Raw genomic sequence first — 287,214 nt, forward strand, 5'->3', positions numbered from 1 at the left:
AACTCAGGTCTCTCTTTAATCCAGACCTATGCGCTTTCTATCAAACTAGTGAAGGAACCCTGTGACCAAAGGCTCTGCACTTGGAAATTTGTCTTGAAATGATCTACCTTTGCAAGGGAAAACCACCTTCCTTTTTTTGTTTAATTTATACCCCACCTTGCTCTGAAAAGATACAGGGTTGCTACAGAGGTAAGAACTTACCCAGTTTTCCTTCTTTTGAGGGGACTGAAATCCTTTTGCATGATACTAGTCCCTTTAGAATACAGCCATTAGGGGCACCTGGGTGGCTCAGTTGGTTAAGTGTCTGACTTCGGCTCAGGTCATGATCTCACGGTTTGGGGGTTTGAGCCCCGTGTCGGGCTCTATGCTGACAGCTAGCTCAGAGCCTGGAGCCAGCTTCAGATTCTGTGTCTCCCTGTCTCTCTGACCCTCTCCTGCTCATGCTCATGCTCTCTCTCTCTTTCTCTCTCTCAGAAGTAAATAAAAAAACATTAAAAAAATAGAATACAGCCATTAAAGCTGTGTTCCTCCATCTGTCACCAAATGAATACTGGTGTGTGTCCAGAATAGGCAAACAGGTAGAGACAGAAAATAGATCAGTGGTTGCTTAGGGTTCGAGGAGAAGTGAGAGCTTAGAGGTGATAGCTAAAGGGCATAAGGTTTCTATATGAGGTGATAAAAATGTTCTAAAATTTGTTGTGGTAATGGCTAAATAACTATGTGAATTAAAAACAAACTGTACACATAAATACTACTGTACACAAGGCAGATAACCCAGATCATAAATATACAAGGAAAAGATTATAACAAAATCTCACCCATCTCTAGGTGCACAGCAGCCACAACTGGACCTAAGGAAGTTTCTGAGATCATTCAAGTATGTGTATATGTGGTGGTGGTTGGGAGAGCTCGTACACCCAGGTCAGGGGCTGGAAGAAGGCTCTTCTCCAGCCTTTAGCTTGTTGGTGGAACTCAGCTAGCTCTGCCAGACCTGAGAGTTTAATTAAAAACTATTAGGGTTTGGATATGTGAGAGTGGTGATTGAACAGTTGAGAGTATGAGCTATCTAATGTTTTATATCATGTATTACCATTTGAAAACCCTTTGAGCAGTATTTTATAAGCATTAAATCTTCTAGTTTTCCAGCTGCATGTTTATACTGGCTGCCCCTCCTTTTCTTTGTTTGTAAGTCAGACTCATTGTGGTTGTGGGTATTTTTAGCCTAACTCTACATCCCAGAAACCATCTGGTCTCTTGGCAATGGAAATTTTAAGCCAGTTGCCTTTTAGACAATGCTGCTTTCTCTTGTTTATGACTTCATTATGTGTTTGGAAGAAAGAGCTTCTCTAGATGTGCTAGGCCTGTTCTATGCCACAGTAGAGTAGAATGTAAGATCAATATGCTGTGGTAGAAAGAACACAAGCCTTAGAATCATAGAGATAGAGGTTTAAACCTTGGTTTCAGCTGTGTGACCTTGGAAGCTCACCTCCCTCAGTTCTTTGACTGTAAAATGAGGATGATGATGCTTATCTCATAGGATTTCTGTGTGGATTAAATGAGATACAGTCTACTTAAAATAGCATAGTGCCTGATAGATATTACATTCCTAATAAGAAATTTATTAAATATATACACTATGTGTTAGGGTTTAGGGGTACAGAAATGGATGTACACGAAGTAATAGGAGTAGTTACTTCACTTATTTTTTAATGAAGATGTTGTTTGAGTTCTTTCAGTCCTAAGAATATTATCAAGTTCACTGGTCTTAACTATTCTCAGCCAGTAATTTTTTTAAGTTTATTTATTTTGAGACAGAGAGAGAGAGAAAGAGAGAGAGAGAAAAGCAGGCTCCATGTTGTCAGCACAGAGCCCAAAGGGGGGCTTGATTCCATGAACCGTGAGATTGTCACCTGAGCCAAAGTCAAGTCGGACACTTAACTGACTGAGCCATCCATGCACCCCTCAGCCAGTATTTTGAAGCCTTATTTTAAGCAAATACTATGTGATATGTTTATAGCTTATAAGATATTTTTACAATTATTTTTGTAGCTCTTCATGTAACAGTAACAATGTAAAAGGGTGAGAATAGAGTTACATAGGAACAAAAAAAGCTTTTTGTGCTATTGAAACTGAGTTGGTATTAATTTTGAAATAGATTGTTATAAATTAAAATGTTTATTGCAATCTACAGAGCAACCACTAAGAAATAACTAAAACATATTTAGTAAAGGAATAAGAAGAGAATCAAAATTATATACTGGGAAATATCTAACACAAAAGAAGGCATTAGTAGAGAATTGAGGAACAAAAAAGGTATAGAGTATATAGAAAACAAATAGAAAAATGGCAGAAATAAATCCTTCCTTATCAGTAATTACATTCAATATAAATGAATTAAAACTCTCCAAATAGAAGACAGAGATTGGTAGAATGGATTTTTAAGAAATAAGATCCAAATATAGGCTGAGACTCATTTTAGATACAAAGACAAAAACAGGTTGAAAGTGAAAGGATAGAAAAAGATATTCCATGCAAACAGTGACTGAAAAAGAACTGGAGTAGCTAAACTGATATCAGACAATATAGACTTAAGGACAAAAATTATTACAAGAGACAAGACAGGCATTGTATAATGATAAAAAGGTTAATCTATTAAGAGGATATAACCATTGTGTGGGGCACCTGGCTGGCTCAGGTCAGTAGAGCATGTGACACTTGATCTTGGGGTCATGAGTTTGAGCTCCATTTTGGGTGTAGAGATTACTTAAAAAAAAAAATTAAGTGTAAACACATATACACCTAATAGTGGATGCATTAAATATATGAAGCAAAAACTGACAGAATTGAAGGGAATAGTAAACCCTTTAATGATAATAGTTGGAGACTTTAGCACCCAGTTTCAATAATGGATATAATATAGATGAAAGGTAAACAAGGATAGAAGACTTACACTATATTGTATACCAAATAGACTTATTATATATAAAGCATTTTACCCCACAACAGCATAGCACACATTCTACTATAGTGCACATGGAACATTCTCCAGCATAGACCATATGTTACACCATGAAACAAGTCTCAATAAATTTTAAAAGATTGGAATAATACAAAGTATCTTTTTTGACCACAATAGAATGAAGCTGTAAGTCAATAACAGAAGAAAAAAAGGAAAATTCACAAATATGTAGACATTAGACAATACATTTTTTAAAAAGCCAATGGGTCAAAAAATAAATCATAAGAGGAGTGCCTGTGTGGCTCAGTCGGTTAAGTGCTTGAGTTTGGTCATGATTTCATGGTTTGTGAGTTCAAGCCCTAGATTGGGCTCTGGGCTGACAGCTTGAAGCCTGGAGCCTGCTTCTGATTTTGTGTCTCCCTCCCTGCCCCTCCCACACTCATGCTCTGTCTCTCTCAAAATAAACATTAAAAAATTTTAAAATAGAAATCACAAGAGAAATTAAAACATACCTTGAGAGGAATGAAAATGAAACCCAACATACTAAAACTTTTGGGATGCAGTAAAAGCAGTGCTTAGAGAGAAATTTATAATTCTAATGGTCTACATTTAAAATGAAGAAAAATCTCAAATAACTAGATCTGCATCTGTGGATCCTCCAACCTGACTCACAGGTATTCCCAGCACTAAACACACTTCATTCACACCTCCACCCTGTGACCCACTTCGCACATTTCTACCCCTGACTAGTGAGCAATTGTAGAAAGCCAGCCAGACTCTGTGGGCAAGCGAGAGACCACAAACTTCAGCTTTAGTGCCACCCTTGGAAAAGCAAAAGGGAGGCTGTCAGTGTATGGCCTGGTGTGTTGCAGATCAAGAGAAGGCATACAAGCTTAAGAATTCTGCCACAAGAGAGAGCAAAAAGCAACTATGTCCATAGAAGATTTGAGAAAGCCTCAGAATCCCTACCAAGGTAGATGGAAAGTATGTCTTTCCCAAAGGCAGTTAATGAAGACTAGAGGAAGCGACTGCTACTTCAAATGTGAAAGCAGCAATGCAAAACTTCAAGGAACATGAAAAATCAAGGAAATATGACACCATCAAAAGATCATAATAATTTTCCAGTAATGGATCCCAAAGACATGAAGATCTGTGATATACCTAATAAAGAGTTCAAAATAGCTGTTTTCAGGAAGCTCAATGAGCTACAACAAAACACAGACAATTCAACTAAATCAAGACAATACAGTAAAAAAAAAAAAAAAAAAAGTTTAATAAAGAGAAATCAAAAGGAAGAACCAAACAGAAATTCTGTAGCCGAAGAATACAGTAAATGAAATGAAAAAATGCAGTGGAAACCATTAACAACAGTATGGATTAAGCAGAAGAAAGGAGAATGGGAAACAGTGAAGAAAGCCAGTATGACCTGAGGGATACCACCAAAAGAAGTAATCTGCAAACAATTGGAGTCTCAGAAGGAGAAGGGTAGGATAGGGAGAAGGGAGCAGAAAGGTTATTTAAAGAAGTAAGAACGTAGAATAATAAAGCTGTCAAAAATCTAAGAGAATCTTAAAAGCACTGAGAGAAAAGAGGCTTGTAACTTATAAGGGAACCCCCATGTGTTATCAGTGGAATTGTCAGCAGAAACCTTACAGACCAGGGGAATGGGGTAATATATTCAAAAGGTTGAAAGAAAAAACCTGCCAACCAAGAATACTCTGTCCAATAAAGTTGCCTTTCAGGAATGAAGGAGAGATAAAGAGTTTCCCAGACAAATAAAAGCTGAAGGAGTTTATCACGACTAGATCAGCCTTACAAAGATGCTGGAAGGAACTCTCCAGACTGAAACAAAATAATGCTAATTAGTAACATGAAAAATATAAAACTATACAACATACTGGTAAAGCTAAATGTATAGTCATATTAGAATCCTCTAATACAGTAACATGGTGGTGCATTAACCACTTAACTCTAGTATAAAGGTTAAGGACAAGAGTATTAAAAATAACTATAAAATAAATTGTTAATGAATACATATCAAGTGTCTTGTGACATCAAAAAAGTAAAGGGGTAAATCTTTTGTATGTGATGGAAGTTAAAGTGTTACTAGTATAAAAAAGAGTGTTGCTAGTTTTATAAACTAGTGTTACTAGTAACACTAGTTTATAAAATAGTATAAAATGGGGAAAAAAGGGAAGGAAAGCAAAGCAATAGTACTATGGCAAATCATTAATTCACAAAGGAATGCTGAAAGAGAGGAAGAAAGGATCAAGGGAAGTAGAAAACAACTGGAAACAATGACTACGATGGCATTAACCACTCCTTACCTATCAGTAATCACTCTAAATGCAAATGGATTAAATTCTCCAATCAAAAGTCATAGAGGGGCACCTGGGTGGCTCAGTCAGTGAAGCAACCAACTCTTCATTTTGGCTCAGGTCATAATCTCATGGTTTTGAGACTGAGCTCCATGTGTCAGGCTCTGCACTGGGCATGGACCCTGCTTAAGATTTTGTCCCTCCCTCTCTCTCTGCCCCTCCCCTACTCATGCTCTCTCTTAAAAAAATGAAAATTAAAAAAAAAAGGTATAGAGAAGCTGGGTGGATACAAGACCCAGTTATATGCTGCATATAAGAGACACACTTCAGTTTTAAGGACATATAGGCTCAAATTGAAGGGATGGAAAAGATGCTCCATGCAAATGAAAACCAAAAGACAGATTAGTTATTCTATGTCACACAATATAGACTTTAAACCAAAATGGGGCAGAGAGAGGCAAGATGGTGAAGTAGGGAGCTCCATACATTTCGCTAGCCCCCATCTCTTAAACAGAGAAGGTCTGAAGCCATAGGACGCTGAACCACAGGAGTCTGGGAGGAAGAGACAGAGTCCACTAAGAAGACAACCTCATAGGGCTACCTCAAGAAACAAGCCAAAGTACACATGGTGGATAGTCCAAAATACCACTATGAGTAGGGAAATAAAATAACCAAAGTCTCAACAAGAGAGACCAAGAGACACCATTCAAAGAATACTTCCTGAATGGACACGCCTTGGGCAGTCAATGAGCCTTCTTTAATATAGCAGTATTTGCAGGTGCAGAGCACATAACAGGCTTTTAAAACTAACGAGACAGAAAGCTAGCCAAAATGACGAAACGGAAGAACTCTCTTCTAAAGAAATTCCAGGAAGAAATGACAGCTAAAAAGCTGCTCAAAACATATAAACAAATAACTGACCAAGAATTTAGAACAGTAGTCATAAAATTAATTGCTGGGCTTGAAAAAGGCATGGAAGACATCAGAGAAGCTATTGCTACAAAGACTATGGAGCTTAAAAACAGTTGTGATGAATTTAAAAATGCTATAAATGAGATGTATAATAAAACGGTGGTGTCCAATGCATGGGTTGAAGAAGCAGAGAGGAGAACAGGTGAATTAGAAGACACAGTTATAGAAAAAGAGGAAGCCAATAAAAAGAGACATAAACTGATCCAGGAGAGTTCAAGAGCTGAGTGATACAAACAGAATAATGTCTGTATCATAGGAATTCCAGAAGAGGAAGAGAGAGGGAAAGACGCCGAAGGAGTACTTGAACAAATTATAGTTGAGAATTTCCCCAATCTGGGGAAGGAAACAGACATTGAAATCCAAGAAGCACAGAGAACTCCCCTCAGATGTAACTTGAATCGATCTGCACTACATATCATAGTGAAACTGGCAAAATATAAGGACAAAGAGAGAATTCTGAAAGCAGCTAGGGATAAAAGGGCCCTAACCTACAAAGGGAAACCTATCAGAGTAGTTACAGACCTATCTATTGAATCTTGGCAGGCCAGAAAGGAATGGCAGGAAATCTTCAATGTGATGAACAGAAAAAATATGCAGCTAAGAATCCTCTATCCAGCAAGCCTGTCATTCAGGATAGAAAGAGAGAGAAAATTCTTTCCAAATAAACAAAAATTGGAAGAATTCATCACCACTAAACCAGGCCTACAAGAAATCCTAAGGGGGACTCTATGAGGGAAATGTTGCAAGGAACACAAAGTACCAGAGACACCACCACAAGCATGAATCCTACAAACAACACAATGACTCTAAACCCATATTTTTCTTTTTTCTTTTAAAATTTTTAATGTTTATTTATTTTTGAGAAAGACACAGAGCACAAGTGGGGTAGGGGCAGAGACAGACAGACAGACAGAGACAGATTCTGAAACAGGCTCCAGGTTCTGAGCTGTTAGTACAGAGCCCAACGCGTAAGCCCATATTTTTCAATAATAACATTGAATGTAAATGGACTAAATGCTCCAATCAAAAGACAAGGTAGCAGAATGGATAAAACAAAACAAAACCAAACCCATCTATTTGCTGTCTATGAGAGACTCATTTTAGACCTGACAACAGCTTCAGATTGAAAGTAAGGGGATGGAGAAATATCTATCATGCTACTGGAAGTCAAAAGAAAGCTGGAGTAGCCATATTTATAATGGATAAACTGGACTTTAAAGGCAGTAACAAGAGATGAATAAGGGCATTATATAATAATTACAGGGTCTGTCCATCAGGAAGAGCTAACAATTTTAAACGTCTATGCACTGAATATGGGAGCACCCAAATACATAAAACAATCACAAACAGAAACAGTCTTATGGACAAGAATGTGCTAATAGCAGGGGACTTTAATACTTCACTTACAGCAATGGATAGATCAACTAAACAGAAAATCACTAAAGAAACAATGGACCTGAACGACACACTGGACCAGATGCATTTAACAGATATATTTAGAACTCTACATCCTGAGGCTATGGAATTCACTTTCTTCTCCAGTACACATGGCACATTCTCCAAGATAGATCACATACTGGGTCATAAAGCAGCCCTCAATAAATATAAAAGAATTGAGATCATACCATGCACACTTGCAGATCACAATGCTGTGAAACTTGAAATCAATCACAGGAAGAAGTCTGGAAAACCTCCAAAAATATGGAGGTTAAAGAACACCCTACTAAAGAATGAATGAGCCAATCAGGCAATTAGAGAAGAAATTTAAAAATATATGGAAACAAATGAAAATGAAAATACAACAATCCAAACTCTATGGGATGCGGCAAAGGCAGTCCTAAGAGGAAAGTACATTGCACCCCAGGCCTATTTCAAGAAACTAGAAAAAGCACAAGTACAAAATCTAACAGCGCACCTAAAGGAACTAGAAGGAGAGCAACAAGAGCACCCCAAACCCAGTAGAAGAGAAATAATAAAAATCAGGGCAGAAATAAAAAATATAGAATCCAAAAAACAGTTGAACAGATCAATGAAACCAAGAGTTGGTGTTTTTGAAAGAATAAACAAAATTGATAAACCTCTAGCCAGGATTCTCAAAAAGAAATGAGAAAGCACCAAAACAGACAAATCACGAATGAAAATGGATTTATTACAACCAATCCCTCAGAAATACAAGCAATTATCAGGGAATACTATGAACAATTATATGCTAAGAAACTGGACAACTTAGAAGAAATGGACACATTCCTAAACACACACACACTACCAAAATTCACATGGGAAGAGATAGAAAATCTGAACAGACCCATAACTAGTGAAGAAATTGAATCAGTTATCAAAAATCTTCCAACAAATACGAGCCATGGGCCAGATGGCTTCCCTGGGGAATTCTACCAGACATTTAAATCAGGGTTACTACCCATTCTTCTCAAGCTATTCCAAAAAATAGAAATGGAAGGAAGACTTCTGGCTTCATTCTATGAAGAGTTAATACCCATTCTTCTCAAGGTATGAAAAAAATAGAAATGGAAGGAAAATTTCTGGACTCATTCTGTGAAGCCAGCATCACTTTCTCAAGCCAGACAGAGACCCAGCAAAAAAAAAAGAGAACGATAAGCCAATATCCTTGATGAATACAGATGCAAAAATCCTCAACAAGATGCTTGCAAATCAAATTCAACAGCACATGAAAAGAATTATCCACCATCACCAAGTGGGATTCATTCCTGGGTTACAGGACTTGTTCAATATTTGCAAATCAATCAATGTGATACATCACATTAACAAAAGAAAAGATAAAAACCATATGATCCTGTCGATAGATGCAGAAAAGGCATTTGACAAAATACAGCATCCCTTCTTAATAAAGACCCTTGAGAAAGTCGGGATAAAAGGAACTTACTTAAATATCATAAAAGCCATCTATGAGAAGCCCTGAGCTAACATCATCCTCAATGGGGAAAAATTGAGAGCTTTTCCTCTGAGATCAGGAACACGACAGGGATGTCCACTCACACCACTGTTGTTTAACATAGTGCCAGAAGTCCTAGCATCAGCAATCAGACAACAAAAGTAAATAAAAGGAATCAGAATTGGCAAAGAAGTAGTCAAACTTTCACTTTTTGCAGATGACATGATACTCTACATAGAAAACTCGACAGACTCCACCAGAAGCCTACTAGAACTGATCCGTGAATTCATCAAAGTCACAGGGTACAAAATCAATGTACAGAAATCAATGTACAGTTGCATTTTTATACACCGATAATGGAGCAACAGAAAGAGAAATCAAGAATCTGGTCCCATTCACAATTGCACAAAAAAACAAAATACCTAGGAATAAACCTAACCAAAGATATAGGAGATCTGTATGGTGAAAACTATAGAAAACTTATGAAAGAAATTGAAGAAGACACAAAGAAATGGAAAAACATTCCATGCTCATGGATCAGTAGAATAAATATTGTTAAAATGTCATTACTACACAAAGCAATCTACACAATCAATGCAATCCTAATCAAAACTGCACCAGCATTCTTCTCAAAGCTAGAACAAACTATCCTAAAATTTGTATGGAACCACAAAAGACCCCGAATAGCCAAAGTAATACTGAAGAAGATGACCAAAACGGGAGGCATCTCCATCCCAGACTCCAGCCTCTACTACAAAGCTGTCATCATCAAGACAGTATGGTATTGGCACAAAAAGAGACACACAGACCAGTGGAATAGAATAGAGAACTCAGAATTGGACCCACAAATGTATGGCCAACTAATCTTTGACAAAACAGGAAAGAGTATCTAATGGAAAAAGACAGCCTCTTTAACAGATGGTGCTGGGAGAACTGGACAGCAACATGCAGAAGAATGAAACACCCATATTAATTGTAACATTATTCACACTAGCTAAGATGTGGAGACAGAGTGTCTATTCGTGAATGAATTTGAAATGTGTGGTGTGTGTGTATACACACAGTGGAATTTTGTTTAGTTATGAGAAACAAGGAAATCTGCCATTTGTAGCAACATGAATGGGCCTTGAGGACATTATGGTAAGTGAAGTAAGTCAGAAAGACACGCACTGTATGATGACACTTATTTTTTTTAATAGTTTATTGTCAAGTTGGTTTCCATATAACACCCCATGCTCATCCCCACAAGTGCCCTCCTCCATGTCCATCACCCCCCTTTCCTCCCCCCACTCCATTCAGTCCTCAGTTCTCATTTATTTGTGGAATCCTTAAAAAATCCAAACTCATAGAAGAAGAGGGTAGAAACATGATTGCCAGGGACTGGAGTAAATGGTGAGATGTTGGTCAAAGGATATAAACCTCCAACTATAAGTTCTGGGCACCTCATGTACAGCATGGTGATTGTAGTTAATAATACTGTATTATATACTTGGAAGTTAAATGATCTCACCACAAAAAAGAAATGGTAATTGTGTGAGGTGATGTATGAGTTAACCCTACTGTGGTAGTCATTTCACAATATATAAATGTATCAGATCAATACATTGTATACTTTACATGTATACTATCAATTACATCTCATAAAATTATATCTCATAAAGCTGGGGGGAAAAGCATCCAGATTGCAAAGGAAAAAGAACTATCTCAATTCACAGATGACATGATATTACTCATAAGAAATCCTAAAAATATTAGAATTATTAAAAAAAACCTAAAGCTAATACATTTAGCAAAGTTGCAGGACACAAAATCACCACATAAATATCAGTTGCATTTCTACACGTTGTCAGTGAACATTGTGAAAATATAATTAGGAAGGCAATTCCATTTACAGTACCATAAAAAAGAATAGGATAGCTCTGAATCAATTTCATCAAGAAATGTAAGACTTATATACTGAAAACTACAAAACGCTGAAATAGTAGAAGACGACTTAAATGAAGGGAAAGACCTTCTATGTTCATGGCTTAGAAGACTTAAAATTGCTAAGGTGGCTATATCCCCCAACTTGGTTTTTAGATTCATTGTAATACCTATTAAAATTACAGTCTCTTTTTTTTTTTCCAGAAATTAACATGCTGATAGTAAAATTCACATATTGGAATTGCAGAGAATCCCAGATAGCCAAAACAGTCTTGAAAAAGATCAAGGGTAGAGGACTCACACTTCCTGGTTTCAAAATTTATGGCAAAGCTACAGTAATCAAAAGAGTAAGGTATTGAAGTAGAAGTAGATATATCAGTCAGTGGAATGGAACTGGGAGTCCAGAAATAAACCCATATATCTATGGTCAGTTGATTTTCAAAAAAGGTACCAAGGCTATTCTATGGGGAAAAAGAATAGTCTCTTCACATATGGCGCTGGGACAACAATTAGATATCAATATACTAAAGAATGAAATTGGACCCCAGTTTGGACCCAGAGTTTAACTGTATAATTACTGCTCTTATAGCACTTTTTGTGATATGGTAGCATGGACTTCAGTGACTGGATGTGCCTATGAGCCAAGATTATCTTCCATCAATCTGTCTTTCATGCCTTGCACTGAGTTGGTGCTTAGTAAAGTCAGCTGACCAAGGGAATGGAAGAGACAGACAGTGACAGTTTCAGGTATACTGAGGATTACCAAAAAGATAAAAATTTAAAAAAAAATTTTTTTTAATGTTTGTTTTTGAGACAGAGAGCATAAGCAGGGGAGGGGCAGAGAGAGAGGGAGAAACAGAATCCGAAGTAGGCTCCAGGCTCTGAGCTGTCAGCACAGAGCCCCTGATGCGGGGCTCAAACTCATGACCTGATCATGACCTGAGGCAGAGTTGGACACTCAGGCGTCTGAGCCACCCAGGCACTCCAGAGGTTTAGCAAAAAAGATTTTAGATAGAAACTACTTTGGGTATCCTTGTTGTGCTTGAGGACGGCAAGTATGGGTTTCCTCCTTGGGCCTTTTCTTTCACCAAAATGGAATTTAGGGGGCATATGAAGAGGTTCCCCCAGCAATAGGTAGCTGTCATTTGTATATCTGATAATTTGGGCATGTAGCCCATGCCTTTAAATTTGACTCTGTTACTGCTGACAATATGGATTCATAGCGTGTTTTTAAACATTATATTGGGGCGCTTGGGTGGCTCAGTGGGTTAAGTGTCTGACTTTCGCTCAGTTCATGATCTCACAGTTTGTGGGTTCAAGCCCTGCATCAGGTTCTGTGCCGACAGCTCAGAGCCTGGGGCCCCTTTCAGATTTTTTGTCTCCCTTTCTCTCTGTCCCTCCCCTGCTCGTGCCGTCTCTCTGTCTCAAAAATAAACAAACATTAAAAAAACTTTAAATTACATTAAGCAAATTCTTAATGGAGTATTTGGACCTTCAAATACAGATCCAGACTCAGTTTGAGTACCTCTATTGATATGGAGCTCAGTATCTCCCAAAGCAGCTATCAGTGAAATGCTCTATTGAAAGTTACAGGGCGCCTGGGTGGCTTAGTCAGTTAAGCGTCCGACTTTCGCTCAGGTCATGATCTCGCGGTTCGTGGGTTCGAGCCCCGCGTCGGGCTCTGTGCTGACTGCCAGCTCGGAGCCTGGAGCCTGTTTCAGTCTGTGACTCCCTCTCTCTCTGACCCTCCCCTGCTCACGCTGTCTCTCTCTCTCTCTCCTAAGAAATAAATAAAACATTAAAAAAAAAAATTTAAAAAAAAAAAAAAAAAGAAAGTTACAAAGCTCTTTCTTATGTTGAGCAGTACATCTTTTTCTCTAAGTGTCTACTATTTCTCCAGTGGAATGATGCCAAACAAGTCATGTATTTGAAATAATAATGCCTTCTCTTTTAACCCTATGTTCATTCCTCCTGACCCAGAGTATATGTTGTTCACCCCAGCATTTTAATGTGTCATCCAGTTTACTTCTGGGTGGCTTACACCACTGACGGTTTGTGTGAGTTCTACACCACTGACGGTTTGTGTGAGTTCTGGGAATGGAATGCAAGTGAATTTCAGTACAGTGCCAGGTAAAATATAAGACAAGCTGATTTCTAAGCAGCTGCCTTTATAGGGTGATGTCTAAGTTTCCTACCTGTTCCAAAATACATTTCACACTAGATGGTACAACTCACATTATTTGTTTAGGTTCAGTGTTGAATTTTCATAGTAAAGTGTAGACATGTGATGCAGGTTGGATACCTCTCTCTCCGGTTAATACTGTAGCATAAATTAGTTCAGCAGACTGGAACCCTATAGCAAGGAGGTGTGGCCATGAGACATAGGATTTGAGGGTTTTGAAAGGGAGGAATAGCACAGAAATGCTGGAATAGATGCCATTGTGGGTCAGGGCACCTGGATGGTTCAGTCCTTTGAGCAGCCGACTCTGGATTTTGGCTCAGGTTGCAATCTCTGTTTGTGGGTTCAAGCCTCATGTTGGACTCTGCACTGACAGTGTGGAGCCTGCTTGGGATTCTCTCTCTCCCTCTCTCTCTGCCTTTGGTCAGCTTGTGCTCTCTCTCTCAAAAATAAATAAAATTTTTTAAAAAAGTCATTGTAGGTAGGTAGGACAAGCCTTCACTAGGGACATAGGGAGAGGAAAGGCACTGTGGGAATGCACCCTATTACCTCCTTTGTAAGTTTTCTGAGTTAATCCTGCCACAGTGAAACTTAAAAAGTAAATCTTTTGCACAAAAGAGTAGCTATGATGATGTATTTCATTCCAAAGCTAAATAGAATCATTCGAGGAAATAATTTCTGCTTGCGATCATCTGGCATGGCTATGTGTCCACCTTGACTGCTAGCAAATTATTTATCCTTCAAATTACATGTGCCACAGGGAAGCTTTCCAACCCTGTCCTCACTCCATCCAGGTCATTAATAACTCCCTCTTTTATGCCATTCTGTGTCCGAGGCATACTTTTTTCGGTGTCACTTCACTGTACTGTATGATTTATTTGCCTGCCCCACTGGACTCTGATTCCTGGAAGACCCTGTGTCTTCAAGACACATGAGACTGTATCTCATTCTTCTTAGTATTCCCAGTGCCCACATGTGCTCCTCAGTGACTGGCATATAGTAAGTATGATAATTGCTTGTTGAATGGAGTTGTAGCACAGGGAAAATAACAGCTGTGCACATTTGGAAAGGCATTATTCTCACTGGACATATATTAGGCAAAACTTGGAGATCCAGAGGGATGCCTGGGTGGCTCAGTCAGTTAAGTGTCCGACTTCGGCTCAGGTCATGATCTCACGGTTCATGGGTTCGAGCCCCACATCGGGCTCTGTGCTGACAGCTCAGAACCTGGAGCCTGTTTCAGATTCTGTGTCTCCCTCTCTCTCTCTGATCCTCCCCTGCTCAAGCTGTGTCTCAGAAATAAATAAAAAATTTAAAAAAAAACAACAAATTTGAGATCAGGAAACAAAGGTTAGTAATAAGATAATAAAAAACTCCCACTTACAGTCCCCCCTTGTCAGTGGGTAGGTGACAGTCACCTGCATATAATCCTTACACAATAAGATTCATGTTATAATACAGGTACTGAAGGTTTTGGATTGGGTTGTAAAGTCATAATGTTGCATGCGTAAGACAAAAAAACTGTGTTCTTGACATCTCTTAAATAGCCAGGATTTAACTTTGGAAGCTCAAATGTAGAGAATTAAGGAAGAGACTACATTTAGTTTTGACTCCCTACATAAAAACTGAGTACACTGATATGTATTCTGTAAGTACTTAAAGTATTTATTTTTTGGCTCACTTAGATTGCTTGGGTTTGGGCCTAATAAGAGGAAAAAAATTTGTTGTAAAGGTGATTTTAACACTTTATCTGAAGTGTGCGAAGCCTCTTGAAGAAGGTTAAGTATCCCTACATCTCACTAAGCACGAGCAGAACAGCCATTGATCTTTCATCATTTAAGCAGGGTTTAGTGTGGAAACAAAGGCTTATACTGAATGTCCTCTATGGATAGCTCTTTCTCTTTTGACAGGATTTGTTCTTAGAATGTTTTTTGTTAATAAATCAATTCATTTCCTATCTGTAGCTTCCCAAAGGAACTGTCTTTCTTGGTGGGTGGCTATGAGAGCACAGAAGAGATTGTCATTCTTTTTCCTTAGTTAGCATATGGGCTACTTTTGACTATTTGTCTTTTATTTATTTATTTAGGAACCTAAATTCCAAGGTGGAACGGAGTCAGAGCTGCAATGACACAGCTCAGGACAGAGCGAAGAGCAGACTCAGAGCAGCCCCAACCAGCAAAACCAAGGTACATCTCAGACACAGGCCTCTGGAGCTCTCTACTCCCATCCTGTAGCTCCCTGCATATGGCCCCGACAGATACTATTGCACATGCTATTTAAGTAGGCTCCGTGTCCAATGTGGGGCTTAAACTCATGACCCTGAGATCAAGAGTCACATGGTCTGGAGCCAGCCAGATGCCCCAGAAACTGTTCCAGACGAGCAGAAGCAGAATGGGTCTTGGGTATACTAATTATGTTGGAGAAGTTTGCAAATAGATGTAAAGGAAGAGTTTAAGTTGAATTAGGAGCCAGAAGGGTAGAATGTGGGCCAGTAGAACTTTTTAAAAAGTTCTAGATGAGGTTTTTTTCTCCTATAGGTTTTCAATTTTATTGTTGCAACTGTGTATGAATTTCTGCAAACGGTGTATATTCTAGGTTAGGGATTTTCCCCATTTTGTAGGCTCACATCACCTTTTATCCCTTTTTTAACCCTTCCCCCACTATCCTTCTACCATCATGAAAGAGTTATGAAGAAAAAAAATATATGTATGTATGTATAATCTTTTTCACCTCTTTTAGGTCACAACCATGACCCCGACCTCCAACCCCATCATTGGTGTCCTCTTGTCCACTCAGAACAACCGCTGTCTGTCAGCCCCTGACTTAACTGTAGAGAAGCGTCTACCATTCAGCTCCCTCTCATCCTTGGCTTCCCTGCATAAGCCAGAGCGCTCCATCAGTCCTGAGAGCAATGACAGCATCTCCGAAGAACTCAACCATTTCAAGCCCATTGTCTGCTCACCATGTACTCCTCCCAAGAGACTCCCTGATGGCCGAGTGCTAAGTCCCCTCATCATCAAATCAACACCCCGCAACCTAAACAGAAGTCTGCAGAAACAGACTTCTTATGAGGCTAGTCCAAGGATCCTCAAAAAGTGGGAACAGATCTTTCAGGAGCGGCAGATCAAAAAGACCCTTTCGAAAGCCACCCTCACCTCCCTGGCTCCAGAAACAGGGGAAGACTCAATAGTCTCTGAAGTTACCCATCCTAGCAAGGAGAAGTCACCTCAGGCTTTAAATACAAGACTGGCCAGTGGGCAAGTACTCTCTGAGTGTGCAGGACCCACCCCCACTGACCTGGATTATTTCCCCTCCGTTAGCCAAACAAAAGCGGAACAGGGCAGCGATAGTAAAAGGAGCGCTGAGATCCCGTCGGAAACCTGCTGTTCTTCAGAACTCAGAGTGGGAGCCAGTGGTACTTTGGAGAGAGAGCACAGTGAAGGGCCAGAGCCAACCCCAGATGCCAAATTAGACAAAACCTGTATAAGCGCAACCATGAAAATCTCGGCAGTTAATTCAGCGCTACCCAAAAATAGTGTTCTGGGTGGGGTCCTCAAAACAAAGAAGCAGCTGAAGACAGCAAATCATTTTGATCTGCCTAATGGTGTGCTGGCAGACAGCCGAGGTGAGGAGCCACTTCCTTCCTTGCGTCGGGGCCGGAAAAGACACTGTAAGACCAAGCACTTGGAACAAAATGGCTCCCTTAAGAAACTGCGACAGAGCGGTGTGGAGGTGGTCCTGGCCCCAGCAGAGCCCGTACTGCGGGAGATGGAGCAGAAGCTGCAGCAGGAGGAAGAGGACCGGCAGCTGGCTCTGCAGCTGCAGCGCATGTTTGACAACGAGAGGCGGACTGTGAGTCGGCGAAAAGGAACCGTGGATCAGTATCTCTTACGGTCCAGCAACGTGGCCGGGGCCAAGTAGTACTTAATGAACAGTGTTACCTATTTTTAAGAGGTCTTTGGGCTTGATCATTTATCCTGAAGAGCTGAGTGTTCTCACTTTGGGTTTCTTTCAATGGCAAAACACTGTCTGATACGGTTCTAGGAGGTCCGGAGCCTTTGTAGTCTATGGCCAAGGGAGCTGTGTCGCTGTCTCCTTGCGACCGAGGCCAGAAGCACTCCTCACCCCGAAGCGACCTGCCCCTCAGGGCTCCTGGGCCAAATCGGGCAGCACCCGCTTGGAATGAGATTCAGGAGCACAGCGGCCCGAGTTAGAAATGGTAGAGGAAAGAGGGGGATACCTTCTTAAACTGACAGACCTCCTGACTTCTTTCAACAGGGTGTTATTTTAAATCAGCCTTGCAGATAAACATTACTTCCATCTTTGTCATAGAGTGGATCCGCATTGTTTTTTGTCAGATTCTAAAGTGATTATCATTCCCCTTCTCCTTATCCATGCCACAAGTAGATGGACCTACTGAAATTGGTTTTTTTCCCTTCTACAAGTTAATGTACCTTCCTTGTTTAAAAAGTAACATTTGATTAATGCTGTATAGTTGACAGACCACTTTCACAGTCACTGTTCAATTAGGTCTTCCCAGGAGTGCTAACTTGCAAGTGGTGTGAGCCCCATTTTAGATGATGGAGCTGCAGAGCACATGTTCAGATTCTCTTGTTTACTAAGTGGCACAGCCCAGACTGACTGTTGGGTCTCCCGACGAGAAATCCCATAGATTTTCCACACTTACAAGTTGCCATGATGGATTGTGACCCAAGGGCATGGCAGGGGAGCTGGCTGGGCATTTAAATACTGATTGTGCAAAATTCATAGGCAGATCATTGAGATTGACGAGAAGTACAAACAAATATTATGCAGTTATCCCCCCACCCTGCCACAGTTTACCCTTTTCTTTTCTGGTCGGGGGACAGGTCCACGCTGTGAGACAAAGTCCAGTTGAGCTTCCTTAAAAGTACAGTTGTGCTTCGTTACTATTCTACATGTCCAAGAGTTATCTGCAATGTTGATCTAAAATCCAAAACAGTTGCCCAGAAGTCAGGTAAGAGCAATGCTGAAACTCCATACTATGGAAACAAGGTATCTAGCTGGATGCAGCTGGTAAATTCAGTCCCATGGACCTTTGGGGTTTATTTTCCTTAGCAGCTGACACCATGTGTCTTTTGCATCCCTGGTGGTGCTTGGTGCTTCTGCCCGTGTGGGCTCATTGAAAGTAGGGATTAAGATATGATTTTAGGGAATCTCAGATGGGCTGGAGTTCCCTGTGCATGTATGAGCTGTTACTATAAAGTCATGTGACTGGCATTTTAAAAGGTTTTATAGCTTCTATATCCCAGTGTGTGTTGTCTTCCTCGAGTGGCCCCAGCAAGATACTGCATAGTTTTTCTAATGATGTTGCCGTTGGCAAAAACATTTCCGGAACTCTCCTCGAAGTCTAGAAACGTCTAGCAATATAGACTCCTAAAATGTTAGAATTGGGAGGGACCTTAACGGTTATCTATTCCAACCTCTTCCTCTTTCCTGAGGCGAGGCAGAAGCTAAGATCCAGAACGGTGACTCACTGATCACTAGGGATTTACTAGATCACCTTCCTTTGATTCCTCCCAGGAGATTTGCCCCTTCTTCTCTGGACAAATCTTTAATCTTCTGTGGTTATAGGAGGGAGAATTTTAAGTCTGAAACTAGTCAGAGGCTATTTGAAGCCTCTGGAAGAGAAGGTAGGTCAAGACGGTTTGGAGTCATAGATGAGGTGCAGCCATAAAGCAGGCATTTTCTTCTAACAGTTCCCAGAGAGATGTTCCAGAGATGTCTTAGCATTCTAGTCGTCATGGAGATATGTGGAGGCTCCTCAGTAACTACTTTGGTGGGCGTGACACTCACTTGAATGTATGTGTTCTGTGTTGTGTGTCTGTGTGTGTGCACACATGCAGATGTACGTTTAAAAAACATGCACCAATCTCATTACTTTGTATTCACACCACTTCAGTTCTAGGCCCTGCCAGCAACATATGCCTCCAAAGGCTGCTGGAGGATTGATACCCAAGACAGAAGAGCTGGTGCTGGTCTGTGGAGGAAGAAGAGGATGACTTACTAAATGCCCTTAGAGAAATGATCAGTTCCTGCCATTTCACACAGTTCCCTTTGGATCCGAGTAAATATTATTAGAAGGCTAGTCTCGTGGGTAGAAGCAAAGACACTTATTTTTCCACTTGTCACCTTTTTCTATATCTCCAGTAATTTGAAACACTTTTCGGTTGGAACTGACTTTTGTTTTTGGAAAAAAGATAAATATTTTTAGAAAAAGATATATATTTTAAATATTTCCCCCAAAGTACTACTTTAATTTTAAGAAATTGCATAGCAGTAGCAACAAATTTTAGTTTCAGGTGCAGAGTGAAAAGCTACTTCCTGTTAAGTGAACTTTCCAAATGCTGGATCCAGCTTACTGACTTTCCTCTTTGCACCTCCTGTTGTGCCTGCAGTGGTACAGACAATTGTTGCTTTCCAGACTTCCATCTGAGCATTAGCCCTTCACATAGAGGCAGAGCAGTTTAGGTTAAGGAGCAACAGGGCTTCACCTTTGATCTGCTCGGCTTTGGAGGAGGAAAAACCACTAAGGTATTATCTGTATTTTAAGATACTTCCCTTACTTAACTAAAACCTGAACACTTTTTCCTTCTGAAAGAATTCTGTGTCCTATTGCTTGTTTGCTTGCACATGGAGTTGTCAGAGTGAATTATTTGGAGACAGATAAGAGAAAGACAAGAAAGGAAAACAATGATAGGAGGGTTTGTGAGCTAGAATGAGAGAAATCCTTATTTCACAAAACAAACATTTCTCGTGGATCATTGGAATCTGATTCACCCTACAAATTTCCCATGCCCGACTAACTCTGTTCCTTGTATATATGTATTCTGTATTTTTTATTAAAGGGGAAGTTCTGAGAGGTTGAAGGATCAAGGTCATTCTAATGGGAAGTCCAAGAACTGCAGTGCCCTGGGAAGGGGCCCTCAGCCCTTTTCCATAGAGCGAGAGAGACACTTTGGGAACATGCTCATGACCCGTTGATTGTATCTGCTGGAAGAAGTCATCTGGGCCTGTTGGGTTGGTGTCAAATCAGGCAATTAAGCATCCAGCCCTTGGCCCCTTTCATAGAATTGCGTCTTTTTAAAGGTTAATTCACCTTGGTTGAAGCTTCCCAGGAAAACCCTTTGTAAGTGGCTTCATTTATTTTTTTTAATTTAACTTTTAGATTTTTGTCTGGAGGAAGAACTGGTGATGAATGCCTTCTATTTTTGTTTCTTTGTTTTTTGTTTTTTCTCATTTTCTCTAAAAGAAAAAAATGCCCTTTAAGGATTAAAGCTGCTTAATTAATTGCTGTCTGATTACAAAGTGACAGACTAAGATGGGAAGCTGCCACTGTGCTTGACTGGTGATGCTGATGACCGAAGGCTGTGCTGTTCATCCTTTTTGTTCCATTCAGACATTCCTGAGCTTCGTTTGAACTTGTACCAACCCTGTGCTGGGTCACGGAAATACAAGGATGGAAAGGACAGTCCCTGCTCTTGAGAAGCTCAGTCTCTAATGGGATGTATCTGAAGGTATATATGGCTGGAGAGTTTGTTCATGGTCGTGTGAAAGGCCACTTCTTCATAGTGATGATCTTGGATGGGGCCATTTTAGATACTGTCCAGACCTAGCAGGCTGCCTTGAACATTTTAGACACCCCCATCAGTATTTCTGAATTTGATTGCAACACTGCTTTCCATTTCTAAGTAATTTTATCAGAGGAGATTGAATTTTCTCCTCCAGTGATACAGAACAATAATTTCTCTTCAGAAGCTGCTTTTTACATAAGCCCCAGGAAATGAGGCAGGGTGTGGATCACTGACATGGTCAAAGGAGGCCGACATCCCACCCTACTGACCTCCTATCCTCTCTCCTAACCAGACCTCTCACCAGAGCTGGCAGCGACTTTGAATTCCTTTCCTTTTTCCTGCCTGGCTTTTCATCAAGATGGAAAGCCAACAGGAGAGGAAGGAAAGAAAAACTGAAGGCTGGTTTATAATCATAAAATGCTATATAGCTAGAAAGGGCATGGAAATTATTCAGATCAAACTCATCCACCTGTTCCTTTTTTTTTTTTTCTGTGAAATAAGGACCTTGAGGTCTAGTGCCCTCTGCCTTATTTTACACTGTAGTTTCCTAGGATCTAAATAGTCCTTTTAAGTTACACACACACACACAATTTGCTAATGAGGAGGACACCCAAATGATACAGGAAGCTTTTTAATAGGTTTTTTTCTTCCAAAAATTTTCAGTTAGAATTAAAGTATGCCTATGTCCCTTGAACACACACCAAAATAGGGAAAACCCCATAATGTGACTAATGTGAATATGGAATCTTGGGACATGATATATTTTGATTGGAATAGTCATCATTTTAACCACCAAGGGTTAAAACCCAGCCGGCCTTTCATTTTTCTTTGAAAAAAATCAAGAACTCCTTAGAGACTTAAATCTTTCTCAGCCAGCCTTTCCCCCATCAACCAAGAGAGTGGTCTTTGGTCTGATTTTTAGAAGTGAACATAGTTGCTTATAAATTCTTGTGACTTAGTGACAAAGCAGGTATTTTTTGGGGAGTCAGAGAGATTCTAGGGAAAGCTGCTGCTGCTGAATAGATTTTGCTCCAAAGATGATACAGAAAATGCATCTTTACACGTGACTGTTACTCACTGTAGCTTTCTGAAGAAGATAGTTCTACAGGAAAAAGAGACATAAGCAGAGGTCACAACCAGTTTAGAGATCGGTTAAACTGGATGAAGATAAAGTGCCAAGACTGAATGTGCACACTGTTCTATGTATTATCAGTATTTTTATTCTTCCTAAGAAAAATATTTACACACTTTGCTTTGTGAGTAAATGCTTTCTTAATGCCTTGTTAATAAGTGTGGCAGGCTCCCTCTCTACCTTTTCTGGTGTCTTAAAGCAACTGGTTGGACAACACTGAGCTAAGGCCAGGTGTATTCATCTTCCTTCCCTTCGTTCAATAAGCGGTAAAAACAGGCAATGCACTCCTCAAAGATCAAGTTATTAGAGCGCAATAGAAGCTTTTGGGCCCTGGCTCTGGAGGGCAGCAGCAGTTTCCCTTGTTGGTCCTGCCCCCGCAGCAGGGGCTGTCAGTCAGTAGGTCTGGCCCTTAGCCTGCAGCAGAACACTTCAATTTCTAAGGAGAGAATGGATAACTATGTGAGGGGGGAAAAAAAGATTATCTTAAATGCCATCTAATGTTTTTGTTGTTGTTTCTCCTGACGTGCTGTTTACTCTCAATTTGTACAAACACTGTTGTCCTTAGGGCCTTTCCCCTTCCCACCTAGAAACAGAAAATGGGATGCATATTGGTTTTCCACCGGCTGTCTACATTGGGATTGGAGAAGGAGCCTGGATCCTTGGGGACCGCCACTTTGGGCTGCCTCCTCTCCAACTCACCATAAAGACCATTTTGACAAAGACTCAGAACAAGGCATGCCCTGTCAGGGATGCTTCTGCCCACAAAGAAAAGGCACAGAAACAAATGGGGTGATGTGTTGTTTATTTAGACAGTGCCAGGGTGCATTCTTTATGTTTGCCTGCTTGAGGAGAGGCCCAAGTTGAGAGTACAGTAAAGCAAACTCATGAAAGTGAATATTCTACTTCTAAAGTTCTGACCTCTAAAGCATATTCTCAGACAAATCTGGGTTAGTAGACTATGTGTGTTTGACTTTTGGTGCTCTAGAAGACGCCCCACACTGGAATGTCTCGCTTTGGCTTTCAGAATGATGGGAGGAATTAGGTGAGATGCGGTTTCCATGGTGTGCTGCATCTGAGTTCAGAATTATTTCCAATTTACAACTGTAACTGTCCTATTCAAGCATTCTTACTCCTAATGAAGGCACAAGAGTCTCACTAAAGAACAGATGCACAGGACAACACTGTCCTTGCATACTGGGGCAGTATCCCCAAACATCTGATTTTAAAATCAGTTTTGGAAACAGGAATTCACAAAAATCCCCCTGGTGCCAGTTTCTCATCAAACACAGAACAAATGTATCCCTGTTCCATCTAAACTTGTAAAGCCAACTTGAAGGACTAATGTAAGACATGCCATACATGGTAAGCCAGCACTTAAGGGACCTTTGAAAACTGGCCCAGACTCTTCCAGAAGAGAGTCTTTAAAATGATTTACAAGAAACAAGGCAGCTGCTTGGAGGTGGAAGAACAGAATCTGATTGTCCCTTGGTCCTGAAAGTAACAGGAAACGTACCACATTCACGGATTCCCTGATAGCCCGATGTGGTGAAGGGGGTAACCTGATTTATAGATGGGAAACTTTGGCCCTAACATAGCCTAGAAGCTGGGTCATCTGATTCCAAGGCCACTGACTAAATGCTTTTCCTGTTGCCCTGGCTCAGTCAACTCAGGGTAGTGCCATCCTCCACCACTGGTCTTGGCTAACCAGAGGGTTCCAGCTGTTTTCTGGGTTGGATCTTCTGGACTGGGCCTGCCAGGGCTAGAGAGATCAGTCTTCCCTCTGCACCCACCATAGGGGTGGGAGGTATCTTACAGTAGCAAGCGTTGTGAGACACAGTCTGTATCTAAATCAGTTCTCTTTCCTGTGGACACATCCAGCTCCAGGTAGTTAGTGGCATCTTGGATAAGTGATGAGGAAAACAGGATGGGCCTACCTAGTTTTTGAGAACCAGTGGTGTGAGAAATTATTTCTTCTGGTTAGAAGTTTGGAGAAGGCTCAGAAGAGTGTGGCAGCCAGCTTCCCATCTGCTTATGGCAAAAGAAGGGTACTCTGGGTAGAAGGAGCCCAGGGGGTTGAACCATCTAGTGGCAGATCAGATGTGCTGGGGAGAGGGTGCTGGCAACAGGGAGGGTGGAGGCTACCCAAAAGGCTTCCTTGATTAGTTACGAATTCCTGTTCATTTGACAATTCTAGTCAGAGGCTTTACTCATTGAGAGAACTAGTTCACATTGCTTCAAAAGAGGACAAAACTCAGGAAACCAAGCAACTGAAGTTTGCTCACTTGGACACAACTGGTAGATGACTGGCTTCCAGAGATGCAGCAGTTCACCTGCTTGGGAGGCTGAGTGAGTAGATGATATAATATGCTGCCTCTCATACCTAGAAGAGGTACTAGGAGAGGCAACTAATTTATTCAGATGGTGTCCTACGTGAAGAAAGTTCAAGAGCATTTGACCTGGATAGGTGAAGCCTCTTCAGGATGTTCTCACATTGGTGAAGAGCTCTGGCCTGGCTAGGCAGAGAGAGAAGATACACGCCTGGCCAAAAATCAGAGCCGAGTGTCCCGGGGGACTTAGGCACACAGCTTAGCCCAGTGGTTAGAACTGTCTGATAGCTTTCCCAACAAAGGAAGGGATAGCCTTTGGAGGGAGTTAATTCCCCATCACTAGGGATGCAGGCAGGAGCTGAATGATCTGTTAGGGGTCCACAAGAGGCTTCCTGTCTTGAGGCTGGGAAACGATGTTCCTAGGAGCCTTTCAGGCCTGAGGGCCTCTGGTTTGTTACTGTTTCTGGCTGAAAGGTGCAATCCATTTCTCCAGAACTGGAACCTAGCAAGGCTTGCACTATAAATGTTTGGATGGAATCTCCTTACTAACACTAGGGGAAGTGGGTTTGGGCCCTGGGAGACCCAAGGTGGCGAGTCAGCAACATACCTTGCATGCGAGTGCCACCGTGGGTGACCCTGTATTACGTGTATCTGTCCAGGTGCCTGTGTCAAGTGTGATGTAACGGCCTCTGTAACTAGATATGTGTACGTGACTATACATGACCGTGTGACTTCTATGAACGTGGACGTGTGCATCTGGTATGACCACAGCTAGGTTTAAGTATGTAACTGGCCACGTGTGTGAGACTGTGTGGCCGAGTATGATAGTAAAGCTATTTCTGTGTCCTAAGAGTCTCACCGTCACAATATAGCAGACACTCCACCCTGCTTCTGTCAGACCTGTGGCTGCAAGACAAGATTAGATCTCAATAATCACCTTACCTGCAACTGAAGTAGGAGTTTGTGCCTTGCTGAGGAGCCTTAATCCTCGTGCCAGGTCCTGGACGCCTGCTCCCCAGGTGTGAATTGTAGGTTCCCTCAGGAGAGTAGCCTTAGCAGCAAAAGTTGCTCAGAAGACTAGGTCACACTCAGTCTCCATTCCCAAATGCACATCTCTGGAGTTCAGCACCAGTGGCCTTCACTAGATTCACCTGTGGAGCAAATGGTGACTCCTGGGCCCCACAGGCTGCTGTGGCCAGAACCAGTTTACTTACTGGAGCCCAGGCTGACTTTGCCCAGCCGCAGGATCTGTTTTAGAGCCACAGTGTTTGCATATGGGACTTCAGCTTGTGTCCTGGATGAGAGGACCTTGGGAAACTCCATGTAAGTCCTGCCCTCAGCCTGTCCCAACTTTGTGGCCATGGCCATCTGATAAGGAAATTCCCAACCCTCTTCCCCCTCCTCTCCATGTGCCCTCAAAATTGAAAAAGCTGCCCCATAAAAGAAAAAAAAAAGTACCTCTTCTGGGGCCTGGAGGCCTGTTTTGCCCGCTACCCCAGCAACCACATACACTTTCTTGGCTATGGATGGGTTAGTTAACTTCTCTGAGCCTGAGAGTCCATGCTGCTTCTCGGTTCCATCAACCCCCTTGTTTTTCAGCCCAGTGCCGGCCGCAGCTCTGTTGGACGTGTGTGACTCAGGCAGGTTTCCTAAAGGATGTGTGTGTCAACCGGGTGCTCCTCCAGCACGGCATCCTGGTGATCTACAAAAAAGCACGCGGACTACCTTGCTCTTTGCACCCACTCTTTATTGCTGCTGGGCCAGGTGCCGGGTCCTTTCCGGCCCAGGGAGGGGAGGTCATGACCAGTTCCCCACTCTCTGTGGCCAGTGAGCAAGGCCAAGCCAAGGTCTGAGGCCTGCACCTGGCGCACCCAGCCCCAAGGCACGGTCCAGGGCACGGAGCCCCTCAGGGAGGGTGGGGGGCACAGGCTGGGCAGTGCGCGTGGCCCTGTGCGCAGCCCTTAGCCTTTTGAGTCACTGCCTGTGGGACCCTGGCAGAACTCATCCATGAACTTGAGGAAGTGGCCAAATCTAGGCTGGCCCTCGCTGAGTGCTGGGCGGCCCGGGGGCGGCGCTGTGGCCCTGAACACCTTCCTCAGTGAGCAGTGCACCAGCTGCCTGTAGCGTGCCTGAAACTCCTTCAGCAGGCGCTTGGCCTCCAGGTACTGCTTCTGGTTCATCAGCCTCTGCTTAGTCCGCTGGTGCAGGACAGCTCCTGCAGAGAGAGAAGCCCGAGGGACACCAAAGTTGCTCTGGATCCCACCTAGCCCAAAGCAGTGGAGACTGCGTCCAGAGCCCCTCCCCCCTGCCGACCCCGTCCCAGAGAATGCGACAGTGTGAAAGGAGGATGCTATGGGGACTGAAAATGGCCTCCCCAGCTTGGGGCATTAGGCAGCCAGTGATGTCCCCTCCGGATTATACCTCAAGCCTTAGTTCTGGTCTGTAACGTGCTATGTGACTCCAGGTCAACTCCCTGCCTCACTCCAGACCCCAGTTTCTCCATCTGCACATGGGGAAGGGCCACGGCAGATGCTAAGAGCCCTTCCTGCTCTGACATGTCCATGCCAGCTGCCTCCTACCAGCAGATGAGTAAACCTCTGGCCACTGAGGATGGGGACCGAGTGAGCACAGCTGTACCTAGTGGAGCCTCTGTAATATTCCGGGGATCCCGCATGCGAATGAGGAGGTCATCCAGCAGCTGGGCTCGAGTCTTCCGTGGGGGTGGAATGGGAATCCTCTGGGCCTAACACAAGGTAAGAGGAACCTGTCACCCCAGTCAGGTGCTCTGCCCCTCCTGACCTCACCCCCCTCATACAGATGTAGCAACAAACGGGAGGGTACTTGGGGGCAGTGGGAAAGCACAGCCCTCAGAAGGTCCTGAAGTGACAGCCACGTCTCCACATGGGGGTTCCCAAGGAGCCACTGGCACACCAGCAAGGTGGTGTTTACGCATTTACCCGTTTCTCCTTGGGAATGTAGTGTTTCTGAAGAGTGTCGAGCCTGGGCTTGGAGGAGCGGCACAGCAGTGGGTGCTTCAGCATGTACTGCAGGGCCTGCGTGTTCTTCTGGATTCCTAAGGCAAAAAAGGCGCGCTGGGTCACGGCCCTGCACCTCCACCTATGCCTCCTCCAACTTCTTCATACTCCAGTCTCACAGCAGCCCTGGGTGGAAGGATTGGAGAGGCCCCAAGAACACACTGCTCCATTTCCCCTGATCTGCTGCAGTATCCAGACCTCCATTATCAATTCACTGAATAACTGTCCTCTGTGTGCCCAGATCCTATTGGAAAAGTAGCGCTGGAATGGAGAGAAGGAATGACCCCAAAGTAACCTCAATAAACACAGCAGGTTATGCCACAGGGACTGGCACCCAAGAGAGCACAGCCAAGTGCTAGTTCCTCTGAGAGCACAAATACTGCTAACACATCATTCTGAAATAAGGGGTTCCGAGGGAGCACTACCCCCTTTGCCTCAAGTCACATAGAGAAGATTTTGGATGTTCAGTGTGGGACTCAGCTGGGCTGGAAAGGAACTCAGGAATCTGGCTAGTCTGGGTGTCTGTTCATCAAACCCTTCCTGGAGACACTTCTCCAACCAGAGCAGCTGGGCCTGGACTGGCTAGAATCTCAGAACAGCTGTGGCTCCTCAAAATCCAATGAAGGCCCAGGCCAGGGGTCTTGATATGTAAGGCTCCAAGCAGGATACCCTCAGGGGCCCTTTGACAGTCACTGAGACAGAGGACAGCATCTGGATCTGGAAATGAGGCATTAGCTTTGCCCTGACTTGCTCCAGGCTGAGAAGAAGGGCCCTTTCCCTGGAGCCATTCTCCTCACATACCCTTTGGCTCAATAAAGGCTGGATCAGGCTTGGCTGTCAGCAGCTCCTCGTAGCCACGGTACTTGCTCGGGAGGGAGGCAGTTGGGAGCTTCCTCCAAGCCCTCTTTACCTCTCTAGGGGTTGTGTGGGGTGGCCTTTGCTTTTCCTCCTTCACGGCTGAATCATCCTTCTGGCGGATGGAGGAAGGCAACCCACTTACCTGTGCCCAAAAGAAAAACATACTCATTCATTCATTCCATTAACACATGCAAGCATCAGCTCTGTGCGGATCCCCATGCTGGGCCCTGTCAAGGGCAGGAACCAAGACTGGGGTGAGAGGAGGCAGATACCGAAGCAGGCAATGATCATGCACCTTGGTAAGTGTAGTAGAAGAAGGGAGCACAAAGGTTCTGGGTGAGCCCACAGGAAGCCCTAACCCCATCTGGGGATTGGCTGGGAAGCTCCCTGGCGGAAGAGATGCCTTAACCTGCGCTAAGTCTTGAATAAGCAGGAGAGCCATCCCCAGGCAGGGGGGATGGGAAGGGCTACAGGTGATAGAGAAGACTGTTGTAGGCAAGGAATAGTGGGGGCCGAACCCCACAGATAAGACCCTGCAGGGTGTATTTGGGGGAGTTCCAAATTGGTATTGTTGGGGTTACTGTGACGAGATGGGCAACTGGAACAGTAAGCAGGCCTCATATCAGGAAGGACTTTTAAAAGCCAACCTGAGGCGGTTTGTTTTTTGTATTTTTAAAAAACATTTATTTATTTTGAGAGAACGAGAGAGGGGGCAGAGAATCCAAAGTGGGTTCCATGCTGACAGCAGAGAGCCGATGCGGGGCTAGAAACCATGAACCAGGAGATCATAGCCTGAGCCGAAGTTGGACGCTTAACTGACTGGGTCCACCAGGTGCCCCTTGCTTTTGTTTGTATTTTCTTTATCCTTACTATGGCAAGCCATCAAGGAGTGTGAAGGGGGTGAGGGAACATTGTCTGATCTCCTGTTTTAAGCCTACCCTAATGGTTTTATCAAAAACATATTAGTGAAACCTGTATTTCACATTGGGATGTAGTTAATACCCTTCATTAAAGCTCGTGGCTAAAAAGAAATAGAAAATCTGAACAGACCTGTAAAAGTAGAGACTGAATTAGTAATTGAAACATTTCTCACAAAAAAAGCCAAGGACCAGATGGCCTCACTAGTGAATTCTACCGAACTTTTTTTTTTTAATTAGAGACAGTGATAGAGCGAGCAAGCACACATGAGCAAGGGAGGGACAGAGGGAGAGAGAATCTCAGCTTGGAGCCTGACATAGGGCTCAATCCCATGACCCTGGGATCATGACCTGAGCCAAAATCAAGAACTGGACGATCAACTGACTCAGCCACGAAAGTGCCCCTGTACCAAACATTTAAAGAATTAACACCAATCCTTCACAAACTCTTCCAAAATTTAGGGGAAAGGAGAATACTCCCAGCTCATTCTCTGAGGTCATATTACACCAAAACCAAAACTAAGGACAAACATCAAAAAGGACAATACAGACCAACATTCCTATGAATATAACACAAAATCCTCAAAAAAATACTAGCAACCCCAAAATAATAATATAAATAAAGATAAAAAATATAATATAAAAAAGGATTATATGCCATGATCAAGTGGTATTTACCCCTGGTTTACAAGGGTTAGACAACTGGAAATCAATTAATGTGATTCACCATTTCAACTCATAAAGGAAAAAGCCCACATGATCATTTCAATAAGACACAGAAAAAGCATTTGGTAAAGTCTAACACCCCTTTGTGATTAAAACAACAACAAAAATCGCACTCCAAAAACCAGTAATAGAAAGAAACTTCCTCAATCTGATAAAGGACATTAATGAAAAACAACTAACATCAGAATTAATGGTGAAAGACAGAAAGCTTTCCCCCTTAAGATCAGGAATAAGACATGTCTGTTCTTGCCAGTTATATCCAATACTGCACTGGAGGTCACAGCCTGGGCAATTCGACAAGGGGGGAAATAAAGCCTTTTCAGTCATGGTGACTCACAATTGATTGTCCTACTTCGGCTCTAGGAAGCTCAGAATTGCATTTTGCAATATACCTCTGTTACGAGAGCAGCTGTGCATAATGAGCAGGTTAGAGTGACAGAACTATCCTGGGACTTGAATTTCCTTTCCTGTCTGTATTTTCCTTTCATCCAACTTTCTCGAGTTCATTTAAAAACATTTATTTATACTCTTCTTTGTTCTAAAAGGTTCTGATATAGTTGATAAAGATACTTTTATACTGTATAAATTTGTATGTCACTGTTAGTCATCTGTAGAATAAGAGATGGATGGACAGAGTCAGACATAAATGTATGGATGTACAGCTTGGAAAGATCTGGCAGATTGGACGGGAAAGACTGGAGGTAGGGAGATGAGGAAAGGCAGTGGTACAATAATAAAGATCAAGGAGGCCCTGCAATGCCTCCACCTCATATTTCCCTTTTCCTACAGGTCACCTTTCTGTCGCTCAGACACTGAACCATTCATGGTTTCTGCACGTCATTTTAATTTCTTCCCTCTGTAGCCTGCTTCATGTTGTTTGCTCTGCCCAGAATGCCCTTCCTGCCCATGTCTGCACCTTGTTACTGCCTACTCAGCCTGCAAAGCTCAGCTCATCAGAACCTCTTTCAGGAGCCCTCTTGGTCTGGGCAGAGGATCCCTCTTTCGACCAGGCTCCCAGCCCCTGGGTTTTCCTCAGTCTTGGCACTGACTGAATACATTGTTGCTACAATCCAACCCCCATCAGACTGAGGACATCTCGAGGACCTGCGTCTCAGCAATCTGTATTCCCAGGATTCAGAGACAGCATCAGAAGTGACAGGACTTAAGCAGACAGGCAGAGGCAGCAGCAAGCCCTTCTGAAAAACTAGTCAGAACCATGCCCTAGCCAGACCCCAGATGCTGTCTGTGCCACAGGACCATGACCAGAGGTACCCACTGGAGGCCTTGGCTCAGCGGGTCTCCCAGAAGAGCCTGCAGGTCTTGCCAGGGGTGCTTTCTTATGATTTCCAGACCTGCCCTGTGCTTACATCCAGCTGCCTGCAGCAACCCAGCTACACAAGGGTGGTACAGGAGCCTCTAGGAGCTAGGAATGAGGCAGGGGGATCCAGGTACCTGGGTCAAGAATATGGACTCTGTGCTCTTGGTGTCCTCATCTGACAGCTGCTCCGGGCTGAGGTGGCCAGGTCTGTTGCTCTGGTGGGACGTGGTCTCTTCACTATGCACAGTAGACTCAGAACAGATGGGAGGCAGTGGCACGAAGGGCCGGTGGGACAGGGAAAGGCCCTCCAGGCCCTCAATGGGCATCTCTGGCTCCAGAGGACTGCTTCTGGTGGCGGACAGCTCTTTAGTTGGCTCCGCCTCAGACTCTGGCATCTCCTTTGAGGGAGACTTGATTGGGGGCACGCATAGGTGATGGGGAAGCAGAGGCTGCTTTGGCACCTTTGGAACTTGGGTTTTTACCTGTCATGGGAGAAAGGCTGGATTGTTTTCCTTCCTAATCAGAGTCCCTCCCTCCTGGACCTCACCAGCCTAAGGCCATTTGGTACAGGGATCAGAGGACTGAGTGAGGCTCCTAGAGGGAGGGAGGGAACAAAATCACACTAACTGAGCATCTACAATGTGACCTATACATGATGGATGTTGCTTTATTTACACCTCAAACTACCCAGTAAATAATTATCTTTATTTTATAAAAGAGGAAACTGGGGCTCAGGAAAGAGAGGTAAAATGCCTTATCCAAGGTCACAGAATTATTTGGTGGCTGAGCCTGGACTACCTAATTTCTATCCTGGGCTCTGGGCCTCATTCTTTATCCCTGATCATATCACTCTGGCTCTCGACAGCCTCATTCTTCTGGTCAAGGTTTAACACAGTGTACTTGACTTTCCTCAGGGACTCCTAGGAAAGCCTGTGGGAGATGGTCCTGCACTTTCTGGTAGGCAGCAATACCAGGCCCCTTTAAGGATGCTGGTCCCCATACCTTAAATGAAGTTTCATAAGGCAAGTGTCTCTCGGGGTTCAGAACTAAGGAAATAACTTCCTTCCTATTGAAATTCTCAGCTTCTTTAATTAGCAAAACCCCATCATCTTGGGGGGAGAGGATTTTATACTTAGCATCTGGCTCACCCTACTGGCTGATGGGAACAAGACAGTCCAATCCATATAGGAGGCAAGAAACCAGAGGAATATGATGGAAACCTTTCAAATTTCTGTTTCTGGCTTTTGATTTGGCTCTGGTCTAGGGCTCCAGAATAGAGCTTGGCTGGACAGAGACAGGCTGCAGAGGGCATGGAAAGGGAAAAACTGTATTTAACTTTGGGGACCAGCAATGCACAATCCAGCTTTTAGAACTACAGGAAGGCTAAAGTTCAGGAGGGGAAGCATTTCACAGACATTTCTGCAATCCTTCAGATGAGAAATGGATATGACTTACTTTATGGCATCCCAGAAGGCAAGTCTAAGACCACTGGCTAGGGAGCAGACTGCTCTCAACATAAGGAAATGCTTCCTCAGGCAGAGGCACAAGATGTGTATTCTAGGTTTGGTGCAACCATCCACAACTCCTATAGGTTGCTACTACTTGCACGGATAAGGGCCTGGGGGTTTATAACACTTTTTAAAAAGATTTTATTTTTAAGTAATCTCTACATGCAACTTGGGGCTCAACTCACAACCCTAAGATCAAGAGTCGTATGTTTTACCTACTGAGCCAGCCAGGCACCCCAAAATATATTTTTGTATCTGTTGCTTCATCCAGTCCTCTCAGCAGCTCAGAGAGGCTTGGAGTTGAGAAGCTGAAGCTCAGAGAGTGAAGCCCTTGCCCAAGTTCAGGTGGCTGTGGAAAGTGATGAAGCCAGGTTCATCCCTGGGTCTTCAGACTGATTTCTCCCACACTTCTCCACAGCAACTTCTCAGGGCCTCAGTTTCTCTGTAAAAGTAGAGGGGTAGGACTCCATGGCGTTCACAGCTTCTCCCTACTCTGACACCTGGGTCCCTGTGACTGTTTTGTCCCTTCTAGACGTGTCTGTATGTAACAGACATGGAAAGGAAAAGACAATGCCACTACTACAGACCTAAGGGAAGGAATCCATGAGTGGGAAAAGGTTCTCCTGCCCCAAGTCAATTTGCATGCATTAAAATAGGCTCCACTTCTTCTGGGCTTGGTGGTCCTGCCCTGGAAACTTACCTTCCACAAGTCCTTCCGAGGCATTAAAATATGATGCTTAGCCTTTACTACCTTCTTTCGAATCAAGTGGATTCCCAGGCGCTCCTGGAGGAAGCTTTTCAGCAGTGGAGGGACCCCTGGAGCCATGATGGGGAAGTGAGATTACTATTAGTGGAAATTTACTGGGGGCTTATTATGTGTCCAGCACTGTTCAAACTGCTGGACATGTATTAACTTACTTCATTTTCAGACCAACCACAGGAGTAGGTACCTATGTTACTCCCATTCAATACGTGAGGAAACCCTAGGCACAGACAGGTTAAGAAATTTGCCCAAATAACAAGTATAGTGCAAAGCAAAGATGAGAACTCTGCTGGTGTCACTCCAGGACCCAGGATTCTAAAGTGCCAACAGGATGCAGCCATTAATACAGCACCCACTGTACCCAGGATGCCCTGGGTGGGGAGGGCCCTGTACCCCTCCCCAACTGGGAAGTAGGAAATGAGGTCACAGCAGACCTGCTCTACAAAGCAGGGTGTCACTTAAAGACCTCATGTAGGATCTAGATAATTCTGTATTCCATTCCCAGCTCTGCCTCTTCTTGCTGTGGGACTTTGATTAGATCATGAACCTCCCAGGTCCTCAGCTTCCTTCACTGTGCACAGGGATGGTGATGACTGCCTCACAGGGCTGCTGTAAGCTGGTACAGAGCAGGTGCTAAGCAGTATCTGTGGTTCTCTCTATCACCAAAGGGCCCAGGGCTGGGCATCAGTGAGGTGGGGCTAAGGGTGCCCACACTGCCCCTGGGCACCGGGACAGGGGTACAATCTTGTGGGCACCATACCTCGTGTATGGGCCACCAGAGGGTTGTTATGAAAGATGAGCTCGCAGAGAGATGGGAAGAGAGCTACTGGCAGGAGGGCATCTTCCTTCGCGATCTGTAAGGAATGCGGGGAAAAGCTCAGGTCAACGCTGCCCTGCCTCTGCCCAGGTGCTACCGGGCCCCACAATAACACTGTAGGGCTGCATGTTTGCTAGGGCTGAGGTGGTTAGTGATGCTGCTGTGCTCACATTCAGTGCCGGGCAGCCTCTGTCTTTGCAATGCAACCTGCTCACATCCAGAGGACCCTGCCCTTCCTGTCTGAAATTCCACATCATGATTTCTTGTTTGAAAGTTCAGAACTATTTTTCCTTCTCCACACTGGAAATGTAGCCCAGACCAAGTAATGAAGACGTTAGTGATAAAACAGTAACAAACACATGTAACACTTGTCTCAGAAGGACTCTGGAAGCCTGGCAGGGCATTGACTCTGACTTCAGTATACAATCTGACACTTCACCTTCCTCAGTGCAACCTCTACACACCTCACTCTGTCGACGGCATTCCTGATGGTGTCTTTCATTAAGGCTTGTCCTGGGCACTGATCTGGGAAGGGATGGGGGTAGGCAGTCAGGGGGACCCATTCATCTAAAGGATAAGCAGAGCCAGTAAGGACGACCTCAAGGCTTCCTGTGGTCCAGAGGCTGCTCTATCCCCATGAGGCCAACCTCTGAAGAGCAAAAAAATGCCCAACCTTTGTTGAGCAGAGTGGCTGGAATATCCTCAAGGAGGGTGTCTATTAGCAATAGAACAGTATCAGAGGGGCCAAGAGTGGGGCAGTAGCCTTTCAGATGCCTGGGCATCTAGGGTCAGACTCAGGACCTAAGGAAAACAGTAAGGCCTATGAGCTGTGAGAGAGAGAGGGTTTGGCTTCCTCTGGAACCCTACTGGATAGCATCAGATGCCCAATGAGCAGTTAACTTATTTGTTCTTTCATTTGTGGTCATCAATTAATAAATATTACCGAACGCCTCCATGTGCCAAGCACTGGGCAGGAAATGAGCAAAATGGCTAGAATTCCTGCTCCTGAGGGAGCACTGCCTGGTGGGAAACATGCACTGAAGAAGTAGTAACACGAAGGAGGATAGTTCTGCAGCTGTGATTAGTACCACAAGGGAGGGTGTGTGAAGTCCTTGGGTGATTGGGTCTAATACGGGAGATAAGGAAGGCTTCCCTGAGATCCAAAGTATGAGGAGGGGGAAATTTGTGAGTGCAGTGGGGGACAGACTGTACAGCACAGAATCCTCTGTGTTAACCAAAACTGTTTCCTCTACTTTCTGGACACACAGCTAGACTGTCTTCTAGCCTCCCAGGCAGCTAGATGTGGTCAAAGGACTCCATTCTAGCTGATGCAACCTGGATGGAACGGATAATTTCTGGGAATAGCCCATTTGAAACCTCCTATGTGATCCTCTACATTTCTCATTCCCCTCCTCTGCTCAGCCATCTATCCACCAGATACAAAGGAGCCAATGAAATCCTCTTAAGGCCCTATGGGATGACAGAGCCACAGCCAGAAGGAACCTGGGTCTCTGAAAGATCATGTGAGAGGCCACCAGCCCATCTGGAATACCTACAATGGATTTTATGAAAGCAAGAAATAGACTTTTACTGTGTGAAATCATTGAGAATTTAAAGTTTGTGGCAGCAACTCATAGTACATGCTCTACCTAATGCAAAGAGGAAATGCTCCACACGGAGCGCAATGTGTGAAAGGCCTCACAGCAAGAAGGAAAGTCTGTTGGAGGGATGTAAAAAAGGCCAGTGTGATTAACAGCAGAGAGAAAATGAGGCTGAACATGCAAATAGGGGTCAGATAAAAGCTAGAAAGATCTTAGTCCCTGGGAACCTAATATGTGGATTTTCAGAAATATGAGGACCTAAATATGACAAGACTTGCTAACAGATGAGATATGCAAGGTGAGGGAGGGATGTAAAGGAGAGAGGAATATCAAGGATGACAGTCAGATTTTGGCTTGAGTAAGCTGCATGCATGATGGAGCTATTCTCCAAGATACGGGACAACGGAAGAAACTCAAATTTGAGGCTCGTTAATTCACTTGGATATGTGTACTACGAAGGTACCTTTCAGACCTCCTAGGAGAGATTCAGGTAGGCAGTGGAGACCCTGGTTTAGAGCACACAGGAGGGGTCTATACTGGAACTATAAATTTGTGAGCCACTATTCATGGGCCAGTGGGTATGTGAAGCCATCCCTAGGGAGAGAATACAGAGTGAGAAAAAGAGAAGGGACAAGGAGCAGGCCTTGAGCAACTCTAACATTTGGTCATCTAGATCAGGACTTGGCAAACCTTTTCTATCAAGGACCAGAGAGTAAACGTTTTAGGCTTTACAGACCATAATATGTCTACTGCAACTACTCAACCATGCTGTTGTAGCACAAAAACAGCCAGAGACAATTCATGAATAAGTGTTGGAGCTCTTTTCCAATAAAACTTTAGTAATAGACTATAAAATTTGAATTTCATACAATTTTAATATGTCAAGAAGTCTTTTGATTTTTTTTCAACCATTTAAAAATATAAGAATCAGTCTTAGGTTGAAGGCTGTACAAAAACCAAGGTCAGCAGATAAAGCCTGTAGACCAAATCTGTCCCTCCTCCTTTCTATTTAATAAAGTTTCATCAGAACACTTCATGTTCCTTGAAAAAAGGATAGAAGACAGCAAAGAATCTATTGCTGCAGAGCTCAAAGACCTAAGAAATAGTCACGATGAATTAAGAAACACTGTAAATAAGATGCAAAATAAACTAGATGCAATGACAGCAAGGATAGAAGAAACAGAGGAGAGAGTAGGTGAAATAGAAGATAAAATTATGGAAAATGATGAAGCTGAAAAAAAAGGAAATTATTGGACCATGAGGGGAGAATCAGAGACCTAAGTGATTCAATGAAATGAAATAATATCCATATCATAGGAGTTCCAGAAGAAGAAGAAGAAAGGGGCAGAAGGTTTATTTGAACAAATTATAGCTAAGAACTTCCCTAATCTGGGGAAGGAAACAGGCATCCAAGTCCAAGAGATACAGAAAACTCCCTTCAAAATCAACAAAAACAGGTCAATACCATGACATATCATAGTGAAACTAATAAAATACAAAGATAAAGAGAGAATTCTTTATCTTTGCTGAAAGCAGCTAGGGACAAATGGGCCTTAACCTACAAGAGTAGACACATAAGGGTAGTAGCAGACCTGCCCACTGAAACTTAGCAGGCCAGAAGGGAGTGGGAGAAAATATTCAGTGCTCTGAATAGGAAAAATATGCAGCCAAGAATCCTTTATCCAGGAAGGCTGTCATTCAGAAAAGAAGGAAACATAAAAGCTTTTCCAGACAAACAAAAACTAAAGGAGTTTGTGACCACTAAACCAGCCTTGCAGGAGATCCTAAGGGGTACTCTGTAAGTGGAAAGCAGCAAAGACTACAAAGGACCAGAGACATTATCACAAGCATGACCTACAGATAACATAATGACACTAAATCCATATCTTTCAATTAATCACTCTGAATGTAAATGGACTAAATGCCCCAATCAAAAGACATAGGGTATCAAAATGGATAAAACAAAACAAAACAAACAAGATCCATCTATATGCTGCCCACAAGAGACTCATTTTAGACCTGAGGACACCTGCAGATTGAAAGTGAGGGGATGGAGAACCATCTATCATGCTACTGGACAGCAAAAGAAAGCCAGAGTAGCCACACTTATGTCAGACAAGCTAGATTTTAAAACAAAGACTGTAACAAGAGATGAATAAGGGCATTATATCATAATTAAGGGGGATATCCATCAAGAAGAGCTAACAATTGTAAATGTTTATGCCCCCATCATGAAAAACCCAAATATATACATCAATTAATCACAAACATAAGTAAATGTATAGGTAGTAATACCATGATTGTAGGGGATTTTAATGCTCCATTTACAGAAATGGACAGATCATGCACTTGGGAAATCAATAAGGAAACAATAACTCTGAATGACACATTGGACCAGATGGACTTAACAGATATAGTCAGAACTTTTCATCCAAAAGCAGGAGAATACACATTCTTCTTGAGTGTGTGTAGATTACATACTGGGTCACAAACATCCCTCAACAAATAAAAAAGGACTGAGATCATACCATGCATATTTTCAGATCATAACACTATGAAACTTGAAATCAACCGTAAGGAAAATTTGGAAAGCCCTCAAATACATGGAGGTTAAAGAGCATCCTACTAAAGAATGAATGGGTCAACCAGGAAATTAAAGAAGACATTTAAAAATATATGGAAGCGAATGAAAATGAAAACATGATGGACCAAACCCTTTGGAATGCAGCAAAGGCAGTTCTAAGAGGAAAATACATTGCAATTCAGGCCTATCTCAAGAAGCAAGAATCCAAATACACAATCCAATCTTACACCTAAAGGAACTAGAATAGAAAAGAGCAGCAAAAATGCTCAAAACCATCAGAAGAGAAATAATAAAGATTAAAGCAGAACTATAAAATATAGAATTTAAAAAAAAAGATCAGTGAATCCAAGAGTTGTTTTTTTGAAAGAATAAGCAAAATTGAAAAACCCGTAGCCAGACTTCTCAAAAAGAAAAGAGAGGATACAGATAAAATCACGAATGAAAGAGGAAAGATCGCAATCAACACCAGAGAAATACAATTATTAGAGAATATTATGAAAAATTATATGCCAACAAATTTGACAATCTGGAAGAAATGGACAAATTCCTAGACACCCACACACTACCAAAACTCAAAAGGGAAGAAACAGAAAATTTGAAGAGGCCTATAACCAGCAAAGAAATGGAATGGGATGGCTTCCCAGGGGAATTTTACCAGACATTTAAAGCAGAGTTAAAACCTACACTTCTCAAGGTGTTCTAAAAAATAAAAACAGAAGGAAAGCTTTCAGAATCATTCTATGTAGCCAGCCTTACCTTGATTCCCAAACCAGACAAAGACCCCACTAAAAAGGAGAATTACAGGCCAACATCCCTGATGAACATGGATGTAAAAATTCATAACAAGATACTAGCAAATCAAATTCAACAGTAAATTAAAAGAGTTATTCACCATGATCAAATGGGATTCATTCCTGGGCTGCAGGGCTGGTTTAATATTTGCAAATCAATGTGATACATCACATTAACAGAAGAAAGGATAAGAACCATATGATCCTGTCAACAGACGCAGAAAAAGGGTTTGACAAAATACAGCATCATTTCGTAACAAAAACCCTCAAGAAAGTTGGGATAAGAGGAACATAACATCATAAAAGACATATATTAAAGGCCCACAGCTAATACCAACCTCAATGGGGAAAAACTGAGAGCCTTCCCTCTGAGATCAGGAATATGACAAGGATGTCCACTCTCCCCACTGTTGTTTAACATAGTGTGGGATGCCCTTAGCAATCAGACAACACAAAGAAATAAAAGGCATCCAAACTGGCAAAGAATAAGTCAAATTTTCACTCTTTGCAGATGACATGATACTCTACATGGAAAACCTGAAAAGACTCCATCAAAAAACTGGTTCAACTGGTGTATGAATTCAGCAAAGATGCAGGATATAAAATCAATGCACAGAAATTGGTTGCATTCCTATATACCAATAATGAAGCAACAGAAAGAGAAATCAAGGAATTGGTCCCATTTACAATTGCTCCAAAATACACGAAATACTTAGGAATAATCCTAACCAGAGGTACAAGATCTGTATGTTGAAAACTACAGAAAGCTTATGAAAGAAATTGAAGAAGAAATAAAGAAATGGAAAAACATTCCATGCTCATGGATTGGAAGAACAAATATTGTTAAAATGTCAATACTACCCAAAGGAATCTACACATTCAGTGCAATCCCAACCAAATAGCACCAGCATTCTTCACAGAGCTAGAACAATCCTAAAATCTGTATGGAACTAGAAAAGACCCTGAATAGCCAGAGTTATGAATGTTGAAAAAGATAACCAAAGCAGCAGGCCTCACAATCCCAGACTTTAGCTTGTATTACAAAGCTAATCTGTAATCATCAAGACAGTGTGGTACTGGCACAAAAACAGACACAAAAATCAATGGAATAGAATTGAGAATCCAGAAATGGACTCACAAATATATTGCCAACTAATCTTTGACAAAGCAGGAAAGAGTATCCAATGGAAAAAGCACAGTCTCTTTAGCAAATGGTGCTGGGAGAACTGGAAAGCAACATGCAGAAAAATAAACCTGGACCACTTTCTTTCACCATACACAAAAATTGATTCAAAATAGATGAAAGACCTAAACGTGAGACAGGGACCCAACAAAATCCTACAGGAGAAAACAGGCAACAACCTCTTTGACTTTGGCTGCAGCAACTTCTTACCTGACATGTCTCCAGAGGCAAGGGAAACAAAAGCAAAAATTAACTATAAAAAGCTTCTGTATGGTAAAGGAAACAGCCAACAAAACTAAAAGGCAACTGATGAAATGGGAGAAGATAGTTGCAAATTACATATTTGATAAAGGGTTAGTACCCAAAATCTACTTACCAAACTCAATACCCAAAAAACAAATAAGCCAGGGAAGAAATGGGCAGAAGACATGACTAGACACTTTTCCAAAGAAGACATCCAAATGGCTAACAGACACATGAAAAGATGCTCAACATCACTCATTATCAGGAAAATACAAATCAAAACCACACTGAGATACCACCTCACGCCGGTCAGAATAGCTAAAATGAACAACTCAGGAAACAACAGATACTGGTGAGGATGTGGAGAAAGGGGAACCATCTTGCACTGTTGGTGGGAATGAAACTGGTGCAGCCACTCTGGAAAAACAGTGTGGAGGTTCCTCAAAAAATTAAATATAGAACTACCTTATGGCCCAGTAACAGCACTACTAGGAATTTATCCAAAGGATACAGGAGTGCTGATTTGTAGGGGTGCATGTATCCCAATATTTACAGCAGCACTATCACCAATAGCCAAATTATTGCGAGAGCCCAAATGTCCAGTGATGATGAATGGATAAAGAAGATGTGTTTTATACACACACACACACATACATATATACATACAATGGAATGTGATGAAAAAGAATGAAATCTTGCCATTTACAACAACATGGATGGCACTGGAGAGTATTATGCTAAGTCAGAGAAAGATATCATATGATATCAATCATATGTGGAATCTGAGAAACTTAACAGATAACCAGAGGGGAAGAGAAGGAAAAAATAAGATACAAACAGAGAGGGAGGTAAACTATAACAGATTCTTAAACTCAGAAAACAAACAAATTTTAGGATAGTTTATTCTAGCTTTGAGAAGAATGCTGGTGCCATTTTGATTGGGATTGCATTGAATGTGTAGACTGCTTTGGGTAGTAATGACATTTTAACAATATTTACTCTTCCGATTCATGAGCATGGAATGTTTTTCCATTTCTTTGTGTCTTCTTCAATTTTTTTCATAAGCTTTCTATAGTTTTCATCATACAGATCTTTTATATCTCGTTAGGTTTATTCCTAGGTATTTTAGGGTTTTTTGTGCAAGTGTGAATGGGACCAGTTTCCTGATTTTCTGTTGCTTCATTATTGGTGTACAAAAATACAACCAATTTCTGTACAATGATTTTGTACCCTGCAACTTTGCTGAATTCATGAATCAGTTCTAGTAAGCTTCTGGTGGAGTCTGTTGAATTTTCTGTGTAGAGCATCATATCGTCTGCGAAAAGTGAAAGTTTGACTACTTCTTTGCCAATTCTGATGCCTTTTATTTCCTTTTGTTGTCTGATTGCTGATGCTAGGACTTCCGGCACTATGTTAAACAACAGTGGTGAGAGTGGACATCCCTGTCGTGTTCCTGATCTCAGGGGGAAAACTCTCAGTTTTTCCCCATTAAGGATGATATTAGCTGAGGGCTTCTCATAAATGGCTTTTATGATGTTTAAGTAAGTTCCTTCTATCCTGACTTTCTCGAGGGTCTTTATTAAGAAGGTTGCTGTATTTTGTCAAATGCTAAGAAAAATATAATTTAAAAACTCAAGTGAGCACGTAGAAAATGTACGTATGTATTGCTCCTCTCCTAACAAGAAAAAAGACAGAATAGCCTGTAACATCATAATTTTCTTGCATCTACCAGAGAGCTAAGGTCTCAGGGCAATCATGAGGCCTGAAACCTAAGGAAAGACAGGCACCTCCAAGGAGAGATGGGACACAGACTGGCTCACATGTGGCAGAACACGGGAGGGAGATATGGCAGGTGCTGTACAAGCAATTAGGAAGAAATTGGCTCAACATTTTAAAGCCCTGCTAAAAGCTAAGTGTGGGCTAGAGTAGGAGAACTCCTGGGAGTTACAGACAGAAAGAGAATTCATGGCTGCTTGTATGCAAAGGATGACCCAGGGAGTGAGACTGGAGAGAGCTGTTCCTGGTGTGTGGGCCTGGAGGAGGAGAGCGGCTGCCATGGTCAGAAAGGCAAGAAGCCTTGCCAACCCTCTGCCTTTTGAACAAAGGCTGTAGTTTCTGAGGAAGGTCAGAAAACCCTGTTGGGTTTCTGTAGCCCAGGGTCCTACATCTGAGGGCAGGGAAAAAATTAAAAACCGCTGCTCTGGGGTTGAAGCAGGAAACTAACCTCGGCCCATTTCCTGAGAGGTCTCCGACTACTTGCGGGGGGTTGGATTGCTGAGAAGGTCCATCCCACAGACACAGGAACCCAGCGCCCACTAAGACTGGGATTGGACCCTCCACTTGGCTCTCTACCACCAGAAGAGCAAGCACTAAGTAACCAGCAAAAGCAGTCTTGTGCTGGGTGAGAGGAACACAAGTGTGGAGATAATCCATGTGAAGTGTAGGAATCCGGGGAAGGGTGTGAGCTGAGGACAGAAGAGCAATACAGAGAAAAATGCTCTGGCCTCCCAGCAAGACCCAACTATCTGCTGTCCCAAAGAAATGGGCTGGAAGTACAACCTCTATAAAGAGGTTGAAAGTAAAAGGATAGAAAGAGACTATGCAAATAGCAAGCATAAGAAAGCTGTGTATCTATGTTAAAGTCAGACGAAACAGATATCAAGACAAGAAATTTTGTTCAAGGAACAGGGAGACAAGTCATAATAATAATAAAAGGATCGACACATCAGGTAGTGATAAAAATTCTAAATATTTATGTATGTGATAGTAAAACTTCAAAATACATTAAGCAAAAACTGACAGAATTAAAGGAAAAAACAAACAGATCCACAATCATGACTAGAGATTTTAACATGCTGTTCTCAATAACTGATAGGAAAGAGAAACAATAGTACAGAAATGATCTCAGTGATACTACCAACCACCTTAACATAATTAATATTTATAGAACACTATCCTCCCCAAAGTGCAGAATACATGTTTTTTTCTAAATACACAGAGAACATTCACCAAGATAGCATATAGGGTAGGATATACAACAAATTTCCATAGATGTCAGAAGAATGAAATCTTGCAGGTTATGTTATCTGACCACAATACAATTAAATTAGAAATAATAAATATGAGACATCTAGAAGACATCCATATATTTGGAATTAAGCATCTCACTCATCTAAACAACCCATGGGTAAAAAATGAAACCAAAACAAAAACTGAAAAAGTTTAACAAAATGAAAATAAAAACACAAATTACAATTTGTAGGATGCAGCTAAAACAAGTGCTTAGAGAAGTTTATGGCTTTACATGCTTATATTAAAAAGGAAAAGGTCTAGATCAATGATCTAAAATTACACCATACAGGAAACAAGAAAGAGGAGCAAACTAAATTCATGTGAATAGGACAGAAATCAAGTTATGAGCAGAAATTAATGAAATGGGAAAAGAAATAAGTAGAGAAATCCAGTGAAACCAGCAGCTAGTTTATTTTTTTAAGTCAATAAAAGGGATAGCTTCTAACTATTTTGAATCAATAAAAGACACAAATGACCAATTTCAAGAATGAAAAAGGGATTCATAATACATCTATGGTCCACTGATTTTTGACAAGTGTGAGAAGACTATTCAATGGGGAAAGAATAGTCTTTTTGATAAATGGTGCTGAGGAAACTACATATTCACTTACAAAAGAATGAGGTTTGACCTCTGTATCTCACACCACATATCAAGATTAACTCAAAATGAATCAAAGACCTGAATGTCAAAGCTGAAATTATAAAACTCTTAGGAAGAAAACACTTGAAGAATTTGGCTGTACCAACTGCTTGCCTTAGAAGGAATGTAAGCAGAGTACCTTCAAAGTTACCTACACTTCAGACTTGAGTAGAGCTTAGTTGGTGGGGTTTACAGAAATCAAACAGAACATGGATACTGAAAAATATGTTAACATAAAACATGTAGGAGATAATGTTAAATGTGTCCCTTGGACTTTACATCTGCTCTTCCTATAAGCTAGAACATTTCTCACTTCACTCTTCTCTCACACTTCACGTCATTAAATTGATTAAGCAGCATTCTCTCAAGAATCTTCCCCGATCCCAAATATTAGGTTAGACTACCCACCATATACTTCATAGCACTGCGAATTTCTTCTTAACACTACGCATGCTTATACTGACACTATTTGTGCTGTATCAGTCTTCCCTATGGGTGATAAGCAACCCAATCTTTCTTTGCACAGATATATCCCTAGTATCTAGCATAGAGCTGGCACATGGTAAGTAGTAAATAAACATCCGCGACTGAATGGATGGACTTCTGCCTTGGCCGACACTCTCCACTTCTCCCACCCTGAGAATTCCTGAGCCAACATATCTGTAATGCAGGGAATTGTAAGGCTGGCCTTCAGACCAGAGCAGATTGCATCCCATCCTCCCATCTGTGCCCCTGAGGAAATAGGCAGAGAAGCAGAGAGTCACCTTGTTGTAGGCCAGGCTAAGGTACCTCAGCTCTGGAAAGGGCGGGACCAGCGTCTGGTTCCTGGCCTTCAGTGACTTCACGGGAAGAATTTCAAATATGGGAGGAAGTGCACATACCTTGGTTTCCTTGGAAGGAAAAAAAGCTCTATGTCAAAGTGTCCCAATGATAGGAAGCTGAATGCTGCCAAGACATTCTAGAGAGGTTTGGCCAAAAGATGCATCTAGGGTCACAGCAGGAGATGTTACCAAGAGCCCAGAGTTCTGGCTCCAAGTTCTCTGAGGTCACATAATGAGCTAATTCTCTGATACCCAAAGTTCCAGTTTCAAGTTCTATGAGGCCAAATGACAATATAGCAGTGGTATAGGCATTAAAGGTTTTTTGCCTCCACCTCACACTCTCTGCCCTATAGTAGCTTATTCTGACATGGCCCTTCTCTACATGGCCTTCTCTACAGTTGGGCTAAAATTTCTGCAAATAGCAAAAGGGCAGGTGCTTGCATTATTTTTTTTTTTAATTTTTAAATGTTCATTTATTTTTGAGAGTGACACACACACACAAAGAGAGTGAACAGGGCAGAGACAGAGAGAGAGGGAGACAGAGAATCCAAAGCAGGCTCCAGGCTCTGGGCTGTCAGCACAGAGCCGGACACAGGGCTTGAACCCACGAACCATGAGATCATGACCTGAGCTAAAGTCGGATACTCAACCAACTGAGCTACCCAGGCACCCCGATATTTTAAAGACTTTTCCTAGAGGGAAGATGGAGAGAATTAACCTGATGGGCTAGCTCACATCCTACCATGGAGGCTCTTCCTTCCAGGATAAATCAATAGCTAAGTCCTGGATGACTTCAAGCAAGCCTCCGGGCCTGGATGTGGCCTGGTGCATCTGGGTCACTTGCAGATATATGGTTTTTCAGTACAACCCAGCCTGCCTCAGGATCGACATGTTTCATTACGTAGAAAATGGAAGTTACTGGATTAACCATGCCTAACTAGGTTCACTCACTGATTCCTTAAGTTAGATGGGACCAAAGGAAACGACAGGGTAGACGCTGGGCTAGTAACTGGGTTTAAGTGAACTAGATTCTGTTCCAAGCTCCATTAATCGCTGTGTAATCTTGAGCAAGTCACTTAAATTTTACTTTTTCATTCAGTGAACATTAGCAGAGCATCTACTTAGGGTCAAGTATTTTGTGCCCTCCTAAGCTCCAACTTGTACAGCAATATGAGTGGGACAGGGGAATCACAGGTTGAGAGCAAAACAAAAACCAGTGATAGGACTTGGGAATTTCTAGGACTCTTCTCTCCAGGTGATCCAAATGGAATCTGCCAGAGTGGAAAGTGGTAGTGGTTTGGTAAGGCAGTCTCTTCCACTGTGCAATTTCCTACCTGGAGCAAGGCTGGTGAGCTGAAGGGGCAAGTTAGACTGCAGCACAGAAAAGAATGAGCCAGACAGTGAGGCTCAGGGGTATCTACCACTTCCAGGAGCTGACAAGTGTCCTGACCTAAGGGCATGACTGGCCCTGTGGAATATGCACAGGTCTTTTATAGAAAGAGGCCACTACAAGTCTCAACCATCTAACACACACTCTACGTTCTCAGATGCCAGACAGTTGGGATCTGAGCACTGAACAACCAACCTACTGATTATCTTTGACTTTTGTGGTAGACTGTTTAATGGCCACAAGCCCCTCTATGCCATATGTATGCCCTTCCCCTTCGGCAGTGTGAGCTTGGTGCTTCTCTCACTCAGAAGTGGAATCTCTATCTCTACACCCGTGAAACTAGACTGGCTGTTATACAATGAAGAATTTGTCTTGTCTTTGTCCCAGGTTCTTAGCACTGAGTTTCCAAAACTTTTGGAACTTCCTGAGTTGTAGGAATGTCTTTGTTATTCATGAGCCCTGGGATCACACAAGTTTATGCTCGTGAGATGACTCAGGATGGGGGCTGAAAGACAACCATGCATGTGTTTAGAAGGTTGGGGTTTTGAGCCAGCCTGACCTCTGTGGAGGGTAGGAGGGGGCTAGAGATTAAGTTCAATCATGTGGCCAATGTTTCAATCAGTCATGCCTGTGTAATGAAACTCCAATAAAAGCTCTAGACACTGAGGCTTGAGTGAGCTTCCTGACTGGTGAACACATCAGATGTGCTGGGAGGGGGACACACCCTGATTCCACAATGAGAGGGCACAGAAACTGTGCATCTGGGACCCTCCCAGACCTCACATTATGTGTCTTTTCATTTGCTGGTCCTGGTTTGTAACTTTTATAGTAAAACTGTAATCATAAAGATGGTGCTTTCCTGAGTTCTAAGAGCTATTCTAGTAAATTATTGAACTTGTGAAGGCTGTGGGAACTCTAGAATTTGTAGCCAATTTGTTATTAGTGTGGATAGCTCAGGGACCCCCAAACTTGCAGCTAGCACCTGAAGTAAGGGCAGCCTGGTTGGGGATAGTGCCCTTAACTTCTGGGGTCTGTGCTACCTCCAAACAGCTAGAGTCAGAACTGTACTGCACTATCATACCTATGACTTGCTTTGACCAACAGAATGTGGCACAAGTGCCGCTGTTTGAATTTCAGAGCCTTGCAATTCACCCTCACTCTCTTGGAACCCGTAGGCCACCATGTTGTAAAGAGGTGTACATAATACTTCATGTAGATGCCAAGCCATACCAGCTGTCCATGAAACTAGGCCCCAGCGAACCAATTAGCTGCATGAATGAGCCCTGGAAAAACCAGCAGAACCACCTAACCAGCCCAAATAATTGTGAGAAGTAATAAACTGCTATTGTTTGAAGTCAGTAATTGTTGGGTTGGTTTGTTATGTGGCAATTGTTAATTGATATAATTTCTCACCCAGTTTTATCTGTGGGGAGGGAGTATACTGAGCTGCTCCTCAAGGATGCAGATTACCTAAATGTATAGTTGTAGTTCTTATTGTAAGTGCATCCATCAATATTTTTGTGCATCAGTCCTCATGAGCTTGGTTAGTAGTTGTCTAACACTGAGAGAAAAACCAACTTTCTATCCAGAAGAAAATCAAGCATCTACACCAAGGATTAGACCCCAGATGGTAGTATATTTGGCAAGGATCAGTCTAGTTTTGGGGGGCTTTTACTAGGAAGCCACAATGCTTCATCTTGGTGGCAGCCACATTTCAATGCCAGCTTGACCACTTGAGACCCCAACCATTACTAGTGTACACATCTGAGAACAGTGAAAATGAGCTTGTGGGCTGTGTGAGGTCAGGGACTGGACTGTCTACTCCGCCACTGTGTGTTTACAGACTAACAAGCAGAGTGCCAGGCACACAGTAAGTACTCAGTAAATACCTGTTCACTGAACAGGCTTCTTCAGGGTGATATATAAAAATGCTTCTCATGGCTTCATTAGCTTACTTTTACTTATTTAAATTAATGCTTTAACTCAAGGGCACAAACATAAAACAGCCAGTTCCTACCTCAGAGGTTGAAAATCCAGGGTAAGATGAGAACACAACCTCTGAAACAAAAAAGAAACAGAACAGAGGTTGGTGAGAGCATGGATTGCCCACAGAGAGGCTGGGGTCTGGGTCTCCCATCCATTGTGTACAGTAGCCCCCGCTACCTGAGGGATTCTCACTGGTCTGCACCTCTAATGCTAATTGAGAAGAGGAGCTGGCTGTGATGCCTGTCAGGTAGTGAGCTGCACTTAGAATAGAATCCAAACTCCTTGGCCAGGCCTGAGGTCCTGCCTGATCTGGCTCCTGTCTACTTCTCCAGTCTTATCTCCTGATATCTTGTCCCTCACTCACTATATTTTAGCCACGTTGATCTTCTTTCTGACTTTTCAACATGTGGGAGCTCTTTTAGCCTCAATACTATTGGGCAGGTGGTCAGTACTGATCAGAAGGCAACCCAACTGAGTTAGAAGAAAGAAATGTATATAAATGATATTGTCAAAGGATTTGAAAATACTGTGTTATGTTAGTAGAAATAGAATATATTAAGACAGTGAATCTGGAAGAGATACTAAAAATAACCAGCAGCACAGTAGTAAGGAAAAGACTATGGAATCATTTCATTCTTGGCACCATCAGAATGAGATGAGCCAATAAACATCTGAGTTCAACCATAAATCTAAGCATCTTCTTGGACTGGATCCTGGGCAGGCACTACTCACCTCTGCCCTGGCTAACAGAACCTCTTCCACATGTTAATGATATAATACTAATAAAGGTTACCCTAAAATGAAGTAAACAATAATACAGGTGGAATCCCACATGGCCCAAATAGCTTTCCTATAACAAGTGTCCGGAAAGATTTTGGGGATAAGTTTATACAAGAAACAAAGTAGGAATTTGCAAGAGGATGGGCCATCATTGCAAGTATGGGTGCTTATGAGCCCCTGCGGAGACAGCTCCATATCAGGAAAGATTAGATACAGCACACTCTGCCTGAATGTATATCCTCTGCCTATAATCTCAGGTTAGAAAGGTTACTGGATACAAGTTCAAAATTTCTATGTACTAGCAACAATCAGGCAGACCTGTAATATAAAAAAGCAATACCACTGACAATAGCATAGGAAAAGAGCAAATATGTAGGAATAAATCTAATGAAAGATATGCAAGATTTCACCATGGAAGACTACAAAGCACAGATGAGAACAATTGTAAAAGACCTAAAACATGGCGAGATATACTACTTTAATAAATTAGAAAACTCAATATTGTAAAAATATAAATTCTCTCCAAATGGTCTACAGGATCAATGCAATTCTAATCAAATACCCAGCAGGATATTGTGTGGAAATTGATAAGCTGATTCTAAAATTTATATACAAATGCAAAGGCTTTATAATAGCTATAGCAATTTTGAAGAGTAACAACATAGATGGAGAACTTTACTATAGGTTCTCAAAACCTATTAAAAAGTTATAGTAATTAAGACACATACGGACCCTGCCTTGCCATAAAACCTCTCTTACAACTCAGTGGGGAAAAAAGGATATAGTCTATTGAACAAGTGCTGTTGAGTCAACTAGATATCCATATAAAAAAGTAAACTTTGACTCTACTTCACATCATATACAAAACTTCTAGAGAGATCATGGACCAAAATGTAAAAACTAAAATAATCAAGTTTCCAGAAGAAACTATAGGAAAATATCTCAATGGCTTCAGGCAAACAAAAAAATCCTGAACAGGAAATAAAAAGAACCATTAAAGATTAAACTGAAACACATTAAAATAAAGAACTTTTATTAATCAAAATTCACCATTAAAAACATGAAAAAGCAGGTCACAGACTGGGAAAAGATTTTTATAATATACAGATCTACAAAGGACTTGTACCCAGCATATACAAAGAACTCAAGCAAATCAACAAGAAAAGGATGTATAACCCAACTTAACTATAGGCAAAAGACTCAATTAGGCACTGTCAAAAGAGGCTATCAAAGTGACCCATAAACATATGAAAGGTACTTAAGACCATTAGTCACTTAAGATATGCAAACCAGGGGTGTCTTGTGGACAATGAAAACACCAAGAATTAAAACAGAACTTGTTGGGGTGCCTGCGTGGCTCAGTCAGTTGAGCATATGACTTTTGATTTTGGCTCAGGTCATGATCCCAGGGTCACGGGATCAATCCCCACGTTGGTCCCCATGCTGAGCATGGAGACTACTTAAGATTCTCTCTGTCTCTCTCTCTCTTCCTTTCTCTCTCTACCCCTTTACCTTGCTCAAGTTCACTCACTCTCTTTAAAATAAAGAAAAAAAATCATTAAAAAATGCAAATTAAAACCACAATAAGGTGGTTCTTATTCTACCTGTTTAACCCAAAATAGGTAGAATTAAAAAGACTGACATTACCAAGTGTTTATGTGGATATGGAGTAATTGGAAGTGAAATCTCTTATATTAATATGGGGATGAAAACTGGTACGACTGTGTTGGAAAAATACTTAGCTGTATTAAATAATGTTAAATATACTTTTGAATTCCATTACTGGGTATATACCCAATAGACAATGAGTGCTTAAGTCTACAAAAGAAATAAAAGTTATAGTAGCTTTATCCATAATAGCCTCAAACTCAAAATAACCAAAATGTCTATTAACAGTAAAAAGGGTAAATAACCTGGAATAAATACAAGAAATGAAAAATAGTGAACTACCAATATATGGAACAATATGAATCTGACAGACATAATGTTGAGTGAAATAAATTAGACACAAAAGAGCTCATGCTGTATAATTCCACAGTCACAAGTTTCAAATCAAACAAAACCTGTCTTTGGTGACATAAGTCAGAATGGGATGCTGGAAATGCTCTATATTGTAATGGGTGGTGGTTAACAGGAGATATACATGTAAAATTCAAGATCTACACAATATTTCTATATTTTTCCTTTATGTTGGTTATTTCTCAATTTAAAATAAATATTTTAAAAAACTGTGATATTGGCACAGTAATAGATCAGTAGAACAGAATATATAATCCATAAATATAGTTATGTATTAAAGAGATTTTGGTTTATAATAAAGGTAACATTCCTTTCCTTTTCTGCTTCTAATGTTGCCATTTGGACATGATTCTTGGCCCTGTGGTAGTGATCTTGAGACCTCAGCTGGAATCAGCCTACAAAGATAAACAAGCAGGCCAAGTATGGCAGAAAAGAGAATGGAAAGAACCTGAATCCCTTGGGAACATCAATGTACCCCAGAATTAGCCATCTTTGAAAAGCCTTACTTCTGAGTTTCTTGTTATTTGAGATTTTTAAAATTTTATTTGAGAGAAAGAGAATGCATGTATGCATGCAAGTGAGCAGGGAAGGGGCAGAGAGAGAGGGAGAGAGAGAATCTTAAGCAGGCTCCGTGCTGATGTGGAGCTCGATCTATCAACCCTGGGATCATGACTACTGAAATCATGAGCTGAAATCAAGAGTTGGACACTTAGCCAATTGAGGCAACCAGACACTCTCATTTTAAAATGAGATTTTAAAAAATTTACATTTAAGGGGTGCCTGGGTGGCTCAGTCGGTTAAGCGTCTGACTTCGGCTCAGGGCATGATCTCACGGTTCGTGCTTTCGAGCCCCACATCAGGCTCTATGCTAACAGCTCAGCGCCTGGAGCCTGCTTCAGATTCTGTCTCTGCCTCTCGCTCTGGCCCTCCCCCACTAGTGCTCTGTCTCTCTCTGTCTCAAAAATGAATAAACTACAAAAAAAATTTTTTTAAATTTACATTTAATTGGATTTTTAAAACATCTTAACGGAGAATCAGTTAGGAAGTCATTGAAATAATTCATGGGAGGACCTCCATCTCCCCAGGCCCAGCAGCTTCAGCTGTTCCCCGAGGATCTACAGACTTTCAGAATAAACTGTCAGAAGCTTATTCCCACTATGGGGCTAGAGTCTCTAAAACAACAGGCATCACTCACCTGTCCGGTCAACATCCTTTTTCATGGGCAGTACAGTATAATCCGGTTGTTCATCTGAGGCCTCAAACATCCACAAGTTGGGCTGCAGCATGGACTGAGGCACTTTGTGGGAACTCCCCCTGCCTCCAACCCAGTCTGCTGACCCGTCTCGGAGCTGAGCCTGCTGTAGATATGGAATCCGGAAAATCTTGTTTTGGTCCAGGCTTAACTTCTTCAGTCTTTAATTAAGGAAAGTGAATACAGAATCATAGCAACAATGACACCTGAGGAGTATTTACCTAGCAACTTTAGGGAAAGAACATAGACTTGGGCTTGGACCCTTACTCCTCTTGTGTGACCTTGAGCCAATGACTAACCCTCTCTGGGTCTCAATATCCTTATGTCTAAAATGGGGATGATAGTTATTAACTTTCAAGGCTCCCGTGAAGATTAAATAAGACAATGTAAATGGCTCAACCACAAAGTGGCTCAGTAAATGGTAATTGACTCCAAAGTAAATTTCCCAGGGATCTAAAGCTTAACCATTTAAATGCCAGCATTAAAAATATAATAATGAATAAAATAAATGCCAGTATTTCCATTACCTTAATGAAATAGGTAGAATTCAGCAGTTAATTCTTATCTTTCTGGTTCTGATTTTTTTTTCTGTCTCCTCTCTCAGGAGTCAGGACCCCATCTCTGGTAATATCTCTTTTTATCCTCCTTTCTCTTTGCTACTTCTAATCTAGTCACTTGATCAGAAATGCCCTACTGATGCCCCACTTTTATGGCTGAGCTAATGCTCAGAGGGGAGAAATGAATTATCCATGACCACACAGCAGAGGTAAGTGGTGCAGCTGGGATTTCAACCCAGGCCTTTTGGATTCCAGAGCAGCACTCAGGGAGTGGGCCAGGTTGGGAGTGGTAGGGAGTCCTGCAGAGAGAGGACTGCACCTTTACCTTCTGAGCCCAGCCAGGATGGCAAAGCAATCGGGGCTGGAGAGCTTGTTGTCATCCAGCATCAGTGTCTCCAGCGCTGGGAACCTCAGGATGTACCTCTTGTTTGTCAGTGACGTTACAGATGGCTCCCTGGGAGTACAAGGATCCTTGGTGGTGAGGCAAGGGCAGGGGACAAACTCCACCATCCCCAAGAAGTACGAATGGGAATGTAATGGAGATGGAGGACAGGGAATCAATCAAGAGGTATAGTCAGCTTGGGAACCTCTCTAGTGCACCAGAGAGGTCCCTGTAGAAAGGGACCCGGCATAATTCCCACCCCACCTGACCCCTTCCCCCAACTCCTACTCACACATACAGTCTTCTGTATAGAGAAAGGTTGCACACATCCACAGATGGACTCATTGAGACCTGGCTGGGCCAGGATGGGGTGAACTAGTAATGCTCATGGAAAATACCAGAGTGAATGAGGCATGCCCAAGTTGGGGGAAAACATTCTTCAGAAAGAATACTGCACAATTTTGGGTCAGGTCAGACTCCTGGGTATGCTGGCTCACCCTAAGGATTGGCAACTATGGAGCACCATAAGACAAAGCCCTTGGCATGGACCATGTGGGGTAAGGTAGGCTGGCTGCAGTGAGGCTCTCCTCTAAACCAACTTAATAAAAAGCACATATCAGTAAGGAGTTGAGAAGTCTCTTTTTAAACTCAAACTCTCTGAGGAGACCCAGAAACACTTGAGAGTGGAATTTAATGGGCTGAGATCCTGAATCACAGAGGTGGGGAAGGAAGTCGTGGCATTTAGGTACCACCATTAATGTGGCCTCATTTGTGTTTCTAGGTGGGTAAGACAGACGTAATACTTTACTTTTTTTTCAACTTAAAAAAATAGATTTTATTTTTTAGGTAATCTCTACACCCAATGTAGGGTTTAAACCTATAACCCCAAGATTAAGAGTTGCATGCTTTACCAACTGAACTACCCAAGTGCCCTTTTTTTTTTTTTTAAATGTTTTATTTATTTCTAGGAGAGAGAGAGAGAGAGACAGCATGAGCAGGGGAGGGTCAGAGAGAGAGGGAGTCACAGACTGAAACAGGCTCCAGGCTCTGAGCTGGCAGTCAGCACAGAGCCCGACGCGGGGCTCGAACCCACGAACCGCGAGATCATGACCTAAGCGAAAGTCGGACGCTTAACCGACTAAGCTACCCAGGCGCCCCAACCAAGTGCCCCTTTTTAAGTACACAAAAACAAATGACTCACATCATGTTTTCAGTTCTCCCTCCAACTCCTTCCCCTCCATATACCCAAATAAACACTCAACACACTCAACAGGGGATGAAAGAAGCCTTTAGTTCGTGGTATTTGAAGGTCACAGATGATTCTTTTCCTCTCCTAACAGGACCAACCTTCATGCACTAAATTTTTAATCTCTACCTGAGAGCAATTACAGGAGGGTGCACAGCATCTCTGTTGATTTATAATTAATTGGCCAATCTTTTTCACTCCAGTGAGATGTGAAACAGCTAAAAAATAAACCACCAAAAATTCCTCTCATATTCCATAATGGAGAAGCTAGTTTTGTCCTGTCTTTTGTGACAAGTTTAAAAGGCAGACAGTGTTCTGCCTTTTAAAAGTTGCACCTTGGGGCGCCTGGGTGGCTTAGTCGGTTAAGCGTCCGACTTTCGCTTGGGTCGTGATCTCGCGGTTCGTGGGTTCGAGCCCCGCGTCGGGCTCTGTGCTGACTGCCAGCTCAGAGCCTGGAGCCTGTTTCAGTCTGTGACTCCCTCTCTCTCTGACCCTCCCATGCTCACGCTGTCTCTCTCTCTCCTAGAAATAAATTTAAAATAAATAAATAAAAGTTGCACCTTAATTATAATATAGAAAAGCTTCATTTTGACTCTAATACTGATGTCTTAAAATAGCGGGGCAGTTAGCAGGTGGGTAAGGAGGACAAGAAGTGAGGGTGCAGAGGAAAGCATCAGGCTCTCCAATGGAGTGCTTCCCATGGCAGTTTTGGGACAAGAGCTCTTTGAAGTGGCAGGAGTCTATCAGTATGGAGAGGCTGAGGTTTCCAGCTATTCAGAGTGGTGCTATTTTTATTATGCCTTCTCTTGCCAAAAGGAATTAATGCCATTTAAAAATCTAAGAGTATGCCCCAGTGATTGGATTCAGGAATGGGAATCTGTGTGCCATATTAGAAGAAGCATGGGAATGGGGAACAGAAACCCTTAGCTCTGGTTCTACTACTGCTTTGCTTGCTAGGTGACTTCTAGCTAGTGTCGAGCATCTCTGGTACTGGTCAGTTCCTCTATCTACACAACGAAAGAGGATTATTTTACTTGACATTGTAAGACTTCTGATTAGGCCAAAAATATTGCTGAATAGACTGGACCAAGAGCTGCAGTAAAACAGATGAAATTTAGCAAGCTCTAATGTCCATTAAAATGTCAGATCAGCTCCTGTGATACAGAAAACCCACTGTGCAAACGCAGGATGAGGGAGACATGGCTTCTCAGCTTGCTTGTGTGTGTAACAGGACTTATGATGTGGCTGCTAAAGTTCTGGTGCTCTTCTAGGCATTTTTAGAAAAACAGTGCTTAGAAAAAAAGAAGGTAACCATCCCACTCTGCTCCGTGCTGGTTAAGCCTGAGAGAGAGGACACGTGTGGTCCAAGGGGGAAAAGGAACAGGCCTAATGGGAGAGCCAAAGTCTCAAATGTCAATCAATAATAGGGCAGGCTAATGATGGGAGTAGGTCAGATATGATTCCCCTAACTCACCCAGACAGAGATAAAGTGTGATCTATCCAAATATAGAGACACAAATAGCTCAGAATAGATGAGATATATGGTAAAATGGAAAAAAGTCAAGAGAAAGGAGGATGGAGAAGCAGGCAGAGTCAGGTCATGAAAAGCCTTATGATCAATGTTAATAGAGTTTATCTTTACAACACTGGGAAGCTGCTGAAGGACTTCAAGCAGGGCAGTGATAGAATCAGATGTGCATTTTAGGAACATCCCTCTGGTTGATGGTAAGGAGGGTGAGCTGGGAGGTGATCAAGAGAAAGAAACATCTGACGAGTCCTGACAGCTGTATCCCAAGTAGCAGGGGCTGTGCTGATTTGCTAGTGAGACTAAACAGGAGAACAACAGAAATGGCCAAGTTTGAGAAACATTTAAAAGTACAATTCATAGCATCTGGTGACTGAATGGATGTGCAGAATGAGGGAGGGAAGAACTCGGGCTGATGTGCACGTTTCTTGCTCAGACAACTGCACAGTTGATGGAGAGCAGTGCCCATCACTGAGGCCAGGGACACAGGAGGAGCAGATCTTGGCATGGGCATGTGTGCGATGACTTTGGTAGGATAAGTAAAAAATATGGGCTCATACCTCAGGAGATGGATGTGAGGTAGAGAAATAAAGAAGACCTGGGAAGGAATGAAACTACCAAGAAAGATTATAAAGATTAAGAAAAACAGTGGGTTCGGAGTGGAAAACTGGGGACCATCAACATTTAAGAGGTTGGCAGAGGAAGAGGAATCCACAGAGCATTTTGAGTGTGGACAGACAAGTGGGAAGAAAATAATAGTAATACTTGTTTGGAGCCTCATAGCTTTCAAAGAACAATTATTTCAATTGATATCCTGATGTAAGTACGAGTGCATTTATTTTCCCCTATCTTACAAGAAATAGAAGTACACAGCAGTGGAGACTTGCCTTACTTTATGCAATAAGGCTTCCCACTGAAAACAACTAAAATGATGAGTAAAACATAAAAAGAAAAAAGATTCATCATTTAATTCTTTAAAAATTTTAAATGTTTAGGGGCGCCTGGGTGGCTTAGTCGGTTAAGCGTCCGACTTTCGCTTGGGTCATGATCTCGCGGTTCGTGGGTTCGAGCCCCGCGTCGGGCTCTGTGCTGACTGCCAGCTCAGAGCCTGGAGCCTGTTTCAGAGTCTGTGACTCCCTCTCTCTCTGACCCTCCCCTGCTCACGCTGTCTCTCTCTCTCTCCTAGAAATAAATAAAAACATTAAAAAAAAAAAACAAAAAAAAATGTTTATTTATTATTTGGGGAGGGGTACAGAATGAGTTGGGGAGTGGCAGAGAGAGAGGGAGACACAGAATCTGAAGCAGGCTCCAGGCTCTGAGCTGTCAGTACAGAGCCTGATGCGGGGCTTGAACTCACAAACTGCAAGATCATGACCTGAGCCAAAGTTCGTCGCTTAACCTACTGAGCCACCCAGGCGCCCCAAAAGAGTCATCATTTAAAAATACATAAGAGATATGAAGACAGTAAAGTAGTAGTATGTCAAAATCTAAAAGTCGAAAGACAGAAAGCAAGCAAAAGAAGCCACGTTTGCCTTGAGGACAGTTGCTGATCTTGTTGAAATAGAAGGTGGGTCATGTAATTGGAGACCCCCACATGAATGTAGGATCCTAAAGAGAGAGATACACCCTCAGGAGAGAGGGAACTAGTACTAAACTCATGCCTCTCATCCCACAGCTAGAGGAAAACTGCCTTGGGGTGAAAAGAAAGGAAGGGGGAGGACAGACTGGTCCTCTTGCAAAATGGTAGCCCCAATTTGTGTCATCAGAGTGGTTCAGAGAACATACAGCTAGTTTAGTTCAGTTTACAATGGTTTCATGCTGAGTGCTCCTAGGCACTTGGCCAAAATAAATGGAAAGGTTTACGGTATTGCAGACTAACTCATGTAGGCCAACTATCCCTTGAATATAACCAGAAAATCCAGACAAAATATGTATATTAAAAACAATTGGGACGTCTGGCTGGCTCAGTTGAGAGAGCATGCGACTCTTGATCTGAGGGTTGTGAGTTCAAGCCCCATGTTGGGCATGGAGCCTACTTAAAAAAAGCAAAACAAAATAAATTTCTTTAAGGCATCTGGGAACTAATAACCTGTGAAAAGTTAGGAGGCTAAGATTTGGAAAAAGAAGGAAACTCAAAGGGGATCTTGGAACATTTGGGGTCTCTTTTTCCCTAGGGCTATCTGCTGACTTGAGAAGTGGCAGAGAGGCTGAGATGCTGAGCAGAGATTCTAACAACTTTGCTAGTCTAGAGGTCAAAAATTGGACTGTAGGGTATGCCACATAAAGGGAGTCCTGATAAACTGCCCTTACCTTAAGTTAGGACATTGAAGGACTAAATCCTAGGAGGAAGTATGAACTAGAAACAGTGTGGTCCTTGCAGAGACTGAAGACTAGCTTCAAATAATTACGTGTGAATTATTAAAAAAAAAAAAAAAAAAGTCTAGAGCTGGTGAGAAAAAAGTGATTTGAGAAGGAAAGTCATGGCCTCTCATACAGTTTCCTGATTATTTACATTTCAGTTAAAACTAATTAAACTTAAATAAAAGTAAAAATTCAGTTTTTCAGTTACACTGATCACATTTCAAGTGCTCAATATGACTAATGGCTACCATACTGAACAAGGCAGAAATAGAACAGTCAACCCTGCAGAAAATTCTATCTGACAGTCCTAAACTAGGCCTTTCAAGGATTACTAGATAGTATCTGTAAATTGGTGCTAATATCTGAGGATATGAAGGCATGGTGGTCTATCACTCAAAGTAGGGGATTACAAAGGTCACGTAGAAGAATGGAAATTTATCCTGTGAATAAACCCAGTGAAGTCATCAACCTACTTTGTGGTTATCTCCCCAGTTCCTGAATGTATAATTATTTTTTGAATGTATAATTAGAATAGACATACTAAGCAACCAACAGAATAACCACATTTGTTTACTGACCAACAAAGTGAGGGCTATTATAGAATGCAGGAACAAATTGAAGTCTGAGGAATTTTGCTTCTAGAAGAGTAAACCTAAAGTTATTCGATATCCCTGAGGTAACTACAGAGATTACTACCATCACTAAAGACAAGAAATGTAAAAGGATACTCAGTCTTATGATATTCATGTTTAACCTGTTTGTCTTAAGTCTTGAAGAATGACTATAGATTACTGCAGGCTTAATCAAGTGGTGACTCCAATTTTAGCTGCTGTTCCACATGTGGATTTTTCTTACTGTAGCACATCACCATAGCCCCTGGCGCCTGGGATTCAGCTAAGGACCTAGCAAATATTTCTTTCTCCTTACCAAATAATAAGAACTACCAGGATCGGTCAGCTTTTGCCTGACAGGGATAACAGTACATCTTTGTCCTCTTCTCCCTGGGCCACATCAACTCTTAATCATAATCTATTACATCTATCGTCAATCTATTTTGGTATTCCACAGAATATCATGTTGACTGGACCTGATGGGCAGGAAGTTGCAAATACTCTAGATGGTTTAATAAGACACATGTGTATCAAAGGACTGAGAAAACCCTCCTCCCCCCCTAAATTCAAGGAACTACTACCTTGATTAATTTTCTTGATGTCCAGGTATCTGGAGCATGCTGGGATACACCTCCAATGTGAAAGACATAATCCTTCACCTTGCACCACTTGTTATTTATGAAAAAGGCACAAAGCTTTGTTGACCTCTTTGGATTTTGGAAGGGTTGCAGAAAACATCTGTGCTATTCTGACCCATTTACTGAGTATCCTATGAGGGTGCTAGTTTTGTGTGAGGCCTAGAGCAAAACAAGGCTCTGCAACAGGTCCAACTTGCAATGAATTGTTCTCTGGGCATTATGTACTTAGCCAATGGCATTGGGCAATATGACTCAGTAGGTCTAACCATGCTCTAAGTGTGTAAGGCAAAAGGTGTGCTATATAGTACAGAGTTACCATACATCCTAGTTTTCAAGGACAGTTTAAGTTTTTACCTGTTATCCCAAGATAATAGTGTTCCTTTTCCCTCTCAAATATGTCCTGGTTTGGATAATAAGTTACATGGCCTCTCTATGAACAGATCCTTTTATAGGAAACAATCGCAGAATCATTTTTGAGCAAAGTTATGCCCTATTCTGTGGATAACTATTTTCCTTTTGAAAAAGTTTCTGGCTTATTGCCCCGTGTTGGTAAAGACTGAACATCTGGTCACAGGAAAACTGAGTGGCCATGTGACCTCAGTGGCTCATCATGAACTGAATGTGCTGCAGAATTCCCTCATCACGTGTAAGTAATATTTGAGATCCGGCTCAAGAAAATCTGGAAAAACTGCATGAATGAATATGGCTTTGGTTCCTATGATGCCTATTCCCACTGAACTGTTACCTCTCCATCAACTCACAACTAAGATTCTATGAGCAGTTAATGTAGGAGAAAGCCCTCAGCTGGGTTTACAAATGGTTGTGCATGATGTGCTGACACTAAAGACAGACTATTGCAGTATTAGAACTTTACAGGGGGGTGGCTCTGAAAGACAGGGGAAGAGAAACCCTCCCAATAGGTAAAGCTTAGGGCAATATATGTATTTGCTTTGCTTATGCTGATTCATAAGCAGTGGCTGATGGTTTAGCTGAAGAGTCAAAGCTTGGAAAAAATACTGTGAAACTGCTGACAGGGAGGTCTAAGGCGCAATTATGTGAATGGACCTCTCAGAGCGGACAGAGTCTGAGGATTATTTGTATCCCATGTGAATGTTTCCCAAAGACTATCCACTCAGAGGAGACTCAATGATCAAGTGGACAAGATGACCCACTTCCTGAAGTCAGTTGGCCTTTCTCCTTGCATATTGTAGTACTTGTAAAATAGCCTTAGCACAGGCATGGAAGCTACACATATCCTCTCACCAAAGTAGATCTGGCCATCACCCCTGCTGAGTACCTAAACTGCCAACAGCAGAAGCCAATGTTAAGTCCCTAACATGGCACCATTTCTGAAAGAATTAGCCAGCCATATAGTGGGAAGATGACTGTGGGCACCTTCCTTCATAAAAGGACAGTAATTTTTTTTTTTGGTTACTGGAATAAACACGTACTTTGGACATGGATTTGCATACCCTGACCACAATATTCTGCCAGCATTACCATCTGGGGACTTATAGAATGTCTTATTCATATCCTGGTACCTCACATAACATTGCTTCTAACCATGGAACACATGTGACAGCAAATAAGTACAATAATGAGCTCATAAACATGGAATTCACTTTTTTACCCTGTACATCATGATGTAGAAGCAGCTGATCTAAAAGAAAGGTAAAATGAAGTTCTTTTTTTTTCTTTTTTACAATTTATTGCACCAGCTAGGAGACTACTGCCTGTGAAGTGGGCACTCTAACTTACAGGAAGGGGTTTCATATAAACTAGCAACCAATACTGATGTTTTGGGTTTTTTTTTTTTTTCATAACCAGAACATAGGACCTAGGAATTAATGGAAGGAAATGAGAACAGATTCTCTTACAATGATCCACTTCCAGAATTGTTGCCTTCATTCCTGCAACTAGAATCTTAGTTGCCTAGGGAGGAATGCTTTTACAGGAAGACAAAGAACAGTTTCTCATAACTAGAAGCTGACACTGCTGCTGGCCACTTGGGTTCCTCATTCTGCTAAACCAAAAGGCAGGAAATGAGGAGTTTACTATATTGGCTGAGTGACTGATACTGACGATCAAAAGTAGGTATGATTGCTTTTACCTTGAGGACAGAAAAAAATAATATTTGAATCCAGGGAACTATAAGGTTTTCCTCTTAGAAGTGTCCTCTCCATTAGTCAAAGTAAATGGAATTTTTGCAAGATGAAAAGAGTTCTGAAAACAGATGGTGGTGGGGATATCGTATAACGATGTGAACGTACTTACGTGAACACCACTGTACATTTGAAAATGGTTAAGATGGTCAATTTTATGATATGTGTATGTTACCACAATTTTAAAAAAGCATTAATAGAAGACTACAACCCCATAAAAAAGCATTAATAATTCTGATCCTTCAGGAATGGACGTTTAGGATACCATACTACTTAAAGAGCCCAAACAGCCAAGATGCTGGATAAGGGAGAAGGGGACATTAAACAGGTGATGAAATAAGGATTCATAAATACATACTATGGCCTCCTGACTAATTAAGGAAAGAATATTTAGCAAATATGTGTATTTTCTTTCTTGGCTGGTGTGTGTGTGTGTGTGTGTGTGTGTGTGGTGAATGACTTTGCAGCTTAGTTTTTAATTTATAAAATATTCAGGTGGCACTGTGATTGCTTTAGAAAAGACAGTAATATCATCCAGAGATGGATAAAGTGAATGATGAAACTGTCTCATCCTTTTAGAGAAGAGAGTAAAAGTGTCTTCACATAAGAGGAAAAGTTCCTTGATGTAAGGTGAAGGTATACTGTGGTTGCTAATGTTGTATGGAAACTAAATATGGACAGAAGGAGGAGAGTAGATGTTGGGTTTCCAAGGGGTGGGTGACATCAGTCATCTGCCTACTTGCTCTTCACCTTTACTCCTTTCCTCTGTGTTCTGCTATGTATTGTAAGGGGCCAGAACCACCCTTAAACTACACTTCCCAGGTCACCTTCCCAACTGGCTTCCAGTGAGATACAGCCAAGGGAGAGTCTGGTGAGACTGGAAGGCCAAAACAAGTGGAACAGCAACTGTCTTATTTAGTTTCAGACAGCTTGCTGGCAGCGGCAGTATGGCAACAGGTGGTACTGACAGCGGCATCAGTGCTGGCAGAGGGTCCAGCCCTGACTGAGGCAGCACATCTGCAGCAGACCTAGAACTACAGCACTTTTAGAACTCTCTAAAAGCCCAGCAGCAAGGATGGGGTGCCTGGGTGGCTCAGTCAGTTAAGTGTCAGACTTCAGCTCAGGTCACGAACTCACGATTCGTGAGTTTGAGCCCCATGTCAGGGCTGACAGCACAGAGTCTGGAACCTGCTTTGGATTCTGTGTCTCCCTCTCTCTCTCTGCCACTCCCCACTCATACTGTCTCTCTCTCAAAAATAAACATTGAAAAAAAATTAAAAGCCCAACAGCAGGGATAGGCTTGTGGGTCCCAGTCCAGCAGTGTGAACAGCTTTTGATCTGAGTATCAACCTTTGTCCTTTTTGCTCTTTCTATACCCCTCTTCTCCATTTTGCTCTTCCAGCTCTTCCACCACCTATGTAATCAATTCCCTCCATTTATTATTGCTAATATTTAGATGTAATAAAGGTACTCTGTGATTTTTCAAGAGTCCTTAATCTTTTAGAGGTGTACACTGGATTTACAGATGAAAACACATAAATCTGTTTTCATTTATGGCTAGATACATTTGAGATTTTTTTTTTTAAATGTTTTATTTATTTCTAGGAGAGAGAGAGACAGCGTGAGCAGGGGAGGGTCAGAGAGAGGGAGTCACAGACTCTGAAACAGGCTCCAGGCTCTGAGCTGGCAGTCAGCACAGAGCCCGACGCGGGGCTCGAACCCACAAACCGTGAGATCGTGACCTAAGCGAAAGTCGGTCGCTTAACCGACTAAGCCACCCAGGCGCCCCCATTTGAGATATTTCTTAAGAATACTCTTAAGGTTGGGTGTGATGGGGATAGAGGTGAAACATGATTGGCTATTACCTCAGAACTGTCAGGCAATAATTGTTGGGTGATGGGTACATGGAGGTTCATTTTGCCATTGACTCTACTTATATGTGTGTTTGGAATTTTAAATAATAAAATGCCACCTATTATCTCTCCCCACTAAAAGCAATTAACTCCTCTCCATTTGCAATAACTCAAGTGCTTTTCATATTCCTGACTGATATGTGTCTGGTCATAAAGAAAGTCTGCTTTAAGATAAAACCAACACCGAGGGAAAAAAAGATGTGTACATGTGCCTGGGAAAGTGAGAGAGAGAAAGATGAGACAGAGGTTACACGCATGGCCAAGAAATACACCGAGATGCATGTGGAGCCCTGACAACATCCTGCGCACCTGTATCCAGCCATATGCGAATCCAGCGCTCCCCTTAGGACTTATAGGTACATGAGCCAATAAATTCCCCCTTTTTTAAAGCTAGTTTGAGTTGATTTCTGTCACTTGCAAACAAAAGGAGCCTAATGAAATCCCTAATATAATGATCACTATCATTATCCTAACCCCTTGAGAAACTGACCAATCACTTCCATCACCTCTACCATCATCACAATAAACATTATCACCATGACTTTCACCTTCACCATCTCTGAATTAACATTCACTGAATACCTACTTGTGCAAAAGCACTGGATCATCATCTAGATGCTTCAGATCAAAGATACGAGTAAGACAGAGCCTCTGCCCTCAAAGTGCTCACAATCTATTTGGGAGACTATATGTATATCATTCATTTATCTATCAATTATACATATACATACATATTTATGAGGCATAAGTCACGAAAGAATATACTAAGTTCTAAAGTAAGAAGAAAAGCATTAAATTCAACAGATGCTTAGAGAAGGGAGGAAGAAGTATGGTCTAAAGCAGGCAGGGGAGTCTTCTGGTAAGGAAAGGAGGAGGGCTGATCAGGCCCTTGAAATACATAAAGAATCTACAGAAGAGGAGAACATAATGGTCAAAAGCATGGTTTCTGGACAATGCTTAAATTCTGACTCAGACACTTGTCAGCAGTTATTTAATGTATCTGCGCCTCAATTTCCTTATCTATAAAAGAGGGATAATAATAGGACACCTACTTAATAGGATTGTTGTGAAGATCAAATGAGTTAATAGGTATATGTGCTGAGAACCATGTCTGGAACATAGTAAGTACAATGAATATGGCACTATTATGAATAGAGAAAGGACTGGTACATTCTGGTCAGAAAGCATGGCCTGAACAAAGGTGTAGAAAGGGAACATACAAAGCATAGATTTGTGAAGGGGAATAGTCTGACAAGAGCAATATCCACAATTTACCAATGACCAATCAGAGGCAGGGAAAGGGACTTGTTAGATACCTGAGCATCTCCTAATAGCATAGAGGAGCGTGAGGCCACCCATCTGTGGCCTAGTCATTCTTTGGGTCCCTGTCCCCATGACAGTCTTTCCTAGGACCTTCAGTCAGTAGCATTTTCCCTGCTTTGAGCACTTATAGACTGTCTTTATAGCACTTCTGAGCTGCTCTGGGCTATTTCTTTGCATAACTTGCACCCAAGATTCATGAGGGAACATGTGGCATGGACCCTAGAATGTAGAACTTACTGTTCTGTGACAGCCAAATTGAGTGGCAGGGAGGTGAGCCCATTGCCTGTGAGGAGCAGGACACGGAGGCGTGGCAGAATCCCCAGATCACAAATGGCCTCTGCGGTCAGGCTGTTAAAGGAAAGGTCCAGGAACTATGGTACAAAGATAAAAGATGGGAGAATGGAAGCACTACGCATGACAATGATGCTCATATATGAGGTGGGAGCTAACTACTTTTTTTTTTTTTTTTTTTTTTTTTTAACCTTCTGGGCAGCCCCATCACTCACAAGCCTAAAACCCTCTGGGCTCTCTGAATTAACATTCAAGGCCTACTATAGTCCTTTCCCAGCCTATTTTCTAGCTTTAGCCCCCACTGCAAATCTTGACTTGTCCTGTGGTGCTGACCAACGTGACATCTTTCCCATTCCCTGCATCACCCCACCTAGAAATGACTGCTTGAGCTTTTCACTCAACCAAGAATGCCCTTTCTCCATGCGTCCGAATCCAACCCCAAAAGGGCAACTCAAAAGCTGCCTCCTTATAAAACCTTTCCTAATTCCCCGGCCAGATAGAATCTCTCTCTCCGCTGACTCTGAGTACTTTATCTAGGGGTACTTCTCACAGTTAACCAGGTAGCTGATAGTTAGATACACATCATGGGAATAGGGATATTGGTACATGGATGTGCCTAGCATACTCCTGGCACACAGTGGTGGACTAGACCATAAGCTGTTAGGTCAAGGGCCATGATACTCTATCGCTATATCCTTGTAATCTAGCATAGGACCTGGAACAAAGTAAGTACATATAAAAAATCCAGCTGAAATGAACTGGATTATGAAGGCAATGACCCAAACTTTCACCTCATTACCAACCACCTTCTAACTGGCAACCTAGACTCATGAAATAATTGACTGGGTCAGGGGCCAGACAGTAAACTGAGTTACTATGTGCAAAGACAAATGCACTTGGGATAAATGATATCAACCAGTCTTTGTTCTCTCTCTTTTGGGCCTCTCTAGACACTCACTTTAGTGCTTATGTATAAATCTCCTTCCTCTCCTCCCCCTCCATCCACACACACCCTTTGAAGCCTATTGAAAAATATGAGAGCAATTTCAGCATCTTACTCAGCTGGTGAAGGAGCAAGGTCTTTGGTTGACAAACAACATCAGTGTTACACAGTCAGACATATAAACAACTGACTGCAGGTCACTGCCAAAGGAGGACTGGGTTTGATCTGATTTCACTGTAATAATTTACTGTCTCTGTAGACTAGAGTTTGAGGACTGGCCAAATGTGCGATTGGGCAAATTACTTAACCTGAGCTTATCTACAAAGTAGAAATAATAGTAAGTACTTGGGGTGCCTGTGCGGCTCAGTCAGTTAAGCGTCCGACTCTTGATTTCAGCTCAGGTCATGATCTCACAGTTTGTGAGTTAGAGCCCTACATCGGGCTCTGAGCTGACAGCATGGGATTCTCTTTCTCCCTCTCTCTCTGCCCCTACCCTGCTCTGTCTCTCTCTCTAAATAAATAAATAAATAAACTTTAATAACGAGTCCTTATGAGGAATTATGTAAATAAAACCTTTAGCATGAGTTTGCCACATTGTAAGAACTTAATTAATGTTGGCTGTCATCATTATAACCAACCCTTCATTCAAGGACTGCACGCTAAAGTTGCTTTGCACCAGTCTCTGTCCTCTGCTAGCTCACAACCTATTGGGCAGCTAGATACATATATGTATCTACTAAGTAGCAATGCTGCTGGGATACAGGTCTGAACACAGACCAATGGAAGCACAAAGGAAGGAAGAGTCAGCTCTACTAGAGGATGCAACAGGCCTCACAGGGTGGGTGACGCTTGAGTTATCTTCAGAAACTAATTGGTAGTCGCCAAATTGTTAAGGGCAAAATGACATTCAGTACATGAGCCAGGAGGCAAGAGGTAGCCTAGCTTGTTCTGAGAACTGCGAACAGTTTGGGTATGACTAGAGTCTGTGGTATAACAGGGGGCTTGATAAGGCTGGGGAGGCCATGAAAGGCGCCAAGCACCAAAAGAGTGCTGAGTTCATGCCACCATCAGCAAATCCCAAGTTTTGAGAATTCACACAAAAGGGTGATTCCACCTGGCAGGGGCAGTAAGAAGCTTTCAAGGAGGAAGACTTGGAAAACTGGCTCAGATAATCACAGGTAAAGGTGGGGAAATCCTCTCCCATGTACCCGTATGTGGGCAGTCAATAAAACCTATGGATTCTATCTCAATATCTCTCATTCTTGTTCCTTCCAACTCATTCGTCATGCAGCAACCCTACCTATCATCTACTGGATACTTCGAACTCCTTAGGAAGGTTTCCAAGGCTTCCCATGGTCTCTCTTCTGCTCTCTCTCCAGGCTCATCTGTCACTACACTCTACTGTGCTTCACTCTCCATTCCAACCACACTGAGGTGTTTCATCAGTGTTGTAGCTCAGGGGTTGGTAAACTAATGCCCCTCAGCCACATCCATTCTGTTGCCTGTTTCGTAGGGCCTCTGAGCTAAGAATAATTTTTACACTTTTAAATGGGTGAAAAAGATCAAAGACTAATGTGTGAAAATTATGTGCAATTCAAATCTCAGCATCATAAAGTTTTATTGGAGCACAGCCATGCTCATTTGTTTACACTGTTATCTATTACTGCTTTCCTTTGTAACAGCAAAACTAATTATGACAGTTGTGACTAGTTATGATCATACAGACTACAAACCTTAAAACGTTCACTGTCTGGCCTCTTACAGAAAAAGTTTGCTATCTCCTGACCTAGTTGATTTGGCTATTCAATATTGGGTCCAAATATGCTTTCCATAGAATTAAGGGCAGCTCAAAGAAATGAATAGTCTTAGAATCACAGACTACAGAACTTCATAGCTGGTCCAGAACTTACAGAGGGGGAAATTTAAGTCCCAGAGCAGGAAAGTGAGTTGGCCAAGGATCTATGTCAGAGTAGTGGCAGAATCAAGTTAAGAAACAAGGTGTCCTGACTCTCAGGGCAGGGCTCCAACTGAGCCTTTTTCAGACCTGTATGCAGAACATCAAATCAGGGCAAAGTTAAGTTTTTCTAAATTGACAGCTGAAGAATTCTAGTCTTCTGTTGGGAGCCTTTCTGGCAAACAAGAACAGAAGATTCCTAACCTCCTGCACCTGCTGAGTCACATCAAGTTTTATCACACTTCAAAGTATTCATTACTGTGAATTTCAAATTCAGGACTTTTTTTTTTTTTTTTAACATTTTTTATTTATTTCTGAGAGATAGAGACAGCATGAGCAGGGGAGGGTCAGAGAGAGAGGAAGACACAGAATCTGAAACAGGCTCTAGGCTCTGAGCCAGCTGTCAGCACAGAGCCTGACGCAGGGCTCGAACCCACGAACCGTGAGATCATGACCTGAGCCAAAGTCGGCCGCCCAACTGACTGAGCCACCCAGGTGCCCTCAAATTCAGGACTTTTGACAGCTTTATGCTTTTTCTTAGAGAGACCTTGCAAATCACAAAGACAGAAACAAATGATTAGCTAAGAGATTTCCTCTTCTCATTTATATTCGGCATCTTGACTTTGGTCTCCTCTCTTATGTAAATAAATTCCCCTGGGTAAGGCTGGGTCTGCTGGATAAATAATCTTTATCAGAAGCTACCAAACTATGAAGTGGGACACCTAAGAGTCAATCATGATCAACCATTAGAACCAAGCTAGTCAGCTGTGGCTGACTATAGTCCTGTCCCCTTCCTATGGCCCACTGGCACTTGAAATAGGGGTTTGAAATAGTAGGCTTAAGGAAGACAAGATGCCTGGCACAATGCATGACACACTCAATAACTCAAATAACTGCTCTTTTAAAAAGTAAAATAACCCCCAAAATGGAAGTTCATAAGAAGCTCCCAGGTCTTCCGTGTACATCACGGAAATGGCTACCTGTATCTCTAACATCTGGAATCTGTTTTCCATTGTTTATACTAAAATCTTGTATACAATGTGTTGTTTTTTTTTTTAACATAGTACAAAATTACACCAGTTGTTGTCAATTTACACTCACTGTTTTATTGGATTTTCAAGAGCTCTGCTTCCTGGACAAATCTTGGGACTACGCCCGTTCCAAATCATAGTAAATCACTGCTATCCTCAATATGACTTGAAACCAAGGGAAAAAAGTACCATTACATTCAGAATAACATGTTTTAAGAACAAAAGGAGAGGGGCGCCTGGATGGCTCAGTTGGTTGAGCATCCGACTTTGGCTCAGGTCGTGCATGATCTCTTAGTTCATGAGCTGGAGTCCTGTGTCAGGCTCTGTGCTTACAGCTTGGAGCCTGCTTCAGATTCTGTCTCTCTCTCTCTGCCCCTCCCCCATTCATGCTCTGTCTCTCAAAAATAAATAAAAAACATAAAAAGAAAAAAAGAACAGAAGGATATATAATCCGTTTTAGGAAGATTTCCATCACAAGCAGTTAAAGCTTTTAAAACTTTGGCATACAAAGGGCATCAATTCTGAAATATTCACTCTAATGGAAGGACTCTCTCTCTCTTTTTAGCAAGACTAAGTTTAGTGAGGCTTTTGTGAAGAGTGGCTGACCCTTCACGTTGGCAGATTAAATAATTTAGCAACTCTTAGGGTCAACCCCAAGGTTTATGACACACAGACATTTGAATCTGCTGAGATCTGAATCTGAAACACTTCTACTACAAGGCCAACATGTGGGGAAGAGTCCATTATTCAGTGAAGGAGCCTAGCCAGATGCCCAGCCCCATGCTTTGCTCCAACTCTGTTGTTCTCTAATCTCCATGCATGCAGTGATTCTCAGGTAGTGCCTTTGTTTCTTTGTGGAAAATGGCTCTAAAGTTTTCATGGAAGTTGAAGAAGTGATTAACTTGAAGTATGAGAACATGCATAGAAAATATATTGCTACAGGAAACTTCATTTAGGAAAAAGACAAGAATGCAAACTAATTTTTCTGTAATTTTGAATCTGAGGTTTGGAGAACAGCTATGGATGTATAAATGTCAAGACATGCTGTAGAACTCATAGGATTCCTGTTTTATTTCACAGTCACCTCTGGGCCTATAAGACTAGGCATTTAGCCTCCTTTATCCGACCCCACTAGGGCCAAATTGGCTCATTCAGACCAGGATTGGTCTCTGGAATCAGTCCATAATGCCTCTAGTTCAGCTGGTCCAATCTGCTATGTCTGGCACTTAACCTAAGGCTCCTCAGCTGCCACTGGATCCAGATCTCCCCTCAAACACAACTTCCTATAGTACTCTATTTAAACTCATTTTTTTTGCACAGACTCCTTTGGCATTTATTTTCCTGGACCATGCACAATGGCCATAGGTATGACACAGTGTCACCTACATACCATCTGCTGTCATTACCACTACCCTCATCACCACCACCAACTCTACCACCCTCACCAGAGGACTGCTATCAAGCAAGGGTCTGACTGTAAAGGCCCAGAGAGCTCCTTCCCAGCAATTATAATCAGTAGAGACCTCTATATCCATTCCTTACAAGGAAACAGGTGGGCACCAAAAACTCCCTACTTCCAACTTACTTCTAAGAACTTAAAGTCTCCATATTTCACATAGATGGTTTTGATTCCATTAAATGCGAGCTCCAGTTCCTTTAAGGCTGGAAATGTATGAAATGCCTCTACAGGGAAAGGAGAAAGAGAGAATCAGCTACTTGTGAAGGACTTAAGAAACAGAGTTAATAGTGATCATTTACCCGGTTCTCACTGGGTTAGGCTAAGGCTTGTGGTCAGGGGCTTTGTACACACATCCTTTAAATCTCTCACAACCCTGAACAATAGGAATTACTACTCTCATTCTACTGCTGAGGAAATCAAAGCTCGGATAAGTGATTTGCTAGAAATGAAATTTGCTAGGAATGGAAATAAAAGGGCCAAGAATCGAATCTAAGTCTATCTAACTCCAAAGCCCACATAAGGCTATCTTTGTCCATCATGGTGATGGGCATGGAGGAGGGCACTTGCTGGGATGAGCACTGATTATTATATAGAAACCAACTTGACAATAAACTATTTAAGAAAAAAATAGTTTTTTCTATTTCTATAAGAAAAAAATTATCTTTTTTACTTATTATAAAAGTAAAACATGCCTACCAAAAAAAGTTTAAAAATACCGAAAAACAAAAGTTCTCTTGAATCTCAACATAGATAACCATTGAATGTTTCATGTACAATACTTCAGAATTTTTCTCATATGTACAGTGAAACACACACACCTTGTTACCCAAATAGAATCATACCATACACAGTATACTGTGACTTGCCTTTTCCCCTAACAATATGACTTAAAGATTGTTCCACATCAAAACAGGTAGATCTGCATAGTGTCTGAGTTATGTTCTATATTATAGACGTCTTAACTTATTTGACCATTCCCTTATTGATAGCCTTTAGTTAAAAAGTTAGAAAACTTTTTCCTTTCTGTATGAGAATTGGACTTTAGGTTAACTTTCTAGCCCTGTTCCCTGATAACCTGAAACAAATGACCTGAAACAAATGGTATGGTAACATAGTTAGGCAATATTACTGTGGTAAAAATGATGCCAGACTGGTAAATCACATCTAGACTAGGAGAAACTGGAAATGAACTATAAACATCTGAAGAGGGCACCAAAACTTTGGGCTTCCCCGTGTGTGATGACTCCCATAATTAGTCATGTCCTTTGCAAGAATACTAGGAGTCATGTCTATTGAGTATTATAATAGCTATTTGCTTTTGTGGGGAATGAGGCATCTAAGCCAGAGTGGATCCTACGTCTACCCAATGAGAGTCTTATTATCTTGGACCTGAGCAGGGGGCTGCAGAGAATGGCCCATGGATGGCAGCACAGACTGCTATGCGAACTGCTGTGAGGAATGCACCAAAGAGCACCTGCAGATGCTGTGCTGCTGGTACACTACATGGAATGACTTAGAGACTTCTGGCGTCAATGGGGGCCTATGGTGGTGGTGTGAGTCAGAATGTTCGGTAGAGCCTAAGGAAAACACTGCTTGGAAGGTATTTCAAGATGTTTCAAATAAACATCCTTGTACACATGTGTTTCTGTAGGTTAAATTCCTCAAAGTGAAAATACTTGATTAAAGGCAATGACTATTTTAAGAGACACTGCCAAACTGTCTTCCAAAGATGTTGTACCAATTTATTACACTTCTGCCAGTGAATACAAGAGTATCCATGTCCCCATCAGTGCTGGCTGTCATCAATCAGTCCTTCTCGTTTTTGCCAATATTTGGTAGGCAAAATACAGGATTTTGATTTCATTTTAATTATTAGTGAGGTTGAGCATCTTTTCATATGCCTACTGGCTTTCGTACTTCAAGCCCATGTTCCTGACAGAACACACTGTTTCCTCAAGGGCAGGGACTGTGTCACATGCTTCTTTAAAAACATCCCTCAAACTCAACCATTAAAAATTGACCTCATCATATTTTTCCCTAAACTTGCCTCTCCTCTAGTGTTCTGTCTCAGTGAACTCCTTTGGTTCCTCCCTCATTCCACGTGCCTATTAGCTACCAAGTCCTGTTATTTCTACCTTCTCCTGAATCTCTCTTGCAATCCTCCTCACCCCTACTGCCTAGCTCAGGCCTCCCCACTCCTCCCTTGGAAAAAGTGCAATCATTTCCCAGATTTCCTGGTCCCTATCTTCTTCTCTTATCATTTACTTTCCTCAAGGCCACCACAGAACCTTTCTACTTACAGGGGTTCCAAGGCTCCTTTCTGCCTGCAGGATTAGTGACAACTCAAGGCTCTTGATACTCTAGTCCCTGCCAACCTTTCTAGAATCCATACTCCCCTACGTACATACCTTGCAAACATACAAAACCTCTTCAGGGTCGGGATCAGGCATTGCTGTCCCACGTCTGCTCCAATGGCCTGAAATACCTTCTAATTCCTGAGGTGCTCCTGTTCATTTTTTAGGTCTCTGCTAAATGTTCCCCTCCTCAGAAGTTTCTCCGGACACTCTGGTCTGAGTTGATGTCCTGCTTATATGCTTGCATATGATTTTCTGATTCCCTCTATCACTGCACTTACCATACCCTGCTATAATTGTCTGCGTCTGAATCCATTTTCCCCAACAAACTATAAGCTCACCAGAACAGGAACTGGATCCATTCATTTCTAAAGCACTGTTGGTGGGAATGTAAACTGGTACAGCCCCTCTGGAAAACAGTGTGGAGGTTCCTCAAAAAATTAACAGAACTCCCCTATGACCCAGCAATAGCACTGCTAGGAATTTACCCAAGGGATACAGGAGTGCTGATGCACAGGGGCACATGTACCCCAATGTTCACAGCAGCACTCTCAACAATAGCCAAAACATGGAAAGAGCCTAAATGTCCATCCACGGACGAATGGATCAAGAAGATGTGGTTTATCTATACCATGGAATACTACATGGCAAGGAGAAAGAATGAAATCTGGCCATTTGTAGCAACATGGATGGAACTTGAAGGTGTTATGCTGAGCGAAATAAGTCAGGCAGAGAAGGACAGATACCATATGTTTGCACGTATAGAAGGATTAGGAGGAAGTTAACAGAGGACCATGGGGGAGAAGAAGGGGAAAAACTGTTGGGGAGAGGGACGGAGACAAACCATGAGAGATTCTTGAATACCGAGAACAAACTGAGGGCTAATGGGAGTGGGGGAGAGGGGAAGGGGGGTGATGGGCATGGAGGAGGGCACTTGTGCGGATGAGCACTGGGTGTTATATGGAAACCAACTTGACAATAAACTAAAAAAATAATAATAAAGGCCAAGCACTCGCATAGTCCTGACACCCAGCAGGGGTCGCTGTGGACTTGCTGACTAAAAGAGAAGCCTTTATGCTCCTATAGAAATTCTTACAGGCTTAAAAACATTTTTATATACCCATCTCATCTCACCCTACAAGGCATCCTGCCTTGGGGAGGAAGAAAGGAATGGAACTGTCTCCATTTACAGAAAGAGAAGCAGCAGTTCACAGAGAAACGCTCTAAGTAGGTAGTGCCAGCTCTGGGCTGAAATCCCAGTCCAGGGGTTCTCCAGAACCCAGTCTGTCGCACTCCAAAAAAGAGATGAGCAGCCAGTCATGGATGGAGTGACTGGCTGTGCTGGCTAAGATGCAGAAGGTAGTTTTCAGGAAGAAAAGCTTACCTAAAGACAGCAGGTTTTCTGAGGCATTGATGTAAATCACCGAGTGAAAATGCTTGAAGTCCTTTTCCTTAGCCTGTGGGAAAGCATTTCAAAAGAAGACAAGATTTGTTCCCTGCCTGGAGGCCTTGCCAAAGCTCCAGAACTGCTATCTGCTCTCAGAAGGAGCAAAGACATACAGGGATAAGCTATATTCTTAGCAAAGAGCACCCACTTGCTGAGGGCCAGAATGACTTATCCACTTCTTTTTTTCTCTTATGAAATAGTTCAAATCTACAGAAAAGTTTAGAGAACGAAACTCTGAAGACCCATGTAACCACTATCTACCTTTAATAAATATGAAGATTATGCTGTCTTTGCTTCAAATTTCCTTAAAGAAATAAAATACTATAGAGTTGACCACGCCCTCCAACCCCATATTCCTCCCCAACTGTATTCTTCTCTCTCTCTCAGAGATAACAGCTATCCTGAACTGGTGATTATCAATCTCATACTTGTTTTATATTTGTATTCTACATATGCGTAGAATCCATAAACCATATATAATATTATTTACATGTTTTAAAACACTTTATTATATGCAAATCATACTGTAGGTATCATTCGACAACCTGCCTTTTTCACTCAACACTATGTTTTTAAGATTTACTTGTGTTGATACACATAGATCTTTTGAGATTTACTTATGTTACTTATTTATTTTAATTGCTGTATTGTTTTATACCCCCAATCGCTCTTCATATGCCATGGAAGGCCTACAAACCAAAAAAAAATTGCCATAATTGCAAATACATTGGCTAATGGGGGGCCACAAATGTGGTTCCAGGCTACCTATTAGCCAATTTTAAGAAAGAAACAAGAGGCATTACATGAGTCACAGTGTGTTTAAGTTAAGAGCAAACCAGCATCTTGGGAGAACTATTACTACTCCTGGCATTAAAACTTGAAAAAAATTTCTTCTGATGGGAACTCAGTGTCACCCCAACAGAATTCTATGACAAATTCAAACCAACTCCCAAGTTACTGCTTCCTTTAATTCACCTCACACAGGCCAATGGCTTACATTGTGTCTGAATGTTGTTTCTACACTGTGAGTCTTTGGCCCTCCCCACCACTCAGTCCCCCAGAGACTCTGGTGGTACAGTGGACAAACAACCAGGAGCCACCTCAGGTCTGGCTCATCCCAATCCCATCTCTGCTGGCTGGCCCTACCTTAGACAACTTCAGGCCGCTCACGTTAATGTTGCACAGGTCTGATGGCTTCCTTACACGATGATGCTTCAGCTGGAACACAGTGCAAAGAGTCAGCTCTCAAGGCCCCAACAAAGCTTATATAATTGGCCAAAACAACAAATGACTCCCTGTTGAGAAAGGTGGCCTGGTACAGTGCAAAGAACATGGGCTTTGGGAGTTGCTCTGAACAGAGCTGCCGACTCAGCCCTTCTCCCTCTCAGTTTCCCATTTGCAACATGGGGATAGTCACACTGACTTTATAGCGTTCTTAGGAGGATCCCTTCCTCTCTATTCCTTCTCTGTCTTTTCTGAGCCCCACTTTTTCTACCCGGCTCTTTAAAAAAAAATCTGTATTTCTAAGGCTTTATCAGTCTCATTACATGTATAATAATTTGGTCATTTGTTTGTTCATTCTTTAATTCATTAAATATTTACTAAGCATTACTTTGAGCCATGTATTGTGCTAAATACATCAATACACTTTCTTCTAATCCTGACTAAACCCTTTGACATAAGTATGATCGTTTTCCTTTGTAAATGAGAGAAATGAGGTTAAGAGAGATAAAGTGCCTTGCCTAAGGTCCACAGCTAGAAAGTGATAGATGATTTGAATCCATTCTGTGCTCTTTTAACTACCATATGTTGCCCCTCATGAGTAAAAAAATTTGAAGAAAATCTCAATGTTAGAGCTTCTATTTCTGTTTGGCCAGACCTCATTCTTTTTTCCTGTTAATAATTTTGTTAGGACATCTATTGTGTTTACGCATGGAATTAAGAATTTATAATATTCTAGTCACAGAACTTGTAATAGCATGGAAACCAAGTAGCAAGTATTTATAAATGCGATACTATTTTTTTTTCAGATTTATTTAAGTAATTTCTAAACACAACATGGCATTCGAACTCACAACCCTGAGATCAAGAGTCAGATGCTCTACTAACTGAGCCAGCCAGGCACCCCTTAATGTGATACGTATTTTAAAGGAGAAATTCAAGATGCTACAAGGAGACAATAACAGAAGGCCCTCAGCATGAAATAACCTCAGCATGAAAGTGAGGAAATATTTAGTTGAGGAAGTAATATTTCAGGTAAGCCCCAAAAACTATGTAGGAGTTGGTCCCATGAAAGTGGGTGGCAGGCCTGTCAAAACTATCAAGGCAAGAAACAGACAGATGCTTTTGAGAGTATGAAAAACAATAAGGGAAGGGAGGCAGCCACTGGATCATCTGGGTCCATACTGGCTGTGGAAAGGAGTGTGGATTTTGTTCTAGTCAGTAGAAAGCTAACAGACTCTTTTTTTGGCAAGAGCTGACAGAAATTTTATAAAAATGGCTTTGTCTGACACACACAGAAAAGATGAGGAGAGACCAAGACACCAGACATTGTTAATTACCTTCCTTAGAGCTAGTTCTCTACTACTTCCTTATTAAAGAATCCCAAAGTTATTCACACTTATCTGAGTGGATGTGTCCTTAGGCCCAAGCCCCAAGGATAAGTCCTGACTATCTAATCCAATCTTGGAGGTCAAGTTCCCCTAACTAATGACTGTTGAGACCTATGATATAGATCTGGCCAATGAAACAGACACTGGCTGCTGGGGATGGGAGGCCAGTTCTGGGGAGCTCTTTCTTACTTTTGAAAATAGACATAAGACAGTGACAATCCCTTTTGTTCCTCTGGATGTCATTCTTTATATGTGATGACTGGAGTTGCTGCAGCCATCTTGGGATCATGAAGTTCAATCAGCCCAAGAGGACAAGTTAACATGCTAAGAAAACAAGAGCAGAAATATGAAGGAATCTGGGCCTTTAACAGTAAATTCACCTATCCTGGAATAGCAATGCCCCTGGCTTATTTTTATGTGAAATAAAAGCATCCTAGTTGGTTCAAACTAGTTAGGAAGTCATTGAATTAATCTAATAAAAAATGATGGTGGTCCAGCTTAGAGTAGAGGCAGTGGAGATGAGGAGAATGCAGATTTGACAACAACTATTTAATAAAAGTGCCAGGGCTTGGTAGTGGCAGGAGTAGGGTGGTGAGGGAGAGGCAAATGTCAAGGCTAACCCCAGGGTACTGGCTTGGTGCCATTACTGAGGCAGTATAGTGAAGAGAAAAGAGGTAGATATTGGGACTTGGAGTAAGGAGATTGGCATAGTAGTTCAGTATGAGGTGCCAGTGAAACATTCAGGTAAAACTATCCGGCAGGTAGGTAAGCATCCCATTACTCTAAAAAACACCCTATTGCTTCTGCCATACAAAGGAGCAACATGGGTAACAAACCATGTCAATTAACGTGGGAATACATACGTTGTGAGAAAAAGGAAAAGAAGACTACTATAATGTTTCCGCCCTTCCTCAGTACTGTCATCTCAGTTCTCCACACCCACAGTGAGAAGTGGACATTGCAATGAAGGAAATACCACAGGACTCTGCAAAAAGCTTACACTACCCACTTGAAGTGAGATGCAACTTCAAAGCTGCCTCCTCAAAGCTTTCTTTCAACATCTGATCTGTGTAGAAAGCCACCTGTTGAGAACCATAAGTAGAGTCTGAGAACAAAGTAGAATGCCGGAGAGTTCTTCACAGGGAGTTAGGCCAACTGGACTAAACATTAACACTGGTTTACAAAATTTGTTTTTCTTTGCCAAGCCACTGAGGCACTGCACAGAGAAGATCTAATTTACCTGGCTGGTCTCCAATACAGCCACCCCTGTCTTGTTCGTAAAGCCTGCCCTAGGCTGCCCTGGGTACTATCTGATCAGCTCCCCTAGACTTCAGTGAGATACTAAACCCAAAGGACAAAGTTGGTGGAATGTGGAATTTCCCCAGTCCCCACATTTCTGGAAAAATCTCCCCAGAGGAGAACAGGAATCTCCACCCTCTACCAGGTGCAGGAATGGGGTTTTCAATGTACTGTTCCCCTGACCTACTCTTTTATCTCTCCAACTCAATTAAGAGGTGTTACCTGATATACTATAAAGGCACAGGCTTTGGAGTCAGTAGACCAGAATTCTCATCCTGAGTAGCTCTAATCCTGAATAGACCAGAGTTCTAATGATTAGCTGTGGGACCATGGCCAAGGCATATTACCTCTTCGAGTCTCAGTTTTCCCATCTGCACAATGGCGACAACATAATAGGGACAATAATACCTATCTCACAACGTGGATGTAAAGAAAGCTTTGGGTCCCTTCATCATCCTAACTGTACTCAGCCAAAATCACTCTAATAGTGGGGTTGGGGTTGTTGTACCAGAGTGGAACAGGGCAAGTCCTTGTATCCCACCAAGACAGTCATCAGCTGATGCTGCCAGCCACTCCAGGATACATTTACTCTCACCAGAAAAGCCTGGTCCAGTGTGTATCCAGGAACAGCCTCTTGTTTTTCCTGTAGAGACCCCTTCTTCCCTCTGACCTCAAAAGAAACCTTCTTCTGGCTTTCCTGACCTTCAGCTGGTGCCTCAAGCACATTCTTGGGCTTCTTCTTGAGGTTACATTTCCGAGTCACTAACCAGTGTCCTCGGCCTGTTGAAAAGATCAGAACAGTGAGAAGGAATAAACTCCCCTAAAAGTTACAACTAGTACACTTACAGAATATTTACCTACAATATCAAAACCAAAAATAGCTCATTACTTGAGGATACACAGCAGATACTGTGCTGCTACTGGTTGGGTGTGTCTGCACGCCTGTCTCATTTAATTGGCCCCAAAACCCACTGAAAGACATGTTACTATCCCAGTTTTACAGATGAAAAGGCTAAGACTCAAAGAGGTAGAATGACCTGCCCAATTCCCTCCTCCACAATTTTGTCTCCAAACGCTAATTTCCCTTCAAGACCCCAGATCAAGTATTTCCTGTTTTACAAAGCCTTCTCTGACTCTCCTCAGCAGTCCTTATTATTCTTTCCTACACTGGCTAGTTACTCTCCCATTTGTTATCTCTTGGCTAAAGCTAAATGAGTGAAGTCATCTCATCGGGCTCCATTTTGCTAGGCTTTACTTTGGATCCCATCATTATAGGAGAAAGGTTGTAATAGGAGCTCAGGATAAGAAAATGACAGGACTGGATGCCTGAATAGCTCAGTCAATTATGTGTCCAACTCTTGATCTCAGCTCAGGCCCTGATCTCAGTGTTGTGAGTTTAAGCCCTCCGTTGGGCTGCACACCAAAAGAAAATTATAGGACAGCTGGCACTTTAAAAACATCAATGCATGTTTACTGTGTTAGGAACTCAAAAATTTGTGTAAGCAAAAAAGAATATGAGGTTCTAGTAAGCTCACAACAAATCATGACAACGTTCTAGAATCTGTGCCCTCCTACAACAGTTTATTTACTCTAATCATAATGATTGAAGGCAAAAAATTAACACTGGTACAATATTAGTAACTAATCCATACCTCTTCTTTGAATTTTGCCAGTTTTCTCACTAATGCCCCCTTTCTGTTTCTGGGGGATCTCACATTTCATTTAGCTGTCATGTCACCTTAGAATCCCCCAATCTAAGACAGTTCTTCAGTCTTTCTTTTTTCCTATCTGATCTTGACACTTTTGAAGAGGACTAGTCAATTATTTTATGGAATGTCCCTCAGTTTGAATTTGTTTGCTTTCCTATAATTAGATTAAGGCTCTGTGCTTTGGCAAAACTAGCACAAAATTGATGCTGTGCCCTTCTCAGCACATATCAGATGGCAGATGATGTCAATATGTCTGATTACTGGTGATGTTAATTTTGATCACTTGGTTAGGGTGGTAGTTTCTACTTTCCTTACTGAGAAGTTATTATTTTTCCCTTTGTAATTAATAAAGATACCTTGAGACTATGCAAATATCCTGTTTCTCATCATACTTTGACCCACTAATTCTAGCATCTGTGATGGCTAATTTTATATGTCAACTAGGCTAGGACAAAGCAAACAGTTATTCAATCAAACACTAATCTAGGTGTTGCTGTGAAGGTATTTAGATGTGGCTAACATCTGCAATCAGTTGACTTTAAGGGGACTATCCTCAATAATGTACATGGGCCTCACCCAATCAGTTGAAAAAACTTAAAAGGAAAACCTGAGGTTTTCCAAAGGAAAAACTGTTGCCTTAAGCCTGAACCATCAGATCTGCCCTGCAGATTTCAGTCTTGCCAGCATATTATTCATAACTATGCCAGCATAATTTCATAAGCCAATTCCTTAAGGGTACACACATATGCGTATGGAAACAGAATGAGTAGGATATAAATACAGATACTATAGGTTCTATTTCTCTGGAGAATCCTGACTGATACACAACCATGCAATGTTCCAGGTGCAATTTGTATTTTTCTGGCCCCAGCTGGAAACAATGTTTTCTCTGAGAAGCTCTGTCTCTTTTTATTGGAGAATCATATTCAGAAACCAAGATCTGGGCACCTGGTATGCTCTTGGCGACTGAGATGTCACTGCTCTCATAGCCTAGGAAATATACACACACGTACTAACACACGCAGATACACATGGCTATATTTATTTCTCTATCTATCCCTCTGTGTGTGTAAAGGAGCATGGGTATGAAATTATGAGCCCATACTCAGAGTTCCATGGGAGGGTTTGTAGGGGGCCAAAAAAAGGTCTCTACATGAAAAAAGAAATCACTCCAGAAAAGTGGAGAGGGCAGACTGGAGGAGAAAGTTCTTCCAGTATTCCACGTACAGAATAACCAGCAAGTCATTTCATCTGGAGTAAATAAGGGGTATTTCCTCCTTGCTCTACCTTTCAAAGTAACAAATCCAATCCAGTCAACTCATACTTCTCAGCAGTGTTCCACCTGTAGGGTTCTGCTCAGTCCCTGCCCCATGGGAATTTTTAACTAGATGAATGTGTGAAAAACTACTTAGCAGAGTCGTTTTATTTAGCTGTTTTATTTAGGAGCTTGGCAGAATATGATTACTCAACACTAATAAACCCAGAGAGAAAGACAGCTCACATGAGATGATGGGCACTAAGGCTGGAGTAGCCAGACATGGCTTATTGGAAGAGCTGGGTTTTGTGGGATGGGAAGAGACTGGATAACAAGAATTATAGCTGGAATATTCTGGGCAAATAAAACAAGCTATGTATAAAGAAAGCACTACAGAATAGGGCATAGGTAAAGGAATGGGGTTGTAGTAAAGGATAAGGGAAGGTCAGACTCTGAATACAGAATATCCGTTCAAGAAGCCAGCAATGAGAAGTAACTGAACAGAAGGGAACATTATGGTTAGATGTGCACTTTAGAAAGCTTCCTGAAGCTTCAGAGAGGAAATGGAAGGGAAGGGATCAGGTTGGGTAGAGCAGGGGAAAGGAGTAAATAAGTTGGAGAGAAAGGAGTGGATACGAGAGACACTCTGAAGTAGGAGATGGATATTAATTCAGGTAAAAGTATCAATTAGAAAAGTCACCTGACCTCCTTCTGGCATCCGAAGGAGATTTTTGGCTGGAAAGCAGTTATTCAGATAAGGATTCCCGTTATCCAGCTTATAGATTCCTGAGGAGGCCATCTCCCTAAGAGTTAAGCAAGGAAAGTGAGGAAGAAGCATGAGAAGGGGCAACACAGCTCTCTCACCAAACACAGCTTGTGAGCCCACCAGTACCGCCATACCCTACATATGCTATCCCTGAGGCCCAAGAGGGCCTCTCTCCTGTAACGGGCTGGTCCTTTTTTTTTTTTTTTTTTTTTAGGTAGGCTTCAGGCCCAGCAAGGAGCCCAATGTAGGGCTTGATGCAGGGCTCCTATTCATGACTCTGAGATCAAGACCTGAGCTGAGATCAAGGGTCAGATGCTAAACCAACTGAGCCACCCAGGCAACCCCTCCCCAACCTTTTTAAGAAAAATGGACTGGTCTTTCGAATGGAAAGGGAGACCAAGGCCTTGGGATTTTTGTTTCACATCAATCCTAACTCAGTGGAACACTAAAAAGAATACATTTAGGCTCAGAAAGACCTGGTCTGAATCCTGACTGTCTTTCCTCATCCTGTGACTCTACCCTCTGAGCCTCAGTTTCCTCACCATAAAATGGAAGTAATAAAACCTACCTTAACAGACAAAAGGGAGGATCAAGTTAGAAAGGTAGTGCCTATGTTGGCATGAGTACTGGGTGTCATATGTAAGTAATGAATTACTGAATTCTACTCCTGAAGCCAAGACTACACTGTATGTTAACTACCTTGAGAATTAAAAAAAAAAAAAAAAAAAGGTAATGCCTAGTACATTTTAAGTGCTCACTAGAAATGTTCTTTGTTTTGACAGACTTCAGGGAAGAGGGGGCTCACATTTTAGGCAAGATGATGTGCAAGTAATGAAATCTGAACTGCATAAATAGGTTTTGAGAGATGAACTGAGATTGCTAATAGAAAAAAGGATAAGCATTCCAAACACAAAGGGCCACAGGATTGAATACACAGTATTGGGCACTTCTGGCTCAGTAAAGAAACAACCTGACCTAGAAAGGAGGAGGAGGTGTTTGGGAGTTTTGGACAATAAGGCAGGACAGAAAGGATGCTGCCTGCTCTTGAAGGCTTCAGTGCCAGGCTAGGAGCTCAGGCTTCCCCTTGTGTAGGTAACCAAGAGCTATGGATGGTACCTTAGCTGGGGAAAGCCATGACCTAACCTGTGCTTTAGAAAGAAAGGTCTGACAAAAATAATGCTAGCTAAGATGGGATTCCATTAACTGGTCACTGAGTCAAGACAATTCTAGCTCAGAAAGACTGTTCCATTGTACTTCTCTTTGTTTTCGTTAAATCTTTCACTATCTCCCACCTAGAGTACTGTAACAGTCTTCTTGACTGGATTCCCATTGCGCAAACCTGAGTCTGCTCTTGAAGGTCCCTGGAGTCCTATGTCCTAACCTTTCCAGTTCCAGTCAACCCTATCAGGCTCACAGAATCATTTTCTTTTTTTGTCTTATATGTGATTTTAAGTTTTTTAGTAGCCACTTACATATTTTACATTTGTAGAACATCTCCTATTGGACAGCAACATTGCAGATACTCAGTACCACATTATAGCCAATGACTAGTATTTGGACAGGACAGGTTCAAAGCTCATTTCTCACAATTCTCAAGGGAATGCATCTTCTGTACACAACATGACCGTCTTATTATTTTCCATATCAGAAATAATTGCCTTATAACATACATGGGCCATTAAACATCATATTTTCATTTAAAAGAAATATCACAGGTGGTCCTGATGCATTTGGGGGAGGGAATTCTAGATAGGCCCTTCCCAGAGACCTAACACTTCTGGAAACTCTACCAGTAGCTTACCAATGAACAGTTTTAAATGAGGATGCCTTTCTAGACGTAAGATGCTAATTGCAATCATTGAGATTCATATTTTTCTGAGAACAAGATTTTTGGTTAAAAGTTCTTTCAAAGAGTATATTACTAGTGAAGATCAAATTGGTGGCCCAGCTCTAGGAGATACAAGTTCTTACAATATTCATTAGCTTCACCCCATCATAGAATCATTTTCTATTTTCCAAACACATTCATTCTTCCCTAGCTGTGTTCCTTTGGTCTGAAATAGCCTTCTCCATCTTGTTCATCTGGTTAATCTCATGCTTTAAGATTCAGTTCAAATACTACTTTTGTTAGGAAACAACCTCTAATCAAAGACCTAAATTTCTTAAACCTTGAGCTCTTAGAGATTAGAGATTTTTCTTTAAAGAAAGCCAGCCAGGAGCACCTGGCTGGCTCAGTCAATAGAGTGTGTGACACCTGATCTCAGGGTTATAGATTTGAGCCCCATGTTGGGTACAGAGGTTACTTAAAAATAAAATCGTAAAAAAATAAAGAGATCCAGCCATTCCCAGATCTGCCTTGGAACAGCTTCAGATAACTTGGGGTAGCAGAGGTTTGGGAACCTGTACATCCCTGACTAGGGCAAAGGTATGGTCCCTGAGATGGAGGGTCTGGTACAAAATTCAGTAAAAGGAAGGAGTAGAGTGAAGAGATAGGATCAGGTGTCCTGAGAAAATGTTTCTGGGAAGTGACAAATATGCAAGGTAGAGTGATACAGTAGGAAGGGCAACAATTTTAGAGATCGGAGGCTTAAATTTGAGTCTCGTTTCTACCACTAAGCTGAGTGACCTTTGGTAATACCTTTACCTCTTTGTATATCAAATTTCTCACAAGTAACTGAAGATAAAAACCTGCGCCTTAGAGAATTACTGTAAGAATTAAATGAATAAATTTTTAAAAAGCTTTTTTCTAGACCCAGTCCAGATGCTACCCTTTCTACAATGCCTTCATTGAACCTTACAGAGAGAAGTAGCTGATGCTTTGACTAAACACTAGAGTATTTCTTCTCTCTTTCATGGCTGGAGCCGTTTCTACCCCCATAAGGTTACTAACAATCATGAAGGGGTTCCTTAAATGGTCTGTGAACCTCCAAGTCTGGAAACATCTCCAATTCACGGTCTCTCTTCCACCTTTGGAATGCTCATAGGAAATGCCCAATAAATATGTGTGAGCCATAAGAAGGATAGGATATACTCCCAAGGCCCAAGAGTTTTTATACATATTTCTGATCTCCCCAGCAAGACTCTAAATTCATTTAGAGGTAGGAGAGCACCTATGGTGTCCATTTCTTTATTCCCACTACCTAATACAGCATCTGGCACATAATAGATTCCACAATTATCTGTGGAATGAGTGACTGTTGTTGGTATCTCCTTTGGTTCAATGTATTGAACCTGTAGTGCCCTGTAGGGCACTGAACTTCCTGATCCATTACCACCCAAAAAGGGTTGGATGCTCTTCTGACGTGTTAACACAATATCTTATACTTCTAGTATGGTGCTTATTACTTTATTACAATTGTTTGCTCCCCTTGCCAACTTCTCACCTGCTGTGGGGCCTATGATACCTTATTCACCTATGTATTTCCAGACCCTGGCATAGAACCTAGAATTATGAAAAATGTGTTGGGAAGATGAATGGACTGATGGATGGAAAAAGATCAATAGTTATTCAGTCGATCTTTCAGAAACCTCTCATGACCAACTACACCTATCTGCTACATAGGTGAATGAATGAATGAGTAAATAGCCAGCTGGGAGATGTTAGAGATGATGACTGTTGGGAGAAGGCTCCGGTAACTTACAAAATATGAGAACCTTGTTTCTGATATGCAGGGTACTTACTTGATCTTTGATCTTGGGAAATACTCTTTGACTTCTTTTCTTTTTTGTTTCTTCACCTGTAAAATAGATATTACACTCTTTCTTAGCCTGTCGTTCAGAGCTCTTGTACTTTCTAATTACATCTTAATGTGACCCTTTGCTCTAAAATATGTCTCAGCTGTGGCCTAAAAAGATACCACAAAACTAAAGATTCCAGAAATACAAAAAGACAGAAACATGGATGGGAAGATGAAACAAGAGAGTAATTTTATGACGATGGGGTGGAGCCAGAGTGCTTAAATAAGTTGTGCAAATCACGAATCAGGAAGGATTTATATAATCACTAACACAAAATAAATTTACATATGATAAAAACAACAAAAACAGAGTTGAAAGACAAGACACTGTCTGGGAAAAGATATATGGTATACATATACAAAGGATGAATCAGACTCAGACTTGTGGAGGGCATTCAGACTTGGGACAAAACTAATCCTAGAAATTCCAGTTCTCCATTAGGAATACCAGGTGAGGAAGTGTGGATTTACAACCAGTGGGCCAGGAAGGGCACACAATCCCCACATTACATTGTCTAGAAAGTAACCCTAAAGCAACTATGAATTTTATCTGGATGGTGGAAAAAAGAAAAGTCCAAATTCCAGACTTAGAGGCTGCCTGCATAGTTAGCTTCAGCTACCTCAGGCCTCAAACTTGAAGCGGCTAATCTCAGTTTAATTGTAGTGCCTCCCAGCTCCAGTGCTCATTTGCTATATGTGCCGTTCCATTCCTTTGGCCTATGACACTTCTGCTCCTCTTCTTTGCCTGGCTCATAGACGCAGGTGAACTGTATCGCCCCCTCCTCAGATGACCCTTCTGTGTGCTACCACCTCAGCCTACCTCTTCATGGAAACACTCAGCCATGCTCTGGTATAGTGGCCTGCTTACCTATCTGTTCCCCCTCACACCCTCAATCCCATGCTGTGAGCCCCTCAAAGGCAAGGCCTAGGTCCTACCTATATCTTTATCCCCAGCACTTCATACAGGGTCTGGCCCATTGAAGAGGTTCAATGAGTGTGTACTGAACTAAACTGAACCATAAACACAATGCCATGGAGTTCTTCATTCCGTCTGCAAAGGAAAACATAGGATCAGGAAAGGTTTCACAGAGAAAGTGACATTAAGAGCGGAGTCTTGAAAAATGAGAAGATGTAAAGAGAAGCAGTAAAAAGCCACAGGAGTATCTGACTAGATTGTTTCACAGAGGTGAAGAAATCCCACCTGTTATTTAGCGATAATTATTATCACATGTTCGCTTCACCACGCCACGTATTTTGCCCACTATTTAGGAATGTATCCCCAGTGACAGAAAACAGTGACTGCTAAATAGTAAACACTCAGTAAGCACTTGTTCAATTATTTGGACACTTAGGAAGGATTAATGAGGATTAAATCAAAAATTATAATTAATCAAATTATAATATAATCCCATTATGTGATAACTCTAGGTCACCAGAGTAGATGTTCCAAGAGGATAGGGAACAGGTCTGTCTTGATCCTCCAGTATCCCTTAGTACACTTCTGAACAGTGTTGGTACTCAATAAATATTTATGAAAAAAGTGAATAAAAATCAATAAAAAATGTAGAATACTCTTACAGCCTAAAACTATTAAAAGTAGAGTGGCAGAAGGAAGATACAACTCGTTTTGACGTCCAAAACCCCTGGATTCTAAACCAGATTCGGATACCTGCTATTTGGCCTTGGAAAAGTTTCTTAGTTTCCTTAACTGACCGGGTTGTTAATGGACTTACGTGAGAGGACGGATATAATAAATGCACACAGTACAAAGCCTGGCAGACGGCAGACATTCAGCGAATGTGACTTCCCTATAACACGAAAACGTTACTAACATCTAAGAGGGCAGTCACCAGAGAGAATAACCGGTAAGCGCTGTAACGGGGCTCGGAAGGACCAAGCCAGGGTTCCTGCCGCTCCTTCGGAAACTCTTCTGGAGCAGAGGAGACACTCCTCACGCGAACGAAGTTTCCAGTCGCACCTGCCTCCGTCGTCGCTTCCGCCTCCGAGGCCTCCGCGGAGGCAGCGGCTCGACAGGACAGGCTTTGCGCCCGCTAGCCTCCCGGGAATCTCGGAGCCTCTCCACGGTGGCGTCTACCACAACCTTCTCCACTCCGTAGTAACCGCCTCTCTGCGGCAGGCCGGCTAGGCGACAACCGGTGGGCGGAGCTTCTAACTACTATAAGTCCCGGCAAACCCCGCGGCCGCTTCCGCGGGCCACCTCGCGTCAGCCAGCCCCGAACTACGGATCCCGAGGGGCTCTTGGCGGCCCGACACGCCGTCAGTTTTAGCCAATCGGCTTCGGACAAGTAGGAGGGGAGGGAGACGCCGAGGCAGACAAGATGGCGGCGGCGGCTGCACAGGGCGGGAGGGCTGGTGGTGGAGGAGGCAGTAGTGGGGCTGGCGGTGGTTCCGGCTGCGGGACAGGCAGTGGCCGCAGCGGCTTGTTGGATAAGGTAAGGAGCCGCTTTTGGGGGGCAGCCGAGACCTTGGGGGGGCCCGGGAGGCAGCTATTCCATCTTCCCATCCCCGCCCCCCTTTTCTTCTATGGCTTTTCATCGGGTTGTCCCCCTCCTGGCCCATCTTGGGAACCTTATGGACGCTTGTAGCATGATCTCCACAACTCGAACCTCGGCTCTTTCCCTTCAGGTCTTCTTTCCTTCTTGGAAGTGTGCCTGGTCCTTAACGCTGGCCACCACAGCTTCTTGGGATAATTTGATTGTTCCCACATTTCAATGCAGCCATCGCTTTTCCTCGGAGGTGCTGGCGACCACAGTTGATGTGCCCATTTCATTGGGTAAACTGAAGCCCGAAGGAATGAAATCAGCTACTAGAAGTCAGTAGTCCCAAACTCCCCATCACGGTCACCACACTTGGGTGCTGCTGCAGGTTCTAAGTGCTCCTTGACCTTTTGTTTACTGAAGTTTCTAGGTGTTTTGTCACGATACCACTATTACTGAACTTCCCTTATTGGGATGACAGGAAACCTGTGAGATTTGTTTTTTCTCACGCTTTCTTCACACTCCCCCCTCTTTTTACCCCTCTGCCTGCCACTAATTGCAACGAGTCGGATTTGTGAGTTTGCTGCATGCTCTAGGTTGCCTCTTCCCTCTCCGCCAATCCATTTTTTTTTTTAAACTGCGGTACTAGCAACAAGGGCTTAAAAGAAAAAAGGGAAAACTGCCCCTCTGTTGGGCCTTCTTGCTCTTTGCAGAGCCTCTTGTTAGAAACAATTGCAAAGAGATCTAGGTCCTAGTACTGGTTCTGCTTCCAATTAGCTGTGTGACCTTGAAATATGTTTGTTCTCCCTGTATTCCTTCATCTGTTAAATGAGGGACTTAGCCTAAAGTACTGTTAGTCCCTTCCAGTTCTCTCATTGTGGGGCCCTGGATCAGTTTGATGAGAAATATTAAGTATGGAGCTTTTAATATAGTAGATGGGATTTCTTGCTTTAATCAGAAACAGCTTCTGCTATACTTCCTTGTGCCTAACAGATGGTAGGTGCCTAAGAAATGAATATGTGGTCTTATTGAGGGGTTCAGATCCAGGGTTTTTTTGCTTCTGTTTTTAGGTGTTGGTGGTTTTGAATCACATGGTTCTCACAGTCTTAACCATCTTTTTTTTTTTTTACTGTTTTTTATTTATGAGAGAGAGAGAGAGACTGAGCGCAAGTTGGGGAGGAGCAGAGAGAAAGGGAGACACAAAATTCGAAGCAGGTTCCAGGCTGTGAGCTGTCCATGCAGAGCCAAGCATGGGGCTTGAACTCACAAACTGTGAGATTGTGACCTGAGCCTAAGTTGTAGGCTCAACCAACTGAGCCACCCAGGCGCCCCAGTCTTAACCATTTTTAAGAGAGGGGAACATATTCTGGGAATTGGGATGGTAAGTTGCACCAAGACATGTGAGAGTGTTGGGAATTGATGGTCATTTTCATACACAAATCCTGCCTTTCTGCTGGTGAGCATCTCAACAACCTATGTGTATCCTGTCCCTTTGAGTGCTTTTGTTTTCCCTCTGTTTAAATCATCACCAGCAAACATTGTGGGTGGGTGTTCTGTTACAGTAATGATTACTGAAAAGTATGTGACATAATCACATTGTCAGAACCTGATTTGAGGATCATAAGATTTAGGCTTTCGGGTAGCTTTATTACTTTCACACTGTGTGATGACTGGCAAGTCAGTTAACCTCACTAAGCTTACCTTTCTTCATCAAAATAATACAGTTTTGGGGAGAATCAAATGAGATGGTACACATGAATGGTCTCTTTGACCTATAGTGTCTAATACATATGTGCAATGGCAAAGGAAAAAGAATCAAGAATTCTACTCTCAGTACTCAGTGGGCGTCTGGGTGGCTTATTTAAGTGTCTGACTCTTGATTTCCATTCAGGTTATGATATAGTGGTTTGTAGGTTGGAGCCCCACATCAGGCTCTGTGCTGACTGTGTGGAGCCTGGATTCTTTCTCTCAAAATAAATAAACTTAAGAAAGTAACTCAGTATAGCTGACTATAGGACATGGAGGTACCCAATATAGTAAAAGTATTTGGTGTATTCAAATGTGTGCTTTTTACAAAAGTTCAAATGCAAGAGAGAACGATCCCTGAGATCTACTTGATAAGGGGGTGAGGGCCCCAGGGGAGGACTTCATTCATGTCTGAGAATGGAGCTAGGACCTTATTTTGAGAGAGGACAGCATACTAGGTAAGAATATCCTTGAGCAAATGCTGGTGCAGATGGTGCCTGATGTTTTGGGTGGTGAGTTGATTGGACTGTCGTAGGAGACCTGTAGTGACATGCAGGTAGAATCAGATTGAAGAGGAAATAGATTGCTGGAGTAAGAGTAGGAAGCTGTAGAAGGTTTTTAAAACTATATAAAGTGGTTTTCAGAAAATTAGATAACTTGGTGAAGTAGAAATTAAGTCTTCTGATCAGGCCTTATCCCTAACTAGTGTATAGGGTTTATTTAAAAAGAAAGACAAGTTTGAGTTCTAGTGCAGCGTGTTAAAAGCCACATGGCCTTAAATAAGTTACATGGTACTACTGAATTTGAATTTCCTTATGTAAACAGTGTAGATTCCCATATGTATTATAGGCTTGTTGTTAATATTAAATTGTACAATATTGGTAAATGTTTTTGTTCATGGCTGTAAAAACAGAATGACCAGGTGATGAGAACCCAACTTGAGCAGCAGAAGAGAAGAGGCCTCACAAAGGAGCACTTGGCAGAATTAACCAAGAAATTAGGGAGATACAGGAGAGAAAATAAGTCAAGATCTGTTGAGGTACTTTTTCTCAGAAAACTTTATTTATTTATTTATTTTACAAATAGTTTATTGTCAAATTAGTTTCCACATAACACCCAGTGCTCATCCCCACAAGTGCCCTCCTTCATGCCCATCTCTCCCCTCCCCCTACATCCATCAGTTCTCAGTTTTTGTCAGCATTCAAGAGTCTCTCATGGTTTGCCTCTCTCCCTTTCCCCCACCATTTCCCCCCTTCATCTCCCCCTTGTTCCTCCGTCAAGTTCCTCCTAATCCTCCTATACGTGCAAACATGTGATATTTGTCCTTCTCTGCCTGACTTATTTCACTCAGCATAACACCCTCAAGGTCCATCCATGTTGCTACACATGGCCAGATTGCATTCTTTCTCATTGCCATGGAGTATTCCATGGTATAGATAAACCACATCTTCTTGATCCATTCGTCCGTTGATGGACACTTAGGCTCTTTCCATGTTTTGGCTATTGTTGAGAGTGCTGCTATGAACATTGGGGTACATGTGCTCCTATGCCTCAGCATTTCTGTATCCCTTGGGTAAATTCCTAGCAGTGCTATTGCTGGGTCATAGGGGAGTTCTATTGTTAATTTTTTGAGGAACCTCCACACTGTTTTCCAGAGGGGCTGTACCAGTTTACATTCCCACCAAGAGTGTAGGAGGGTGCCCGTTTCTCCACATCCTCACCAGCATCTCGTGTTCTCTGATTTGCTCATTTTAGCCACTCTGACTGGTGTGAGGTGGTATCTCAGTGTCAAGAAAACTTTACTTTAGCTTTATATCAGGTTGTTCTTCTGAATTCTCTAGCATTTATTCCACATGGGAATTAAACTATCACTTAATATGATCTACTGTTTTGTATTTTTCTACCAGTATGTATTTGTCCAGTTTCCCATGAAAGGTTCTTACAGTTCTCTGAGGTGATCAACACAGAATAAATACAGCATTGAATTTAGCAGACAAAAAAGCCCTCAGATCTGCCCCCCTCTCATATCAGAAAATGCCTTAGAGATGGTGCCTCTAATTGTCTGAAAACTGAGGATACTATGGAAGAGAAACATGGAGAGAAATATTCTCAGTGGAGCAGGATCTGAATAGAGAAGTTTTTGCTCTGTGGGACTGAGAGGCTGTTTCCTTACAGCCTCTTTAATTTTATTTGTCTTGATTTTTTTTGAAAGGTTTTTATTTTTATTACCTGCAGCTGTAGTTTTACTTCCCATAAAGAAACGTAATAAAGAGACACAAATGTGCCTATAGCTTTCTCTAAGCAGATGTGAATTTCTGCTCCTATGAAACTGAGAACAAAGCAATTCTACTTTCCTGATCTTAAAAATAGGTATGCAAATTTTTCAACCTTTATCACAGAATAACTTAGATTATTGCAGTGAGATTTTTTGCCCAAAGTACATCAACACATTTTGTTCTGCATGGGAGGCTGTAAAGAAAAATTGCTTGCTTAATTGTTTTAGCTATTAAAATTGATATATAGTATTAAACCATGCTTTCCAGAACTATGCCCAAATCCTTTTAGCCTTGTCCATGGATTTCTGTCTCCTGGCTGGATTTGTTTAGGCTTTTAAAATTATTTTGGCTATTAAACTGTTTTTTAGAAGCATATTCAGACCGTTTTAGCTTCATATCTGGATTTTTGTTTCCTGGCTGGACTGTTCATCCTGATTGTAAAGCACAGCTTTTATATCTTAGTAGTTGAGAACACAGGCTCTGGAGCCAGGTTGTCTAGCTGGCTTTGAATCCTGGCTCTGCCACTTAGCAGATATGTATTCTTGGCAAGTTAGTAAATCTCTTTGTGTCTCAGTTTCCTCCTCTGTAAACTGGGAATAATAATAAAAATGACCTTAAAAGGTGTCTGGCACTATATATATCTGGCACACAGTAAGCACTTAAAAAGTGTGTGTGTGTGTCTATATATATATAGCTGCTGCTAGCTAGTTGCTTACTCTGGGCTTCAGCTTCCGTAGATACATATATTTTCCTAACATGATATGAAGATCTCAGACTCCATCAGGGTTTTGGTTAAAAATGCAGGTTTCTGGACCTCATCCCAGACCTGAATCAGATTCTCTGAAGGTGGGACCTGGACAGCTTGCATGTTTTTACACATAGTTATTTATTTATTTATTTCCTCGACATTTTAATATTTTTTTTAAATGTTTAGTTATTTTTGAGAGAGAGAAACAACGCAAGCGGGAGGGGGCCAGAGAGAGAGGGAAACATGGAAACAGAAACAGGCTCCAGGCTCTGAGCTGTCACAGCACACAGCGTGATGTGGGGCTCGAACTGACCAGCTGTGAGATCATGACCTGAGCTGAAGTCAGATGCTTAACCTACTGAGCCACCCAGGCGTCCCTCTACATTTTAGTAGTTACTTCTAGGTTGAGAACTATTATCTTAGATTACTTTTTAAATCCTTTCTGGTTCTGATATATTAAGAGTTTGTTTGTTTTGTTTCTACCTGTTCTGCTTAGTCAATAGTGGTTTCTCTAAAATGTTTATAATGAAGAGACATCACAGCTCATCTGTGACAGCCTCCTCATTTTACGGACATGGACACAGTTGAAGAGGGGAAAATGAAGCAACTTGCCCAAGCTGACACACTGAGTTGGTTACAATTCCAGAATCTGGCTTCCTAGTTCTTAATCTAGTGCTCTTACCTTACTTCTTAGTATGTGGCCTCTCATACTGGAGCAGGCCATATGCTAACTAGCAGTAGTGACAAGAGCATCTGTTTTGAGGTCAGAAGACCTAGGCTCAGGTCTTGGCTTTGTCACCCATCAACCATGTGTCCTAAGACAGGTCATGTATCCCCTTTTGCTGTGCTCCATGATATCTTAGCTTGCCACATTTCTGTGTGGCATGTTTGGACCCCGACCCACCTCTGACAAAGGAGATGAACAGTTTTATGGCATTGCTGTAATTGTGTGTGTGTGTGTGTGTGTGTGTGTTTAAAGAAACAAGGTGCTGGCTTTTTAACATTGTTTTGCAAACTAACTTTTATTTTTTAATTAAATGTTTGTTTATTTTTGAGAAAGAAAGAGAAAAGAAAGAGCTCAAGCAGGGAAGGGGCAGAGAGACGGGGAGACAGAGAATCCTAAGCAGCCTCTGTGCTGGCAGCTCAAACCCACCAACCATGAGGTCATGACTTGAGCTGAAACCAGGAGTTGGATGCTTAACTGACTGAGTGACCCAGGTGCCTTCCAAGTGGAATTTTAATAACCTCTCAAAACCCATTATTTTTTACTTCATCAAAATTAAAAAATGCTTTTGTGTCAAAGGACACTATCAAGAAAGTGAAAAGGCAGTCCACAGAATGAGAGAAAATATTTTCAAATCATATTACTTATAAGGGTCTAGTATCTAGACTATGTAGAGAATTTTACAACTCAATAACAAAAAAGACAAACTAATTTTTAAAGTAATAAAGGATTTGAATGCCGTTTCTCCATACGAAGATACACAGATGACCAGTAAACACATGAAAAGATGCTCAGCATTATTTGTCATTAGAGAAATTGCAAACCAGAACCACAGTGAGATACCACTGGAATGGCTATAATAATAGTTTAAAAAAAGAAAAGAAAAATAACTATTGTTGATGAGGATGTAGAGAAATTGAAACCTTCCTCTATTTCTGGTGGGAATGTAAAATGATGGAGCCACCTTGGAAAACAGTTATCAGATGTTATGATTTGTGAGTTCGAGCTGCATGGGCTCTGCGCAAACAGCATGGGCTCTGCACAGAGGGGATTCTATCCCTCCCTCTCTGCCCATTCCTTACCCGTGCGCCCGCCCACCCTCTCTCTCTCCCTCCCTCCCTCTCTCTCACTCTCTCTCTCCTAATAAATATGTAAGAAAATGACTTTAAAAAACAAATTTGATTCTGTTGTTCCTCTCCTTTAAATATTCTCAATTGTTTGTCTCAGAATAAAGTCCAAGTCCCTTAACATAGACCCTAAGCAAGACTATCTAGGGTATACTCCCTCTGTTAAGTGTCTCATCTACTACTTTTCCTCCTTTGGAGCCTGTATACCCTTTCTAAACTGGGAGAGACCTTACAGAAAAGGGAGAGAAACAGTATTAGTTTTTCTTAGAGCCATACTCAGCTCTTTGTAAATCAGAGCAGAGTCCTTCTATTGGCACTACTCACTTGGTAGCCTTCATCTTTTCAGTGTGAATCAAGGAATCCTTTGAGCAGTACTGGCCTTTGTAAAGTTAAGGAACTTTGTGAAGCAATCCATTGAGGTCTTTATCACTATATAACTTACTTCTGTTTTCACTGCTATTAAGATAAGAACATAGACGTGTTCATGCTGTTATTTTATACTCAGACAATTTTGCTTTGCTAGGCATGTGCTTAATGACCAAGGATTTTGTCCTTTTTTGCCTTTAAGGCCAGAAGATGCATGGGGAACAGGAAAAGCCTATAATCCTCCAATCAGTTAAATCAAAAAATACCTTCTGGGGGCGCCTGGGTGGCTTAGTCGGTTAGACCTGGCTTTCGCTTAGGTCATGATCTCACGGTTCGTGGGTTCGGGCCCCAGGTCGGGCTTTGTGCTGACAGCCAGCTCAGAGCCTGGAGCCTGTTTCAGAGTCTGTGACTCCCTCTCTCTCTGACCCTCACCTGCTCATACTGTCTCTCTCTCTCTCTCCTAGAAATAAATTAAACATTAAAAAAATTAAAAAAAAATACCTTCTGTACTATTTACATATTCTGTTTAATATCCTTCTGAAGTCCTTAGAAACATGGAGTTCTTAATCGCGTATCTGCAGTGAAATATTTTTGTAGAAGTTTTTATTCATATTTGCAGCAGAGAATTGTAACTGAAATGAGTCTTTGTAATGTTTAGTCAAAGCCGTCAAATGCATATTTTTGGACACCTGGGTGATACAGTCTGATAAGCATCCATGTTCAAGTCATGATCTCATGGTTCATGGGTTCAAGCCCCACTTCTGGCTCTGTGCTGGTGGCACAGGGCCTGCTTGAGATTCTCTCTCTTTCTCTCTCTGCCCCTCTTCCACCCTCAAAATAAATACCCTTTTAAAAAAGTTTTAAAAGTGCATATTTTTAGAGGTGCCTGGGTGGCTCAGTCGGTTAAGCGTTCAACTTCGGCTCAGGTCATGATCTCATGGTTTGTGGGTTTGAGCCCTGTGTTGGGCTCTGTGCTGACAGCTAGCTCAGAGCCTGGAGCCTCCTTCAGATTCTGTGTCTCCCTCTCTCTCTGACCCTCCCCTGCCCACACGGTCTCTCTCTCTCTCTCAGAAATAAATAAAACATTAAAAAAAATTTTTTTAAATAAAAATGCATATTTTCTGTGGGCTGGTTAGCTGTCTAGATCTGGCAGTAGGTATGCTGGTCCAATAAAGTGTTTTATCTCTTAATGTGATTCTTTAAAATGGGACTTTTTGAGCTATATTTTCAGTTAAATTGCAGTTGGTTTTAAATGGAGAGAAGAGGAAAATTCAAAATCTATTCTGTGGGTTTTGTTGGCATATTTAAGATTAAAATAATTTTTCATTTTTTTTTATGTTAGCTATAACTTATTAGATAGGAATCAGGATACCCTATACGGCTATCATTTCAGGAGTTTATGTCTTGTTCTTTTGTTTTTGATGGCTAATAATTCCTTATACTTTGTGGGAAGCAGTATAGAATAATGACAAAGAGAATGGGTTTTGAAATCCTGAAAACTCTGTTGAGTCTGGCCTTACCACTTCCTGTCTGTCACTTTGGGCAAATTTCTGAAACCCTTACTGTTATCTGTAAAAGAAGGATGTTAGTCAGTTTGAGTTGCTTTATCAAAAATACCATATAACTGGTAGCTTAAGCAACTGAAATATCTCCTGGTTTTGGAGGCTTGGAAGTCTGAGTTCAGGGTGCCGGCATGTTTGGGTTCTGATAAAGACCCTTCTATTGCTTGTGGATAGCCTTCTTGGATCCTCACATGGTGGAAAGCAGAGAGAATTTGAAAAAAAAAAAAAAAAAAAAAAACCCTAAAAACAAAAACAACATTTAATCATTTTAGAGAGACTGGTGAGGGAGCAGAGAGAGGAGACAGAATCTGAAGTAGGCTCCAGGCTCTGAGCTGTCCGCACAGAGCCTGATGCAGGGCTCAAACCCACGAACCATGAGATCATGACCTGAGCCAAAGTCATACACTTAACGGACTGAGCCACTTAGGTGCTTCTTGTATCTTTTTGGGAGGATACTAATCCCTCTCATGAAGCCTCTACCCTCATGACCTAATTACTTCCCAAAGGCCCATCTCCTAATACTACTATCACATTGAGGTTAGAATTTCAACATCTGAACTGTGGGGGAGACACAAACATTTGTTCATAGCAGATGGTAATTATTCTTAATAGTGTTATCATAGGGATTAAAAGAGATGGTGTATATAAAACATTTAGCACAATACATAGGACACATTGTACATTCAGTAATATCTCTGGTTATACCTCCCTCAGATTCTGTGGATAAGAGCCAAGGGAGATTATTTCAGCCACGTATACATTTGTTAAATTTAAACTGGAAGTTAACATTTTAGAAATCTTTTCCTTCTTTTTTTCTAAGAGTTTAGACACCTTTTTAAGAAGTAGCTGTTGACACTGTATTATGTCCCTGACTCAGAATATAAAAACATGTAGTCCCTGTTACCAAGTAAGGGAGATGTTATATAAATCTAGTTAACTGTGATGCAGTATATTAACTTTGCATAATTAATAGCAACAACAGTAGCTAATTTTTAATAACTACTTGTGTGTACCAAGCATTTTTCTGTTTTTTTAATTACAGTACTTAATCCTCATACTAATGTGTAAAATAGGTATTTTTGTCATCTTTATTTAACAATTGAGCAAACTAAAGCTGTAGAAAGATTAAATTATTTACGCTCACAAAAATAAACCAAAAAAAAAAGATTAAATTATTTGCCCAATATCATCCATTAAATAGAAAAGAGAATTAAAACTCAAGTAGTCTGATTCCAAAACTGTAGCTTTTAACCACTATATTGTGCTCCTTTGCATAGTTAGGGCCACCTTATTAGGTGAAGAAAGAATGTATTTGCCTACATCTGCAGTCACTCTAAATTCAGTTAGGTTCTGGTTTGAAGTATAGTTATGTCTTTGAGAAGAAGGCCACAAACAGAGTCTGCCTTGGGGTTGAGTTCAGAGGTAAGGGCAAGTAAAAGTAAGTTTCTATCCCTGAAGATGGGACAGTTTTATGGTGAACCATGTATTTGTATGTTAGCCCTAAGTAATTTAGTTGCCTGTCTCACTTACTGGCTGTGTGATGCTTATGTCCCTGAACTTTAGTTTTCTAATCTGCAGGACATTGGTTTCCAGATTGAGAATCTGCTTAATCAGTGGTACTAGCTGTTTAACAGTGGATGAGAAGTGACCTGCATTAAGGGATATCATTCTGAAATTTTAGACACACAACATAAAGAACTTCCTGTAAGTTTTTCCAGAAGGGAAAGAGCATTGTATATGAAGAATCAGGAATCAGAACGGCTTCAGGAATCTCAGGAGTCCCATAACCTCTTGAGACAATGGAATAAAACTTTAAAATTTTTGAAGAGGAATCATTTCTCTTAATTGTGAGGGTAGAATAAAAGGATGTTTTCAGATATGTAGTCTCAAAGTTTATTTCCCATGTGCATTTTTCAAGGAAGCCACTAGAGGACATGTTCACCAGGTCAAGGGAATAGTAAACCAAGAAAAGAGTAAGACACAGTATCTAAGAAAAAGGAGTCCAGCCCAAGAGTATGGGAACCCGCAGGGTGGTAGCAAAGGGAAATTCCAGGGTGACAGCTATCCAGCAAGCCTAGAAAGCAGTCCTCACAGATCAAAGCAGGTCAGGAGGCTCTAAAACCGATTATTCCAAAAAGATGAAATTCAAGAGTGCTGAATACTTTCACACATATTGACAAGAAATTATTTATTTATTTATTTTTTACAAATAGTTTATTGTCAAGTTGGTTTCCATATAACACCCAGTGCTCATCCCCACAAGTGCCCTCCTTCATGCCTATCTCTCCCCTCCCCCCCCACACCCATCAGTCCTCAGTTTGTTCTCAGCATTCAAGAGTCTCTCATGGTTTGCCTCTCTCCTCCTCCCCCACTATTTCCCCCCTTCTTCTCCCCCACGGTCCTCCGTTAAGTTCCTCCTAATCCTCCTATACGTGCAAACATATGGTATTTGTCCTTCTCTGCCTGACTTATTTCACTCAGCATAACATCCTCAAGGTCCATCCATGTTGCTACACATGGCCAGATTGCATTCTTTCTCATTGCCATGTAGTATTCCATGGTATAGATAAACCACATCTTCTTGATCCATTCGTCCGTTGATGGACACTTAGGCTCTTTCCATGTTTTGGCTATCGTTGAGAGTGCTGCTATGAACCTTGGGGTACGTGTGCTCCTATGCCTCAGCATTTCTGTATCCCTTGGGTAAATTCCTAGCAGTGCTATTGCTGGGTCGTAGGGGAGTTCTACTGTTAGTTTCCTGAGGAACCTCCACACTGTTTTCCAGAGGGGCTGCAGCAGTTTACATTCCCACCAACAGTGTAGGAGGGTGCCCGTTTCTCCACATCCTCACCAGCATCTAGAGTTTTCTGATTTGCTAATTTTAGCCACTCTGACTGCTGTGAGGTGGTATCTCAGTGTGGTTTTGATTTGTATTTCCCTGATGAGGAGGGATGCTGAGCATCGTTTCATGTGTCTGTTGGCCATCTGGATCATATTGACAGGAAATTTAAATGGGAGAGAATTCGAAATATCACTATATTGGTGATAAATACATTGATTGAGAACAACAACCAAAACAACGGTAGCACCAAGGAAAACAAAAAGCTATCAAGAAAGAAAAAGTAATCCTAGTATAATACATGATTCATCTGTGAATAGCATTTGTGGTTATAAGGTACAGTTCAAATAATCTAGCCAAAATTAAGGTCTAAGACCAAACCACTAGTGATCTACTATGATTGTATTAAAAAGATGGTGGGGGAGGGAGGAGCAGGAAAAGTTAATGCGATTGTGGCAGGGGATGAAATGGCTCACTTTCTTCTCTTGTTGTGAGAAGTCAATAGATTGAATGCCAAAAACTGAAAATTAAGAAATAAGAATGTAAACATTTTTTACAGAGATAAGTATTTTAAAAAATCAGCCAAAAGGAGATAAAAGTAGTGTCAGAGGAGTGGAATTGACAATAGCAATGATCTTAAAGTTGATGCCAGTGATTGTTGATTTGGCTCAGTTTACCTGTTTCTATACTATGCAGGAGGGAAAGAGGAATTATGTGAAGTCACAGCATTGCTGAATCTTAATTGGCAATACTGCCTGTATCAGGGATCCCTAAGTCTGCTTGTTAGAGTGATTCACTGGAAGGACTCACAGGACTGAATGCATAATTTTACCAGTTGAAGGGGAATATAGGATATTGTTTAACCAGTCCCCTGAAATTGAGTACTTGGGTTACTTTTTGCTGTTATAAACGCTGCTGCAGTAAGTAGTCTTGTATATTATTTCCTGTGTGTGTAGATATGGACAAATTCCCGGAAGTGGAATCCAAGGTGCTAAATTGCCTTAGTAGGTGTTACACTGTTTTGAATTTCTATCAACAATGTGTGAGATAGTCACTTGCTTCTAACTAGCACAGTAAAGGAAAACCTTTCTGAACCTTTGTAGATAAGAGAAATTGAAATAGGGTTTGCCCAAAGTCCTATAACTAACTGATAATAGGACTTGATTTTTAATTCAAAATGTTCCTTCCATCAGACTACACTGGATTTGCGGTTTTCCTACATTTAAGACATACTGGTAAAATATAAAAGTTGTTAGCTGATGAAGATGTATTAAAAGAGACCTTCCTCATCTTGTTAGTGTCCGAAAGTCCACGGATGTATATTGTCTGAGTTTTCTGGTCACAGAATGAAAGGATGAGCAGTGGAATTCTTCCCTGTTCCCACATTTGGGTAAAATGGGAATGGGATATGTGAGTTCAAACTGTAGTCTCTGTAGCCCATGTAAGTGTTCTGGTTTGAAGCTTGCAGATGGAGCTTTCCAGCACAGAGACTGGCAACATCATATCAGTACCACCGGATCCTAGTGACCTAGTCTTCTTCAATTTCATTTTTAAGTGTTTTGTCTTTTAGCTGTCTAACATCCAAGGACGAAGAGTAAATGTTATGTGTACTTGAAGATGTTCCTCTTAAATACAAACTACAAGCAAATAAATTTGAAAGATCTAATTGGCTTGATTAGTTGATTCATGAGTCAGGCAGCATCCCATCTAGTGGGTAGAGGGAAGCTGCAAAAGGCTACAGAAACCAAGAGTTTTAAAGTGAGAGAGGGAGTGGGAAAAAGGAAATTATTAGCAAATAATTTTAGTTTTAAGCAAGCTCGCACTAAAGACAGTCGAAGGAGCCTATCAGTAAATTTCCTAATGTTGACCAGGAAATTCTTGTGTTGACTGGATATATTTCTGGAGAGTTGAAACTGCAGTTAGGTTAGGTACTAGGTCTTAGTTTACTGACTTGAGTCTTTAACTAAAGTGACACTGTTGGGGCCTGTGTTGATTTTTAAACACTTAAGGAAGTAGTTCTTCTACTTTCAGTAAGATGCCATGCCTCTTGATGCACAACTTTTCTGTTTTACAGTGGAAAATTGATGATAAGCCTGTAAAAATTGACAAATGGGATGGATCAGCTGTGAAGAATTCTTTGGATGATTCTGCCAAAAAGGTATTTTCTTTTTTGTTTGTTTTTTTTTTTGTTTTTTAACATTTTTATTTTTGAGAGAGAGGGAGACAGAGTCCAAGTAGGGGAGGGACAGAGAGAGAGAGAGACACGGAATCCAAAGCAGGCTCTGGGCTCTGAGTTGTCAGCACAGAGCCCACCATGGGGCTTGAACTCACAGACCGCGAGATCATGACCTGAGCCAAAGCTGGATGTTTAACCAACTGAGCCACCCAGGCACGCCCAAAAGGTATTTTCTGAGGTGGGAGTCTGTTAGTATATCTACTGCTTATGGCACATCTACAGGTCTTTTTCATCTGCAACTTGGAATGACCATAGTTTTGAGTTGTAGGAATTGAGCCATAAAGCAGTTTCTAAATTCCTTATATTATATGTAGGGAATATGTGTTAAAATGTTAGCTACTTCAAGTTTCTGTCAAATTCTCTAATTTTTGAATTGCAGAAAGCTGGTAGTCTATTGTTTTTTAATTTAATTAGCCTAGAGCCAACAGAGTTAAGGAGAATATAGAATATTAATTCATTATTGGTCATCTCTATAGTTTAAAAGGGAAGAGAAACTTTTTCCTCATTTTGGGGAAAAAAGTTGAGGATTAAAAAAAATGTATGAGAAGTTAATGAGCCTTTTCCTCTGGGATCATTGTGAACAGCTTGAGTCTTTTTTTGCTTAGAGTGGTGAAATCCTGATTGGAGAGAACTACTTGGTAATTTATATGATCCTTAACATAACTTTTACATAGAAATCAAGACTAAAAAACAGGTACTAGGAAGGAGGCAATTCTTTGAGCTTGATTCCTTGTTCTTTTAACTAGGTACTTCTGGAAAAGTACAAGTATGTGGAGAATTTTGGTCTGATTGACGGTCGTCTCACCATCTGTACCATCTCCTGTTTCTTTGCCATAGTGGCTTTGATCTGGGATTATATGCACCCATTTCCAGAATCTAAGCCTGTTTTGGCTTTGTGTGTCGTATCATATCCTTTATTTACGTTCAGGTTTGTACTCTAGTGACTGTTAATTAAAATCTCTACTGATCATCCTCCCCGCTCCCTACAAAAAATAAATTCTGGGGCCTGCTAGTGTTAGAATTTAACATTATGAGCCATGGGCATCTGTGATTGTAGGTAGTAATTATCATTGTTATTTTAGATTTAATGTGGTTATTTTATCTTTAATTCTGTTTAGTTATTAATATAGAGGTCATTATAATCCATGTGTGAGTGCCTAATAGCAAAACACACATTATAGTGAGACCCAGTTCTTCTCATTTCTAGCCTGCTGCATTCCCATTAGACCCAGTCTGCTCTAAGACACTCATTCCAGGATATTAGGGAAAGATCAAATTTTGGAGATTCAGGTTTCCTTGAAGCTGAAGGGCTGGACTGGGAGTTAGTGAGCATGAGTAGAGGGGTGGCTTGTATTACAGTGGAATTAAATCCTATTCTGGAGTTGGAGGACCTAGGTTTGAAATGCAAGTTGTTTTGTGATCTTGGGCTAAAAAGAACTTAACTTACTGGAGTCTGTTTGAATGCTGATCAGTTACATATATGGGCAATACATATTCAGAATTATAAAGATTTTTTGGGGGAGGGGGGGAGAGAGAACAAGTGAACTCATGCTTGTGTGCATGGAAGCCGGAGAGGGGCAGTAAAAGAAGGAGAGAGGGAAACTTAAGCAGGCTCCATGCCCAGCGGAGAGCCTACTGTGGGGCTTAAACTCATGACTGTGAGATCATAACCTGAGCTGAAGTCAAGAGTCAGATGCTTAACCAACTAAGCGACCCAGGTGTCTCTGAAATATTTCTAAAAAAAAAAAATGTACTTTGGGAATTTTTCTTACAGCAAGCCATTTAATAAAGTAGGCCCTGATTAAAAATGGTATTATCAAAATTGATCCCAAATCATAGTCCCAGAATTGGCACCTTGACTTCTTTTTTTTTTTTATTTTTGAGAGAGAGAAAAAGAGACAGCGTGAGCAGGGGAGGTTCAGAGAAAGAGGGAGACACAGAATCCAAAGACAGGCTTCAGGCTGTGAGCTGTCAGCACAGAGCCTGATGTGGGGCTCAAACCCACAAACCATGAGATGACCTGAGCCACCCAGGTGCCCCGGCACCTTGACTTCTTACAGTAATCAGATAAATCATCCCAGTGTGAATTTTTTCACCATTAAGGTAGTTCCAGAGAATATGCTATAGGTTCTGGGGACAGTCCCCAAAGGAATTCCAAAAGAGGTTTAAACAATGAAAACAACATTAGTATAAATATATGACCTTCCAAGAGAACTACCATGATGAAATTTCATTTGTTGGTGTTTAAAGCAAACATGATCTTGTTATTTTTATAATCATGTCAGTTCTATATATATATTGGTAGTGACTTCTCTGTGCTTGATAACTAAATACATATGTATATATAAATACATACACATACATATATATAAAACATTAGGATGAAAATGAAATAGCTAAATTTTCAGTGTTTCGCAGCAAGATAAAACTGTCTTCTAGGACTATTCATTATGAAAGTTGTCATAGCCCTTGTCAGTTTATTTCTTTTGTCTGTGTGTGTGTGTGTTTTCCTTTACTTTATCTGAACCTATTTTGTGATGATGGGAATCCTGACCATTTATACCTCATATAAGGAGAAGAGCATCTTTCTTGTGGCCCACAGGAAAGATCCTACAGGAATGGATCCTGATGATATTTGGCAACTGTCCTCCAGTCTCAAAAGGTACGACTATCTTCATAGACCCTTAAATTCTGCTGTTGGATTCTCTCTGGGAGTTGAGTCATTTTCAACAACAGACTATTTTATTGTATGCTCACTCCATGCAGATCATAGTGCTAGTCATGTAAAATGAAGAAAGGGATATGCATGGTCTACAAGGTTTTTCCTAGCATTGTATGTCTGAGGTTGTATTATCACAGAAGTGCTCTGAAGATACACTGTGTGGAAGAAAGTACTTCGGTAGAAAGATGAAGAATGAGTCTCTTTCCTGTGGCCAGTAAACAGAGCCAATTAGAATGTAGAACTAAGAACGCCAGAGGTGTGAAGTGAATTATCTTTAAGAGACCCATATACCTTCTATGATCTGTGATCTTGACTGCAGTCTGTGCAATCAGAAATTTTTGCAGCAATGCACTGGGCAATTCAGAGAATCACCTTTCCATGTTCCTGACCAGCCATGGGTATAACTTTGTACAGCTGACACCTGAGGTCTTTTTAGGTATCCAGAGCTGAGTTTAAGTTCCAGCTCCTCTCTTTCTAGGTATGTGACTTTTGGTATATCATGTAAACTATTTGAGCTTTAGTCAAAATTGGATCAAGAATGACTCAGAATTGTTGGAAAGATACCAGCTGGTATATATACGAAGTATAAAAATAGCAAACGTTGGTGGAGCATTAACCATATACTGCATATTGTGCCAAGTGCATTATCTCATTTAAATCTTAGAACCACCCATTTTATAGGTAAGAACACAGACCCAAAGTGTTTAATTAATTCCTAGAGCCCAAAAGTGAATTCCAGCAGTATTCTAGCCCACATCTAAGCCCAGAACTCACGCTTTTAGTCACTATTCTAAAACCACATGGGACAGTTCTAGCACATAGTAGGCTCTCAAATTATGAGCACAGTTATTCACATATATGAAGATAAGCATAACACCAATGCCAAACAGCCTCTCATTACCAGCTTGTGCAGGTGCCTATTAGGAGGAGCAGAACGCCATTCTGATGTTCCAGCTGGGTTCTCTTCCTGGCAGGGCTCCCAGCTGCCCCTTGACCCAGCCATCATAAATCTATACCTTGTGCCAGGCCCCTAAAACAGTTGTAGAATTCTAGACCCTAGCAGTGTCTTGATTTCATTATTTTCATTCACCCATTTCATTTCATGCATACATACATTCATACACAGTAAATTTCTTTGACAGCTTTATTGAGATACAGTTCACATACCATACAGTTCACACATTTAAGTGTACAGGTCATTGGTTTCTGGTATGTTTTTACATATTGCAACTATCACCACAGCTAACTTTAGAGCATTTTTATCATCTCAAAAAGAAACCCTCTACCCTTTAGCTATCCACCCCCCACCCCTCCCCAAATTCCCTCAGCCTTCAGTCACCATTAATCTACTTTCTGTCTCTATAGATTTCTCTATTTCTGATGTTTCATGTGAGTGGAATCATATATGCTCTTTTGTGACTGGCTTCTTTCACTTGGCATTATGTTTCCAAGATTCACCCATGATGTAGCATGTATCAATATTCCTTTCTTTGCCAAATATTCCGTTACATGGCTACACCACATTTTGTTTATCCATTTATCAGTGGATGGACATTTGAGTCGTTTCCACCTTTTAGCTGTTATGAATAATGTTGCTATAAACAGTTCACCTACAAGTTTTTGTGGGGACATAACATTTTTATTCCTCAGGTAAAGTACCTAAGAGAGGAATTGTTGTGTCATTACAGTAACTCTTTTAACTGCTTGAGGAATTGCCAGACAGTTTTCTGTAAGAGCTGCACCACTTTCAATCCCACTAGCAGTGCACGAGGGTTCTGGTTTTTTCCAGGTTCTCCGCTGATTTTTACCAGCTGCCACATTATTCTTGCCTGTGGTGAGGAAGTATGCCACCTCTGTTCCTTCTCATTGCACTTAAATATAGACTCTCTTCTCTTCCTTGAAGATAGCTCCTGGCTCATTGACACTCTCTCTAACATAGCTTCTTTGGAAGTATCGGTGATTTCATTATCCAAATAGTCGATGATTCTGTTCTCTGGCCTCTCCTCTGATGATCTTGTTTTCTACCATGTCTTAAACACTTATTTCCCTGGACATATCCTAAACCTTGCTGATACTGGTAACTAATTACCTTCATAGTTTCAATTTCGGTATCCCACTCTATGACCATTGCTTCTTGTTTTTCAGTTCTCTTGTCCAGATGGTTCTTCGGCCTCACTGGCATCTCTAATCCATTGAGCCTCCCACGTTTTCACTGTCCCTTTTGTCCCTCATTGTCTTCCTCCTTACCCATCTTTGATTCCATGGCATTTCTGTAGTCCCGTTACTCTCACTGTCCTAAAGCGACTTTCATACCTTCTCCTTTGTCTTCAAATCTATCCTTCTCACCCATATTTACTCTGCTTCTTTTGTTGCTGAGAAGATCAAAGCAGTCAGAAGTCTCTCGTCATTACCTGCTTATGGTACCTATCAGTCTGTTTCTTCCTAGGTTCCCATCTAAGACCACCTCTCCATTTGTCCACTAGGTTCTCTCCCTTCTTATTTACTTGATGTTTCCCTCTCTGCTGGGTCATATCTTATGGCATACAAACACGCTGTAATTTCTTCCAACTAAAAGAAAGTGGTTTTGTTCTCCTTATTCTCCTCACATGATCTTTTTATTTCTCTGCTCTCCATTTCTTCTCTCTGTATCTCTTGGATCTGTTTGTCTTTATTTTCTCTTTCCTCCTCATATTCAACCAACATTTGACAGTGAATCGCTCTCTCCTTGTTACACTTGTTTTTTAAACTAGGCTTCTAGGATACTATAATCTCCTAATTTTCTTATTACCTTAATATCTGCCTTTTTAGTGTACTTTATGATTCTTCAGCATTTGAAGAACAGCTCTAAATTTGAAATGCCACTAGTGCTTGTTCCTAGCACTTCTTCTCTGTCTATAGTCTCTAAGTATAATATATCTAGACTTTGAAGACTTTAAATACCATCTTTATGATAAAGATCTCTAAATCTAGATCTCTGTCCTGAACTCCACTTTTCTGTTTGACATTGGATCCTATTTAGCATTTCAAAATTAACATATTCAAAACCTAACCTAACCCCGCTATCCTTCATCCAAACCTGTTCTACCCCTAGTTTTCCCATCCCAATAAATGGCACTTCCATCCTCCTACTTACTTTGGCCAATACTCAGTCATTTTGACTCCTCTCTCAGTCTTTGCAGTAGTCTGTCAGCAAATCGTGTCAGCTCTGTCTTCTAAATATATTCAGTCTGATCACTTGCCATCGCTACTGCTACCCGCATCTCTCAGTTAGGTCACTGTAATAATGTCCTCATGGACCTCCACAGCTGCTCTCCCTGCTCAGTCTATTTTCAGTACAACAGGCAGAGTGATCTTTTTAGAACATAAGGCACATCAACTCAGTCCTCCGTTCAAAACCCTGTCACTCTGAAAAAAAATCTAAACTCCTAAGCCCAGCTTAGAAGTCTGTACTCATCTATTCTCTACACCCCACACACATATGCACACACACCCCTTATTTCTCTCAGCTCTCCTCTCTCATTCTATTGTGTTCTTCAGACATTCCAGGCGTGTTTTTGCCTAGGGCTATTGCATTTGCTGCTTCCTTGCTTGGATTATTCTTTTTCCAGATAGCTTGTTCTTCCTTCTTTAGGGCTCTGCTTAAATATCTGCTTAGTGGACCCTTTTCCTGCCTACTATATTTAAAAGGACGTATTTTTTTGTTTTATTGTTGGTTCTTTCATATACACCAAAGTAAAAATCCCAAAAGGCACAGCTTTGTTGTGTTCACTGCTGCATATTTTTAGCATCTGAAACTGCCTGATGTGTAGTTGGTCTGAATAAATATTATGTAACTATTATATAATAACATTTATATTTTCCTGGAAATATGTTAGACATAATTGTTATATTATGTAATTATATGTAAGTTATATAACATGTAGTAATAAAATATTAATGGGTAGTTATTTCTAAAGTGCATCAGATCACAACTCATCAGGTCATGTCCTACCATCAAAGTCATGGAACTGCCAGTAGAACTGGGCCTCAGAGTCCTCAAATTACTGTGAAATCAACTAACAGTAGTTGGCTGGAGTTTGAGAAAAATTTTGAGGTGTTGAAAATACTTTAAAGACCTTGACTCATAGCTATTTAGGTTGGGAATAACTGGCTAGCCAAGTTTTTTTGTTTGTTTGTTTGTTTTATTTTATTTTTTTAGTGTGGTTTGCACATGGTGTTCTATTAATTTCAGGTGTACAGCATAGTGATTCAACAGCTCTGTAGGTAGTTCACCACAAATGCAGCTGCCATCTGTCACCATGCAGTGCTGTCACATTATATTGACTATAATCCCTCTCCTGTGCCTTTTGTCCCTGTTACTCATTCCTTAACTGGAAGCCTGTTTCTCCCACACCCCTTCGCCTATTTTGCCCATCACCCCAGCTACCTCCCCTCTGGCGACCATTAGATTTTTTCCTCTGTATTTATAGGTCTGATTCTGCTTTTTGTTTGTTTATTCATTTGTTTTGTTTAGATTCCACTATAGGTGACATGATGTATTTGTCTTTCTCTTTTTTCATTTAGCTTAATACCCATAAAATCCATATTGTCTGTCTCAAATGACAGGATCTCATCCCTTTTTTGTGACTTTCTTATCTATTCATTTATTAATATATACTTGGGCTGCTTCCATATCTTGGGTCTTATAAATAATGTTGCAATAAATATAGGGCTGTTTCAAATTAGTGTTTTCATTTTGGAGGAGGAGGATAAATACCAAGTAGTGGAATTACTAGATCGTATGATAATTCTATTTTTAATTTTTGTAGGAATTTTATACTGTTTTCCACAGTGGCAACACCAATTTACGTTCCCACCAATAGTCCACAAGTGTTATTTTTCTTCATATCCTTACCAAGAGTTGTTATTTCTTAGACAATAATTTGTTGAGCTATGATTTTTTGAGCACTGGTTAATAATAGGTATTGTTATAACCATGACAGTGATCTTGAAAACTATGTGGTAGTTTTCCAATTTTAAACATGGAGAAACACGCTTCTTCAGTGGAAGAAAAAAGCAGTTCCTTCCTCTAAAGATAATAACAGCTTGACAATCTGCTGAATGTGCCCTAATTAAATGGAGACAGAAACAAACAGGTCATGGTCAGGGGAGGAACTCAGCCTGCCAGAGGTTGATTTTTATTAACACTTTTGAATGGGTGGATATAGCAAAGGCCTTCAAGGTACCTTAAGGTATAAGGAAGGAATCTCTGGAATTCACGTAGTAAAAGATATCCTCTGGCCTGGAATAAGGGTAGAATCTGGAACTAGATTGAATATAGGGAATAAGCACCAAGCAGCCTGGAATTGGTGAACATCAATGAAACCATGAGTTCTTCATTTAATCATAAAAATTTGATTGTTGGTATACCAAGTGCCAACCTAAGAACAGAAAACAAATAAGACAGAATTCTTGTCCTTAAGAATCTCTGTGTTTAATGAAGAGCACGGACAGATACACAAACATCATTTCAGTAGATAATTTCATTGACTGCATGGGAGACTGTCATTAGACCTGGCATCTGATAGGTGCTTAGTGTTTGAGTTGATAATTGATGGTCCAGTGTATGACAAAGGTGAGACATCTGACCCAGTTTGGGAAGGCTTTCCCAGAAAACTTTATGCCCTAATGTTAACAAATGGGAACTAGTCTGGTGAGATTGGAGAGAAATGTCTACTAGGAAGATCCTTCTAGCGTAATAAATGGAAAGTAAGAGGAGATGGTCCATATCACAGTCTATGACAAGGTAAAGATGGTGCACAGTAAATAAGGCAGATACCAATGGATCAGAACTTGTATCTTGAAGGCAATTAGGAACCCCTGGATTTTTTTTTTTCAAGATCTGTGTGTGACCTACACACAGCGCCAGTAGCCAGCTCAGTCATTTCTTCAAAAACAGTTGATACTCTAGTGTTACTAGTTGAATCTCTATGTTTGGTTTTTGATTTATTATCTTTGCTTAGGTTTGATGACAAATACACTCTGAAGTTGACCTTCATCAGTGGAAGAACAAAGCAGCAGCGAGAGGCCGAGTTCACCAAGTCCATTGCTAAGTTTTTTGACCACAGCGGGACACTGGTCATGGATGCATACGAGCCTGAAATATCCAGGCTCCACGACAGCCTTGCCACAGAAAGAAAAATAAAATAGCCAATTCTAAAAGTAGCTGTCTTTCTGCTGGATTATGCTGAATTTCGGGGTGAGGGAGAAGGAAACAGAGAACTTAAAATGGATAAAGTAAGATATGTTAAAAATGTCCCTGTTTTGTCCTGAAATTTTAGTCCATTCTGGATCAATAGGATTTTTCTAGTTCAGATATGAGAAGTTGTAGCTCTGATATCTAGCTTTAGCCTACTAGGTCTGCTGATTGTGTTGTTTTGATTTGCTTTTCTGGAAAAGCATTTTTGCTAGCAGCCATACAGACTTCCTTCCTACCCAGCAGTACTTTATATCATATAGCTTTGTGCCATGCAGCATTCGAAGACTCAATTTTTAAAATTGTTAACCTATTGCTGACTTTATTGTGTTAATTCCTGTTTCAACAGCTATTTCTCTTACTTCAGGATACAACTTCTTGTGTATGACAGCTTTCCTTCACACACCATTTTTGTGGGTGTGTATATATCTGACTTGGGGGAGAATTGGAAAAAAAAAAACAACACAGCTTTTTAATTTGTTTAAAACAGACCTTCTGCCTGTTACATTTTGTGCTTTTAACAAATTAAAGAAGCCAGTGGCATTTTTAGTTTTATATTGTCTATGTTTTCCACTAGTAAATACCTGTTGATTTGTTTGTGTCCTTTATTAACTGCCATTTTCTAAAATTTTTTTCAATAAAAGGAAAGAAGATGTGAAAAAAATGGAGTCATAGTCTTGATGGAAGGAACGAACAGAGCAGCAAGTGTTAACAGGCTTACTGCTATAGGTTCCTTTTGTTTTCTAGGCGGTTTTACTAGTCAGAAACCTGTGCAAACCTGTTGGTGAGGAACTGCTAGCTTTCCAGGGATAACAGTAATGACACTCAATACTTTGTGCCCAGCCAGTATTCCAAGTATTTGACATGTATTAACTCTCCAATGCTCACAGCAGTCCTAAGAAATAGGGACGGTTACTATCCCCATTTTATAGATGATTAAACTGAGGCACAGAAATTGAATACTTTGTCATACAGCTAGTATTAGAGTTGGGATTTAAACCTGGTTTGTCTGGCTCCACAGTTGTGAGGTGGCATCTTTTCCAGTGTTTTCCCAGTATGGTCAGAGAAGGACTGAGCACTTGTCCAGATCCTGTGACCCTTAGGAATGTTGTTCCTCTGGCTTACGAAAGTACAATTCCAGCTGAGCCTAGTACTTAAAACTATTTTCAGTTTATAAGAAATTACACTTATTACATTTTCCTATGGGAATGTTGTCCTGTCTAGTGCCACACAATGGGGATTATGGAACATAACTGGATAGGGAGCTGAAGCCTCGGATTCTAATAGACTCTTTACTCTTATAAACCTTGGGTAAGTAATGTAATTCTCTGAGCTTCTGGTTTCCTTTTTTCTTTTAAAAAAGAATTTTTTTAAGGTGATAGTTCTATTCTGTTAGCTGCAGAGCTTTTGAAAGTGTATAATTAGATATATATAACAATATATAATCATATTTTTACAATGAAGGAGTTGCTATTAGACACAAGGGTCCCAGGGCTAGTGGGCCTAGGGAATAACCCTCTCCAATACGACTCCTTTGAGTTCTGTCATACCAGGTGTACATTTTTCTTTACATCACAAATACATGTTTTTTTTTTTTTACAAAAACTGAATTATGTTGAAATATGTTCTATAGTTTTTGTTTTTTCCTGCTCCCTTCCCCTACCTGTAGCTTTTTTTTTTTTTAACAATATTTCTTAGGTACTTTCCCTGTCAGTATATATCGGTCAAACTCATTTTTGTTTTTAATTAAAAAAAAAATTTTTTTAAGTAAACCCAACGTGGGCCTTGAACTCATGACCCCAAGACCAAGAGTCATATGCTCTACTAACTGAGCCAGCCAGCCACCCCAGGTCAAACTCATTTTTAAAAAAATTTTTTTAATGCTTTATTTCTGAGAGAGAGAGAGACCGCATGAGCAGGGGAGGGTCAGAGAGAGAGGGAGTCACAGACTCTGAAACAGGTTCCAGGCTTTGAACTGGTTGTCAGCACAGAGCCTGACACAGGGCTCAAACCCACGAACCATGAGATCATGACCTGAGCCAAAGTCGGACACTTAACCAACTGTGCCACCCAGGTGCCCCCAAACTCATTTTTAATAGTTGTATGATCTACCATAGTATAAACATTTTAACTATTTTCCTGTTAGAAGATGTTTGTTTTCCAGTGTCTCACTATTCCAAGGGAGGAGTGAGTTTGGGGAAAGGAGGGAAAAGTAGGTCCTCAAGTTGAAAGACCAGAAACCTGGGTGGTTTTCCAACTTTATTCTAACGTGTCACCTCCAGCAAATCTTATTTCTTCTCTGAGAAGAGTCTGACCCTGTCAAAGAAGTTTTGGATCATGTATCTTTTGAGATGATTTAGGCTCCTTTACCCCCAGACATGTCCACATAGAAAATATTTCTTAGGAAAATTTGAAAAAGTCCTGTAATCCCTTAAATCTGCCCATAAACCCCACTGAGATTTCATAAGCTGTATGGATCTCTTAAGGTTTTCCCCTGACTCCAGAAACCATTTGAGGCAGTGTGGTTTTCTAAGAAGTGGGTTAGCAGCCCAGCCATGGGTGGCAGTTGGTCAGCCCCTCTTCCCGCCCCCACCCCCACCACACTTGTGGTATTTTAGGACGGTTTCCTGCCACTTGAACAGGCTCAAGCCTCAGCATGGGTTTATGAGGCTACAGAGCACCCACCTCTCACCGGCTTTCAGCACCTAGAGTGGCCAGTGGTCACCCCAGCCTGTTTTTTGAGTGCTGCTTGGCTGCTCTTTCTCTTTAGTAGGTCTACAGCACCCCTCCCACCCGGAACTCTGAGCCCCATCACATTTTCCTCCTGGCTGTTAACTCCCCACATGCACCTAGGATGGACTAGCATCTTCCAAAATATATAAGACTGTAAGAAGAGTGGGGAAAGGGATCTCATATTATTTGTAAATTTCAACTACTAACATGTATTTAGTGTTTGGTGCATTTATATATATTTGTTTTAGAAACAGTCTTTTCTTTGTTCTGAAACAACCTGATAGAATGGCAAAAAATGCAGAGTTCCTTTGAATACACCAGTTACATTTTTCTCTGGGTCCGGATTCCTCCTCAATTGAGATCCTTTTGTCTCACCAACTGTTTACCTTATCTCTCCCTACCCCAAACTTTGTCTCCCTGATAGAAACTATCTAAGAAAAACTGCTAAATCACAATATTCTTTGTAGAATTTATCCTGTTCCTACAGACAGCCTCATGGAATAGAATATTCTTAACAACCAAGCCCAACAGTACATATGCTCAGCTCAGATGACTTCTTATATCCACAACTACTTTAAGAATAATTGCAAGGATTCATAACCTCTTTTTTTTTTCCAAATTTCTTATTTATTTTTTCAATTTATATATCCAAGTTAGCATATAGTATAGCAATGATTTCAGGAGTAGATTCCTTAATGCCCCTTACCCATTTAGCCCATCCTCCCTCCCACAACCCCTCTAGCAACCCTCTGTTTGTTCTCTGTATTTAAGAGTCTCTTATGCTTTGCCTCCCTTCCTCCCTGTTTTTATATTATTTTTGCTTCTCCTTCCCTTATGTTCATCTGTTCTTTATCTTAAGTCCTCATATGAGTGAAGTCATGATATTTGTCTTCCTCTGACTAATTTCACTTTTAATACCCTCCACGCAGTTGCAAATGGCAAGATTTCATTCTTTTTGATAGCCGAGTAATACTCCATTGTATATACATATACCACATCTTCTTTACCCATTCATCCATTAATGGACATTTGGACCCTTTCCATACTTTGGCTATTGTTGATAGTGCTGCTATAAACATTGGGGTGCATGTGCCCCTTCAAAACAGCACACCTCTATCCCTTGGATAAGTACCTAGGAGTGCAATTGCTGGGCCATAGAGTAGTTCTATTTTTAATTTTTTGAGGAACCTCCATACTGTTTTCCAGTGGCTATGCCAGTTTGCATTCCCACCAAAAGTACAAAAAAGATCCTCTTTCTCTGCCTCCTCCCCAACATCTGTCATTACCTGAGTTGTTAATGTTAGCCATTCTGACAGGTGTGAGGTGGTGTCTCATTGTGTTTTGATTTGTATTTCCCTGATGATGAGTGATGTTGAGCATATTTTCAATGTGTTGGTTGGCCATGTGGATGTCTTCTTTGGAGAAGTGTCTATTCATGTCTTTTGCCCATATATTCACTGAATTCTTTGTTTTTTTGGTATTGAGTTTGATAAGTTCTTTATAGATTTTTGGATACTAACCTTCTGTTGATATGTCGTTTGCAAATATCTTCTTCCATTCCATCGGTTGCCTTTTAGTTTTGCTAATTGTTTCCTTTGTTGTGCAGAAGCTTTTTATTTTGATAAGGTCCCAATAGTTCATTTTTGCTTTTGTTTTCCTTGCCTCTGGAGACATGTTGAGTAAGAAGTTGCTGCAGCCAAGGTCAAAGAGGTTTTTGCCTGCTTTCTCCCCAAGGATTTTGATGGCTTCCTGTTTCACATTTAGGTCTTTCATCCATTTTGAGTTTATTTTTGTGTATGGTGTAAGAAAGTGGTCCAGGTTCATTCTTCTGCATGTTGCTGTCCAATTTTCCCATAACCACTTGCTGAAGAGACTGTCTTTATTTCTTTCCTGCTTTATCAAAGATCATTTGGCCATACGTTTGTGGGTCCATTTCTGGGTTCTCTATTCTGTTCCATTGATCTGTCTGTTTTTATACCAGTACTATACTGTCTTGATGATTACAGTTTTGTAATACGGCTTGAAGTCCGGGATTCTGATGTCTCCAGTTTCGATTTTCTTTTTCAAGATTGCTTTGGATATTCGGGGTCTTTTGTGGTTCCATACAAATTTATTTGTTCTTCCAATCCAGAAGCATGGAATGTTTTTCCATGTCTTTGTGTCTTCTTCAGTTTCTTTCATAAGCTTTCTATAGTTTTCAGTGGATAGATTTTCCACCTCTTTGGTTAGATTTATTCCTATGTATTTTATGGTTTTAGGTGCAATTGTAAATGGGATTGATTCCTTGATTTCTTTTTCTGTTGCTTCATTATTGGTGTATAGGAATGCAACCAATTTCTGTGCATTGATTTTATATCCTGCCACTTTGCTGAATTCATGGACCAGTTCTAGCAGTTTTTTGGAGGAATCTTTTGGGTTTTCCACACGTCATCTGTGAAGAGTGAAAGTTTGACCTCCTCCTGGCCAATTTGGATACCTTTTAGTTCTTTGTGTTGTCTGATTGCTGTGGCTAAGACTTCAACACTATGTTGAATAACAGTGGCGAGAGTGGACATCCCTGTCTTGTTCCTGACCTTAGGGGGAAAGTCTCAGTTTTTCCCCATTGAGGTTGATATTAGCGTTTGGTCTTTTATATACGGCTTTTATGATCTCAAGGTATGATCCTTCTATCCTGAATTTCTTGAGGGTTTTTATCAAGAAAGGGTGCTGTATTTTGTCAAATGCTTTTCTCTGCATCTATTGAGAGGATCATGTGGTTCTTGTCCTTTCTTTTATTGTTGTGATGAATCACATTGATTGTTTTGCGGATATTGAACCAGCTCTGCTTTCCAGGTATAAATTCCACTTGGTCGTGGTGAATAATTTTTTTGATGTATTGTTGGATCCAGTTGGCTAATATTCTTGTTGAGGATTTTTGCATCTATGTTCGTCAGAGAAATCGGTCTATAGCTCTCCTTTTTAGTGGGGTCTTTGTCTGGGTTTGGAGTCAAAGGAATGCTGGCTTCATAGAAAGAGTTTGGAAGTTTTCCTTCCCTTTCTCCCTTTTGGAACAGCTTCAAGAGAATAGGTGTTAACTCTTTCTTAAATGTTTGGTACAATTCCCCTGGAAAGCCATCTGGCCCTGGACTCTTGTTTTTTGGGAGATTTTTGATTACTAATTCAATTTCTTTACTGGTTATGAGTCTGTTCAAATTTTCTGTTTCCTCCTGTTTCAGTTTTGGTAATTTATATGTTTCTAGGAATTTGTCCATTTCTTCCAGAAATTGCCCATTTTATTGGCATATAATTGCTCATAATATTCTCTTATTATTGTTTTTTTCTTTTTCTGCTGTGTTGGTTGTGATCTCTCCTCTTTCATTCTTGGTTTTATTTATTTGGGTCCTTTGTGTTTTTTTTTTGATCAAACGGGCTAGGGGTTTATCAATTTTGTTAATTTTTTCAAAGAATTAGCTTCTGATTTCATTGATCTTTTCTACTGTTTTTTTTGGTTTCAGTAGCGTTGATTTCTCCTCTTATCTATTATTTCCTGCCTTCTGCTCATTTTGGGTTTTATTTGCTGTTCTTTTTCTAGCTCTTTGAGGTGTAAGGTTAGGTTGTGTATCTGAGATCTTCCTTCCTTCTTTAGGAAGGCCTGGATTGCTATATACCTCCCTCTTATCACCATCTTTGCTGCGTCCCAGAGGTTTTGGCCTGTGTTATTAACATTTTCATTGGCTTCCATGTACTTTTTAATTTCCTCTTTAACTTTTCAGGTAGCCCCATAATTCTTCTCCAAGTATTTGTTACCTCTCCAAATTTTTTCTTGTGGTTGATTTCAAGTTTCATAGCACTGTAGTATGAAAATATGCATGGTATGATCTCAATCTTTTTGTACTTGTTGAGGGCTGATTTGTGTCTTAGTATGTGATCTATTCTGGAGAATGTTCCATGTGCACTGGAGAAGAATGTATATTCTGCTGCTTTAGGGTGAATATATCTGTTAAATCCATCTGGTGCAGTGTGTCATTCAAAACCATTGTTTACTTGTCGATTTTCTGATTGGATTATCAGTTCATTGCTATAAGTGGGGTGTTGAAGTCCCCTAATATTATATTATTATCAATGAGTTTGTGTTTGTGATTGATTTACATATTTGGGTGATCTCACATTTGGAGCATAAATGTTTACAATTGTTAGGTCCACTTTGTGGATAGACCCTCTTAATTGTGATATAATGCCCTTCTTCATCCTTTTTACAGTTTTTATTCTAAAGTCTAGATTGTTTAAGTATGGCTACTCTGGCTTTCTTTTGTCAACCATCAGCATGCTAGATGGTTCTCTATCCCCTTCCTTTCCATCTGAAGTCTAAAGTCTTTATGTCTAAAGTGGGTCTCTTGTAAACATCATATAGGTGGATCTTGTTTCCTTATCCTTTCTGTTACCCTGTGGCTTTTGATTGGAGCATTTAGTTCATTGACATTTAGAGTGAGTACTGAAAGATATGACTTTATTGCCATTATGTTTCTTGTAGAGTTGGAGTGTCTGGTGGTGTTCTCTGGTCCTTTGTAGTCTTTGTTGCTTTTGGTCTTTATTTATTTTTCCCGCCTTTTCTCCCCTCAGAGAGTCCGCCTTAAAATTTCTTGCAAGGCTGCTTTAGTGGTCACAAACCCCTCTAATTTTTCTTTGTCTGGGAAACTTTTAATCTGTCCTTCTATTGTGAATGACAGCTTTGCTGGACAAAGAATTCTTGACTGTGTATTTTTCCAATTCAGCACATTGAATATATCCTGCCGCTCCTTTCTGGCCTGCCAAGTTTCTGTGGATAGGTCTGCTGCAAACCTAATCTGTTTTCCCTCATAGGTTAAGGACTTTTTTCCCTTGCAGCATTCATGATTTTTTCCTTGCATGAGTATTTTGTGAATTTGACTATAATATGCCTATTGATGATTGGTTTTTGTTGAATCTCATGGGAGTCCTCTGTGCTTCCTTAATTTTGATGTCTGTATCTTTCCCCAGGTAAGGAGAGTTTTCCATTATGATTTGCTCACATAACCTTCTACCCCTTTATCTCTCTCTTCATCTTCTGGGACACCTATGATTCTAATGTTGTTCCTTTTTAATGAGTCACTGATTTCTCTAATTCTTAAATTGTGCTTTTTGCCTTAGTCTCCCATTTTTTCTCTGCTTTATTATTCTCCATAAGTTTGCCCTCTATATCGCTGTTTCGCTGTTCTGCCTCACCCATCCTTGCCACCTTGGCATCCATTTGAGATTGCATCTCAGTTATAATATTTTTACTTCATCCTGACTAGCTTTTACTACTTTTATCTCCTCAGAAGGGAATTCTAATCTATTTTCAACCCCAGCTAGTATTCTTATTATCACAATTCTAAATTCTGGTTCAAACATCTTGCTTTTATCTGTTGGTTAAGTCCCTGGCAGTCGTTTCTTCCTGCTCTTTCTTTTGGGGTGAATTCCTTCATTTCATCATTTTGAAGGAAGAAAAGGAATTGATGAGGTTAAAAATAAACAAAAATATTAAAATTAAAAAATTAAAACCACACATGATAAAAAATCAAGTAAATGATGCAAGATCCTAGGTATGTTTTGGTCTGGGTGTTGAAAGGGGCTTGATAGATTAGAGAATTAAAAGGGGGGGGGAAACTTTTGAAAATTTGAAAAAATGAATAAAATGAGATGATGGAAGTAAAATAGAATTTGAAAAATTTATAAAACAGTAAAAATATAGTAGGAAAAATTAAAAATATTTTTGATAAAAATAGAAAATAAAAGTTTTTTCTTTTTGTATTCAAGAAAAAGAAAAACGAAAAAGAAAAAAAATCGAATAGATGGACCAGCAAACAGAGTGAAATATGATTGAAATTACATCATTTTTTCCCCTAGAAGTCAAAGTATGAAGCCTATAAACTAAGCAGACAGAGCGACTTGGGGTGTTCCTGAAGAGGGAGACTGGCTTAGTTGGGCAGGGCTTAGTGTAACGTTTCTGTGCTCCACTAGATGGCGCTGCTTATCTTACTGGGGGTGGATCCTTGTGGAGTTTGTAGGTGTGTATGCACATGCGCCTGCGGGGTAAAAATGGCGTCACGTGGGTCCCCAGTCTCTAGTATCCGAACTCTGTTCCCCCCCATCAGAAGTCTGTCCACTCCCCGCTTTTCTCTGTCCATGACCAAGCCGTCAGGCCGCTGGGCGGCACCACCCTCCTGAGTTTTATCTCAGATGCGGCTGTTTTTCCCAACCCCTTACTTCTGGGGGTCTGTGGCTTTGACCTGTTCTGCCCCTCTGCAGGAGGGTCTCCACAAGCAATAGCTGGGTGCTGGCTGCACCCAGGAACATTTGTGGGACCGTGCTGCTGCTGATGCCCAGCGACTGCACATGGGCGTTAGCCTGCCTCAGAAAAAGTGCACGCAATTGTGTAGCAGCAGCCTTTCTGGGATTATGGAAAATCACCACGCACATCTTGCACCAGGCTTCACCCTTAAGGACCTTGTTCCAGCACCAGTGAATGTGGTTGTTCTCCAGGATCCACTAGGACCTTTGCCTGTGAGGAGTCCTCCCAGCAGGGAAACCGCCTCTCCCCATGTGGCCCAAAGACCCCCCGGACTTGACTCTGCTCCTGGGGATTCGCCCTTCTCACCAGAGCACTGACAGGTATCGAGCGGCCGAGTTTCAGACTCTGTGATCCCCTTGTTTATAGAGTCTTAATGGAATTTAAACCCTCTCCTTTCTCCTCCCTTTTTAGTTCGCTCCCTGTGGCTGTTTCCACGTTTCCATTTTCTCTCCAGCTGCTTTTTGATGGGTGTTTTTCCCATTCTCTCTCTGAAATCAAAAACAGCTCCCTCCCCTCTGCGACTTCTCTCCCCCAGTTCACCTCTCCGCGCCACATACCTGGTGATTCTGTGGTTCAGGTTGTGCAGATTGTTGTGTTAATCCTCAAATCAGTTTTCTAGATGTGCAGGATGGTTTAGTATTGATCTGATTGTATTTCAGGGATGCAAGACACACAAAAAAAAGTCCATGCTGTTCCACCATCTTCGCCTCTTCGGAAATCCATAAATACATTTAAATACATTATTGTCTGTTAGAGATATGAGGAGGATTGGAGAGGCGGTGCAAGCTCTCAGTACTGGGGAAGTAGGTTCAGAGGCAGTTAGTTGCTCAGAAGGTGCCCTGGTTGTTGCTTACTTTCCAGATGGCTAATGCCACCATTAGTGGACTTCCTCACTGATCTGCTAGCCTTTGCTCTCTACCCTATTGTAACTACTGACACTAATATTCATTGTGAGTGGGTAGCAGGTTCCTTCCCCTTTCAGACAGCAGTTGCAGAGACACACACCTGCAGGAGCATGAAAAGAGGGAAATTCCCTACTTTTGTGGGCAGAAACCAGGTGAATTTTCAGAATGTTAGCTGGTTTGCTTGGGAGAGAAGGGATTCAGGTACAGAATGCTTATTAAGGAAGAATGACAACTGTTGAGTTGTCTTACAGCCAAACCCCTCCCACAGTCTTATCAGGCCAACCTTAGATCTGTTCAGAGACCACAGTAAAGGACTGGGAACTTTTTGCAGGGATCTTGGCTGCTGTGAGAGAGCTTTGGCCTTTTGGGAGAGAGTTCCTTGTGACAAACCCTGTGACAGTGGGAAACCATTGATGAGTATTGAATAGTATTTAAGCTCTTAATTCTTTGGATTTGGTTTATAATGCTGTTGAAGGTAACCCAGTGGAGAATGAAAACCTGTTAGGAGAAGCAGTCTAGCATGAGCCCTGAGAACCCCTGCATGTTCTTGCTTCATGTGAATATAAGACCCTGACCACTTCCTGGGTCATATCTTAGTGTTCTTCTAGCAATAAGCAATCTTGAGAATTGAAATAATGTCTCTTCCCTACTTTGCACTTTTATAAAAATGTTGAATCTCCCAAGCTCAGGATCCTTTTCCTATCACACATCCCCCTGAATATGTAGGCATCCATGTAGACCTATCCCAAGTCACTTTTGTTGGGGAGGGGAGCTTGGAAAACTAGCACAAACATGCTCACGTTGCTTCCTGTAAGTGTAAAACTTCTTTGTCTTTGGTCTGGAAGTCTCATATCTTCTACCAGTATCCATGATAAAATAGTAGACTAACCTGTTAGTTGCAAGTAGGATAAAATTGTAGCCCTTTCATAGACTACTCTGACAGTTTGGGTAACAAGGATGGGATCCAGGTAGACATGGCTTTCTAAAAGAGCAAGGTCATGGGTCAGGTGAGGGGATGTTAGAAAATAACCTGGGGTCTGGCAGTAAATGCTGCTGAGTGCGTAGGTGAGGATCCTTCACTGTCCCACCTGTTAATATTTTGAGGCTAAACAGCAAGAGGTAGGATTGAAACACATTGCCCAAATGGTACTTAGGTTGTTGTTCACTCTTTTCTGGATAGGAGGAGGAAAGGATGTTTTCACAAGGCAGCAAACCTGTGGCCCCAGCTAAAGGCTCTCTGGCTGTGACTGATGAGTAGAGGGTTCCCTGAAGGTGAAATAAATGGTGTCAGCAATAAAGATACAGAGTTTGAAAGGACCACATATATTAGGAGTTTGTTGTGTCCAAGCAGGTAGCCATTTGAAATAAAAGTAAATACATGACCTTGTTTACTAGCATAAGGCCAATCTCCCTCTACAACCCCTGATCCTTTTCTCCCTCTGTTTCAAGGAAAGAAGCTATTTATGCTGGGGATCTTTGAGGACGAGAGGGACTCCCTTTTTACAGCTCTGTTGAATATAAGCATCTAAGTCACCATCCTGTTTGGTCCCCTGGGCACAGGAAGCCCCGGTCACAGGGATGGTCAGAAGTACCAAGGACTGTGGGGCAGATCCATGGTAGTATGCAAGGTGGGCAAACAAAACAAAAATGGCAGCCGCTGAACCCTAGGTGCTCGTCAAGACCAAGAGGCACACAAGTGAAGAAGCAGCACTGACCCTGAAGCAGGAGTCAGAGAAGAGACCTTCCCGCTGACCCAGCTGCCCCCTGCAGGCTAGCCTCTCCTACTCCCATGATGTCCTCAAACTCTTGTCTGTAATAGAGCATGATCTCTTGGTGGCTGTGGCTATGCTTTCCAATATCGGTCTCAGATTGCTTGGTCTGAGTGCCCATAGTGGGGGGCGGGGCTGGGAGGAGAGCCTGAATTCACCTGGCAGGGTTTGGACAAAGTCTGTGGTAGGAAAGGAAAATTAAAATAACTGTAGGGGAGCTTCTAAACTCGTTCGATGTTACTGTTGTATGGCTTTCACAGTAATGTTATTGACAGCAATTATACATTCAATTGAAGTGTGAAAGCTTCTAAGTCTCCCATTCAGGGACTACTGCATATAGAGAAGTGGTTCCTATTTCCTCTTGAGTAATTTAACAAAATACAGAATCCTAAGAGGTGAGAAAGGAAATCAACAGCTTTAGGTGAGAACTTGATGACCGGTGGAGTAGTGGGCCCATCTCCTAGTATAGTAGTGCCACATATCCTTTGCAGGCACCAAGTACACCCTTTTAAAAAGTTGGACAGCCAGGAGGCTACTACTGAGCTATTGTTTAAAATTTTTTTATGTTGTTTTTTTAAAATTTATTTTTGAGAGAGAGAGAGAGACAGCACAAACAGGTGAGGGTCAGAGAGAGAGGGAGACACAGAATCTGAAAAGAGCCTCCAGGCTCTGAGCTGGTTGTCAGCACAGAGCCTGATGCAAGGGCTTGAACCCATGAACCATGAGATCATGACCTGAGCCAAAGCTGGACACTTAAACGACTGAGCCACCCAGGTGCCCCTGAGCTATTGTTGAAACAATGTTGAAAACCACTCAACAGAAGGCTGATAATCAAGGTATTGGATTGACTTTCACTCCTCCATCCACAGACATCGAGTATTGTTGAATGTTGGGACAGCCTACTCAGTAAACAGCATATAGGCAAAAGATTTCTGACTACTTCACTTATCTTGTCCTGGTCAATACACCTTTGTAAAGCAGTTTGGCGACTGAATGTTGCTGTCCCCAGAAAGCGGTCACTTACTCTTTACTGCAGCATTAAGATTCTCCATAAAAGAAGAACCAATATGTTCGTGAATATATAAAGAGATGTGCTATAAGAAAATGGGTAACATGATTATGGAGGCTGAAAAGTTCCATGATCTGCTGTCTGCAAGCTGGAGACTCGGGACAGCCAGTGGTGTAGTTCCAATCTGAATCCAAAGGCCTAAGGACCCAGAGAACTGATAGTATAAATTCCAGTTCAGGAGCGGGAAAGGACCCATGTCCTGGCTTGAAGAGGCAGACAGAGCGAATTCTCCCTTACCCCAACTTTGTCCTATTCAGATCTCCAATAGATTAGATGAACCCCACCTTTTTTTCACAGGGCAGTTTGCTTTACTGAATCTACAGAGTCAAATAGTAATCTGATCAAGGAGCACCCTCAGACATACCTAGAGTGATGCTTAATCAAATATCTGGGGACCCCCTGTCCCAGTCAAATTGACACATAAAATTAACTCTCATTGCTGCTTATGGGGTAGTGATCAAAATGAGAGGGATTGGAGAGTGTCATATAGATTTATTCTGAAAAGTCTGTATTCAGCCCTGACCATTGTTAGGCATGATGTTATCTTTGCCCTAACAGCATCCCCAGGCCAACCTGGTTGCTACAACTTCCAGATGGCAGCCTAGCCACATTGAACTCTGGTTCTCATTGAATTCTGTTTCAGGCACCTGGATTCTCCCATTGGTTTCACATGGTCCTAGATCATGACATTTGGAAAAAGAGTCACCCCTGGAGCCTTTCAATGGAAAGTGGCCTAGTACAATTCTACCAAGCTGTTGCAAACTCCTTAACTTTGACTGACTACTGGGTTTGACATCCCCTACTAGATGGCTCTGACTACAATTTGATAGACTTCTCAGTAGGTTAAAGGGAATGACTATCAGAAACATCAGGTGCACTTGCAGCTCCTATTCCTCTCCGTAAAACACACAACCTCTGCATGTCTCCTTCACCCTCATTCTTGTAGCAATTGCTCTGTTTTCTTGTGTGGACGTATGGGACAGTTTGGGCCAACTCCCATCAGACCGTCTTTCCAAAAATAAGGACTGGTTTCAATCATACTAAGTGGATGGGGACTCTGAAGCCTACTAAGTACCAGGAGGCCTCATTAGTGACACCGTTGACCTGTGTTCCCTGAATGATATCGATCCCAGTTAGGAGATCCCAACAGTTGTAAACAGGGGTATCACATATGCCCTCAGGACTGTCCCTTCTGTGTGGAAGTCAGGCATTAACTTGCTGCCCCCTCCCAAAACACGGTGCCTTGTACCATAGGGAGGGTCGTAAGCAACCTTCAATTGTTTAAGGAAGCACCACTGTTAGATCAGGTAGCCCTCAGATGACCATAGAGATTCCTCCAAGATGAAGCTGCCTTTAGTTACATAGGGGAGCTTCCTGGAGGGTTTGCTAATTTATTTATACACGTTCTGCAAGAAGTTATCCCTATCTTGAGAGTCATCCTATTTGAAATGTTGATATGAAATTATTCCCTGACTTTAGCTGAAGACAACAATAATACCACCTCACCCCTGGAAGGCATTCGGGTGAGCCTCAGCTCACTGGCCAATGTGGTTATGGATGATAGAATTGTTCTTGACTTCCTTGTGGACCCAGTAGAGTCTCCAAACACTAATACATCCTCCATACCCGGATTAATGCCTCAAGCCAGGTGTAAGGTCAATTCAGAAATTCGAGAATGCCACCTAGCTTTCTGAGGCAGACCTTGATGGCTTATGGTTGGTTGGTTTTGTTTTTTTATGTTGTTTGTTTATCTAGCTAGTTGAGTGCTGGCCCTTGGGTATGGTTAAGGTCAGTTCTGCAAATTGGTCTCATCCTGTTACTTGGAGTTTTGTTGATAGTATTCTATTAGAATGGATTAGGTCCCATTTCTGTCAGATTAATCAGAGTGGCCAATGGAGTGGCAAACAAAACTCATCAGAAGTCATCTGTAAAGTGCTGTGAAGGCTGGAAGAGAAGTGACTTTTAGCATGGAGGCCTAGGAGGTTACAGGAAGTGAAACCTGTTTCATCTGAGCCGTAACTGAGGACTAGTGCAAAGTATGCCCGTTTTACAGTTGAGGAAACTGAGGCACAGGAGTTGAATAACTTGCCAAGGTCACTGAGCTAGGGAGTGGGAAGTACAGATTTGAGACAAGATCTTTTCACCTCCAGGTATAGAGATTGCAACTCACTGCCTCAGGCATAAGACCAAGACCACCAGTCAAAGAAGAATTGAGAAATTCGGCATTAGCTTTAGATGTTTTTCTAAAATTGACGTGGTGATTGATCTACAGAATTGGTGATTGTGAGTTTGGAGACGTCTGGGTGAAGAACCCTAGGACTTTGTATAAGCCAGTCTTTAAAAAAATATTTTAGACAAATAATAATGTTTACAGAATAATAAAAGTGAACCACCTTAAAAATTTACCAATACAGTTGAAGTCCCTTAGGTATCTTTAATCATGTCCTACTCCCTGCACTCTCAAGAACTACTCCCCTGAATTTAGTATTTATTATTCCTATGCATTTTCTTCATATGTACATGTCCATTAACAATATATAGTATTGTTTTACAAGTTTTAAAACTAAATATGGTATTTGGTTATGGGTTCCCAAGACCACTCCTAGACTCCAAGGACTCACGGGACTCAGCATTATAGATGCACTCACAGCTAAATTTTATTATGTGTAGTTAGGACACATTGGATTATAAAAGAAAAAGACACAAGTGGAGTCTGAAGGAATCCATGTGTATTTTGTATGCTCTCCTCATGAGGCCTTGCACTAAGCACACTTTCCCCCAGCAAGGAAAATATTCTCAATATTATAATCATGTACAGACGTACAAAATAACATAATTTTTATTTTTTTTAAGGCTGAGGGGCTCGTCTAATGCTCTGGATCTCTGGTCCTTTTTGTGGAGTTCACTCTTGCAGGCCGGAACCTTTGCTGGACTCTCAGGCTGTTCGGGGAAATTTTAGGCGGTGATACCTATGAGCCGACAAGCAACCAATGATACGAGCGTGGGGCTTGGGGACTGAGGGGAGGAAGGAAGGGGGAGGAAATGGAAGCGTGGGGGCGAAGCCAGGTTGCTGCGCGGCCCACGGGAGCCGAGGTAAGCCTAGTACCTGAGCTGGAGCTGATAGCGGTCGGGGAGAGCAAGGGGCAGGTCCGCGCGGTGTCTGGGACAGGGCTGAGCGCGCGAGAAAGGACGGACTGCGGTGGCGGGACGGCGAGGGGGCGGGGCCTCGGCTGCGCCCGTCCCACGGGGCGGGGCCGACTCTGGGCAGCGGCCAACCGCGGGTCCCACCGCCCGCCGGGTGCAGATTCCGCGCGTCCCGGCCTTCGCTTCCCAGCGGGGAAGTCTAGGCGTCAGGGGTCTGTCGGTCTTCCCGCCTGTCTGTGGCTGTGTCGCCCTTTTCCTTCAGTTTTCGTGGCTTGCTTCCGTGTCCTCCGCAGTCTCTCTCTCTCCCTCTTCCGTAGCTCGTTCTCCCACGCTGCGGTGTCCGAGACCTGAGAGCTGCCCGGCGCCCAGCTCTGCTCGGAGAGAGATGGAGGAGCCGGGGTCCCGCGAAGGTGAGCGGGGCTGCGACACTGCAGATGGACCCGAAAAGTGGGGCGCTATGAGTGTGAGGACAGGTTCGGCGGCTCCGTCTGGGCTTAGAAAATCCAGTCTGAGGGGAGGATTGAGTCAGAGCCCTCCAGTGAGCCAGGAATTCAGACATGGCCAGAGTATTCTTGGCTAGTCTATTTTTGTATTTCCTTCCAAGGAAGCCAAACCTAAACCGTAGGATTGCCATTTTAGAGACGAAAGGGAACAGGGGCAGGGGCAGCCCTTACTAGAAAGGGCTGTATGGGTCGTAGAGAGTCCCGAGCTGGAACTTAGGAGGCCTGAATCTTGGTCCAGGTTTGCTGTTACTGACTTAAGTGGCCTAATAAAAGCTTATTCCCCTCCGTGGGCCTGAGTTTTCCCCTGTGTACAATGAGAGGGGTTTGGAGTACTGGATCTCCAAAGGCCTGACAAAGGATGGGTGCTCCTTAAATATTAGTTGTTAGGAATAAATAAATGAATTAGGGAGGCCTCCTTCTGGGGTTCACTGGAGGATGCCTGCTGCACTGAATTAATTGGGGTCTTTGGAATTACGTTGTTCTTTTATGCTGAGAAATAGGTGACATTATCCTCATTACAAGTGAGAAAACAGAGACTCAGAGATAAAGTGACTTGCTAGTAACTGTCAAAGCACATCACACTTCAAAGTCCAGGCTATACTATACTCTCTCCCAGTAAGAGAGCAGGGAGAATTATATGGAGTAACAATTAATAAATTGAGTTCTCTGCTAAAATGAACAACTCCAAAGCAGAACTGTATCTAATTCTTCTCTATCCTTAGTTCCCAGTATATGCTTTGTGTGAAACAGTATGAGTTTCAATGCCAGTCATCGTCTATGCTACTTAACCACTGTCATCACTGTGATCAATATAACCATAATTAACAAAAAATGATAGTGATTCTAATTGTTATAGCGATAGCAAAGCCATAAGTGAAATTGTAAAGACATCAAAAGTTAAAATACTTATACAGTGCTTTAAAGTTTATAAAGCACTTTTGGGTAGTTCTCCATATTGGTCATCTTATATAGATATTATCCATGTTTTACAACCATAGGAGTCCCAAGACCTAGAGACACTAAGTGACCAGCACAGGATCACATGGAAGTATAGGTGGGACATGAATCAAGCCCCATATGAGAAGCTGTGCTTCCGCTTTGGTGTGCTCCCCACTTCCTCTCCCTCTCCTTTTTCCTAGTTGCTCCTCCCCACTCTGTGCCTATCTTGTGCTTTATTATTATCACCCAGAGAATTCCTGGGTGTTAACTAATAATCACGTGTTGACTGATCATTAACAGTGTGGTATTCACTCATAATTAATGTGTGGGCTTATGAGAGTTTAAATATGATCTTTCCCAGAGGCGTAGAAAGATTTAAATACTTGTAAGAAAAAGAGTTGTAACTGTTATCATCATCATCATCATCATCATCATCACCACCACTATACATAGGTTTCAAGGAATAAAACTACCCTTAACCCTTGAACAACACGGGTTTGAATTGCACAGTTTCACTTATACAAGAATTTTTTTTCCAATAAATACAGTATAATACTATAAATGTTTTTTCTCTAACTTGTGATTTTGTAACATTTTCTTTTCTTTGACATTATTGTAAGAATACAGTATATAATACATATATACATACAAAATATGTGTTAATTATTTATGTTATTGGTAAGGCTCCCATCAACAGTAGGCTATTCGTAGTTAAGTTTTTGGGGGAGTCAGAAGTGATACAGGAAGTTTTGACTGCCAGAGTGGGGGTCAGCACTCCTAAATCCCTGTGTTGTCCAAGAGTCAACTGTAGAACATGTAGTGATTGACAGTCTAAAATAATGACTGCCATATATTGAGCTCATACTATGGCATAGGCTCTATAACATCCACTTTAACTTTTCAGCTTAATTCTCTCAACAGCTCTACTAAATTTTATATATGAGATCCTGAAATATTAAGAAAGTTAAATAACATGGCCAAGGTCATGTAGTCCTAGTGGGGTCCAAATCCTTTGTTCTTACCCTTCACACCAGCTTGGCTCAGGGACAGATCTTTACTTAAGAAAGCTTGATCCTCCCTGGCAGGAGAGCCTGAGTTGAGGAGAGAGAGGTGTGCTGTAGTCCTGTGTGAAGAAGACAATTCCCACTTGCTTTTCAGTTCTGCTACTGAGAGCACAGAATTGGAGTGAGAGGAGGCTTTTCTTCTGGACCCCGGAGGCTAACTCCTCATTCCCCTCACAGTAATGAGCCATGGTTCTTCTTTAAGTTAGAAACAGTGACCAATGAATCATTGATATGCCTTTGGATAAGTTTGTCTTGATTGACACCAAGCAGCTGTGGCCAAAAGCAGTGCAACTTTTTCTTTCAGTTTGTTGCCCACAGGCTACCTGGGAGATTGGTCCAAAATGCATACTTGATCATGCCATCCCTCTGCGAAAAACTCTTGAGTGGCTCCCTTTCTGTGGGATAAACACCTTAATAAGGTAGCAAAGCCTCCCAGGACCTGGATTCTGCTGACCCCTTCAGTCCCACTTTTGCATTCTGTTCTAGTCATGCTGCATGCCAACAGTCCCCGCAGCTCACTGTTTTCTGTCATTTGTAGGCTTTTCGCATTCACCCCCTCTGCCCTTTTCACCCTTCAGTTGGCTGACCCACTGTTCATCCTTTAAGATACAGCTCTCTCATTCAGTCATTCAGTAGATAATTTGTCAAGTGCCTATCAATTACCAGGCATGGTTCTAAGTATAATGGTGTAGCAGTGAATAGAAGAGACATATCTCTGACCTTTATGGAGCTTCTGTTCTGTAGTATATATTAAACAAGTATAATCTGGATATAAGTGGCATGGAGAAGAGAGCAGAGAGAGGGGATAGAGAGAGGTAGGGAAGTTGTCAGGGAAGGCCTCATAGATTAGATGACATTGGAACAGAGCTAAAGGAGTTTAGGGAGTGAACTCTGTGGTTATGTGAAAGAAGAATGTTCTAGGCACAGAGCATAAGGATATGAGGCAGGAGTTCACTTGACTCAGTTATTTCCCCTCCAGAAATCCTCTGCTGCCCTGATCTAGACAGATCCTTTTTCTGTTTTCCTACATGCTCTCAGGTTGACCTCTAATGTGGCACTTATTGCATGATATTGTAATTGTCCATATGTGTCTGTGTCCCACACTTGGATGGGAGTTCTTGAGGTCAGGGACTTATGATTCCTTTCTGTTGCCTCAGCACCTACCTTATGGCCTGACTTGGAGTGGGCACCCAGAAATATTTACTAAATAAATGAATAAAGCCTTCTGGGCCTTGTTTTTATAATCTGATAATTTTTACAAGTGATTTATATCAGATGGTGAAAGAAAAAAAAATTATAAGCCTGGTTCTGTCTGGCTTGATTCCCTTTCCCAGCCTCTGAGAAGTAGAACACCTGATTTTCTTTGAGAAGTGTACCTGGAGACTTATATTTTCAGCATATGACAGGCTATCTAACCGGTAACTTTGTAGATAAGATATAACAAAGTCCTTTATGGCTGAAACTGCAAGAAAGTAAGAGGAATTCCCAGGGGCCTAGAAACCAAGAGTAAACTGAAAACCAGACCAGTTAGCCCCTTAACCTGACCTCAGCTGCCCTGGATGTTTGCTGCTCTCACTTGCCTAGAAGTCTGGGCTTTTGTAGATTTGCTGTTGCAGTGAATGAAACTATGGGCCTACATGGGTTATACTCTCATTGGAACTGAGATCGCTGCATGAAGCTAGGTGCCTTGAAAGTCTGCATCCTCTGGTGGGGTGGACCAGGCAAAAAGAATTCTCACTGCTGACACAGAGAAGACAAAGATTGACTCTTATCTTAGGCACTAATAGAGAGGAAAAGTTTCTCCAGAGAATTCTTTTTTTTTTTTTTTCAAGTTTTTGTTTTAATATATTTTTTGAATGTTTTATTTATCTCCAGGAGAGAGAGAGAGAGAGAGACAGCGCGAGCAGGGGAGGGCCAGAGAGAGAGGGAGTCACAGACTGAAACAGGCTCCAGGCTCTGAGCAGGCAGTCAGCACAGAGCCCGACGCGGGGCTCGAACCCACGAACCGCGAGATCATGACCTAAGCGAAAGTCGAACGCTTAACCGACTAAGCCACCCAGGCACCCCTCCAGAGAATTCTTAACCAAGGCATTTCCTCATATGGATTTGGATTTATATTTATATTATCCGAATGGCTTAAAGCCTCCACAGAAATTGACATGGGAAACCATCCAGGCTGATATTACTCCTGGATGCTTGGCAGCGGCACATGCGGAATCTCTGGAAAGACATACTGACACAGGCTGCACAGGATTTCCACAGAGTGTGGAGGATAGATTTGTTCACTGAGCATGTGTATTGCTTGCTTTGTTCTGTTTTGACCATGATATTACCTTTGTACAAAAAAGTAAACATTTGAGTACGTCAGAGCCTCCCTGTGTGCGATCTCCAGAAATGGAATGATAGAGCAGAACTTGCACTCAGGCCATCGTTTGGGTATGGACACATATTTAGCTGCCTCCTATCCTTGCAGAGGTCATGGAAGAAGTGACATCGTGCTCCTTCAACAGCCCTCTGTTCCAGCAGGAAGACGAGAGAGGGATCACCTACCGGATCCCAGCCCTGCTCTACATCCCCCCCACCCACACCTTCCTGGCCTTTGCAGAGAAGCGCTCCACAAGCCGGGATGAGGATGCTCTCCACCTGGTGCTGAGGCGAGGGTTGAGGACTGGGCACTCGGTACAGGTGACTCATCCCAGATCTGGCTCTGAGCCTCAGTCTCTCTCCGCATTGCTTAGAGCACTTCAGGGTCTGTGCCCTTTCCCATCAGTGCTGGAAGAGCCCTGCGTGGGAGCTGAGGAAGAAGAAAACTAGTAAAAGCAATGGCTCTCACTTACTGAGTACTTCCTGTGTGCTAGGTGCACATTAGATCCTCAGTAGCCACTCTGTGACATAGGCATGGTTGTCAGTCACATTTTACAGATGAGGAAACTGAAGCTCAGAGAGGTTGCCACTTGCTCAAGGTCACACAGCTGTAATAAAGCAGCAGAAGCAGGCTTTAAATTCCATCTCTGATTCCAGAGGCCCCCACGGTTCATTCAAATTCAGCTAACATGTGGTGTGCTTTTCACTCACATTCTCTTTTGTTCTTATAAGTCACCCAAGGAAGGAAGGAAGCATTGTTAGTCCAGTTTTCTGGTCAGGGATCCTGGTATTCCAAGAGGTAGGTAGCTTGTTCAAAACCACAACTAGCAGATGGTCAGGGGCAAGGATAACCACAGTCTTCCTCCTCCTGCATGTTTTATGTGAGATACATAATATCCCCACTGTTCAGGAGGAAACAGGATTAAAAGTGGTTTGCCTTGGACACACACCTGCCAAGCAGCAGAGCTGGTGCTGGAGCCCTCGCCCTTAAGTAGCACATTTTCACTACATTTTTAGAGGACAAAGAATGATTGCTGCCCTTGGGCCTGTGAGTATAGGTTTATTTCAGATCTCTTTTCTCTTGCAGAGCTGGCTGAAGTGAGGATCAAAAGAGACTGTGGATTTGAGAGTCTTTTGTAAACAAACAAACATATGTATCTTATAATAGGCACTCTAATCCCTCTAGCCTACCCTAGTTTTCTACTCATGGAGATATCACCATTAAAATATCACATCTCTAGGGATGCCTTTCTTTTCTCTCTTTTTTTTCTACTACAGTGCAAATGCTTTTCTGCTAAATGTGGGACTTGCCAGCAACCCCTGCCTCTGCTCTGGGTGACTTGCTCACATTTCTTTGTGGGAATGATGTTTACTTTGGGGAACTTTCAGTCCCTGCTCTTTCACCCTATCTTATCATGAGCCTTCCTCACAGCTGCTTCCCAAGACCAAACCTCTGCTTGTATTACTCACTGGCCTCCAAAGAGGCCAAGCGGGGCAGCCTAGCTTGTAGTCAGGCATTGCCTATGGTTGTGTTACCTTGCTTTCTGTCACAAACATTTGGGCTGTTGAGCACTTTTTACCAGACCATGCTTGTTGCATAACCTCAGAAACATTCACAGATGCGTCCATTTGAACTCATTCTCCCTTCTCTGTATTTTATCCCTTCCATTCTCTGGTTTGCCTATATGAAGAATCTTGAAGTTAGAAGAATCATCAGCCTAGCTTCTTTCCCAGTACAGAGATCTTCTGTATTCCCTTGGTAGCTACTAATATCTTAGGGGTTAAGAACATGGCTTTGGAGTCGGGCAAGATCTACCACTGATTGGCCATGTGACCTTGGTAATTTGACTCTTCTCTGTTTCATCGTCTGTAAAATATAATAATAGCAGTTGCATAGTAGGAATTCATCATTAGTCATCTATAAAGGAGCTGCTTACACAACTCCTCAGATGAGGAAATTAATCCTGTGGCAACTGTTAACTTTTTGGAGTGAGACAACCTGTACTTCTCTATAATTACCCATTGGTCTTGTTCTGGCTTCCAGGACATCCAATCTATACATAATAGAAAGCCCCTTTTGCAGAATGCTCTTTGATGTACCTGAAAGCAGTATGCATACCTTCTGAGTCTTCTGATTTGGGGGCTTGCCAGCTTCATTCTTTTAGTGGCTCTTAAGACCACAGTCTTGATTTCGTTTCTGGACTCTTGAAAGCTTTGATTACTGTCTTTGGGATTTGGTCTGGGATGTCAGTGTCCTTTTTCAAAGAACGGTGTTCTGAATTTAGGGCTCCAAGGAGAGATTGACCAGCTCAGCAATGAGGTGGCTATCCCGTTTTTTATCCTTTTAATGAAGCCTAACATAAAGTAGCATTTATTTTTTTGGCAGCTGCATAATACAGTTGACTAATGTTAAGTAAACCATCAGCTAAAACCTCTGAAATCTTTTTCACATTTGCTGATTTTAAGAAAATTATATATGTTTTTTATTTTTTTAAATTTTTAATGTTTATTTAAACATGAGCTGTGAGATCATGACCTGAGCCAAAGTCAGACGCCCAACTGACTGAGCCATCCAGGTGCCCCTAAACATTTTTTTAAATTGTAGTAGGATAGGGGCTTCTGGGTAGCTCAGTCATTAAGTGTGCAACTCTGGCTCAGGTCATGATCTCACGGTTTGTGAGTTCGAGCTCTGCGCTGGGACCTGTGCTGACTGCTTGGAGCCTGGAGGTTACGTCGGATTCTGTGTCTCCCTTTCTCTCTCTGCCCCTCCTCCACTCACACTCTGTCTCTCTCCCTCTCAAAAATAAGTAAACATTAAAAAAAAATTTTAATTGTAGTAGGATATACCTAAATTTTCCTTCTTAACCATTTTAAGTGTACATTGCAATTTTGTTAACTATAGGCACATTGTTGTGCAACAGATCTCTAGAACTTTTTCATCTAGACTGCTACTTTATACCCTTTGGACAACCCTCATTTCCCCCTGCCTCACCCACTAGCCACCACCATTCTTCTTTTTATGAGTTTTTAGATACTTTGGATGCCTCATATAAGTGGAATCATACAGTATTTATAGTTTTTTTGATTGGCTTATTTCACTAAGCATAATGTCTTGAAAGTTCATTTGTGTTGTAGTCTGTGACAAGATTTCCTTCCTTTTTAAGGCTGAATAATATTCCATTATATGTATATACCACATTTTGTTTATCCAACCATCTGTTGATGGACACTTGGGTTCTCCCACCATTTTTTTTTTTTAGGTTTATTTACTTTTTTTGAGAGAGAGAAAGAGAGAGCATGAGTGGGGGAGGGGCAGAGAGAGAGATTGAGAATCCCAAGCAAGCCCCACACCTGCAGTGCGAGCCCAATGCAGGGCTTGAACCCATGAACCATAAGATCATGACCTGAGCCAAAATAAGAGTTGGACGCTTAATCAACTGAGCCACCCAGGGTCCCCAGTTCTTCTTTCTTTTAGCTATTGTGAGTAATACTGCTATGAACATGGTTGTGCAAATATCTCTTCAGGACCTTGCTTTTAATTCTTTTGGATAAATATACCTAGAAGCAGAATTATTGGATCTTATGGTAATTCCACTTTTATTTTTTTGAGGAGCCTCCAAGCTGTTCGTCACAGTGACTGTACCATTTTATATTCCCACCAGTAGTGTACAGGGTTCCAATTCCTCCACATTCTTGCCAACACTTAGTATTATTAGTTTGATAGCAGTCATCCTAGTGGATATGAGGTCATACCTTGTGGTTTCGATTTGCATTTTCCTAATTATTAGTAATGTTATTTTTCATCATGCTTATTGTCCATTATACCTGTTGTTCTTTAATCATGCTTCTCCATTCAGATTTTTAAGCCCAAGATTTGTTCTATCTCTGTCAAAGCTTCTGCTTGTTTATGTCCCATTGCTCCACCTGCTTGAGATTGTTCAGATTCTGATACTTTCATGTTTTAGTTACTGTTTCTTCCAGCTTCGTGTAAACTTTATATTAGACCTGTCTGGCCCAAATCGTTTTCTCCTCTCACTCAGTAATAATGATTGAGCTTCTGATTTCACAATGACTAAGTCTTAGCCAATAGCTAAGTTGACTTTGGTACCTATGTTTGAAGTGTTTACAGTGCACAAGGCACCCTGGTATAGAATGGGCTGCCCCAGAGAGAGTGAGTTTTCCTGTCCTTTGACTAGTTCAAGGAGAGACTGAATGGCCTTTATCCAAAAAGCTTACAGGAAAATCTTCTGTGGGATGGCATTTAGTTCTAGATCCTCATGACTCTTGTGATGTGAGCTTTGCTTGATGATATGTTCTACTCCTTTATGCAGGAATTAATTTTTTTTTGCATAGTTAATGCATTCATGTAGTATGCATGGTATAAAACAGTATAAAAATGTATGTATCCATTCTTAGTCTCCTCCTTCCCAAAGGTTGTCACCATTGCATCTTATGTATCCTTCTAGTGCTTCTTCCTACATAAACAAAGAAATACAAGTATATAGTGTTAATACTCCTCTTTAAAACTTTTATCTCTTTATTTATTTATTTAAATTTATTTTTGAGAGAGGCAGAGCATGAGCAGTGGAGGAGAAGAGAGAGAGGGAGACACAGAATCTGAACCAGGCTCCAGGCTCTAAATGAGCTGCCAGCACAGAGCCCGACGTGGGGCTCAAACTCAAAAGCTGTGAAATCATGACTTGAGCTGAAGTTGGACACTTAACTGACTGAGCCACCCAGCGCCCCAGTACTCCTCTTTAAAACGTTTTTAATGTGAAGTGATAACACATATGTAGAAAACATAAAATAAATGTCAAATGTACAAAACATGGATGTCTTCTCTGTGAACTGACAAAGCCAATACTTGTGGACTCTTCACTTAGGTCAAGAAATAGAATATTACCAGTACCTCAGAACTTCTCTTATCCCCTTCTCTTTCCCTGAGGTAATTACTATCCTTATTTATAGCTTTAGAGTTTAGCTTTGTTTCTTTTTAGGCTTTATTCTTATGTTTGGCTTCTTTTATTCAATATTTTTGAGGTTTATCCAAACTGTTGTGTACAGGCTGCTCTGAACATTCTTGAACTTGTTTTTGCTACTATGTGCATGCATTTTTGCTGGGTTTATGCCTAGAAATGTAATTGCTGAATCATAAGGTATGGTTATGTTCCACTTCAGTAGATAATGCCAGCCAGTTTTCTAGAGTGGTGGTCATGAAGGCTGGGCTACTTCAATTTCACCCTTGCTCTGCATTTAGCTCTTTAAAGTTCCATCTTAGAGCATAGGGGTTTACTAGGGCCCCAAATTTTTGTCTTCCTAGCCCCATAAGGCTGTCAAAAGAATCATTTAGCTTTCTCAGCTTTTCAGTTATCTCTTTGAGAATTAGCAGAGATACCCTGAGAGGAAATGGGACTTGAAATACCAGGCCAACCGCTCTGAATGAACTTCTCTCAGTTCTTGGCCTATAATTCCTCATTGTCTTGTTTCCTCCCTGGTGCTTTTAGCCAGATGTTTTTGTCTTAATATTTCATCTGTCATTTCCAGTCTCAGTGGAAAGGTTGGTTCAAATTACCTAGTTCACTGTTATGGGAAGTCCTTTTCCTACATATTTCTGATGCAAAAAGTAGCATGCTGCATACACTGGTCTGTACTTTGCTTTGTTCATTTAGCAATATGTTAGGGAGATCTTTCCATCTCAAGGTGTAGAGCCCTTCCTTTTTCTTTTTTCTTCTCTTGCATTGTGTGTTCATGTAACCAGTTCCCTGTTGGTGAATATTTGGGTTCACAATATTTTTCTGTTCCAAGCAATACCACAATGAGTAATCTTGTATATACTTAATTTGATGAATGGATATACCTTACGATAAATTCCCAGAATTGGGCATGCTGGGAACGGATGAATGTGTCTGGAATTTTGAGATGCTCTACATAAATGAAGCATTTTGCACTTTGGTCTATGTAAGAGAGTGTCTTCACATTTTTGCCAACAGAATACTGTCAAAGTTTATGCTGTTGCCAGTTTGTTAGGTGAAAGGTTACTACATCAATTTTCATTTTAATTTGCTTTTCTCTTTTATATGTGAGGTTGCCATATTTTCTTTGTTTTTTTTTCCCTTCTTTCTGTGAATTGTCTGATCTTCCTCTTTGCCCATTTCAGATGGGTTTCCGGAGAATTTTTTTTTTTACCAATTTATAATTGGTTTTAAAAATTTATTAAGGAGATTAGGCCTTTCTTTGTAATAAGTCTGATTAGGCATTATCTTATTTTAGCTTTACAACAACTCCTGTGTGAGCATGTTGTTACATTTTCCACTTAACTGATGAAGAATTTGAGTTGAAGTAAGTTTAAGTGACTTGCCTAAGGTCACACAATAAGTGATGAAGGCTGATTTGAACTAGGTATCTCTGACTCAATGCTTGAGTTCTTAATGCCATTGTTATGCATTGCTTCCCCAGGATAGTAGAGGAAGGAAAGTAATCTTTGGTAATCTTTGTTTTAAATTTCCCTTTATTTACAAATTTCATATTTGTCCGCCTTGCTTTGCTTTTCTTCACTATTTTCTTTTTCTTTTTTTTTTATTCTTCCTTCCATTTTTCTTGGTTGTTCTTTCTTTTAAAAAATATTTATTTAGCTCCTATCATGTTCTGGGCACCCCTCAAAAGACTCATAATCTAGGAAGGGAGCCAGTCACATAAAAAAGTATGATTATTGAGGCACTTGGGTGGCTCAGTCAGTTGAGTGTCCAACTTCGGCTTAGGTCATGATCTCACAGTTCAGGAGTTCAAGCCCTGCATTAGGGTCTGTGCTGACAGCTCAGAGTCTGGAGCCTGCTTTGGATTCTGTGTGTCTGTGTCTCTCTGCTCCTCTCTCTTTCTCTCAAAAATAAATAAACATTAAAAATTTTTTAAAATATGATTTTATATAATAAGTTATATAATTCTTCTGTGTTGTACAAAGAGGGAGCTACCAGTTGCTTTGGGGAGAGGAGGGGAGAAGAGGGAGTTCATAGAAAGCTTTACAAAAGAGATGACTTCTGAGTTTGGAGGGTGAATTGGGCATCTAGACAAAGTGAGGAAGTGTTCTAGACGGAGGGGACAGCATGCACAATATCTAGCATTGCCTCTTCCCAGCCTTATAAATCATCCTATAATATTTGCGAATTTAGTGAATACTTGAGCCTTCATGATTTCATAGATTTTAATATCACTTATTTCTTATCACTGAAAAAGACAAATGCTTTTAATGACTCTCATGTACTCCTATTAGTCTTTCACTCCTGCTCTCTCCCCCTTCCCCTTGTCTAGTGGGGACCCTTGATGCCATTGATGGCAGCCACATTACCTGGGCATCGAACCATGAACCCCTGTCCTGTGTGGGAGCGGAAGAGCGGCTGTGTATTCCTATTCTTCATCTGTGTGCGAGGCCATGTCACCGAGTGTCAACAGATCCTGTCAGGCAGAAATGCAGCCCGACTCTGCTTCATCTGCAGCCGAGACTCTGGCTGCTCATGGAGCCAGGTGAGGGACCTGACCGAAGAAGTCATTGGTGCAGAGGTGAAGCGCTGGGCCACATTTGCTGTGGGCCCAGGTCATGGCATCCAGCTGGAGTCGGGGAGGTTGGTCATCCCTGCGTATGCCTACTACATTCCTTACTGGTTCTTTTGCTTCCGGCTGCCATGTAAAACCAAGCCTCATTCCCTGATGATCTACAGTGATGACCTAGGGGCCACATGGCACCACGGCAGGCTCATTCAGCCCACGGCAACAGTAGAGTGTGAAGTGGCAGAGGTGACTGGGTGGGCTGGCAACCCCGTGCTGTATTGCAGTGCCCGGACTCCAAACAGGTGCCGGGCAGAGGCTTTCAGCGATGACCGTGGTGAATGCTTTCAGAGACCAGCCCTGAGCCAACAGCTCTGTGAGCCCCCACATGGCTGCCAAGGCAGTGTGGTGAGTTTCCGGCCCCTGGAAATCCTACATGGGTGCCAGGACCCTGATGGCAAAAATGCTCCTATCATTCAGCAGAGCCCTCTGCTAGACAGCTCACTAAGGCTGGAGCAGGAAGCTGGACCACTGTCCAAATCATGGCTCTTGTACTCACACCCAGCCTGTAAGAAGCGGAGGGCCAACTTAGGTGTCTACCTCAACCGGACTCCCTTGGATGCTGCCTGCTGGTCCCATCCCTGGATCTTGCACTGCGGGCCCTGTGGCTACTCTGATTTGGCTGCTTTGGAAAAGGAGGGCTTGTTTGGGTGTCTCTTTGAGTGTGGGACCAAGCAAGAGTGTGAGCAGATTGCCTTCCGCCTGTTTACAGACCGAGAGATCCTGAGCCATGCGCTTGGGGACTTCACCAGCCCTGTTAAGAACCCTGAGCCAATTGAAAGCTAAAAATTGACTTAGGACCCGATTTTCCATAGAAAGGAAACCACGGAAGGCAACCACAGCCAGGATAATGGAGGCCAGGTTAACAGAAGTTATTGAAGTCTACAGAGAATCCAAAAACTTAATAATGTGCTCCCTACCTTTTTTTCCCTTCTCCTCCAAAGAGCAAAATGAAAACTTTGCCATAGCTACTACAGTGAAAAAACTATAAGTTGGGAAACCATGATGTGGTCCTGGTTGTGCCATTGGCTTGCTGTGGGGTTTTGGACATATCACTCGAACACCCGAACCTGGGCCTCAGGTCTCCATCTGTAAAATGAGAGGATGGGTTCTGGGATTTTTCTTCTTCCATTTATAGCAAAGGCACAGTGTCTGCATGCTCCATGATCAGCAAATGCTAGCTGCATAGTGGACTCTGATCTCAAAAGGGAAGTCAGAGGACTCAGCTTTTCCAATGACTCACCACTCATCCAGGTGTGAGGCTACAAGCAGGTGTTCTGGCATGAAGATCTGGATGGTTTGTCCTGTTCCTGATAACAAACACACACACACCCCTTTAATCATGTTGAGAACTCTTGAGGTTCTCTGCCCTAAAGGAAATGGGCAAAAAACAAAACAGTTGGATCATGAGATCACATACCTTCTCCAGCTTTGCAGCTATGCTCAGTCTTCCTTCCTCATCCAGAACGCTTATTCCCTATGGAGAAAATGAGAAGCTCAATGCCAGTAGCCCTTGATAATGACACTGAATTGTTTCTCATGGCATTACTTCTTTTTTTTTTTTTTTAATGTTTTTATTTATTTCTGAGAGAGAGAGAGACAGCGTAAGCAAGGGAGGGTCAGAGAGAGAGGGAGACACAGCATCTGAATCGGGCTTCAGGCTCTAAGCTATCAGCACAGAGCCCGACGCGGGGCTCAAACCCACGAACCGTGAGATCATGACCTGAGCCGAAGTCAGTTGCTTAACCAACTGAGCTACCCGGGTGCCCCTCTCATGGCATTACTTCTATGAAAGGTGAACCTGAAGTTCATTTACCAGGATAGTTCCTGATGAGAAAAGGACATGGATTAGGACTTTAAAGCATTGGACAGAACTTCCCATGGTCTCTGCCCTCAAGGAGCTCACAGTTTATGGGGCTAGAAGTGGGAGAAAATTCAGGAAGATCAATGCAGCCAGTTTGTAGATATTGGGCTTTAAGTTGAAGTGATGGTAGCTCTTGATGTCATTGTCTTAGTTGCATCTTCATTGTGTGTGGAGTCATCTGCCCCTGGGCTTGGCGATACTGCTGGGTTTCCCCCAAGCCCATTTTTCTCAGAATGTTTTTCTGGCCTAGCCACTTCTTTACCCATGGAGGAGGTCTTAAGGAAGACCGTTAGGAAGGTCTCTGGACCTCAGACCTCTTAATCAGGCCTGTTTTTTTGTACCTGCTGCAAATACTATTTGTGAAGTAGAGATTCCTCTTTGTCTGATAGGTTTGGGGCTGAACTTTGCCAGTGCTGGGTCTCTCAGATGAAACCAGATTGGTTGCTCTTAATTTAGATTCTTTCCCCATAGACTGTTATTGTAACAGAAATTCTATCATGAAATACTTGGTTTTCCTCCATATTTTAGGAGAAAAATACCTTGTATCAGAGACCTTTTATCAGATAACTATCATTAGTGCTGAATAATGGCCTAGAGAGCAAGTCTTAGTCTTGGAGGCCAAGGGTTGGTGGTTGCCCCAGTCCTGTGCAGAATGAAAGCAGAGATTAACTTCCCCTAGTCCTGCACATGGCTTAAGTCCATGGCTTAGACTGACTTCTTAAAACTCCTCTAGCCTCTCAGCCATTTGTCCAAGTTATTTTCCCAGCACACTGTTATGATCATTCATTCACTCATTTGTACATTTATCTAAATATTCTTGAGGGCCTTGCATGATGTAAGGTGCTTTCTATTGACATTCCCTGGTTGAAAATCATTTGTGGCTCCTCATTGCCTACTAAAGGGTATCTACATTTCGTCTGGCATGTAGGGCCATCAGTTGTTGGGTGAGATAATGAATACTTATCTCTCCTCCTTTGTATGAAGCCAACTGTCAGAGAAGACCTCTGTCGAGTTGGCAGTGGAGGGGGTGGCAGAGCTGCTGGTACAGGGAGGGGTTGGGTAAGGGCAACCCTCTCCCGAGTAGTAGAAACTTCCTGCTCTGCAAAGCTTTGCTGAACACCATACCCCAAATAGAAGGAACAGGCGGGTGGCTCTGTTCTCCAACAAGGTTTAGCGGATGGAGAAAATGAAAATATCAAGACTTCTGTGGTACCATCCAAGGAGGGTGTCAAGGAAGAGACCTCGGTCACATGCCAGTGTGGACCACGGCTGTCCAGTACCAGTACTCATTAGATGTCTTCTCCATCTCTGAATTGCTCTTCTCATTCTCCTTCCCCTTTGTTTCATGTTTGCTTCTCCTTAGTGATTAGCAGTGAAGGTCTTAATAAGTAAAGGGCCTGTGTGCATATTTCAGGAATTGCAAGAAAAGAGGGTTGGGGTAATCCAACCTTTGTAATCCAATTACAGAGGTAATCCAGAATGTGGGTTAGAGAGAGGAACAGAGTGGGCAATGGTGGCTCTAAAGAAAAAGAGCAGCAGGGTAGGAGTCCTGGCACCTTTAGGAAGAGAGAGAATGTGGCACAGATAAGAGACAGAGGCTGGAGAGATAGTGTAGGTGGAGGCATCTATGAAGAAGAAATGATAACAGTCTGGAGCTGTTTCCCAACACATGTGGAAAGTGAAGAGAAGTTCCTACCCAGCCCTGTAACTTTAAGCCGGCTCAACTCATCCATGTTCTACATGACTAGCAAAAACACTTGGAGGCGCTCCAACTCTGTACCGATTACCCAAGCCTTCAGGGCCCTGGGTCCTATACCAGGATACTGGTATCCTAACTGAGCCCATTTCCGGCCCTCTCAGGTTGATAGGATGAAAAAGATTGGGCAGGTGATGGCAGCTGTGAAGAAAAGAGGAAAGCGGACTGCAGGCGCTAATCTAGAGGTGTGAAGAAAGGACTACAGAGGCTGTGGTCCATTGCCCGCAGATGTTCCCACCCTGTCTTGGGACCCTTAGGATGGATCCACCCAGCACACATGGCCCATGCCTAAGAGTGCAGGAAAGCACAGGGAGGGACCTCCTGCTGCTGGTATGTACCCGGACCAGCCTCCCATCCCTTCAACCTGCTGATCCTGCTCATGCTCCCTAACTCCTGATGCCCTGACTCCTAGGCCACTACTGTTTACTTCAGGCTCTCATTATTTGGATGCTTTATTTGGACCTGTTTCTCCTGGTCACCAGTCTCCCCTCATATCCATGGGATATGTGCAACTGCAGGCACAGATAAGAGACATGGCACCCTGTCTGTTGGGTAGCCTGAGGGACCCATAGAGGTCAGCCTAAGGCTGTGCAGCCTCCTCTCCAGGGCAGTAGGATTCAGTACTTCCATTTTAGCCAGATTAGGCTGCTCAGGCTTTTTCAGTAGGCTGTGAGTTTCCCCCACTGCATTATTCAGTAGATGTCATGTAATCCTCTCCTGTGCTGCCGGAGCGCACAGTTGGAGCCTCCCTTTGGTCATCACCACAGCTTGCTGTGTACTGTTATTGTCTGTGTTGTGCCCTCTAGCCCTCTGCGAGGCTCTGAATTCCTTGAGGGCCAATTCTGTATGAATCTTCCCTCTGTCCTTTTTACCTTGAGTCACATGGTTGCTTTATAAATCTATGCTTTTTCTATTATATTCTGAATTCCCTGAAGGTAAGGACTGTGTCCGATTCCTCTCTTTGTCCCCTGCACCCAGCACAGGGCCTGGCACAGAGCCTGGAACAGAAAAGATAGCAGTAAAGTTTCGCTGAATGAATAAAGGAGTCAAAGATCCTTGGATTCTTGGATCCTTGGCCTTCTGAAGCTAAGAGACAAGGTCAGGGCGAGCTCCCCCACAGGGAGAAGCATATTGAATCCCCCTGTAAATTGGATAGTGTTCTAAACTTGCTGAGCATTCACCTTAAATGAGTCTTCTCTATGCTGGCCTGCTCCCAGGTCAGCCCAGATGTCCCAGGATCACAGCCTAAGCCTGAAGCTAAGCCTTGCTTTGGGGTTCTCATCTCAGTGGTATTTCTCCTCTGTCCCTGATTGGACAGATACGACTGCCTGTCCTCCAGGACTCAAAGGGAGATACCGTGGTTCAGTATGGTCTGAGCATGTCTTGGCTCTGTGATACCAAGTGTCAGAAGTGCCCTCTGTACCACAGAAACTACAGGGCTCTGAAACAAGGAAAATGAATAAAGAGCTTAATTCCAATGGCTGCTGCTTGTTTTGTTGTTGTTGAGCAGTGAGATGATGATCATCCTAATACTTCTGTCTAGTTTGTACCCAACTTACTTCAGTAAAATGGATTTGACTTTTACTAAAGACTTTTCTTGCTTTTCCTAAGGATTTTTACTTTCAAAAAGCTTTACTAATAATCTTTGTACTGGGGCATCTGGGTGGCTTAGTCGGTTAAGCGTCCAACTCCTGGTTTCTGCTCAGGTCATGATCTCACGGTTTTGTGGGTTCAGGACCCGCATCGGGCTCTGTGCTGGCAGTGCAGAGTCTGCTTGGGATTCTCTCTGTCTCTCTCTTTGTCTCTCTGTCTCTCTCTCTCTCTCCCCCCCCCGACCCTGTCTTGTCTCTCTCAAAAATAGATAAAACCTTTAAAAAATAATAAAAAATTATCTTTGTACTTTTACACATTGTCATTGGAACATAGTTACTTGCCTATTGAGGAAACAGGGCAGAGATTACCATGACTCATTAGATTGTGTATTACACACTAGCTATTAAGTGATTATGTGGGGAGCTTGGATATACAAAATCACCCCATCTGACAGCAGCCTTGGTGCTGGTCACTGCACATCTTATGTCTTTTTGCAAAAACCCTGAGATTAATACCAAATTATAGCTGGTGAGGCCACAAATACCTCAGTGAAGTGGGGTGATAGCCTTAACTCATGACTTGTACTTAACTTTGTTAAAACAAATAGACCATTGAAAAAGTTTTATATGGGCATCTCTTTCACCATAACACAAAGAATCATATAATGATGAAAGAATAAATGTAGAGAACTGCTAATGTACCTCTTAAAAATAGTTTTATAATAGTTTTTGATATGATCATTTTTAAAATCCAATGATCTATTTTATTTTTGTGTATTTTGTTAGATTGCTTAACGTCTGGGGACCTTTGGGCTTGAGAGGAATATATCCTTACTGCATAAACTTCAGTGCTCAATTTCTCAAACTCCTATTCAGTAAAACATTGAACACCTCTTAAATATTTAAACAATAACGAATTTGATTAAACTGCAATGGAAATATCAGTTACAAATTTGGTATAAGCTGATCCTTTTGGACATTTCAAATACCATAAGTAGTATATAAAACATAAGTAAGTCCAGTGATTATAAAAGATACCCTTATCCCAAAATGGAGTAATGAATAGCTAACGTGATAGATTTAACTTTGTTAGTTATTATTATCATTTCACCTTTGGATAGTTCTAATTTTTAAACCTCTCCAGAGTTATAATGACTTTATCAGTTTCCCCTCCTCACCTCCCACACACGTTCCTAGCTATTTAGTAATAGCATATCCAAAGGGAAAAGAGTACCATTTCAGACAAGTACCGTTTCATTAAGAGCATTTACATGGGAGGTTGGAAGCCTGGACCCACAGACAGCTGGCTTCTTCTCAGTGGGTGGAGAATACCTGAATACAGAAGAAGCCTGAAAAAATGGAGCCAGGCAGAAACAATCCTAATGATATCTATGAGGCTTCTCCCTGTTATGGAACCTAATAACCCACCCCACATTAAAAAATTTTTATTTTGTTTATCTCTGAAGCAAGTTTGAGTCAAGTGTATACAGCTTGCAAGTGAAAGAATATGAATACCCATCCTCACAGAAAATTGGATTACTTGGTACCACAACCTGTTAGCCACTATCTGGTGCATAACTACATCAACTTCCACTGCAGTCTACTCAAGTTAACAGCATTACCTAAAGGGTACATTACCAGGAAAGACCTTGGGGTAGAATGAAAGAAGGACCAGACTAGGGTTCAAGTCCAGGCTCTATGTCCTAGAGCTTGCCACTGACCTGACGGGCAACTTTGTGCCAGCCACTGGCCCTCTCTGGGAATCCACTTATTCAGCTATAGCAGGAGCATAATTCTTGCCCTAGCACTCACTGAGAGTTATGTGAGTCTGATGAGCTAGTGAATTGTCAAAACGGTTTAGGAACCAGTGCCATGTCATGTAAATAGAGGGTAAGTTACTGTTCACCCATTGATCTCCCTTATCCATCAGCACTGGCAACATTTGAAAGTCAAATGCTGAAAATGAAGGTGATGGATGGAAGAGAGGAGAAGAAGGCAGGGACCACTGAAGAGAGCACTTCAAGCCTGGACAGCTGTCTTGCCTCACCTCTCTCATGTCCTTAGCAAATTGTAGGCCCATGATTTTGCCCAACCTTCTGATTTTGCCCCAGACCTTTTGTTCCCTTTCTATAAGGAATGATCCAGTATGTGTATAGAAGAGGGAAATCTCACCCCAAATAAGAAAGGACTTGGGCTGAGTCATCTTTGTTTTCTGTGCCCACCAAAGTGCCACCATGGCAGAGTATTAGAAAAGAAGTATGCAAGGGGAATAGCATTTATAAAGTGCCTAGTGTGGATTGAGTTATACATTCTCTCATTTAATTCAACAACCCATTTTAGAGATGGAAACATTGAGACTCAACAAGGTTACATGATGTGTTCCAATGTCACACACCTGTAAGTGGTGAAGTCAGATCTGACTTCCAAACATACATTTTTATCATATGGCAAATAAGAGGCAGAACTGTGGGTGCTGCTTACCTTGCAGGTTGATGTGAGGTAGATATAGTGCCTTTTCATTCCTCAGAACATGGTGAGCATTCAGCAGCTGGTGACAGCCTGGTAACAGGCTGGTGATGATGAGTCCTGTAATAACGCATCTCACAGTTGCACTAAAGTCGCCTCTCAGACCAAAAGTCTTCCCTTTTTATTTCACCCAAGAGACATGCATTAGTTTCTTGGCTCGGAAGCCCATATCTAGCTGGAAATTATTTTTCAGGACCTCCAAACTTCAGCAGAACAGCTGCCTCCCATGACCCAGAGTCATCCTAAACATAGATTGTGCTGTCATCAGCTGGGAATAGAATCCGAGTAAGAGCGTGGATTCTCTTGAGGGGTAAACATAGAACTTGATAGCAGGTGAAGCTGACGGTGCCGAGTGAGACAGTCAGGGCCAGTAGGCACCAGGCAAGTCTCTAATTGAGCGACAAGTTGGAGATAGAAACTCTACCTCTGCCTTTCTCCACTGTGGGCCAGTCCCTGGAGCCATACCCAGTTGCCAGGTCTGAGCCCATCATGCCTTGCAGATGGTCCTCCATACATTGTCTCTAATCCTCACAACAACCAGGGAAGCAAGACATTATTGTTCCCAGCCTACAGACAAGGAAACTGAGCTTTGGAAAGTTTAAGTGATTGGGCAAGTATCTTAACTGTCATTTCCTCTGTAAAAACTAGGATAATAAAAGTATCTTGTAGGGTTGATGAGAGGGTTAAGTGAAAAAATGTATTTAAACTTAGATAAAAATTTAAAAGTGACTGGCACATAGTAGATCTTCAAAAAATGGGATCTGTCGTGATTATTGTGATTTTTCCGTGTAGTAATCGTATTAGCCCATCCAGTGTGCATGGTGTGGTAGCAGTGCTTTTCAAGCTTACGTATGCATATGAATTACCTGGAGAAGTTAAAAAAGACAGGTTCTGGTCCCAAGTCCAAGAATCTAGTTTGGTAGGTCTGGGATGGAGCCTGAAAATTTGCATTTATAACAAGCTCCCAAGTAATGCTGATGCTGCTGGTCCACAGACTGCTCTTTGATAAGCTGCTTCAGTACTCCTCTCTCCATCCATTACCCCACCTGCCTCCTACTCATACCTTTCCCAGCTCTATGATGTAGGAGGAACATAGAATGCCCCTAGTGTCTATGTGAAGCCAACTTTTATTTCCCAGATTGGTGTCTAACTTGGTTCTTTAGCCTGCCAGTGAGCTGCATTTTTCCTGGGTCAGAAATTTAGTTTTCCCATGGCATGATAATTGCCTGGGATTCCTATTGATTTTCTTGCTAAGTCTCCTGGAGATTAAAGGTAACACCACAGCTTGGGCACAGACCTAGGCCTGTGGGCACATGATGCTTTTTTCCATCATAAAGCAGATTTTCAAGACTCCTGTACTGCCAAGTACTCGGAGGCAGTAGGAAAAGTGGCCTTGGATTAGTTGGGTGGCTGAGGACTCAGCTCTATGAAGAGGGACTTATTATACCTGCAGAAGGGAGAGTGAGGGTCACACAGATCATGAATTAAGCCTGAAGAGTTGCCAAGATAGAGACTGCTGAACTCTGTTAGTATAAGGGTCAATGTGAAATTCAGGGGGTGAAGGGAATGAGGCTACATGGTATCCATCAGCCAGACAGTAATGACCCTATGTATGGTCTAGACTGTCATTTTCTGCCCTAGGTGACCATGCTGTGTGTGACCATAGGCAAAGATCCTCACTGTCTCCTGATAACCCTCTCCTTAGCTCTTTCCCTTCAAGGGCCTCAGTCCCAGACCTCTTTGGATCGAGACACTGGAAAATGGTCAGGAAGTTCTAGTGCCCTTTTTGCTACTCTGTGTGACTGATTTGAAGTTGAGGTTTCTGTATTAAAATTGAAATATGATTATAGGCCATGAAGTTTGGGTTAAGGCTAAGTCCTATGGGCAGGTATGAGCTTTGAGGAGGGTATGATGTCCATTTGTTGATATTATTCCATCCCCTGGAATAGTATTCAATAAAAAATGAATTAATGGCCATTCCACACTGAATCCTCCAAAATTGGGAACTTAAAGGTGGATATTAGGCAGGGTAGGATACTCTTGTCTTTCCTGACCTCACTCCTTTGGTTTGAGACCTGATGGCATATAAATGACCCAGAAGATGGTCCCTGGTAGCCCAAGTTAAAGTGAACCCTGGATTCAAGGAGATGTTATTAAGAAGATCCCAGGCTGGGGCTAGGGAACATCTTCTTTGTCATTCCATTAATCCAGGTTTGTTCCAAGGTCTGTGTTGTTACTGGAAAACCTTTCCTAGAGCCTGATCTGAACACTGTCATCTGCTGTGTTGTAAGCCTTGAGGGATTCTTGGGTGAGTGCACTTGGCCTGGAGCCTTGAAAGTTGAGAGTGAGGCTCCCCCCCAAGGCCAGCATGATGGTAGCAAGAATCAGTGAGAGAAGTCCTAAAGCGGAAGCTGTATCTTGAAGCCAGAATCTGGTGTCACAACTGCCTTCTACCTCTCATGTGAAGGTCTCCCCTTGCTGGAAAGTAACAGTTTCCTTATAACACTCAGGAAGATAGGGGTGGGACTCAAGGGTAGGGTTCCATGTTTGCTTTCCAGGCCAGTGAGTATCCCAGTGCTTCCAAAATTGTAAATGGAGGAGACAGGCTTCATATTAAGCCCAAAGTCAGAAGGTAGAGCAGCTCCTCCCTCATTAGACTTCCCTGAACCCAATGGAGGCTGACAAAGGTCCACAGCTGCAGACAGAGTATACTTGCTCAGGAGCTGAGGCTGATCCCACCAGCCAGGGACAGATGAGTTCCAGGTTCGGGAGCTCAGGTAGATGATGTGTTTGGGCAGGGCTACTGCTTTTCATGTATCATACAAAAGTGCCTGACCAAGAGGCAAGTGGGGCCCCAAATCCACCAGCATGGAGCTCCCCAAGCCATGTACCTGTAAGGCAGCAAATGCCTTTTTTCTAATCAGTATTGGGTAGACCATTGGAAAGCCCTGGGTTTGGGTGTCTGAGAGGAGGCTAAGGATGACTTCCTGAGATCTCTGAACTGGAGAGCCCATACCTGGCATCTCTGGGAGGCACTGGGACCAAGAGCTGACTCTCCTCCTTGCCTTGTCTGAGAGAGGGTGACCTGGGCCTAGGATATGGCTGCCTTGTATCCATACCATTCTCAAAAGGGGTCTGTCTACTTGGCAGTGGGACCTCTGGCCTGTGGGTGGAGATTAGTAAAAGACTGTGTGAAAGGAACTGGCAGGACAGAAGGTAACACTTAAATGACACTTAGGAGAATGTAATTCATTTGAATAGAACCTTACAGAACAGAGCAAAATGATAGGAAATTAGGGTTATGCCGGGAATCAGAGGAAGCTTGGAGCAGCAGTAAAGGCTCTTACTCCTCTGTTTCTTTTTTAGCTCTCCTTCCTTCCCCCTTCCTTTCTTTCTTCCTTCTTTTTGTTTTGTTTTATTTAAATGAGCTGTGTGAGACCTTGAGCAATTCATTACACTTATTGAGCCTACATTTCCTCTCTGTAAAGTGGGCACAATAACACGAACCTCAGGTTGAGAGAATTCAGAGTGTCAATGTGATGCAATGGGACAGAGATGGGGAAGCTTGTCCTCTCCATCCCTGCCTTGTTCCCCTCTTGTTTACATCTCTGGGAGGTGCCAGTGGGCCTGAGGCAGTTTGCCAGAGAGTCTAGAGCCATAAGGGGTCCTTCCTGTATTCACAGAACCACGGTGACCCACAGAGGAAGCCTGGCTACTGGCAGCCAGGAGGGTTGGTACTGGTGAAGGCAGTAGCCCCCAGCATGTCCCGTCAGGCAGCCCAGTCAGTCCTCATCACTTTCCTGGGGTGGGAGTGATTACCTGCTTTGTATAAAAGAAGAAATAGAAGCTTGGACTTGCCCAGGGACCCTGTCGCAGGTCACACAGCAAGTGACGGAACCGAGGCCGCAAGCAGGTTTCCTCTCTGGAGTCAGCAGTCCACTTTTCTTACACTTTGGTAACCCCAGGAACTATCCAGGTTTGGGTTGAGAACAGTTCCCCACATACAGAATGACAGTCCTGGGTGGGGGCCAAGAGAGAAAGCTGAGGAGCAGGATCTCTGTGAATTTGCCTCACCTTCTTCTGGTCTCCTGGGCCTGACCCTTGCTCAGCGTCCTGCTGGAACAAGATCCAGCTGGTTCAAACCTTTACTGAGGCCCTGCCCAAGACAGTACATCAATGCAATTGTTTACTTTAATGTTCCCCATGGCCCTGTGAGACTGGCATCACTATCCCACATTTAGATGAGAAAAGTGAGGCTCAGGGGGTGGCAGTGATTTGCCCAAGGTCATACAAAGTCAGGCTCACCTCAGCCTGAGTGCTCTCAGACGGGGGTTTGACATGTACCCCCGTGGCACTGCCAACATTGTCCACCAGGTGGCAATCTTCCCCCAACTTGCTGTGGGCTCCAGGCAACCTGGAATCAGATGGTGGTGCCTGTGGTTGGAGATTCCAGCAGTCTCTGCCTGGTCTGAAGCACAACTTAGTAACTGTTGTTCCCAAGGGGAAACTGATGCCCTGACAAAGGCCGTGGCTTTCCAGAGAAGGATGTCCTCTGTGTGTGTGTCTAAGCACAGGATCCGCCTCAGTCCTGTTCCATTTGAGACTGATGAACCTGCTGACCTGTCTGTCATAAGCTGAGAGATGGTGGCCATGATTTCCTTGGCACCTGTCTACCCCCTGTGTTGTCAAGGCCCCCTCAGTGGTGGCAGTTGAGTTGTCCTTTGACTCTGTCAGAGGTCCAAGGCCCAGCCTCTTCTGTGGGTGGGGTCGCCCTTACCTGGTTTGAGGCCATCTGCACAGCGCGCCATATCTATTCCAACCTGTGTGCTCCTTGTGTGGACCATGGGAACTTCTGTGATCTTTTTCCACACCCGCCTATGGCAGAAAGAACGAGGAAGGGGTCCTCTGAATCCTTCCTGGAACACCTCACATTCCTTTCATCGCTGTTGGCTGGAACAGCCCCCGCTCAGTGGGGTTCCTGCCACAGGATCACTCTACCAGAAACTTCATCCCAGTCCCTGTGCTGCTCAGTGGCAGTCCCAAGGTGGGTTCCCAGCTCAGCATGCTTTCTGCCTGTGCTCCCCTCTGGCAGGCAGGCCCAGTTACTCTGAGAAGCTCTGAAATAGTCCCCATTCTCCATCATGGCAGTAACTTCTCCACAGGAACAGAGCACTCCTCACAGGGCTACGCTGACAGCCCCTATTTTCCCTCCAAAGTCCTCCGTCTGTCTCTTTACAGAGTGTCTTTACGGAGTGTGGCCTTAGAGCCTCCTGTCCTCAGCTGGGGGCTTCCTCTGCAATCCCACAAGCCTGAGACCTCAGGGGAAGTCCTGCCTACATCTTGTCAAGGAAAGGTCAGGGCAGCTACCTTTGCGGACACTGAAAGGGTTTGGGTTTTGAAGTGAGGGAGAATGGGGCTCCACGAAGGCAGGGACCTGCCATTTGAGTTCTATGTTGTCAGTACCCATCACAGGGGCTGTGTGGAGCAGGCCTGGGGGCAGGTTTCTCTTGTGAGTGAGGGACCCTGAAGTGACCCTCCACCCCGTATTAGGTTGGGCCACCTCCCAGAGCAGATGAGCCCCCTCTCTCTGTAGTCCCCACATTGCCCCCTGCAGGAAATGGGAGGATGGTGAACAAAACAAAGATTTATGAAGACAGCACCACACAGCTGTGACTTCAGGGTTTCCATGCTTCTCTCATTCTCATGCCTCCTCCATGGTTTTTGCTAAATCCATGTATTCTTAATATTTTTCTTTAGCATATTTTGTGTATATGCCTAATTTCACTATCTCCTAAGTAATAGTACTCATGGAATCATAGGTTTGATATATTAGTTTTATTTTTTCCTAATAAACACTAATATAAATATGTAGCTATTAAAAAAATTAGCAGACACCACTGACAAACACCCTATGTGCCACCAGTGAGGTGTGTACCAAACTTGGGGTGTTCAGCTTTCACAAAACCCTATGGGGCCAGTAATGTTATTGCTGGCTTTACAGGTGGAGACACAGAAGCTCCGAGAGGTGAACTACCTTGGCCAAGGTCACACAGAGCCTTCTGATCTTGACCCCACTGCCTACAGATAGGGGAGGGGAAGGAAAGATGTGTGCTTAGGGGGGATCCACAATGGAGGCGGTTGAGGGGGCAGCTCCCAATGAGAAATGACAAAGACAGAGAAGATGGGAAGAAGTGGGGGCAGGATTCCACGTCAGAAAGGCAAATGACCTGAGTCCCAATGTCCTATGCACAGTAATGGCCATGAAAATAGCTGCAGATTTGCCTGCATTTGTATGACCAAGATTTATTGTGCCAGCAGCTCCGGTAATTGGATGATGAAAGCACTGCAGCTGGGACTGCTGTCTGGAGATTAATTATTGGGGGGGGGGGGGCTGGGATGACTCCTGGCCTGACAGTGATATCTGTAACCCCCTGCAAGAGCAGGCGGCCAGACTTCAGCAAGCCGGTAGACCCCTCCCCACCCAGCTGATACCTAGAGAGGGAGACCACTGCCTCAGAGCCACAGCCATTCCATGTTTCATGGCAGAGTCAGGTGGCATCTCCTTGGGAGTAAGCTGATTCCTGGGGAGGACCAGCAGCTATAGTGGCAGGAGGAGCCTGGGCTTGGAGTCAGGAGGTCAGAGGGGAAATCCCAGCTTTGTCACTTACTGGCTGTGTAGCCTTGGAAAGGCGGCAATATCTTTGAGTCTCAGTTTCCCCAGCTGTAAAATAGGGAGGATGGTGCTGACTTTACTAGGAAGTTGTGAGGATCCAAGGAGATTATTGAGCCCTCTGTGGAGCGGGGACCCACTCTGGGGAAGCTTTTATCTTCACCCTCACTGCTCAGGACTGGCCCTTGTCTCCCCTGTCTGGGTCCTGCATGCCCCTTCTTGCCCTCCTCCAGAGCCCTAACCTAAACCTAAACCTTGGTGCCCAGCCACTGTGGCCACTTGCTGCATGAACATCAAGTGTCCCCATTGAGATGGGGAAACCCAAGAGGGACGAGAAGTTGGGGGATCCCAAGAAGAGGCCTCGAGGGGAAGGCAGGTTTGGGAAATGGATCAGTCCTGAGTCCAACCAGCTCTTGCAGCTAGGACAGCCTCTTGCTGGCATCTGATTCTGCTCCCACTTGATAGGACTCTGGCTGAGCTTTTAGGGATTTATCACCCCCCTCTCTTAGGGGCAACAGGGTCTGAGGGTAAGAGCTGGGGGGGAAGATAAGCAGCCCTGGCTCACTTGGGGCAGAAGGAGTGGGCTCTGGAGGAAGAATGCTCTTGGATTCTAATTCTAGGTCTGCCACTCACCCAGGTAGCTGTGTCCAACTTTTGCTTCCACATGACCTTTCATGGCTACAACCAACTCCATGGTTTCCCCCTATGGGTCACCTAGGAGTCTTCACTTCTTACTATCAGATGCTCCCACCCTTCCCATTTCATATGCATGACAGAGGGAATCTGACATCACAAGGCCCTCATAGATCTGTGGGGTGGGGACAGGCCTCTGGACTGCCATGACTCTTAACAGATAAGGGGTGAAGTTGGATGCATATAAAAGGCCCCAGAGGGCACCTGGCACATGGTAGGTACTTAGAGGAGCTTGAATGAGACCCAGAAATTCCCCTTACACAACAGACCTTTCTCCTGGCCTCTTCCTTTTGCCTTCACCCTCATGGAGGCCTCCAGCCTTGGATTCCCTCACCCCACAACTTTTCTTGATCTCTCCTCCTCTCCTCTCCCTGCCTGGACTTGGGATAGGGCAATTGTCCCATCCAGACCCTCTGCAGTATCCTGCATACCCCAACAAATCTTTTTCTGCTTAAAGTTCCAGGCTCCAGCTCTGCCCTCTTTCCCAGACTTCCTGCCAAGGTCTATATAACTGGGAAGGGAGTAGATGACAACTGTTAAGTATTCACTGAGCACCTCTACGTGCCTGGCCCTGTGCTCAGTGTTCTACCCATTTGTGTTATGAACCCTTCACAATCCCCCTGGAAACAATACTTTGTCCAGATGAAAATACTGTAGGTTTGCCATGGTGAGAGGAAGTGAAGCCATGAGGCAAGCTGTTGGTGTGAGCTCAGCATCATTAATCCCTTCCAAGTGGCACTTCCACAGGTCACCTGGTATTTCCCACCTTCTCTCTGGCTTTACAAGATGAGTTAGCTAATAGCTAGTTTTTATCAACTACTAAACAGCTAACTTTTATGGAGACTTTATATGTGCCAGGCACTGCTCTAAGCACTTTGCATGTATCGATTTATTGGATCTTCATTATACCTCTATGGGATAGGCTCTGTCAGTATCCCTCTTTCCAAAACAAGGAATTGTTAAGTAACTTAACCACAGTCATGGAGCCAGGTTTCACAGCTAGGCCATCGCACTGGAGACCCCAAGCTCTTGACCCCTGTGCTCTAACATAGTGGCCATAGAGCAGCTCCCACTGCAGTTCAAGGCCCTGGAGCCCATTTTCTGCCCACTTCCTCCAGAAGTTTCCATCAATCATCACCCCCTACTCCCACACATATCTTTAAGTTCTCTTTCTCCACTGGCTCCTCCTTAGTACTCAACATGTTTGCAACTTTTTCATGACAACAACTCCCCCCATCCCAGTTCTTCTGCTACTTCTCTTTCCTAGCCATCACAGCCCATTTTCTGGAAAGAATTTCTCTACCTGCTGTCCACACTTCCTCACCCCTCTTCCAACTGACTTCCACTCCTCCCATTCTGCCCTAAGCATAGGGAGACACTGCCCTCACCTTTCCAGAGGAAAGAATGTGTGCCCATCAATCAAACATGTAAATCTTAAACGTGTTACAGATCTAGTACTTCTGCAACAAAGTTGTCCTCAAAATTAAAGAGAGGAGCAAAGGCAAACACTGAAGACTCTTATCATGGCACTTGGGCCGAGTCTTCTTCATGGCATGGAAGTTCTGTGCTCTGCTCACATATGCTATAACGTCAGAGCTGCCAACACAGCATCCAAGCGTAGAGGCAACAGACTGATACTCGCACTGTCCCATTTCATTGCGTACATGCAGCTCTTACTCTTCTTGGCTCATTTAACATTTGGCCATGGCGGGGTGTGGCTTCTTTCTTGGTAACTACGATTATTGGAAAACAGCGTTAAGATAAGTCTCCTCTTCTTCTTGGTGGTTTTGCAGTTACCATACCTCCTTAATGGTCTTTAATCATTTCTCAGCCTTTCTACCTCGTATAATCTTTCTTCTTTCATTCACATCTCTCCTCTATCTTCCTTTTCTAAAAAAAATTTTTGGGAACCTGGGTGGCTCAGTTGGTTAAGCATCTGACTCTTGATTTAGGCTCAGGTCATGATCTCATGGTTTGTGAGCTCAAGCCCTACATCTGGCTCTGTGCTGACAGTGTGCAGCCTGCTTGGGATTCTCTTTCCCTCTCTTTCTCTGCCCCTCCCCTGCTCATGTTCTCCCTCTCTCTCTCTCAAAATAAATAAATAAAACTTTAAAAAATAATTTTTAATGTTTATTTTATTTTTGAGAGAGAGAGAGAGAGAGAGACAGATCCAAAGCAGGCTCCAGTCTCTGAGCTATCAGCACAGAACCCGATGCGAGACTGTAACCCACGAACCTCGAAATCATGACCCAAGCTTAAGTCAGATGCTTAACCGTCTGAGCCACCCAGGCACCCCTCTGTCTCTCTTACTACTGCTCTCCTTTCCTCATCTCACTCATGATTTCTGCGAAAGGTTGGATAGGAGTCAGTAGTGTGCCAGCCTCAAAAGATGTCCTTGGGGCAAATGCAGAGAGGGAATTCAGAGTCCTGAGTAGGATGTGTATAGACTCCTCAACCATTCGGTAACATGTGTCCATGAAGACTCCATTGCCAAGGTTCCCAATGACTGCTGCATGGAGCTTCTCCATGTTTGGAGCATGGCAGCATCAGCTGCCTGCTGATACCAAGCCCAGTTTTTAGCTTTCATCTTACTGATCACTTGCTCCTTGAAGCAATTCCATTCTTCATTGGCTGACATCACTTTGCACCATTCTGATTCTTTATCTGTTCTGCTGCTCATCCTCTAAGGACTGGAATTCTCCTAAGTTCCAGCCTTGATCTTCCATTCCCTGTACACACACCCTGCACTGACCTAACCCACTCACACGACTATGACTACCCTTTTGTCAGCCACCCTCAAATCTGTCTCCAGGCTAGGTCTGGGCTCCACACCCACGTATTGAACTGCCCTCTAATCTCATGACCAAAACCAAGCCCCCCTGCTGTCTCTAAACCTGCTCCTCCTCCTGGGATCCCTCTCCCCACCCAACCTCCCAGACCAGAAGCATGCAGAGCCTCCTGTGAGTCCTGTCCTTTGCTTTCTGCATCCAAACAACTGCAGAAATCAGATGGATCCTATACCCCCTTCAACTCTCTGGAAACAGTAGAACAGAGTTGAAAGAGTATGGGGCTTCAGGGTTGAACAGACCTGGGTTAAATCCTACCTCTGCCACATGCTGGCTATGTGACTTTGGGCAACTATCTTAATTTACCTAAGGCTTAATTTCCTAACCTACAAAATGGAGATAATAACCTACTTAGAAGCGTTGTTTTGAGGATTAGAAACACTGATGTAAATACTTACGCTGTGCTCATCCCATAGTAACACTTACTGGCGGGGTTCATCATAATGATGGTATGATTATTATTATTATTTCTGGATTCACATTATTGCTCAAGCTAGGGCCTCATCTTCTCTCTCCTGGACCACGGATTTCATCAGCCTCATCACAGACCTCACTGCCTTCATTCCTCATCACCACCTCCAAATCTGCTTTTCTGACAGTAAGTGGAGAGATTTTTCTAAAATGCAGATCTGATAATGACACGTACCTGCTTAAAACTCTTCTGTCCCCTATTTTGTCTACACACTATCCCAACCATACTCACAGGCTTCTGAGCACATTGGTTACCCATTCCCTTTAGCCATGCTTTATTCAACTAGTTCCTTCTGCCTCTACTTGAATGTCTTCTACCCCTCCCCTCACTCCCTGCCTGACACATCCTTACCCTTCACGCCCAGTGCCAATGCCTGCTACTCCTCCATGGGAATGTCTGTTTTACTTGGAGTTGAGTGCTAGCTCCTGGAAGGCAGGGATTGGGTCTGATTCTGTTCCATGGCCCCTGCTTGCCTGCACAGGGCTTGCCATAGACAAGGGCCTCGCAGAATGTTTTCAGACACTTGCTCAAGGTCACATAGTGGGTCAGTAGCAGGGCGCAGGCTTGAACCTCGTTCTCTTGTCTTCCTGCCCACGACTCTGCACTACACCAGTCACTTTGCCCCAGCAGAGAGCAGGAGCCCAGGGATGGTGGCTTGGGTGGGGGACCTACCCACCTGAGGGCAGAGGCGACCTGAGGACATCACACACCCCATCTCAGTGCTGCACCCGATCCCGATAAGTGGGGGAAGGATAAAATTATCTACTGCCCACGTCCTGTATCTCCCCATCCGACATGGACTAGAGATAAAAAATGAACGGCACAAAATCCAATCTTCCTTGGCGCAGAGGCTGGCAGGGGTGCGGGGAGGGGGGTGGGGCTGGCAGCCCAAGCGGCAGCTCCTCGCATAGCACATCTCATATTTATTGGCTCATAATTGAAGGCAGCCTGGAGATGTCCCAGCACTGGCCCCCGGCAAGACAGATGGGGGCACAATGATGGCTGAGGGAGGGAGTCAGGAACCAGACATAGTCACGGGATTGCAGCTGTGAAAGGAAGGGCAGAGAAGAGGGAGGCTGCTAGCTAGCTGCTGCCCCCGGGGTTCTCACCCCTGCTCTAGGGCCTGTTTCTGCCACCTACTTGGGATGACCTTGGGCCAGATTCTTCCTTCTCTAGTTCCATCATTTCAGGCTTCTGCATTTCATTACGAGGGGACAGCAGAGCTGCCCTGAGATTTGGGGAAATCCAGGCTACTAACTTGCTGCATGGCTTTCAGTGAATCTCTACCTACTGGGCTTTGTGCTTTCTCCTAGTAAAGACAAGGGGATGCCCTGTCTTCTGTGTGATGACTCAGGGGGTTGGGATAACCTACAATAAACAAGTCGTGCATTTTTGCAACAGCACTGGAAGGCCCTCTGTTGCAAGAAGGCAAAGAAACAGGAAGCGTTGTCAAGTGAAGAATCAGCCTTGGCTCCCAGTTGCTTGTGGGAATGATCCAAATTCCCAGGCTTGGCATTCTTTTTTTTTTTTTTTTTTTTTCTGTGTATTTTTTTTTTTTACAAATAGTTTATTGTCAAATTAGTTTCCACATAACACCCAGTGCTCATCCCCACAAGTGTCCTCCTCCATGCCCATCCCTCCCTCCCCCCCACATCCATCAGTTCTCAGTTTTTGTCAGCATTCAAGAGTCTCTCATGGTTTGCCTCTCTCCCTTTCCCCCACCATTTCCCCCCTTCTTCTCCCACTTATTCCTCAGTTAAGTTCCTACTAATCCTCCTATACGTGCAAACATATGATATTTGTCCTTCTCTGCCTGACTTATTTCGCTCAGCATAACACCCTCAGGGTCCATCCATGTTGCTACACATGGCCAGATTTCATTGTTTCTCATTGCCATGTAGTATTCCATGGTATAGATAAACCACATCTTCTTGATCCATTCATCTGTGGATGGACACTTAGGCTCTTTCCATGTTTTAGCTATTGTTGAAAGTGCTGCTATGAACATTGGGGTACATGTGCTCCTATGCATCAGCATTTCTGTATCCCTTGGGTAAATTCCTAGCAGTGCTATTGCTGGGTCATAGGGGAGTTCTGTTGTTAGTTTCCTGAGGAACCTCCACACTGTTTTCCAGAGGGGCTGTACCAGTTTACATTCCCACCAACAGTGTAGGAGGGTGCCCAGGCTTGGCATTCAAGGCTCTGTGAAACTTGTGTAGCCCTACCTCTATTTTTTTGTGCCGTTGGTGAGAAAGGGTTTGGGGTTGGGGGCCAGGACGCTTGAGTTCTACACCAGTCTCACCACTATCTTGCTGTGTGACTTTTAGCAGGGCTTTGACCAGCCTCAGGTCTCATTTTTCCTGTCTGTAAGATTTCTGCATGTTATCTATGAGGTTATTAAGGTCTCTGAGTCCAGGGCCAGTCAGTGACTAAGTTCTGTCATCTCTCCCTCTAAATGTCCCAATCCACCCCTCCCTTCCCTTATTATGGCTACTACCTCACCTCATAGTAAGAAAGAGTGAGTAAGTAAGTAAGAAAAAGTACTTGCCTTTTCCTCCTGGACCGATGCAGGAGTCTCTTTGCTGGTGTCCGAGCCTCTGCCCACCCTCCTCCATACTCTGGTCAGAGTGACTCTTCTAGAGCACATATCTAACCTTGTGCCAAACCCTTCTTCAGCTTCCTTGACATTTGAGATCCTGCATGACCTGGCCCCATCTTGTCCTCCTGTCCCCCATCTATCTGCACTTTAAGGCTGGCCTCCTCACTTGCCTCTTCGGTGCCTTTGCTCAAACTGTTCTCCCAGACCTTTCTCCTACTCTCTCTTCAGCTCTGACACCAGGCCCCAACTGGCCCTTGTTCTACCCTCTCCAGAAGCTTAGAGAGCTCCGAGCCCCACAGGTTACCTGTTCCATGGAGTCCCCACAGCTTGAGGTGTGAATGACACTGCCACTTCTCCATCCTGCTGTTGATGACCATAGAGTGTCTGAGCCACAGGGGGCCCAGAGGTGACCTCCTATAACCCCCCATTGTACAGAGGGAGAAATGGAGGCCCAGAGAGGGGCCACATAGCAAGTCAGTGTAGAGCCAAGGCTGGGGTTCCTCCAGTGCCTGCCATCTGGGGTGGGGACACAGGGCTGGAGCAGCACTGAGAAAGAGACAGAACACTCTGGGGGACTGGACAAAAGAGACATCCTGGCCACCCCACAGCTCCCCTAGTGATTGAGGTGAGCTCAACAGGGGAGTGTGAGGGATGGAGGAGACTTCTGTTGACTGAGTTCCTCACTGGGCCCCCTGCTGGCTCTGTCACCTCAGGGGTTGCAGGTCTCAGTGCTTTACATGGCTGAGGCAAAGGGTAGGGTAGGATTTGCCCAGTTGTACCAGAATGTTAGGACTGGGCCTGACACCAGAATCCAAGCCCCAGGCAACCACCCAACACGCCATTCCCACAATGGGGTGGTGAGCGCCTGGACGCTGGAAGGGGCTCAGCTTCCTGTCCCAGCTGTTCCAACACCGTGTCCATCTCTGGTTAAGACTTTTTCTACCAGCCACCCATTCAGTAAAACAAGCTCCTTGGCTGGATATCAGGGACATTTGGTCCTCGCCCTTGTAGCTCATAGGCCTGGAGATGGGAGACAGCGACCCTTGAGGGGAGAGAAGATGAGACTAAATCATTGCAGTGAGGAGAGGAGGATGGAGGGGAGGATTCCAGAGAGTTAGAATTAGCAAGAGGACATGTGGTGTCCAGGATCCAAGTGCCCATGGGTGATGGTGGCCAGACCTGAGCTTAGGATACACATACTATTGGGTTGTTTCTCAGACCCACAGAGCCCTTCTAAGCAATGAGTGCTGACGAGTAAGACTGGCCCCTACTAGCGGAAGGGCTGGGAGAGTCTCTCCAGGTCCCTCTCCATATTTCAGGGGAACATTGTCTCAGGGCTGAACTCCCTACTTTGGATGAAAAGCTATTTAATGCAGGCTCAACGTGATGGTCACATTAAGTTGTGCCATAAGGGAGCTTTTCCAGGTGTGAGGTTATTAGTTTCCTAGATGTAATTTCATAGGAGGAATATGGCCAAAATGAATCCTTATCAATCTAGCAACTGAAGCAGCCTATTTAAGACCCAAAATTGCAGGTTACCTCCATAGCATGTCTGTCAGTGACATCATAAACACTGAGTTCACTCCTCAGATAATCACAGAGAGCTGTGGGTGAGGCTCCATACCAGCCTCTGGGAATCCACAGCCCCTGCCTGCATTTCTTAGTTTATGTGGTTTCATTTTTTGCATTCAATTCTGTAGCTTGCCTAGAGTTTATTTTGGCATATGGTACAAGGTGAGGCTCTGAAATGATTTTCTTTCAATGTAAATTGTAATCTATGTCAGAGTCTTCACGAGCGAGTGATTCAACAGAATACTGGTCTCATCAGGTGCTCAGGAGTCAACAAGATCTGTAGTCAAAAAAGTGTAGGAACTGTTGCATCTTCATAACTTTCTCAGAGATTCATAGTGGATATGAACATAGTAAAGGCTCTGAGGAGTCCTGCAGTTAAAGAAATCTTTATGTCTTGGTTCCGCATTTTAGTTGACTACAGAGGCCATTTGTAAGTAACAGCTATGAACACAATGCAGAGTATCTACTTTGGACTAAAGATGATGGTAGACCAGAATTAAGACAGAGGCCTCCTCTGCCTCAAATGCGCCATCTACTCGCTTAGGGACCTGGGGTTGCAGTCAGAAGCACACAACCAGCTCTGCTTTAGTTCCTCAGCACTAAGAGCTCTGCCAGGAGCCACAAACCATGGGTGCCTCAGGGAGGGTGAAGTGGCCTGGCACTGGGCTAAAACTTCAGTGAAGAGCATTTGCTCTGGGCCTTGAAGGATGAGCAGAAGTGCATGATGGAAGTAGATCTTTGTCAGGGCAAGACCTCCAGCAGTGACAACCTGCCAAGAAGACCCTGCCTCCAGAACTATGGGACAGAAAGAGCTGTATTAGCAGAGATGCCCATGGGGAGTCTGGTGAGAACACAGATGCCTTTAACATGGGGCAAAGTTGGTGTGGGCATGCATCCGGAACAGGGGCTGGAAAGAGGTCCTTAGCATTCACTTTCCAAGTTTGGGGTCTGCTTTGATAAGGCAGGGTCTCCTAGGGCCTTATTATGATAGTCAGTATGGACCACACATGTGATCACCTCCCAAGACCTCTCTTTCCTCGGGGAGTCTGCCAAGTTTCTTTCCTTTCTGGAACCAGTAACTGGGGAGTTGGAGTAGAGCAAGAGGAGAATGTGGGGAACTGAATTCCTAGGGATTAATTAGGGGCCCACAATAAGATCTGTTTCCCCTCTGGAGGCCAATTAAGCATCTGGAAGGTTGGGAAAGGAAAGGTAAATATGTGTGTATGTACTAGAGGGAGGCACATCCATCCTGTGCTGGGCTTTGTCCCTCTGGGGGAGAGCAGGTCTCAGGGGCACCCTGTTCACTTACAGGAAAAATACAAGCATAAAGATAATCACAGAACAGTTTTCAGCATCTAAGAACAGGACTTTAGTATTGCACTGTAGGGAGTGCATTGTCATCATCACAGAAATCCCCCTCACCTCTGTAGTATTGTCCTACACTGTGCACTCACAGGGGACAGACCCTAGGCTAGGCTTTTATATTCATGAGCCACCAGCAATGCACATAGGTTCCTATTTTTCACATCTTCATGAACACTTACCTCTCTCTCTCTCTCTCTGTGTGTGTGTGTGTGTTTAAATAATACCCATCCTAATTTGTGTGAAGTGGTTTCTCATTTTGGTTTTGATTTGCAGTTCCTCTAATAACTAGTGATGTTGAGTGTCTCTCCATGTGCTTATTTGCTCTTTATGTATCTTCTCGGAGAAATGCCTATTTAATTCCTTGGCCCATCTTTGAATTGTGTTGTTCATTTTTGTTGTTGTTAAGTTGTAGGAGTTCTTTATATATTCTGCATACTACTCCCTTGTCAGACATATGCTTTGCAAATATTTTCTCCCATTCTGGGTGCTGTCTTTCCCCTTTCTTGGTAGTGCCTTTTGTTGCACAAAAGTTGAAACTAATGTTTTCATTGGGAGATACAGAGATCGTGCCATGTGGCAGGTGAGGCTACAGGTGGAAAACATTAGTATTTTTATTGTTGTTATTATTTCATGTCTACTCATGAAAAATGTTTAGGAGGAGCCACAGGGACAGAATGAATGGGGTGGAACTAGCCTGGGATTCCATAGCATCATGACCCACTGTCTGTGTGATTCATTCATTGTTCTATCTAGGAGAGGAACTGCAGATGACAAGATGTCATGAGTTCTCCTCCAGGGACACAGGAAACCAAAGCCCTGAACTTAAACTGAATTTGGTATGAGAAGAGAAGTCACACAAGATAGAACTTCAGTAGTAATGTAGCAATACTTGTGGAGTTGTTTACCAGGTGGTAGTGGAGTAAAGAGGAAAAAAAAAATCTTTCCATGTCCTTCAGTTAAATTCTAAGAGCTTACAGAACTCAGAGGCAAGGCAACTTACTAAGTTGTCTTTTTTAGACCTTGAGGATGGCGGTCCCAAGAAGTCTGGACACCAAATTCAAGGACTGAGGGAAAGAAGCACTGCAGATTGAATACAGTTTCGGTAGAAGAAAATGAGTCCCAATTCCACTTGCCTAGGGCCAGGAAACAAGGAGGCCGAAAACCTTTCTGACTGTAGCAGAATCTCTGAGACTGCCAAACGCGGAGTCCAGGAACAAACCATACCCTTTGCTGATCTGCATCACCAATTGAATTCCCAGCAACACTGGGTTTTATGCAACAGAAAAATAGTTAAACTTGGAAACTGGAATGAGAATATCTGTGATGATTCAGAGATAAGGATATCTGTCACCTGCATCCCCCAAACACTTTCACTGTATGGTCTGCATGTACCCAGGCTGGACAAGCCTGGCAGATCTTCAAGAGACAATTTGGCACAGGGGAAGGGAATAAGGAGCCTGGACTGGCTGCTAAAGCCAGAAACAGGAAGACATGGAACTGTATTTTGAGAAAGAGTAAAGGTCGTGGACACAGCCTACTAACAATATGGGCACACTTCTCTACTTAGCTCCCCAGTGTCATGGAATGGTTGAGAAATAAAAGGACTGTCATGTGTTGATGCCCACACATGTCTGGGAAGCAATAACCTTTACCTTATCATCAGCTAGAGGAAGGACATGCTCTGCTTTTCTGACAGGAATGTCTAGATACCAGAGGTAAACTTCCTGTGTGATTCATGTTAAAATATTTGTAGTAGCAGTGAACCTCCAGGCAGCAAAGATTGAGGTGGTAGCAGGTTCAGACTTTCTCCTTGAAGAGGATAAGGTGCTACCACAACAGAGAGGGCAAGGCTGATTCACACTATCTGTCAGCAATCCTGGGGACAGAGAGAAAAATGAGAAGAAGAGATACAAGGGTAAAGACTGAAGTTCTTGCTAGTCAAGTGCTTGAAGTCTCTGAGATTCCAAATTGTTTGAACTAATGGAAATGCAACCACAGTTATCTTTATAGTCTTGTGAGATTTGGGATCCACAACATAAAAATTGAATAGAAAAATCTTGGGTCGTCTGGATGGCTCAGTCAGTTAAGCCTCCAACTTTGGCTTAGGTCATGATCTCATGGTTCGTAGGTTCAAGCCCTGTGTTAGGCTCTGTGCTCACAGCTCAGACACTGGAGTCTGCTTTGGATTCTGTATCTCCCTCTCTCTCTGCCCCTTCCCCGCTTGTTCTCTCTCTCTCTCAAAAATAAATATTAAAACTTTTTTAATTGAATACAAAAAGCCTATATATTTTATCTGTGAATTAAGGAAAGAAAATCATTATATTATTACAATGGAATAGGAACAACTAAGATTGTATTTTGAGAATTGTTGTTCTGTCTGGCTATGTGAATTGTCTATTCACATAGACAATTCCGTCTATTGTTATTGGCATTTGTGAGTAGATTGAGTTACACCTATGAATCACGGTTCTCCAGCATTCTTTGGGTCCCAGGAACATTATGGTGATGGCTGCTTTGACATCCTTGTTCCTCAGTGTATAGATGAGAGGGTTGAGGACAGGTGTGAAAATAGCATATACCACGTTGCCCATGACGTGGAAGTCAAGAGGCAGGTCAGCCCTGTAGGCTACATAGACTATGGCAATGGATGAGTAGTAGGTGCCAACCACCAGGAGGTGGAAACTGCAGGTGGAGAAGGCTTTTGAGCGTCCTTCTCGGGAGCTGATGCAAAGCACTGAGGCCAGAATGTGGGCATAGCAGAAAGCCACATAGCGGTCATAGGCCATGACCACCAGGATGAAAGCTCCTGAGCAGGAGAAGCTGTGGAAGAGGTATATCTGCAGGAAGCAGACAGGGAAGCTGAGGGAGCAGTTCCCAAGTAAGAGGAGGGACAGCATCCTGGGGACGGTGGTTTTGGTGAAAAGGATGTCCAAGGCTGAGAGGTTGATCAGGAAGAAGTACATGGGCTTGTGGAGGCTGAGCTCTATCACCAAAGCCACCAGGACCAGGGCATTTCCCAGCAGGATAAGTAGGTAGAGGAGGAGAAAGACAAAGAAGATAGGAAGAAAGAAAGATTTGAGCAGAGAGGGAATGCCCACCCTGTAGAAGTTGGTTGAGGAATCCTCTGATCCATTACAGGCTCTTGTCTCCATGGTGAGTTAACCTGGATGCCCAGGAAGTGGGTGGTAGAAACATCTAGGAACCAGGCACATCTGGAAACCGGAACAATCAACAATTCTGGAGTGATAACTATGTGATGGTCACTATATAATTAAGGAAATGATCTTTTCTTTTATAGTAAAGTATGAAAAAAGTGTCTAAAACATACAAAACCATGTGTTTATGCTGGGTATATAGTATACAGTTGAATAAGACAGAGATGGTCTCTAACTTCATAGAGCTAATTATAGTGGTAGGGATAGACATTAAGCAATAAATCACATAATTATTTAATGTTTATTTATTTGAGAGAGAGAGAGAGAGAAAATGAGCAGGGGAGGGGCAGAGAGAGAGGAAGACACAGAATCCAAAGCAGGCTCCAGGCTCTGAGCTGTCAGCACAAAGCCTGATGCGGGGCTTGAACTCATAGACCATGAGATCATGACCTGAGCTGAAGTCGGAAGCATAGTCCACTTAGCCACCCAGGCACCCCTGAATCACATAATTATTTAATTGTATTTGTGTTAAGTGTTATGGAAGAACTGATCTTCTTTTCCATGCCCCATAGCATCTTTTTTGGGATAACAAATCTCATAAACAATGTCCCTAAGCTCGTTTTTCTTATGGCATTCACTTTAGGTTTTTAAATAGTGACATCTTTGGGACACCTGCGTGACTCAGTTAGCCGAGCGTCTGACTTGTGATTTCAGCTCTGGTCGTAGTTCGTGGAATTGAGTCCTGCTTCAGGCTCTGTGCTGAGCCTGCTTGGGATTCTCTCTGCCCTTTCCCTCCCTTCCCCTCTCCTGCTTGCTTTCTCTATCTCTCTCTTCCTCTATCCTGCAAAATAAATAAATAAACTTTTAAATTAAATAATTAAGTAAACAAAAAATAAAAAGGGACATCTTCGTTACCAAGTTGCTAGAGAGAACTGATTTCTCCAAGGTTTATAGCAACATGCTGGTTTCCCACCATAATTACTAACCAGGGAATCGCTCCTTTCTCTCTCATCCACTTGGTGCCGTGGTTCTGCCTCCATATCCTGTCTCTGGGTATGGGGCTCTTTGTTAAGTTACAGTGGAGGCAGCAGTACTGAAAATGCTCTTGATGGAAAGAATCATTCCTGAGTCAGAACTAATAGTGGATTCTGTCACAATTGGGCAGCAACAAAGAATCCCAGACAATATCTGTGTGACTCCATTGAACTTACCCTCCTACTGGCTGCCTCAGCTCAGCAGGTGCTCCTGTTTAACCATAACATGCTCCTCCCCACCACCCAGCAGGCTGACTTATGCCTGGCCAGAAGTTGTTATGTGACCTGGGAGACATTGTCCATAAAGAGAAACTGGCTTGCAATAGCAGCTCAAAGTCTAAAGAGCCTTCCCAGAGGAATCAGAAGGGAATGTTTTCAAACCACAAATCTGCGGGAGGTTGAGCTGAGGGAATTACTGATCCACCCTCTGCTTTGGACTAAGTGACCCTGAGAAATCCATGTTGATAACTGGTATTCCTGTCTGGTTGATCCTGTTGACTCCATGAGCAGTGTCCCCATGATTTTTCTGGAATCACTTCTAAATTCTCTCTCTTCTTAAAATACATCTTTAACGTTTATTTATTTTTGAGGGACAGAGAGACACAGAGTATGGGTGGAGGAAAGGCAGAGAGAAAGGGAGACACAGAATCTGAAGCAGGTTCCAGGCTCTGAGCTGTCAGCACAGAGCCTGACACGGGGCTCAAACTTAAGAACCATGAGATCATGACCTGAGCTAAAGTCAGAGGCTTAACCAACTGAGCCACCCAGGCGCCCTTCTTCTTAAAACACCTCTTATGTGTAAGACCACCAATATAAAACCTGGAAAAAAACGCCTTTATTTTCAAGTTCTACCACTTTCCCCCAAAGCCCAGAGACTGAGCACAGAAAGGGCAGGGGCTTTCACAGGTGCCACAGGTGAGTTGCAGAGTCCCCACTTGTTTCCTGGAGATCCAGAAGTTCAGGTTTTCAGAGGGAGAAAAATACTAGGACTAAGGTTTTCTATTTCCCCTTCTGGTTTTTTCCATTGATAACAGACACATCTATATTTCATACTTTCCAATGTTTATTTTATTTTTGAGAGAGAGAGAGAAAGAGCATGCAAATGAAGGAGAGGCAGAAAGAGGGGGACAAAGTCCCACACTGACAGCAGAGAGCCTGATGCAGGGCTCACACCCATGAATCATGACCTGAGCCAAAGTCAGATGCTTAACCAACTGAGCAAAAAATATTTCATATTTTTATCTGAGTTCTATATTGTGAGTGCTAAATCAAGAGTTGGTATCTCCTAATTCAAAACTTCCTTTGAAATGTCCAGATGTCAGACCCAAGGATCTAGCAAAAGAGTAAATATTCTTCATCCCAAATTGAGAGGATTATCCCTTGATATCTAACCCCATCCTGAGATGTTGGACCACTGGGATTTTCTCAAACTCAAAACTGTACTGCCCTGGGCACCTTTATCCTCAGAGAGCAGCTGTGGCTGACAGTCCCAGGTGAGGCAGACTAGGGCATCTGAGAGGCAGAAACACAGAGAGCCAAGGCCAGAGAGGTTCTCAGGGGCCAGCAAGTCCAGCTGTTTTCTCTTCCCTCCTCTGCTCCACCGCTTTGCAGATGGAAGCACAGACACTATGACTTGGGGGACAGGTGGCCCGTGTCTTCTCACTGCCAGGTCGAGCTGGACTCTCCAACAGGCACGCTAGGCAGGGGCTGGGCCAGCGGCAAAGCAGGGACACCAAAAATCATTTCTGAAAGAATTCCACATTTGATATTTCAAAGCATCATTCAGCTAGCCCATCCTAGGAAATATCCAAGTTCGGCTAGACCTTCCTGCACTTAAGTTACAGGTTAGGGTCTTTGTTTTACTCTGAATTGCACAGTACATCCGAATGATGCAGTCGTGTGCTCAGGGCCCAAAGGGTGCTGTTTCCCAGGGCACAGAATTTGCCCCAGCAGGTCCTCCCTGTCTGCATTGTCCACCAGCCAGTTACAGAGAAGGACAGGAAAACCAGGCACTGGAACACACCACCTGATGCCACACTCACATACATCCTCTCCCCTCGTCATCCAAGCCTGCCAGGGAGTGGTTATGCCCTTCAGCCAGTGAGAATCTGAGGGTCCGTCCAAGGCCACGGCTGGGGAGGGTGAGAGCAAGAGCGTGTTCTGAAGCCTGGCTGCTTGCAAAAGACTGAGCCCCGCCTGGCAACCAAGAGTGCTGGCTCCTGGACCAGCTCTGCCACTGCCTTTATGACTTTGGACTCCTGATCCTCGGTTTTCTCATCTGGACAATGAGGGCTTTGTAGGAAAAGATCTCTGGAGGGTTTCCAATTCAATGAGCCCTCTTCTGAGGGTCCCCACTGTGGTTGGTCGATCAGATGGCACAATGGCCCATGGCCCAAAGGGAGAGGGTGAGGACTATCCTGCCTCGTGGGCACCTGCTGCCAGCTGGGTTCTGTCACGTGGACCTTAGTGGTCAGTGTGTGGACTTGTGAGTCTGAAAGGACCTGATTCCAAACCCAGCCCCTATTTCTAGTGATGTGACCTTGGGCAAGTCATTTCCCCCTCCTGGAGCCCGTTCTTTCATCTGTGACCTCCTGGGTTGTTGTGATGCTTACAGAGAGAATGTTCAGACGTCATCTACATGGAACCTGTAACACGTAGGGCTCAGGCTTGCTAGTGTGTCCAATGGTGACTGCTGTTATCAGTCTTGCTTTCCTGTAGAAAATGGGAAAGCCTTGGCCAAGATGATTTGAATCCCACTCATTAAGTGTACTGCCTTGCTCAGCTCTGCCAGGATATGTGGTCCAATTTCCCACAGCCTACATATGCACAGCCAACCTGGATTCTGGTTGCCTGTCTAGTGTCTTCTAGATCACTCTAGATCATTCTTATAGGCTCTGGACTACCTGCCCTGTTTCCCTACCCCACCATTCTCTGTCAGTCTTGGAACCCTTTATCCCTAGCCCTACTTACCTGTTAAACCTGGTTCACACTGGTGTCTCCTGTGGTGTCTCCATACAAGGCCTTGTTGGGAGCTAAGCCATGGTCCATTAAACCCTCAGCCCTCTCCTTCTAGGAAGGTCTCCTGGGGTGCTTCTCCTCAAGATGGTACTCCCATTGGCACTGCACCCACCATCCCTCAGAAATCAATTCCCTGGCATCTCTTAGAACATATATGGGGGAGGGTAGGATTTGTTCCTAGACTTTGCTGATAATGAGAAGAGCATCATTAACAGTCCTCAAGGGCTTAGCACTTTATTCCAATGCTGTATACTTTATTTTCATTAGAAGTTTGACTGAAATCCATGGATGGATCATCTTGTCTACCTGATTTTGCCTGTTAAAAGAGCCTGTTCAGTTGAATTCTCTTTCACTACTCTATATTCATTAAGTTATTTATTCAGCAGTATTTACTGAGTTCCTAATTTGTTCTGGGCACTGTTATTTGGTATCCTGAGGGCAGAATTAGCTGCATCTAAAGCTCAAAGGCTCTTATCCCAGACTGGGTCTTGAGACATGTGATTTTGGTAATAGCTGCCTTGACGTCCTTGTTTCTCAGAGTGTAAATGAGAGGGTTGAGAATTGGTGTGAGAATAGCATATGCTACATTGCCCATGATGTGGAAGTCGAGAGGCAGGTCAGCCCTGTAGGCCACATAGGCTATGGCGATGGATGAGTAGTAGGTGCCAACCACCAGGAGGTGGGAGCTGCAGGTGGAGAAGGCTTTTGAGCGTCCTTCTCGGGAGCTGATACGAAGCACTGAGGCCAGGATGTGGGCATAGGAAAGAAGCACCAGGAGAAGGGGCAGGAAGGATACCACCATAGCAATACAGAAGCCCATGAGGGTCTGGGGCATGGTGTCAGAGCAGGAGGCCTGAACCAGAGCTAAGTGATCACAGAAACAATGGTAGATATGAGCAATGTTGTTATATGCCATCTGAGAGGTCTTGACCACTGCTGGGATGGGCAGGAGGAGGGCGATAAGCCAGGCACAGGCTGCCAGTGAAGCATTGGTCTGTGGGGTCATGTGGACAGGGTAGTGCAGTGGGCGGCAGATAGCCACATAACGGTCATAGGCCATGACCACCAAGATGAAGGCTTCTGAACATGTGAAGCTTTGGAAGAGGTACATTTGTAATAGGCAGGCAGGGAAGCTGAGGAAGTGGTCTCCAAGTAGGAATAAGGACAGCATCTTGGGGACAGTGGTTGTGGTGAAGAGAATGTCCAGAGTAGAGAGGTTGATTAGGAAGAAGTACATGGGCTTGTGGAGGCTGGGCTCTGCCACCACAGCCACCAGGATCAGGGTATTTCCCATAAGGATGAGAAGATAGAAGAGGAGGAAAATAAAAAACATAGGGAGGAAGAAGGTCTCTGGCAGAGAGGGGATTCCCACCAGGTAGAAGACTGGTGATCCATCCACTGATCCATTACAGGTTGTGGCCTCCATAGCAAGGCAGACCTGGATTTCTGGGAGATATGCAGCTGGAACATCTGGATACTGGGAATATCTGGAAACCATAGAAACAAAGGATTCTGGAATGAGATTTTATAATGTTAACATAAAAATTAATCTATATATAGTTAATACAATCACAATTATTTACAACCAACTCTAAAAGACTGATGGTAGGCTGTGGTATTGATTTCTACCATGTGAACCCAAAATTCCTACCTTTATTCTTTGGACAAATATTAATTACTACTTAACTAATAACCTATCAAATGGAAATAATTATGCTATGTTCAAGTGATACAGTGGTGTAAGTATAGAAGGCAGGCAAAATTCCTGCCTTCTTAGAGTTTACATTTTACTGGGAAAGTCAGATCTAAACAGTTGATTATTGAACTACAATTGTGAAAAGTACTTAGAAAGATTTCTTCTGGCCTTCTTCTTAGGTTCCATATTGTCTGGTTTGGGATGTCAGATCTCTCAAATCAAGTCCTTGTGTTTCTACTTTTGCACTCACTCAAACTTCTACCATCTTGCTTTGTAAGGGCTGCTTTCTCCAAGGTTTCTGCAATGTGCTGCTGCTCACATACTTATTAAACCTATTTCTTGTTTGTATGCTTTGACCAGTGGTTCTTCCATATACCTCTTGTTATGCATTTAGAGTGCCTCAAATTTCCAATATGTTTTACCAACCCTTTGTGATTGCCAAAAAGCATTGCTGAGTTTTCCTTCTCTCATCTGTGTTCCTCTGTCTGGGCCAAGTCTGAGCCACACAAGTTTTCCCCATGGGAGAGCTTCTGAATTTGGGGGCCGTGCAAAAGAGGTTAGGAAGCTATACTAAAGGCTTGTAAAAGACAAATCTCACAATGCTTAAGAGGTTAGAGGGAAAAACCCTGCCTCAAATACACAACTATCTTACTCTTAAAACATTTTCAAAATTTTTGAAGCTCTGTGTGTGTGCGTGTGTGTGTGTTGAGTGGGTGGGCAATAAGGTTGCTAAAGGCTTACGTTCAAAACCTCCAAAGGGTAGAAGCAGATCTTCCACAATCTTTAAGGGCTGAGGAGACAGAGACCAGCCAAGCTATCAACCCAAGGCCCAGGAAAGCCAAACTTAGACTAAATTTTATGAAAACTAAAAGCAAGCCTAATTCAATCCTTGATTAACTCAAGGTGATCAGCCCTTACCCTGTTTCCTATTAAAGGTGCCTGGGTGGTTCAATTGGTTAGGCATCTGACTTCGGCTCAGGTCATGATCTCATGGTTTGTGAGTTAAAGTCCTATGTTGGGTTCTGTGCTGACAGCTTGGAGCCTGGTTCAGATTCTGTGTCTCCCTCTCTCTCTCTGCCCCTCCCTTGCTCGCACTCTGTCTCTCTCAGAAAATAAACATTAAAAAATTAAAAATAAATAAAAAAATAAATAAAAGCAAGGGAAAAATTGATCTGGTAGAAGATATCATCGAAGGCCTCTGAATCTATTATAAACATGTTCATCCCACAATAAAACATTATTAGACATGCAAATAGGCAGGAAAATATGACCAACAATCAATAAGACACAGAGTAGGATAGGATTAGAAACCTGGAAAATAGATCAATAGAAAATATCAAAAGAAAAGCCCAGAGAAAGAGAAAAGAATATATGCTATATGATTTAATTAATATTAAATTTATGGACAAACAAAACTAATTTATAGTGCTGTAAATCAAAACAGTGGTTGTCTACAGAGGTGAAGATTGGTAAGAAATAAGCAAGAATATGCTTCCTGTGGTGATGGAAATGTTCTGTATATTGAGTGGAGTGGTGGTTACGTGGATGTTTATATTTATGAAAATTCATTGAAACATACACTTAAGATCTGTGCATTACCTTCTGTGTAAATTTTATTATCTATATCTATATTGATTTCAAAAATACAACATGAAGAGATGAGAAGGTGAGACACAGACTTGGAGAAGATATTTTCAATACATATATCAAAGAATGTGTATCCAGCATATATCCATATAAAAGCTTTCCACAAATCAAGAAAAAAAGATAGATTACTCCTCAGAAAAGGGGCAAGACTTGAAAAGGCATTTCACAAAAGAGAACATCCAAATGACCAAGAAGTATATAAAGAGCGCTCAACATTGTTTGTCATCATAGAAATGTAAATTAAAACAAAATGATACCATCATATACTCACCAGAAAGGCTAAAATGGAAAGGACTACTGAGTGTTGCTGAGATATGGAGCAAGGGATACTCCAATATATTCCTTGTGAGTTTGTAGACGGTACAACCACTTTGGATAACTGTTTGGTAAATCTTCTAAAACTTGTGACCCAGCAATTACACATATGGACACATAGCCAAAAGACAGGAGTGATTGTGTCCACCAAGATACATGTATAAAAATGTTCATTGCCATAATTATAAATCCAAAAGAATTGAGAACATATGCCACACAAAAACATGTACATGAGTGTTCATAGCAGCATTATTTATAATAGTCAAAAAGTAGAACAACCTAAATGTCCATTAGCTGATGAATGGATAAACACAATGCAGTATATTCATACAATGGAATATTATTCATCCATGAAAAGAAATGGAATACTGATCCATGCTACAATGGGGGTGATCCCTGAAAATATGTTAAGTGAAAGAAGCCAGACAAAAAAAATTCACATATTGTATGATTCCATTTGTGTGAAATGTCCAGAATAAGCAAATCTATGGAGGCAGAAAGATGAGTGATCTCCAGGGACTAGGGAAGGAGAGAATGGGAAGTAACTGCTTAATGAATATGGGGTTTATTTGAGGAGTGATGAAAAGGTACTGGAGTTAGATGGTGGTAATTGTTAAACAACACTGTAAATGCATGAAAAACCATTGGATTGCACACTTTAATCATGAGTTTTAAGATTTGTGAATTCCACTTCTATAAAAAATGTTCATTACAGCTTTTACTTATAGTCCCCAAATGGAAACAACCTAAATGGCCATTATTAGTAGAATGGACAAATTAAGATATATTCATCCATATTGCACAGCAATGAAAAAGGGTTAACTGCTGTTACATGCAACACGATGTATGAAGCTCACAGTCTAATTGTGAATGAGAGAGACTATATCCAAAAGACTACATACTGTATTTAGTTGAAGAACAAAAATAGAAAAAAATTAATCTATGGTGATATAAGTCCTAACAGTGACTAAATTCTGTGGAGGGGCTTATTTGACTGGGTTGGGCACAAGAGAGTCTTCTGGGTTGCTGGAAATGTGCCATAACTTTAGCTGATCTACCTATATCTATATATTTGTATCTATATATTTGTATCTATATCAATATCTGTATCTGTTTCTACATAGATGTAGGAGTCTATATCTATATATTTATAGCTAGATTATACCTGAGTTATACCTTAAATAAATAAGCAAGCAAACAAGCAAACAAACAAAAACAACTGAGTATTTTAAATCTTGCCTCTGTGTGTATGACTTTTTGTCCTCCTTCAGTGAAAGGAATGGCAAAGGATGCCTTTTGTTGGACTCACTTCCTAATAGGAGTCAAAGTTAAAAGTATACTGTACCCAATGGCAGAAACAGAGATTGGGAGGCATTCCTATGTAATATGATTTTTTTCCCTCCTTCCTAGCTACTGCTGCAGAGCAGATGTTTTTGATGAACCATTTCATGTCCACTAGCCTGTAGGCTTTCCTAGCCACATCTAAGGAGGTATTACAGTAAATTGGAATCTTAGGAGCCACTGTTGTAGAGAAGAACACTTGCAGAGAAGAAAAGCATAAGTCCCTACCCCAGAGGCTCCCTTTATCAAGCTTGGGGGGATGTGTGCTTCTAGTTCTGTGTACCCACAGAACTGGAGGTCTTCAACTGAGGGGGTCTAATGACTTCTCTCATACGTTGGGATGTCCTTCTGAATAAATGATCCAGGAACAAATCCACGGTCACGTTTATATCATTGCCTTGTCAACTCCGATGATTCTAAAACTACTCCCTCCCTGATTTTTCCAGAACTGTCTTATTTCCCTTACTTGTGACAAAAACCTCTCTCATGTCATTAAATCATAAAAATATCAAACCTGGAAATGTCCAACCAGATTTCTTCTTTATAGACCAGAAGAGCAAGGGCTTACCCAAGATCACATGGTGTCAGCCAGCCACAGAGCGAGGACCAGAACCCAGGCCTCTGACTCCCAGGCGAGGGCTCTTTCTCTAGATCATATGGAAGCTTAAATGTTCATGTGGGAAGAGACTGGGAAAAAAGCTTTCTCTTTTCTTCTCCATTCCTAAGCTGAAATTGTCAGCAACAATCAGAAATTTCAGTTTGTTCTTTAGTCTCTTAAGCACAATGGCCTGCTTCTTCATTAGGGAGTGAAGGCTGAGCCAACGTCTTTCTGAAAGAGGCATGAACAGACCACTCCATTGTGAATGCTTCCTTGAAAGAAAAAAAAAAAGTGTGCTGAAGGTCAGCACCCCAGTACTCAGGCAGGAAAGCAAACCTGCTGCCCCCAACTAAATAGAGTTAATTCTCAGCTGACCAGACCACCAGACACAACCTGTCTAAGCCACTCACCAGGTTTTCCTCATACCCAAATTGGTGCCAGCTGCATTTTCCTACATGCTATTATTAGCTCAGAGGAATTGACTTTGGTCAATTGATGGATTGTCACTGAATTGGGGTTTGAGGTGCTCAGATTCAGAGCCATAAGTCTATTTGTACCCCTCTCATCACTCCTCTGTCCCACTTCTATTCAACAATGTGGGCGGGGTTTGGGAGGACGAATTCAGAACCTGAAGTCCAATAACAAAGTGTCTTCTCAAGGTCAACCAACAAGTTTACAGCCAAGATGGGTTTTGAACCCAGTTTTCTGACTCCCATCCAGTGTTCATAAGGATTTTTCATGAGAGAAGATGACTCCCTAGCCTGTCACCCAAAATCTATATTCTTGCAGCCTTATTTTTTCTTACTCTAGTCAAATGGCAACTCTTACTCTTCTTGCCTTGTTCTTCGGCCTAATTTAGCTCAAATATTTCCTTTTCCAAGAGGCTTGGCTGGTCTTGGCTGGCTGGGATCCTCTTTTCTGGGCTTTCACAGTTCCTGTGCTTTCCTTTAACATCGCTATGATCATACTGGATTGTCTCTTTATTTGTGTGTCTATGGCTCCATCAGACGGAGAATACTGGCAGGGCTGTCACAGAGCCAGATTGTTTCTATTGGAAAGTGAGCCCCACCCTTACCAGGAGCTCAGCACTTCAGAGGCAGGAGCTAGAATGCAGCTTTCCCAGTAGGCCCTGAGTTGCTGCTGAATCAGACAACCGGAAAGAAGGGGTCATTAGCAATTCAATAGTTTTACTTTAACCCTTTTCTTACACACATAGGGCACACAAAAGGGAGAGTCAGAAATAGGCTGTGATTTGCCCAAGGCCACACAGTAAGTGGGTGGCAGAACCAGAACTAGACTATGAGGTGGGGTGAAGGGGGTAGATTATCACCTGGAGCCTCAGCAAAAGCTCTGCCTGCCCTCCAGACTGGAGACACAGGACAGACCAACCAATCTGATTTATTTGCTCACCCCAAAGGCACTGAAGCACTTCCCTAAACTTCCATTTTGTCAGAGTGCATCCTTGCAACAGGTAAAGCCCAGCTTTATCTAGGTACCAGCTAGATAGGAGCACTGAAAAAGGTTTTTGAAAGTATTCAGTATTTGAGATTTTTCAAAAACACTGATGTAGCCTCATGGTAATAATCAGAAACTTTCTGGACTTCCTTACTTTTATTTTGTGATTTAGATTGAGGGACTTTGAATATATATCACAGGGGTGTTTTCAGTGCTTAAGGACAACAAAGGTATTGTTAGGGGACATTTCCTTGGTCAGGTTTATCTGTGAGCCATGAATTGCAGTGCTGGAAGGAGACAGAGAAAGACAGAAAAACCTATTACTGGAATATCCAACCTGATGCTGCATTTTACGTACACCTTTTCCTCTCATCATCCAAGCCTGCCAGAGAGTGGTTATGCCCCTTGAACAAAGGAGAAACTGAGGATCAGTCCGAGGTCAGGGCTGGTAAGGATGAGAGCAGAGGGTGTTCTGGAGCCAGCTTGTTGCAAAGGACTGATTCCCACCTGGCAACCAAGAGTGCTGGCTCCTGGACCAGCTCTGCCACTGCCTGCTGTGACTTTGGACCCCTGAGCCTCAGTTTTCCCACCTGTAAGAGAAGGGCTTTAGAAGAGCTTTCATTTTGGAGTCTGCCCTCTGTGTTTGGCCCAGTGAGGGGTCAGAATGGCCATCTCTTGCCCCCAGCCTCTAAGGAGGGAAAGCAAGGGCCCTGTGGCATGCTTGACCTTTATAGCCATTGTGTCATTGTGCTTCATGAACACTCCCCATGCCACGCCATCCTCTCACAATATTTCCAGTATCCTCCACCATTCCCATAGCCAAGGAGGAGGATATATGTACATGATAGAGTCTGCATTCATTAACTGGAGTTAGAAAGATCTGGGTTTCTGTTCTGGCTTTAGCACTTTCCACTTTTCATCTCTGCACTGTAATTCCCTAAAGGAGGGACTCACAGATGCCTCACTAAATATTTCCATTTCTTTCTCTGTCATCAACCTTGCCTCTCTGTGAGAAGCTCTCTCATGAGGTCATCAGCCTCTTGCTTGTGACTGCACAACCTTGATCATCCCATCAGGGTGTCTAACCCAGGGCCACAAAGACCATGTGTGGACACTGGGATCTGATGTTCACCAATCAGTACATGTCTCTGGGCCCCTCACTATGGCTGTACACATCCCTAGCCTCTCTGAGCCTGTCTGCTCACCCCAGTCTTTGTCTGCTTCTAGACACTCCATCCCCAGCTCAGCTCACCTGCAAGCCTGATCCACCTTGGTGTCTTCTGTGGAGTCACCACACTTGGCCCTGGGGGAAGAGCCAGGTAGGAGCTGGGCCACACATGGCCCATTAAACCCTGGAGTCAGGGCCTGCTGGGGCCCCCTCCCTCAAGTTGGTTTCCCCCTAAAGGACCCCACACCCGCCAGCAGGGAACAGCTTCCTAGGTGGAGCAGGGGACTTGGCCCTGGGCTTTGCAGGTAATGGAAACAGCATCATTAACAACCCTCATGGGTCCCGGAACTTTATCATCTATGGAACAGTTTGATTCTTGTTTTTCCATCTGGCCTCATAACAGCCAGGGAAGACAAGCAGAGCCAGGATTGTCCCTACTATTGGACATTTGAGGAAACAGATCTAGAGAAGTGAAGTGACTTACTAGCCCAGGGTCACAGGAGTGACTGCTGGCAGAGCTGGGATTTGGACCCAATTCCAGTTGAGCAGCCCAGGAGCACATCGACTAATGGCTTAGACCTGAGTTCTTTCCAGTGATGTCACTTTGAACAAATCCCTTAGCCTCACTGGGCCCTTACTTCCTTGCCTGTGAAAAGGGTATATAACAATGCTACCTATACCACAGGCTCCTGGGAAGCTTTAGGTACTTAGTTCAGTGCCTACCACACAGTAAACCTTCAGTAGGTGAGAGCTGTGATTTTGATAAACCAAAATAGTAAAACCCTGTTGCATGATTGGGGCACAGTACTTCTGGGGTGCAATGACGATCTTGGGGATTCTGTGGGAAGAATGTGAGGCAGGGGTCTGTGCCCAAGCCCCAGGCAGCACCCATGCCGACCCTTCATACCTCAGTCTTTCAGATTCCTTCCTTTGGTTCATTGATCTCAGTTTCTGACTCTTGTGACTCTTTTACTAATCTGTATAAAATTTAAACAATTTTTAAAAAATTTCACAATAATAAATTGATCCTACTGTAAAATATCTTAGTCAGTATGGAGATTTATTTATGGAGTAAAAAGTGAATGTTTTCTTCACACCAGCCCTTCCTCATATTTCCTCTCCCTTCCCCTCCCTAGAAGTAACAATTTGGTGTGTTCCTACCAAACCTTTTCTAAGCATGTGGGGAAGGGGAAGTTGTTTTATTTTTCTTTTAACATAAATAGAATCATTTGGCTCTTATTACATCACTTATATTCCAACTTACTAAGTCTTGCAACCTTTCAGTCTGACATACTTCATTCTTTTTATCTAATATTTGGTATTTCATAGTATGGATATGACATAGACTGTTCCATCATTTCCCTGCCAATGAACATCTAGGTTGTAGACAATTATTGCTATTATAAACTATATTATTATTAATGTCCTTTTAACATGAATTTGGGGGGATGGGCACCCAGATATTTCTCTCAGATCCTTAGAAGTAGAACTTCTGGGCTGAACGGCAAGCACATTTTAAAACAGAATAGGATGTGCATGTGCAAGGACCATTCCAGTTTCAAAGGTAGAGGCTTCGAGAACACGAACTCCAGCAATGGCTGAGATGAACTTGCTGTGCCCGATGCTGCTGCCCAGAACCAGAGGAAGACCGTGCACGAGCGATTCATTTCAGCCCATAGAAAGGACCCACATATTAGTAGATGTCAACTGACTGTAGATGTACAATTGCAGGATGCAAGATTACTAAGCCATTGGCAGCTTGATGAAAACCAAAAGAACGGTAAAGCAAAGGCTGCAGCCCCGTCTGACCTAACAAACGTCACGATTGGACTGAAGATGTTTTGGAAATTTCTTTGAATGACAAACCAGAACATTTTATGCCACCTCATCCTCTCCATATCTACTACTTCTGACTGTAGAGAGGAATTTTGGTTTGGGAGAAATCTCTATCTGTGGATCTTTGCTTCAGTGGCATAAAGGTAAATGCTGAAGGTTTTTCTGGAGGAGAAGATCTCACCCCTCTAAAGTTAAAGGCAAAGAATTCTGCAGAATCACTGGACTGTTAGGTGGATTCTTTTGTTCTGTTTTCTGTTTCTCAGACCTACACAGCTCCTTAATAAACACCCAGAACCATAATAGTGTGTGGTGACAGATGGTAGCTGAACTCGTGAGCATAGCATAATGCATAGACTTTGCCAAATCACTGTTTTGTACATTGTGTGTTAACTATACTTCAAATTAAAAAAAAAAAAAACAAGCCACCCAGAGCCAGCTTTTGGCAGCATGAGAAGGACAAAGGGATTTCCAGGATGTCCCAGATGCAACTAACGAAGGGGCGTGGTTACTTGGAGGAAAGAGGTCACATGGAGCCCAGTGGTCACCAAGACGTAGCTTCCTTTTAGGTTCCTAATTTCATTTTGTTTTACTTACAAAAATGACCCCAAAACAGAAGAGCTAAACTGTTGCCTGGGATTTCTTTGTAAAAAGCCAACATTTTAAGACTTACCAGTATAACATTATGGGATAAAATATGATTTACTTCATTACTTCTGAGAAGAAAAGAGTTCTCAGGCTTCTAGGAAATGACTGGCTGTTCTATGGCCATGGTAACACATAGTCCTCAGAAATTGTTTTAAACCTGTTCTATGTTCAATGACTGATTTCTACCAGCACGCATGCTCCTGAAAGCCAGCCAGTCGAAAAGTCAGCCACCCAGCAACCGCGCCGCTCCCCAAACCACACTTCCACCACTACAAGCAAATCACTCCCTTGATGCCGGTGCCCCGAAGGTCCACCAACCCCTCATCTCTGTATTGTCTACAACCCTGTGTAAGATCAGCACCTTGTGTCGCTTCAAACCAGACTGTGTCATAAATGATAGTATTTGCATGCTTAAGCCAGAGATTAAGTTCAGCCTTTTGTTTCACAGTTGGCCTGGTGGTCTCTTCCTTTAACATTTTGTAATTATTTTTTGGTTGCTGGTAACGTTCCCTCTCTCGTTTTTTATTTTGGTAATTGGGGATCTTCTCTCTTTTTTCTTTTTTTTTAAATTTATTTTATTTTTTATTAAAATTTTTTTTAATGTTTTGTTTATTTCTAGGAGAGAGAGAGAGACAGCGTGAGCAGGGGAGGGTCAGAGAGAGAGGGAGTGACAGACTCTGAAACAGGCTCCAGGCTCTGAGCTGGTAGTCAGCACAGAGCCCGACGCGGGGCTCAAACCCACGAACCGCGAGATCATGACCTAAGCAAAAGTCGGACACTTAACCGACTAAGCCACCCAGGCACCCCTCTTCTCTCTTTTTTCTTAGTCACTCTACCTAATGTCAATTTTGTTGATGTATTCAAAGAACCAGTGTTAGTTTTGTCAATTCTTTCCATTCTCTTTTCATTTATTTCCACTCTAATCTATATTGTTATTTCCTGCTTACTGCTTGCTTTGAATTTAGTTTGCCTTTCTTTTATAATTTCTTCAAGTTAAAAATTAAGCTATTAACTATTGGTTAAAATGGGTAATGGGGATTAAGAAGGGCACTTATTGAGATGAGCACTGGGTGTTGTATGTAAGTGATGAATCACTATATTCTACTCCCGAAACTAATATTACACTATATGTTAACTAACTGGAATTAAAATAAAAACTTGAAAAAATAGGTTATTAATTTGAGATTTTTATTCTTTTTACTAATGAGCATTTCCAGTTCTACATTTCCCTCAAAGCACTTATTTTAACTGCATCCTGTGACTTTTGTATGTTGTATTTTCATTTTCATTTAGCACAAGATATTTTCTGATTTCCCTTGTGATTTCTTCCTTGATCCATTGATTATTTAGGGGTGTGCTCTTTAATTTCCACATATTTGTGGAGACAGCATTCAGTGATAGAGTTTATTATTTTAAAGATAACACAGAAAAAGTGAGCAGGTTATTTAAAATACATACAGCTTGGAACCAAAAAATCTAATTTATAAATAATGACGGCTTCAAAGGTGAAACTAGACAAGGTAGCACAGGTGATTCTCATAATATATTTGAAGAAAACACAAGAGAAAGGTAATAGAGATTAAACTGAACCACGCTGCTGGAAGTATAAACAGAAAGCCAAAAATAAGAATTTAGCCTACTAGAAACATTTTACTTACCATCAAGAATATATGAAAGTAATGCAGAGGAAATGGTATTACCATAAATATCGTTGTTATAATGGAGTCATAATCTCATGACTATCTAAGTATTTTCACTACGTGTAAGTGATAAAAGGAGCCAGCTTTAGAACTTAACATGTAATTGAGTTTAGAAGTGATTTAAACTAGCTTTTGAAATCTTAGAATTCACTTTTTAGTATTTTCTCTTCCTTCTTCTCCCAGTAACGTTGAGATATACAATATAGCACATAGTAGGCTCATGATATATATAGTTACTATATAAATGACCTTATGTCTTTTAGCTGACAGATTTTATTTCCTTGACAAGAAGCATAGGTCACCATTGGTAAAGATAGATAAATGATCAGATTTTTAAAAAATCAAATCATTGCTGCCTATAAAACAAGTTGGCCTAGGTAATTATCCTAATGCTTGGTTAAACACACACACACACACACACACACACACACACACACACACCCCTCCACTGACAAGAATCCATAATGTTGGGATATCAGCCATACACACCCTGACTCACGATGAGCCCTGCACCTTTAGGAAAAAGTGAGATGGAGTTTAAGAAAGTATTTTCCTGATGTAGGTGTACCTTATCTGAGTTAATGTAAAGGGCTCCACAGACCTTGATGCTAACAAGTCATTCAATATGTCCCTGGTTTGTTCCCTCCTCTCCTCTTCAGATAACTTTTTCACATCTCTTCTCTCCTTGATTCACAATACCTCTTCCTGTTGTCACTCCAACCAAACAGGAAAGAAGTGCACAGAGCCCCTTTGCACACATGCCTGCCGGCCAGCATCCATGCCCACAGTCTGTCTTCCCACCACTTCTCATGGATCAATCCTTCTTCATGCTGCTACCTAAAGCCGGTCACTCCAGAAATGCCCCCTCCCTCTCTAACCATCCATTTTTTGGTCCACCTTGAACAAAAACTTGATCTCTACAAACTGCTGATTACAGTTTCAAAATAGAAGTGCAGAATAGCCTTATAGCTACTATATAGCTACTATAAATAGCTACTATTTCTCTAAGAAAGAGATAATATAGCCATATTTATGTTATACATATGTGTGTAAGCATGTGGATTTGCTTCTATTAAAATGAGAAAAACAAACATGAATAAAAATAGTTTCTGTAAAGGGCATGCAACAGGAGGAGGGAGCAGAAATGGGAGAATTCACTAAAAATTATTTCATAATTTTGATTTAAAATTGTTCTCATTGTGACTTTAAAAGACTCTCTTTGCTATTTACTGAAATTCTCACTCTCTGCTAATGCCCTTGATTAAATCGCAAGCTGCGTCTTATCACAATTTTCTAAGGAAGGTTTTCTTCCCTTTAACGTATGCAACACAAATGTCACCGTCTGTGCCACTCGCTTTTCTGAGAGTGGTTTTCCTTCCTGCCTTTTGGGGGGCGCTATAGTTCTGCCCACCCCCAGGCCTTTTTTGACCTGTGATTCCTGAAGAAAATTGAGTGCCAGAGTCTTTTGGGTTTGATTGTGAACTCCATGTCTTTTTTTTTTTCTTTTTAAAAATTATTTTCTTAATTTATTTTTTTAAATTTACATCCAAGTTAGTTAGCATATAGTACAACAATGATTTCAGGAGAGATTACTTAATGCCCCTCACCCATTTAACCCATCCCCCCTCCACAACCCCTCCAGTAACCCTCTGTTTGTTCTCTGTATTTAAGAGTCTCTTATGCTTTGTCCCCCTCCCTGTTTTTATATGAGTTTTGCTTCCCTTCCCTTATGTTCATCTGTTCTGTGTCTTTTTTTTTAATTTTCTTTTATTTATTATTTCTAGGAGAGAGAGAGAGAGAGACAGCGTGAGCAGGGGAGGGTCAGAGAGAGGGAGTCACAGACTGAAACAGGCTCCAGGCTCTGAGCTGGCAGTCAGCACAGAGCCCGACGCGGGGCTCAAACCCACGAACCGAGAGATCATGACCAAAGCGAAAGTCAGAAGCTTAACCGACTAAGCCACCCAGGCGCCCCATGTGTTCTGTGTCTTAAAGTCCTCATATGTGAACTCCATTTCTTGGCTGAGGAGGGTTCAAGCTAAAAACCAGCACCCCATGACAGGTAGTGACAGGTATGCCACACAGCCTCCTGGTCAGCTCCAGAATGAAACCTCTTTTTTTTTTTTCCAAGGGAAGCAGCTCAGAGCTTCTGTTCAATCAGTCCACATCCACCATGTCGTTAAATCCATGAAGACTCCCAAAACAGCAGTAGCAGGTGGCATTGGTTAAAAATATTTATGAGAGACATCCTTGCCTTGGATTAAATACCATCTTCCATGCTCCCACCATTCCCCATGCTTCCTTCTGAAATGGCACCTACCATGCTGTGCTATTTCTGACCTTGTCTGTCTTCCTCACTAGACTGTAAGCAAATTGAGGGCAGCGACTGTCCCGATTTCTCTCTGTGTCTCTAGCTTCTACTGCATGGTCTATCACCTTCCAAAGGCTAATTAAAGTTTTCTTAAGGGAATGGACAAATGGAGAAAATTATGTGCAGCAGCTTGATGCTTACTGTGAATGTGAAAACCACCTCAGGCCATCATACCCATGGAAAGACTTGGAGTGAACATTGAGAAATGCTATTGCAGCCTCTGCCCAACGGAAGGATGCCTTGTAAGTGTTTATAATGAAATACAGTATTCACATAGAGCATACATGTATAAAGTCTAAATATAAAGTTTAATTGTAAAATAAACACCATGTCATCACCACCAGGGGAGAATGAAACATTGGCCCTAGGAGCTCCTCCTTGATTACAACCGTCTCCCACTTTTACAGAAATAACCCTGGGGCACCTGAGTGGCTCATTCAGTTACATGTCTGACTCTTGGTTTCAGCTCAGGTCATGATCTCGTGGTTTGTGAGTTTGAGCCTTGCGTGGGGCTCTGGGCTGGGTGGGGCTCTGTGCTGGCTGCAAGGAGCCTGCTTGGGACCCTTTCTCTCCCCTTCCATGTTCATGCACGCTCTCTCACAAAATAAACTTAAAAAAATAAATAAAAGAATTTTTTAAAAAAGAAATAACCCCATTTTTCATTTTTATAATATGCCTTTTCTTCACAGTATATGACATCTGCATGCATTTATAAAAAATGCAGTTTAGCTTTGCCTGTCTTTAAACTTTATATAACTGGAGTCATACTATATATATCCTTTTGAGTCATAATGTTTTTGCTGAACACTTTGTGAGATTTCTCATGTTGTTGTACATATATGTAACTCATATGTATGCCATGTTTTATTGGCATTCAGCTTTATGTCTTATGAAAATTTTACCAGTTAGAGAAATGTTGCTGTGCCAGATAACAGAGTATGTGGGTCTTCAACATTATAAGACAGTGATAAAGTGTTTTTCCAAAGTGGTTGTACTAATGAATGCTGCAACCATCAAAGTATGAGGGCTCCGTCAACCCAATGCCTGCCAACTTTAGTATTGTCAGACTTGAACATTTTAGCCAGTCTGATTGGTTTCTAGTGGTAACTATTTGTTGTTGTAATTTGTGCTTCTCCTGTTACTACTAGGCTGAGTGTGTTTTCTTAGATTTATTGGTCATCTGTTTGTGAAGCATCTTGCTAATTTTTCTAATGACTTGACTATTTTCAAAAATTGACCTGAATTAATTCTCTCTATATTCTGGATGAATCCTGGGTCCTTTCATTGATGATATCCATTGCAAATAACCTTTTCTGTTCTGCAGCTTGGCAAACCACTCTCTTTTTGGTGTCTTTTGATGAACAGAAATTCTACATTTTAAAGCAGTCAAATTTATCCTTTTTTTCCTTTAGGTGTAGAGCTTTTGAAGAATCTTGCTTAAGAAATGTCTCCCTGGGGCACCTGGGTGGTTCAGTTGGTTAAGCATCGGACTTTGGCTCAGGTCATGATCTCGCAGTTCGTGAGTTCAAGCCCTGCCCTGGGCTCTTTGCTGACAGTTGAGAGCCTGGAGCCTGCTTCGGATTCTGTGTCTCTCTCTCTCTCTCTGCCACTCCTCCACTCACTCTGTGTGTGTGTGTCTCTCTCTCAGAAATAATAAAATTAGAAATAAAAACATTAAAAAAGAGAGAAATACCTCCCCATCCCAGTATGAGGGCTGTAGTCTTCTATATAGTTTTAAAGTTTTGCCTTTCATATTTAGATTTTTAAAAATATTTACTTATTTTTGAGAGACAGAGAGAGACAGAGCATGAACTGGGGAGGGGCTGAGAGGGAGGAAGACACAGAATCCAAAGCAGGCTCCAGGTTCTTAGCTGTCAGCACAGAGCCCGTCATATTTAGATATTTAATGATTATTTAATGTTTGCTTGTGGTAATGGACAAATTTCACTTGGATACCTGATGGTATTAATACCATTTATTATATGTCCATCTTTCACACTGCTCTGCTGTGTCATTTGTTCATATATTTAAGGGTCTGATTTTGGGCTCTCTATTCTGTTCCATTGATCTACATATCTACCCATGTCTTAATAACTAATCTTTCTGTGTTCTCATCTTTATTACTAGCTTAGCAATATTATATTAAAAAGTCTATTTGATACTTTTATAAGACTGACCCACTGCCCAGTGTGTTAAGAAGGTGATAATTTTGATATTCTAAGAAGATACTTTTTCTATTTTATCTAACATTTTACTTTCCACAGAGGGTTGATTTCATAGCTGAGTCTATTATTTATGGAAATGGAAGTCTCAATGGTATATTTTGTGCCCTACTCTAAGGCACTCTTCCCTTCAAAAAACTTTTTTGATGACATTATTTATATTTAGCACACTGGTATCCTGGGAACAGAATTAACCACATCTAAGGATCAAGCGTCCCTTTGCATTCCTTGGAACTACATCTACCTTCTTATTTTTTTCTAAAACGAATGTAAAACAAACTGAGAACACCTCTCATACCCTAGAATCATAGAATGTCACTCTGGAAAAAACTTTTTTTAATCTTCAACTTTAATCCGATTCCCCCCCCCCCCCCCCCCCCCCCCCGTTTTCCTCACCACCTTTTACATTTTTCCTGTTTAGCTCTGTGATTGATCTGGATTACACTGCGGGGCTTCTAGATTTGGAAATGGTGATTGGCAAATGATTTGCCTGAAAAGAGCACGGGACCACCTGGGTGGCTCTGTCGGTTAAGAGTCTGACTTTGGCTCAGGTCATGATCTCACAGTTTGTGAATTCAAGCCCTGCATCGGGCTCTCTGTGGTCAGCACAGAGCCTGCTTCGAATCCTCTGTCCCCCTTTCTCTCTCTGCCCCTCCCCTCCTCTTTCTCTCCCTCTCAAAAATAAACATTAAAAATATGGATGGAACTTGAGGGTATTATCCTGAGCGAAATAAGTCAGGCAGAGAAGGACAGATACCATATGTTTGCACATATAGGTGGATTAGAAGGAACTTAACAGAGGACCATGGGGGAGAAGAGGGGGAAAAATAGTGGGGGAGAGGGAGGGAAGCAAACCATGAGAGACTCTTGAATGCTGAGAACAAACTGAGGGCTGATGGGGTGGGGGGGAGGGTAAGGGGGGTTATGGGCATGGAGGAGGGCACTTGTGGGGATGAGCACTGGGTGTTATATGGAAATCAACTTGACAATAAACTATTTAAAAATATATTAAAAAAATAAAAAGTGTTCTAAAAAAACAAGCATGGGAAAAACAACTCTCCTATGTGTGTGCACCTTAAAAGAGAGCCTCAGAGGTCACCCCCATTACCTGGGCAAGAGGATGAATCTGATTATCTCCATTATATTTTATTTATTTTAAAGTTTATTTATTTATTTTTGAGAGACAGAGAGAGAGAGAGAGAGAGAGAGCAATCACACATGAGCTGGGGAGGGGCAGAGAGAGAGAGGGAGAGAACCCCAAGCAGGCTCCATGCAGTCATCACAGATCCCAATGCAGGGCTTGATCTCATGAACTGTGAACTCATGACCTGAGCTAAAATCAAGAGTTGGACACTTAACTGACTGAGCCAACCAGGTGCTCTGATCATTTCCATTTTAAAGGGTTAACCTCAGTAGATCAAAATCCCATCTGACAACTCCAGTCACATTTTTTTCTCACACCCAAATGTTTGTAAACTGTAGTGCCCTGGGCACCTTTGTCCTCAGAGAACAGCTGTGGCTGGCAGTCCCAGGTGAGGCAGACTAGGGCATCTGAGAGGCAGAAACACAGAGAGAGGTTCTCAGGGGCCAGCAAGTCCAGCTGTTTTCTCTTCCCTCCTCTGCTCCACCGCTTTGCAGATGGAAGCACAGACACTATGACTTGGGGGACAGGTGGCCCGTGTCTTCTCACTGCCAGGTCGAGCTGGACTCTCCAACAGGCACGCTAGGCAGGGGCTGGGCCAGCGGCAAAGCAGGGACACCAAAAATCATTTCTGAAAGAATTCCACATTTGATATTTCAAAGCATCATTCAGCTAGCCCATCCTAGGAAATATCCAAGTTCGGCTAGACCTTCCTGCACTTAAGTTACAGGTTAGGGTCTTTGTTTTACTCTGAATTGCACAGTACATCCGAATGATGCAGTCGTGTGCTCAGGGCCCAAAGGGTGCTGTTTCCCAGGGCACAGAATTTGCCCCAGCAGGTCCTCCCTGTCTGCATTGTCCACCAGCCAGTTACAGAGAAGGACAGGAAAACCAGGCACTGGAACACACCACCTGATGCCACACTCACATACATCCTCTCCCCTCGTCATCCAAGCCTGCCAGGGAGTGGTTATGCCCATCAGCCAGTGAGAATCTGAGGGTCCGTCCAAGGCCACGGCTGGGGAGGGTGAGAGCAAGAGCGTGTTCTGAAGCCTGGCTGCTTGCAAAAGACTGAGCCCCGCCTGGCAACCAAGAGTGCTGGCTCCTGGACCAGCTCTGCCACTGCCTTTATGACTTTGGACTCCTGATCCTCGGTTTTCTCATCTGGACAATGAGGGCTTTGTAGGAAAAGATCTCTGGAGGGTTTCCAATTCAATGAGCCCTCTTCTGAGGGTCCCCACTGTGGTTGGTCGATCAGATGGCACAATGGCCCATGGCCCAAAGGGAGAGGGTGAGGACTATCCTGCCTCGTGGGCACCTGCTGCCAGCTGGGTTCTGTCACGTGGACCTTAGTGGTCAGTGTGTGGACTTGTGAGTCTGAAAGGACCTGATTCCAAACCCAGCCCCTATTTCTAGTGATGTGACCTTGGGCAAGTCATTTCCCCCTCCTGGAGCCCGTTCTTTCATCTGTGACCTCCTGGGTTGTTGTGATGCTTACAGAGAGAATGTTCAGACGTCATCTACATGGAACCTGTAACACGTAGGGCTCAGGCTTGCTAGTGTGTCCAGTGGTGACTGCTGTTATCAGTCTTGCTTTCCTGTAGAAAATGGGAAAGCCTTGGCCAAGATGATTTGAATCCCACTCATGAACTGCACTGCCTTGCCCAGCTCTGCCAGAATATGTGGTCCAAGTTCCCACAGCCTACATATGTGCAGCCAACCTGGAACCCTGGTTGCCTGCGTCTGGTGCACCCAATCTGTCCTCCTGATCCCTGGTCCAGTTCTATATCCTCCCCAACATAACCTTGCCCCTGTCTCTAGCCATTGCTGAGCTTTGGCACTCCCTGCCCCCTGACGCGGACTCCCTCACCTGCCACGCCCCACCACTTTGATGTCTTCTGTGGTTTCTCCTTCGTGTCTTCCAGCCTGGCCTGGCAGGGAAGCACCAGGCAGATGCTGAGCTGTGGCCCGCTAAACCCTCCAACCCCTCCTTCAGCCAGGCCTGCTAGGGTTCTCTCCCTCAAGACAGGGCTCCTTTGGAGCCCTGTGCCCTCCAATCCCACAGGATCAACTTCTTCGCCCCTCCCAGAGCATGTGTTGGGAGGAGACTTGCTTCTGGGATTTTGCTGATAATGATAGCAACTTTGTTAATAGTCCTCACGGGTTCCAGAACTTACAACCAATGGGGCAGCTTTATTGACATTATTCCATCAGGTCTTTAGAAGAGCCAAGGGAGATAGGAAGCCTAAGAGGCAGAAACTAAGGTCCAGAGAAACCAAATGACTACTACTGCCTATTCTGATGTTTAGCACCAGAGCTGCAAGTCAGACCTAGGACTTCATTTCTAGGCCTGTGCTCTGCACTATCCCATTGTGGGTAAGGGCAGAGGGTCTAAAGTGAGCAAGTCCTGGGTTTGACTATCAGTTCTAATATATTTTAGCCATGTCACCTTAGGCAAGTTCCTTAACCTCTCTGAGTCTGAGTTTTTCTAGCTGTAAAGTTGAACATAATATTACCTATCTCATGAGTTTTTGGGAGGATTTAATGAGATAAGGGATATTGGGTGCTTGGAGTGAAACATGATTATCTGAAAATTACTCCAGGAGTTTTCGGTGTCCTACCTGGCAATATCCAGGGGATAGGCTGTCTGCATATATTCAATTTTCCAGGGGACTGGTGGTATCCATTTCCTGCAGGAGAAGATGCAAATCTCATGGGTTATGAGGGTCCTAGGATACCAGATGGCTTTATCAGGAACCACAGTCAATAGCTGGCATCTAAGCTTAGACTCCTTAGTATCTAGTAGTTGGTTTGTTCTGCTTATACAGCTCCTCTCTTTCTCCCTTCCTCCCAAAAAAGGGAAGCTGTCAGGGTAAGGGCATTATACCCATATCTTAAGATGTATGAGTGCGACTGTTAGCAGCCAATGCTCAGCTATTAGAGGGCAGGCCCCCAATTGTGTCCACCACAGTCTACCACTCAAACCTCTCAGATTCATTCACTCATCACAAGAGGTTCATTCCCTTTGGACCTAGGGTTTCCAGGATTCTGTTTAATCGCAATTTAAAGGGAAATTTCTAAAAGAAGGATTAGTGAGATTAACTACTGCCCCTACTGCCGCAGCCAGCCCCATGGCTATGAGTGATACTCTTCATTTCTCTCCTCTACCACACATTCTTGATTCCCTTCTTCTTTTCCTTTACATTCAACTCTTCAGCATGACCCAGACCCTCATCCCTGCCAGTTTCTGAGTCCTGGTAATGTGCCTCATCAGGCTATGATTGCTTACATTGCCCATTTACAGTTAACGCTGGTCATAGAAGAAACAAGAAATGCTCCTGTGTCTGAGTGCCAAACCTCCAGCCCCCATTCTGTGTGAGCAGTCTTATTTCCTCCTGAAGATCAGAGTCAATTACCTTTGTGTGTATGGTAATCCTGTTTTTGATTGCTGATGTACTTGCACAGTGGGCTTAAAATGACCAGACAGCTGTTGTAGCTGTAACTTTAGTGAGGTTTACTGTGTTCCCTGTGGAATCAGTACCATTTAATCCATAAAAGCTAAGGACTGGAAAAACAGATTCCCCAGCATGGGTCACTGTGGGTGATAGTGAGTGGAACTTCTTTACCATCTTCCCACTGGTTCTTGGCAGGAAATATCACTTTTTAATGGGTGTCCAAGCTGAAAATGGATCCTTCCCTTTGGACAGGAATATAGATTCCATTAATGCTCTCTGATTGGAGCAGCTAGTGGTTTTCTTATGCAATTATCTCAAGCCTCCTGCCTGCCCTCAACTACACCACTGACACACAATTATTTCCTAACAAACACATGACACCATCACCAAAAATATAAGAACTTAATAGGAAAAACATTTAACATTGAATTAAATGCAAACTTCTTGGCTCACAACTCCCTTTGTTTCTCTGTTCCACCTTATATTGTTCTCTGGGTATGACCCTCCCTCCCCCACCAGATTATGGGTATCTTGAGAGCAGTAACTATGTCTGGTTAATTTCTGTCTCTGGCATCTAGTAAAATTTTTCTGAATGATTGGATAATTGTATTCATCACATTAATGATTGATAAAAATTGTGAAAACTACAATTATTCTACAGCACCAGAGGGAAGCATTCTAGATCCAGTATTTGAGGACCAAGTTCTAGCTGTCTGCTCAATGGAATGAAGCTAATTTAGACTGCTGAAGTTCACTTAAAAATATTTGTTGTGTTTCTCTTCTACACCAAGCATTGTCATTGGTGCCCAAGGATCTATTTTATTTGTGCCTAAGAATCAAGGGTTCCCAGAATGGCCTGGGTCCCAGGGACATGCCATTCTGGTGATGGCTGCTTTGACATCCTTGTTCCTCAGTGTGTAGATGAGAGGGTTGAGGACATGTGTGAAAATAGCATATACCTCATTGCCCCATGATGTGGAAGTTGAGAGGCAGGTCAGCCCCGTAGGCTACATAGGCTATGGTGGTGGATGAGTAGTAGGTGCCAACCACCAGGAGGTGGGAACTTCAGGTGGAGAAGGCTTTTGAGCGTCCTTCTCAGGAGCTGATGTGAAGCACTGAGGCCAGGATGTGGGCATAGAAGAGAAGCACCAAGACAAGGGGCAGGAAGGATACCACCATGGCGATGCAGAAGCCCATGAAGGTCTGGGGCATGGTTTCTGGGCAGAAGGCCTGGACCACAGCCAGGTGGTCACAGAAGCAGTGATAGATGTGAGCAGTGTTGTCAACAGCCATGTGGGAAGTCTGCACCACCACTGGGATGGGCAGGAGGAGAGCAGTGAGCCAGGCATAGGCTGCCAGTGCAGCGTTGGTCTGGGCGGTCATGAGGACAGGGTAGTGCAGTGGGCAGCAAATAGCCACATAGCAGTCATAGGCCATGACCACCAGGATGAAGGCTTCTGAGCAGGAGAAGCTTTGGAAGAGGTACATCTGCAGGAAGCAGGCAGGAAAGCTGAGGAAGTGGTCCCTGAGTAAGAGGAGGGACAGCATTTTGGGGATGGTGGTTGTAGTAGAGAGGATGTCCAAGACTGAGAGGTTGATCAGGAAGAAGTACATAGGCTTGTGGAGGCTAGGCTCTGTCATCACAGCCTCCAGAATCAGGGCATTTTCCAGCAGGATGATCAAGTAGATTAAGAGGAAAATAAAAAAGACAGGGAGGAAGAAGGATTCATGTAGAGATGGGATGCCCACCAGGTAGAAGATGGGTGAGTAGTTCTCTGATCCATTACAGATGGCTTCCATCGTGGGTCAGGGCTAGGTGTCCAGATAGACATCAGCACATATCTGGAAACCAGAACAATCAGGGAAACATTAACTAGAACATTCATGTTTCTCTTTTCAACCACCGATCTTAATCCCAGCAGTTTTTTTGTGTCTAGAATTTCACTTTACAACTAAGATGCCCAGAATGCTGAGGTATCTAATGAGCAATGCTCGAAAGAGCTGGTCCTGTCTGGTGGGGAAGAGAAGTGGACACAATCAGCTGAAGGGCTGTCAAAGGGCAGCCATGCTTACAAAGAACTAGAGCCAGTCTTAGTTGCACGAGCCCAGAGTTCAGCCCCACTCATAGAATAAGTTTTGTTCAGTTAGAGCTATCCCATTAGGCACAGAATTGGCCTGAAAATTAGTGGATTCCATATAACTAGAGGTATGCAAGACTGGAGGCTTTTTGACTGAAAAGCTACAGAGAGGTTTTAATATTTGGGTAAGTGCTGGATTACAAAACCTTTATGCAGCCTTTTAACCCTAGATCCATTTGTTCTTTAAAAAAAAAAAGTGACATAAATGAATCACATCAATCAGATTGTGGAGTTTAGTGGGCAGACTTATTTCATCTGAGAGAATAAGTCTTGAACGTTTTAGTTCAAATGTTAATTAAAAATCAAGTAACTACTTTGTTAGTTCAGTAGCTCCTTTAAGCCCGGCTCATGTGATAGCCCACCTCCTGCTACCACGGGTGAAGGAACATTCTGAGTATAGTACTGTGGATGAGCCCCTCCCTGAATTTTGTCCACTGTCAGCATTAGAACCTTGAGTACAGTCATTTGGCACAAGCCCATCTGGTCCAGAGATCTCTACATGGCAATTCCTGGTAGAGTTCTTTAACCTGCGACCTCATAAGGACAACAGGATCACTGATTGAGAATGACAAAGCAGGCACCTAGGTGGCTCAGTCACTTTAGTGTCTGACTTCGGCTCAGGTCATGGTTGCTGAGTTCGAGTCCCGCATAGGGCTCTCTGCTCTTAATGTAGAGCCTGCTTGGGATCCTCTGTCCCCTGTCACTCTCTGCCTCTCCCTTGCTCATGCTCTCTCTCTCTCAAAAGTAAAATAAAACATAAAAAAGAGAGAGACAATGACAGCTAAAGTCTGTGGTAAAAATCTACATACCTTGCTCTAAGTTTCCCTTCACCCTATTTATATACCTCTGAGCCTAATGGTTGTCAGTAGCTTCTGATAAAGGCTTCCAACTCATGAGCTCTACGGGACTGGTGGGAAGCATTCTTCAGGGATGCTGAGAGAAACAATTCTATATAGTTCTGGATTCTGTTTCTCTTCTATGCCCCCATGTCCCACTCCATTCTCATCTCATACCACCTGGGTTGGGGCGTTGTGTCTCTTGAATAAGTGTCCCTGTGTCTATATTTCCATTTGCTGGAGGACTCCCTTTCTGTGATATCTTACTGTGATAAGATATCACTGAAGCTGCTTGCTCCAAGGAGCACTACAGACTGCTGTCTGCCTAACCCAAGAATAGTCGCCCTTTCTGTGTAGCTGGGGCTGTGGGCCACTGTCTGTCTCTGTCTAACCTGGGTACTTGTGACCTATCTTTGTATCTTGGCTCTTTGTCATATCCATGAAGCAACCAGAACTGATTTTCCCAGAACTGCCTGGTTTTAGCATTGAAATTTCCATGTCCCAGGAAATAGCTCTGTCCCCAGCAAACACAAATGTTGGTCACCCCATAAGGGTAGAGGTACTGTATGTGCATTTGGTAGAAGGAGTCATTTCCCGAATGGAATCTAAGTTGAATTCTCCCCCTAGTAGGAAAACAACAGACTCCAGGGAACTTCCATGTGTCTTCCCCCTTCCTAAATGCTGTAGGTTGGCAGGTGTTGTTACTCTTTAAGCATTTTATGCCCAGTAACCCCAAGCCTTCATTTCTTTTCTTTTCTAAGCTATAAAATTTTACTTCTTTATTTATTTACTTACTGTTTACTAATTTATTTTCAAGTTAGTTAACATACAATGTTGTCTTGGCTTCAGGTGTAGAACCCAGTGATTCATCTCTTACATACGACACCCAGTTCTCATCCCAAAAAGTGCCCTCCTTAATGCCTGTCACCCATTTAACCCACCTTCACCTGCCCCCTCCAGCAGCCCTCAGTTTGTTCTCTGTATTTAAGAGTCTCTTATGGTTTGTCTCACTCTCTGTTTTTATCTTACTTTTTCTTCCCTTCCCCTATGTTCATCTGTTTTGTTTCTTAAATTCCACATATGAGTGAAATCATATGATACTTGTCTTTCTCTGACTTCTTTTGCCTAGCATAATACACTCTAGTTTCACCCACATTGTTGCAACAGGTAAGATTTAATTCTTTTTGATCACTGAGTAATATTCCAGTGTATATTCATCAGCCAATGAACATTTGATCTCTTTCCATTATTTAACTATTGTTGATAGTACTGCTATAAACATTGGGGTGCATGTGCCCCTTAGAAACAGCACACCTGTATCCCTTAGATAAATACCTAGTAGTGCAATTGCTGATCATAAGGTAGTTCTATTTCTAATTTTTTGAGGAACCTCCATACTGTTTTCGAGAGTGGTTGCACCAGTTTGCATTCCCACCAACAGTGCAAGAAGGTTCCCCTTTCTCCACATCCTTGCCAACAACTGTTCTTTCCTGAGTTGTTAATTTTAGCCATTCTGTCTGGTGTGAGGTGGTATCTCATTGTGGTTTTATTTGTATTTCCCTGATGATGAGTAGTGCTGAGCATCTTTCATGTGTCTGTTAGCTATCTGGATGTCTTCCTTGAGAAAGTGTCTATCATTTCTTCACTGAATTATTTGTTTTTTTGGTGTTGAGTTTGATAAGTTTTTTTATAGATTTTAGATACTAACCCTTTATCCAATATGTTATTTGCAAATATCTTTTCAAATTCCATCCATTGCTTTTAGTTTTATTGACTGTTTCCTTTGTTGTGCAGAAGCTTTTTATCTTGATGAGGTCCCAATTGTTCATTTTTGCTTTTATTTCCCTTGTCTCTGGAGACATGTAAGTATGAAGTTGCTGTGGCTGAGGTCAAAGAGGTTGCTGCCTGTATCCTCCTGTAGGATTTTGATGGCTTTCTGTCTCACATTTAGATATTTTATCCATTTTGAATTTATTTTTGTGTATGGTGTAAGAAAGTGGTCCCAGTTCATTCTTCTGCATGCTGCTGTCCAGTTCTCCCAGCACCATTTGCTAAAGAGACTGTCTTTTTTCCATTGGATATTCTTTCCTGCTTTGTTGAAGATTAGTTGACCATATATTTCTGGGTCCATTTCTGGGTTCTCTATTCTGTTCCACTGACCTATGTATCTGTTTCTGTGCCAACAACGTAATGTCTTGATGATCACAGCTTTGTAACACAAGTTAAAGTCCAGGATTGTGATGTCTCCAGCTTTGGTTTTCTTTTTCAACATTATTGTGGCTACTCAGGGTCTTTTGTGGATCCATACAAATTTTAGGATTGTTTGTTCCAGCTCTGTGAAGAATGCTGGTGTTATTTTGATAGGAATGGAAGGAATACTTCCAAACTCATTCTATGAAGCTCGCATTACCTTGATTCCAAAACCAGATGAAGACCCCACTAAAAAGGAGAATTATAGGAAATATCCCTGATGAAACTGGATGCAAATATTCTTTACAAGATACTAGCAAATTGAGGGGTGCCTGGGTGGCTCAGGTCATGATCACACGGTTTGTGAGTTCGAGCCCCATGTCGGGCTCTGTGCTGACAGCTAGCTCAGAGCCTGGAGCCTGTTGCAGATTCTGTGTCTCCCTTTCTCTCTGATCCTCCCCTGCTCACGCTGTCTCTCTCTCTCTCAGAAATAAATTTTAAAAAACATTAAAAAAAGATACTAGCAAATTGAATTCAACAGTACATTAAAAGAATTATTCAGGGGCGCCTGGGTGGCTCTGTCGGTTAAGTGTCTGATTTCGGCTCAGGTCATGATCTCATGGCCCATGAGTTTGAGCCCCGCGCTGGGCTCTGTGTTGACAGCTCAGAGCCTGGAACCTGCTTCAGATTCTGTATCTCCCTCTCTTTCTACACCTCCCTCACTAGTACTCTGTCTCTCTTTCTTTCTCAAAACTAAATAAACATTTAAAAAAAAGAATTATTCACCATGATCAAGTGGGATTCATTCCTGGGCTTCAGGGTTGTTTCAATATTCACAAATCAATCAACATGATACACCACATTAATAGAAGAAAAGATAAAAATCATATGATCCTGTCAATAGATGCAGAAAAAGCATTTGACAAAATACAGCATCCTTTCTTGATTAAGAAAAAAAAAACACTCAAGAAAGTCAAGAAAGAAGGAACGTATGTTAACATCATAATAGCCATATATAAAAGGCCCACAGCTAATATCACCTTCAGTGGGGAAAAACTGAGAGCTTTTCCCCTAAGATCAGGAAGGTAATAGGGATGTCCACTCTTACCACTGTTGTTCAACACAGTGTTGGAAGTCCTAGCCTCAGCAGTTAGACAACAAAATGAAATAAAAGGCAAAGAAGAAATCAAACTCTCACTATTCACAGATAACATGATACTCTACATGGAAAACCCCAAAAAACGCTACCAAAAATCTGTTATAACTGATACATGAATTCAGCAAAGTCGCAGGATATAAAACCAATGTACAGAAATCGTTTACACTTCTATATACCAATCATGAAGCAACAGAAAGAGATATCAAGGAATCGAACCCATTTACAATTGCACCAAAACCCATAAAATACCTAAGAATAAACCTAATCAAAGAGGTAAAAGATCTTTTTGTTGAAAACTGTAGAAATCTTATGAAAGAAATTGAAGAAGACACAAAAAAATGGAAAACATTCCCTGTTCATGGATTGGAAGAACAAATATTGATAAAATGTCTATACTATCCAAAACAATCTACACATTCAATGCAATCCCTATCATAATAACCTGAGCCTTCCTTTCTTGGCCCTAGTGCAGAGGGCACTGCAGAGAATTGAGAAGACTCAGAACCCAGAGAGGAGAGGTGGCCGAGCCAGGGCTCTGCAGAGTGACTCTGCTCTCTGGAGGCTGTTGACAGAGGTTACCATGCAACCCTGGCCACCCCAAGACCCAAGTGAGACTTTGCAACCCCCAGAACTGAGCTGAAGGAAGTGCTGGCTCTCTCTTTACCTTGATTAAACTATCCAGGGCCAGGTTATGCCAACATTCAGATCACTGCCTTCTCATCTCAACCACAGCTTGAGCAGTTCCACTTGGTTTTCCCAGACCACCTCCACGGGCTGGGGGTGGGGTGGGGGCGGTGGTGGAAGGGAAGCAGCCCCAAGTCAACAGCAGTTGGTGCAAGAATTGGTTGTGGAAAGCACGCCTCCTGGCTCTGGCCTTGGACTTGGCCTGCAAGCCATGACTGCTGGAGAATTGGATAACTCTGCTTTCCACCTAGGGGAAAATCAGGCTAAAGGTTTTATTTTTCCTCTCTCCATTTCTTAGGCTGATGTCAGAGACAGCTCTAAATTTCTATTTTCTTCTGAGGGCATTTTCTAACAGTTTCAGATGGACTGATTACCAAACAGAGGCTCTACATGGCTAGAAAAATGCTCTTTTCAAGACATGACTTAAGGAAGAGATGGACTGGGCACATTGCATGGAAAAGGTCATGACAGCCAAGCCCCGTGTCCTGAGTAGAAAAGTTATACACCCCATGCCTGGTAAAACCAACTCATCAGAAAGCTTCAACAAATATTTTTTTAAGCATGAGCGGGGTAGGGGCAGAGAGAGAGGGAGAGAAAGAGAATCCCTAAAAGGATCCAAACTGTCAGCACAAAGCCCGATGAGGGCTTGAACTCATGGACCATGAGATCGTGACATAAGCCAAGATCAGGAGTTCAACATTTAACTGATTGAGCCACCCAGGCACCCAAAACAAAAATTTTTCAATAAATGAATTAATGAATGAACAGGTTAACCTAAGTTAAACTACACTTTTTCCCATAATGGACTAGTCTGCAGGGTTTTCCATTTTTGATTTTAGCATTTAGATTGATACAAACCACATTTCCCTCAAAGTTACTGCAATTCTGAGAGGCTATCCCCTCCACTGATTAGTCCCATGTAAGCTGGTCATGCAAGGTTTGCTGGGCAATCACAGAACATCAGAGCCAGAAGCATCTTTAAAAGCAAGCGATATAGTCCAATCCTCATTTCTCCCCATTTTTCAAATAAAAAGGAATGACTTGCTCGAGGTCATACAGGGGATGAGGGCAGAGCTGTACTAGAAGCCACATTCCTGGCTCCTTGCCTCTCCACTTTGTTTCTTTTTTCTTTTTTAAGTTTATTATTTATTTTGAGAGAGACACCGAAAGAGTGAGCAGGGGAGGGGCAGAAAGAAAGGGAGAGAGAGGGGCGCCTGGGTGGCTCAGTCAGTTAAACGCCCGGCTTCGGCTCAGGTCATGATCTCGTGGTTTGAGCCCTGCGTAGGGCTCTGTGCTGACAGCTAGCTCAGAACCTGGAACCTGTTTCGGATTCTGTATCTCCCTCTCTCTCTGACCTTCCCCTGCTTACACTGTGTCTCTCTTTCAGAAATAAATAGAACCTTTATAAAAAGAAAGAAAGAAAGAAAGAAAGAAAGAAAGAAAGAAAGAAAGAAAGAAAGAAAGAGAGAATCTCAAGCAGGCTCTGCACTGTCAGCGTGGAGCATGATGCGGGGCTCAGACTTACAAACCATGAGATCATTACCTGATCCCGAACCAAGAGTTGGATGCTTAACCGACCTAGCCACCCAGGGGCCCCCCTTGCCTCTTCACTTTGGAAGAGGCACTGAAGCTTCCCTGTCTAGAGGCCCAGATCATTCCTGGAATTGTCATTCATGTTTCCTCCATTGGCCTGGGGATTCCTTGGGGCTCTGACTCCTCTCCTACAAAACCAGCCTCTCAGTGGGACCCATCTTGCTTCCTGGTGTTTCTACAGACAGACACTGGAGCATGGCTATCCCCACAACCTCAGGGCTTTCTCTCCAACATTCTGCAACATCAGACAACACTTGGCTTTATGGAGACCTTCTGGTCCTGCTCCCTTATTGTTGCTGATAGCCAGGGAGAGGCCCAAAGAGAGGCTATGACCTGGCTAAAATCACACAGTTAGCATATCAGCAGCTGAACCGGCCTACCCAGAATGCTACAAATCGGGGCAGAAAGATTTAGCCCGTCTTCCTTCTCTTAGAGCCCTTCTCATAATGGGGTGAGAGTCTCTACCTGCCTGCCCACCTAAACCCTGCCCTCTTAAAAACTTGTCCCTCCTTGGGCTCTGACCAGCTCTGGACTCTTCCTTTGTGGCCTTTGTACCTGAGACCTCTGCAGGGTGGCCCAGCTCTCCTGCAACGCAGGCCACTTCAGCTGCCCCCTTCTCTCCCGAGGCCAGTGCTGCCTCAATAGGGAGAACCGGATGGGGCTGAGCCTAGTCCCATTAAACCTCCCAACCCTGCCTATCACGAGCCTTCTGGGGGCTCTTCCTCTCAAGATCCCATTCTACTGGGGCCCTGAGTAACATTTTTCTGGGGACTCCCAAGTGGCTAATTAGCAGCCACCATTGGGCTTTGCTGATATGAGAACAACAAGAGTTACCGTCCCCACTGGGGCTCAGAACTCTGTGGTCTGTGGATGTTTTCCCTGCTATTCACCAACAACTCATATCCCCGTGTGAAAGATGAGGAAACAGGGGCTCAGAGGTGAAAGGGGATTGCCCAAGTCACACAGCAAGTCAGTGGCAAAGGGAGGGATCTGAGGTCTCACATTTGCTAACTCTCAGGCTAGCCTCTGAGCAACCAATGACACAAATGAGGAAAATTTTGTGAAAATTCTCTATGTAAATGTGAAAACAGTCCTGTACTAGTGGCCAGGGGATGGGGTTGGGGCCTTGTGTGTTTTGAAGTTAGAGGAACAAGTGTGATAGAGCAGGGAGCCACTCCATTTCCCAGATCTTCACTCTTTCACACTCAACTGCCCTCTCTTGCTCACTCTTGCTCTTTGTCAGACACCTTATAACTCAGTCTGACCTCCTCCAGGAAGCCCTCTTTGATTTCATCTTCCTCCAGCCCCCAGTGCTCTTCTTTCCTCTGTATTAACTAGGCCTAGATATCTATGCTGCTCATTTTAAAAATTAAGAGAACTGAGGCACCTGGGTAGCTCAGTTGGTTAAGTGTCCAGCTTCACCTCAGGTCACGATCTCGTGGTTCGTGTGTTCAAACCACGCATCTGGCTCTGTGCTGACAGCTTAGAGCCTGGAGCCTGCTTTGGATTCTGTGTCTCCCCCTCTCTCTGCCCTTCCCCTGGTTATGCTCTGTCTCTTTCAAAAATAAATAAACATTAAAAATTTTTAAAGAAAAATTAAGGGAACAGAGGCTTACCATTCATTCCATATCGAATGAAACTGGCTGTGTGCTGGCTGCCTGTGAATTGACACAGTGAATCGACAGCGAATCGACAGTCTAGTGGAGGTAGTCAATGACAACACTGGCAACAATCATCTTCAGTGTGATGTGCACTACTACAGAGTTGAAGGCTCAGAGGAGGGAACAAAGCAGGCTTCCATCATGGAACACATTGTTTGGGTTGGTTGTGAATTGTAAGCAAATGAAGAGAGCCCTTCAGGCCAATGAGGCAGGAACAAAGTCAGGAAGGGCTGAAAAAGCAAGAGGTGTGCTTGAGGGGCAGATAGAAGAGAGTTTAGGATGCAGTATGGAGGGGGAGACTGGGAGTCTCAAAAAGTGAGCTACAGAAGTTGGCAGAGGCCAGAGAGAGAAGGGGCTCGAATTCCAGACCACGGAATAAGAACTCAGCATGAGACGCTGGAGAGCCAGAGCCAATCTTGAGGCAGGGGACTACCAGTCAGCTGCCTGTTCCAGAAAGATCACCCCCACTGCCACGTGGAGAGCAGATTCTAGCTGTCTAGAGAGGCTAGAGGCAGGGAGGCCAGCTGGGGAGCTGGTTGGTGAGAAAAGGAATAGAGGGAAGTAACAGCATTCCTGATGGAAGAAATCACTGCCTTTCCTGAGTGCTTACTTGTGCTAATTATGTGCCCGGGTGGTAACATGCTTCATCGCAGTTCATCTGGGTGTTGGTTTTCATTACCCTGGCTTTATAGATGAGGAAGCTCAGAAAGGTTAAGGAACTAAGCCTGCTTTGGTCCCTCCTCTGGGCCGACAATGAGTCACTGTTAGAATTCTATCCATCTCCAAGTATTAGAGAAAACTTCAGGGGACAGAATGGCCAAAATTTGAGAATTGCATTTGGAAGAGTCCAAGCATCCTGGCTTGGGTGACAAGGCAGATAGAGGTGATGTTCACTGAGACACAGGACATGGTGGTGGGCAGTGGGCAGTGCAGGTGGGAAGATGTTTTTGGAGGGAGATAATGAGTTTGGCTTTGGACATGTTGCATTTGAAGAGCCAGTGAGACATCCAAGTGGGGCTGTCCAGCAGATCTTCGAAGGTTAAAGTTTGGAGACCAGGAGAGAGAGCTGAGTTGCAGACAAGGACTTGGGGTCCTTGGGTTTTGTTTTGTTTTGTTTTTCTGGAGTTAAGAAGAGAGTGTGGAGTGAGGGGGACAGAACCTTGGAGGAGACCAGCCTGAGACAGGGGCAGAAGAACAAAAGTCTGCAAAAGTTGCTGAGAAGAAAATGCCCAGAGAGCGTGAAGCCACGATAGTTGTCACAGAGGAGCTCCAAAGGGCAAGCGTGGCCAGCAGCAGTAAAGCCACTGATGGGACAAAGGATGAGAAATGGGGACTGTCTGGGGGGGCCCAGCAAGGAAGAGACCACTGGTGACGTTGCAGTGAACAGCCCCAGGAGAACTATGGGTGTGGAGGACTGGGGGCTGAGTACGTGCAGAAAGGGATAGGCAGCATTTTTAAGATGTTTGGCTGTGAAGAGAAGCGTGTGGTTAGAGGGTAATGAGGGGTCAGGGAAGATTTTGTTGTATTTTTTAGCTGGAGATTTTTGAGCAGATTTCCCAGCATTTGTTGGTGGAAATAAGCCAGTAGAGAGGGAGAGAAGGAAAAAGTGGGACAGGAAAGGATAGTCAACAGAGGAGAAGAGGAGCTTCATCGCCCAAAGTCTGGACTCTTGGTGAGTTGGGGGGAGGGGGGAGGTGTGGGAGCGGAGAGGTGGTGGTTAGAAAAAGGAAGGGATAAAAGCCAGTTTGCAGATTTAGGAGTGCCAATAGGGGTTAAATCTGATTTCACAAGAGTGGTAGGAGAATTTCGTGAAGCCATGGGGGCTGCGGGGATTTGCTCTTCCTCATGGAACCTGGAGCCTCTTAGAGCAAAACGTTCTCAGATCTCGGCACCAGACCAATGGGGTTCACGCCTGGCATTTAGCTTCCTGAGACTGAGTTTCCTCCTGTTTAAAATGGGGGCTTGTTCACTGAGTAAGTATCTCTCGAGTGCAAGCTCTGTGTTCGTGCATGTGGGTTGAGAAGAGGTGAATGGTGTGAGCTGGTGTCACAAGCATTTCCCACCCAGATGGCACAAGCCCTGCCCCTCTCTGCTGGCCTCTTGTCTGGGGCCATGGGGAGGCCAGTAACCCTCACAGTCTAGGCCTCTCGCTCCTTAGAAAGGGGGAGATCCAGGTATGTCTCCAGGAGGAGCCTGTGCATCTCAGGAACTTTTCTGAGCTCAGAAAACAACCCGGGCTTCTGAAATTCCCACCCAAACAGAGACCAGCTGCCTGCACAGCCTCACCCTGGAAAGTCCATGACACTCTGTCTCTGTCTCGCCCCTACTGCTCCTCACCCTCACCGGCGCAACGCTCTGACAGACTCGACAGGCTGGAAAAGGAAGGTGCCAAGGAGGAAAGGGAAGTTATAAATACAGTCAGGGAGAGCCTAGGCTGCCTTCCCAGCTGTGGGCAGGAGGCCATGGAGCTCCGGGGAAGGGAGTCCAGAATCAGGGCCCACATGGGTGGGGCCTCCGGCATTCTCATCCCTGTCGCCATCTTTCCCGCCACCAGGAGGCAGTGTGGCACCAGCTTTGGGGGTTCAAATCCTAGCTCTTTCACTTACCACTCCACTTGGGCAAATGGCTTCACGTCTCTCTGCTTCTGTCTCCCGAGTGAATGGGGGTAAAAACACCAGTAACAGTGGCTGCAGTGAAAGTCTAGCGAGATACTCTAGGTGACTCCAGTATTTTACAAACTGTGAAGGGCTGTGAGGACATTTTCTATTGCCATCACCACCACAGTCACAGAGAGGCCACCCCCTGGATGTCATCTCTTCTAAGATTTTTCACCATGGAAGGCTGGAGGCAGAGGAACTGATGGAGGAAAGCTGCCTGAGGGTATGGCCAGGCTGTTCAATGCTCACAGACCAAGGTCATGTAGAGAACTAGGATGTGATTCTGACCTTGTCCATTTTCTTCCTGGAAGAGTCAGGAACACTTGGGGGTGGGAGGTGGTTGGCAAATAGTCCTTGAAGGGTGAGTGCTAATCCTGTGACAAAGGGAGGAAGGGCATTTGACCGGGAGAGCACTGCACATGTAGAGGTACTAAAACCTAAGTGTGTCTGGTACGCTCTGGTCAGGGGACCATTGCAGGTGGGGGGCTGGTAAGGTAGGTTGTAGGTACGAGATGGCAAACATCCATCTTTGGCTAAAAAATAAACTTGGCTCTGAGGAGCAGGGCTGGGTGCCATGAAATTGGGGTTTGGAAAGATGACTCTGGGACAATGGGGAAGGGTGCGGGGGATGAATTAGAACAGGGAAACTGGAGTCACAGAAGAGCAAAGGGACTGCAAGAGTCTGGAGGAATTAGGAGTGGAGTCAGGTAAGGGGAGTGGGGAATGTGAGGGCAGAGAGTGGCCAGGGCTGTGGGGAGAGAGGGAGGGAGTCAGGGATGGGCCTAACTCCAGTGAGACTGGGGGCTCAACAGGGGCAGCCAGGAGCAAGTCTCCAAGCCAGTGATGAGCTCTTACTGAGCTGGAGGTGCCTGGGGGACCCCCGGAAACAGGCGGACATCAGGAGGAAGAACAGAATCGAGGAACCACCTGCTGGACTTCAAGCCCTTTCTGCTGTGGGAGGGAAGCCTGAGATTTGGGGAGGAAAGTAACACACCCAAGCTCATTCAGATGGTCATCAGTAGAACAGGTCTGGACCCCTGTCAACGGTGCTTAGCTCAGTCCCCAGCTCTATTCAACTCCACAGTTTAGGGACAGATGGACAGATGACTGAGTCCTCATGCTAACCCTTTGATACAGTTAAGTGCCATGATTCAGAACACAAAATCTGGGGCCAGGCTGTCTAGATTAAATACTGGTTCTGCCTCTTAGCAGCTGTGTAACCGTGGGTGAGTCTTTAACGTCTGGTTGCCACAGCTTCCTCATCTGTGAAGTGGGGGTTATAATGGGTGGTTGGGAACATTAACTAAGTGAGTGCATATAAAGAACTTAGAGCAGTGTTTGGCATGTAATGAATGCCAATCATATTTTTTATAACAGTTGTACCATTGAGGAAACTGAGGCTTGGAAAAATGAGGTAGCCACCAGGGCCACATAGCTGGTTGTTGGCCGAGCTCAGGCTTACCTGGCTCCAAAGACTGGATTGGTTTGCTTATACGGAACTTCCTTCCCTTGTGCCTGTTTCTGGAAGAAGGTTGGTGTTTATAACTCAAGGGACAGGAGTCCCCAGCCTAAGGACCCTTGAGGAAGACATTCTGTGGTCCTGGGCTCTGATTCTGGGCGCCGCTCAGATTTGCTGGAGAGACTCACCCCTGCCCTTCCTCCATTTGGGACGTCTCAGGCCTGGTCTCTCCCTTCTTCCAGGAAGACTCTTGTGTGTTTCACCCAGAGGACAAAAAAGGGCAGGCCTTTAAATAAGGACAGCGCCACTTTGCTAGTGAGACTGTTCTCGGCATGAGTGCCAGAACAGTGGAAACGAGCGAATCTAGGAAGAACGTACGCCGAGTGGGGGAAGTAGGTGTGTTTGGGGTGGAATGTGAGAAGGAGAGACTTGAACAAAATGCAAACTGACAATGCTCCAAATAAACAGCACCGATGGAGCCAGTTAGCCTGTTCCAGCCGCTCCTGAGAGTTAGAACAGAGGCAAGCTGTGAGTCCTGCCCAGGCCCACACTGGGCCCGAACGCCATGTAGAATTCTCTTTGCCCCAGCAATTCTCACCGGAGCATTGCAGAGGGCCAGCCTGGCGAAGGTCAGCTGCTGTGCTGCTCTGCTTCCTGCCTTCCCCAGCTGCAAGCTCACAACCCCATCAGGGAGGAAGTGACTCATCTTCCGAGACGAAGCATGCGGCATGCTTCCCCGGCAGCTGGCGTAAACACTGCTGCCAGAGTCACAGAAACGAATCCCGGGGAGTAATGGGCCCTCAGGTTTCTGGAGACAACCCATGCGGTGGTGCCGCTGCATGTACTTTCCAGAGCAGTTTCCTCAAGAAGATAAAATAGCAAGTAATGTTGACCGAGCACCTATTACCCACCCACCCGGGCACTGTGCGAAGACATCCCCTTATTAGCCCCATCCTACAGATGAGAAAACAGAGGCATAAAGATTTAAGTGACACAGGATATGGAGTTTCAGCTCGCGGAGATGAAACGTTGTAGAGATGGGTGGTGGTGCTGGCTGCCTCCAAATGTGAGCGTACTTAGTACCACTGGATTGTACACTTAAAAGGTCACAATGGTAAATCTTATGCTATGTATATTTTACCATGATACAAAACAACTTACAAACAAGCCAAGAATTGAGTAACACAGCTACCACGTGGAGAAGCCAGGAGTAACATCCTGCAGTCCTGCCCCAAAGCCTTGTTCTTGACCACCTGCTACTTTGTCTCATCTGCAAGTGGAGATACTGATCTGGCTGAAGACTACAGTGAAGCCTGGGCACTGGCTATCAGGCGGGGAAAGATGGGTTTATCCCGAGGGCCTCTGGGGAGAGCAGGGCCGGGAGGGGGGGCGGGGTTAAGCAGGGAGGAGCAGATTGAAGGGTTGGAAAGTTTCCTCAGGCTTTTAGGAGACAGGGCTGGGGCTGGGGAGGAGCCTGGGGCAAGGCCCAGCCAGGAGCCGCTGGTGGTCTGGACCAGGGTGGGGACATTGGGATGGGAAGAAGTAGGCCAGTTTGAAAGACTTGTGAAGCGAAAAGATGTGTGTGGAGGGGAGGGAGAGAAGCAGGGCAAGTTATGACAGCTCTCACTGGGCTCCTCCTGGCCTATATCTACTTCAGCCTCCTCTGACAAGTGGTCCTTCCACTCCCTTTCCCAGACAGGAGTCTCTGGGAGGAAAAGCCCAGGGCACAGCCTCCTCTCTGGCCCCCAGGGGGCAGTGTTGCAAAGCCTTCTGAGAGTTGGCCCTTGCTTCAAACTACCTGCAGTCCGGAGCGGATGCTGGCTCCCCCGTCTCTTCTCCCCGCCTTGGCTGCACCCTTCCCCCATGTCCTCGCTCCCAGGAGCCAAATTATTGATAACGGTAATCCCTTATGTCCCACACCTGACACTTTACAACAACAGTGATATGTGGATAAGCTCATGTGGTTCTTCCCCAAAGACAGGGGTGAAGTGGGGTGAGACCCTTCCTTTTATCCATCCACCACCATTTTATACTAAGGAAACTGGGGATCGGGCAGGAAATGGGATCTGATCAATGACAGCGTGTTAGTGGCAGAACCAGGGCTGGGAGCCACGGGCCAGCCAGTGCCTGGTCTAGACTCTGTGAGAGGCCACAGTGCTGGGGTGCCCATTGAATGACAGCTCCTAACAATGGCCTTGCAGCCTGCCTGCCTGAGCCCCAATTTTGCCCTGAAGTCCCCTCCCACCTCAGGGGAGCTTTTCAATGATCTGTTCCCATGGGGTTTGCCAGTCAGGTCAGACTGACCTGGCACCCACCTGCCATGATTTATTTCCTCCTCCTCTGTTTCCAAAATTACAAGAGTCATCCCATTACCATCGTCACCATATTAATAACGGCTCACATCTGCTCAGCTCTTAGAACTAAGCAAGCGCTAATCCTTCCATTCGCTCATCTGAGCCTTATGACAGCCCTGGGAAGGTATTTCAAGACAAAGGGCACTGAGGATCAGAGAGGGCAAGTGACTAGCTCAGGTCACCCAGCCAGGCCTTGGGAGTTTCCAGTCTCCTGGGATAGGGAAGCTATGCAAGTACCAAGATGAAGATAGGGCGAGATGGTCAGGTTTATTGCAGGTTTTCCTGGAGGTTTCCTATTACCTCAGATGAGGACACTGAGTTTCTGAGATCTTCTTACTGGGTCAGGATTGAACCATCCGATGCCCAAGCTCGTGCTCTTTCTGGGGCCTGAGGCTGCTATTTTCAGGGAGGGATGCAGAATTTCTAGCATAGTGCACATTCTCTCCAGGCAGGAGCGGGAACCTGGTGGGAGGTAGATGCAATTAGACCCAGGGAAGGCTGCTGTTGGGGCAAAACGTCTTCCTGGGGAGGACCCTCCAGTGTGGTATAAGCTGTAGAGGGCCTGCAGCATGGACTGTGCAAAGCTGGCTGTGCTGAGCCAGGGCCGGTGGGGCTGCGTGGCCAGGCCAAGCAACCACCTGCCTATAGGCCTATCTTTCTCTTCATATGATTGGGGAATTTTCTGTGTTTTGATCCAAGAGCTGTACCAACAAAGAGGGATAAGATCCTGAATCCTTGGCAGGGAAGGGTTTGTTTCTCATCCACCAGAAAGAGAAACTGAGGCCAAAGGAGAGTATGCGACTTCCCCGTCTTCTCTCCCTTGTAAAAGGAAAGGGATAAATTAAATGAGCTCCCAGTTTCTTCCCATTCTGACCTTCTAAGTATCATGTGTCCATCCTTGCTGTCCTTGGCTCTGATCCTAGCCCAGGCTGTATATTTGACTTGTAACTCTGAACAAATCACATGGACTCTGAGTGTCAGGGTCCTCATGGTGAGATAAGTATGACACAGCCTTCTTTGGGCAGATTAAATGAGCCACGCATGGGAGCATGTCTGTGTAGCTTGGGTTCTGACTCCAGGCAGCGTCTAGGGGCAGGAAAGGCTGAGACTCTGAGTGAGGTCCTCACTTGTCTGCCCAGCCAAGGGCTCATTTATAGACATCCGCTCCCTGGCTGCCAGGCCAGAAGGGAAGTGGGAGCAGAGATGCTGAAATAACAGTTTGGAGCCTTTTTCCGGAAGGAGGCGCTGGCTACCCTCCCCCTCCCCCCATATTCTGGGCATTCTCACACTGATTCTCCTAACAGTCCTGAAGGGGGATGGTTGGATGTCATGATCTGCATTTAACAGATGAGAAGACTGAGACCCACAAAAGGGAAAGAACTTTCTCTAAGTCCCATAGCTAGTTAGCGACAGAGCTGGGGATGGAACTGAGTTCTCCAGTCCAGAGTTCAGGACTATCCCTTACACCCAAAGTCAGATAGTTCTATAAAATGAAGTGTGTCCTATTTTTCTTGGTTTGCAAACCTACTACATGGGTTGACTTAAAGAAGGGAAAGGCCTGTGTTCTGCAAACAGCCCAGGGTTTTATGAACAGCCATCAGGCTTGGCATGAGACACAGGACTGTGTGCACATGATGGGGCCCCAGAAGCCTCAGAGCTCTGTAAACTGTGCTGGGCTATGCCAACAACATGGGGCTCTTAAAAAGGCAGCCAGTTTTGCAAACTGTGGGAATCCACAGATGGTGTTGCCGTCTCCACACACCATGGGGCTCTGTAAAATGCACAGGACTCAGCAAACACCATGCTGGCAAGTAGTAAAGCTGGGGTGCCATGCAAGTTGGCTTGCCAAGTTGGGACTACCCACAATGGGATCTCACTGCAGGGTTAGCCCAAGAGCCATCTGAAGACCTGTTAGCCTAATTCCCAGAAGCTCCTGGTCCTGACCCCTGCTCCAATTCCATAGCTGAGTTCAGACTATTCTTGGATCAGCCTGTGTATGCCTGTGGAAGCTGAGGTGATGAATGAAGAGCATTCATGTCTGAGGTTCCTGTATGTTCCATGCCTTGTGGGGTGTTGTGTGTCATGCATTGTCTCACTCAAAGATTGATGACATGAATGTAGCCAGGCAAGCTGGTCCCAGCATATTCCCAGACCAATCCATGTATAGAACTTTTTAAACCTCTGAAGCCAATATGGAGGCACCTGAGCTTCCGGAAAGTCTAAAGAGACCTTCTCTTTCTTAACCATGTGCCTGCAGTTTAGAGTCTGAAGGTAGCACCTCTGCCAATCTCTCTGAGGACTCACAGGGCTGACTTCAGTCTGAAGGATTTAGAGAAATAGACCCATTTTGGTTTTCTCAAGCAGGCGGGGCCTGGTCTACATAACAATGCAAACCAACTATTGGCTTTTCCCAGTATAGTGGTCATGCATTCACATTTCAGGTTTGTTAAAGACTCCGTCATGCAACAAGTACCTGTTGAGTGCCACTATGCGTCAGGATGCACATTATTTCAAACACTTCCCACTAGCCCCTTCATATAGCCCCCAGAGCCAAGTGGGGCTGATGTCTATTTCTCTTATTATTGCACCCTAAAAGCTGGATTCCAAACCTACATCCCCATTGCATGCAAAGACTCTATGCCTGGAACTGTTTCAAGTTCACTTCTGTATCTTGGATTTGGGGAAACCCAGAGGTCTTCCTCAGCAAATGCCAACTGGGTGGAGGAAAAAGCCTGATTCTAGCATCAGAAGTTCAAGGCATAGCCCCCCCACCTACTATCTGAGTGATGTCTTGGCAGTTACTGAGACTCAATGCCTCATCTGTAAAACGGGAGAATAAATGCTTGGCCTATGAGGTCAATAGGGGGACCCAAAGGGGCCTCATGTGTGGGAGTGCTGAGCTAGCTGGAAAAGCAAACAGGTGTGTTCTCTTTCATTGTCCTGTTCTGAACCCTGGCTTCCTTCTCTGAGCTCCAGAACTTCAGGTCTTTTTTCTCACTCACTGAACTTGCACAGCAGCCTTACAAGGGAGGGGCCAGCTGTCCCTTCTTTAAGGATGAGGGAAATGATACTCATAGAGGTACAGAAATCTGCCTGAGGCCACGTGGCCTGTGAGTGACGGGACTGAGAAGAGGCCCAGGTCTATCTGGCCCCAAGGCCTCCATCCTCAGCCTTCAGTCCAGAAAGCTCTGGAAATGTCATATTTGCCCTTCTGCTCCCCAGCCCCCTCCACCAAGATGCCTGTACTTTATGGAGCTGCTACCATGAGTCCCCAGAGGTGGGCTGGCCACTGTGATTCCTGGTGAAAGGTCTTCCTCCTTGCTCTGGATCCTGAGAGCTCAGAGAGGAGATGGGGGGTTAGTTAGAGGGGATGCGATCTTGAGGAAGACAGGGATTCCAGGAAAGGGGACAGTGGGGGGAACACGGTCTCTAGATGGGGCTCATGGAGGGTGACAAAATTTCTGTGAGGGGGACAAGAGCTTGGTTGGGGACAGACTGAGAATGGGAGCGTAAGAGGAGACTGGAGACTCGGGACTGAATGATCCCAGGGCTTGGGGACCACTGACATTCCCTCTGCCTGCCATCTCCTGCTAACAGAGGAAGAGAAAATATCCAGGAGAATGCTGAGGCAAGAGGCCGAGGGGGAGGTGACACAGCAGCCTCCTCCCACCAGCGGGGCTGGATCTAAACAAACCCAGCCTCCCACAGAGTTCTGGCCCTGGGCTGTCCCAGCCAGGAATCAGAGGAATTCAGAGAAACAGAGACAGAAGGAACAAGTGGCTGAATGAGGCAGGCACTTGGAGAGTGGGGTCAAGTTTTGCAGGAATTTCTAACCCATCCTGGAAGAGGTGGCTGCCATCCAGTGTGGCCCAGGCGGCATCGGCCTGGTACCTGGAGTCTCCACATTAGCACCTCCCTTCTGTGGCTCGCGACTGCTGTCTCCAGGGCCCCCCCCTGATCACTCCCTCTCTCCTGCTCAGCTCCACTGTTGAAATTGAAATAGGGGCTGGACTCACTGCACCCCAAAAATCATGGGACCCAGGATAGGTAAGTCTGGACAACGTAAGGAAGGGGCATTGGGAGGGAATCTGGGGGCTACGTTCCCAGTGTGGAGGTTGAGGAGGCTGTAGGGCCAAAATGGGTGTACTGGGTGGGGGTGGGGGGCTCGCATTTCCCCATGCAAAGCCAGACATAAGGCCGGATCTAGTGAAGGTGTGTTGAATGAATGAGTGAATAACCGAAGGGTCAGGAAGGGATACTGTTTGCTCAGCTGGAGGCAGGGAACCCAGCCTATCCTCCCTGATGAGACGGGGATGCTGCAAGAGTGATGGAAAGTCAGGCCACTGAGCCCCGCACCAAGCTGAGCCCTTGTTCTCTTTCTAAAGTAGGCAGAGATACAGACAAAGCAGAGAAAAACACAGATAAAAGTGTAGGCAGAGACAGAGCAAGTCCAGAGATATGCGGTCAGACAAAGGCTGGGACAGAAGGGCGACAAGCCAGAGGAGAAGACAAAGACCAGCAGGTGTCTGCAGGAGCATGCAGGGAAAGGGGGGGGGGGGTCAGCCCCCAGAGAGCTGGCTGCAGAAGAGACAGGGAGAAATGAAGAGAAGCAGGGACAGTGTGGGAGAGAGAACCAGAGACAGAGACAGGAGAGAGACAGGCAGACCTGCCAAAAAGAATCTGAAAGATCAGCACAGAAGAGAAACAGACTCAGAGAGAGACCTGCAGAGCCAAGCCTGGAGTGTGACTGAAGCACCTCGTGAAGACGGTGGCGGTTCTGGGAGCGGAGCACCCAGTTGAGCATGCTTTGGGCAAGCGAGGGAGGTGGAGGAAACAAAGGGTCTTCAGATGGGGTGGCCCTCCGGGCCGGCTGCCCTGTGGTTATCACCTCTGGCCTCTTTCCAGCTCTGTCCTCCGCCAGCTGTGTTAGCCTCACCGCCGCTCAGGCAAGGCTGAACTTGCTCCTCATCTCGTGCACGCGGCAGTGAGGGCTTCACGGGCAGGCTGACGCAGCTGGGGGCCGTGGAATGTCAGGAAGTGTGGGGTGGATGCTTCCTCTGGGGGCCTCACAGGAGAGACGACAGTGAGGTCAGATTTGGACTGGAGATGGGCCCCTGACAAACCAGATTCCCCATCAGCCTTGGCTCATGCAGGATGGGAGGGTTGGTGATCTTATAGGTATGGGAAGAAACTAGAGACTTTGACTGTATTGTGCTTGCCCCCTGCCCCTGCCCCACTGTTATTCTGACCCCTGCAGGGCTCAGCTCTGGAATATTCTCTAGCTGCCCCCACCTCCCACACATACAAGAGGCTGACCTCAGTATCTACCCACTGGGCCAGGAGAAGCCTTGCTTCCTGAGCTCCAGCTTGAGCTTAGAGCACCCTGAGGGATGTGGGAATTCAGTTAGGGCTGGGTACAGAGCCCGGATCCTGGGGAAAGAGCAGGGACCAGCTTTCCTGAGGGAGAGGGGCAGCTGTCCCAGCCAGGGGCTGACACTACAAAGAGGAGTCAGGGTCAGATCTGGCTCTCAGCCCAGCCCCACCACCAACTCACCACGTGTCCTTAGGCAACTAGCAGAGCTTCCCCGTCTGTGGGGGAGGAGTTGGAGAAAATGATCTCCCAAAACCATTCCCATTTTGTGGTTTCAGAGAAGACACTTTTCCTACTTCTGCCTCTTTGCTCATAGCTTTTACCTCAACCAGGAAGGTATCTTTTTCTTCCCCCATTCTGGTGAAATTTGCCATTTTCCTCCTCCAAATTTGCCAACTCCTCCAAATGCCAACTCCTCCAGGAAGCCTTCCAGACTGATTCTCCCAGCAGGAAGTAACCTTTCTGACACATGCTGTTTGACTTCACTTTTTCGAGGTTCATCTTCTTTTGTTCCTAATATTCCTAATATTGTTTGTGTTGCTTTCGAGACCCCCTGGGTTCAAAAAGAGCCAATTGAGGACAGACAGGTAGGACAATGGAAAGAACCAGCAGTCCTGGATTAAAATTTGAACTTTGCATCACTGGCTTTATGAGAATGAAGTGGCAATCTCTCACCCTTTTTAATAGTTGAGGAAACAGATGCTCAGAGAGGGCAAATGACTCACCCAAGGTCACCCACCAAAGGAGCAGCAGAGTGGGGGCCAGAAGCCAGGTTGTCTTGATGCCAAATCTCTTTCTTCTCTCTGCCCTTACCCTCAGGGCTCCCTCTTCCCTTCCACAGATCCCACACTAGTGAGACTCCACCTACTTGGGCGTTTCTCCACTGGTTCTAGACAAAGAAAACTATTCTCTGTGCTAGTGACTAGGGAGTGGGCAGGGTTGGGGATGGTTATTTCATCCCGGGCTAGGCCTTGCTTATTGGGCCAGATTTCAGGCAGCTGTGAACCAGATGGTAAGCTTGCCTAGACCCTACAACTGGGTGCCAGGCATTCAATGCCCAGTCTGCTTTCTGAGACTCACTTTCTTGGTGAAGTAGATGGAGGGGATTGGCCAAGGTGGTCATTTGGTCTCTTCCTGTACTGAGAAGCTCAATCTTCTGTCTCTGGAAGGAGCAGTGCATCAAGAGCCTCTCTGTAGGGGAAGAGATCTCCCCATCAGTGTCAGGAGAGCCTGGCTTTTGCCAGGCACCAGCCTGAACTTCAGCTGTACCCTGGGGGTCAAGAAGAAGTAAAGATATAAGCTTGGTTCCAGCCACCCCTCAGATGCTACAGCCCAGAGCCCTAAGCACTAATGCTTGAAACGATGGAGAACGATGCCGTCCTCACTAGACTGAGGGCTCCCTGGAGGTGGGGCCAGATTTGATCCATTCTTGAGGCCTCAGATCTCAGCACAGGCTGGGCAGAGATGGGACATTGGGAAAGTCTCAGTACCTAGGCTGTTGTCCCTTCACTCCATGCCTCCGTGACCCCCCCCCCCCCCCCCCCCCCCCCCCCCCCCCCCCCNTTGAGGCCTCAGATCTCAGCACAGGCTGGGCAGAGATGGGACATTGGGAAAGTCTCAGTACCTAGGCTGTTGTCCCTTCACTCCATGCCTCCGTGCCCCCCCCCCCCCCCGCCATGACATTCCTTCCTTCCCTCCAACCTGTTGTGAAATCCTACTCTCATTGAGGACAGGAGACTCATGATATGGAGTGAGGTTGGGTAGGATAGGGCTCCAAGGAGTAAATGTAAGCACGGAGAAATGAGCTGGGACTCACAGTTGGGGGAGGGAGCATGGCAAAGCCAATGACTACCTGTCTCTGAGCCTCAGGCTCCATATTCTAGGCTGAAGGACACTGACCTGAGTTCCCTATGGGCTCAGGGCTCCCCCTCCCCTCAAGGCCCTCCTCACGACTTTAAAGGTCATCTTAGGTTCAGATAGGATAACCAGGGCCAGAACTGGAGACAGAAAGTCCCAGCGCAGAGTGCCTGACCCAGCTTGGAAACCACCAGAAAGCGCTTGGCCTCCTCCCCCACCCTGCAGGGATCTCCCTCAAGAAGCAACAGCTGGAAGGCCTGCAGTAGCTGGACCTCAAGCAGGCTATTGTCTCCCCAAAGGACCACCCAAAGTCCCGCCAGCAGGAATTTCCCAAAGGTGGCAGCCAAGCCCTTCTTGGCTTTGACTCTTCCTCCTCCAGGAGCCCACCAGGCCATGCTGGGAAGTGCAGCACTCAGGGGTCTCACTCCACCCCCACCCCAACCTGGGCCCCTCCTCCCACTTCCCCATGCTCTGGCCCTCCCTTCTCCCTCACTCAGCATAGCTCAGTTCAACAATCACGTTTTTAAGCTGAGCCAGGTCTTGAAAGATAAGAAGTGGTTTGCTGGGGAGGAAGGACACTCCAGGCTGAGCGTACAGGACATGCAAAGGCTGAGGGGTGAAAAGAACAGGATGAATTTGGGGAATGGCGAGTATCTACAGGGCCAGAGAATAACGTTTGCTAGAGGCGGGTAGATGAGGCAGGAACAGTTCCTGGGGGCCTTGACCTCTTGAGGCTGAAGTGTCTATACTCACATGTTGCAGACGGGGTGGGAAGGGAGGAGGGGGCTAACTGTTGCCGAGGACTGCAGCATATCTGGCATGGCATTTTCCTTCGATCTCACAAATACGCCATGAGACAGGCACTCTTCTCTGGCTTCCAGAGAAGGAAACTGAGGCTTACGTGGGCTACATAAGCTGCCCAGGGTCACACAGCTACGATGTAGCAAAGCAAATATTTGAATCCAAAGTCTTCTGACCCAGAGCATTTCAACAGGGACTTGACACAGTCCATTGGGACACAGGATAGGACAGGCTCTGACCCAGGGAGTTCACCGCTTAATGAGAGGGACATAAGTAGTGCAGGGACTGATCAGCCCTGCGGCCCAGAGCAAGGGCTTAGGGAATTGGCCCAGGAAGGGCCAATTTTTCTGTGTTTTCTGGAAGGAAACACAGCTGTTATTGGTTTCAGGAGCTAGGCAGGAAGGACTGGAGAGCCAAGGGAATACAGAGCAAAGAGGTAAGAAGGGCTGGATGTGGGGGTTGGCTACACTGGCTTCCTTCTTCCCCCGGCACCTCCAGAGAGAGCTATCTGCCATTGTTATGAGGGACAGATTGTCCAATTCTTGCTGCTGGGACTCTTCCCAGGCTCAGGCTGCGGGGGCTCTGCATGTGGTAGTGCTGCAAGCTGGTGGATTTTTCAAAAACATCTTGGCACCTTTGTGACACTGTCCCCTCCCCTGACCTTGGCACCTGAACACAGTTCCAGGGCTGGTTTCTCTTTCACTCTGATCTCTGCAGATGGGGAACATAGCAGAGGCATCCCACTCTCACTGGGCAAGTTGCCTACTTATGGTTTCTGTTACCTTTTCTCCACTTGTGTCTCCAGACAGCCAGAGATCTGGCTCTGGCCCATATCCTCTCATGGGCTCTCCTGGAGCCCACAGCCTCCTAGGCATCTCTCCCTTGGAGCCCCGTGGCCACCTCAAAATCACCATGGCCAAGTCTGAAGACATCAACACCCTGTAATCCTGGCCTTCAATGCTGGCATGCCCAGATGCAGAGCTGCGCCTCTCCCTTCTCCACACTGCCCCCAGGGTTCCTCAACCCCCTTGCCCCCACTACAGCTGATTATCCACCAAGTCCTGCCCTTCCTACCTCTCACTGTGGTATCTCAGCTTGTTACTCTCCATTCCCACTGCCACTACCTGGTCCAGGCCCCAGAGTCCCTTGCTGCTCTGGACCCCGTCCGTGCCTTCTCCCTAATCCCTGCCTACAGCCTGACTCCTTCACTCTCCCCGCATGGACATGGAGGTCTTCCCAGGAGGCCAAATCAGACCTCATCCTTGGGTTCAGAACAAAGCCCAGCCCTTCAGTCTGGCATTCAAGGCTTGTCAAGCCTGGCTCCTCCAGCCTCACCCCCTCACCTTGGCCCCAGGGCTCCAGCTTTGTCAGACTGTTTGTTCCCTGAGCATTCTTTGTGCTTTGATACTTTTGCCTTTTTCTCTGATGTTTCTTCCTTTAGAAAACCTTCAAGAAACTTGCAGTCTAGGCTCGGGCCTCTGCTCTGTTTCTGTAGGCTTGAAACTCCTTGCATCACATCAGTGAGCACATTTCACTGTGATTCTGTGTTAGATGTCTGCCTCCCGCCGTCCATACATACACTGGGAGCTCCCTGAAGGCAGGAACTGGGGCTGCTGGCCTTGGGTCCCCAGAGGCCTGCCTCAGGGAGCTGTCAGGGTATGTGGAATAAATCTTCATTGTGACTTCCAGAACCAGAAGACTGATTCTTCCCACATGGTGACCCTGGGCAAGTCATGGTCCTCTCTGGATCCTTCCTCGCCCCTCTAAGGGTTAATCCAGCCCTGGCTTCCTGTCCCATGGACTCCCCAGACCCAGTGTTGCTGTGGAGTCACAGGGAGGTAGAGAGGGTCTATGAAACAAGCCAGAAAGGCACCCACCCCCCAAAGAGACTCCAACAAGGCAAATCGCCACATGCAGGCCCAGCAGCTTGGACCAGCTGAGTGTTGGCATAGGAGAATGCGGGCCCAGTGTTGCCAGATCTGCTAATCTTTCAAGAAGAAGCAAAAAAAATCTGGAGTTTTATGTGAAGTTTCCTGTTTTTAAATGCTGGCAACCAGCTTGAAAACACTCAGAAAGCAAGCATTGTGCAAGCCCCCCAAAATGTCTAGAAGTCAGATGTGCCCCCCAGGCAGGACTGCCATGTGCCACACCACTCCAGAGGGCACTACTCAGTGGTACACAGCCCACACAACTGCACATGGGCCTTTGGCCAGGGCCTTGCCATTGTAACTTCTGCCCTACACTCTGTCTCTGCTAATTCCTTTGGTGGCCTTGGCAAAGAGTGTGGAAGAGAGACTCTTGCACACGGAAGTTTTTAGGAAAAAAAAAAAAAAAAAGACCTTGGAATGAAGCTGATGGAGTGGCTTGGGGAGGGAGGCATCCAGAGGGGTCTGTATTGCTTCAGGGATCAGGAGGAGTTGAGAGAGTGACACCAGGGCTGAGTCTCCCACAGGAAGGAGTATGAGTTATTCTGGGACCTGGTGGAAGACCTGGATGTAGATTTCCTGGTGAGTTTGGGGCAGACAAAGGACATTATCCTGTATGACCCTCACACAGGCTTCAGAGTAAGGTTTAGCTTTCCTATCTGGCAGAGGCTCAGGAAAGTCTACTTGCTGGCCCAAGGCCATACTGAGTCAAGTGATCTTTGATCTTTCTCTCTCTGCTGGAGACAGGCTGGAATTTTCTGGAGAGAAGACCCTCCTTGGTCTTCAGGATGTGGGAACTCTCACAGGCTCCCTTGGCATTTCTCAGCAGATCACTCCTGAAAGTTCAAATCTGGACCTTGATTATGAGTCGTAAACTCCCACCATATGCAGGTCCCCCAGGGCATGGAACTCAGATCCCCACATGTCCCCCTCACCTCATTTCTCTCTCCAGCCTAACCCTGACAGCACTCTCTGAGGTCATCAGAAGAGGCTGTTGACTTACAATGAAAGACTGACTAGCTAAAGAATCAGCTGGTAGAATGGAAGACTATTCCCATAAAGCTACCTTTGACAATTTGCAGGCTAGAAGCCTGGTCAGAATAAGAAGTGGCTACATGGGATCATTTTTCATGTGTCCTAAGGCCATCTTTGCAGCCAGCCTTCTTATGGTTGCTGTTGAGGGCCCAGGAGTCAAATAGATCTGGATTCCAGTCCAGACTTTCCCATTTTCCAGCCCCAGGACTCTGGGTAAATTGCTTCCCCTCTGCTTCTGTTTCCTCCTCTATATCATGGAGTCACAGCACTATCTCAAAGGTTGTTAGGAGGATTGGTGAGTGAGCTCAGCCTAGCCCAGCACAGTACATAGTGTTGCCTGGTCTGTGGTAGCCCCGTCAGACAAGCTCCTCTAAATCACTTCTTGTAGGGGATTAGGGTGAGCCAGAGAGCCGAGTCTCTCACACTCCCAACTTCCCAGATGTCTGGGGTTGAATTTTCTCTGAATTCTCAAGTTCCAGATGTGGCAATGCTCCTTGCAGTCACAAAGCAAGTATGGAGGCCTGTGGGGCGTTTATGGCAGGACAGACAGCTAACAGAAAGACTGGCTATTACGGGAAATAAAACATTTACTTAACATCTGCTATGTATCGTGTCCGTGTTGGCTCCCCACTTATTACTGACACAACCTGTTTACCATTAACCAGTTTACCATGATGAGGGACAACATCACTTCTCAAAACTTTGGCAGTGATTCAGAGTGGGGAAGTGAGGTCAATATTTGCTGAGAATTGAAAGTTTTTTTTTTTTTTTTTTTATTTCTAGAGAGAGAGAGACAGCATGAACAGGGGAGGGTCAGAGAGAGAGGGAGTCACAGACTGAAACAGGCTCCAGGCTCCGAGCTGGCAGTCAGCACAGAGCCTGACGCGGGGCTCGAACCCACGAACCGCAAGGTCATGACCCAAGCGAAAGTCGGACGCTCAACCGACTAAGCCACCCAGGCGCCCCTGAAAGTTTGTTTTAAGGCAGGTCCTTCAGTGTGGGTAGGGAGGTGGAGGACGAAGGCTTGACTGGGATTGGGTAGGAATCATGATACAACAGTTAGCTGGTGGAAACAGCAAGGTAAGGATTTTGGGAACAGAGATTCAAAGAATCAGAGGCACACACTCTGTTGATGGTTTCCCTTGAAGAGTTGAGTAGGCTTTCAGGAAGTTCCTGTAATGAACAATCAAGCCATTTGCTTGAGCTGGTCAGTCTGGGCAGAGTAAGAAGAAAAAATGCTAATGAAGACAGTGGAATCGCAAGGTCAGGTTAACGTCCACCGTAAGATGTGGTTTCAGGCCTTCAGTGTCCAGGCTAAACATGAGGTGGAAGGATCTGATTCTCGGTGGGTGCTTTCTGTACTGGGACATAGGGATTACAGTCCCTGTGTCACAGATGAGGAAGCACAGGGGCCACTGGTCTAAGGCTACAAAATAGGATTGCAGCCAGTGGGGGTTGAAACCTGAGCAATTGTTTCTAAAGCCAGTGAGTGTACGTGGAAGGGGTCCAGGTCCTCAGGTCTTGTGGTAAATTGGGGCTTGGGTGAAAGGGAGAGACAATCTAGGGATGGAAGAAAGAGGTGTTAACTTGGAGGGGTCGGGTGCACATGGAAGGGAGTGGGTTCAGTATAACCTTGTGGCCTTGGAAGCACTTGAAGGTTATCAGGAGAGGGGTGGGCAACCATCCTCCCACTGTGTCCCAGGCCTGGGCCAACCCCCCAGATGCCTCACCTCAGATGAGAAAACAGCTCAGAAAGATGAAAGGGCATGTCCAGGCTCACACAGCTGCCAGTGGTGGAGCTAGGGTTCAGGCCCAGGTCTGAGGACTTTGAAACCTATACTCAGGGAAGAAAAAAATAGAAAAGAAATCTATACTCAGCCCCACATCCACCTGGAATTTTCTTTTTGCTGCTGGGAGGTAGCTGGAGGAGACAGGACTTTGAGCCTTTCCAGAAAAGAACAGACAGAGAAAAGTAGTGCTCCCTGTCAGGCTACTCTCTGAAACCTTGGTCTCCATCACCATGGATCCAGCTGGTTTGAAGAAGGCTGACTCTTGCATGGAGGCAGGCAGCTAGACCCCAGGCTAGAGCCCAGAGCCTCTGCCTCCACCTTGCAGACATTCCGAGTTTCTGAACGAACTGAAGGTCTCCACCAGACAAGTCTCCTGAGAGTCAGCCAGACCAGTGACTTACCAGCTGATGGACATGAATGGGCCTGTGTGTGTGGCCAGCCATGTAACCAACTGACAGGCACACAAACTCTTTGCCTGGCAGCTCTGGGGACATGGCCTCCAACCACCTGACCTACCTGGAGACCCCAAACCTGATTGCCCACCTAGGAGAGAAACAGGCTTGGATTTTTTCCTGGGGCCTGACTCCCTGCCTCTCCCTTCATACCCACAGGCTACCCAGGCCCAGCCTAGGTTCACCCCCACAGCTGCGCCCTCTCCTGTCAGGGATGACCCCTGACAAAGTCTTCACAGGATGGGAAGGCCTTCAGAGATGTCACATGAGGAGAACGTACTTTCCTGGTCTTAGGATCCTCGTGTTAAGGGGAGCTTTGTCCTTATTCACAGTCAGACTGTTTGCTGCCAGCCCACTCAGAGGTCTCAGCCCACAGGAAGAGCTTGGAGAGGCCTGGCTACCTGCCTGACCTGTCCTGTTCAATGTTCAGTGATCAGCTGACCACGCAGTGCACGAACTGGTGGCTGCTTTCAGATCACAGGGGCCACGGCTTCCCTCTACTAGGCCACGGGAAGGTGGAATGTTCTAAGCTAGTCCACTGATCTTCTGTCCCCCTCCCTCATCCATATCCTGGACTTCTTTCAGAGCTGGACCTCCTGGTCACTGACTTCTCCCCTCCCAGACTCAGCTCCAGCTTCATCGTTTGGTTGGCCTGGTCCCTTGGTAGGTGGGTACTGGCCCCTTTCAGGTGGCCTGGTTAGGTTTGGTTGGGCTGAGACAGAGAAGAGCATCTTCCCCTCATCATCCTGTGCAAGGAACACGGAGTTATGTAGAGGTTAACTCCTAGGCTTGAGACTATGCACCAACATTAACCAGCAGAGATAGTTACCTCTGAGCTTCTGTCCTCATCCGATACAGAGATAATGAGAGCACCAAAGGCACAGAGCTGTGGAGAAGCTTCGTGCACATGTGAAGGCTGAGTTGCATGTAAAGCGTGTAGCCCAGAATCTATGCTGTAGTAGGTGATCGTCTGTGCTGGTGAGCAGAACCAGTGCTTGCAAACAGTCCTGTCAACCTCCTCTGGGAGAGTTTGCTTGGAACCCCCTTCCCTCCTTTTCTCCTAAGTGACTTCCACAGAGCCTATCCCACCCCTACTTCACTGGGCCAACCCTTTATCTCTTCCATGTCTGGTGTCGCTTTTGTTTCAATATCTCCTTGTTTCCTCTGAATACTTATGCCCCCCAAAGGGACTCCTCCCCAGCCACACACATTTCCATTTTCTCAAATTCTTCATGCTATCTGAATAGACATTTCTCCAAAGAAGATATACAAATGGCCAAGAAGTACGTGAAAAGACGCTTAACATCATTGGTCATTAGGGAAATGCTAGTCAAAACCACATGAGATATCACCCACCCACTAAGATGGCTATCATGAAAGAGACACGATAATAAGTATTAGCAAGGATGTAGAGAAATTAGAACCATCATATGCTGTGAGCGGGAGTATAAAACAGCACAGCCACTTCGGAAAACAGTTTGGTAGTTTCTTAAAAAGTTGAGTGGAATTGCCACATGACCCAAGAATTCTGCTCCTGGCCATATACCCAGGGGAACTGAGAACATATGTCGACACAAAAATGTGTACGGTATATGAATGTTCACAACACCTGAAACAATCCAGATGTCCTTCAACAGGTGAATGGATAAACAAAATGTGATTTATGTCCACACAACGGACTGTTGCATTCATAAAAAGAAAGGAGGTACTGATGCATGCTACAGTACGGAGGTACTTTATTTTGTGTGTGTGTGTGTGTGTGTGTGTGTGTAGAATCTGAATTTCTTTTTTTATTTTCTGCCATTTTTAATTTTTATTTTTTGAGTAGTTTATTGTCAAGTTGGTTTCCATATAATACCCAGTGCTCATTCCCACAAGTGCCCTCTTCCATGCCCATCACCTCCCTTCCCCTCCCCCCTCATCAGCCCTCAGTTTGTCCTCAGCATTCAAGAGTCTCTCATGGTTTGCCTCCCTCCCTCTCCCCCACTATTTTCCCCCTTCGTCTCCCCCTTGGTAATATGGAGGTACTTTAAACATCATGCTACGTGAAATCAACGAGGCACAAAAAATGACATATTCTACTATTTTATTTATATGATTTTATATGAAATATCCAGAATAGGCAAATCCAGAGAGCCCGAAAATAGATTAGTAGTTGCCAGGAGCTGGGGGGAGGGAGGACTGCTAACAGGTATAGGGTTCCTTCCTGGGATGATGGAAATGCTCTGGAATTAGTGGGGATGATGTATAGCTCTTTGAATATACCAAAAAGCACTGAACTGTGTACTTTAAAAGGGCGGGGTTTATGGTATATGAGTTATATCCCAGTTGGAAAGAAATTCCTCAGTCCTGCAGGTACCTTGTGTGAGGAGCACAAACCCTTGTCTATGGTGGTTCCAGGCCTCTGTAGCCCCTCCCTGAGTCTGCCTTCTGCGTTTGGAGATGGAGAGTCCCTAACCCCCTACCTGGGTCCTGAGTCCATTTCCAGGCTCCAGAAGGAACTTGTTGAATGAGGGGAAACTCCTGCTCGGTTGAAAAACATATGAAACAATGGAGGAGGCTTCCGCAGGAAGTAGGGCCCCAGTTAGGGATGAAGGCCAAGGAGGTGGGGATCTACATGTAGGTGGAGGGGTGGAGTCTCCCAAGGCTGGACTTCGAGTTCCTCATCGAGAGTAAATATCAGGGGGGGTGCCTGAATGGCTCAGTCAGTTAAGCTTCCAACTTTGGCTCAGGTCATGATCTCATGGTTTGTGGGTTCAAGCCCCTCGTCAGACTCTGTGCTGACACCTCAGAAGCTGGAACCTGCTTCAGATTCTGTGTCTCCCTCTCTCTCTCTGTCCCTCCTCTGCTTGCACTCTGTCTCTCTCTCTCTCAAAAATGAATAAACATTTAAAAAAATTAAAAAAACAAAACAAAAAAGAACGTCAGGAGACCCCTGTGGAGGTTCAGCTTTCCTTCCACTGCAGTAAGTAAGATGCTGACATAGTTACCATGGTTTCCATGGAGAAACTCAGACATGTCTGATGGGGCCAAGAGTCCAGGTTCTAACCATAGCTCTGCTTCCTGAGTCATCACGACTCTTGGGGAGTTCAGTTTGTCCAGGATGAGGGAGTGGTTAAATGCGATGACCTCTGAGGGCCCTTTCCACGCCAACCAGCAACGTGGTTTGATGCATGAGTTAGAGACTGGGCTAGTTAAGCTCTATGCTTACATGTCAGGACGGTGCTCCATGGGGGTGTTGGTAATTGTTCTGAACTCCTCCCAGGAAAAGCCTTTATGCCCTGACCATGGACCAAGCCTTGACTCTGCACCTGATCCCAAACCTGTGATCCCACACTGAGCCAGAGAGACCCACAGCCAGACTCAGCCTCTACGAGCACTGGCACCTCTCAGCAGCCCAAGGGGTAGTCTAAGGCTGCACATTCTTACTGCTGGGGTCCCTGCTTGAAACTCAGGTAGTGTGGCCAGCGATGTCTCCCTAGAAGGAAGGTTTATGCTGGGGATGGAATGAAGGTGTGAGATAGGTGATTCCCATTAGGACCTGGCCAGCATGGGCACATGGGACACATACCCTCTTAGGAAGGGCCCCACCACCACCACCACCACTGGGACTCAGGGAGGCTGAAGGTGCTCAGACTCTTTGATTCTTACCAAGGCCTGGAATACCTTGGGCGACTGGGTCAGGGACATCCTCTGGGATCCCATCTCCACCCTCACCTCCTGGATGTCTGTCCCACAGGGCCAATGGGTGAGGAGCCCCAGATGCCAGAAAAGGACACCAAGGCCATGATGAACACAGAAGACACACTCAGAGGCAAGGCCAGCCCAAACCCTCAGGACTTGCGAAGAAGTGTGTTCTATAGCATCAAGGTATCTCTCAGGGCCTGCCAGGAGCAGGGGCGTCCGGACCTGGAAGAGAAGGCTGTGTAACTCCAAGCAAGCTGCTGCCTTTCTCAGTTTCCTCACCTGAAGAATGGGTGGCTGTGAGAATCAAAGGGACAATCTACTAAAGCATTTAGCTTGGTTTTGGGCACATGTTTCCTCCTTCCAGAGAAGAAAAAAGGGCTGCTCTGTGGGCAGCAGGGGACCAGTCTCCTTGCCTCCCCATTTCCCTGCAAGGAAAGAGAAGGACCCCAGGGATCCCAAATCTGTGTGAATGTGGGGGAGCTCTGGCTCCACCAAGGGCAGCCCTAAACATGCAAGTATCGCCTGGTGCCAGGGCCTGTGCCAAGTGCCATCTTGTTTAGTCCTCACAGTAACCCTGAGCGGCAGGAATGTCGTCCTTGCTATGGGCAAGAGGAAACCAAGACTCAGAAACAGAGTGAATGTTTTTAAGCTCTGGCATAAGCACCCTTCTTTGAAGCAAGCTTTTCTTCTCCTGGGAATTCTGCCAGTTCACCAGGAGGGAGGCCAGACGTTTGGGGTGGGGTTGGGTGGGTTGGGTAATTTGGGGATTTGGTGTGTGCAAGTGGTCTCCCAGAGGGGAGGATTGGGTGGGGTGGGTAGGGAAGGATCTGGGAGAGCTTCCCGGAGAAAGGGGCAGCGTGGTGGAACAGGGAGGAAGGTCCAGTCCAGCCAAGTCAGGCTCTGCGGGTCAGAGTGACTCCCATCACCCTTGGCCCTATGAAGACCCTACTCTCAGTCACCTGGTTCTGAGGTAGCACGCAGAACAACTTGTGTAGATTTTAGGCTTGTGTGAGAAGCCATGGGCTACTCCAATAAATCTCTCTCTCTCTCTCTCTCTCTCTTTCTCTCCCTGCTCTTGCTCTTGACTCACCCTCCCTTACTCTCTCTCTCCTGTGTGTCTATCTCCTCTGACTCTATTTCCCCATCTTTATTCCTTGCCCCTCCCTTCCCCCAACTCGGTTTCTGTCTCCCAACCACCACCCCCTCTGACTGCATCCCCATTATCTCCCTGCGCCCCCACCGGCTGCCCTCGCCTTGGCCCCTCCGGCAGTTCTTCATCCTGTGCCACAGCCTCCTGCAGCTGGCACAGCTCATGATCTCTGGCTACCTCAAGAGCTCCATCTCCACAGTGGAGAAGCGCTTCGGCCTCTCCAGTCAGACCTCAGGGCTGCTGGCTGCCTTCAACGAGGTACTGGTCCTGGAGCGGCCACAGGGGTGGGAGTTGAGGGCGACTCTCTCCCGGCCTCCTCATTCTCCTCTCTCACTGCCCTGACATAGGCCCTTCCCCCCCTGGTGCCCACAGGCGACCCCATTACAGCTTCCTCCCCTAAGATTTTCTCCTTAGCCAGCTCCTTCCTCATGTTCTGCTAGAGAAACTGACCTCTGGCCTCCCTGTAATGTCAGAGCACTGGCAGTTCTGTCCATGGGGGCACTCTGATGGGGGGTGGGGGGTATTTGAGTCAGAACTCCCATGTCCACCCACTCTTCTTTCGTTCCTTTACCTTTCCAGGGGGCTGGCTGTTGCCTATCCCCGGAAGGAATCAGAGGAAGTCACTTCAATAGTAGCCGGAGAGATTTAAATTAGATCAAAGGCAGAACTGTGGGACCCGGGTGGGGGGAGAAACACCATGGCACGAGTGTCCCTCAGAGTTGCCAGAATCCATGTCTGGGGCCAACAGCCAAGCGGCGAGGAGTGGACAAGCTGCTCTGGGGGGATTTGGAGATCAAGGTCCAGCTGTGCCCCAGCCCCCCGTCCACCAGATGTTTTCTGCCTCAGAGAAGGGGCACTGTCCAGAGTACCCTTTCTCCCCTCCCCACAGCAGATTTCTGTGCTGCTGCCTCCCCCCGGGGTGATGTGTCACACTCAACACAAGGCCTGCCGACTACATAGCACCCCTAGACATTTCTCAGACCCCGCCTCCAGATGTCAGAGGTGGGAAGGAAACGTCATTACCTATAGCTCTGGGGCCTTAGGGAAGTCACTCCCCGCCCCACCCCCAGAGTCTCAGTGTCCCATCTATAAAACAGAGAGTAGCTATCCTTCTCAGACTTGGTCTTCCTACCAACTCTCTTGCAGATACTGCTCAACCCCTCCTCCCCCACCCCCCCGCAGCAGCAAGGAGCCTGGGGCTCCAGGGCGAGTATCACAGCCCAGAAGCAGTGGGCACACAGAGCCTGCCCTATCTCTGCAAGCTCTTAAGTGTCCTCCAGTGCCCACATCCTAAGTGTTTTATTCTAAAGCTTGAAATTCCAAGAAATTCTTAGTCCCCTGGCTTTAAATTTTATTTGTTTGCCTCAATTGTGATATCCCAGAAACTGAACAACCCTTTCCTTAACTATCCACCCTCCTCCATATTCTAACATGGGGTCCAACCCATTTTCCAGAATGAAATTGAACTGCTAGCCTTGTCCACTCTGCCCTCATTTCTCTCCCCTAATGGGACAGTGGGGACCCTCTTAAGAGGACCCAAAATCTGCATAAGAGGGGCCCAGATGATTCTCATCCAGCCGGCGAGTCCTTTACTTGGATGGAACACCAGACTGGTGACAGAAGTGAGGGTGGTGGTGGCCTCTAGCGGCTCTGCTCCATTCAAATGGGTCATCTCCTCCTTTGGCAGGTGGGGAACACAGCCCTGATTGTGTTTGTGAGCTACTTTGGCAGCCGGGTCCACCGGCCCCGACTGATCGGCTGTGGGGCTGCCCTTGTGGCCCTGGCAGGCCTGCTCATGAGTCTCCCACACTTCATCTCGGAGCCATACCACTACGATCGTGCCAGCCCCGGTAAGAGCAGAAAGGGCTGGGTTGGAGACGGACTCGAGGAGCCGTGTTACTGCACACCAGGGCCCATCTCCAGGCCCCTTGGTCAGGATGGGCACTTGCTGGTCCTCCCCACTCCCTCCGTCCCAGCCTGGGTGGGTCCTTCTGGCAGTCCTGGGGAGTGGGGGTGTCCTGGGGCGGAGGGATGAAACCCTCTGGGCATCTCTTAGAGAGGGCCTGCTAGTATGTCACTGTGTTTTTGAGGTGGGGTGAATCACAACACAAGCCCCATCAGGGCCTGGCACGTAGCAAGTCTCCAGGAAATGTTTATGGTACCACATACCACTTTTGGTGTGCCAGACACTGTTCTGAGTGCTTTGTGTGTATTCATGCATTTATTGAATCCTCACAAGAAGCCAAGACATTAATGAAAGAATAAATGAGTGAATGAACAAATTAAAAATGAAAGAATTTTACACAGGAGTAGTGAAGCCCATGTTTAGCCCGGTGAGATTTTGTTGAGGGCCTACTGGACAGATAGATGCCTGTCCCTTGGAGAGCAACCTGAGTTTCATTCCTTCCCTCTCCCATCCACCCATCTATCTACCCATCCATCCATCCACCCATCTATCTACCCATCCATCCGTCCACCCATCTATCTACCCATCCATCCGTCCACCCATCTATCTACCCATCCATCCATCCACCCATCTATCTACCCATCCATCCATTCACCCATCTATCTACCCATCCATCCATCCACTCTTCCATCTATCCGTCTATCCATCATCCATCCATCCTTTCAGCAGTCCACCACCCAACAAACCCTTAGTGCTGCAGACTCTGTGTCAGGCCCTCTTGGGGGACTCAGTATTGCCTCCAGGGAGCTCCCAGTCTGGGACGGAGGACAAAGGCAAATAAAAACACTACAATGTATCACTTGTGTGAGGAGGGAAGCACAGGGACCGAAGGAACCCATGCCTCAGCCTAGCATCATGGAAAGCTTCTCAGAGAAGAAGAGCCTCAACGAGCACCCTCCTTCCCTCTCTCGCCTTCCCATCAGCTCCCACCCTGGGGCTCCCGCTCTGCAGCGCCAGCCCTGGGAAAGAGTCCAGCTCCTTGGGAGTCAGCTAGAGAGGGCGGCTAGAGCCCTGAGTAGGCTGCAGTGTGGGGGAAGGCAAGCGTTTCAAGTGGAAGGAGCCGCAAGGGCAAGGAGGGAAGTAGAGAGTGTGCGTGAGGAGCTCAGAGCCGTTATCTAGGCCTGAGTGGAGAGCTGTCAAGAGGCTTGACTGGAAAGCAGAAAAGAAAAAAAAGAAACCTTTCTGTGTCCAGAATTTCCACTTTAACAGAGCTTTTTCTGTGCAGGGTCATACATGTTCTTCTTCATCCTCTCTGCCATACAACGCCCCTCTGCCACAGGCACCCTGTGAGACCCTGAATAAAGCCCTTCCCCCACCTGAGTCTCAGTCTTCAATGGGAGACTAGGGTCAGTGACCTCCAAGCCCCCATCCTGCTCTGGTATTCCAGGCTATTTCATTCACTCATTCTTCACCCAACATTAATTAATTTATTTATCATTAATACTTCCATGCCAGGCCCCCTGCTAGGCACTAGGGGTCACAAGGGTGGCCAAAGAAGACAGAGCCTTATGATAATCATCACATCTAATGTCTAGTAGGTGCTGTGCATGGGCGCCACTCACCACTCTTAACATTTATAGCCTTATAGCAGGTGTTCTCAGTAGCCTGTTTTACAGGTAAGGAAACCGATGTTCAGAGACAGGGATTTCCTAAAGGCCCACAGCTAGTGGAGCCATGACATGTCCTGGTAGCTTGGCCCTACAGCCCCTGCTCTGAACCACTGAATTGTTCTGCTTCCGAATTTCTGTAGAACTTCCATTCTAGGAGACTCTTTTGAGAGATAAGGAAACTGAGGCCCAGACGGACCGAGGGCCTCTTGTCAAAGTCTTCAACCCAGGCAACCTTGGTTGAAGGTCAGGGTCCTTGACTCTGGTTCACATGGCTTTTTCTCAGAATCCTGGCTTCTGGAAAGGGCTGGGCCGACCACAGAGGGAAGGTCACTTCTACACCCACATTTGGGATAATAATAGCCTGAGGGTCTCTTTAAGTTTGCTCACCAAATATTGGTGAGCTACGGGAAACAACTGTCTGGTACTAAATTAAGAAATCTCCCTTTACTGAACTCCACATCTGTGTCCTGAGCTGACACTGAGCCCACCCAAAATGAAGGCCAAGGGCACTAGAGCCCTCCACAGTCCAGCTCAGGGTCCCTCCCCTGCCTAGCCCTGCCCTTAGCTTTGGCCTTGCCCCTCACCCTCTGTGAGCCAGCCATGCTGACCTCAAGCTCCTGGGTTTGCATGTGCTGTGACCGCTCCCTGGAACACCTTTCCCACCTTCTCTTTCTGGAAAATTTTGCTTGTTCTTCTTAGCCGCATTCAAACTCTACCTCCTTTGACAGCCCCTCCCTACCCAAGAGCCACGGTTGCCATGGTACTTCTACATACCTCTGCTCAAAAAGGTGACAAAGGGTAGTTTTAGAACACAGACTCTAAGTTGAGCTACCCTAGTTCCCATCTCAGCTCTGCCTTTGCTACTTGCTGTCTGAGCATCAGTTTCCTCATCTATACAATGGGAGTAATGAGAGCAACCATCCTCTAGGTTTGTTGGAGGGAGGGAGTCAAACGATTTATAACCACAGCACTTAAAATGATACCTTGCATCCGGTGCATGCTCTATAAGAGTCTTAGCTATCACCATGATATTTTTTATCATCTCTTAGTGGACATGCAACAGGATTTCGAGGCTTCTCTGTGCCAGACCGAAACCTTGGTCCCAGCCCCAACCCCCTCCAACAGCAGCTGCTCAAGCTACACAGAGAGCCATCATTTGGCTGTGGTGGGGATAATGTTCACGGCACAGACCCTGCTCGGCGTGGGCAGTGTGCCCATTCAGCCCTTCGGCATCTCCTACATCGATGATTTTGCCCACAACAGCAATTCGCCCCTCTACCTTGGTGAGAACTGGGCTCTGAGGGAGGGCCAGGTTCAGAGGAAGTGGGATGAGAGAGGTAGGGGCTGGGCATGAATCCATGACCTCTGCCCCATGTGACCAGAGAAGATCCAAAGTTTCCTGGGCCTGACCAGCTGCTCTTGCTTATTAGAGACTGGGTAGGCACTGATCTGCTGAGGGAAGCTAGGGCCAGAGGAGACTAACCCAGCCTTTGTGTTTCAGGGATCCTGTTTGCAGTAACCATGATGGGGCCAGGCATGGCCTATGGGCTGGGCGGCCTCATGTTACGCCTTTATGTAGACATTGACCGGATGCCAGAAGGTGAGCCTAAAGAGCACACAGTTGTCCTTGGGGGCACACAGATGCTAGCTAGCTCACTGATCACTGATCCCATAGGAGACACTGAGCCAGGGGGCTTAGGTTCAAATCCCAGCAATCCTACTGACCTTGGACATGCCTCTTAACCTGTCTGAGCCTCAGCTTCCTCATCTCTGAGATACTGTCTGTCATGTCCACCTCCCAGAGCTGCAATCAGAATGAAACAAAAGCTGAAGATAAGCTGGAATGCGTCATCAGACAGGGGAATAGAGAAGCACACAGGAGAAGAGTTCTGGAGCAGTACTCAGTTACCTTGGGCCTACCTCAGATGGAAACTTATTGGGTGACCTCTAAGGACCCTTCTGGTTCTGACCACCTCAGGGTCTGGGAACCTGTGGCAAGGGCACCATTTAGGGAACCTCAGTCACTACTCCACGTAGTAGCTGGAGTGGGCCAAGGAGTGGGATGGAAGCTGGGTCTGAAGGTGCCAGACTCAGGCAGCGGCGGGGGTCCCCAAGCTCTGGCACCCTACAGGGAGTAAGAGAGGAGTCCTTTCAGAACAGGTCCCAGCTGCCTGATTGTCACATCTAAGCAGCTTTGAGCCCCCACCTATGCCTTCTACTTCCTGCTGCTCAGAAGGCCCATCCCTCACCTGGAGATTTTCAGCAAGCTCAGGGTCACACATGTATGAATGGTTGGGCACACAGATTCTGCTTCTTGTTCTCTGGTTTTTGCACAAGGGTGCCTCCAGGACAGGTCTGGGCAGCTCTGAACAAGTCTCGCTAGGGATAACCCTGCCCCACCTTCCTCCCTTCTAGAAAGTTGGGCCCAGGAGCCAAGTGTGAGCTCTGGTTATCTTCCTTAGGTTTCCCAGACGTGTCCCAGCTCTGGGGCAGGGGGGTGTGTTTTCTGGCTCTGTTGACATCATGGCTGATGTGGGGCTCCTGTGGACTGACCTCCCTAAGCTTTCTCTATGGGGGATTTCATGGTGTGGGCGGGGTGTGTCTGCTGCAGGGGCAGATGGGTGTGTGAGAAGCGGAGGAGTCAGGGAGATGCGTGTGTTGACGCTTCCCAGGCTGGCACAAAAGCAGGGGAAATAATAGGTGGAGGAGGGATTTAGTGCAAAAGCCAACTTTATCCCCAGCTTTACAGATACATTTACTGAGTGTCAGTTGTGTACTCTGGCCCCTGTCCAGGTGAGCTCAGGACCAATCAACTGGGGACCAGCCCTGCTCAGGGGGTTGGTGTCATTAGGCATCTGTGTCTTTATAAAATGTTTGTGGATGCTATAGCAATTGAAGGAGGAGGTATCTGACTCAGCTTTGAGGTCAGGGCTTGGATGGGGGAAATAGGCATTCCAACCAGGAGGCACATCTGGAATAACCTAGTCCTAATTACACCTGTGACAGTTTTAAGTTGATCGTGGGTATTTTTTACAAGCACTCTAGTGATTTTAATGATGCAGGTCTGCAAAGCACAAGAATAGCCCTGACCATCAATTTAATAATAATAATAATAATTACAACAGTAACAGTAAGATGAGGAAGAAGAGCAAACTCTTATACAGCACATACTCTGTGCTGGCATTATTCTAAATGCTTTACATATGTCAGTTTCTATGAATCATCACCTATGATATAGGTACTACTACTGTCTGTATTTTACAGAGGAAGAAACTGAGGCACAAAGATGTTAAGTAATTTGCCCAAGGTTGTTATGTTAGTAATGGAAATTCAGACTCAACAGTCCATTTCCAAAGTTCATAACATTGTCCACTACATACAATGCCTGAGTAGTTGAAAAAGCTGAGGTCCAAGAAGGGTCAAGATCAGATGGGACGTAACTGGCAAAGCCACAACTGAAGCCCAAGTCTCCTGACACCTGGTCCACGTCACCTCATGTCTCAGAAGCCAGTCCCACCACCATGGGATCCTGATTCTAACATTACTATGGTCTTCTCTTTCAGGTGGCATCAACCTGACCTCAAAAGACCCCCGATGGGTGGGTGCCTGGTGGCTAGGCTTCCTCATCTCTGCTGGCGCGGTGGCCCTGGCTGCCATCCCCTACTTCTTCTTCCCCAGGGAGATGCCCAAGGAGAAGCACGAACTTCACTTTCGGCGAAAGGTCTTGGCGGTCTCAGACTCACTTGTCAGCAAAGTAAGCGCCCTCCATATCCCCACCCGAGTCCAGGCTCCAGCCTCCACCCACTTGTTCTCCTTTGTAACCTTAAACTTCATCCCTCCCTGGCTCTGCACTTCACAACTTGCAAATACATTCCTATCCAGGCTCCACAGCATCCCCTTACAGCCCCACGGAGTGAGTATGTCAGGCCCCTTCCACAGCTGAAGACATCAGGGGCCAGAGGAGGAAGTGACTCTCCCAAGGTCACAAGGCCAGTGAAGGCATCGCTGGGATGAGAACCCCAATCTCTCTGATCCCATGCCCTCTCTCTAAACATCGCACTTTCTAACTTTCTGCTCAACACTTCATGGTTTTTGTGAGCTCTAACCATACCATGACAGAGCAATATTGAGAGCTAGGAGGTGGTAGAGATTGGGTGAGAGGGTCTGAGAAGACTTCTCTGAAGGGGTGGAAATTGAGCTGTACTTTGAAGGATGCTGGGAGCCTAGAGAAGGTCATTCTAGGTGTGGACCCAGCATGGGCAAAGGGTTCAGCTATAGAAATGAACCTGGCCTTTTCAGGAGCAGTGAGAGGACAAACACGCATTGAGTGCCTCCTCTAGGCTAGATGTCAGACCGACACTGGAGTTCAGCAGCACATGGCCTCTCCCCTTAAAACAGGCTTGGCCTAGTGGGGACAAAGATTCATAGACAAGTGACAAACCATGAGGTGCCGGAGGACATCTTGCTGAAACCCCTGCTCAGCTACAGGGCAGATGGTCTTTCCTCAGAGGAGACCCATTGGGCAGGTCAGATAACTGGTCGGGGCACCTCCCACCTTTCCACAGACTCACCAACACATGAGGCCTTAAAAACAATACATTGGCTCCAGAATACAAAAGAAAATGACAAAATAGAAACGTTTCATAGAAGTTCAATATACCATTAATGTCGACTTGATCAAATTTTTATAATACACACATTTCATGACATTCTGAAAATCTGTACATCTGATTTTCTTGTTTCCCAAGTCCTCACACACACATTTCTGTGACCAAATGTGAGGGGTTCTTCATGCCAACCAATTCTTGGCGACACTCACAGGGTGTCCCACTCAGCGCGGACACTGTCCACCTGGAGGCAGCATCTGATCCCACAGGTTAGGGCTCAGCCCTACAGTTGAAGTCGCACTTCATTTGCAGAGAATAGACCCTGCCCCTGGTTACCCACAACTTCTGTCCTACTTGGCTGCAAATTAGAAGTTGCCACAGCCCCCTTCTTGGATTCCATTGTTTTCTAGAACAGCTCACAGAACTCAGGAAAGGACTTACTTACGTTTACCAGCTAATTCTGTAACAAGGGACATGATAAAGTGCATTGCTGAACAGCCAGATGAGATTACACAGAGTGGGGTCTGGGAGGATCCCCAGTGCAGGAGCCTCTGTCCCCAGTGGAGTTGGGGTGTGTCACGCTCCTGGTACGTGGATGTGTTTACCAATCTAGATCCGCATACTATTAGGATTTTGTGGGGGCTTTTTTCCATATAGACTTGATCGATTCTTAACTCCATTACCAGCCCTTCTCTCCTCTCTGGAGAATTGGGGGTGGGGTGGAGGACTGAAAGTTCTAAGCTTATAATCATGGTTTGGTCTTTCTGGTGACCCCTTCCCATCAGAAGCCCACTGAGAGTCATCCCATTAGAACAAAAGATGTTGTTTCTAATTTCCTCTCATCCAGGAAATTCCAAGGAATTTAGGAGCTTGGTGTCAGATGCTCCTGGCACTTAGGAAATTACACAGATCTGAGGAGTTCCATGTCAGGAACAGGGGTCAAAGACTAAATAGTAGAAGATCCTCCTAAGCACTCTTATTTACAAGAATTTTAGGAGCTCTTTGTCAGGAATATATATATATATAGCTTATTTATTTATTTATGTTTATATATTTCTTATTATTTAGTAATTAGGGAGAAATCACAATAATAACTTATTTGTCACTAAGTATTCTAATTTCAAAGGGACAATTTGTAAAAAAGACTGTTGAATATTTTGCAGCAAGAATAATTCTATTTAATGAGGCAGGTTGGTGCATTTGAATATGCTTGCTGTGATGTGAACAAGAAAGGTTGGGCCTTGGAGAAAGGGCTGGAAATGTCTTTGCCTAGAAAAGCTAGAATTTGAGCCCAAGTCTGTCTGACCCCAAAAGTGGCTGCTCTATGAGCCTCACTACTCTATCTCCCTCCGTCCGCCCCCCCAGCGCCCCCCCAGCACCACCCCCACCACTGGAGCAGAGGGCATATACATGGGGGACCAATGAAAATTGATGTTAGAATAGCCAGTAGGGGCTAGGACAGGAAGAGCCTTGCCTGACAGCTTCAAGAGCAGCAAGTAGCCTTGAAAGGATTCCCATGGCTCTATGACCAGGTTCAAAGCTGGGAAAGAGACAGAGGAAGTGTGTGGGCATGGAGAGACTGATGCAGCAGCCATGGCTGTGATCCAGGTGGGAACTGGTGCACTGGCAATGAGGCAGGCCAAATAGTTGAGTCCAGGAGCCTCCCAGGAGGGGGACTGCTTGGGCCCAGATGCTTCTTTACTATGGGACATCCCAGGACAGTGCAGTGCTGGGCTGGTGCTAGGCTTGGAGGCAGGGGGAGGCAAGCCCTGCAGAGGGACCAGTTTCATGGGAAGAAGATAGCTTAAAACCACAGATGGCCCTTACTGGTTCTGCCTAGCTCAGGCCAGAATTTGAATGAGGTACAAATTCCTAGAACTTGGAGGTGAGTTCTTAGAAGTAGGGATAGTTATAGCGAAAGGGAAGAGCCTGGGTTTCTGGTTGTGGACAGTCTCCAAGTTGGGCCTGAAATTGAGTGGAGAACACCCACTTGAGCCATGCGTGGACTCAGTGGAAGAAGCAAGGGTGAGGCATGTCCAAGGGCTCAGTGGTCATGTGTCAGTTGTATGACCTTGAGCCAGTCACTTCTCCATTCTGTTCCATCACATAAGACTCTGAGGTTGCATTCCTGGAGCGATATTCTTTCTGTGTGCCTCGAAGTCTAAGAAGGCACAGTTTTTGGAGTTGAAGCCGCTGTGATGCAGATTTGGGTTTTAAGAGCTGCATCTCTGTGATGCTTTGAAACCCTGGCTACCCGGCTGTGAACCTGTCTGGCTGTCTGGATTCATTCTGTCAGCACATTGGGGATGGGGAGTGAGGAAGGAAGGGGGTGAGAGGTTCTTAAAAAAGAACCGAAGGCTGAGAACATGATGATCCGCTTCCAGCAGCTCTCAGGCAATAAATATTGATGTGGGAGGAGTTGTTCCCCCGCCTCCGTGAGGCTGCCTTGGCCAGCTCTGCTCGCAGTTACTCACGCTGGCCCAGCCCACTCAGGCCACTGAAGGGGAGGTAGATGGACCAAGAGGAAGGGCCCAGTTAGGCAGAAAGTTCAGGCCCACAGACATGGAAAGTGTAGCTTCTGTAGAGAGTGGGAACAGGCAGGGGAAGAAAGCGAAGGGGAGGCTATTTCTCACATCCCTTCAAACAACTTCTCTGAGGCTCATGGGACCCCTAAGTACCCTCCTACAAGTAAATCCAGTTCTTAATGGTGGTGTGATGGTATGTAACATAAGGGTTGTGTGACCAGGCGAAGGTCTCTGACCACAGTCTCCTTATCTGTAAAATGCGCAGAAGATTGAACAAGGGTCTACCAGGTTCAAGGATGTCTTCTCTAAATGGCCCCTGTCTCTGGAGCAGTATATGAGCCCTTTCGCTGTGGGAGAAAAGCGTGCCGTCCATAGCCTTTGCCCCAAGGAGCTCTCTGGTAACGAAGGAAGGCCAGACTCAGACAGACAGGAGGGATGACTGACAGCTCAGGTTTCCCCATGGCCTGTGCTTAGAGTTCTCTGCCTGCAGGGAGGGGAGCATGAACTGTCTCCACAGAGAAGACTATAAGATGGTAGATGGACGGGCTACATAGGATGTGAAGGGGCAGGAATCTGCTTTCCTGCCTTTGATTCTGCCCGTGTGTCTGTGGCCACCAGAATCCTTCTAGAAGTGAACCAGCGCAGGTCTTACCTCTCTGTAAGTGCAGAGACCTTGTCTGTAATCAGACAGTCTCTAAGGTTCTGTCAAGCCCCATGACTCCCTGCAGACGGCTCTCTAGAGCCTGTGGAGTAGAGATGGCTCCTCAGGGGCTCCCCAGCAGGTCATCTGGTCCCATCTGTTCTTTGGTCATAGGACCCCATTCAGTCAGAAATGCTCCTTTGCCCTCCATACCCTCAGGTCCCTCTGAGTGCCTACCCTTGGGTCTGGGCCAGGGGCTGACAAAGGCCTCACCCATCGAGATCCCCTGTACCTGCCCAGCCTCTGAGCACCATTGGCTGCTGTCACTTTCTCTCGGTTCCTATTTCCCAGGAGTCTCCATGTCTGTTATTCTAGGTTGTCTCTCAGAGTCTGGGATTCTAATGTTATATAGTTTTAAAGTTCTGTGCTTCTAGTAAAGATTCTCAAGTGCTTGTGTTCTATTATTTTAAGATTCTATGCCTCATATGATCTGTGTGTCTAAAAATTGACATTTCTACATGGCTACAATTTGGGCCTCTGAGTCTAGGTGTCTGTGAAATCTATTTTCTCCCAATCATTAGCCTGATGTGCTTCTTTGGGAGAATGGTCAAGGGTGGGGACAGGAGTGGACAGTGGCAATGGCGCTTAAAGCCCAGGACTTACAGCCAGCTAGAAGGCGTCTGTTCCCTCTTAGACTCTGTGCTCCTTCTACAGCCCCTGTGAGGTCCAAGGTGACTTGTGTCTCTCTTGTGCCTGGCACCTGTCCCTTGCAGTCACTGCCTCCAGACCCTTCCCAGCCAGCCTAGGCTAGCTCACGTGTCCTTCCCCATCCCTAGCAACCCAGGTCTGTGACTCCACCCTCACCCCTCCTCGACTCTCTAAGGTAGAAAGTCTTGTGTGATCATCCATTTCAACCCCCGCTCTATCTTACAGATGGAGGGATTCGGGCCCAGAGAGGGCCAAGGTTGTGCCCAGAGCTGGGCCGGTAACACCCCACCCTGCACCAGTCTGTACAAGGCCAGGTCTTGGCCCCAAAGGGCTAAAGTGAGTCCTCCCCACTTCACAGCCTGGTGTAGATCAGAGCTTCCTAAAACACTGGGGCTGGAAGGCCCTTTGGAGTGATCTGCTTGAGTGGTTTCAACAGAACCCCAAATTGGGACCCTAGGGAGAACCCCGAGGGTGCCACCATAGGGAGATTGAAGACAGGTGTCCCCCAGTAGGACTAAGGACCTTCCACTTCCATGCGCGCGCGCGCGCGCGCGCACACACACACACACACACACACACACACACTTCAATCAGCCAGGTTCTACTTTTATGTGGTTTTATACCAGTCTTTGGAGTGAGGTTTCAATTGAGGAGAGGGTTTTGCTGCTAAAAACCTGGTTTCCGAAACACCGATCTAGTCCAATACCTCTGTTTGACTGACAAGGAGACTGAGGCTAAAGAAGAGAGCTGACTGGAAGCCGATCTGGTCCAAGAGTTTCCTTGGTGCCTGAGGCATCTGAGTGGAGGCTGGGAGGCCAGCAGCAGCAGGAGTTAGACACGTGGTATCCATACCAAACCAGCCTGGGTACAAATCCTGCCTCTGCACTTATAATTCTGAAATCCATAAAATGGGTATAATCACGACATCCACATCTTGGGGTTTTTGTAAGAATGAAACAAGGCAAAGTGTGAAGTGGGTTGTTCAAGGCCTGACCACCAGGAATGCTTGTTTTTAATCTTTCTCTGATCCAGGCAGCTCTATAGAGTTTCAAAAAATAATGGAAAAAAATACCATTTTTTCTAATATTCTTCTTACAGCTCACACCAAACTCATGAATAGTACTAATAAAAGAGTGGGGAATTAGGCTGTTGCCTACTCTGTAGCATGCATTGTTCTAAGCCCTTGTATGTATTATCTCATTTAATCTTTGTAATCCACCCACGAAGTAGGTGCAGCTGTTACTCCCATTTAACACCTGAGGTGGCAAGTCATAGAGAGATTAAGTGGCCCAACCACATGGCTAGTGAAAGGTGGAGCTGAGATCAGACCCAGGAAGAGCATTGCAGGACCTGGGCTGAATCACTCAATTAAGACCAAGAAGCAGGAAAATAGAAATGGCAGCAAAAGTTTGTCAGAATGAGAGAGAGAAACATGGGAGCAGGGACCACAAAGATAAGCTCAGTTGTTATCACCGAACCACTTATTTGGTTCTGAGTTATCTGGTAGCCAGAGGGAAAAGAGAGGCATGGCCGGTTGCGTGGATCTCAATATGAGAAAGCCCAAAGCATGTCACCATCCTCAGCAAAGCTCAGATCTCCAGCCACTCTGCTAGAAACACGATCTCTCTCCTGCAGCAGGTAGGAAGTCTAGCAGATAACCCCTTCCCTGTGGCTGCTTGCCGTGGTCTGTTAGAGAGTGCCATATCACCTGCCAGGGTCAGCGTGGCTCCATGGGGCTGGGGTCACAGCTCCACACAGAGCTTTCCAGGAACCCAGCCTCCTCTGAGGACAGCTTCTAGATCCCTGGAGGCCCAGCAGACAGGGCCCTTCCATGTGCAGGACCACACACAGTGTCCAGTGTCCCGCAGGCTTGCAGCAGTCAGCACACGGCCCCCAGAGGGGAAGTTCTAACCAGCTCACTCAGCGCAGGCCTGCTGACCTGGGCAAACCACAGCCAGATGTGTCTGACTCCAAGCCGTGCTCTGAGCAGAGCCACAGGCTTTCGGTTTCGAGAGCCGGCTCTTAGTCAGGAGTCCTCAAAACAGATCTGGGGAGAGAGGCAGGAGCCTGTGGAGAACACAGGACAGGAGCTAGGTCAGTGCCCCCAGTCCCTACCAGATAAGGCCCTTAGCATGGCCCTCCAAACTGCTCAACTCCTGCCCCAGCTGCTCTTGGCCATAGTCAGGATGGCTTCCTTATTGCTTCCGCACTGATAGACCCCTTCCCCCCACCACACTCCTGCTATACTATGCCTTTGCTTCAAATAACCTTTCCCTTCCAGTCCACAAATCCCAAACCTCACTTCTCCTGGATGTCTTCCTTTACCACACACACCCCCCCCCCCCCCGCCGAAGGTCTGCCCCTCCCCTCTTGTCTCCAAACTCCATGCTCTTTTTCACAGCATGAGACAGCATGGTACTCTAGGACCCACATTCGAGAACCTGCTCTGCCCATTACTCCCTGGGCAATACTTCCCCTTCTGGGGCCTCAGTTTCCTTTTCTGTGAAATAGGTGCAGTAATAACCCTTTCACCAGACTGCTATGAGAATCAGATGACACAGTGGATGTGAAAGTGCTGGATAAACCATATAGGGTGGTACATGCAAACACTGTGGCTGTCTTTACTGTTGACATGAAAACAAGGAACTCACAAGGTTCTGCCTGTCCAAAGGGCGAGCCTATCCATCCATCCCTGATAAAGAAACGCTGGGAAGTTAATAGTGTATCTTAGCGCCTCCTCCTTCTGTTCCTGGGCAGTACCCCAGGCCTAGCACCTTGGGGTCCCAGGTCCTTCCTGCACCACTCTCCAGAGCCTGGCTAGGACTAAGAAAGGTGCAAGGAGATTCCCTGATTCTCTTGAAGGCAGTGTGTCCAAAAGAAATATTATGTGAGCCACATATGCAATTCTAAATGTCTGGCAGCACATTCAAAAGTTGAAGACATTAATTTTAATAATTAAGTTAACCCACTATATCTAAAATATTCTCATTTTAGCACATCATAAATATAAAAAAACTAATAATGAGGTATTTCCCCATCTTTTTCACACAAAGTCTTTGAAATGCAACCTGCATTGGATACTCATGGCACATCTCAATTTGGACCAACCACACATGGCTGGTGGCTGCTGTGTCGGACAGTACAGCTCAGACCCCCAGTACTTCACCCAGAGGGGTAAGACCCGAAGTATGGGCTTTCAGGCCTCTTCACATTACACCACAAAGGTGCCTCCCAATTCTGCTTGTCTTGCACTGGGGCCTCTGCCTCACAGGGTTTAGTGGATAAAGCATGAGTTTTCTACTCAGGCAAGCTTAAGCTCAGATCATAGTTCTGTTCAATGTTGAGCAAGTTACCTAACCTCGCAGCTTCTATGCTCAGGTGTGGAGTGTAAGTCTCCTTCCTTTGCAGGTCCCAGTGGGGACAGGGCAGGAGCCCACATACTGGTGCCCTGGCATATCCTGGAATCCCCAATTCTGCTAGGCCCCTGGGGTACTCAGTGTGGACCCTTTGCCCTGTTCTGAGCCAAACTGAACCCACTTCTGAGCAGTGTACGAGCTTGTCTGCATTCCATTAGCATCTCCTGTTGCTCATTTTTCTTCCAAGAGGCCAGCACTGGCCGCACCTGTTGCCTGTTAGAGACATGTCTTGCGTTTCTTCTTTTCATGGATATTTATCAGCTGCCCGCTATTTTACCTCAGGCCGTATGCTAGGCACCAAGGTTTCAACAGAGAATAAACCACAGATGATCCCTGAGCTCTTACAGAGCTCAGAGCATGGCAGGGGAGAGACACTTGAACAAGCTTTGACTTGGACAGACATGTATGTGTAAGATAGTTATTTTCTCTGAAAATCAACTTACCTTCTACTCTGAACGCCCATCCTGCTGGATTAGCAAGACACTCAACTTCAGCCTTTCTCGGGGCTCCCCCACCAAGGTGAAGCAAAGGTCCTGAGGTCTTACAAGGTGTTCAGGCACCAGAGAGATCTCACCCCCACCCAGCAGGCATCAGCATCAATCCATTCTGGCCGATTTGGGGCTAAGAACAAATGGAACACTGCTGGCGTCTGTTGCTACTGATGAGGTGCCAGCCCCATAGCCTCTTCTCTCCCGGAGTGTTTCTGCACCCATAGGCATCTCTGGGCAGAATGTCTGGCGTCCAGCTGACTGCCCTGGATTGTTTGTCTTCCCAGGGTGAAGATTCTCCCTCTGAGAAGCAGGATGGCGTGGTCCAGATTGCAACAGACCTGACTGTGATCCAGTTCATCAAAGGTAAAGGGGCTCTGGCCAGGATATGGGGAGGCGGACCGGAGGGGCATCTGAGGCTGTATGGGATCCAGCCCCTTCCTGCCCTTCTTGATTTATCTTTCACACCTACAGCCCCCTCTTGAGCACCATACACTCCTGTAAATCTTTGCATATATGATCCCCTCTGCCTGGAACATCAGTTTTTATTGCTATCTATCAACATCTTCCTTGTCCCTCTTGGTCAAGTTCAAGTGCTGTTCCTCTCCTTCCCCCAGCAAGCCTGGCTCTCTCTCCTCTCAGCTCTCTGAAACCTCAGGGCCAATAATCTTTGCTCTACTTCTCTCAAGGACTATTAGGAGAAGGAAGCAAATGGGGTGATGAATGGAAAGCCTTTTGTATAATATTTAAAAACAACAACAACTTTACTTATATAAGGTCCAATTATTATTTAGATTATCACCCCTGCCCTACTCCTATTATTCTGACCATGTCCCAGGACGGTAAGTTGAGCTGCCTATGGTTTAGGAGGGTGATAACAACAGGGCTTGCTTCAACACCCACCCCTGCCCCCACTGAGGACTTCTGAAACAGGAAGTTAATTAGGCTCAATTCTTGGAAGTGTGTCCTAAGACCTGATGTCGGGATGCCAGTAATCCAGCCCCCAGTTCTTCGGTATCTCCGGGGACAGCAGGGGGCAGGGGCTGGCCGCCATGGGGCTGGGCCTAGAGGCAGGAGGAGCTTTGACTTCCTAGCCTCAGATCACCCACAGCTGTTGGAAGGCCCCAGCACACTGCTCCATAGGAGAGTTTATTAATCACTGCTTTGGCTTCTGCCCAGAGGGAAGCTGAGGTCAATCCCTGAAATTGGATCCCAGAGCGGGTGCCCTGGGTAGCTTGTCTCTGGCTGTTTCAGCTTCTCCATGAGCCTAGAGGAGACTGAGGCAGGGCTAGCCATAGGCCCTGAAGTTGGTCAGCAAGCCTGGCTTCTGAGCTTTCTGCTGAGTTCCGGAGGGATCGGTGTGACCTGAGGTTCGGCCTTGACCACATGGGACTATGGAGGAGCCAAAGGGAAGAGGAATCATGGCCCTCGGCTGGAGGAGGCCTAACCTCTTAGGGGAAAACAGCCCCTGAGTTAGAGAAGGTCCTTGTCTGATTGGGGAAACATAGTGCCTGAGCTGGGAGACTGAGCTGGGAGTCCTGTTCGATGAGAGAGACACAATCTCTGTGCTGGGGGGAAGATCCTGTCTGATGGAGGATACATAGACCCTGAATGGAGGGAGAACATGCCTTGTCTAATGGAGGGAAGCTGCCTTCTATGCTGGAGGAGGCCCCTGTCTGATGGGGGAGGTATTATCCTTGAGTTAAGGGAGACCCCCGACAAATGGAAGAAACACAGTCCCTAAAGTGAGGGAAGACCTGGCCTCTGAGCTGTGAAGGCTCCGGTCTGATAAGGGAGACACAGTCTCTGAATGGGGAGAAGCCCTAGCTTGCCTGATGGAAGAGACACTGTGCTAAGCTAAGGGAAGCAGCTACCTAAGGGAGGTGCCCCTGGAGTTCCCCTTCAGGTATCCCTATCTAAGTGAAAGGCATAGCCCTGTCCTCTAGGAATTTTCCATCTGTTTTAGGGATAGGCTGCAGATGCTGAAGCCAGATAGAGGATGGGAACAAAGTGCAATGATTATTAGCACAGGAGAACGGGATAAAAACAGGGAGATCGAGCTCCCTGGAGTCAGGCAGCCAGAGGGGCGCAGGAATGTGGGTGAGGTGGGGGAGGTATCGGTATACGGAATGACCTTTACTCATTCCTTTACATTCGGAGTTACGAAACCTCTGGCAACTCCTGGGGCCTCTCTAGGTGAACTTGGGTGAGTTCCTGCCCTTCTCTAGTCCCCACCTGTACAATGAAGGCACCTGTACAGCCTGGGCCAGTCGTGGCCAGGGCAGCTCATGGGAGGGAGGGGACGGGAACAGCTAGCTGGGATGAAAACCACATGTGATACCTTCTCACTCCAAGTGCTGGCTGAATGTGCTTGCGCTGCAAGGGACTCAGGACAGGAGGCAGGCCTGGGACATAAAGGAAGGGGAATTCCACAGTCCCAGCCTTTACCCACCCTGCCTAGACTATTTGTCTTTACTTTCTGGCGCCTAAGGAAATAATTCCTAGCCTGGTCCAGGGGTCCGGAAGGCCAGCTGACTGGGCTCTGGCCATGCTCTAAGGACAGATAAAGATCTCAAGTGACCAGGCCCTGGTCCTGCTACTGCAGGAACGAAAGGGACCCCCACTTGGCCCAGAGGAGCCCCGTGGCTGTCTTTCCCCACCAGTCCCGACTGCCAGGTGGTTTGCTCCTCTGATCTTGGAAAGGCCTTTCCTCCTCTCTCCCCCACACCTCAAGTTAACTTCCAACTCACCTCCTGCAGGCAGAAACCCGTCTTTCTCTTTTGATGTTAGTGGAGAGAGAGTTGCGCATGTCACAACAGGAAGCATTCCTGGCTGCCCCAGCTGATGAAGGCCCTGAAGCTCTTTCAGACTTACCCCATGTTACATGCCCTTCCGCTTAGCAGATTTGCAGCGAGGAAACTTGTACACTAGACATCAGTTTAGAAGCTAGCAGGAGAGCTCCTAAACTGGGAGGTCATCAGAGCCAGACCTGTCACTTCTAAGCCTTTCTCCGTGCCCTTGTCCCTGCTGCGTCCCTACAAGGAGTCCTTTTCCTTCAGACCCATTCTTCATGCTCTACCTCAGTCCCGCTTGAGAAGCCACCCAGCACTGAGCCTGCTAAGTGTTTGCCTTCTCTGGAGGTCTTAGTCCTGCTCCAAAATTTTGATAGTTGATCATGTATTGGGCTGTTCATCCATATATTCATTCCCTCATTTATTCCATAAATATTATGGAGAGTCTATGCCCCAGGCTCTGGAGATACATCAATTAACATAACAGACAAAATGAAGCTTATATTCTGGTGGGGAGACAAACAAATGGCTAAGTGAATAAAACATGTGGTGTGTTAGTGAATTTCTATGGAGAAATAGAAATGATGTCTGTCCCATGCTGGGGACACAGGAGGGAAGACAAAGGGCTGGGTTGGCTTGGAAAGAGCTAGAGCAAGACAGGATTAAAGGACTAAGTGGGAAAACTAAGATGAATAGGTAGAAATGGAATGAGGTGGGATGAGATGAATGAACTGGAATCCATATTCCTATACGGAACTATATGAAATCAAATTTTGGCTAGAGTCGAACAGAAAGAAGCATGATTAGTGTGTAACCTAACTCTATGAAGTGTAATAAAACTGAGTTTCAAAAGCAGAATAGAATTCTGAGCCTGGGTGGCTCAGTCGGTTAAGCCTCTGACTTCCGCTCAGGTCATGATCTCATGGCTCATGGGTTTGAGCCCCATGTCGGGCTCTGTGCTGACAGCCAGCTCAGATCCTGGAACCTGTTTCAGATTCTGTGTCTCCCTCTATCTCTGACCCTCCCCTGCTCATGCTCTCTCTCAGAAATAAGTAAAACATTTAAAAAAAATTTTTTTAAGAATTAAATGGACAGGAGTCTATTGTGATGGGATAGAATTGAATGCAGTAGAGTTCAGTGAGACAGGATGGAGGGAATAGATCTGTCTAAACTGAACAGGGCAGGATGGGGCAGAAACAAAAGAATGGCTGTCCTGCCCACTCTGACCTGCCCGCTCCCCCAACAGTGTTCCCCAGGGTGCTGCTGCGGACCCTGCGCCACCCCATCTTCCTGCTGGTGGTCCTGTCCCAGGTGTGCACGTCATCCATGGTGGCAGGCATGGCCACCTTCCTGCCCAAGTTCCTGGAGCGCCAGTTTTCCGTCACGGCGTCCTACGCCAACCTGCTCATCGGCGGCATCACCATCCCATCGGCCATCACGGGTATCGTGGTCGGGGGCATCCTGGTCAAGCGCCTCCACCTGGGCCCCATGCGCTGTGGAGCCCTCTGCCTGCTGGGGGCGCTGTTCTGCCTACTTCTCGGCCTGCCCCTTTTCTTCATGGGCTGCCCTACCCACCAGATTGCGGGTGTCACCTACCAGCCTGGGTGAGTGTGTGAGAGAGCACAGGAGCGTGAGCAGGTCGGGGGAGGCGTCCGGGAGGGGGCCCAGACAAGGCCAGGGGAATTAGGAGACCTATCCACCTCAAATCTCACTTTCCACCAGCACCTTCTCCTCCCCTCCCCACCAGACTTCAGAGCAGTGGGACTTCTTTCTCCTCGTCTCCAGTGAAGGTGTCAGGCATCACTCGAAGGGGCAGGGAACATCACAGACAGGACAGTTCAGGTCTGAGGAGAGGTGAAAGCCAAGGCAGGGCAAAGCCACTTGTGGGGATGCCATCTCCAGAACGGCCAAGCCCTGTGGGCCAATCAGAGGTGAGATAGAGGTCACATCAGAGAGCAGGACCCCACCCAGCCTGAGGAAGCCTTCGTTTCTGGGCAGAGGAAAGGCCGGCCTGGGAGCCTGCATACTCTCCATCCTGGGGGGGGGGGGGAGAGTGTAGAGAGAAGGAGTGAGCAGGGGGCTGGAAGGCATCTATCAGGGACACTGCAGAAGGGGCTTAAGCTCTAGAAAGAGGTTAGCTTAGAGCCCTCGAAGATTGGGGGTTCTTAGAGCCTGGCAACTAAAATTCTGTTGTTCCGTGACCCTAAACTCTAGAGTTCTTTTTCCACATCTGGAGCAGCACCAGGAGGAAAGCCTCCGATGCCTATCTCTCTTCATCTCTCCATCCCCCAACCTTGCTGCAGACATATGCCCTCTTCCGGTGGGGTCCGTCTTTGAGAGGATGTTGGTTGAAAGATACATTGCTGCCTCTTCTCCAGAATGATTTCACTCTTCCCGGGAACTGCTCCAGACTTAGGCTGGCCCAGGATCCAGCTAGAATTCCCCAATTGTCTCCGTGCCCACCTCTCTCTGGGCACTTCCTCCCTCTACCCATGTGCCAGCTCTCTGCCACCTGCAGGAGGCACAGCTCAGGGCCCTGAAATGCTCAGCTCTTCTCTCTGTCCTCGGTCCCACAATACATCTTTCCCCCATTGCCATTTCCCTTCCCTTCCTATGGTCTCCCTTCTTTGCCCAGTGAGGCGACTCTGCTGCCTCTGTCTGCAGAGCCCTTGTTCTGGGCACGGCTGGTGGAGCTTTAGCCAGGCCCCCTGAAGTCCCTGGTCTGAGGAGCGAGCTAGGGCCTCTAGCGGATTTGTAGAGTAAAGAGCAAATGGATATTTTAGCACCGTTTTTGCAAAAAGGAAATGGAAAAAAGGTGGCCTAGCACACATGCCAGTTTCTCTTTCCTTCTGCCTTTCTCCTTGACTCTGACATCTCATCTCACTGTATTCTCCTCTTCATGCAGTTTCCTCACCTGAGCTCTGGGCTCTAATTCATTGAAGAAGCCTTTTGGGACAAACTCAGCAGATTAAGGAGAATTTCTCATATTCCAGCCCAACTAATGATACCGACACCTGCCAAGAACCGAGGGTCTCCCACGAACCTAGTTCTTCCTATATTCTGTCTCACTGAAACTTCACAGGATCTCCAGGAGGGGCCTTACCATTATCCCCAGTTCACAGATGAGGATAGCGAGACTCAGAGAGGTGAAGTCACCCATCCAGGGCTGTCCAGCTGGGAGGGACCGAGCCTGAAGCCAGGGCTCTCCCCAAGGAGCAAGGGGCCGAGAAAGAGCCCCCGGCTCTCATTTACTTGGCCTTCCTGAGGAGCGCCTGCCCCTGGGTGGAGTTCCCTAGTGCAGCCTCAGCTCCGGCAATGCCAGCCTGTTCCATGTCCTGCCTGGCAGGAAACGAGGGAGAGATGATCTCGGCGCCCCCCACCCCACCACACACACACTGTCGGAGGGAGACCCCCGCCTGAGGGAAGGAGGAGTGGAACTCACCTCTGCCCCGATGCTCTGCCACCCCACTCCCAACTCTGGCCACAGGCCAGCTGACTCAATAGTTGTCTTATTCACCTCCCCAGCCCCTGCTGAGCCTCTTTTCCAGGGAACTGAGACTGCACTAAGCTGGCCAGGCCTGCCACTCTGCCCATGCCCATACCCACCCCAAACCCACAGGGCCTTCAGCTGCCCACTCCGGCCTCCTCTGTAGCTGGGCCATTCCCTGGCGTGTTTTCTCCCTCCTAGCCGAGAAGTCAGGTCACACTGAGTCCCAGGGACCCCCTCTGCACCCCTCCCAGGGTGACTTACCCCCTTGCATCCATCCTCTGCTCTGATCTCCTGCCCCTGTGGGGGCTCACTAGAGTGGGGGCACTCCTGGGACTTGGGGGCAGGCCCTCCAAAGAGAAATGGCGGGACTAAGTGATGCAGTAGCCACAGTGAACAGGCTCGTGATGTGAGCTGAGAGGTTGTGAGACTGCAGGATGGCCAGGGGAGGGGGTTTCCAGCTGAGCCGAGAGAGACCCTGAGGCCCAGTGAGAGGCAGGGACAGGTCAGTGATCCTGCAGCTAGTCCAGTGTCCTGACTGGTCCAACACACATAACTCGAATTTTCTAAGAAGAAGAAGCAAGCCAGCTCATCACGAAAAAGGCACTTTTCATCTGAGACTAAATCCTGGGATGAGTTTATCTTGTGTTCCCTAAAAAGGGCCATTGGGGAGTGGAGACGTTTGCCAGTTCAAAGGCTTGTAGGCTCTTGGGGCTGGGAGGGGTCTCAGAGGCCTCCATCAGGCTCTCCTCCCTGCTTCTCCCATCGGGAAGCCTCCCGCAGCTTCCAGTTCCTCTCCCCGCTTGCACATCTCCATTGCAAGGAGCCCACCTCTGCGCCTTCACGGAGCAGCCCTGACAGTGTAAAACTTCTGTGTGGAGTGGAAATCTCTGGCCATTGCTCTCGGGGTGGGGAGCGGGGCTGCAGCGCTGAGGTGGCCCCGTTCATGATCTTGTGGGAGCAAGAAAGCCACGCTAACCCTGCCGGCCTTCTCTTCCCCCCCAGCAACCTGACTGGACCAGAATTGGTCCCAGCCTGCAGAGAGCATTGCTCCTGTCCACTGGACGACTTTAACCCTATCTGCAACCCCAGCACCCACGTGGAGTACCTCACACCCTGCCAGGCAGGCTGCACAAGCCGGGTGGTCCAGGGGGCTCTGGACAAAAGCCAGGTGGGTCCAGCCTCTGACTGCTCCCTCTGCCTCCCTGGGGCTCTCTGCCCCTCCCTGTCTTTGTGCACCCATCACGCCCTCCATCTTTGAGAACTTTCATTTTATGGCTTTTCCGTCTGTCTGTCTATCTGTTAGCTAGTCTGTCTCCTTCTGTTGGCTCATGTAAAACATTATTCTCACAATTAACCTATATCGCTGGTCTGGGCCCAGCCGTGGGTCAGGCCCCACAGCACAGGGGCGAACCAGATCTGGCTCAAGCTGTTTCTTTTTTTGCAGGGGAGAGGCAAAAGGAAACAGGTCAGGAATTCCAGAGGTGGTGATAGGCAGGAAAGAGGGTCCCCACGAGTACAGACAAGGATAGAAGAAGATACATCCTGCCTGGAAAGGTCCTGGAAGACTTGCTGGGAAGTCACATTTGTGCTGGATCTTCAAGGATGAGTGAGCACTCTAGGAGAGGGCTTTGTAGGCAGGGGGAGCAGCAGAAGCAGAGTCTGAAAGCAAGCACGTGCACACACATAGTGTTTCAAGAAACTGCAAAGAACTAGGAGAAGAAGCATAAGGTTTGAAAGAGCTAAAGCGAGGCCGAGGCAAAGAAGAGCCTTGAATGCCGGGCCACCAGTGGGGACCATATCGAGAGAGGGATGGGGAGCCCTGGATAGGTTTTAAGCAGGCAAGTGACAGGGTCCAATCTGTGTTTGATCACACAGCGCAGAGGAAGGTGAGCAGAGTGCAGGCGAGGAGACAGGGCGACGGTAGGGAGACTGGCACAGTGAGCCCAGTCGGTCGATAAGTCAGTCAACAAACTTTCACAGAGTCCCTCCTTGGTGTCAGGCCCTGTGCTGGGGACTGAAGACCCAGAGGCAAGGGGTCCTACCCTCAAGGGACTTCCAGAGGGGAAAAGAGAGCAGCGGTGCACTCTGTGAACCTTTAAAAGGTCACCAAGGCTAGCCACTCCTCTCCTTTTCTCCTCAGTGCCCCTTAATGACAAATGAGGATAATACCTGCCTTTCTCAGGCCCCCAGGCTGCAGAAGAGCATGGGGGAGGGGTATAGTGTCAGGCTGGTCATTAAGACACCATGTCCCTCTCTCCAGAGCTCCCCACCTTTGTCATGTGGAACCTCTCCCTTTGCATCCTTCTGGGCATCAGCCTCTAAGCCCAAGGTTCCTCCAGGTAGAGAGACTTGGGCCCCAGGGGCTAGTGCAGAGTAAAGCGCCTGGACGATGGAGCTTCAGAGGCAGCAGGGGCCTGCTGGGCTGTGCAAACCATTTGTATTTGCAATAATCCTAATCCCAGCCTTTGGGCCCCTTTAGCACTTACTGTCCTTGCCTGGTTTGATCTCCCAGAGGTTTGATCTCCTTCCAGAGGACCCCAGGCCCTGTCAGCTGAGGCAAGATCCCCAAGAGAACAGTATAATATGGGCCCCTGAGTACTGAGGCCAGGCCACCCAGTGTGAAGCCCTGTTCTGCCTCTAACTGGCTCTTTACCTTAGGCAAACTATTTAATCTGTGCCTCCGCTTCCTGGTCTATAAGATGGAGGTGATCCTACTGAGTACCTACTATATACTAGCCACTGTGCTAAATGCTTTGCTCAGGTGAATTCATTAATTAGTGAGTGAAGAGCTATATGACATAATGCATGAGAAACAGCACAGTGGCTGGGAAATTTTAAGCACTCAGTGATACACACTCCTGTTATGTCCATTATACAGATGAGAAATAGAGGCCCAGGGAAGGGTTAGGCATTGCCCAAAGTCTTAATGCCAGAGCTGGGATTAGAACTCAGGATTCTGGCCTCCCAGCCCAACCCCCTCCCCAGAGCATCCTCAGAGGTCATGTCTCGGTATAGTATTTGGGGGAAGGTGCAGCTGGGCCCTGGTCAGCACTCAGGACATGTCACTCTGGCCTGGAATAGTCTCTCAGTGAGCCTGCCTGTCAGGTCAGTGGTGAGTTGTGCGCTCAAGGCAGGGTCAGTCAATGTCCATCACGGCCACATTCAGTAACCATTTATGAATGTGTAAATGACCAGGGGAAAGATGGAAAGAGGTGGACGGTTGGAGGGATCTGGGGCTCAGGGGGTGAGGCTGAATCCCCCAGGGGAGTGGGAATCAGAGGCAGCTGGAGAGACTGAAGTCATCCATTGGAAGAACTTCATGCCAGAATTAGATGAATGTGAATGAGGGCTGGGAAAAAAACCCCAAGAGCAAGGCCTCTCACTTTGGGTCCATCTCCGCAATCTTCTGCTACCCAGAAAAGGCACGGGGGCAGTTGATTTCTCTTCCAGCAATCTCGCCCTCGCATATTTCTCCCCTTGCCTGTTCCTCCGATGAATCACCAACCCAGTGGGTTGCTTAGCCCGTAGGCAAAGGTCCGAATGGTGTGTGCTCAGCCTTAGCAGGCACAGAAGCTCTGCAGGGCAATGGAAAGTGCACCCAGGTATCCAAGCCTGAATCCCAGGTCTCTCTCTCACACTCTCTCTCTCTCTCTCTCTCTGGCCTTGCCCTAATTCTACCTCTTGAATATCTCTCAAATAAAAACCCTGTTCTGCATCCTCCTCTGCCTCCCTCTGCCTCCCTCCCTCCCGCAGCCCCGGGCCCGCCCTCTCGCAGGGGCCAGAGCCGCTTTTGTACTGTCAAATCTTGTCCCTTCAACGCTTAAAATCTTCCCAAGGCTCCCAGAGTCCAGCTCAGGGCCTCCCGACCCTTTTCACAATGGGAATTGTCTGAGGCCACCTGGGCTGGAGGTAAGAGTCTGCCCCGCGTGGACCAGACCCCCTTGAGGTCTGATGGGACCCATCCCTGCAAACCTGTCTCCCATCAGAGGCTGAGGGTCCCTGCGGGCATACTGGTCAGAAACTCTGATCTGTGGAGAAGAAACACCTAGGCTTCCTGGCTTGCTTTGCTCCTGTGAGGTGCCTGAAGGCACCAGCAGTCTAGACCACTTCTGAAAGAATCCTAGGCTGGAAGCTTTCCAGGCCCCATAGCAGGTGGGAATTTGGGCTGCAGTCAGACACACCCCTGGGCCCACCTGGGGGCCATTCCTTGCCGTTTGAAAAGGGGTCAGCTTTTACTCTTACGTCAGCCTCTGGAGGGGTCCCAGTTTTCCGGGGGTCTCCGAGTAGACTTCACCCTGGAAGGAGGGAGGGCTAGGATTTGTCCTCTGGCCCTGGAGCCCCCAGACCTCAGAAAGCTGTACTCCCTAGTACAAGTTTTACAAGCATATCACAGCCAAAGCTTATTTCTGGATTCTGCTCATCTCTCTGGGTTCCAGGTTCTCTTAGTGCTAAACCCGAGTATTTTTCACTTTCTGCCAGTTCGTGTATATACTCAGGACAATGTTTTCAATACTTCATCCAGCATTTTAAGTTGCTGTCAGCAGTATGATTGGCAGGGCGCTGGTGCACTGTGTTTCTGGAAACAGCAGTCCAGCTTCCTCTTTTGTGTCCCAAGCTGTTCATCATATCTTCCCAGCACAGCCCTGGAGCGCCTCCCCTCTGCGCTCTTCTGCTACACTCTCTGCTCAGGCACACGGAAAGATTTGCCGGGTTCTTTCCTGCCGCTTTCATGTGACCTTACATTTGACCTTCCCTCTACTCAACTCAGTTTTCTTCTTGAAAAACTCCCATTCATTCCTCAAGACCCAAATCCAACGCCCCTCTTTCGAGAAGCCTTCCTTGCCCCTCACGTGCTAAGTCAAGGTGCCCATTTTGCTGTCTGTATCTCTCCATGCTGTGCTTGAATCTCCCCTTGGGAGTCTAGTCTGGAACCCAGTGCCCTGGAAGAGGGACCCTGAGCTGGAAAATCTGAGTTCCTCCCCCAAATCATTCTTGGTTTCTTCGATTCCTTGTGCAGACAGTCGGGAATTTGGAACATTCTGGCATCGCCAGGTGAAAGAAGGAGAGAATGTGTGTGCACATGTACATGTGTGTGTATGTGACTGTGTGAGTGTGATGTATGTGTGTGCGTGGATGTGTGTGTATGTATGGGACTGTGGTGTGTGAGAGAGTGATTGCGTGGTGTGTATGTGTGAGTATGATGGTGGGAGTGTGGGTGTATGTGAGTGGGTGTGAATGTGTGAGTGTGGTATGGTGGGCGTGATGCTCTTCCAGGCCCCTCTCTCTCTTTTGTTCACCACTTCGCTCTCCCTGCAGCCTCAGCCCATGTGTGCGTGAACCATGTGTGTCCAGGTACCCGCCTGGCTGCAGGGGTCAGAAATCCCAGCCTCTAGCCACACCCCACTGGCTTGCACCCTTGGGGCCTTCTGGAGCCTTAGGCCCTGGGCCAGCTGCTTGCCCTTGGAGGCTCTTGAAGGCTTTTCTCTGCCCCCTCCCCACCCTAGGTTTTCTACACCAACTGCAGCTGCGTGGCTGGGGGAGGCCCAGTGCCCGCGGGCTCCTGTGACTCCGCCTGCAGCCACCTGGTGCTGCCCTTCATGTTCCTGGTCAGCCTGGGTGCAGGACTGGCCAGTCTCACCCACACACCCTCCTTCATGCTCATCCTAAGGTGAGAACAGGGGTGGGCCACCCCTGGTGGATACCAGGAGGTCCTTAACCCCAGGCAGCATAAGGAATCCTGAGGGCGGGGTTCCAAGAAGGAGGCCACTCGAGTGTGCTGGGCCCCTGCAGCAGACCAGACTCTCACTGCCCTGCCTTCGTCCTCATGGCCACCTGTTAAAGTGAAGTTTCCTCCCCATTTACAGATAAGAAAACTGAGGCTCAGAGAAGGTCAGAAGTTATTCCCAGGTCTTGTCACAGGTATTGGGTAGAATAGGTGCTGGTGCCAGCGCCCAGAGCCCAGGTCCTCACTTGCCTGGGCTCAGGCACACCTAAGGCCCTGCGCTGGCCTCCCAGTCACAGTGAGGAGAAAGTAGAGTGTCACCTGACTGTCCCCACCCTACCTAGTGGGTGAGCCACAGGAGCTACATCCAGAAAACCAAGCCCTACTGTTGTGGTTCATGAGTCTTCAAATCAATAAGCGCTTGTATGTCTACTGCAGAGCAAGGCCTCTCAGTCCAAGATCTTTCTGGCCGATGTCCTGAGGGTGCCTGCTGGGATGACAAATTGTTACCTGAGGCCAAAGTCAACATTCCTAGGGTGGGGGCTGCAATATGAGGACCTCAATACAGGATAATTCAAAGTTTTTATTATGTTGGGATTATTTTTGTTCCCTATCTGTTTTCTAGAAAAATAGAAGGGGGATGGAGACCCTCATAAACACAAGAAGACGTGTAGATCTATAAAACAGACTGGCTCAAAGAGAGAAGGTAGAGGAATCAGATGCCCTGGCAGGCAGCCCATTTAAGAGGAGTTGCTGCAGGCAGTGTGCTCATGGATGCTGACTCTTGACACCCACCAGCTGTGGGATCTTGGCCAAATCACTTAACCTGTCTAAAAGTTCATCAGTCTCCTTATCTGTAAAATGGGGCTAATGGTATAAACTACTTCATGGGGGTGATGCAAGAGTTGTACTACAGAATGACTGAGCTCATAGTAAGCACTCCCTAAACGCCAGCAGCTAGTATCACTCCGGAGGAGGAGCTAGGATTTCCCCAGGCAAACTAGGCTGGGGCTTCACAGCAGTTGGGGAAGTTGGAAGCCATGTCTGGCTGCCTAGCTTCAGGTTTTTCCAAGTGGAGGAGGAGCAGGGAATTTGGCGGACCCAGGGGTAGGGAGAGAGGGGAGGTGTCTGTGACCAACAACACAGGGAAGCCAACACAGGACACTGATGGCCATGGAGGTGCCTGGAATGTGGGGGCCGGGCTCCACAGATTGAAGGAAAATGGAGTGTGGAGGCTGAGCCCACCCCAAGCCCAAACCCATGGACCTTCAGACTGAAGGCTGGCCCTGGGTGGCGAGAGAGCAGGGGATGCTGAGAGACCCTTGGGAGCTGAGGACTTCTCAATCCTCACGTCACCATATTTCTGCTTATTAGGGGAGTGAAGAAAGAAGACAAGACGCTGGCTGTGGGGATCCAGTTCATGCTCCTGAGAGTTTTAGGTAAAGAACCTCCCTGGGACCTTTAGTTCAGACACCCACTGTGTGCTGGGCCTGGGGGCACAGGGATGAGTGGGACCCAGTTCCTGACCTTAGGCCCATCAGGCAAACAACTGGATCTGGGCCCTGGAGGTGGGTATGCAAGCAGCTAGAGAGCCCCCCAGGGGGCAGCATCGCACACCAGGGTGAGGGGTGGGCTTGAGGGACAAAGACTTATGGGACAAGAGGCCTGGGTGGCTCTGGGGGGTTGCACATGCCAGGGAGTAGGGGGCTGGGTAATGCAGGATGCCAGGCCCTGTTGTCCGCTGAGCATCTCCTCTCCAGCCTGGATGCCCAGCCCAGTGATCCACGGCAGCGCCATCGACACCACCTGTGTGTACTGGGCCCAGAGTTGTGGGCGCCGGGCCGTTTGTCGCTACTATGACCACGACCTTCTCCGAAACCGGTGAGACCTGGGGTGGGGGCTGCCAGGGGCCCTGTGGGAAGGCTGCTGGAAATACTCCTGGGGTTTCAGGAAGGACAGCAGCAGGGAGGCCCATTTATATCCCCCTGCTAGGCAGCAGGTGCTGTATCTGGTACTGAGCTCACCAGTCCTGGGACCTAGCCACTGTCCCCCACTCTTCTGGATGAGGAAAGTGACCATTAAAGCAGCCCAAAGCCACACAGTTGATAATAGGCAAAGCTGAGCCTCGAACCCAAATGGTCTAACTATGGTCTGTGCAGAAACATGTCATCATGGCTGACCGTGGGGAGAATCAGGGGAAAAGCCCAGCTGTGAGAAAGATGGGGAGTTGAGGTGGGGTTGGGAGAAGGCCTAACCAGGATGCAGGAGGCCTGGGATCCAGCCCAGCTCTGTGTCTCTCATTGGGAGACCTGTCTTTTCTGGATCTCAGTCTTCCTTTCTGTGCAATGGGGAGCCCAAAGGAATCTGAAGGCAGAGAGGCTGCTGGGATGGGATAGGGTGTTGAAGGGGACTTGCTAACAGGGCTGGGAGCAGAGAGTTGGTCACTCCCAGCTCTGCGGAGGGCATGGCTCCCGAGGGCTGGGACTGACCAGTGCCCTTTCTGTAGGAAGAAAGATCAAATAAGAGCTTTCGTGAGTTGGGCAGACAGTGGAGAGGGAATCCTCTTGTGGCAGGTGGGGTGATTGCAACTGTCAGGTCCCCTGAGCCCCTAGACAGAGAGAGTCAGGGCTGGCCCAGGCTATAAGCCAGCTGGGGACAGGGCAGGGAAGATGCCCAGGCTTCTGTCTCCCTGCCCAGCACTCCTTCTGCACAGCCTCTCTCCCTCTTCCAGGGAAGGACCCCCACCGGGGTCAACTCCAGGGACTCCCCAATCTCCCCAACCAAGGCCATGGTGATGAGGTCCACTGCCCTGGGGCTGGAGGCCTCTTTTCCACCCCCAAGGTCTCAATGTCTCTGATAACACAATGGGTGACGATTGCTGACCCCACTGTGCCCCAGCCCAAGGCCATCCAAGCCCTGGGACAAGGGAGGTCCTGAGTTCACAGGTCCCTTGCTCTTTTCCAGGTTTGTCGGCCTCCAGGTCTTCTTCAAGACAGGCTCCCTGGCCTGCTTCGCCTTGATTTTGGCCATCCTAAGGCAGCAGGAGAAAGAGGAGAGGACCCAGGTCACCGTACCCATCCCTGGCCTACAGCAGCAGCAGCCGTTAGTGTCAGGGCCAGAAAAGAAGCCTGAGGAATATAGAGCGTGAGCTGGTCCTAGAGTGGCAGCCACTGGGGGTACCTCCTCTGGGCTCTTTGCCCAATAGTGGGTGTCAGGAACCCCGTTTTCCAATTCTGACTCCTCTGCTAACTTGCTATGTGACTTGGGCAAGTTTGGCTCTCTCTGGGCCTTTGTGACTAATCTGAACCAAAGAGTTGCCTAGGGGGTTGGTGTGTTGGCCACTCCTAATGCAAGATGGTCTTCCCCTTTCCTCCCTGAGCCTGACAGGCTGACCTGAACCCAGGGTTTCTCAGGCCCTAGGAGAGAGAAGTAGACAACAGTAGGCCAGGCTGCCCTGCACACCTGGTCTAGCCCAGCTTTGCCGCTCACCTGGAGCACCCTCTCTGGGCCTCAGCCACCGTCTCTGTCAGGTGGAAATGGACTTGACAGCTTTCAGGCCCCTTTCAGCTATAACCATCTGTGTGGTCAGGATGGACTCAGGTCTCCTCCCCAGCCCCACTCAGCCTGGAGGTGGGGCCAGGACTGCCTCTGTCAAGAAGTGTCTATTTGGCGCCCCCTGGAGGCGGAGTGATGAGCTCTGAGGGGGACCTACTAGGGAGGGAGCTGGCCTCACAGAACATCCTGGTTGGTCCTGGCTTTCAGCAACCCTGGTGTGAGGGGCCCTGGGGGGCTTAGCTGAGGGGGAGTCTCACTCTCTGGACTCAGGAAGTCCCAGTCCTTGCCCTCAGGGAGTCACAATCTGGGTGAGGCCTAGTCTCTGCCTTAGAGGTTCCAGTGGGGAGGGAGACCCAGGTCCCACACTTGGGCATTTTCTGACTTCAAAGACCAAACACACTGTGCACACATTCACTGGTACTTTTGCATTACCAAGATTTCACACCTCCGACCAGGGCCCACCAAAGTCACTGTTACTTTTGTGACTAGAGCCTAATTTCACCATTTCCTTGTGTGGCCTGGGGCTATGTAGATGTCTGGTTCTGTGATAAGCAGGTTTTGGGGGTAACAGCTGGTTCTCTGTGATGCCCAAGATGGTGTAAGGGCTTGCTCTTTGTAAGGCCCTGACCTGTAATGCTGGGAGTTGTTAATGTCGGGCTCTTTGAAGTGAGTGGGTCTGTTGACCGCTTGCTCTGAATCACCGGTCCTTATCTTCAGTGGCCTCGTCTTGTTTTATGGCCCATCTTATCTGGCCTGGTTATCTCCCTGAGAGGGAGAGAGAGTTTCCGGACCTACTCCAGCCCATTCTGTTGCCTCCACACACCTGATCTGGCTGGGACCTGCTGCTTGGGAGGCAAGAGACAGATCTGTCAGCAGCAGCTTGCCAAGCCCTGTGCTGGAGGCAGGGGAGAAGCTGGGGGCAGGAGGGGGCAGGAGGGCCATGCAGCTCTGGGCCTCTGATCAGCTCCCTGGGGCAGGGCTTTGAGGCTCTCCCACGTGAAAGAAGAGAAAGGTACAGAAGTTCTAACTCCTGTTTTGATTCTATTGGTTGATCTCTTTAAATGTTTAACATATATCTGAGCCTGTATTTACCAGGCCCAAGAATTTCAAAGTCTTCTCCAATAGAGGAGGCTGTTCATATGTTTATATTCCTTTTTCCAGGTTTTGCAGAAATAATTTGGAGTTATAGATACAGCTTATTATTAGATTTGTTCTTGCATAATGTCTCTTATATTACAAAATTCCTTTCTTACAAACTGCATTAGAGTTTGCAAAAACAACCACATTTCTTCCAGCTATTTGGATTTAAGTCTTACTGGATTCATTATTCACTATTATTTCTTATATATGACATCTTTTCCTGTCTGTATATTCTGGTCTAATTTTCATTTGACTGGGTTACTTCCTCTAGTAATGGTTTCAGAAATGGAATCAGGTCATGAAGTTTCTGAGTCTTCACCTGTCCAAATCGTCATTCACATTTTACAGAAGAGGAAACAGTTCAGAAAATATAAGCAACTACTTGCCCAAGATCAGACAAAACATAAGTGATGAAGCCAGGGTTTTGTGGGAATTGAAGCTTATAAACCTTGGGGAGCCCTCTTTAAAAGAAAAAGAACACAAAATTGGTAAGAAAGCAAATATTTACCTATAATGAGAAAAGAAATTAAAAAAAATACATCACACAATTCAGGAAAATAGCACATTTTTTACTAACTCTTATGCACACCTCTAAAATACATTTTTCCCCTTGACAATTGGAAGGATTTTCTGCAGTCTTGCTTCTGGGTTCTGTCATTGCAAACCTGTTTCTCCTTTGGTGCCCATGTACTTCCAGGGCCATGCAGCATAAAACACATTCACGTCATGGGATGACCTCTGGATGTGACACCTTGATGTCACAATGCTGAGTGAGTCAGACAGTGAGTAGGAAGATTCCTAGATGCCATTCTCTACACAGAGGTAGCTAGCAATGATTTACCTATATACAGAGGTGACTGAGAATCACATAAATATATCCCAGTGAACCCAAATTAAGTTGGTCCCCAATTCAACTGCCCCTTAGCCAGATCCCAGAAATCCCCATGGCCCCTCCAACCACCTCACATAAAGCAAAACTGGGACACAAGTAGTAGGAGTAGAAAGAGCTAGCAATCTTAACTGCTTGTGGTTAAAGCATCTTACTTTTGCAAATTTCCCAAGGATATGGTGACCTGAACACATTGCAGAGGCCCCTTCCCGGGCCTGGGGAGAGACCCAAATACTCAAGCAGCATTAGCTTCATGCTGACTCTGCCTCTGGGTCACACTGAGCTTTGAAGGAGAAAATGAGGTCCTTGTGTTTAAAATCTCCCAGGCTGGTCAGGGTGAGGAGGCCCCAGGGGTCATCGCAAGAGAGACATGGGGCTGAGAGCCAGGGGTAGAACAGGTCAGGGCTGGAGGGGTTCCCAGGGACTGATAGATTCCAGGGAGCCATGCTCTTATGGCTTCTGGCCAATGAGGAGCCACAAACAATTGCATCTGTGAGCTTACTTTCTTCTCATCTTGCCTCTGGAAGCTGGGAGAAAGCATTCAGTCTCCATGCTAGTGTTGACCGATGGTAAAATCTGGCAGTTTCTCCTGGGACCAGAACGAGCATCTCGATGCCATTCCCAGAGGCCCTGTGGCCTGGAGCTGGGAGCCAGGAGCTGTGACTGGAGTGCAATAAATGAAGAGCAAGAGGCCACAGCACCTTCGCCATTCTTTGGCCATGTTGACTCCTTTCCCCCTAACATGCGCCAACATGTGCACTTCCCGCTACCTACCAAGCCTTCTTCATCTCCGCCCCACTGTTTGGCTCTCCATCCCACCCTCTGAAGTCCTACCCAATCTTCCAGACTCAACTCAAAGGCCACCACCTCTAGGGAGACTGCCTGGTATAGATAATGGAGGGTGGATGACAACCACCTTAGAGAATATGATAAAAAGACGTATCTCCATAAAAACTGCACACAGTCATATAAACCCTTGTGCATCTGATTTCCGAGGTTGGGAACCATCTGAAGTCTGGCTATAGACCTCTGGCGGAGTGGAGTGAAAACAACAGAGTTTTAGGGTCCATGAGATTTGTGTTCAAATCGGGACGGCCACTTATTCACAGTGTGACCCCAAACAAGTGAGTTAACTTCTCTGCATCTGTTTCTTCACTTGTAAGGTGAAGCTGATCCTTCCTCTCTCCTGTCTCCCAAAAGTTGTGAAGACCAAATAATAACATACGGGCAGTGCACCCGATGACCAATTGTACGTCTTCTTCCCCTGTCCCTGGAAGAATTTAAGGAACACACAGAACATGGGGGCAGGGTGGGGGTGAAGACGGAGGAGGCAGCACAGAGGGAGACACACTGCCCTGGCTGCAGCTCTGCTTGTCCCCTAATCTCTCTTCCACTGTCAGCCAGGGCTCAGCCTGCCCAGCCTTATCTCTCCCCACAGCCAGCCTAGGACAGCTTTTCTCAACTAGATTTACATTTTTATTGACTTTCTTTCTCCTTTCTAGAGCAGTCCCTTCCCCTGCTTCCCCTTTTGCTATAAAATGGGCTTACTGTGGGAAACAGCAGTTCTGGGGCTGACCAAGAAGTGATGGTTCAAAGATGGATTCATTCACCATTCATTCATTTGTTCGTTCCACCACCCACCCAACCAACAAATCCAATATGGCTGCTCTATGCCCCTGTGCTGGCACTGCTGGGGACACAGTCATGTGTCGGATACAGCAAGCTCCTAGTGTAAGCAGACAAGCTGACACACACAGTGGCAAAAGCATGAGTAGTCACATAGGGAATAAAGAAAAGGAAGCTACAAACTCTTGCTGGGGCATTCAGGAAAGGCTTCCAGAACAGGTTAGATCCAAGCTGGCTTAGAAGATTAGGCAGGAAGTCCCCAGGTGGAGATGAGGGGAATGGGCATGAGAAACAACGGGATGTGCGGAGATAGGGAGACATGAGAGAGCAAGGTGCGTCGGAGACAGGATACAGGAGCAATGTGGCAGGGGTGTACTGTGTCAGGCAGGGCGATCAGGAGAGATAAGAGAACTGACGCTGGAGACACCACTGGGGACTAAGCCTTGAGTTCTAGCAGAAGGCTTTGGATATCTTCCTGAGGGCAAGGAGAAGCCCTTGAAGCATTGATTGATGGATTATTCCATTGACTGGTTATTTTAAGCAGGGAGTGACATGACAAGATTTGTGTTTTAGAAAGGCTGCTGGCTGCACCATGGGGGCTTTGAGTGGAAAAGGGAAGCTGTAGGCCAAGAGCTCAGGCAGGAGGCTGGTGCGCTAATCAAGGGGAGAAGTAGGAGGCCCTGAACCAGGTCAAGAGAGGCATCCTAGAAGTGGGGACATCTAAGCTGAGTCTTGAAAGATGAGTAGGAACACACCAGGTGGAGAAGTTGGGAACAGTGTCCAGGGAGGAGAAACGGCAAGGATAAAGTCTCAGCAAACAGAAAGCTCCTGACAGGCTTGGGGAATTTCCACTAGTTCAGCGTGGCTGCAGTGTGGCCCAAGAGAGGGGTCATGGTGAGGGATGAGGCTAAATAAGTGAGTCAGGGCCTTAAACTTCTCTCAATATTCTGTCTCCTGAGGCTAAACTCAGGTGGGAGAGAAGAGGTGGGGGCACTGGCCACCTGTGCTGTGGTAGCTGTGTGGGACTGGGAGGGCCCTGGGTCAGGGGTGCTCCGTACTCAAGGCAGAACTTTCCATACTCACAACACTTCACATTTTACAAAATCCTTTCACACTTCATCTTCGCAGTTTCCTGGTGAGGCATCTGGGGCCACGGTTATATTCCCCATGTAGCGGACAAAGAAACTAAGGCCTAGAACAGCACAAAAATTTGTCCAAGGTTCCTCAAGAGCCTCTCAAAACTCCACTGTTTTTTCTAATAAAACTTCTTGCCCCAGAATCACATATACACACTAGAGGATGAAATTAAAAAATGAGAGGAAACACATCAGAGAAAGAGACCTCCTCCTCCTATTCCATTCCTCAACCTTCACCCTGCAGACATTGCAGCTGAGAAAACAGAACCAGGTTCCCCTCTGCTCTGGAACCCAATAATCATGAGGGCAAATCCCAGCTGTGCCACTTTCCAGGTTAAGTCACTGCATTCAGCGTTGGTTTTCTCATCTTAAAAATGGAAAGAATAGGGCACCTGGGTGACTCAGTCGGTTAAGTGTCCAGCTCTTGATCTTGGCTCAGGTCATGATCTTGCAGTTGTGCAATGGAGCCCGCATTGGGCTCTGTGCTGGGTACGGAACCTGCTTGAGACTCTCTCTCACTCTCCCTCTGTGTGTGCATGTGTGCACTCTCTCTCTCCCTCTCTCTCAAACACACACACACACACACACACACACACACACACACAATGGAAGACACAAACTCTACCTTTCAGGGTTGTTGTGAGGATGTAACGTGACAATATAGCACTACAGTAGTTAACTACTACCAAGTAACAAACTACCCCAAAACTTAAATATAACAGCTTAAAATAACACATATTTATTATCTCACACAATTTCTGTGGATTGAGAATCCAGAAGTGGACTGACTGGGAGGTTGTGGCTCAGGATCTCTCATGAGGTTGCAGTCAAGTGTCAGACAGGGCTGCAGTCATCAGAAGGCTTAACAGGGATCCACTTCCAGGCTCACTCTGTGGTTGTAGTCAGGCCTCCATTTTTTGCTGGCAGTTGGTCAAAGGGTTTAGTTTTTTATGCGAGCCTCTCCATAAGGGTACTCTTGCTGTGGTGGCTAACTTCCCCTGGAATGAATGATCCAAGAGAATGTGTGCTACCAAGATGGAAGGCATGGTGTCTTTTAGAATACAATCTTGGAAGTGATATACTATAGCTTTTGCATTTTCTATCGGTCAACAGCTTAACCCTGGTACAATGTGGGAGGGGAACACAAAAGGTTGTGAACACCAGGAGATACGGAGCATTGGAACCAGCCATTGGAAGCTGGTTACAAGTGGCCAGAGGGGTGTCTGGCACACAATTATTCATCAGTAGCTGACATTATTTTCCCAATGCTCACAGACTGTGTGGGACAACAAGATTTGAACATAAAAAGATGAGAGAGCTTCTCAACGTAGACTTGAATTGGGTGATGTTCAATTACATGGTAGCAAAGGGTTTGCTGGACAAGGGTGGAAACCAGGGCAGGCTTCCTGGCAGAGATGAAAAGGACAGGAGAGGCCAATCCAGAGAGGAGACAGAGTTAAGTATGTCAGGCACTATTGGTTGCCTTCCTACAGCCAATTCCCTCTTCCTTATTCTAGCAGCAAAGTACCTAGACACAGGGATCATCCAAACCATTCATGGAAATGCGTTCCTCTGCACCAGTAAGTAGTTTAGGAGTGGACATATGACCTCATTTTGGTCCAAGAGATGTAAGGGGATGGTCTGCTTGCAAAGATCCCCTCCTGGACAACACAGGCATGAGAGAAGAAGACCCTTTGTGCTCCCATGCCCTTTCTTCCTGCTTGGGAGGACATGGTGCTTGGTGCCGCATCAGTCATTTTGTGATCACAAGAGGAGTCCCTTTCAGAGCTTAGAATTAGAAAAGCCCAGGTCATTAAACATGGTTGAGTCACCAGACAAACCTGGAACTACCTTCCTCCCCTCTCCTAGTTAAGGAAACAAAAGGTTTAAGCCTCTAAGTCAGGTATTCTCTTACTTGCATTCTAACTGATCAGGTGAGCAAAGTATTCCAGTCCCTCCTGGGCTTATTTCCTTTTCCCAAGGAAGACAGAGTGGAAATGTGAACAGGAAAGTGACTTGGCATTGGAGGCATGAGTCCTTGGTCTAACCCCAGCTCTGCCTCTGAGTTGCCCTGTGATCTTGAGCAAGTCCCTGCCCCTCTGGACCTCCAATAATTATAGCTAATATTTATTGACTGTTACTGTGTGCCAAGCACTCTGCTAAGAGCTTCCCTTGCATTATCTCATTCAATGCTCACATCAACTATAGTGTGTCAATATTATTATTCTCTGTATTTTATGGATAAGGAGACTGAGGCCCAGACACATTAGGTAATTTGCCCAAGGTTACACACCAAATTAGTGCTGGATCTCAGGATTCTGAATTCAGGCTCATCTCTCTCTAAAGCCTAGGCTCCTGACCATAATGCTGTACCGCCCAGCAGTAAAAGGAAGTCTCTGGACAAAACGACCTCTAAGGGCCTTTCCAGCTCAAATATTCTTTGATTTGCTGTCCCATTTCTAGCTACATGATGAACAAACCAGCTTATCCTAGAGAAGAAAGAAATAAAGACTGTCTTTAGCCATCTGAAAAGCTGTCATGTGAGTCGGAGATTAGACTTTCTCAGTGTAGCTCAGAGGACATGAACTGGACCAGTGTGGGGACACTACAGGGAGAGAGTGCAGCTTACATAAGAAAGAACTTTCTATCTGCCATTCAGCAGGGAGTAGAGGTATGCACAGAGATAATGACTCCCCTGTCATGAAACTTATGCAAGCATATGCTTGATAAACCTTTGACAGAAACACTCTGTTGAGTAGGTATGGGAATAAATAAATGGCTTAAACCTTATGGTAGAAATTAAATGGGAAAATATACTAGAATACTCTCAGCACCACAACTGATACAATAGTGGGAGTCAATAAACTGGGATTTCTTTTCCCTTTTGGCACTGAGATTCTTAGATCTTAAGATTCTCTAATGTGGACTTTTGGCTCTTTGGCTCTAGTATTCTACAGTTCTATAACTTCAACACACTGTGTTCTGCCCTGCTAAACTGGTATGGTTTTAATATTCCAACTATCCATGGTTGTGTGGGTCTAGATGTTGAGCAGTCTATGATTTTGTACCTTAACAGTCTCCAGCTTTAACAATCCAAGATTTAATAAAGTGTCTCTCAGCAGCTCCAGAAATATGAAGGAATTGTTTCAAATGCTGTACTTCAGCGACCTAGACATACATTGGGTCACTCCCTCTGTCCATCTTACCTCCCCAAGGCTATCTCTCCACCCTAGCCTCAGGCTCTTCACTCCAACCAACCCTCCTCTGATCTCTATACCATCCTCACTCTGCTATCTCCCCAAACACGGAGGAGGTACCTTCACTCTCTATCTGTTGGCAATTATTCATTGAACAAGGATCTGCTCTGTGTCCAGACTTGTGCTTACTTTAAAGGGGATATAAGGGAATGAGAAAGCATGGCCATGACTCTCAGAAAGCCTAAGATTTAGGGACCCAAGTCTCTTGCTTTCCTTTAAGCTCACTTCAAGCTCACCTCTACCAGAAAATTTTCCATTATTCACACAAAATATCTGGCACCGGTAACCTCAATCACAAATGTGAAGATCTGAGTTCTTTGGTTGGTTACTGTGCACATTCTAACTTCTCTGTCCATCCTGTTTCCCTGATTATAACTGAAGTTTCCCCCTAAATCAAGAGCATGTCTCCTCAGCCAGACTGATATTCTCCCAGAGGAAGACCAGATATTCCTCATCAGACTAGAAGCTCCATGTAGACATGGGCCATGCCTCCCTTATATCATACTTAAGTTAAAGATACAGTGATGTTCTTCCACTAGATTAACAAATTCTCAAAGGCAGTTCATAACTATCATTGGACTTAGGATTTTATAAAAGCAGAACTCACATCTCCTTTCAATATGGGGAAGTCCCCAAGGTCAAGAAAGGGCTAGCACCTTCATCTGGGGTCCATCTCTCTGACAGCAAAGGGTCTAGGGCTCTTCTCTCTCTTCCTATTTCTTCAATCCCAGCTGAGGACTCTGGCCATAAGGGATATTTTCCCTAAAGAAGATAAACAAATAAAAGGAAAGGGGAAGATTCAGAAGATAGAATAAGAATTCAAGCCTCTCCCCAACACGTCCAGACCTCTTCTTACTCTGACCTGGGCCATCTTCTAAAAGCTGCCGTCCCTCTGCCTCTCCCAGCAACTCAGAGCAGCAAGTGAAGATGTCAGCACGTTGGACAGCACCCAACCCATTACAGTTCTCGGAGCCAGCGGAAGCCAAGCTCTCGAACTCCCTTAGCCTCTGGGTGATGGATTTCCTCGTTTCTCAATTTGATTAAAGCCTAGTAGATAACCAGAGCGCATTGTTCCTTTCTCTTCTCTCTTCCTGATGAACATAATTAACTCCGTCAGGCTGGGAATACTTGCTCTTAAATAGTGCCTGCCCAACCCCCACCCAGGCATGCGTCAGTAATACACAGTCAAAACATTTGGAAGATACACAGTCCTTCCTGGGGAATGGAAGTGGGAGAGGAAGCTCATCCTGAGATATACAGGGGCTGTGACTGGAGGCTGAAAAATGGTGGTTGGGTAAAGAAAATCTTAAACCGAAAGTCAGGAAATCTGAAGTTTCTTCTGGCTTTGCCACTAATCCAGATATGATCTAGAACAAGTCATATGCCCTTTATGAACCTGTCTTTCCATATATAAGATGAGGATATTGGACAAGAGGATCTCAAATGCTCTGTTCAGTGCTTAGATGGGAAGGGTTAAAACAGAAGGAAAGAGACTTGCCTAAGGTCACATAGCAAGATTGTGGCAAAGCTGGTTTTGTATTTATCACTCCTGGCTCTACTTCAGAGCTATTTCCTTTGCACAGAACTTCTCCCTTCCTCCATATTACAGAATTTCTTGCCTGGGGATGTGGCCAAGGAAGCTGAAGACAGGTGGGATTGAGATTATTAGTGCCAACAAAATAAAATAAAATTTAAGATGTGGAAATGCTCATGTCTCTGAAGAGAGCAGAGAACATAGTAGAAGTAATTAAAATTAGGGGAAAAGGACCACCTGATAGAGACAGAAATTCAACCCCAAACTCAGAGAATCACAGAGAGGCTTTTTTTTTTTACTTCTCCAAGGCCATCCAGCAAGGCAACTGTAGAATCTTCTTAAAGAGAAAGACTAAACTCTTATCCTGATTAAGTATTTGGGGGCATCTCTGTCAGAGAAGGGACAATATTAATCACCACATATGTATTAGGTTACTAAAGTGTGCCCACTTCTGTATATGGTACTTTAGTGGGGGTATAAAGAGTAAGACATAAATTCTGTTCTCTGTATCTTTGATATGCTACTTCTTTTACTTAGAATTACTTCCAATGCATTTGTGTATGTCCACATACTGTTGTTCTACTAAGGCCCAGACTGAAAGTTTACCCTCGTGGGAAGATATCCATAACCTTATCCAGATACCACTTCTCCCTCCTCTGAATCCCCAAAGCATTTTCATTGTTCCCGTTTTACAGCACTCAGCATCATCTGCTTTAACTGCTCCCAAAGAGTGAGTGCCTGTATTATACTCAGTTTTGAATGACTCAGAATACTCAACACAGATTTGAAATGTAATAGAATCCCAGTAAGTACTGGATGGATTGACAGATGGACGATGAATATAGATGTATGGGTGACTGGGAGATGGAGTAAATGAAGAGATGGATGTGCGGATGGATAGGTGGTTTATACGGGTAGATGGTGGGTGAATGGATGGATGAACAGTTAAGTACATGATCAGATAGGTGGATAGGAATGTATAAATGGCTAAATGGGCTGGTTGGTAGGTAGGTGGATGGACAGGTGAATGAGTGCATGAATGAATCTATGGGCAGCTGAGTAGAACAGTATGTAGGCAGAGAGTGAGGCTGGTGAATATACGATGAATATATAGTTTGATAGTAGTGTGGGTGAAAGGGTAGATGGGTATTGCATGATTGTATGAGAAATGTCAGGGTGGATGAAAAGAATTATGGGGAAGAAACATGGGGATGTTCCTAATATCACAAAGATGATTTTTATGGAGACTTTCCATTGCTAATGTCAGAAAAAAAAAGATGATGGGGATTTGCTGACTCTGTGTGTAAGCTGAGTCAAAAGTGTGCTATAAAGCCTCAAAAAACCTCAGGCAATTTCAGGCTATGCCAGTGGAACTCTAATATCAAGATCAGAAATGTTGACACTCCTGCCCTGACATGTTCACACTGTCCTGGAGTCTTTGTTCTGTCCTGTGCATCTGGGGAGACGACGATCTCCATGGCTTGTCCACAGAAGAGATACAGTGGGAAGTAATATGTAAAATCTACCACACAACTGGTGAAAGAGCCAGGAATGTTCAGCCTGAAGAAGAGCAATCACCATGTCTCAGGATCTGGCTGCCTCTTCTGGGACACGTCCTGCAGCCCCAGGGGCAAGGCTGGGTCCCAGAAGTCACAAGGCTGATGTCTCAGCCCCATGTGAGAAAGGCCATCATACAAGGGAAGGACTATTTAAAGAGAGTGAGCCCCCCATCTCTGGGGGTACACAAGATCTGGACATTCTCTATCAGAGAAGCTGCAAAGTAAAGATTTGCTTGGTATTGAAAGTAAATAAAGACAATGTGAAGGTCTCTTCCCACCCCAAATTATACCATCTGTTCATGTCTCAAATTATGTTTAGCTATGCCCTGTGTTCAGATTGGAATGCAGGGAATAACTGTCCAGAGCTGAGGGTTTGGGGAGATTTGAAAGAAAAGTAGGGTTTATGGGACCCTCAACTTTCTCTCCTTGTAGGACTGGAGTTTGAGAAATGAGGGGGAGGTGAAAATGTCCTTTCAGAGATCCAAATGACTGGGAGGGGCAGAATCAGAGCCACAGAGAGCCAATCCATGACCTAGATTCCCTGTAATTAATGAGCCTACGTCACTGACGTGTTGGCTTCTGATCAATGCTGTCTCCCCAACCCCGCCCAACTCTCTGGTATGAGAAGATTAAATCAATTAGGAGGAGGAGATCTGGCTGGCGCTGGTTGGGAACAGAGGATAATTCACTTACATAACAGGGGATTGAGGTTTGGACTTGGCCCTTGAGTAGTGGGAGTGGGTCCTAGACCCCAGGACTTTGGGGAGAGACTTCAAGAATTAAAAGTGAATGCAGAAAGGGCAAGGGGGTCCAGGGAAAGGGGGAGTGATGACCCCAGGCACAGGCCCATCTTTCATGTTCCTGCTGAGAACTAACCCCTTATTTTCTGGGCTGAGAGAGGGCCAAATTGAAAAATTACTCTTCTTACCCCAAATAAAAAGGGGTCCCAGCCACTAGGATCATTCAACAATGAAAATCTGACCAAACCTTTCTCCTTAGCTGGCATTTAAGGTCCTGTAACCTCTCCCACCACATGTCTTGCCTCCGGAGGGTGGGGGTGGGTAGAGAGGAAACAAACACATCCTGGTTTTCTCTCTGTGCAGGATCCTGGCTAGGTACTGAAGGTATAGAGAGAAACAAAGTCCAGTTCCCTCAGAAGTGTTGCCTTCTGAGGAAGACACACATCTGCAACACTCTGTGCCAAGCAGTGTAACAGAGAACTGCAGTGGCAGGGGAAGAGGGGGCACAGTGAGGGAGGCCTCCCAGGGCCAGTTCCAGAAAGCTCCCCAGAGGAGGCAATACTTGCACTCAGTGAGCCTTAAAAGAAGGATGGATTAGTGGGAGTTCTTCAGGCCGACCTGGTTGAGGGAGGGCCTTGGGTAGAGGGAACAGCATGTACAAAGGCATGGCAGTGAGACAGCTTGGCATACATTCAGGAAACTAGTTGATGTGGATGGAGCCTACAGCAAAAGTCAGGAATGGGGGAGATGAGGCCAGAGAGGTAGCCAGGTCCAGGTCTCGCTTCTGATGGCATGCCAAGAAAGGACAGAAGCACTAATCCCAAGAGTCTCTGATCAATCCACGCTTCCTGAGCACTGACAGTATGCCAGGTGGGATGCAGGCCTGGCTGATACCGCTGGAGTTCCACTTGTGGGCTGGGCCTGCCTGCAGCCCTTTGCCTAGGATACCCAGGCAAGCAGTCTTACTGGTCAAAATTGAGCCAGTCCCTGGGGGCCTGCTCCTGATGCCTAACTGGCATCCTGAAGACCAGTCCTATGGTAAGTGAGGTCCCCATAAGCAAATTCAGATAGGTGAGAAGCAGTGATGGGCTAAGACAATATTCTGGGGATGGAGGCAAGGTATGGATTAAGAAATGTTTAGGAGGTGGACTGAAGGGCACAGCCAGGGTTTTTACCTCTGGCCATGCCATTCTATGGGAGACCCAGGTCGGGAGGGAAAGAAAATGAGCTGCAAATTTTCAGGCTGCTTAAGTCACAGGATACACCAGGTGGAGGTCCAAGGAGCCTTGGGCATTCAAGTGAACCACTCACAAGCTGCCTATAGGAAATGGGCATGTAGCAATCCCTCCTTTCCGTCATTCTTTCCTTCAGCAGCTGAGTGACTCCTCTCTCCAAGCAGGCTCTGGGCTGAGCAGTGAGGCACAGATCTAGGATCAGCCTGTTCTTTGTCCAAAGGGCCAGCAGTAAGCACAACACTTCTAGCACATCAGGACTTGTCTGCATTAAAACTTTGGCTGGTAATTAAAGCCAGTGCCTGAGATTTATTTTCCTGTTGAAAGATTTACGAACCAACCTTTGTGGTGGCAAGCAACAGAAATTGACTCAGACGAAGCAAAACAGAAAAAAAAAATTATTAGCATTCCCACTGGGCATCTCAGAACGGATGAGAAAGCTGGAGAATCAAGTGAGTGGGCACCTGAACTCACAGCCAAGGTCATACGGTAGGAACAGCTGGTCCCGATGCCTCTACTGGCATGGTCTCTTAATGTCTCCACAGCACACCTCCAGATGTGACACTGCTGTGTGACATGAGCACAGATATATTCTAATGGACCTTCCTCCCTGCTTCACCAACTGTCAGATCAAAGTCCTGAGCCAGGAATGGCTGGCCAAATTGCCAGGAGGTGACAGTGGGAGAGTATCTGGTCCCCTGCAGCTTTGAAGTGGAAGGTGGGGTCCTAGCTTCCGTAAGGACTCACCTAGTGGGGGGTTCGTTCAAAATAGAAAAAGGGATTCATTTTAGTCAGGAAAAAATGTGACAAATGTCCACTCCATTTTTAGTGAGGACTCCCTAAATGCTGGATGTACTGCCAGGTGTTTTATATACACAGATCTGCAAGGCAATTCTCTAACTAGATAATGGCTGATCTCATTTGATGGCTGAGGAAACAGGTTTTAGAGGTGAAAGTTAACTTTTCCAAAGTCACTCAGCTAGTAAGTGATAGAGCCAGGATTTGAATACAGGTGGGTTCTTTCTGTTGTTGTTATAGAAACATCATGCTGTCTCCCAAATTGTAAACAGACCTTTTATACTTATGGTTCCAAATATGTTTTTTAAAAAAAGTAGTGGCACAGAAAAATGTCAAAAAGTAAATATTCCAGTGTCTTCACAAAATGGTTGATGGGATAATGGGATTATTGAGTAGTTTTTTCCTGCTTTTTTATGTTTGCCTGTACTTTTTTTTTAAACTAAGAGCATACTTTACCTTAATAATAACAAGAAAAAAAATAAAAGTAAAACAATTTTAGACATTAGAACAGTATTAAATCAATTATGGAGAAAATATGCATAGAAAAAAGATGGGAACAAAATTTGTCAAAAATGTCTCTGGATAGTGGGATTATGGGTGTGTTTATTTTCCTTTTAACTTCCATTTTTCAGATTGCCTATAGTGAACACACTCTGAACAAAAAAGCAAAATAACTTAAAAAAACAGGTATAAAATTATATTCACAAAGAGATGATACTGCCGTGTTTTGGTCATTCAAATTGCTGTAGTCATGTCCCATAGTGGTGGGGTAAAGGTAGTTCTGGGTTTTCTGGGGCAGCCTGGCAGTCCCCTGCAGTGTCTGCTGCCAGAGCTGGCCCGGCTGGCATGGACCACAGTCACCACACTTATCTCAGGCTGAGCGCTCCGAGCCAGGGTAGGAATAACTCAACATTCCTACCTCTTCAACAATGTGTGTGTTATCAGGCCCTGCTACACTGTAAGGACTCAGCCCTTGAAGCTGAAATCTCTGTTGGTTTTATCTCTTGTTTCACAGGCTTCAAGGTTTGCCTTCTCCTCTGTGAATGGGGCAGGGCTGGTTAGCGGTGTCAAACTCAGGTCCCTCTGAGGTGCCTTCTGCATCTTCAAATCTGAGGTGCAAGCCCTTGGTCCCCTCTCTTCCCTGCACTGCTCCAGCCCCCAGTGCCATGGATGGAGAGAGGATGGAGGTTCAATCCTGTCCTGGCTCCGGTCTGGTGAGGGATTCAGTCCTCCAACCTCAGGGAGACTCCAGAATACTCCCTGCCTTAGGAATGTCTCAGTCAGATGGAAGACGAGGTCCTTATTTTACAGGAGTTCCCAGTGAAATGGGGAGAAAAGACAGGAGAGTGGGGCTGATTCTCATACAGGAGGAAATCAGTCTCAGCCAACCTTGATTCCAGAAACTTCTGTCCCAGGACTCCCGTACCTTTCCAACACCTATTCCAGGTGGGACAGTCAACTACCAGGGTCTTTCCTGGCCTCCAGGGCCCTCTGCTCCCTCCCCTTCTCTACCTCCCCAGTCATATGGAGCTTCCTTATGCCCTGTGCATCCTCCAGTCCAATCCCCCCTCCAACCCAGGAGCCCTTCCACCTGCCTCCCCTGCTCTTCAGTTTCTCCCTGGCCAAAATAAGGGAGCCAGATACTCTTGAAGGTCCTCCAAACCAGTGGAGACATTCTGTGTCTCCTTAGCCCCTTTCCAGACCTCTCCCCTTCCCTCTCCCTTACCAGCTTCTTAACTAATCTGATCCCCTTCCTCCTCCCAGGTATGCCTCCTTTTTGGAAAGCCTCCAGAATCTCTAGGCTAAGACCCACTCTGGCTCTTGCAGTGACCAAGCTGCAGCAGTAAAGGATGCAGCGGGATAGAGCAGAGGTGGCTAGGGAAGGAGGAGGGCTCAGGCCAAGGCCGAGGTTGAGGAGGCTGGGCAGGGCAGACGGCCAGCCCCTTGGCCCAGGCCAAAGCTACCTCAGCAGCTTCTGCAAACCTTAGCAAGGCATCTACGCTTGGGTGGAGCTCCAGAGTTGAGAAGCTCATGGGGGAGGGGAGTGCCTGCTGAGGTCAGCAGAGCCTCCAGAAACATCTCCAGAGGAGGAGGAAACCACAGAGAATCTCAGCCCAAACTTGGGCCTCAGGGATAAGAGGAAAAGACACTCCTTATTCCCTAGAGGAAATGACTCAGGTCCTGGGAAACTAGAATCCAGGGCAGAGAGGGTCCCCAGAGGACACCTGCTGGGTATAGGAATCTCCCTCACTCCCGCACAGGCCCATAGAACCCCTGTTTGTGTGCCTTCTAGGGCAGGAAGCTCATTCCCATCTATGGTAGCCCATTCCTCAGAGAGCTGCTTTATGCCTCAACTATCAAATTGCCACTGATGCCTCCTCGGTGCCAGGATCTGTGCTGGGTTCTGGGGATGCAGACATACATGTAGTTCCTGCCCTCAGGGAGCCTGCCATTGAAGTGGGGAGACAGATAGGACCATACACTGCAGGGAGAAAGTGGTGGAAGCCCAGAAGCAGTCCTGAGCCAGCTTTGGGGCTGGGGCGGGGGGCGGGGGGGTTCTGCCTCTCAGAGCAGACCACAGACCCATGGGGGCCCTTAGTAAGCCAGCAGCTTCAATTGCCACCTAAACACTGACAACTCCAGCTTTGCATCTCCAGCCCTGACACAGCTCCTGAACTCCAGACAAATATCCAACTGTCCTTCAACATCTCCACCTGGATGCCTCAGTATCTCTAATTCATCAGCACCAAGGCCGAGTGCACCCTCTCTGCCCACCCCTTTCCTGGTCTTCTCACTCACAGCAGATGGTACCATCATCCACAAGCCAGACATCCTGGAGCCATCCCTCCTCTGCCCCGCTATATGGTCACCAAGCCCCAGGTGACAAGCCCACCACCCCTCTAGCCTCCACACCACCACCCGGCCCCAGTGCCATTGTTGCCCACCTGTACCCCAAGCGCCTCCTTTGTCTTCTCCCACTTGGCCCCCTCCAATCACAAAGTGACAGTGATCTTTGAAAGGAAAGCAACTGTCACCACTCTGCTTAAAAGCCTTCAGTGGCTTCTCCTTGCCTTTGGGATAAAGGTTAAAATCCTGACCAGACCTGGAAGGCCTGGCCTTTGCAGACCTCACCAACCGTATGTCAGCAACCCCCTTCCCCCATCTCCTGCCCTCCCGTCTCTGGCCCACCAAGCCTTGTCCCCTGACCTCAGGCCTCTGCACATGCTATTCGCATAGATGCCCCATGGGTTCAAAGACTTGGGGTGCCCTCCTTGTCTCTTCCAAATGACTCCCAGGACATCTATTCTTTGCATGTTCCCTGGCCCTGAGCACCAATCTCTGGCCCTTGAAGGAACAGCTGTGGACACAGCCTATGGTTACAAAGTAACTGGCACATTTGGAGCCCAAGGTCCCAGAACCTCCCAGTGTTCCCAGAGGAAAAGCCCTGACTCTGGCTCCGAAATGCCTTCCAGATCTCCCACTCCCCTCCTGCTCTCTTCCATTCCTGGGCTGGGAGCTAGAGTGGAGAATGGGGAATCCTCCCCATCTCCTCAATCCAGATTCTTCCTGGGCCTTACAGTGGGGCCCAGAGCTGAAGGGTGAAAGAAATGAAGTGCCCAGGGGCGCCTGGGTGGCTTAGTCGATTAAGCGTCCGACTTTCGCTTAGGTCATGATCTCGTGGTTCATGGGTTCGAGCCCCGCGTCGGGCTCTGTGCTGACTGCCAGCTCAGAGCCTGGAGCCTGTTTCAGAGTCTGTATCTCCCTCTCTCTCTAACCCTCCCCTGCTCACACTGTCTCTCTCTCTCTCCTAGAAATAAATTTTAAAAAAATTAAAAAAAAAAAAAAGAAATGAAGTGCCCCAGGCTGCTACACTCCATCTGGACCTGCAAGCCATGTGCTCCCTAGGCTCCCAGACAAGCCAGTCATCCTCAGGCCTCAGGCCAGGTACGCCTCTTCTGTGCAGTGTGCCAGGACTCCCTGAGCAGGAGTCCCGTTTTCCCAGGGATCCCGTGGCATGTAGTACACCCAGCGCTACCAATTTGCCTGTTGTTGTGTTGATTCCACTCCCCAGAGAGCTCAACCTGCTTAGGAGCCACATGTTTTTCCCACTGCAGACTCCAGGATGGTCCCAAAAGAGAGGCTCAGAAAAGGCTCAGCATTGCAATGTGGGACTAACATCACATAAATGTGTGTTTTACTTTTCTTTTCACATAACTGCCATTACACTCCATCTCCTTTGTCTTGGACATTTTGTGAGAAGATGGACCTATGAGTCTGACCAGCCTCACCTCCTACCCTTACTAGCTGTGACTCTAAGCAACTGCTCAGCTTCTCAGGGCCTCAGTTTCTTCCCCTGAGTTATCCCCTCAGTTATCTTCCCCATAAAATGAGAACAGGGACAACTGGGTGGCTCAGTTGGCTAAGCATCGGATTCTTGACTTCAGCTCAGGTCATGATCTCACAGTTCCTGAGGTCAAGCCCCACATCGGGCTCTGTGCTGACGGTACGGGGCCTGCTTGGGATTCTCTCTCTTTCTGTCCCTCCCCTGCTGGCACTCTCTCTCTCAAAATAAATAATTTAAAAATGTTTTAAAAAATGAGAACAATGTCCTCTGAGTTTTCATAACTAAGTAAGCTATCTTATGCAAAAGTTATGGCATACAGTATGTGCTCAACAATTCCTTTCCCTCTCCCCACCCCAACCTTTGAGCTCCAATGGGAACTTGGCATTTACCTCCATGAACCTGAACCTATGGCTGTCACCTATGTATCAAGTCAATCCAAATCATTCTGAAAACCAATCCTGCCACCCGACACAGTCACCTTTCCATCTGCAGATCTGATACACATGTTTTATTTGGTTTCATCCAAGTCCTTCAAATATACATCAGACCAAGCATGTCAGCACAGAAGGCTGGGCCATGCGCAGGGCTAGTCTTCCTTCCAGACTGCCATTGATCCACTAATCAATTTTCCTCTCCCAGCTGTCCAGGCAGCTAGGGATTCCCCTAGAGTATCACTCTTTGATCCCGCCCCTCATCTTGCCATAAAAATACCTTGGGAGATGTTCCAAATGCCTTTTGGAAATCAAGATTCTTAGGACTCTGACAGAACCCTTATTTAGCACTCAGGGTCTCCCAAAGAGAGAGGGGAGATTAGCCTGACTTCCTTTAAGTAAACCTCTGCAGGGTCCTGGTGAGCCTTGCATTTTCGTCTTCTTTTTTCAATGATACAAATCATTCTTTTTCTGTCTTTGTTAATGCTGTTAACTCTGAAGAATTTTTAGTCTTCAGTGAAAAGTCTCACTTAGAAATGATCTAATACAGGCGACTTGCCTACAACAGTTGGCTGTTGGCTGAAAGCAGTTCAAAACACTTAAATGAGAACCTCCCTCTACCCCAGGAAATCTGCCTTCTGAATGAATGAAGGTTTTCTATAGGAAGATAAATTTCCATCCTGCTCTTTCGACTTGTTATAAATGTGGAATGGTGAAATTCAAATAATCACTGCCTTCTTGTAATATTGAGTCAAACATTCACTTGTTAAAAATATAACAACACTGTGCCTTAATAAAAGCTTAGCTGTATATTTTAAGACCAAGAAAATAAGCTTAGCCAACTATGATTTTCAAAGTTTTGTAAGATAGGGAACATAAAAAGCCAGACAAGAGGGAGCATAATGAAATCCAGCAGGAATAATTTGTAATTAGAAAACCCCATGCAATTCTTCAGCCAAGGATAATGGTGATCCATCTTAAAAACACATGTGTCCCATGCTGGGCACTGATGAGGCTAATCAGACACACTCCACTGACATTATTCACAATACCGAGGGGCCCCTAATTGCTGGTGGGTACAGACAGGCAAGCTTCTGCTGCTCCTCTCAGGAGATGATGATGATTAAAAGCAGGCCTGGAGCCAAAGGGCCAGGGGTGGAATCTCAGCCCTCCTCCTACGCACACTGTGGCCTTGGACAAGTTGCTTACCCTCTCTGGGCTTCAGTTTCCTCATCTTTAAAATCAGGACTGAGAATCGCTACCTTTGAGGGTGGTGGTTATAAAGACAGCCGCTATGTGAAGTCTGCCTCACCCAAAATGTGTTCTCTCCTACTCCCCAGTTACTGCTGGGCTGTTCATAGGAAAGCTGAAGGAGGGTTCTCTTCCCTCTCCTCATCCTGCTGCCTTTCTCCTCTGTTAGGGACACTCAGCCCCTGCCAGAAGATTCAGCCTGCGTGGAGGGATGCTGTGCCCACAGCAGCTCTGCCCTGAGTCCTGGTGTATCCTCTCCTCCTCAGGGGCCCCCATCCCACTCTGGACCACAGCTGGGCCCTGGTCCAGCTGGCCTGCTAGTGATCTGCCCAGGCTAAGCAGAGGTGGCTTGGCTCCAGAAGGGGCTAAAGGTTCTTCATTTTGTTTTCTGCTTCAGCTTAACCATCTGGGGTGGGTGGGAGGGTAGGAGGAGTGGCAGAGAGGGAAGGAGAAATGCACTGTTCCCGCACTTCCTCCTCCCCTGCCTCTCCCATGGCTGGGCACAAGCTGTGTTCAGTCTAGCACTGTCCTCAGCCCCAGGAAAGCTGCCCCAGGGGTCCCTGCATGATGTCCCGGGGGATGGAAGTGATCTGTCTCTGTACTGCCTCCACCATCCCTCCCTTCCCCCCCCCCCCCACTTTTTATGTCCTTCCCTGGTTCAGCCTGTCCTGTCTGTTGAGTACAACAGCTCTTCTCTGCACTTGCCACGTGCCTGCCCCTTCCCAGCCAAGCACTGGGGCACAGGGGACGATGCAGGCGAGGGCTCTGCCCTCCAAGCACTCCTTTTATAGCACCAAGAGCACAGGCTGCTGAGCACAAGCCTCGGCTGGACTCTCCACTCGGCCCCTTTTAAGCTGTGTGATTTTGGGTCAATTACTTAACCTGAGGGTCCACTTCTTTATTTAAAACTTAAGGCCAAAGTACCTCCATTTCAGGACCACAGTGAAAATTAAATACAATCATGTATGTAAACCTCTCAAGTCAGCACACTGCCTACAGAGGAAGCTCACTCAAGTCTGTCACCCTTCCCTTCCTCCCATCTTCCTCCCTCCTGCTTTCCCCAGAGCCGGCTGCCTCTCCCAGAGAGGGCCATGACAGTTCTACGCATAGATGTTGAGACCTCCCCCAGCTGGGCATCCTAAGAGCCAGGGCTATGGACTTGTGTGGGGTCAAGCCCCGTGCTGTGTAGTGTGGGGGTACAGACCAGCCATGGCTCTGCCTGCCAGGTGCTTTCTTTCAGAAGTAGACTCAGGCCTCTGACCTCCTTTTCTCTTTCCCAGTGGCTAATTAGGGCCGATTGTGGGCTCCTTTTTAGCCTTTCCTTTTCTGAACTTCCAACTGGCTTCTTTTTTCCTTTCCCGGGGCAGTGCTGAGGACATACTAGCAGGGCCAAGCTGAAGCCCCCGCCATAGGCAGGCAATGTGCTAAGAAGGGGTGAGAGCTGTTTATCCTGGGTGTGCCACGGGAGCTGCTGAGGCAAAGACTTCGGGGTTGGCCCAACAGGGAACTGCGCAGGCTGCCATCCACTGCTCTGGCCTGAGGTTCCTGTCTTAAGTCCAGGAATATGTGGGGCATCCAGTAATCAGTGTTCTGGCCAGACTTCAAGGTCCTCCTGCCCACCCGCAGCCTTGCAGAGAGTGACGAGCTCCTAGAGATCCCCATGGATATAGTGTCCCTGAAGAGTTAGGGGAAACTACCCCAGTGTGCCTGAAGCTGAATGCTTTCTCTATCATTTTGGGACACAGCTGGGGAAATCTAGGGACTTAGAACCTGATCTATTGGGGAAACCAGCACTGGGTCATCCTGATAAATGGCCAACATAAGACTAGAAAGGCAGAGGCAGCTCTGGGGTGGCAAGAACCTCCAGTTCTCGAGGCCTAGTCTGGTGGTAATAGATGCTCTAACTGCAAAGAGCAGGGCTCTCTGTAGGCTCCTTCATGAGCTGGGAGCTCCAGCACTCCAGAGATGGGAAATGGGTGAGTCAGGAGTCCCAGGGCCAGGGATTAGCAGCGAAGGGGGCCAAGACCCAAGGTGGGTCCCCAACATCTTCAATCGCTAAGAAAGGATGGAAACCACAGTGAAATAAAGCTGCTCCAGGTGGACAGAGAGGAGAACGGCCACACCGGCTAAAGCCAGGCAGGGCCGCCACTTACAAGGAATCACACACCAGTAGAAAGGGTAGGCAGGTCAGGGCGATGTCATATAGAAGGTCTGAGCAGTAGCAGAGAAAGACACAAAGGAGGCGGAAGGCAGAGGAGTCATTAGGAAGGCTTCCTGGAAGATACCTGTCACTGTGAAGGTCAAGAAGTCTGGTGTCAAGGTTCAGGAGGTGAACTAAAAGTGGGCTCACCAACCTTCTTAAGAACCAAAGCCTGTGGTTGCCTTGGCATTCTAGGTGGGTGCCAGGGGAGTGATGCTGGAATTACTCAAGCCAAAGTGTCCTCCACCCTCCAGCTCCAGAAGGCAGGAGGCTGCCACATGTTCTTGTCATGCCTTCTCACCTGGAGCCAGAGCCTGCTGCCTGATGGCTCCTCTGCTAATGGCTTCCAGGTGTGTCCTTGGGCTCCCAGGGGAGACATCTTGGAGAACACCCCCTCCAACCCAAGTCCCACTGCTCGCGTCACCTTCAGCCACAGAACTTCGGCTGGCCTGGGGCAGGCTGCGGAGCACTGGCGCAGCCTCACTGCAGGTGCAACGGGTATCAAAGGTCGCACTGTTTCTGTCTCTGATTGGCTGCTGAGCTCTGAACCCCCTCCTCAGGGTCACTTCTGGTCCCTGGTACCTTCAGTGCAAGGGACCCAGGGGTAATATGAAAGTTACCCTATGGAATGAGATGGCTGGAAGGCCTGTGTCTCTGGGGAGAGGGATTGGCCTGGTGCCTCCTTAGGATACTAAATGTGTCTGTGAGTCTCCAGGACTATGGGGCTGTTTGTTTCTGCACATCTGTAACTCTCTCTGTATGCCTGTCTTTGTAAATGTTTATTTCTATTTCTGAGACTACATGTCCATGTGTTTCTCTGTGCATTTCACAGCAAAGCCTTCTCTGACTGCAACAACAAATTCTGTTAGTGATTACTGTCTAATAAATGGAAGTCCAGTATCACTCTTGCTGCTTTACCTCCCTAAGGCCTTAAGTTTTAATTCCAGAGTTATTTCTAGCCTAAATGGAAGGAATCTGATTTGTGCTTTGCTGGGGGTGACTTGGGACTTAAGAGACTCACTCAGAGCTGATGCACTGAAAAGCAGCAGTGCCCCTGTGGCTTGGAGCAGACTCCGAGCTCCAAATACCTTGCAGTCACTGGGTCCATTTTCTGGTATTCTCCTGATCCAGGCTGATGCTTGAGTGAGTCTGTGTTCCTGGACCAAAGCTTATACTGACCACCAGCTTTATCATCACCATCCTCACCACTACCTCCATCTTCATCACCGTCACTACTCTCATGACCACCATTACCATTATCACTGCTTCTACTACCACTACCACCACCACTGCCATGCATTAGCACCATCAACACCACAACTAGTACACCATGGTCACTGTCACTATCAATACCACTGTTAGAGATTTCCAGTTACTTTTCAATAGCTATTTTTCTGTCATTTTCAATAATAATGACTATAACTTTTTGCTGGGAACATTGCCTCCAAGTTAAAAGACATATTTACCATGCTCTTTGAAGTTAGTTAGATGAGGCCATATAAGTGAAAGTGCTGGATAAAAGTATGGGAAGTGGCACCCTGATTTATCTTTTGTCTCCATTTGCTATCTGATGTGATGGCTGGTGCTCTAGCAGCCATTCTGTACCAAAGAACGAGGACTATACCCTAGGAAAGGCAGAGTGGGGGCCAGAAGGAGTGCTGGTTCTCATGAATGTGGAGAAACCATTCAGACTCTGGACTGTCTACATCTGGACTTTTTTTTTTTAAACAAAAAATGAACTTTTATTTTTTTTATCATTTAAGAGACCATTGTTTTGGGCATTCTGATGCATACCACTGAACCTAATCCTAATTAGTATACATCACCACATATTAGTTTTCATTTAATACTGCAGGCTAATGATCTGTATGAGTGATGGGGGTGGTGGGGAGGGAGAGATGGGGAGAGGGAAGGATGGAGGTAAAGAGAGGAAGACAGGGAAGGACAGAGAGTGAGGGAAGGAGAGAGAGGGGGGCATTGATTGAGAGATTTAATTCTGGGACACAGAAATGATTCTTACCTTTTGAAAGTAGCCATTCTGAGGCAGGCAGTGGCAAGAAGGATAAAGACATTCAGCACCATGGACAGATCAGGAACGCTGTAGTGAGGGGACCGCAGGGGAAGGTGAGAAGTTTGGTTGGTGGTAGTGGTGGTAGTTTTCTTCAGGATATGTTCATCAACCCACACTGTGCCAGGCACAGGGATAAATACCAAGACAAGTTTCCACCATGTCCGCATTTAGCCCCCAAGACCAAAACAAGGAGAGCAACATGAGACAACTTCCTAAAGCAGAGGGAAGGGACTGAAAAGCCAGCCCAGGGGCAGGGCAAGAAGACCTTGTGACAGAATAAACAAAATGCCAAAGAATAAAGGACCTTGTGGATGGAGGGAAGGCTCCAAGTTGGAAGAGGGTGAGTGGGTCAGTTGGTCTATCAACCGGTCTGTAAAGGAGTGTGTTGCACTGGTTAGAGTTGTCAGGGCCCTTCTATTCCTCAGTTACTACATCAAAGATTCCAGTCTCTGCTCCAGGAACCAAGATACATGCTTGTAGGGGTGTATGGAATCTATGACTAAGACTCTATAATTCTAATTCTAAGCCTCTGAATCAGTTATCTACTGCTGTGTAACAAACCACCCCCCTCCAAAACATAATGACTGAAAACAGCAACCACTTTATTTGTTCACAGTTCTGTGAGTCAGCAATTTTGGGCTTGGGTCAGCTGGATAGTTCTCCTGGTCTTATCTAGGGTCATCCAGGCAGCTGGCTGGAAGATCACCTGGGGGCCGGTTGGTCTAGAAGGCTTCAGCTGGGATGGCTCATTTCTAGCTTCTTCCCCTAAGAAGTTTGCCAGGGTATCTACACATGGAGATGTCAGAGGACCCGGAAAAGGAAAGTCCCAATGCACAAGCACTTTTAAATCCTCTGCTTGCATCACATTTGCTGATGTCTCAATAGCCAAAGGAATTCAACTGGCCAAACCAGTCAGTGTGGGAAGGGACAGCATTAAAGTATAGATAGAAATAGGCAGGATTCATCGCAGGGGAACATTAATATAACAACCTTCCACAAGTCCTAAGTGTTTCCTTTACCACCATAAGAGTCTTACTTTCTGATTCAAACTGACCATGGTTCTATGGTCTTCCAACTCTGTGGTTCTTCTAATTCAGTGCTTTGATTCCAAGATCCTATAATTCTAGAAGTAGAAGGTTTGGAGTAGCTGAGGGGGATCATGAGGACCCAAGAGTGTAACACAGAAGTTAAACTAAGGTCACTCCTAGATCTAAGCAAGAACCCACTTGCCTCTCCCATTCCCATTCCTCAGCCCCCAACTTCCTGCATACAACAGGGCAGTGGCACAAGCACCAAATTGGGAACCAGAAAACCTATAACATAGGCCTTATGGCATCATTAATTTGGGGTGGCCCCCAAGCATCACTCTTATAACCAACAGAAGTATCAATTCCTACTTTCCAAATGACACAGAACAGTGGTGAAGCCAGGAGTGCTGGCCCCACTAACTTCCACTGTCAGGAGCCTGAACCTAGTACAGCTTAGAGAGTTTAGCTCTCACCTCCTCAAACTGCATCTATAACTGCAGAGACCCTGAGCTTTAAGGAAATCAAGATTTAAATAGGTTACTGCCCTTGATCTGTCCTGGCCTTTACTTGCAAAACATAGGAAGAAGAGGGAAAGGAAGGACATGGGAAGGGAGAGGTGGGGAGGAAAGGAAGACCCCCCAACCCTACTTCTTTCCCCTCCCCCCACCAACTCCTGCCCCTGACTCAATTGAATTTACACTGGAACCCTGGCTGGCCTTGAGCCTCTGTCTGCTTCGCCTTTCAGCCTCCCCCAAGAAGAGGAGTGTGGAGGCAAGAAACAGTTCCACAAAAACTTTATAGCTAGAGGGACCAGCAGCACTCACTGGCTGAACCACCTTGTAGCACAGGTAAGGAATTAGAAGCCCAGAGAGGGACACGAACCTGCTCACAGTCCGTAGCCAGCCATGCGTAGACCAAGACCAAAAGTAAAATGGGGTCACTTTCCCTTCTCTAAACTTGTTTCCAATTCTAACCTGAGGGTAACAAACCCAGCCTGGGGCACCACTTAGAAACTGTAAAGCACAGTACAAGGCTAATAAAGAATCAGGTTTTTCCCAATGACCTGGGAGTCTGGGTGGGGGAGGGTGAGTTGAGGTGGAGGCAGGAACACTTATGACTTTGAGAGGACTCATCCAGCTCATTTATTCTAGCCTTTCCCCAGAGGCCCAGGCTGCAGAGTGGAGGAGGAGGGTATTAAATACCAGAGAGTTATTTAAAAGCCAGTTTCTGGCCCCTCAAAAGCAGAGTTTGGCCTCTGCTGACTCAATGGAGAAAATGAATCTTGGGCCTATGGATTTTCCTGTGTCTCATGGTCGGTGGCAGCGGAGGGGGGCCGGGGGGGGGAAGGAGGGGAGTGAGAAATGGGAACAGCAAAGCCTGCAGTGGAGTTTTCCCCTCCCTGCCAGTGCACAGGCTACACTAGAGGAAAGAACCTGGGGCCTCCCCCACTACCTAATGACTGAACTTCATCATGTCAGCCCTGCCCAGCTGCTCCTCCACTTGCCTCAGAGGAAGAGGAGAGCAGAGGAAAAGGGGAGTCTGCCAAGATATAAGGGACCCTAGACATCCCAGGATGCTACAGACCTAGGAAGACTGTCTTCCCCACCCGACTATGCTACAGCACTATATAGCTGGGATGGGGCCAAGTTCAAGGTCACACATCGAGGTGGGGACACCAACTTGGGCAAATCACAGTATTGCCTTCCCTTCCATGACCCCCATCCCTAAAAGGTCAGGGGGCACAGGACTGAAAGCCCTCCAAGAGCACCCTGTCTGTCTACACACACACACACACACACACACACACACACACACACACACACACGTTTTTCAGACAGGAAACTGAGATCTGGAAAGGCAAACTTGCCTAAGGACTTCTGGAACACTGAAACATCTCTGATGGACAAGATGGAACTGGAGGTAGGTGGGGAAGGGGCTATCTGGTAGGTGACCACAGGAAAGCTGCCAAACCTCTGCAGTCTCCTTACCAAGGCTCAGTGGACTTTATAGAGGGCAGGGCCTTTGTGGGGGAGAAAAGGAGTCAAGGAGCTGGAGTTAGGGGAGGGGACAGTGCCTTGGAAGGCTCAGAGAGGGGCTTGGGAGTCTAGTGGGGTAATAAATTCAAGAACTGGGTTCAGTGTAGCTGACAAGGTTGGGGGGGTGGTTCTCAACCTGCAAAGGGCAGTCACTCTGTTTGGGTGGGGCTGGGGTGACTCATTTGCTTGAGTCCTAAGGAAACCCTGAGGGCCTGAGCTCTTTGCCCACAGGGTCCCCTGGGATCTAACCTAGTCACACTCTACAGAGATAGAGCCTAGGATTGGGAAGGCTGCAGCATAGAAGACGAGCAGGAAACCTGAGCTACTGTCAGGCTTGGGTCTCAGTCAGCTTTGCAGCGTTGGCGAAAGCACTTCACCTTTCTGAGTGGCTGTGTAAAGTGTAGAGGAGGTCTCACCTTGCCTGTCTTAGGGTCAAGTAAGAGATTTTTAAATCATTATTTCATCCATTTGGTCCCTTCTCCATGCTGAGCTCAGAGATGACAACACAGGAGACCAGACCAGTCCTGAGTTCAGTTGCTGACAGTTAGGGGGCTCAGAAGAGTATCAGCCCTTTGATTGCTAAGTGAAATTCAAAGGAGAGAGAAGGAAACCATGAAGGCTTCCTGGAGGGAACAGAACCCAACCTGAGCCCTGAGCAGGCTGTGCTGAAGGAATACAGTCAAGGGGAGAGAGCACCCCAAGTGGGGAAAAATGTATGAACAAAGATACTTCCAGTGGATCCATCACAGAATGAATACAGCCCCAGGCACAACTGGACTTACATTTATTGAACACCTACTGCATACTGAATGCATGACAACATGGAGAGGAAAGTTCCTCCAGAGAAGAGAGACCCCAAAATAGCTCACAGACTTGGATCCAGGGGAATTTGAACAGAGAAGGGGAACACCTACATAAAGAGGGGAGGGGAGGGGAGGGAAGGGAGGAGGTTGGGTAGGGGCATTCACAGAGATAGCAAGTAGAGACTCATTCCTTTTACTACCTACCATGAACTTGCTATGCTGAGGGCAGAAGGGAGATGAAACTGGGCAAAACGACACAGGAGCTAATTAGTCCCAGAAAAAGGCAAAGCCTTGTCCTGTCACAGAGGGGACAAGGCCCCCAGACCCTAATTGATACAACTTTTCTTGTTTCAAAGCACTCT

At 45.0% G+C, this 287,214-nt stretch overlaps 7 protein-coding genes, 3 long non-coding RNA genes and 1 pseudogene across 18 annotated transcripts in view; 4 read left to right on the forward strand and 7 right to left on the reverse strand.

Annotated features, from left to right (window-relative positions):
• Positions 1–22,127, forward strand: part of RNF169 (ring finger protein 169) — a 105,355-nt gene extending 83,228 nt beyond the window's left edge. The window contains exons 5-7 of one of the 3 annotated variants that reach the window (XR_005527788.1): positions 15,349–15,448; positions 16,002–20,434; positions 20,554–22,127. Coding sequence is in view for 1 of the 3 variants with exons in the window: in XM_039228743.1 (XP_039084674.1) it covers positions 15,349–15,448; positions 16,002–17,183 (1,282 nt within the window). In the remaining 2 variants the exon portion in view is untranslated. Of the gene's footprint in view, positions 1–15,348; positions 15,449–16,001 lie in introns of all 3 variants that reach the window. The other 2 variants (XR_005527789.1, XM_039228743.1) reach the window with 2 other exon arrangements.
• Positions 22,128–26,063: 3,936 nt separating this feature from the next.
• On the reverse strand, positions 26,064–88,366 carry XRRA1 (X-ray radiation resistance associated 1). Of its 6 annotated transcripts, XM_039228736.1 has the most exons (19): positions 88,192–88,366; positions 86,158–86,213; positions 82,416–82,513; positions 79,342–79,526; positions 75,982–76,053; positions 74,773–74,845; positions 71,161–71,258; positions 65,594–65,727; positions 53,521–53,649; positions 52,582–52,799; positions 48,619–48,659; positions 45,155–45,280; positions 34,220–34,313; positions 33,397–33,512; positions 31,323–31,670; positions 28,171–28,369; positions 27,292–27,407; positions 26,972–27,077; positions 26,064–26,549 (listed from the first exon to the last, which is right to left on the reverse strand). In XM_039228736.1, exons 3-19 carry the CDS (start codon positions 82,507–82,509, stop codon positions 26,296–26,298), a joined length of 2,403 nt encoding a protein of 800 aa, XP_039084667.1. In that variant the 5' UTR covers positions 82,510–82,513; positions 86,158–86,213; positions 88,192–88,366; the 3' UTR covers positions 26,064–26,295. The 6 variants fall into 6 exon arrangements, with proteins under 6 accessions (XP_039084667.1, XP_039084668.1, XP_039084669.1 ...); XM_039228737.1 differs by lacking the exon at positions 88,192–88,366 and having other exon boundaries at positions 45,272–45,280; XM_039228738.1 differs by lacking the exons at positions 34,220–34,313; positions 48,619–48,659; positions 88,192–88,366 and having other exon boundaries at positions 45,272–45,280.
• A 171-nt stretch (positions 88,367–88,537) lies between these two features.
• On the forward strand, positions 88,538–111,847 carry SPCS2 (signal peptidase complex subunit 2). Its single transcript, XM_039228795.1, has 5 exons — positions 88,538–88,666; positions 102,174–102,257; positions 103,082–103,242; positions 104,863–104,997; positions 111,060–111,847. Exons 1-5 carry the CDS (start codon positions 88,553–88,555, stop codon positions 111,244–111,246), a joined length of 681 nt encoding a protein of 226 aa, XP_039084726.1. The 5' UTR covers positions 88,538–88,552; the 3' UTR covers positions 111,247–111,847.
• Positions 111,848–126,728: 14,881 nt separating this feature from the next.
• On the reverse strand, positions 126,729–127,303 carry LOC120229637. The gene is made up of 2 exons (XR_005527794.1): positions 127,203–127,303; positions 126,729–127,065 (listed from the first exon to the last, which is right to left on the reverse strand). It is a non-coding gene; the product is annotated as an uncharacterized LOC120229637 (long non-coding RNA).
• An 84-nt stretch (positions 127,304–127,387) lies between these two features.
• NEU3 (neuraminidase 3) lies at positions 127,388–141,289 on the forward strand. The gene is made up of 3 exons (XM_039228777.1): positions 127,388–127,650; positions 132,220–132,431; positions 139,416–141,289. Exons 1-3 carry the CDS (start codon positions 127,626–127,628, stop codon positions 140,493–140,495), a joined length of 1,317 nt encoding a protein of 438 aa, XP_039084708.1. The 5' UTR covers positions 127,388–127,625; the 3' UTR covers positions 140,496–141,289.
• Positions 140,971–147,454, reverse strand: LOC120229638. The gene is made up of 3 exons (XR_005527795.1): positions 147,403–147,454; positions 141,130–141,186; positions 140,971–141,019 (listed from the first exon to the last, which is right to left on the reverse strand). It is a non-coding gene; the product is annotated as an uncharacterized LOC120229638 (long non-coding RNA).
• Positions 147,455–166,045: 18,591 nt separating this feature from the next.
• LOC120229596 (olfactory receptor 2AT4-like) lies at positions 166,046–166,816 on the reverse strand. Its single transcript, XM_039228705.1, has one exon. It carries the CDS (start codon positions 166,814–166,816, stop codon positions 166,046–166,048), a length of 771 nt encoding a protein of 256 aa, XP_039084636.1.
• A 4,516-nt stretch (positions 166,817–171,332) lies between these two features.
• Positions 171,333–172,297, reverse strand: LOC120229580 (olfactory receptor 2AT4-like). The gene is given in 2 exon segments (XM_039228683.1): positions 171,333–171,368; positions 171,371–172,297. Coding segments are annotated over 2 exon segments (963 nt in total).
• A 20,997-nt stretch (positions 172,298–193,294) lies between these two features.
• On the reverse strand, positions 193,295–194,258 carry LOC120229597 (annotated as a pseudogene).
• Positions 194,259–212,937: 18,679 nt separating this feature from the next.
• On the forward strand, positions 212,938–258,625 carry SLCO2B1 (solute carrier organic anion transporter family member 2B1). 2 transcript variants are annotated; one of them, XM_039228724.1, is made up of 14 exons: positions 212,938–213,236; positions 226,160–226,290; positions 227,378–227,515; positions 228,945–229,107; positions 231,883–232,116; positions 232,335–232,433; positions 234,397–234,587; positions 243,505–243,583; positions 247,256–247,613; positions 250,502–250,667; positions 255,004–255,167; positions 256,596–256,660; positions 256,982–257,102; positions 258,186–258,625. In XM_039228724.1, exons 1-14 carry the CDS (start codon positions 213,221–213,223, stop codon positions 258,367–258,369), a joined length of 2,109 nt encoding a protein of 702 aa, XP_039084655.1. In that variant the 5' UTR covers positions 212,938–213,220; the 3' UTR covers positions 258,370–258,625. The 2 variants fall into 2 exon arrangements, with proteins under 2 accessions (XP_039084655.1, XP_039084656.1); XM_039228725.1 differs by having other exon boundaries at positions 250,505–250,667.
• A 5,534-nt stretch (positions 258,626–264,159) lies between these two features.
• LOC120229651 overlaps positions 264,160–287,214 on the reverse strand; it is a 24,785-nt gene continuing 1,730 nt past the window's right edge. The window contains exons 2-4 of the long non-coding RNA XR_005527798.1: positions 282,935–283,012; positions 267,432–267,586; positions 264,160–264,565 (exon numbers count right to left, since the gene is read on the reverse strand). This is a non-coding gene — a long non-coding RNA (uncharacterized LOC120229651). The remainder of the gene's footprint in view (positions 264,566–267,431; positions 267,587–282,934; positions 283,013–287,214) is intronic.

The sequence above is a fragment of the Hyaena hyaena genome, unplaced genomic scaffold, assembly GCF_003009895.1.
Source record: "Hyaena hyaena isolate Hyena2069 unplaced genomic scaffold, ASM300989v1 scaffold_34, whole genome shotgun sequence".
Classification (NCBI taxonomy): Eukaryota; Metazoa; Chordata; class Mammalia; order Carnivora; family Hyaenidae; genus Hyaena; species Hyaena hyaena.

Coding starts and splice junctions, on each gene's coding strand:
- XRRA1 (XM_039228736.1), bottom strand. CDS start 82,509: ATGGCCTCCTCAGGAATCTATAAGCTGGATAACGGGAATCCTTATCTG. Junction 33,513..34,219: donor TCTGGTGGCCCATACACGAG/GTATGGTGCCCA, acceptor TCATGGCTCCAG/GGGTCCCTCCACTGCTGAAA. Junction 26,550..26,971: donor TATTACAGAGGCTCCACTAG/GTACAGCTGTGC, acceptor CTCTCTCTGCAG/GAGCTGTCCTGCACCAGCGG.
- SPCS2 (XM_039228795.1), top strand. CDS start 88,553: ATGGCGGCGGCGGCTGCACAGGGCGGGAGGGCTGGTGGTGGAGGAGGC. Junction 88,667..102,173: donor GCAGCGGCTTGTTGGATAAG/GTAAGGAGCCGC, acceptor TCTGTTTTACAG/TGGAAAATTGATGATAAGCC. Junction 103,243..104,862: donor TTGGCTTTGTGTGTCGTATC/ATATCCTTTATT, acceptor CTTTATCTGAAC/CTATTTTGTGATGATGGGAA.
- NEU3 (XM_039228777.1), top strand. CDS start 127,626: ATGGAGGAGCCGGGGTCCCGCGAAG. Junction 127,651..132,219: donor GGAGCCGGGGTCCCGCGAAG/GTGAGCGGGGCT, acceptor CTATCCTTGCAG/AGGTCATGGAAGAAGTGACA. Junction 132,432..139,415: donor GGACTGGGCACTCGGTACAG/GTGACTCATCCC, acceptor CCCCTTGTCTAG/TGGGGACCCTTGATGCCATT.
- LOC120229596 (XM_039228705.1), bottom strand. CDS start 166,816: ATGGAGACAAGAGCCTGTAATGGATCAGAGGATTCCTCAACCAACTTC.
- SLCO2B1 (XM_039228724.1), top strand. Junction 232,117..232,334: donor CAATTCGCCCCTCTACCTTG/GTGAGAACTGGG, acceptor TTTGTGTTTCAG/GGATCCTGTTTGCAGTAACC. Junction 255,168..256,595: donor TCCTTCATGCTCATCCTAAG/GTGAGAACAGGG, acceptor TCTGCTTATTAG/GGGAGTGAAGAAAGAAGACA.